Below are 288,358 nucleotides of genomic sequence, written 5' to 3'. Positions count from 1 at the left end.
GAATTAACACAAAACTCTCCGATATACTGTATAATCATCCGCAAACTACTATTTGGCGTTTCCCAGTTTTTTAAATTTTCAAGTCGAAATTCAGTTTATCGACCTCCGGGTCGGAAATGTCTGTCATATCATTCACACTTAAGGCACAATTATTGAATAAAATAAATGCTGTCTTCAGATACATATATGTCCCTCTCAACAAGATACATTTCTCAGTTAATAAGCTATATAGCTCAAGTGCTACAAGTTACCGCATAGACATATATGTGCCATGTGAAAGCGCTTAGTTTCTGGGTACATAGACCCAGAGCTACTTACACGTATACGTACATTAACATAATATAATTTTAACAATTATGTCTGGTACAGGAAACACTACCCATGTACTTTTTATGTTCCTGGAACACCTACAGTTCTATTATCATAACACATTTACAAAAAGCCAAATAGAATAATTATTACAAAAAAAGCAATATCACCGGACCATAAACTGACATCATTCCTGAGATATGCATTATCGAAATTCCTTTGCCATCGCCTCAGCAAAGTTTTTTTAAATTTTCATCTCCGTGCTTTAGATGTCTTGAGGCGGTAACCGTAATAATAAAGAGCTTCGCGTAGCATGATACGACCGCGTTGATCGAACCCTGAACAATTGAGGCATGTTGACACAATGTAAGTTTTTTGACACATTTGAGCATAGGGACTTATAGTTCACTATGGACACAACAATTGGTTTGGCAATTAGCACAAATTTGAAAAATAATTAAAAGTTTTCAAAATCGGACCAATTTTGTTGGGGTGGGGCACATTTGACCTTTTTTACTGGAAAACGGTAAGTGATATCTGAAATCTGGTTGAAAAATCGCAGGCAGGTGTGTCATAAGGAATCCAATAAAAAGAGTTTTTGGAATCGGGCCAAAAATAAAAAATCGATTTCTTTTTCCATTTTTTCGTTTTTTTTTTCTTTCTTTTTTTTCTTTTTTCTTTCTTTTTTATTTTCTTTTTTTTTTTTGGTGTGGTCCATTTGACCCCATATAACTCAAAAACGGTTAGAGATATCTGAAATCTGATTGGAAAACGCAGACGGAATAAAATACAAAACAAAAATAGATAGCCGTTTTTTTTGGGGGGGGGGATGCCCTTAGACCCCTTATAACACAAACACGGTAAGAGATATCTGAAACCTAATTGAAAAATTCATAAAGAAACCAATCAAAAAATTGAAAATCGGACCAGAAATAAAAATAGTTTTTTTATTGTCGAGGTCCAGTTTTATGCCCCTTTAACTCCAAAAGGTAAGCATATCCTGTGAAAAGTTGTAAAAACAGAATTTCAAAAGGAACAGATTGACAATGGATTGGATGATACATCAGGATGGTTTCGGGGTTTATGCTATCCTTTTGTTAAAATTTGACAAAAAAAAAACGCGAGCGGCAAGTAATTGTCTGGAATCCCTTTCTAAGTTTCTTGATCGGAACCATTGCTCCTTATTGTAAATGAGCTTGCATGAAGTCTTCTCATTGGTACTCAGCATTCCAGGTAATATTTCATTTCTATGAATTGTGACTATTTATAATCCCGCAGTGCTCCAGTTCGCGTAATATTTAGGTTCGATACCGGTTTATTTCTGGAACAAATAGATGAATGAACACAAAACTCTCCAATATAGTGCATAATTGCACTACTAACTACTAGTTGGCCATTCCTAGGTTTGAAAGTTTCAGGTCGAAATTCAATATGTCGACCTCCAGGTCGAAGCTGTCTGATAAATTATTCAGACCCAATTCCTGAGACATGTACATTCACATAAACTATAACGTCTTATTAAATGATATTAAGGCCTTGAAGCATCTTCAGCTCTATTATTATTACAATGTAACATTGCAAAAATAGCCAAAGAGAATGACTATTGCATCAAACAATAACACCAAACCAAAACAATGCATTATCGAAATTCCTATGCCATCGTCTATGCAAAGTTTCATTTTTATTTGTCATCTCCGAGCTTCCAATGTCACGAGGCGCTAACCGTTATAAAAATACACGATGTATAATGGGTGATACTTCTGGGTAGTTTTGAGGGTTATGCTACCCTTTTGTTAAAAAAATGGCCAAAAGATGAGCGGTAAATAACTGCCTGAAACCTTTTTCTCTATACAAGCTTCTTGATCGGAACAGTTACCCCTTTTACCCGCCAGGGCCTGCATGAAATATCTGGAGACCGCTTTTCAGGGTTTTCAGTTATAGATAAGCATCAAATGGTTTATTATGCCTCTAAAAAAATTTAAAAAAAACAACTTGAATATATCGACACTGAACGACTGGTTTATTCGCCGGGTAAATACATGTACTTATAAAAATAAGCAGATACGATAAGAGATTAGAGGTCTCAACCATTTTTAAATCGATCGATCTTAATACAAACAAAATTAATCAGCATATTTAATTCACATTATAATTTGTTTATTAGATTTGTTTATTGGCGTAAATAACATAGAATTAAATTTAATATATTAGAAATGCATACAACGTAAACCTAGCTAGCTATCTACATTTGAACCTTAGCGTGGAATGCCGATGGGACTATTTTCCTGCGGTAGGTTAAGCTGATCGCAAATGATATCTGGCTTTACAAATCTAAAGGCTCTGGCGACTGCTGTATGAATTCTGATCTTACTTGATAAAAAGGCGTCCAAACATAATTACATGAAATACACCCAAACTTGCTATGTGAAAAATTATATACCGAATACTTTGTGTTCCATGTAAACTGTACGGTACTTTCGCAACTTAGAAGTATTTATCAATGATGTGACGAATTTTTTGTGAAGATAAGAAAATCTTCATAAAGATCTATCTTTATCAAAAGATGCCTACGAACACTCTAAAATATTCAACTGTAGACTTCAAATCGTCATGGTATGTGGATCTATCAAAATAATCCTTAAACAATGTCACAAAATTTTGTTACGTTCTATAGCAGAAAGTACGAGAAAAATCAAGCCAGAATTTTTATACTATCCAATCAAAAAATATTTCACGATATATAGCAGATCCAAGGAAATGAAAATACTATTAGGAAGAGTTCAATTGAAAGAATATATATCTCAACTTCGTCAGCATCGTGAGCTCAGGAGAAGTATCAGATATATTCAGAATGTCTTCTCACCGCTTTAAAAATAGAAAGAGTCATGCGCAGATACCAGGGTATTCCTCCACACACCAGACTTTGCAAAAGATTGGTTCGGATGATATTGAAATTGATATTCATGCACTTTTTCCCAAGTGTTCAAGGCAAAATGGACCGATTTATTGTTTTTAATACCATAACAAATCAATGCTCCAACTACCTTTGAAGAGAAAGGGAGACTGGTTCAAAATGTTATAACAATTGAATCATATCAAAATTTTTAAAAAAAAGACTATAAAAGTTTGTTACGAAAGCCTGCATCGGCCACTTGTTTTTTTTTTTTTTTTTTTTTAGGAAACACGAAGTTGAAAATTCAAGATAACGACTTGCAAATTAAAGATGATAAGTGGAAAATTAAAGATAATAGGTAGAATATTCAAGATAATAATTTGAAAAATCAAGATAAAAAGTAGAATATTAAAGATAACGAGTTGAAAATGCAAAAAAAAAACATGACGATCAAAATTACAACATGAACATTCTAGATAACAATTTGAAAATTCAAGAAAATAAATTGAATATTCAAAATAACATGTCAGCAAGTTAGGATAAGAGCGACACCGAGCGCAGCATGGTGCGACGACAGCAAGATGAACCTTGTACGTTGCTGACCAATGTGGATAACTTCCATTGCCTTGGACACATGCAGAAATGGTGGACTGACAAATCATCTTTTCCACATGCAGAGAATGATGGTAACAGCTTGGATTTTAAGTTTTTCATTATCATCTGCCACTCTCCTTTTGTTTGTGTGTATGTTGTTTTCTATATCTTGTATTCCACTTTTCGTTTACTCTTATAAGACAGTGTTTGTAATATGTGGATACTGCATGTAATCTTGTTCCATTAAATGTAGACCAACGGGGATAATTTATTTGTATACTTTTTCTATGTTGGAAGAGAAAAAAATGCATAAATGAAACTTAATGATTTCATGCTATTTTTTTACTTGTATTTTCAAGTTTGACGTCCTCAAGAGTCTGAGTAGAACACCTTAGAGAATAAACATCAAACTCCAAGGCTTTGTTAAGTCGGTACTGTTGTTAGCGACTTCTTGCACTCGTAATTTCTGTACTCAATATTCGCATATGATTTGCATAATTATATAGTTATACGCCACGTAATGCTGCAAATTCTTGTCGTGTTTACCGCCATAGGGTCATAGTCCTAGCTTCACACGAGATAAAAATGTACCTCTTAAGTGTAATACATGTGTATTCTACGTGTGTTTCTTGCTTGTACGAGAACGGGAAGTTAACATTTCGAAATGATCGGTTAGCTTCGAACATTACCTGGTTTCCGATTCAGTCACAGGGGCCAATCGGAACTACTCGGCCATTTCCGCTACACTAAAAAAAACCTCGAATGCAGAAAGGAGAATTTCTTCCTGAAAAAAAAAAAGAAAAAAAGCGTTAATTGTAGTCTTACGAGAATCTTAGTAGTTCTATCCAGTAGGTGGCGCTCAAAATTTTGGTTAGATATCAAAAGAAATATAGTACAAAAACTCTTCCAAGAATTTTGGCGCGAAACGAGAAGCTAAGAAAAAAAGTAATGTTAAAAAATCAACCAGTTTAACTACAATTTTAGAATCGGGTCGTTAAAATTCCGGACAGATCCATTCGCCTAGTGCCTCCGAGAGTTTTCTTTTGTGTAACTAGAAAGGCTGGCTCGTTACAGGACTATATATGTCATATACATCAGCACGCCCCTATATTTATAAATATCCATTGCCAGTTGCCTAATCTGGTTCCTGCGTTTTTTTTTTTTTTTTTTTTTTTTTTTTTTTTTTTTTTTTTTTTTTTTTGCTTGTTTTTTTGTTTGTTTGTTTTGTTTTTCTTTTGCTTGTATTAGAACGGAATGTTTACATTGAAATATACTTAATATCTCCCAGTTTCCGATTCAAACACAGGCGTTCCTTAAAATTGACTATATAAAGGTAATATAATTTATCACGACCCGATATCTAATATAGCCATTGCCAGTTGTTTAATCTTGTTCCGGATGATTTAAACATTCGGGTCATCACGGCTACGAAAGAGTACGCAATCATATCAAGGGAACCAAGATTTTAGCGGAAGTCACCGGATTTTAGAGTTAAAGCAAATTGTATTCGTAACATTTCGGATGTCGGAAGTAGGCCAAAATCAGGGACAGTAAATATGTGACGATTAGCGACTTTGAAGACTTCAGTCTTTGATTTTTTTTTTGTACAAAAATACTTTGATATGGTATTTGTAGAAAAAAATGCAGAGAGTCAGACTAGATCGAGACAGAAACCAGAGGCTCTCAAAGTCTATGAAGCTAATGCATGCATCTGGTTCCGAATATCACAAAAGTCAGGTGAAGGTCAAACCATCAACTTCAATACCAGTGATTTGATTTTAATGACTTGTTACAGGCTTGTAGAACAGATCATGCTAACCATTGATTATTTTTGTCGTATAATTTTCAAGATGTAAAGAGTAATGAAGGGAACCAAGGTTATAGCGGTAATCAAAAGAATGTAATCCAGGGACAAAGACCAGACATTGAAAACAGATATACACAACAAAGAACATAAAGTAACTAAAATCATACATACAAAGTAACAAAAGCAAGCAACCCGGACTCTACTAAAAACTGGGAGCATGGACCAAGTGCATCGGTAACGATCCACGATTTCATGATGACGACCATAAAACCTCTGTAGTGATGACTGTAATCTTGTAGCAACATAACCCTGTTCCAGAAGCCTATTTGTTAGATTTTAGCGCGATACAAAAAGTCTGCGTAGTTTCGGCAAGCTCTGGCATAACGTATGCGTTGTGATATAATCACACCATACGCAGGTGCTGAAGGGACGTTGCCACAGATGAAAGGAAAGTTGACAATTCTGAATGAAGTAATCACGTTTATCGTGAAGTTTGGTCAATAGTTTTACTTAACCACCGATTTCTAAGTGTAGATCAAGATATGAGGCTGACTTCACAGTGTCTGTAGTATCCTTTATCTCAAGTTCTTTGGGGTAGATGCGATGTATCAAATCCCCAAAATTAGGATTGTTTAAAGATAATACGTCATCTATATAGCGGAAACTGAGATTAAAGGATCTAGCTAAACGATATTCTATCTTTGGGTCAGATCAACTTTAAATTCAGCCTCATAAGAGTGAAGGAATAGGTCAGCATGTAGAGAAGCACAATTTGTTCCCATTGGAATGCCGACCGTTTGTTGAAAACACTGGTCAGATATGATGTCAATTAAAACTTCCAGCGTTTTTTCTCAGTTTATTAGCCTTGATTCGTCCATCTAGCATTACACAAAAAGTAATACCACCCGAAGTGCCAATAAGAGTTATTCCAATTGCTTTCAATTCTTCTAATATTTCTTGAGATTTTGTATCTTCCATTCTAGGCACTTCCTTCATCCTGATTTGTCTATGACCACACTTTGTACAGCCGTTGCATAATTCGCCCATCTTTGCGTGTTTAGATTGTGAAGGTTGTTAAAAACTGAAAAGCGATGTAACCTTTAAATCGTATTTTTATTTTTGATTGCAATTCCGTGTTTTATAAAATTTCATTAAAAATACACTTTTTTTTATTTCAGACTCGTAAGTTATTCTGAAGATAGACCAATTGAGCCAAATGATAGTAGGAAAGATGTCAAAATTTCGAGTTAAACAAGTCGAAATTAAAAATTTTCAAACTAGATTTCCGGAGATTTCCACAAGGCTCCCAGAAATTGACATTAAAATATGTAGATTATTATATGCTCTCCTTGATGAAAAATTCTTTGAAAGAATGATAAACATATTTCCCTGTGTCACGTGTAACCTACATCACCGACCTCGACCCCCCTTTTTCCTTGAAATTTTTGAAAATTTTTAGTTTGTGAGAAATCCTGATTTCCCGTTATTGTAGCCTCAAATACGCTCTATGTGTTCTACAGACGCCTTCCCTGTAACCTGAAATCCGCTATAAGCCTAGTATTGGCTTCACTTAGACGTTCCAGTAAAGCGGCATACTAATACTGTAAAAGTATTAATTTTCGTGGTGTACTAATTTTCGCTATTTTCGCAGTTGACAGAAAAGTCGTGAAAACTCGCAGAATTGTATTTTAACACTATAGAACGCTTATCATTTCTTTTTGAAACCGCGAAAATTTATACCCGCGAATATGTTCACTTGACAGAATCCGCGAAAACTAACACATTCATAGTACATTGCGGATTGGATGTTTCATTTTTGATGTATAAAAGCGTTGACCGTAAAGCAAATTTTCAATGAAGGCGCGCCTCATATCCACAATGTGCAACCGGTCAACGCTTGTATACGCCCATCAACATCACAAATGAAACTTTCGATTCTTGTAACTACATTTCATTTACACGCCATGTTTCTCTTATTACTATAATATTTAAGATATACATAATCAATAAAAGTAGTCCAGTAAATAGTGGACGTGTGGAATAAAAAAGTTCAAAGATGTATTTCATCAACTAAAAGAGATTAGCGTATTTCAATGATATGTACATATAATTATTAAGTAATGAAAAGAAACGAAATGAACTTTAACGATGCTTCAAAAAACGATCCCGGATGTGATATAAAGTTCCCGGATTTTTAATCCAAATACAACAGAAAAGGGAATTAATAGGTATGGTGAAACGCAATAAATACACAATCTTATAACTTTTATATAAAAAAAATAATTAAATACGCACAGGAATATAAGCTGAACCTTATTAAATGTCAAACATATAGCGGTATTTTTAAAGATTCACAGCCGCGTTAGTCACTTCCATTCAAGGTTTGTTTACTATTAGGTAAATTCAATATTTTCTCCCTCCTACTCGGTCTAGGTGGATCGATGCAATGACGTTCGGTGGATCATTCAGCTGTTTAACACTTACCATATAATTTTTTACCCTTAATTTATTGGGAACAAGTTGCTCGCGTATCCATTCTACATGTAGGTACTATTCTCTTGCTCAAAGTAGACATCGGGCAATAACAACAAATCGCAAACAGCATATAATAAAGCCACCCACCATATTTGAAGTCAATCTACCCATTGAGAGCCAGATAATTGCAACGGAATTCGGACAGATGGACGGACAATGTGATTCCAATATATCATCAACTCATTGAGTGAAGTATAAATAATATTAAATGCTTACAGGTGAGACAATATCATTATATCTGACAATTTGCCATGGACTACTGTTTTATTGTCGACTCGGAAGCAAATAGTTCAAGAATGATAATAAAAAAGTCGAACTTAATATCATTATTACTATATTGAGAATTTCAAACATTTGAAGAGTTGTCACTCTGGAAAAATGAAAATAACTGATATATCGGTATTTAAAAATTGTAGAAACAAAATTCAGTCAGAAAGTATTTTTACTACTATAAAAATAATTAATAAATAAATCAAAGAGCATATCACAACCAATAACTTTGCAAAACAAGTGAGACTTAAAACAAAATACATGAAAAAAAAACACCGACATAACAGAACAAATTCGCTACAAAAGATGCATAACAGCAAACAACAACAACAAAAAAACAAAAAACAAAAACAAAAAAAAAACAGCAAATTAATTATGACCATCTCATAGTTGCATTTATTTTGCTATGCATACAAAATCAAAACTTTTCCACAAAGTCTTTCGCCAATTATGAAGTCAAGACTTGTCTCCTTGTAAGCAAACAAGCTTGATCACCAAGCAAAATGTCTGTTGTATCCCTTATAACATCGGTTCTTGATGCTTCCCCTTTATATGGTAAGTTAGACTGTATTTCCTGACAAATGATTCCCCACACAAGTCTTATCTGGCAACTGTAGGTCTAGAATTGTAAGGCTTCAGGTGACGTTGTAGTGAACCGTGAGGTAAATCCTTTCCTGCAAAACATATAACTGTAAAGCACAAACATGCTTAAAGATTACTTTTGTTCGTGTTTATTTTTCGTGTGTAGTCATAAGCTAAATGCAGATTTATGCAACATTCCACATTGGTCACAATAATACTCTTTTATTGAACTGTTGTTTCCATCTTTTGAGTGTGTTCTCTAGTGTCTTTTAAAGTAACTTTTAATTTTGGTTACCTAGTTACCCAATTCACAGCTATGGTCTCTCTTTAGATCGATGAAACTTCCTTCTAGCGCTAGAAATGTTTGGAAAATTGGGTTTTTATTGAGATTGACGAATTGACCAATATATTTAAAGGAAAATGAACATGCTTGTAGTTGTGAATAAACGAGTGTCTATTTTATGATAAGTTGGCAACGTGTAACACAACCTAAGGCGAAACTGCGTTCATAGTGTGCAGTGTGGAAAAAAATGAATACTTATTCCTTCCAATAAAACCTATTTATTGTTTTAATCGTTTCATTTTCTAAACAATGCCCATACAGCATATTAACATCAAGATGCTGTACACACAACATTTAACTGAAAATAAAACAAAGATTTTTGAGTAATTTTGTGGTTTATAACCCCCCCCCCAAAAAAAAAAAAAAAAAAAAAAAAAAAAAAAAAAAAAAAAAAAAACCACTAAAATTACATCATCGAAGCTACGTTGTCTTAGCTTTGTAACGAACGAAATGAAGGTTGTAACGGAAAGTGCTTTTTTGTCTTTAACTGTGTTGTTACAGTGTTATTTAACTATATCTTCCAATCAGAAATTATACTTTTTCGGATGAAAATGGAAAAACGGCATCATGATCACTACCGGTATATACCTCCCAAAAAGCAGACAATCTGAAAATGTAATCATATCGTTTTACCGCTTGAAGACCCCCATTCATTGACAGTTTAACTTTACGAATAACCAAGTTTAACCAAATTCTTCTTAATTTGTTTGTTGTTCTGGATATACATTAACGATGATGAAAATGAATATTATAAAGCCAAAACCAAACCAAAACAAAACGTTTATCTATAACGAAATTTAATCGATATTTTGTGGAAGCGATAGCTACAGAATGAACGTACAAATTACACTGTTGAAAAAATAGTGTCGCTGAGGAGGCGGTAGAAGGTTGATAATGATTCACAACGCACAAAAAAGGCATTTTCTAACAATATTAAGATTTGAATTATGAGAATTCGACTCGGGGGATTTGAAAAAAAATGAGAATAGCACATCTAAGTTAAGTGATTTTTATTATATAAGAAAGATTTCTTTAAAAACCAGACATGTTAATAATTCATAATTATTTCCCGAATAACTGACGTGATCAGGTTCTATTTTCATGGATTTCTGGGTAAACTAAATTGTAAGGGATTGTGGTTAGTTTTTTACTTTTCTAATTCGGAAATATAGACTAAATGAAATGACAAATCATGATGTACAGTGGCATGATATAATGTGATTGGGCTTTCATACAAGTACATAAAACACTAAAGCTTCCGAAGCGTTTCGTGTTCTATGTTTTCTTCATATGAAGTACTGATACCAATTTAAAACAAAATTTAAAAGTTGATTTTTTTCCTAAAAACTAAACCCATTATAAAACATGGAAATCAGTCGTTCTTAGAATTGAACTTGATTTCCATGTTTTACATTGGGTTTTGTTTTTATGAACGCTCAACATTTATTTACTTGTTTACTGAACTGAGGTATTTATTTTAAGAATTGTAAATGTCAGCTGTTGATTCGTCATTAATCAATACATGTATGTACAGCTTCCACTTAGAAATATGCGTTGAGTAACCACTGCGTTCCAAACCTCCCAAGAACACTGAATAAACGCATATTGCAAAATAAATAAGATATGTTTATGTCATCCGGGCAAGTATATATGATTAAACTTTTACTTACTCGAACGGTTGATTTACTTGTCCCGGGCAATAGGACAAACCTTCCACGTCATACCCTACAATAAAGGTCCGGATTACTCCAGCAGTGCTAGAGGTTGTCTGGCAAGCTTTTTTCTGACTTGGTGCCATAATTCCAACCTCTTACGTTGTAGGAGTGGGTTCTTCTTTTTAAACCGACAAAAACAACACATAACAGACTGCATGATTCTAGTGTAGTCTTTCTATTAGCACATTTCAAGCTTTAGAAGGGATGTGAATAGAACAGGAAATCAAAACAATACGTAAACATAATAAATATCTTTAAGACAAGGTGAATTAAGTCAATAATTGAAAATTCTACCAGATCAATATTCAAAACTTAAAAAAAGTAGATTGGTAGAGACAGAATATAAGTTAAAGCTGCTGCATTGGCTGTCAAATTTGTTCCGTTTTGATTCTGCTGAATTTTGCTGATTCAATGAAATAAGTTTGTAGTAATTGCAACTGGAGCAATCAATGTCGATAATACCTACAGAATATTGTGAAATTAACGGTTTTTTTTTTCGATCGGAGCAGATCGATAGCTCTGATCTAATTATTTGTCGCTATTACTTCCGAAGATTGCCGAAAGGACATACACGTGGGTTAAAAATACTTTAACCTTCAGTTGGTAAAAAAATAACAATAACGGCTACACAAGTAAGCACGTGTTTTATTTTCTTTTGAATTCATCTATTTCTTGATTAGATTAATGACCATGTTTGAGCCACTTTATATCACAATACGTAAATTATCTTTGAACTTTTTGTCTTATACGGCTTGACTCCGTCGGTCCTCCTTGCCGTTGAATAACCAGTTTCGCTTTGCAATCAGATTTATTATTTTAGAAGCGACCCTTACAGCACATGCGTGTATTATTACGAACTTATCTAGGTCGATTTTTGTCTTGCAAGACAATAAATATATAGACACCTATTTTATGTATTTAATGCATTTTATGCGTGGATATCAAATGAAATTATGCAGACGTTGCGTACCTTGTTGGTGTCACATTCGATTGAACCGCGGCGCCCCGTGCAGGTCCGGGTGTCAAAAGAATAGGCCTGCAGCAGCGCTAAGCTTGTCGTAAAAGGCGACTAGATAGTGCTCAGAAACCTAGCTGGGGCTAGGCGCTCTGCCCACAGAGCAACTGGGATGTGTGCCCCAGGTGGTGGAATGGGGTATCCCTGACGTGTTACATGCTGGAGTTGTCAGGCTATAATACGGAAAACCTGACCGCAAACCATAGTGGTGCACCGTGTTGGGAAAGATGCCACGTTCCTCGCACGATAAAGAACCCTGCCGTAGTATTCGATAGGAGTAGGAACCTTTGCGCTCCGCCAAAGGAGGCTAAATTGCCCAACCCCACCCATCCTTCCTTTTTTTCTAGTGTCAATTAAAATTTGTCGACCCTACTATCCTTGTGTCTCATCTCTCTTTTCATTTCATCATCATCATCATCATTTCATATTCATTTTATCATCCCTTTCATGCTCATCGCCTGAATGTAGATGAAATATTGCTGCTCGGGCGTTAAACCCCAACAATCAATCAATCAATCATTGAACCGCGGCTGGTTACGAAAACCGAAATATTGTTATTAGAATGTGGAGTTATCAAAGTCAATATGGATATTAAAATGTTCGAAAATGGTTGTTGTTTTAGGATTACAATCACAAATCTTTGAAAGATGCCGTTAATTGTAGAGGTAAAGCATTATTCGATCACAAGAACGTCCATTTTCATATGTGGACGGGTAACATTAAGAAATGCTTGCTTCCCATTTCACCAATATATTTAAGTTGTTTCTTGACGTATTTTGATAAAACAAACTTTTTTGCAATGAGCAGTTTGTGCTGCAGACGATGTCATATTTTTCATGACGTAATGATAAGATCAAAGTGTATTACAATATCACAAATATTCCCCCTTTGATGAGGACATTGAAAATGGAGAAAAACCGATTCGAAGACAAAATGTTAGATATTTTTTTAAAAGTTATGCGAACAATTATTTTCAATCGGGACTTTAATTAAGTATATTGACAATTTATTACTTAACCCCAATGAAAATATGTATAAAATGTTCAATCAGTCTTTTTGTTAATAGCCTTTTTGTCCGTTTTTTTCAATTATGTCACAAATCCTATTTTTTTTTCGACGTTGGCCATTGGCTACTTTCTTGCTTACGGTTGTAAATTATAATAACGGATAGTATTTTTACCAAAGCATATTCACGCTTAAAGGACTGTATAAATATTCAGAATATCATGTTTATTCTAAAAAATAATGAGTTTTATTGTCTAATAGTAGATAAATACGCACGTATGTTGTGGCGTCACGTTGTCTTTTTCCCGACGTTTTCTACACGTTGCGTGCTACCCAGTCTTTATTAAAAGCTTTTTCCGTTAGCTTTGAGTGAACTAATAACTATGAAATTTTGAATTGTATATACATTCATTATATTTTAATTTAAATTTAAATGGCAGGATTCTCATCAAATTAAAATATTTAATGAATGTATAAACTAATCAGAAATTGAATACATTCATTAAGTATTCTGCAGATAGCATATTCTAAAAATAATGGTGCTTGGTTGAACATGTATATAAGCGCAGCATTTTGTCTGTGTCTAACCAAAGAGTAATCAAGGGAACCAAGATTATAGCGGTAATCAAAAGAATGTAACCTAGGGACAGAGACCAGACATGAAAAACAGACATACACAACAAAGAACATAAAGTAACTAAAATCATACGTACAAAGTAACAAAAGCAAATGAGCAACTCGGACTCCACTAAAAACTGGGAGCATGGACCAGGTGCACCGGTAGGGTAAGGTCCTTTGCTTTTCTAAAAACACCCGCCGAGTTGCTCATAAAAGGTCAAGTCCGGGGTAGACAAACAAGGAAAGGAAAACTATGACCCATTGAATAAATCAGTGTTCATGGTGCAGATGGATACACCATAACGATCCACGAGTTCACGATGACGACCATGTCACAACATCTAAAATTTGTATATTTTATTTCTTCAAGCGTACACCATGCGAAATTCGAACGAATTGTTCAAAAGGGCAAATGATTTCTTCATAATTTAAAATGTATTCATCCTCCTCTATGGTTTTATCATTTCAATTTTTTCTTTGGATTAACAAATGGGATATATATATATACATTGGTCTAGGGCGCTGGACTTAGTGCAGGCGGTGTTGCCATAGATGTCACAGCGGTACGAGTTCGAGTCCCGCGGAGGGAACGACCAAAAATTTGCTTCTCAAAATGTCACATAACGCATTTTTTGACTTTCCAAAGTAATGTTCTGTTTTGTGACGTAAAAACTCCTTTAACGTAAATTTTAAAAACAATGAAAAGTATTGAAGTTACGACACTAGATTAAATTATTACGACCGTGGACGTAATGATTAAAAAAGACGATTTTAGCGAATCTGATAAGATAATGAAAGAAATGTTGAATAAAAAACAGAAAAAAAGAAAGCCATGCGCGCACTCCTGTCTGTTCATATGCGATGATGTCCTGGTGAAATTGGGATCAGCGTGCTTACATCAAAGTATTTTGAAATGTGTAGACACGCGCTTGCCCATTCGCTAGTGAAATATTGTAAAAACATCGTATTTCATGATCGTCTAATTACCCCTTTACAATTATTTTAGTTATAAGATATAAAAAGCTGTACAAATATTGCAAATATATATTTTTGGATATTTTTTTTATTAAATCGGACCAAAAACAAAACAAAAAAAATGATTTATTCTGGTGTGGCCTTTTTGACCCCTTATACATCGAAAACCGTAAGAGACATCCGAAATCTGATTGAAAAATGCAGAAAGGATTATTAATGAGGGAACCAATCAAGAATCCAATGGAATAAAAAGTTTCGAAATCGGACAAAAAAAGTTATGAAGATGGTTTTAGGCATTGCCCAACTTTGACCCCCTATAACTTGAAACGGTCCAAAACACATAAAATCTGCTGTACATTTGTTTAGCCGAATTAAATCAAGAACACATTAAAAATAGAATATTTAAAATCGAAAAAAAACCAATCCACATGGGTTTTAATAAAATACGTATTTTTACCCTTTTTGGTCCCTTTTCCTAAAGAGGTACGGGCAACAAAGTCCAAATTAAATAGGAATCTTCTTTGTTAGTAAAATCATATCAACATTTCAGAACAATTCGTCAACCACAACTAAAGTTATCGCACGGAAACGAAGTGTCCCCAAACCACGACGACGACGCGGACGACGACTGTGCCATAACATTATACGACCGCAAGTTTTTTTCGTCGTATAATAAAAACGGGAGATTTCGCTCTCAAATTTTCTCAAAGAGGGAGATTTGCCAAGGTTTTGTTTTCTCGTAATGTTTAGCAATGTTTTATCATCAGCAACAGACCTTATAAAATTCCGAAACGAGTACATGTATTCGGAAATATCAACATACATCTACATTTTAGATATAAAACCAAATAGGAAAGATTCACTTCATACGCTTTTACAATATGATTTCCGGGGGGGGGGGGGTGCTACTGACTTTTTTGCTTGTAGGTTTGTTGTTGGCTTTCTGTTTTAGTGAGGGTGTTTTACTTTTTTTCGCATCACGAAATGTGTTTACATAATTCCTAACATTTTACTCATGGGATAAAATTTCCTTCAAATCATTTTTAATTGGTTGATGCCAAACTATTTACCATATCAGGATGTAATCTGATCATTTCAATTGACAAAAAAGTACGAAAAATTAATATCGAATCGGATAATTAAATAATAAAACATGTCATGTGTGTTATTTTATGTAAAAAATTAATTAAGCACACTTTTTTTTTATATGTAACAATTATAGAACGATATACGTCGCAATACAAAAAAGACGTCAAATTTTGCAAAGTGCCAATTTATGAACAATCTATATACATTTGATCTCAAGAGCGCAACATCCAAATGAAAAACAAATACTGGTTTTGTGGTCTGTAAGTGAACTTGGTTTGTTTTTTTACATGTATGAATCACCTTCTGTCTGATTTTGATATAGACTGCTACTTAAGTATTGGATAATCATGTAAAAATTAATGTGACAGTGAACTCGCTATTCACAGTCTTTCACAGACCGTGGGTGTAATTAAATTAAAGATTTCAAAGTGTAAAGGTGGGGGGATGGTCGTAAAGATTTTCAATTGCCAAGTTGATCGGTGGTCTTGTTCGTGGTATCAATGACTAACAAAATATACATGTATCATGTTAACCAAGCTCAAAGGCGTATCCAGCAGTCTTCATCGGTTAAGCAGTAGTCCGAAGGCTTGTCAAAATGGAGGTGGGCCTGTAAAATTAACTACTACAGGCCAACAGCCACTACATACAAATTTCTGAAAAAATGTATTTAGGGCCTGTGAACTGGAAAGTTGGTTGTGAAGACTGATCCAGGGGTTGGCACCCCTCCTTTTTGTTGGAAAATGTGTTATTTTTATTTGTAAAATTGACAAAAATGGTAAATGTTTTCTTGTCTCCTCTCATTTTCTGAGAAATTCCGGCTAGCACTTCAGCCTAGCACCCCTTCTTTTCCAAATGTAGAATAATTATTCAAAGTTTTGATTATTTCCAGACAAACGTTTAAGTCATTTCACAAGGTCTCAACTGAAAAGCCAAGCTCCGATACAGCGTCTGACGTTTAAAATTCACTCTAGACGCTGCAGCCAGCCCTCTCAGAAAATGCAAGAATCTTGCAGATTCAGGAAAAAGTGAATGATTTTAAGCGATGTTATCCTATTGCCAAACGATGTTTGATTTGAATAACTCCCGAGAATTTCGAAAGGCCTGGCTGCCGCGTTTAATAAGAGTGGAAGCGAACATCTTTCGCTGTGTGGAGCTTGCTGAAAAGGCTTGCGAAGGAGTATATGCATTTGTGGAAGTTGACCTATACATCTACAGGTCGCATACTACTTTACTTATCATCACTGAAAGCATTTCACTAAAAGGCGTACTGATGCGGTCCAAAAACATCAACTTATTCAATATGAAAACTAATTTTGAAATATGTATAAATTATAGGAAAATGAATCGTTTGTGGCTTTTGTGCATGACCATGATATGACGTCTCATGGGTTACCGTCCCTAATTCCTTGTCATATTGAATATGTGTGTGTGTGTGTGTTTTATAAGTATTATTTTATATATTCTTTTTGTCCGACAAAATAAAATTTAAATCCAGAAAAAAATATCAGAAGTCCTTTTGTTTACTCTGTAGTTCATAGGGGTTTATTTTCAGCTGGATTTTAGGCCATTAATACCCACCATTCTTTACCTTACAATCAATTAACGCCAGATCCTGTGATTTTTGAAAATTAAGGGGTTCCAGAAAAAGGGGTACCGGTTATAATTGTTTGTCCAAATTGAACACGGAATTTACAAAAAAAATGTCCAAATAGTCGACATTCCAACCCGGCCCCACGAACACCTTCTCCACGAATCCGTTACTGATTTTTTTTTATACGATAACGTGGATAGGTCTGTTTAACCGTCTCGTAAGTGTAAAGGACATGTACAACTGTCTTGTTTATTTCCTATGCCCATTCTTCTCACCTTTCCTTTATCAAAGTTGTATAATCCTACACTTGTTTTGATACATAAACATATATTTTCCTGAATGTATCATATTGTTCGCAATATATGTAAGAGATGACGTGTGAAATCCTTGAAGTGAAAATGGATACCATGGAAACAATTGTTTGTTGTTATTTTTCACTGGTTTTGGACAAATTGAAAAATATGGTATCACAAACTAGTAAATACATAGACAGTTCTGGTGTTGCATTGTTCGGTGGTACTTATTTACAGAAAAAGGTGTATTAAATAGTTTTCTCCATGGATGGTCCAGGTTAGTCATTTAAATATTTCTTTTTTTAATGTTCGAGTGTTACAATCTAAAGCTATTTATCAGCAATATATGAATAATACGCTGGACCAAAGACGGGTCCAGGATTTCTGGTATAGGGCTTAACTAGAATTATAGGTCAAGCGAATAGGGAGTATAGTTAGTGGAAGTTCAAAATTGCATGCAAAAAAATATATGTTTTACCCAATTTTAGATGGTCACACGTCAGGTCAGCGCCCTTCTATGGATCGATTTACGCCTGTGCTAGACAATGCAAATAGTGGAGCTTCATTTCGTTTTTGTATTAATGAGCACTTGGGGCTTTATTTTTTTTTATCTTGGAATATTTTAGATTTCTATTTACTAACTTTATTCCTTAGTTCCCCTTTTTCCATATTTATTGCTGAGTTTAAACCGATTCTCTTTCTGGATTTTTTTTGCAAACATTATATATATGGACTTGCTACATATATTTTATTTCGTTCTTATTTAATTTAAATTTGTTTGGATTCTTGTATAATAATGTGACTTTACTGTCAGGCTCTATAAGATTCGGGCAGCGTGTCAAACATGGTATAAAAAAACATCGTTTTGAAAGTTTATTTTGACTCTTTGCATCATTAGTATCAATTAAAAAAGACTTCAAGAATCTGACACCACTGAGAATGCAAGACAGATAAATCTCGGACACCCGAGATTAAGATTTCGAGTTCTCTTACGAGGCTCTGCCCAAATATTACTCAAGGGTGTCTGATATATTCTAGTCCTACATTTTCCAGCTGTTTTTTTTATATTCTTTTTCTCACTTTCAAAGTTAGTATGTGATTAGAGCGCACTGCTGCCTAAATTGCTTTGAATTTACAGGACGTCATAAACCCTCAGTTTTATTGTGACTCCACAAATGTCGCATTTTATCTCACCAATGTAAGATAAGGATATATCACATATGGCTAAACTAAGAAATCTTTTTTTGTTTGTTTGGGAAAGATAATTATGCTAATTATTTTTATTATAATTCATTTGTTACCAAAATATCTTATTAATTGTTTTGTCAAATTAAATCTGGTTGATGACAACGATTTTCTCGGGATAACAAACAGCTCAATCAATAGCTATCTTGTTTATATAGTATCAACCAATTTTTGTTCGATTTTAATGGTCATTTTCGTTTGTTTGTTTGTTTATTTGTTTATTTGTTTTCCGTTTTCATTGCTGTACTAACTCTTGATTTTAAAACAAAATATGATGGGATACACTTAATTAAGGTCCCGAGGTTATTCACGAGTCTAGAAGTCAGACTTGTCTTGATCCATTTTATATCATAGATAATTTACCGAGTGTTATAATGCCGAGGCTCCATTGCATGTATTTCACATGGAATAATAGACTTCTTGGTGCTGGACATTTTGTATATTTCCATTTCGATATCTTTTTGGTTAAATGAATACTTCTTATTTGCGATTTTTTAATTATTGTTTTGTTTTGTTTTTGTTTTTGTTGGATTTAGATGTACCTGTGTCTTTAGTTTTAATACTGTTGGCGAGAGGTTATAATTTTTGTAATGATTTTACATGAACTTTATCTCATTTGTTATCTGAACACGATTGCGGCACCACCATTTAAGTAGCAGTCATGGCAAGAATCGTGCAAATTCTTTAATATGGGATACACATCAAAAGGCTACACATTTTTATTTTTGTTTTCAAGTTGTTTTAAGGGTCTATACGATGAAATGTATGATCATTCATTCCAAACTGTCTGCTCTTAGGAGATAATCTATACTGGTAATCCAATAGATTCTATTGTATTTTAGTATCGTTTACAGACTTATCTCCCTTAATTTTGAATTCTACAGTACATTCTATATATTTTTATCTCCTAGGAGCATGGGTTATATGAAAAGCCACAATGAAGCTAATTTCTGTCAACTATAACATTTTAAACACAATATCAAAAATAAAAATTTGAAGGCTTTTCAACCATGAATCACATTTTGTATTAATCTTACTTGGAGCGCTACTTAAGAACAATCAAGCAAACGAAAAAAATGTCATATACATTTTTGCAAGCCACCTAAGTGGAATCTATTGTGGGAATTAAACAGACTTTGTATGCGACCCTGAAAATATCAGGCTGGAAAATAGAATGGCATGTACGGAGTGCAAACACATTCAGAGTTTAATAATTTTAAACTTAGTTTAACGTAACAAAAGAAAAAAATCAAGATGATCATTTTAACCTCTTTTAAGGAGATAGTCTTAGGGTAAGGGAATTAACTCTTGAAATCAGTGATATGTTTGTATCATATTAAATTTCACCAAAGCCTATCAAGCTTTCATTTGAAACAGAATGAAATCAGTCCAAGTTATTTTGATGCTTAAATGAGATTGATGTAAAATGCCGAATACAAACATTCCAATGATTTGTAAGAGTTGCGTCCCTTACCCTAGGTCTACCTCCTTAAATGTTGGTTTTATCGTGTAGTCATGCTAGACATAAAGCATGTTCAAAAATCTATAAAATGTTAAAAAATCATTTCTGTATTCGAAAACAATGATTGCTAACTTAGATTATTACTTCTTGAAACTGTTATCTGGATGACAATACCGCAGTGATTAATGTTATTATTTTGTTATTTGAGGTCACCATTGATCCATTTTTTTTACCGATAATCGAAGGGGTCCTATCCATGAGACGTTATTTCAATGTCTCCCTTATAAATGTGGTTTCCGTACATCACATCCGAGTAATGATAAAGCATTTTACAAATATACTCTATACTAAAACTGCAGTTTCTTATTTAATTTAGTAGCATTTCCTTTACCTCAACGGAACAGCACATCAGATGAAATTCCAGTAGGGCAGATGCCCGATTTGACCACAGATGTTCATACGAAATCCCTAGCTGTAGCTGTCGTATGTAGCTGTACGTCGATAGCCATAGTCTGTTTATTTTTTTACTGCTGCTGTAGGGCAAGATATGCTGACAGCTATTATGACTGCTCGTGTACATATGAAAGACCAGTTTCACAGACCTCAGTATGTATACATTTGATTATCAATTCTTCAGTTAGAAAAAAGAACAGATATAGTGAAACCCAAGAAATGCACCAGCGTGTAACCTAAATACAAAATAGTAAATACTTTCATTTGACGTTGTAAATCGAGTATCAAATGTCCAACAGAAGTAGTTGTGACTGGGTTTTATTTTTCAAACACATATAAGATAAACAATACTGTTTTCTATCCACAATTAAATTGTGTTTACTCAGAGTCAGTAAACGATTACTATCATTAAGAACTGTCAAATAAATCCAAAAATTGTAATGAAAAGAAATAAACGTAACTATCGTTTTTTTTGTTTTCAAAAAGAAATTGATGCTATCAATCACTGAGTAATACCCCAGTTTTCAAAATCACTGGGTTACGTTGAGACCTTAAGTTAATCAGAACAAAATATTGCGGAGAAAAGTGGCGTTTTTCTATTCAGATTTTTTCGTGGCACATTTCAGATTTCCGTCTAACTTTAATAATGCATATTGCATTATTGTACTTCAGATGTTTTTGTTTGCATTTAAGGAGGTAGGCCTAAGGTAAGGGACTTAACTTTTGAAATCATTGCTATGTTTGTATCATACTCAATTTCACAAAGCCTTTATCAAGCTTTCATTCGATACAGAATGAAATCAGTCCAAGTTACTTTGATGCTTAAATGAGATTGATTTAAAACGCTGAATACAAACATTCCAATGATTTTTAATAGCTGTGTCTCTTACACTAGATCTACCTCCTTAAAGAGGGTACGTATGGCCCTTACTATACTATACCCGTTATAAAAGACGTACACATATGTAATCCAATAAAGTCGATGTCTTCAAAATATACGTAATTCTTAATCATCTTTGTACTGCAGTTACAGATGACGAATGTACGGGGTTCAAAAGCAACAGTAATATCAGGCTCCATATCCATAAAAATACCATCATCCGACAGTAACAGATTCCAACCATTCCGACCAAGCACAGATACTATACTAGAACAATCTGAGAGCGAAGAGGGTTCATCAACTTATTTTAATTCGAATCCCACGAAAACGAAAAACAGTTTTGAAGTGTGAATGTATGATTTAAAGATATATAAACATTTCGTATATAAAGTTATTTTGTGGAAATTGCAATTGATTAAAGCAATATTTATGATTCCGTCGAAATTTTAAGTACTGAAATATGTTTATCTAATCATCTCTAGGATAACTTAAAAATTCATTGACGTCATGCCGATGATCAGTTGATGTGACAGTTTTCCCGGGGAAAAAACACGAGCATACTGGTCAACTTCCATAAAAAATGGCTGCGCATATCTTGGAAGTAGAAATTATGGTCAATCAAGACAACCATATTTTATGCAGTATGGAACAAATTCGAGATAAAATGACAAGTCTGGACAAGACATTGTATTATGAATCAGACTAGCTGTCAACGATTGGATATAATGAATGATTATATAGATAGCAGTGATTTACCGATTTTTCCAGTATAATAAATTTCGATAATTCACACTGTAAATTAAATTCGGTAATTTCACTCTCGGACTTTCTCCCGCCCAAAATGTGACAACTTTGAATTCAATCCGCCAATCACAGAATTAAAAATTTATGATGAAAATATCAATAAATTATGAAGAAAATCTATACAATAAATAGGATCGTGAATAACCAAAATATGATCACTCGTGCCAAGAACGCTTGAGGATTTAACACTCGTTAAATGTAGGCGTTCTTCGACACTCATGATAATATTTTGGTTATTCACTCCTATTACGAGCGTAGAGTAAAATTCAAACAAGAAACGCCGTGTTTCCGAACGCTCGCGAAGGAAAGTTTATTGTATTCAACCCCATGATCGTCATTATTATCGAAAAATACTTTAAATAATAAAGCAATTATCTTCAATCTGTATTTATCAATTTATTAGCCTTAAACATTTTGTTGAGAGAAAAGGTAAGTGGAACTCTACGAAAAATGAAGTCCATTAGTCAATCTAGAAAAAGTACCCACGCGTAACGAATAGCTGTAATTGTATAACTTTGGTAGGCATGCAGTATATATAGAACCATTTCATGATATGAAGTTTCTATCGATCTTCAAGATATGGCTAAAACCAACACAAAACGCCTTCCAAGGGCAATAACTGTAATAAGGACATCGACGCAGTGAAGACTTAATTTTGTACGCATTATCATATCAAGCATCATTTTAGTGGCGGATCGACGGATGGTCTAGAGATCTGACCCAATTTTGTTGAAAATTTTGAACAGAACTTAATCGGTCTACACCTTCTATAGTTCCTTTTTATTAACTTTGAATTTTCAATGTTTTTAGTATGATGAAAACCCTAAACCTCCAAATTGTAACTCAAAATAGACATTCTAATATGACGTGTTTCAAAGCTCTTTAGACCATAGCCGTGGTAAAAAGGTGATAAAATCATGGCCAATATTTTGTGCAACACATATAGGCTGCATCTATTCAAAAATATGAAGAAACTATAATCGAAAAGTTTAGAAATTTTTGTCTACTCGCATTAAAGCTGGATTTTAAAATGTTTAGCCCTATCTGGTGTTAATGCCCTTCCTCTCTGCTCATCTAATCGTTTTGGTGCCGGTCGGAATCTTCGGTTGTGGTGCAGCAATGAACCAAGATGCAGATGTATGGTCAATTTTGAGTTCTTTTTTTATCATAATACCAAGAATAGTCCACTCTTTGCCATCCTTTTCGGAAGACTACGATTTCAGTTTATATCTTTATTCACTTGAGAATTCCATTGAGAACAATGTAGAAGAGTTTATCTAAATTATAAATAATAATTGCACCAGGGCTTCTATCAAATAGAACTGTAAAAAATAATAGATAAATTATTGTACTGTTCAATTTCACTAAGTTATCAGATTCATTTATATTGAAGAACAAAAACAACAATGATGACAATTATTTTCCTGGCTTAACTCCAACATTATTTTGAAAGCATTCTAAAGGTCACTATCGTACTTGACACAAAGATGAACAACGGATTAATCAAATTGTAGTAATGAAACAGATAAATTACTCACACCACTATATTTATAAAGTTTATACCAAAGGGGAACTATGTCGGTCTACTCTGCCGAAGGCTTTGCTATAATCAACAATCGCAGTAAAGAGTTTCAGTAATTATATCATTCAAAATAATTATTGCTTCCACAGTAGACTTATGAGCACGAAATCCAAAGTGGCTATCTATAAGAACTTATTTTTTTTTGCTCAATTTATTAGACGATTGTTTAAGACCGAAGTAAAAATCTTCTAAAAAGTTTTTTAAATATTTTTTTCAGCTAAACATAGTGTACTTAAAGTGTTTATACCTCTTGAAATCAGTGATCATATTCAATTTCACCAAAACCTCTCAAGCTTTTGTTTGAAGCAGAATAAAATCAATCCAAGTTAATTAGGTGCTTACATAAGATGGATGTAAAATGCTGCATACGAACGTTCCAATGATTTTTAAGAGTTGTGTCCCTTACCCTAGGTCTACCTCCTTAAGTTAGAATGTTCCTGTCCTAAATTCAATGTAAAAAGTAGTAAAAAAAAAACAACCAAAATCCCTACATACCTTCCCAGTTAGTAGCATTTTTTTAATGTATATATTTAGGAAACACACATATTTTTGGCATTTTAACATATAATTCTCAACACAGCGCGCAATTTGATGTCAATAACAAGTTCTGACTTATTAAGATATTAATTTACAAAATACTATACAATCATGAATGTAAAAAAAATTGAAGAAAAAAACAATATATATATAGCATTAGACAACATAGTTTTTTTCCTTTCTATTTGTTTGTTTTGTTTCGTGTTTATGTTTTCTTTTCTTTTTTTGTCCCTTGATTTCCGAATTGGAATTAATTTCTTTAACAGATCCATGTAAACGATGTTTTTTTTCACAATGTTTCAATGTCGCTTCAACAGTTTGTTCATGAAAATAAAGGGTTGCCTCCTGGTTGAAACGAATATTGTACGATCCAAATGGGGTACGATATAACACAGTTGACCATGACATTTGTCTGTTGACCGAAAAATCGAATGACACGAACTGCGATAGTAAAATGACATCCTAATATCTGGCTTGAAGTCATACCAGTTTTACAATGAATTAAAGCTTTTCTCTTAGAAAAAAGTATCTTTTAATTACAAACATAAACATGCAACTGATGTAAAAAAATACCCAACCTCTTGTATTAAACGACCGTTGTGATTATTATTTTTTTGTTGTTGACGTCACCACCGACAACCTGTCAGGACACACAGACAGAAATCTACATCGGTCGGCTTAAATCGGCGACTTTATCCACAAATGTGTTGTTTGGGATTTTAATTGTAAAAATAGTATGCATTCCCTGTATTCTTAATATCTACTACATATTCCTTTGGCCTTGTATATATTGTCTGATTGTTTGCAAGTCTCAGTATGTATAATTTTTCACTCAAATTTTAGTCTTTTCGTTTTCATCTACTAGTACTGCAGTACTGCTCTCCTAACTGACTTTGACTTTTGCAAGAGCATGTAAAGTTTTGTTATGCTTATTGTTAATTTTTGGAATAGTCAATTTTCCTGCTGCAATCTTCCTCCAACATTTCATGAATTGCTGTCCCCATGTGACATGTCCTTATTTTGTAATAATTTTGCAGTCACTGGCTGGTTATCATGGTTACAGTCTTAGAAAATTTGCCAACAGCCATGGCTTGTAAAATGCTTGTGGGCTTGGAGAATTTGGATAACATACCAATGATTACTATATTATTTTATTTGAAGTTTTTAGCTCTTGACTTATCGTCAGAATTATATACACTACAGCTAACGACTATTTTGACGATGCCATTTGTCCATGGTGGACAAATCAAGTTGTTGACGCTTTGCCCCCCCCCCCTAATGCCCAGGGTGGACAGACGTCCACATGCCCACCGTGTCAGGTGGACAGTATAGTGTCCACGCCCAAGGTATCCGGTGGATGCATGGTAACCTGTTGATTGGATTTAATCCATGTTCGGCAATTTTATTACAACGTTCAAACAGTTGACAAATAAAAGAATAATGTGTCAGTCATTACCTTGACCGTGAGAATCAATTTTCTTTCACATATAATCGGCCTCAAGCAAAAATTGTGACACCACCAGGTGTTTACTTAGGAATTAATATAATTAGGTTTTTATATAAATTAAATGCTTTAAACTGTTGGTTTTTTTTGTTGTGTTTTGTTTTTTTCTATTTCTTATGGCCCACATTGCACTTAAGTCTATCATTATTTAGTATCATCGGAATGTAATCGGAAACCAAAGTTGATACAGTTTTTAAAGAAATTCATAAGGCCTTAATTTTATCATTTCCAGTTGGTATATGTATCATGTAATAATATTGTACACCTGACCTGTCACCAGATTGTTACAAATTGTAAATTACAATGTTCAAGAAAATCGAGTATTTGCAAACTCCTTATTTTACTGACAACCTATTTAACGCAGTTGTATTTTCTTAGTGAAAGAACGGAATTGAAGCAGACATATGCAACTTTAACTTACGGTCTATAAATAACCAATTTCGGTATCATGTCATTTCAACAAAATTTGAAAGTGGGAAGCATCGTTGGAAGACTATATATGATCCAGAATTATTGAACCGCGTAGTTCATGAGTTTTCAAATGGCAACGGATTTAACCGCATATTATCCAAGCACATGTTAGCCAAATATAGTGATGGGTGAAAATTTCCCCTCTTAAGTTGAATATAAGTTAGTTCTTTCAGATTTAGCGCACCTAAGACAATTCTTCACTTAGTTCAACAATTTTGACTACGATTAGTTCAGTAATTATATAATGACAGTAGCATACAAATTGTAAGTTAAAATGTTCAAGAAAATCGAGGACTTGCGAACTACTCATTTTACTGATGGGGTTCTTTGTTTTTTTTAGAATTATTACATAAGAAACTTTCTTACGTAGTAATTCTAAAAAAACAAAGAACAAAGTATTTTAAACCAAACTAAACTATAAAAATGCTTTGAGTATGTCAATTTCGTATGTAAATTTGATAAACACCTTTGTAATATCGTCGACCAATCAATATGTTTCATGTATTATCAAAAGGTGTGTCCCTATGTTTTGAGCATCGTATGAGGTAAATTGACATTTCGTTGACACGGCAACAATTATCGATTGACGAACAACTTGCCCTATTTGCATAGATAATAAGAAGAGTAATAATAAATGAAAGTATTTAAAATTTGACACTGTCATTCAAAAAACATGTAACTTTAAGAGACATATAGAAATATAAAATTATGTTTTCTTAAATTTTTCATAACCGTTTACGTTAAATCATAACTTTTAATTTTGCAAGTCAGGCTTTTTAATTAGAATTTATTTACATGTAGTTCCTTAAAATCTTTACATATCAAGTTATTAATCAAAATGCACTTTGAAAATGGATTCCTTTTAAAGTGTTTTATTATGAAGTCTCGTAATTTTTTAGAATCTTCTGAAACTATTCCAGAAACATTAAAAATCATTTAAAAACATTTAAAATCCCTATTAAAATTTAAAATAGTGTTTGAATCCCCCAGACATAATCTGATAAAAAAATTAAAATTCTTCTAGTATGAATTTTACGACTAACTATGTATAGAATAAATTAAACTCATTGGTATCTTTATTTACACTGGTGTGCCGACTTAGTAGGCCTTTTACTGAAAAGCTCCAATATATTTCAATACTAAAATGGGACAAAAATGAGTTGGAAAATTTCATATTTTTGCGTTATTTTGACTTTCACTTGTAGTTGTTGATATGGATACATATTAAATTATCATAGGTTAGAGTATTATTCAAATTTTAGCATATTTAAGATTTGTAACACCCGCCCACAGTCGTTTCAATTTTATTTTCGAATTTCATGAAGGTTGCACTCATTGTATATCTGTTTTTTTTTACAGTTGTTGACAAAAAAAGGCAATTTATTACTCCTCAATCTTAGTGCACACGTGCACGAAGGTCTAATCATGATTAAATCATCTACATGAATACGTCTTTTAAGGTACATGTAAGTGTCGTTTGCTAATACGCGCCGGTTAACTGTCGACTAGTTCACAATACTTTAAACCACACCCTCAGTATTCCTATAATTTACTTCCTGTCAATCAACATTACTCCATCTTTACTTAAAACCACACCCTTGACATTTTGTTAAATTGATTACCTGTCAATCAAAGGTCCGAGATAGAACACCTGCATCTGTAGCCACCGTGAGAAATTCATAGCAACATAATGCAGTGCCGTCAAAGGGGATGCAGTTGTAAATAGTTTCATCTTTCAAAGGGACTGCACATCCAATCTTAGCTGATTTACTCTAAGACATTTAAATATTATAAGCAAAAGAAGGGTGCACTTTTTCCATCACATGGCCGTTAAAGTATTGTTCTCAGAATTTATCTGACAAGATTAGTTGTTTCCAAATTTATATAAGTTGTTATGTCGAACTATTCAGTATTTCTAAATATATTCTAATCCAATAAGTATCACTTGATTACCGTTAAATGAAAATTTCTTCTATAACACAATTTATTTTTTGACAAGTGATAGTGCTGCACTGTATTAAAACATGCTGCTACCGTTAATGGATTAACTGTCAATTAAAGAGATGAAATGGCACCTATCAAAGGTTACCACAATTTCCTGTGTCCACCGTGGGCCAGTGGGAACGTGTCCAAGGGTGGACACAAATTGTCCACCATTGTCCACACCCACTGTGGGAAGAGGGAATTGTCAAAATAGTCATTAGCCGTAGTGTAGCTAAGAGTAAGACTGTGGTTAACACAGCTTCTTGTAATCTTTGTACATTGACATTGTCCACAACCATGACAACTTGCCGGCAGTGAAAGTCTATTGCCTGTGCATTTGATTGTGTGCCATTGCAGAAGATAAACAAATCATTGTTTTTATACTGAAATATCCAACAACTTAATGTTTTATTTGGTGAACATTCAATTAAAATAAAAAAGGACATCATCGTTTTTGTGTCTTTGGAATTCATTTTTGACAATTCCTAAATTGGTGTATTTATATGCTTAGACAGTTCTTTTAATGATTTATAGACATTGTCTGATCATCATTGATATACATAATAACACTGTGGGAAACCATTTTTTTTTTTTCACAACTTGCCATACTGGCTAGTGGAATATTGAACAGTGCTAAACATAGAGCTACATATAATGTAGATCATAGGGTTGAAGCTTGTTTTACCACTTTTTAAATACATGGATGACCATGGTAAAAGGGTAATGCACAGGTGATTGTTTCACAAAGCACTCTACTGACTGACAGCTACAAATGTAAATCCTTAAGAAACTATGGGCACATAAGTCCTATGAAAGCTTTGTGAGATGGTGCACTGTTCATTGTGATTTTACTACAAATGATTTAATCAATATTATTATATGGACAGAGACTATTAGTAGAGTTCCAGTGCAACAATAACAACCAAAAAATAAACGTAATTAAAACTTTTGTCTCTTGTGGAAGAAGAGTGGATGATTGTATAAGCAGATGTAAAGCTAATTTAGGTAAAACTGCAGTGCCTGAGTGTTCTATGACTTTGTTTGTCTTTCTTTTGCTTTTTTCTGTGGCGAACATTGACACGAATGTTTTGCTACATGTATTTTGCAGATATAAACCAAGAAGAAAAATGGCTGCTCAAGATATGGTAAATGGCCAAGATGCAGACACATTTGAGAAGGACTTGAAAGAAATACTAGAAGATGGACCCAACTTGAATGACATGCATAACACAGTACAGACAGGATCACCTCAGAAAATCATGACGTCGTCATATCCAGGGGGATCAGGTTCTTTTGATAATACAGGATCATCCCAGCTTCCTAGATCTCAAACTATGCCTGCGGGTGTGTGTTTCTTTTCATAATTATGTACACTATGTTACACATTATACCAACCCATTTTCCCATTCTACTAAATATATCCTAGGGTTGAAGCTTGTTTTACCACTTTTTAAATAAATGTGTGACCGTGGTAACAGGGTTAATTTGTTTTTACTAACAATGACCAATTATTGAATTAATCTTTTTCATGTCTTTTGAACCATGTGAACTTAATGTACATGGGGATATATCTACATGTAATTTCAATGTACCGTGATACATATACAATATTTAATAAAATTGTAACTATTTTAATTCAAAGTCTATAATTGACATGCAAATAACATACCAATGAGGTTTTCTTTTAATAGAAACTAAGTTTATTTTACAGAATGATCTCAGCATAGTGTACACAATTTCTTATCTACTTAAGATCTATATCTGGTAGATCTTTTTATAATTCATTGGATCATTTTGAAGTGTCGACTGTTCCAACTGTGGTCAGCTATCACTATCACCAAACCATGCAGTTCAATTGGTAGCATTCAAAATATTGTTGAAAAAAAGATGTTTTAGGGTCTCATTTGATATACATGTATAAATTATGGCACATCATGGCACATGTCTGCCCACATAAATATTTTAGTAATATTATGGTCAGATCCTTTGTGTGACTTTTAAACAAAAATGGGGGGTATGTGTATTGTCTGCTTAACACAGCTATTTAAGCTATGAAGTGAAATAGAAACAAAATGTGATGACTCTCCTTTTTGTTGTGGTGTAGTTGACACTTCTTATTCTTCTTTCCTGAAAATTTGGTATCTTTTGGCTTAGGGTGTGGGATTTTGTTACTGTAAGAGTACTGTTGTTTATAGGCACAGTTTCATTGTGTATGTAATCAATTTTTATTTTTTATTTTTGAAGATGCAATTGCAAAACAATTTCCAATTAAAAAAATGAAGTTAACTTTGCATTTTCCTTACTGCTTCATGTTGGAACATCACAAACAACAGTTCTTATCACATTTTAGATATTTAAGGCCATATACACTTTAAACAAAATCTCATAATGGGTGAATATCATAGACAAGGTTATGCAGCATGAATTTTATTACCTTTATAACCATATGAGCGTAACAAGGTTTCAGATGAAGAACCATAACTTTGAAGAGAAATGTGTATCATTTGAATGATTTTTCAATATACTTTTGTTTGTACAAAAATTGATAATCTACATATATTTGCTGTCAAAATCTACATTGTACCCCTTTTACACTTTTCATGAGAATCCAGATATAAGTTTACATGGCCTTTTTATTTTATTATTAGTATTTTGTTTTTGAAACAAGTGTACTCTTTTCTCGCATGCATCAACTATTTAAATGAAAAAAAAGATATTGTTCTGGGTTACAAACTTGTGTGCATTTCATGATTCTGTCAATATTTTGGACAATAGTTTCTCACAAACTGACAAAATGAACAGTTTATCCCTGAATTTGACTTAACATATTTTAACCTCTGTGTATCGAAAAAATTAACTGCATATGAATTAACTGTGAATCCAACATTAATCATTTAGATTTATTCATAGAGAGAAACTGTAGAGTACATGTAGAATTTCAAGTGATTATCCATAGTTGAATTTTTAGAAGTTTCCTAGGTAATTCTGTATTTTGTTATCTATCAATCTACTGCTTATTTGCACACTAGTTGATATTGGAATGGTTTCTATGGTTTTGTTTTGGTGGTATTTATGGTGGTGGGTCACTGTCCATTTGACTTAACTTAAACTGAAAGTTTTAGAACAGAGGTATATCCAAATATTTTTATATGAAATATTTTTGATACTCACATAAACATACATTTACATGCACTCCCTCTTTGTTTAATTTCTGAAATACATGTAATTTTCATTTTTGAAATTGTAGGCTGATTGTGAAAATTAACGTCTAACAAGTCATGTACATTGTATATTTTACATTTGTATTTGTTCTTATATTTTAAAAGAAAGTTGAAAGAAAAAAAAATACTTCTAAGATTTCTCTACTCTTTCATTTGAACCCCCCCCCCCCCCAAAAAAAAAAAAAAATAATAATAATCTAATAAAATTAAGGACTCTCTTACACATTAAACAAACCATGATATGTAAAATTCTGCAGTTACCTTATTTACATACTATTGTATTAATTGCATATCCTATACATTTTGTACTTGAATCTAAAACCACTTGTAAATTTCAATGTTTCCTTAATCATTAAAACTCAAGTTTGAAATATACACAACTTAAGGAGGTAGATCTAGGATAAGGGACATATCCCTTAACATCAGTGCTACATATGTACATGTATGTTTGAATTATATTCAATTTCCCCGCAGCATATCAATCATTTATTTAAAACAGAATGAATCAATCCAAGTTACTTTGATGCTTACATGAGCTTTACACAAACGTACCAATTATTTGTAAGAGTTATGCCCCTTAGCCTAGGTCTACTGCCTTAAGTAATAACTCTTGTCATGCATTATGATTTGAATTTGTTTTCTAGCAACCGGTAGAGTAGCTATGTCTGGTAACCATGGTGACTTTGTTCCAAAGACAGTTCAATCAGCTCAGTCTAAAATTGAGACCATCAAATCATGGAGTGTCAACACCTTTAAATGTACAAAGCAATATATTGCAGAGAGACTTGGTAAAGGGTCCAAAACTGTTGACCTTGAACTTGAGGCCCAAATAGAGGTTTTAAGAGACATGCAGAGGAAATATGCTAATATTTTACGACTATCAAAGCAGCTGACTACACATTTTTGTAGTGTTGTTCAGACTCAGAGGGCTCTTGGTGAGGCATTCTCCGAACAAGCTCAAAGAAGTCCTGAACTTCAGGAAGAGTTCTCTTATAATTGTGAAACCCAAAGGGCCCTAGTAAAAAATGGTGAAGTATTGTTAGGTAAGGCATTCTTTGTTATATTGCGCACTTACTTTTTTTTTTTTTCTTGGCCTTTTAAATCAGGTCTACAAATCCTACTATTGATTTTTTTCTAATATGACATGTAGAGTCAGGGTTAAATCACATGTCATCTTTTATTAAGAAGTATGTCAATTTTGGGACTAATTTAACCAGCTTTGTGATGTTACATGTATATATTTTGATATGATTTTCCTAAAGTGAAAGGCACAGGCACCTATTGAATACAGTTGAAAAACCACTGCAATCAATTTGTAAAAAAGAAAAAAACCATAACACGAACTGTAGATTTGTAGAGTTTTGTAAGGTATCAGTTTCCATGGTTTCAGCAATTGCTGATAAATGAAGTTTACAAAGCAAACCCACACTAAAGTGATAGCCATATGTGATAGGATTTTAACAGTATCTGAATCATATTTTGAGGAAGTTGGTTAATACCATTTTACATTATCTTTGATGTTGTTTTTTTTTTGCAGGAGCAATGAATTTCTTCACTTCAACCATCAATACATTATGTAACAAAACCATGGAGGACACACTATTAACAGTCAGACATTATGAACAAGCTAGGTGAAGTATTGTTTTGTCTGCCTTTTTTTTTTGTTTATTGAGAAAAATGTGACTGCATTTTGTTTGACATTTGTTGATGGTCATAAAAATAACATTTATTGATTACATGTATATTTGTGTTTTAGTTTTGTCCTTGAAAAATTTGTTATATGAAATCTTTTGTATGTTATATGCTTCTATGGAAGAAAGAAATGCAAGCCCAGTAGTTGGGAAAGTAGGGATCATTTGCTCTTTGGTTGAATATGTCCCCTCCATCTAAAAGAAAATTGTATAATTTCTTAACAAATGCCCCCTTCAAATTGTTAACATCTTTTTAAAATGCTGAAAATGGCGACTCCTCAAAATTTCTTCCCAGTCACTGCTAGCCTGACCACTAGTCCACAAATATTAACTTTTTGACAAGTCAAGCTATGCCTTGAAGAACATGAATTAGATTCTAATGTTTGAGAAGTCCAGCTCCAGGGCACTGGCTTACTGTATAACAACTAATCAAATGTACAAATGTTATGACTGCCTTATTTGTTCAGTGTTTTAGTATATTCTGATTCCCACTCTTTCACATACATACATACTCACAAACATGTAGTTACCTATGTGCTTGCTAAAACATCTTTTGATAGCAAACGCATCAAAATTGTTAATGGTAGTACCCTTTGATAAACTGATTTATCTTTATAGGTTAGAATTTGATGCATATAGAAATGAAATGGAGGCTCTACAATTAGCACCTAAAGAATCATCAACTCCTGCCAAGGTAGAGGCATCTAAAAGAAAGTTTGATGAACATAAACAAAAGTTTGAGAAACTGAGGGGAGATGTATCTATAAAATTGAAGTTTTTAGATGAAAATAGGGTAAGATTCAGTGTATTTTCATTGTAAAGGAATCTTTTAGAGTTTTGTGAAGTATATTAGCTTAAAAACATAGGCAAAACAACTTGTGTATTAGAACAACTGGTACATTGGACTATTTTTCTTTGTTGAAATTCATATACGAGGAGGACATAACTTTTGGTAGGTTTAAACTAATCGGGAGCTGGCATGTCCAATAAATGCTAGTAGTCCTTTGTGCATTTGTATAACATATAATCAGTTTATGTATTTATGTTTTAGCAAGGGACTCGGACCTTTTTGAATTGATAGTTAGATATGTTTAATTGAGTAATATAATTTTCACAGTGGTCAGTTTTAAAAGGGGAAGGTTGTGACCACACCAAGGTACTTTAACCTTGCCGGAATTTCTGGCCTCTGTATTTCTTCAATTTACTTTTATATTGCTAGAGTATTATTTCCTTTTCATTTGGAACCAAATGTCGTGTTATATCAAACCTGCGAGGAATAATACTTTCACAGTATTGGAAGATTAAATAAGGACTTCCTTCCTTGTCTTATTAAATGAACTAACTCGCAAACACATTCCATAACTACAAAATTGATGTGGTAGTATAGTCATATATCATTGTTGTCATTATGTAGGTCATCATCTTTGTTGTTTTCACATTATTGTTGGTAAACCCTGTTGTTATTTGATAATTTCGGTGAAAATGAGTATGTTGAAATTTAATCACAGAGATTTGAAATTTGAGGTGATGTCAAGCTGTGTCTGACAAAGCATTTTATTTGAATTAAAATCTAACTGTAATTAGTTAACTAACTGTTAATATTGAACTTTTAGGTCAAGGTCATGCACAAGCAGTTGTTATTGTTCCACAATGCTGTGTCAGCATACTTCACAGGAAACGATTCAGCACTAGAAGCAACCCTGAAGCAGTTCAACATCAAAATAAAAACAGCCAATTCAGAGAAACCTTCCTGGCTTGAACAATGAACCTTGTAGACTTAGAATTATTTGGCTGAGATTTTATTTATTTATTTTATTAAGTTATATTAATTTTGTTAATGACTCAAACAGTATGTAATAGTTTAAAATTTTCTGAAACCATGGTAATTGTTGCTACAGTAACATATTTACAGGAATTGAACAACTGAATGTATATAATTATTAGGTTGTTTTACTCCTAAATGTATCTTGACTTTTGCCCCTTGCTATCAGGTTTCCTTTTTCAAGGGCAGCACTCTTAGATATTGTACTTAAAAAGTTTCTTCATGAGTAGTGGTGTAATTTAGTACAGATTTGACATCAAACATGCTACAATAACATCAATAAATTGTTTAGTTAATTAGCAAAGAATAGACAAATGAAGTTTCTGCTTGTAAAACATTTATTTCAAACATTTTAGTTAATTTACATGTAGTTAATTTACATGTAGTTTTAGGCTTAAAAAACCTATTAGAAACTCTGATGACAAAATGAATTTAAGTAATGTGTTTTTTTTATTTACACAGAAGTGTTGTACTTTATCCTTTTAACCAAGTACTTACTGGTTCATAGCTGAGTCTAAAAATCTAATTTCATTTCTACAGAAATCCAAATTATTTTCTTATATAAGGTTGAAATCCATCAAAATATATTTAGTTCTTTGTCTACAATTATTTTAAGATGGTATGAATTTCTTGTACTATCTATACTGGTCTGACTTACATTGATAAGAGCATAATTTGCCAAATATAAATGTGTGTATTAGTCATTTAGAATCATTGCAACAGTAAAAAAGTCGTTTTTCTTTTGGTGCTTCATCATAATCATATCGGATAAAAGAATAAATTGTTTAGTATTAGAATTTCTATTTTAAAATTTTTAAGATATGAAGAAAAAAATTCTATTTTTAGCATTAAAATCGACATTTTTATTGCCCTTGTCTAGAAGTGTTGAGTATAAAAAAAAAGTCCACTCATTTTGTTAATTTAAATTACTTGGTGAAAAATCATTACATTGGGAAAAAAGACATGTTTTCTTATCTTAGAAAACAGCACAACTTGTAGTAGATGTAATTTTGATCGACAATTTCATTGCTGGAAGTCAAGTAATGTTATAGATTTGCTTGATTCTAATTAGTTATGATTACCGGATGTCTGTGAATAGTCATATACTCATTGTGTGAGAGTAGTCATGGATGGTGAAATAATTTCATCAGATTTGCTAGCAATAACATTTTCACTACGTTCACAAATTCTATGTTAATATAGCAAGTCATTCTATCTAGCCACATACGTGTACAAAGCCATTTCTTAATAGATAATACATGTATGTCGCTTGGCAAGTCTGTATGGGATGTGTTGTACGTACAGGGCAATCGAATCTCTTTGTATGCCATCATGTAATTTTGAGTTCATTTAAGGTGTTACAAAATCACTCTTCATGATGATGTAATTATTGAATACATTATGTAGTTTAAGCATTATCTTCAAGTCTTGTCTTGTTTCTTTTTCTTAAGCTTTTAAGGCAAAAGGCTTTCATTTTCCCAAAGGGACCAATATTTAGACTTGTATCTTATATTTAAACATGTGATTTAATCATATGACTTCCATGAATGATATAAATATAGCTGATGCAATAAGCATGTACTGTGTTCTATTTTTCTTGTTTTTGTCTTGTTATTTATTTTTTTCATTGGAAATAAAATATGCGTGTGCAACATATACATTATGTGTAACAGTTATATATTCTGTCTTGTACAAGTAATATATCAGTTTTTTCTTTGTTATTAGTATTCTTGTGCTACTTACTGTTAGGAACAATTTATTTTGGATTACAGTTCAATTATTTCTTCTATGTATTGAATAAGAAATTATAATTGTAAAATTTTGTTTTTGGTTCTGAAACTTCAGAAATAATTAATACTGAAAAATATGACTATACATGAAGCTTGTGTTTGTTATGCACTAATAACATTCTTTTTTGTTAAAGTATTTCAGACAACTTTAGTAGAAGTTTCTATTGAAACATCAATTGATTGTTGAGTTTACATATAACTTAAGTTTCTTTTTGAATTTTGTGATATTTTATTCAATATTCCATATGTAAGTGCTAACAGCTATTTAGGAACAAGATGTATTGAAGTTTGATGGCACATTCTTCATCTATGAATTTTACCTTGATTAACTGTGACAAGTATCAGTACAAATTTATTCCTAGTGCCTTCCAAGCCTCCCATACAACTTTTCCTGGATTGGCTCTCTAGCATAAGGTTGTGAAATAACATACATTGTGGGAATGAAGTTGCTTGCTGACATGTTTGTAGTAGGTTAGGAAGAAATCTACTTCAAAATTCTATTGTATATCTGTTTCATAAAATTTACAATTATGGCTTCATTAAAGGATGTTTAAAAAACTTCATTTTGGAAGTCCCAAAGGAAGACAGTTAGAATAGTTTTAAAAATACCAAATCACATTTAGGATTTAGGATCTTAATAGCATTCTTTTGCTTATACTATGAAAGTATAATTGTTCATGGGTATCAGTTTTCATGGTTTTTATGGTCTGCTAAACCACAAAATACAGGAAATGGCCCATTCATTTGTTAGGTCGGATTCAAATCCATGTATTAAAAAAATCTACGAACTAACATTTCTTCCCTAAACCTTGAAAGTTTGTACCCATGATTAAAATTCTTTCACAGTACGTTAGTATAGAAAGTTAACAGCATTTGCATAGGCAATAAAATTGCATCAATGGCTTCTTAAGTGTACCTGATATGAGTACGTGTACTTGGTGGCATCTGTGATATGGCACTGAGATTTAGGTTTATTGAGAAAGCTATACTTCATGTGTTATACTTGTTACTATAAATCAATTTAATTTCATGAATTAAGATTTCAATACAATTTGGCAGTAGTCTAATTTCATGTCCTACACTCTCTCGTGTATATATTATGATGAGACTTATTCACAGCAAAAATAAGTTGGTTTATAGTTGGTAGAGCCATTCATGTCAGTGACAAGTGTAAAATACCTCATCAATAAAAATTTCATGGTATAAGTGTATACTCAGTTTGGTTCAGGTTTTTCTTCTTGAGGCATCTAAACTAGATATATTCTCAAATAGGGAAATCAATAGTTGATTTTAATTGCTATCAAACAACTTTGTCTTGGTGAGTCTAAAAGTTTTATAAGGACATGAAGAAGTGATTATACCAAATGGGTCTCCAGTTTATAATTATTTTTTAGAAACAGTATATTACCTAGAAGATTAACTAAACAACTATGCATCAAATTTTTAACATGTTTATGGATGTATATTGTTACTCTAAAAGATTCTCAAGACCCTATAAATGGTGGTGGTTTTGTCTTTCAGAAATTTTGGAAAACTTAATAATGAGATTTGGTAACCAAAAGCTAATTGCAAAAATACTCAGGATATCTATAAAGCTTTATTTGCAGTTACATTTATTTGAAACACCATGGCAATTATGTGGTTATATGTACCAATTTTTTTCCAACACTTGACATGGTATTTTTTTAGTATAAAAACACATCTAATTAATAGTCATGCATGTTAATACCATATGTGATTAAATTCAGCTATTAGCTTAGTATTTAAGCAATATATGTTTTTGTAAAATCAAGTTAGATCTTATCACAGAACCATTTTTCAGATGCAAATTGTTTTTGTACATGGTAGTTGTTTTCTCATGTGTTCTCTATGAATTGTAGATTTTCTTTGGGTAATGTCATACTTTGTGGGTTACTTGTAAAAACCAATTTTGATTGCCATTTTGTATCTGTGCTAGTCAAGTAATGCTGAATTATGAAATAAATTAACTCTGATTTTGATTTGCAGTAACAATTTTTATTTTGTTGGTCAATTATATCAATAAAAAGCACAAACTTAGTTTTCTTGTTAAGTTGTACAAATAATTCTGCTTATTTCATTTACAGCAACCTCTGAAAGCCTTTAAGACTTCTGACAATCTAATGCAAAGACATATTTTGGTATACCAACGTCTTTCCATATATCCCGTGTTGAGTTATCAAACTAACTCAGTGGTCCTCTGGTAGATCATTGCCTTGAGTGTAAAAGGGCCCTCGTTAGATTCCTGACAACTGCCTTAAAATGGTAGTCACTGCTTCTCTGCTATGCATGCGGCTTTGCAGATGGGTATACAACTGGTTGGTTTTGAGTCTGAATTATGTTTTAGATTGATGACATGCATGTTTGCAGGCTGTTGCTTCTGGGAGATCGAATATATTGAATACAGTTCAGTTTGTCAAACTTGTACAAAGCAGAGTTTTGGAAGAAACACTCCTTTTAATTTTTGGTTGTTTTGGGATTTTTCATTCCCAAGTTTATATTGCTTGTCAATAGGGTCTGTAAGTCTTGTTCTTGTTTCATTTTCCTTACCGGAATTTCTGATGTAGAAAGTATTGAAATCCAAAGATTGGTATGCATTTTATTGTTTACTTCCAGGAACTTGAAAGACTGTATTACATTGCATAATCTTCTGCTTTATGCTTTTTCTTACACTTTTATCATGTGGAAATAGATATTTGTCATTTTTATAGATAATTTTACACAAAAGTATACTTTTCTTTTAAATACTGAACTGAATGCTCTGACAAATTCCTGTGCATTTGAATACTAGACTAGGACCCATTCTTGTGAGACCACTGTCATGTGGCAAGACTTACAAACCCTATAGGAAAAACGAACCTTGATAGGGGGCATAATGGTATAAATCATGCAAAAGCAAAATACCAAATATCAAGCACTGGCTCTAATGAAAGCTGAGAAATCTTACAAAAAAATTAAATGTGTGGTGACTGCAATATAGCTCCCACTCTAAATAGTGTTGTTATAATATGCCTGTAAAAATTGTATACTCCTGCATTAAACAAAACCATGTACATACATATAAAAGTCAAATTATAAAGATGTCCACAGAAATCCAGAAATTTGATGATTCAGACCATGCAAAAAGGAATTCTATGAGTAATCTCCCTTAGTAACCATTTACTGTTCAATCTTCACACATAACCACATCCGAACATGTAACATATACATGAACCAAACAAAGCTCAACTGGCATTGTTACAGACAGCACAAATTTTATACATGTAACTGGTAGTGTGAAATGTTGATTTGAACTGTACCTCAAAAAGATTAAAATGGTGAGTGGCCTGACACAAAACCAACTAATTTGTTCTTTAGTAAAAATGTTCTAATAAAAACATTTATATATATAATCATTAACAAACAAAGTCTGTGTACAAATTAATAAAATATCTCTCTTGATTAGTATAAAATTCAATTAAAAACATGGTATAACCATATCTGTCAAATGAGCACTTCATTGATTTCAGCAACATAATGATATATGCATCAGATTGATCACAATATAAAATAAATTCAGATGTCAAATGCCCAGTAATAGAAAAATGTATCACATTTATTTTAATACATTGTAGACTAGGCATTTTTGTGTTAAACTTCAAATAAGATCATTTTGCAGTGTATTCTATCATATAAAAATATAAATATAATGTATATCAGACAGCACTCAAAATTATCTAAAATGCTTGTCCCACCCAACCCCCAATGAAAGCCACACACTTAACTGAAATTAATCCATCCTATAGAAACCTAGATAAATGACGAAATTTGGATGGACAGGATGAAGGATGGTGGACAAACAAGGTGATTCCAATATACTCCCTAATTGTTCAGTGGGGGTATAACCATATTCTAATCAATTAACTGGCAATCAAGATCTTAAGACTGCAGAAGTAGAATTTTCCAATTTCCACTTAATCAAGTTTTATTTATTTGGTATAAAAAATAAACAACAAGATTTTATATCAAATAATATCTATGAAGCATACCTGACTAAATATTCAAAACAAAGTATGTCCTTAATGCATTAATTAGGCTGTTCTAAGTTAGTTATATGGTTCTCCTGTCATTTTCTATGAAAATAAATAAGGGGGGATTTCTTATGACCTTTTCATTGCCCCAAAAAGTGATAAGGGTACTTTTTGACAATGGACATAGCAAGACAAAATTTCATAAGAGGCACCACTTTGTTTAAATTTTATTGAAATGGCAGAAAAAGTGGGTGGTGAGGCATTCTAAGCAAAGACAAGGGAGAGTCTATGAATCAATATTTTAAGTTCTGTTGGAATAAAATCCTTATGCACATGTAATAAGTAATCTGAATTGGAATTTCTAGTATATGAATATATATATTTTACAGTTTAGACAATGAAATATTACAAAACCTATCCAATGCTAGTAATAATGGAGATAGCAAGTAGAGCCATGGTTGTTGGAACTCAAATTTCTCACACTGAAAAAGTCCATGTTACAGAATATTCAAGATCAATCACAGATATTCATATTCTTCAGATTGTCATTAACTTCCTCTGTAAGTAGAGTATCCATAAGGACTTAGCAATAATGGAACATGGTAATGTTGATGTTCATCTTCTATCTGGAACACAACCTAAAAAAAAGAGAATGAATAGTTACAAATTCATAAATTTTCATGCAAAAACATCCTTCTTTCCTCCTCCTATTAACATTGTAAATGGTAAGGTTTGATTATCTCCCTTTCTAGGCCTTCCAGATATCAATAACCTAGCTTGCGTCAAGCATGTCCACATTGATACATGAAACTAAGTAACAACATAAATTATGAAACTAAGTAACACAAGCAGCATAAATTATGAAACTAAGTAAAAGAAGTCACATAAATTATGAAACTAAGTAAAAGAAGTCACATAAATTATTATACTATGTTAAACAAGTTCTATAAATTATGAAACTAAGTAAAAGAAGTCACATAAATTATTACACTATGTTAAACAAGTTCTATAAATTATGAAACTAAGTTAAACAAGTTCTATAAATTATGAAACTAAGTAACACAAGTAACAAACTATGAAACTAAGTACCAGCATAAATTATGAAACTATGTAACACAAGGAAAATAAATTATGAAACTAAGTAAAAGAAGTCACATAAAATATGAAACTAAGTAACACTTCCAGTAATTGTTTGTTGAAATGTGCAGTCTGCATATGGACAAGAGCAATACAAAATGGAACATTCCCTTGCTATGTGAAAATATTGCTCTGTGTCATTTTCATTTGACCTTTTACCATAAATCAATAGGGTTATATGAAACATTTCAAGAAAGCCTGCACATTACCGCTTGTACATATTTAAGTCAAGATAATAAAATACCATATGCTTTTTATTGAAATATTGTTATCAAATATTAAAAATTAATATATCTGAACTTACTTCTACATATGGGTAAAACCCTTTGAGATTATTCTGTTTGAAGTAAGCACCAGTATCAAAGTACAGTTTATATACAGCTGGGCGGAATGTTGCTTGTGTCAGGAAACCTCCACGACCATCCTGATTGGTTGATCTGAAATGTAAAAGGTATTTTAATATGATTTTAGGCTATGCCTATGATATCCAAGCTAAATGTCATATTTTATACAAAACAACAACTCCACACTTGTGCAATCTTCTTCCATGTCAACAGATTCCGTAACTTCCACATCAGAGTATTTTTCATCCCTTCAACACCTGCGTATGGAGTATTCATATTACAACTCATACGTTATGCCAGAACTTGCCGAAACTACGCAGACTTTTTGTATCGCGCTAGAACTCTAACAAATAGGCTTCTGAAACAGGGTTTTGATGCTACAAGATTGAAGTCATCACTACAGAAGTTTTATGGTCATCATCATGAACTCGTTGATCATTATGGTGTATCCATCTGCACCATGAAAACTAATTTATTCAACGGGTCATAGTTTTCCTTTCCTCGTTTGTCTATCCCAGACTTGACTTTTTATGAGCAACTCGGCAGGTGTTTCTAGAGAAGCAGAGGATGCTTACCCTACCGGTGCACCTGGTCCATGCTTAGGAAATGAAAAATAAGGCAATTGATAAAAGTCATACAAAGTTATTAGAGGCAGTGGTTTACTATTTTGAAATTCAGCACATTCATGGATAACCTTCTTAATTTAAAGAAGTATGTGAAAGACCCCTTCACCTGCAAACTTTCATTGCATTTTTTTTTATTTCTAACAAGACAATTAAAAAATTTCCAAATCTTTTACATAGAACTTAATGAGGACTAAGGTGGCAAAGCTATTGTCAAGTTTCCTTTGAATTCCCTGTGTTACTTCTAAGAGAATATTCCTACAAATTGTGGAGAGAAAAACAGAAAAATGCAAGTAAAAGAATAGAAACTTTTGATTATTTTATGTGTGGTACAATACCCAGTATGTAACTGTTTCCATTCCCCATTTTGTTCTCTAATTGACAATATCATAGGTACAGAGTTAGCAGGCTTCCCTCTGGCTGTATCTAGTATATGGGTAGTCAGAGGGGGCTGAACCCCACTACCAGACATTGTAATCTGTAAAAAAAAAACCCAAAAAACAATATCATAAATGTAGCTCTCATTTCAATCACTGTAGGTTAAAACACATGTATTTATGGTAAGAAAAGAATTCTGAAGTATCTTTTATACATGTGAAGTGTCTAATTATTCAATAGGGAAGGGAAATTACAGACATCCCATATAACGGTATACAAGGGACTGAAACATGCATGGCTCAAAATGATTCTGACAAAAAAGATGTATGTAATTCAGAAGTAACTGCTTGATTGTTTATGCAGATATAGAGCAGTTATTTTCCATAGTCCTAATGTTTGAGGTATTGCTTATGACAGTATGGTGTTAGAGTCATCAACAGTTATTGTTGGAGTATAATTTTCTCTGTCTCCCATAGGCTAAAATCTGAAAACATATTCTTAATGTTAAAAATATTGTTATATGATTTTCCTGAGACATGCAGGGTGACTATGCATGCAAGTGGTAATCAATTGATTTGTTGGTTATAGCCAAATAAAACGAGGGCTGTGTAGTCTGAGAAAATGAAAAAAAAAACAAAACAATTTTCATAGTAAAGCTGGCCATACTCTTAGATCATAACTTGGTGGTTTTAAAGGGAGATAATTAGAATAATATTCAACGTTTACATGCATATTCTACGAAATGAATAAATGTTTTGTATGAAAAAAAAACATAAAGGATGTGCTCTAAAGATCACGATTCGCACGACTAAACTACAATTACCTGTTGACAAGATGCCTCTTTGGAAGAAAACAAGTGATTTTTCACCACTGACAAACGTTTTGCATTCGATGACATCGGAAGTTACCTTTGTATAACGTCCAAAGAGTTCCGAAATACATTTTCCCGCCATAAATTAATTTTCTGTACTGTTTGTCAAGTCCGGGTAAGTACCAAAAGTGTATTAAACCCTTGACCACTTTAATTGCAGCGAGCAATATAAGAAGGAATGTTAACTTTTGTGTACAATATGTATCATATTTTGACAAGCTTAAAGTTAAGGATTCTTTGAACCAGGGACATTAACAAAACATTGATAATGACAAAGTTATGCTGAAAATATAAGGGAAAATTATAATAAAATTGGCAAACTTCTAACTATTAATTGAGTATTTCAAACTCTTTATTATGTGATACTGTTTATATCATTTTAAAGAGTTTAATCTTTTAATTGATAGTAAATTCAAAAGGTTAAACAAATAGAAAGACAATAATTAACAGCATCCTGGAGTATTGTTTTTGAAAATGGAAATGTTAATATTTCTTTCTTAAGACATACATGTATGTACATGTACATTCATTTTGTCATTATTTTATTGTTATTCGAATCACATTAATGAAAAATAGCCATTACCATTCTCTTTCATTTAATATTAATTTCATTTTGATAGACACAACAGTTTCTTTTCACAAACACTTAATGACAAATCAACATTTATGTGATTTTCTTTGTCGTCATTTGTCTAAGAAGTGATTATATTCCCCATTCTTTTATCATTAATTTTGTACATCATCAAAATCCATCTACTGGTTATCACTAAAATCTTAGCAAAGTTATCCTATTTAATTTCTGACAGTAGAAAAGGGAACAGATATGGGAAGAGAGAAAAATAAGCTTAAAGTTAATAACAAAAAATGTGACATTCATGGTGTAATGGATAATTATTTTTTTTAATTTGGTTTTAAATTATCATTTCATCAATTTGCAATGCGAAATATGTTATTTTCAAATGTCTCTATCAACATGACCCTGGCGTGTGTCAAATGATTTGGACTTGTAACAAATCCTTAACAGAAGTTTTGGGGACAAGTTAGGGGAGACACTCCAAAATTGAAGTACAATGTAATGTTTGAAAAAAGTGCCCAATTTCAGAAAATTTGGTGGAAAATGCAGAGATGTTCCAATTTGGGGCATCTTATTTTTTATTATTGAAAGTTGATATGCTTATTAATTTGGTAGATCATGCTAAATCAATCATTTAACATTCTAAACAGCAGAAAAAAACTTCTTCATATCCAATTTCTAATTTCTTGTAATGCAGGGGGCCAAATATGGACATTTTCGTTGCTAGTTCTTAACCTAGATTGGTTTCTCAATTAATCAAATACTGAATAAAAACGTAATCTGCTAAGAATACATTTGTAGCTAATGGACACTAAATTTATATTTTCAGCCCAAACATTTAATGGCCAAAATATCCTAGACATAAACACCCTTGACAGAAATGTCTTAGACCTAAATCTCCTAGGCCTAAATATCCACTGGCAACCAGTAAGATCACACTTCCTGATCCTTCCATGGTGATTTGGGTTGTTGTGTTGAGCTCCATGATAAGTTATTCAAGAGTAAACGAGGGAACCAAGACTCTAGTGGAAATCAAAATAATGTAATCCAGGGACAAAGATTAGACATGGAAAACAAACACAACAAAGAACATAAAATAACCAAACTATTTACTTTCAAAGCAAATAAAAGTACATTTGTAAATGAGCAACTCGGAGTCCACTAAAAACTGCTCAGCTACGTTGTATCTTTTTTATTTATAAAAACACCTTATTTTAAGCAATCTTTTGTCAGAACAGATAATCCAGGCCATTTAAAATATTGATTTCTATAGTGGAAGACATTTTCAATTTTAAAAAAAGAATTTTTTCAACTTGGCATATGAACTTCGTAGTTCTGATTGATTTCTGGTCATTCTTAATTCCCATAATTAACCAATCAAATTTAGTTTGACATGATGATCAAACAAAAATGAGGGTATTAAAACTTTGGAATATCCAGGGGTTTTGTTGTTTTATAAATTGAAACCCCTTATTCCTGACTTGCGGACCATTTTGTCAACATTTATCTACATTTGGAGCAGGTATCTATTTGGAACACATAAGGTTTTCCATCCGATATCGACGATACTTTAAAAAATCTCGAAGGTCAAAAGGAAATTTCTCGTTCTACTGACCCTGCCATAAATTTTCTTTACCCAGGATACAAATGAAAATCATCCTTATGTAACCTACCAACAAAATGAAACACCCTGTAAATTTTAGAAACACTGTTGTGTTTGTCTGCTGGGGATTCCATTTTCATTGAGTTACATCTATTTTCTGCACCCAAATCCGAACATCGATTAGAGAGACTTCGAAATTATACCTGCTCTTACAGGAGGTAACTCTGCAAAGACAGGATAAAATATGGCTGTATCCCGAGCTCCACAAGTAGGGAATATAAAATTTTCAATACTGCAAAGGTCAAATTTCATTTTCCTGCATTCAATCATGCTCAAATTGTGAAAAATTTTTGGTCATTCTTTAGGATTATTCCCTTCTTGTTGACAATTTCCCTGTAAACTTTGTACTTACACCCAAAAATTGAAAACAGTGGAAATTTGTTTGGTCCTTTTTAAAAGGACATGCATGTGTGTACATCATTAAAAGCAAATTAGCTTCAATTGAGGTACGTTACATACAAAAATGTACTTTAGGTTCAGTATACTTCAACAAATGGTATGAATTTTTTTTATTTTTGCTCAGTTACCATAAATATTGGTTGATTTAATTTACCATTGGAAATTGATATCTTGATGTTCTTCAATCTTGCCATTACATTTTGTGGTGAAGGAGCACGATATTTGCCCATGAAGGTTACATATGTTTTGAACAACACTTAGTGAAGAATTTAGTGACGTATTTGGTTTTATATGCAAATGATTATGATTTTCAATTTCGTCACTTGAAATTTCTTGCAATAAATAACTTTATATGAAAAAAAATGACTACTGGTACATTTACATGTACATATATATATTGATTACTATGTTAACATTTTTATTCTTTAGTTACACACAAAGGAAAAAAGTTTGGCGACCATTGAGAAATTGAGTGATATGCAGTTTCTTACAATGTATTGATATGATCTCAGTGATGATCAGCAGGTGCTTGCATGAGCACTGAATGATAGAATTTGAACCATGGGTGATGAGTGCTAATATCAGGAATTTGAATGATACAGGGAATTCTTGAACATGTATGTACATGATGGAAAATATTTAAGAAATAAATTTGATATGTATGGGACAGTTGGGTAATGAATTTAAGAAAATATGATTTTTTTTACTTGTAATAGATACAAATCTGTTTCTCCTTTTGTGCCAAAGTCAGTTACTTCTATATATTATCCAACTAAACGAAGTGGCCAGGTATTATTTGATAATCCTTAAAGTTGCATGTCCGTCCATCTGTCTGTCCCTTTAATAGATTCAGATGAAAAGTTTCAAAGATATTTAAGGATGTTTTTCAAACTTTGAATAGTAATTGATAATCATAAAATACAGATCATGTTTTGAATTTCAGTTTGATAGAATTATTTACATGAAAGTTACAGCCATATAAAGTTGTTTTTACCCCAAAATTATTATGGCAATTCTGCAGGGTTTCAATTAATGTCCCATTAGATGCTTTTTATTTTTTGAAGCATCTGGCCAATATTTCTGGATTGAAAAACTATGTGCAAACCTTCCAATTTTATAAGACATTATTGTAAGTTGCATAGTAATAATCTCTGTGACATCATTTTCACATGTAAATGTTGTAACAACTACAAAAGATTTTTTGTCTGAGTTGGGTCATCTCTTTAACACAAAAACATGCCAGTAAGTCTTTTCGGTTGGAAAACTATAACAAAAAAATAAGCTTAAAATTTTCAATTTCGTATGTTAAAAAATCTGTGTCTAATATTAAAAAAAATCATTTCTAATATTTATAAATCATTTTTTTAATATTAGAAAATAAATTTCTAATATTAGAAAATCTATTTTTAAAATTAAATCAATAGTATGAATTTGGCTTATTGTTCATTTTGTCTTGCCAATTACAATGATAATGGTTGCACCTTATTTTGTACGAAAACAAGGCTCACTGTCCCAAGCAAATTTAGAGATCATATTAGGCCAGATAAACTTAATGGTAGATGCTCATCCAACCTTCTAAATATATAGGCTATTTGAGCTTTTGCTGTCATTTGTCATCTGTTTTTGTCTGTTTGGGTCAACAATTATTCAAAACTCTTCTCTTCTGACACTACATGACCAATTAGAAGCAAACTTAGTTTGAATGTTTCTTGGGGTATCCTGCATTGAAATTTTGTCGGGTTTATTGATCCGTTGAAAAACATAGTCGCTGTTACTAAAAATGGAACATAGTGGTCAAACAGAAGTTTTTCATATAAAACTCCAAAGCTCTATGGTTTAGCCACATTTTGACATAGCTAAAAGTGTTCAGCATGATCAGAGATCTATATGCTGTCAAATTTGTATTTTATCTGTTAAGATATGTTCGAGTTATTGTCCTTTTTCGAAGTTTTTTGCTTTTTTAATGTTTTTCTTTCAAAAATCTTCTCTGACATTACTTGACCAATTTGAACCAAATTTGGTATGATTGTTCCTTTGGGTATTCTTCATCAAAATGCCCGGGTTCAGGTCCGGGTGTCATATAATAGGCCTGCAGCAGCGCTAAGCTTGTCATAAAAGGCGACTAAATAGTGCTGAGAACCCTGGCTGGGGGCTAGGGCACTCTGCCCACAGAGCAACTGGGTTGTGTGCCCCAGGTGGTGGAATGGTGTACCCCTTGCGTGTTACATGCTGGGGTTGTCAGGCTATAATACGGAAAACCTGACCGCAAACCATAGTGGTGCACAGTGTTGGTAAAGATGCCTTGTTCCTCGCACGTTAAAAAACCCTACTGTGGTATTCTTCCAAAGGAGGAACCATAGGGCTCCGCCACAGGAGGCTAAATTGCCCGACCCTACCCACCTCTCCCTATTTCCAGTGGCAATCAAAATTTCTCGACCCATTATCCTTGTGTCCCATCCCATTTTTCATTTCATCATTTCATGTTCATTTTATCATCCACTTCATGTTCATCGCCTGAATATAGCTGAAATATTGCTGCTCGGGCGTTAAACCCCAACAAACAACAAACAAACAAACTTCAGCAAACTGATGTGAGTAATTTTAATTCGTCTGAAAAACATGGCTGCCATTACTAAAAATAGAAGATAGGGGTCAGACAGAAACTTTTTGCATATATCTCAAAAACTGTTCGATTTAGCCAAATTTTGATGTAGGGTGAAAGTGTTCATCATGATGAGATTTATCTGTGTTCAAAATTTGGTTTTATTCTGTTAAGCTGTGTCGGAGTTTTTTTCCCCTTATTTTCAATGTTATTTCTCTCAAAAATCTTCTCCTCTGAAACTACCAGACCAATAAGGTCCAAACTTGGTATGAATATTCCTGTTACTAAAAATAGAATAAAGGGGTCAGTCAGTAGTTTTTCTCATGCATCTCCAAATCTTAGTTTTAGCCAAAGTCTCCCATTTGCAGAAATTATCCTTTTTTCCAGGCCTACAAAAGTCTGCAAGAGATCAAAGTTGTCGGAAGACTCCTTGGTAGAGTTATTGCCCTTGAAAGCTGAAAAATGATGGGTTTTTCTTTACAGTTTACAGTCAATATCTTGTAAACTAAGAAATATAGAAAGAAACTTTCAATTGTTGAAATGATCCTTATGATCAGGCCTACAAAAGTCTCATTGGATCTGTTGAAAGTTGCCGACTCTTTGGTAGAGTTATTGCCCATGAAAGGTGAAAATAATATTTATAACAGTTTTCAGCCAATATCTTGAAAACTGTAATAGATGGAAAGGAACTTTCAATTGATGAAATGATCCTGATGATGAGTCCTACCAAAGTCTTCTCAATGCACGAAAATGGGTCTGTCACTCGAAAAAGGTCATTTTTGTCCATTTCTGGTCATTATTTGCTACCTATGGGGTTCAACGGGAACAAATCAGGAACCAAAGCACATTCATCCTACAGCCTGAAGACCGTGAAGGCTACTGCAGCCAAATAAAGTGTGTTACAGTCATGAGTGGGGGGTCGGGAGCCCCCTGAAGGGTCATTTGTGTAACAAAATGAGGATTTTTTCCAATTTTTGGCCTCTTTTTGTTCCTCAATTGGAAGTAGTCAATACAAGGGGTTGACGTCGAAATGGTGGTAACAGAAATCATTCTTATTTAGTTTCCTGGGGAAGTAGAGTACTACATATTAATTCTGCTCAGCGAGGGTCCAAGAAATGGACCCTACCCCCAAAAAAATTCATTTTTTTTTTGACAGCGTAAACTCGTGACCCCTTCTTTTAGCTTTCAAGTAATTATTTATTAACCAACTCTATAAGCCTCATTTTAAAGCACAGTCACGCTGCTTCCAGATGGACACAAATTGCACTTTCCTAAACTCATATTTACACTGCCAGAACCGATAAAGTGGAACATAGTCCAGTCTCGAACAGGTCCAATCTCGAACAGGTCCGGGTGTAGCACAACAAGGGTTAATCATGTATTTTTCTCCTATGTTCAGAGAATTGAAGAATAACCAACAATTTTTCATAGTTATTTTGTTCAGTATCTTGAGTGAACAACTACTAGTAATTTATAAAAGAAAATATTCATTTCATAATTTTCCTACACCATTTTTAGATTACCATAATGGCCATTACAGTCATCAGTTTTCAACCCAGTGAGTTGGGTGATGTATAAACAGAAATATGTTGTTTTCTTATGTTACAGGTACATGTACAAATCTGTTTCCTTTTCATGCCAAAGACAGTTACTTGCTTAGAGACATGTATCATCTTATGACCCCTTTCTGAAAGTCCAATGTAAAAATTGTGACAATAAAGATAGAACTATACTAGATTCTATCTACATCAATACTTTTAAATGGAGTGTTCTATGCTGATCCTGTACATGGTTTAGAATGAATGGAAAATATTGAAAAACTATAAACACTTCAGTTCAATTTTCAGAAACCTGTCTTTCATAAAAGTAAAAAACACTATTCCACAAGATCTTTTCAATTTTCTTGGTTTAAAAATATTCATTATTTATCGATTTATTTTAAAATATTTTAATTTGATGAGAATCTTGCCATTTGATTGGTTTGTTGACAAAAATCACATTGTTTCAATTGTATAAACTAACTTGCTATTTAGGCCATGCTCACCTTTTATCTTTTACGGAACTACTTTTTGTTGTCAACATCCGAAAGAATGTTTTCAGTCACATTGTAACGTTGAAACATTTTTGTGATAATAAATTATTAACTAACTTGATGTCCGCCGGTTTTATGTCAAATTCCTGCTTCAATAACCTTGTCTTCAATCTTGGAAAATCAATCTTAATTTTTTATCTATTTCAGAGCTGCCAAGCTTTCAAGGTGCAAAATGGGTGAAATTTGAAAAAAGTGTTTGAAAAGATCAAAGGAAAAGAAAATAATAGATTACAGAAAAATGCCACCTAATCAACTTTAAAATATGTGAATTTTGTATGAAATGCATGAGAGCTGGCATCATTGTTATGGATGGGAATTCTGATTCTGATTATTTTGAGATGGTGTCTGTATTGCTCATGCTAGAATCTGATTGGTTAGTTCCAGAAGATCAGATATCAAAACAACAACATTACCATGTGACTGGAACTACGTGTTCAGTATCAGGTGAGGAAATCTCTATGTTCAGGTGCATTGATTAAAAAGGTAAGATTCAATTACCATTAAGATAAGTGAAAGGGATTCCTTTTTTATACATTTGCTTGGTAATTTGTAAAAGGTTAATATCTGTAGAAGCTAGTAGTAATTAATATGTATTTATTTCAGCATATAATATAAATTTGATATTTAAAAAAATAAAAGGTCAGTATAGAACAAATAAACCAAACATTTCAGAATAAGACTTGACAAAAATTTCCTACGTTAAATTGATTTCCTCAAGAATCTTGGTTCCCTTGATTACTCTTTCATCTGGTATTTCTAGATATGAGGATGAAAATACAAATTGTAAATGAAGTTTTCAAAAATAACCTGTTGAAGTGTTTTCTTGCTGTGAAGACCTGCATATGTGTTCAAGTTTTAGTTATATATTGTTAATGTTAACACATTAATTCAAAAGTTTTAACGGTTTGGTCATGAAGTGACTTTTCTATATTTAAGCATTGAATTACAGTGACAGAAGTCAATATTAAGCTTACTTAGTCCACTCCAATATGTTACATTGTTGTTTTTGTTTACTTATTAGTCACATGGTATGAGGGATGGAATCTATAATTGGCTCAGACATTTTTAATGCCTACTAACTATTCACTTGGCAGAATGTCTTGGTTCTCTGGAATGTTTTTGTTGTTCAATTAAAATTTGGTCTCTGACTCATTTTCTGACGTAATTCTCAGTAACTTTTGGATGTTAGCTTGAAAAATAAAGTAATTATTTGAAATGCTCCATTTCTGTCCAAATTTATCACAGGCTAGACAATCTGATGATAATGAGTTGTAGCATCTGACACAGTTTCGAGGAAAGTAACCTATTTGAGGTGTGATTGACCCCCTTCTTTGTGTTCAACATTTTTGTTTGATTGACTGCCAAGTGTTGAGTGAATGGTCACAAAGATACTGATCTTTTTTATTGCATAAAATGTTTTTGTAAAGGCTCTCAACTGAGTTTCAGCTTCTTGGTCATTCCAGATTTTAGTTTGTGCTCTGAGTTGTTATTTTTTTTATTGATACTTTTTTATAACCAGCCATATAAAGTGGTGAGGTATTATGTGATACCCTTCTAAAAAGTTGTGTGTCTGTCAGTCTGTTTGTACCCCTGTGGTTTCCAGATGATAACTTGAGAACAGATCTATGATTTTTTTAGAACTTTGCACAGTTGTTTAGTACCATGAACTTCTTTTTTTAAAGTACATGTGAAGTTCAATTTTTAGCAAATTCCAAAATGTAATTTTCAAGTCGGGCCATTTTGAACATTTTGCCACCACATTTTTATCAAAAAAAAAAAACTGCATTTCCTTTTAGTATACATCAATGGAAGTCAGTCTTTCATCAAATACATTGTTATCCCCTTTTTGTAAATACTTAATGTCCTTTTAGAAAACACCAATAATGCCAATGAAATTCAGTCTTATATCAAATACATTGAAAACACTATGATCAAGGATTGAATTACTTGTAAATGGCTTGTACAAAAAAAACACAGCAACATAGCGAAAACCTAGATTTTTTGTAAAACAACATTCCAGTAGTAATAGAGAATGAAATGAAAAAAGGGGTGTGTCCCCACCAACACTACTAAAATGGCAGTCTAAGTATTAGCCTTCAATGAATTAAGAGACATTTTCCACAACCTGAATGAAGGGTTTGCCATTGAAAAGAAAGTTAACTACTCTGTTTAACAAATTGAGCATCCAATGCTTTCCTTGGTAGATTTACATTAATCTAATCATGATAAGCTTAGCCTGTCCAATTTATATTTTATGCCTTCCTTTTAAAATATGCCAAGTCTAATTTTAAATAAGACTGGATTTACTGCCACAATTTTGTAGTGAACAGAAATGGAAACACTGATCATAGAGCTATGTTATCATAGATATTGAACTGCAGATGTTGAATGAAATGTATTTATATCTAACCTTCCTATAGACATAATAGTTTTCATTTCCGGTGGTGCAGTTTTTAAATCTAATTACCAGTTAATCAGCAGTAATTGAGTTATCTTAGTTTAGACAAATGTTTTATATTTCACAACCAAGGTTTCAATTTGTAAAAGAAACAATTGTGATCTCTACTGTTATTTTCAGATTCAGTACATTATGCAGATGGAATATTTTGGCAGGATTCCATTCTTAGAACATTTTTGTTTATGTGTTATCAGACTTTAATCATTTATACATACATTGATTTTGAAATTCAATGAAGACTTTTTATATTGGCAAATGAGTTAAGTGGGGGTTCTAGAAGTCTTTATATATTTTAATGGAAAAAGGGGTCAGTTTTGATAGAGTTATTGCCCTTGAAAGCTGATAGATTATTTAAGTTTACTTTAAGGTCAGAAATTTATTCTGATGTAAACGTTAATGTGAAAATTGCCATTGGAACAGTACATTATAATAACTGAAACTGGCCGTATGGTTTTTTTCTAAGAAGTAGGAAATGATTGATATCAGAAATGAAAAACAAAGTGACAGCATAATCGAGGAACTTCAATTCTACCAGGAATTTTTGTGGCACTATACAGAGCTAATATCTACTTCCACTTTTGCAATGTACAATGCCTGTTTGACCATTTATTTAAATGGCTCCAGCTATTAAAAAATAAATAACAATGATCTGATGCAATGGTCATGACTTAAAAAAAACATTGTTACTCTGAAAGCAAATCCTTGCAACTTGGTGACATGTGTCAATTGAGTGTTGTTCCTTCACTGGAGGAAAGTGCTAAATTTGTGCTGTGCTTGCTCCCCTCCCCCAAATTAAGTAGCTGTCTTTGTAAGAATCATGCAAAATCTGAAAAATGTGATACACCTCAAAAAAAGGCTACATATTTTTTATTTTTGTAATTAAGTTGTTTTACAGGTCTATACTATGAAATATGTAATAATTCATTCAAATCCACCAGCTCTTAAGAGATAATCAACATAAAAAATCCAATAGATTCCATTAAATTTGAGAGGTCATTTACCGAGTTATCTCCCTTAATTTTGAATTCTATAGTGCATATTGTACAATTTTATCTCTTATGAGCATGGGTTATACAAAAAAAACCCAAAAGAATTCTGTTTACTGATGCATTTTAATCAAAATATAAAAAATAAAAATATGTAGGCTTTCCAACCATGTATCGCATTTTGTATGATTCTTAGCTGGAATGCTAATTAAGTAAAAACGAACAAAAGCTTGTTTCTACACTCTATTGAACAGGATGAAACAGCATCAAAAAATGAAAAAATGTTCAATCCACTTCTTATATCTTTATCTAAGGGAGATAACTATATATCATAACATCAAAACTACATGTATGATTCATTTAATTAGATCATATGGCATGTATGATGATTAATATTTCCTTGGTATCTTATCTTGCTGTTCATATGGAGGAGGCCAACTGTACCGTAAATTTACATGTATCAATGTTTTCTTTATTTACTGAAGAAGTCTGAATGTTGATTAAAAAGATTAATGCTTAATACATTTTCTTCCATTAGTGGTGCTGTTTATAGTATATTAAATCATTACCAGACAGAAGCATGGAGGCCTGCATGAAGTGGATTATTTTTCTTGGCTTAAACTTGAACAAATGGCCTTATGATACCTTCACTTATAGTAATTGAACTGGTCTCCAAACTGGTATATAAAAAATATTGTATTTTATTAGCAATGGGCTTTCTGCAACCAATGTTCCTTAGAATACACTTTTTAGAATTGTGAGTTTTTTTTTGAAAAAAAAAATTTAAGCTACTGAACTATGCTTTGTTAAACATTGTGTTGTTTTAAATTATTAAGACAAAACTTATATGAATTACTTTCAGGGAGTGATAATTTAAGTTAAATATATAACATGCAGGATGGAAACATATTTAACAGTAACGGAATAACACAAACTTGAGTTGTTCTACCGACATTTATATTCATTTTTTTTTTCTACCTTTTTAGGATTTGATGGTTTGACCACTACAATACATGTACACATAAAAAGGTTAGGAGGTAATTTTACATGTACATGCTGAAAAGGTGTACTAATTTACAGTGCTATCAAAGAAAGACTACTGTGGTGAAATATAAGTATATACAGGGTGCTGCAGCTAATGGTGACAGATTGTTTTAGATGATGTAGTGATGAATTGTCAGAAGAGTCGTTTTCTCTGATAAAATTTTTTCCCTACCTTTTCAAGTATTTCTGGTGAGACAAACAGGAGACCACAACTGACCTAGATTTGGAATTGCATACATGTAGGTATTAATGATATGAAAGTTTCTTTAAAGTCATATTAAGGTATACTGCTGTCTGCTAATGTTTGTTTGTCTGCCTGTCTGATTGCCTGATATATATCCAATACCAGTTCATTTGTTTTTTGAGTGAGTGTCTTGAAAAGCCAAACTTTTTGCAATTTAACCTGCATGCGGGATCTAACAACATCCCAAAGTAGTTTTAATTCAGATGACCTTTTCATCTTTTCATCAATTTGAAACTTAATACATTTTTCATGTAGAATGTTGTTATGAAATTACTTCCCTTTTCCTGCCAAAAATGAACTTTCTATTCCGAGGACCTTTTCATTTTTTCATCAGTTCAAAACTTAATACAGTATTCATGTAGAATGCTTTTATCAAACTACCTCCCTTTTCCCACCAAAAATGAAAACCGTAGTTAAATCTTTCTTAAATCAATAGTGACCTATATGCATATCATTAGCTGAACATGTCAAGCTGTACTTGTATTTGTTGTAAAAACATTTTCAACAAAATCTTATACTATATCTGTAATTTAAATCTACCTTTGAATGTAAATATGTCAACATGTAATTTTTCTTAATACCTTAATTAAACAGATAAAACCTCCTGATGTCAACTTCTTTTACTCTTACCTAAATGGTGACCCCCCCCCCCCCCTAATTTTGTTTTATTATTTAATCTTTTCACTTTTTATGGGGATAAAATATAAAATGTTTGAGAATTTATTATGAAGTGTTTATAGCCACAAGCCTCCATAAAGATTTAATAATAACAACTCTCATTGTGCTTGTATGAGTTTACATGGGATGGTACATAAAAATAAGTAAGAAATAAAAATTGAAATTCAGACTTACAGATATTTTGCAGTTGAGAACAGTCATCAAAATAAAATATGGCAGCATTTTCCCTTCTGTAGTATACATTTTGTACATGTCTCCTTTTTTTGACAAATTTGTTTAAGTAAACACCATCAGTTGTTCAACGATATGTAAAATTGACAATGTTTGTCAGTTAAATATATCACTCTATCTACAAGATTAATATTTATATTTAACTGTTTTTTGTACCTATATGTACTTGTATCTAGTACTAGTCCAAATAAAAGTCTGGATCATGATTTATCATTACCACATTTCTTTTTTGATTTTGACCAGAATATGTTGTTTTATCTGTGTTTTGCACTAGAAGGTAGCCACATAGCCAGATGCTAATTTAGGTCATGTGGCCAATAAAGTCAATGAAAGCTCCATTCTAATGAAATGGATATTAGCCATATAATTTGTTTCTGCTATTGTATTAACCAGTATAGAGTTGCTTGTGCAAAATTTCTGCAACTTCTAACAGATTATGTTCTGAATGTAAATGATTTACTTGACCAGACCACTTTTCATCCTCTCATTTTAAAAAGTGCATGTATGATAAATTAATTAATAAGGCTTTGATTAATTAAAAACACAATCGTAATGGGTGGTACATGTATAGTAGAATCACCATCATTCTGTCATCTTTCATATCATTTTTGTGAATTACCTGACTTCAAATTTGGCATTTGCTTATGTAAATGGGGCATATATTGCAAAGAATGATATCAGGTTGCTGTCCAGAAACAACTTCCTGTTTTGTGGGATTTTCCCATTTTCCCTATGTACGGAATGAATGGGATATATACCCAGCACAATGATGCATGCAACTTCTTGTTTTGTTTGATACAATGTCTGTCATCATGGATTAAAGCTCCCTTTTTCATTGCTATTCTGTCATTTATTTCTGAGTTGTAGGAATTTAAGCAGTGCACAAAAAGCGGAGATTGGTTTCTGTGTGCTTTAATACAGCTGTTGATACATGCATGAATTCAGATTTATCATTTTGCTGTGAATGACCTTTTGAGGTCAGAAAGTCAATGTAACTTTACATTGTGACATTATTTATAAATCTTTCAGTTGAAGGAGAGTTCAGTATGAAAACAAAGGGAGTATTTATTATTTACACAATGGTGTTAACAATTAAATATGAATCCATTTATGATTCCTTTAAATTTGAGTTATGACTCAAAATGGTTACTTCTAAGTTAAAGCAGTTCATATGTTCCTAGATAGGATAAAAAAAAATAAGTGTGTTTCCTATGAAACCTTTGAAAAAAATAGGGTATAGGTAGGTAAATATTTTCTTTTATTTTATTATTTGATGGGTCTGTGGGGAAAATATTTAACAGATGCTTAATGAAAAATGACAGCAATAAAAATTTTCCCACGTTTCATCGAAAAGCGAGAAATATTGTATTAATGGTGCTTCTGATTTGTCATGTGACTCAAGGATTTAGTCACTTTAGTCGTAGTGTCAAGTTTCATTATGGTCTATGTTCTATGTTTTGTACATTTATTTTCCTTTTGATGTCAAATTAAAAAAAAAAAATAATAAAATAAAATAAATAAATAAATACTGTCCAAAGTATTTCTCTTGAAACGGTCTTCCAAGCATTGGGTTGTGGACACAGGTTTCCAACATTTTCTTTCCACAATTTGGTAATAGTGATTGGTTGGTTTTTCCTGGCTACTGGGATCGTTAAAGACAGAGTTTCCTTTTGGTATTACACATGATTGAGGTGTTTAGATATTTTAGAGTCATAACATTTTCTATATTATTATATTGTTAAGCTGTTTTATTATGACTTGCATAATAAACTCTGGTGTCCTTCTAGCTGTCTGGGTCCCCGTGCAGGTCCGGGTGTTAAAAGAATAGGCCTGCAGCAGCGCCAAACTTGTCGTATAAGGCGACTAAACAGTGCTCAGAAACCTAGCCGGGGGCTAGGTGCTCTGCCCACAGAGCAACTGGGATGTGTGCCCCAGGTGGTGGAATGGGGTACCCCTGGTGTGTTACATGCTGGGGTTGTCAGGCTATAATACGGAAAACCTGACCACAAACCATAGTGGTGCACCGTGTTGGGAAAGATGCCACGTTCCTCGCACGTTAAAGAACCCTGCTGTGGTATTCGATAGGAGTAGGAACCTTTGCGCTCCGCCACAGGAGGCTAAATTGCCCGACCTTACCCATCCCCCCTTTTTCCAGTGGCAATCAAAATTTGTCTACCCTATTATCCTTGTGACCCATCCTTTTTTTTTTCATTTCATGTTCATTTTATCATCCATTTCATGTTCATTGTCTGAATATAGCTGAAATATTGCTGCTTGGACGTTAAACCCCAACAAACATCTAGCTGTCTGGGCATACGGCTCTAGCTGTCTGGGCACACGGCTCTAGCTGTCTGGGCACACGGCTCTAGCAGTCTGGGCGTACGGCAATATGATATATTGTTCTTTACTGATAAGAAGATGAATTTGGTATAGTTAATACCAAAAACTATAGGGTACACTATTTTTAGCAGAAATAATAGGAATAATTGGGTAATAGGAAACACACATTTTCTTATATTTGGCCTTAATGAATCTTGTGTATACTCTCAGTCCAGTCAGTGTTTGATAACTAAGTAAACATTGTACATAAAATTAGTTTGCCTAAAAGATTTAGCTACATATGTATGATAATGTATTGTATCGAACAATCATTAAGTTTGTAATGTTTAAACAAGTTCCAATTTTTTGATAAACTTCAATTTGTATACTAAACAGACATAAGGCTTTTTCAGATTAAATTCATTCTCGCTTCATTTTACTCCCTACTGAAAAGCTGGACCAGGTAACGATCATGCTGTCTGTCCCTTCATCCGTCCCAAATTCTAATCTGCAATTCCTCTTTAACCACTGAACAGAATTTGATGAAACTTCAGTTCACAAATTGTTTATGATAAGATATCATTGTACATCTCTTGTTTTGCTTTTCCATCTGAATATCTTTTAGATTTACTGGATTGGAGCAGGGGATATTACCATTTATTATATAGATAGCAGTGATTTACTGATTGTTCCCAGTGTAATTTTTTTTCGATAATTCATACTGTGAAATAAATTCGGTAATTTCACTCTCACGCTTTCTCCCGCCAAAATGTCACAACACCAATATTAATCCGCCGTTCACAAAATTTTAAATTTATGTCGAAAATAACAATTATTATTATAATAAATAGGATAATCAATTGGTTATCATTAATAACCAAAATATGATCACTCGTGCCAAGAACACATTAAGATTTAACTCGTGCGTGGAACAAGTTCCACACACTCGTTAAATCGAGGCGTTCTTCGGCACTCGTGATAATAATTTGGTTATTCACCCTTTCCATTTAATTATCCTATTAGTAAACTTAGAGGCTCACTGTTTGTTTAGTTATCTTAATTATACACAGTGAGTAGGTATTATAAATTAAAATTGCCTTGTCAGTCTGCCATTCCATCCTTTTGAATTCTGCGTCACCTAACTTGAGGTAACTACATGTACTTGTAAAATTATCCCAAATTTGATGTGTAACTTCAAAGGGATATATTATTAAGGTAGGTTGTGATAAATTTTGCTTAAACTTGACAAAAGTTATGCAAGTATAAGCGGATCATACAGATAATTGTTGGAATCATCTTGTCTGTCCATCTGTTAATGTCGTCGCAATTATCTTAGCTTCCAAGGAGTGGATTGATCTCAGATTTGATGTATGTTTATGTAGATGGTGTATATGTTGTGAGCCATTTTAATTACTGTACAATACTAACACCCTGTTTTGTAAAACTTGGCCATTTTTCACTATATGGAATGATAGAGTGAATTTCCACCACAAAAATCTTGATTCCCAATGGGCGGATCAATTTCAAATTTGGTGTGTAGCTTTGTATAGAAGGGGCAGAAATTATAAGAGATTGATTGATGTACTGTATCAAATTTCTGAACAAGTTGTGGTATCCCTAAGATGACAACATGTGCAACTTGAATATAACTGATACATGCATTTGTTCATTTTGTTCATATCAATGTTCAATAAGTCTCCTACCGGTAAAACAAAAGAACATTTAAAGTTAAGGTAAATTATCTGAAGCCTCCATGAATACACATGTTCACAAGTCAACAATTAATATAAGCTCTGTTGAGCTTTTTAACCAATGGCAAGATTTACAACAGTTCGGCTAATGATCTGGCATGGTCGCCAGGTTAATTGTGGGGAGAAAAAAAGGAAGCTGCCTTAAATTTTTATTGCTTTCCAAGATTTATATGCCCTGGTTAGAAAATAGGAGGTTTAAAGTGATCATGCTGTCCATTCATTGTTTGACTGTTTGGACTGTCTGTCACCTGTTCTAATTGGCAACTTCTCTAAAACTGCTGAATGAATTTACGTGAAATTTTCACACATTCTTTTTTATTTGATGTTATTGTGCAACTCCTATTTTGTTCGATATAGCTTTTCAATTCTTCATCCGAGTTATTTAGAAGGGGGGAGGTGATTCACCTAAGGGTTGGAGTTTCTTAAATTGTTGCCCATAGGAGACATTACATATATTGCTATACTGTACAAAATTTTCAGAATTTTGGAAAATAAACATTATACAATTAACTCACCGGGTAGTACATAAACAATAGAGTTTTGTGTTGTGGCCATCAAAAATTGACCGGAAATTATTCTATTTTCTATAATACCCTTTACACAAGACATCAGACTAAAAAAATTACCAGTATAACTTACATTAGATTTGATGACATTGGTTGAACATTTCACACAGGAATTCCACATTTTTAAACCGTTTCAATTTTTTGAAGTCTTAGGTCTTTGACTGTAGCAGTCAAAAGTTTTAAACATGCCTTGCTTCGTAATTTACTGGGTGCCTTTTTTGTTACCTTAAAAGCTGATAAGAATAAAAAGCAATGTAGTTTATTCATATAAGTTGTCATTGAAATTTGATAGCATTATATAAATGACTTAGAATTTTAAAGTTTTGTTTGTTGTGCATGAACTTTAACCTTCAATATTTGGGCTCTGTCAGTTATAAGAATTGATTTCTGTTTTTTCTTAGTTGATAGATTTTTTATCAATGAACCCCGGCTTTATATACATGTATACATGTACGAAAAAGCACACTTATGTTTGGGAATATCAAATTTTGAGAAGAATTTAAATACTAGTAAATTTTAATGAAATAGGGAAAAAAATTCTCGTTATGTCAATATGATGCATAATGCTGTAATTTTTGTATTATGACATTATACTTTTCATCTAATTTTACACTAAAGAATTTTAATGAAATTATCCACAGAAAAAAATTTGCTTTTGGCAGGGAGTGAATTCTCTTCAGGGTTTGAAGAATATTACAGTGTATAGTGTTTCTGATCCTTCTGTCTGTCTGTCTGTCTGTCACAACTTGTTGCCTGGATAGTACCACCATTTTTTTAAACAATTTACTTAAAAATTTGGTGAATGGTTGGTAGCAATAAAATCTTTGATGGGATTAATTTTCACAGAAATCTGTCATGGTGGACCACTTTTTGGGAGGGGGACTTAGTAAAAAAGTGATGATTCAAAGTGATTCAGGCTTATTGCCCGGATAGTACCTCCATTTTATTACTGATTTTCTTTGAACTTAGTGAATGGATCAGATATCTTTTTCATAGAAACATGTCAAAAGGGACCACTATTTTTTTAGTATAGGGACTGAATTTTTTCTAAAAAGTATGAATGTGTACGTGTTGGGAATTTCGAGGGTCTTTAATTATAAAATTAAAATAAAAGTTTAAAGTAAACAGCTATAAACTTAAATTAACATGCAGCCATTGATTGATTATTGGAGTTTAATGTCCGAGCAGAAATATTTCAGCTATATTCAGGCGATTGAAGTAAACCCGTGTCATCACTATGTTGTTCAATGATCTACATGAAATCAATTTGGGCAATTTGATATGAACTGGACAGGAAGTATCTGTTAACAGTGAAATACAATTTACTAAATTGAATAATATGGCTGACAGAAGCATAAAAATAAATAGATTCATTATCCTACTCAGGCCATCACAGTAAATTTTTTTCATGTATGAAACCAAAGAGGGAGCCATATAGATTCTCCTTCAGTCTCAAGGGGATTTAAAATCTAAAATTTAACTATTGAGAGTGAAGAAATCCTATAATCCCCAGAAATATGAGGAAGAATCTGTTTCTCCTATGAATAAAACCATAAAAAACAAATTAATACCATTATGTTTAGTTGATACACTACCAACTAATCTTTTAAAATATGAATAACATTCAAACATCAATAAGTATTTAATTGATCAACAATATGAATAATAATTGTAAACATGGTAAGCGTGGGAGTCTTCATGCGACATTTTAATTTCACGGCACATGGCTGGAAATTACAAATTTTATATCACTTGCTTGTTTGATATGAATGAAGCCTGTGAATGGGAGAAAACTTGTAAAAGTAAAATATGCATCTTTTTTCTTTCTGTCATTCCTGTCCAGTGACCATTTGTTTGTTCATCTGTTCGTCTTTCTGCCGCCAATATCTCCAAGTAAGTTTTTAAGAAGTTACAACTTTAGTTATACTACGCTTCACATCATTTTGCCCTTAACAATCAAATCATTATCTACAGTAGTGTTCAGGCTCAGTGTCAACATGAAAATTTAACTTTTAAAAGTTTGTGAATGATTGATCCATACAATAATAGTTTAGTTAATAAGTGTAAGTTTTTGTAAGAATCAGGCAAAATGGGGAAAATCAGAAACATGCATGTCAAAAAATCCACCAATCTGACAATATATTTCACTCAATACATCTACTTTCTTTATTCAAAAAGACCATTATTTGATCTCTGCATCATTGGATTTGCTCAGAAATTTTCAATAGAATGTTTGAAAAAAAAAGAGGATTTTGAGAAAGCTTTCTGTCTTGAAACTTTTCTTTTTCAGTTCATTTCAGTGAAGTTGTAGCTTTATTTTACCAAATTGATATTGAAAATCTTGTCTTTTCCTTGATTCTGATAATGCAAGTAGTCAAATTATAAACTTTCTAAATAGCAGTATTTTTGTCTTACCATGTTTCACCCACTGCTGGATTCTTATAGAGACTGACACTTAAATGAATTAATGAAAAATTGACAGTACTTTGTTTCTGTAAGTGTAAACACTATTTAAGCTTCTATGCAATGATGTATGTGCTTTCCAACATGCATCCTCCGGATGTATGGCAGACCTTAAAAAATTGTTGGTTTGCTGTTTATTGACCTACTCATAAAAAAACATGCTCAATTTTTTTTTATTCTTTCAAAGACAAAATTTTTATTCTATATTTTGCACATTGGCTTCACTTTTTGGCATTTTCAGGTGATAAAAAATTCCTCTTAGTAAGTCAATAAACAGCAAACCAACATAGGCCTAAGCACTAACACTTCAAAAAAAGTCACAAAAAATAAAAATAGTATTTATCTATTTATATTACTTACATGTTTAACATATGTTTTGAGTCTTTCTTGACTAAAACCTGTTTGGCATTCAATTTCCTTTCCCATGGTATGAATTTATTTTTCTTTATAAAATTGGATCAAACTTTTTCTAGTCAATCTACCTACACTATATCCATAAATATTTGGAGTGTTGAAAAAGACGCATACAATTTTTGTATAAAACTTGGCATGAACAGTGTTTGAAGTGATAAGAATTATTTATTTTGTACGGAAATGAAACGAAACAAAGTTGATTATGACCCTCTAAGGGGTAGGTAAGAATTCTCGTTAATGACAGGTGTAAATTTTATTTGATGAAGGTCTGTTTACCTGTGAAGTGTGACTCCTAAGACCTTTATTGATTATTTAGAATATAGATATTGGCAGTTGTTTAGAAACCATGTACTTGCTTTGGAAACTTATCAGTTTCTTAATAAATGTTTTACCTAGAATTTTTACATTTATCCCTTGCAAAGAAGTAATATAATCTTTTATTTACTAAAAAGGCCTTTTAGGTCTTTAGATCTTCTTGATAAGAAATTGGATAAAAGTGCAAACAAACCGAAAATTTAAACTGTCTTTGAAGTGCAACTTGAATCATCATATGAACTCTGACCTTTTAGATTGAAATCATTAAATATTTATTTTTTGCACTAGTTTTGATAGTTGAAATCAAACTTTAAACACTTCTAATCTGTAGAAAATATTTTCCTTTGTATGTACAAAATGTAACTATATTTGGTTCTGTCAATCCTGCCCAATGACCTGATCTCTTTGCCTATCTGTCTTGCAGTACGTACTCAGGGGCGGATCCAGGATTTTGGGGGATTGGAGGGGGATCAATAGATTAATAGATTAAATCCCCCATCAAAGGGAGACTATAAATGTTTTGGGGTAGAATTTGTGAAAATTCAAGATGCTTTGCACAAAAAAACAAACAAAAAAAATGTTGACTCCCACCCTTGGCCTGATACTTTCTGTGTCTCTTTTGAAATTCTTAGTGTCTTTGGTATTCATGCATATGTTAATCATATTATGCTCTTTAGTGCAGCCGTTGAAGATGTCTGCTCAAGGACACCCAAAGGTCTTCATTGAATGAAGGGAGAACCCTCGCACCACAGGGCAGGCTGCAGCTTGGCCAAAAACAAGAGTTTTGTTTTTTCTATGTCCCGAACAGTTAATGTACCATTTTGTGGGTATTTGTCCTGGGGTGCTAGTTTTGGGGTATTTTAGCAGTTGATCTGAAAACACCAAAAATTAAAAAAAATTTTAAAAATTATGCTGCTGAATTACTTACTGCAACACTTTGCATCTCCCAAATTTAGAAATGCCAAATTTTGTTTACACTTCTGTCTCAAACTTGCAAAATTTTACACTCACCTAATCACCTGGTAAAGGATATATGGTTTATGGATATGGTTGGATGAACTGAAGATGTAATATTTTCCTTTGTTTGCCTTGCAGGAACATGAATAGCAGAGCCAGGAATTTAAGTGAGTCCTGTAGTCTTTCTCAAGATGCTTTAGTTTTACTGGAAAGCTTACCAGGTAATTATCATAGTATAGCAAAAATGAACTTTATAATATATAGTTAAAGATGAAAAAAAATCAAGTATCGTTAAAAAAAATCTATTTTAAGTCCTTCAGTGCTATCAATACCAGTAAATGATATTAAGGAGGTATACCTAGGCTAAGGAGCTTAACTCCTACAAATCATTGGAACATTTGTGTTAAGCATTTTATTTAAATCTGATGTAAGCATCAAAGTAACTTGGATTGATTTCATTGTGTTTCAAAAGAAGGATTCAAAGGCTTTGGTGAAATTGAATGCACTGATTGCAAGAGTTATTTCCCTTACCCTAGGTCTACCTTTTTAAACTATTTCTATATCCCTATGTAACTAGAATGGGGTATAGGGTTCCTTATGTCCATTCCATGTCACCATGCTGTGGACCATAAAATGCTGGTAAAGTTAGTTCTACCATATATTTACTGTCATGACTGTTAAAAAGCTATATGTAATTATCTATAATCCTTTCACTTTAAATTTTCAGAATGCAGGGCATCAATTTTCTTAAGATCATATTAAGTGAGGGTTTGAGTCAGTCGTATTTATCAGCCGATTAACATGTACATGATGCAATTCTTTGTTTCAAGCTTCATAAATCTATAATAAGTCTTGAAAAATATTGTTAAAAATTTAAGAATTGCTTTCAGTTTACTGAAGATTGTTTTAAAAGGGAGATAACTCAATCTTTAAAACATTCTTTTCATGCTTCAAATAGAAGAAATAGCATTACTGAAGGTGCAAACAGGAATATCCCCTGATTTGAAATGCTATAAATTAAGAACAAGTTCCACAACACAAATAAACTAGAAAGTGCACATGGAATATGTACAACTCCAACTGTTTTCATGACAAGTTTGCTTCATACTTTTTCTGGGTTTTTTTTTGCAATTAAATACTGGATACAGCAGTCCATGATAGTCCACCAAAAAAAATGAATATTATAAGTTGTTTTTTCTTTCCAGGATTGTTCAGGAGTGGTCTTTTGAGTGAGTATGTGTTTCGTGAGCAGTCCCATGCACTAACAGTTCTACACGGTCTCAATGAGCAGCGTAAAACAAATACACTCTGTGATGTCATCATCTGCGTTAATGACCAAAGATTTCCATGTCACCGTAACATCATGGCAGCATGCAGTCCATACTTTCTTGCAATGTTTACAGGTTCGATGCATGGCATTTAAAACGTGGTGCATGAATATCCCATAAAATTATATTTGGCTGTAATTGTGTGTAAGTAGTACTCCATTTTCCCTTTAAATGTGTTTTGTTATATTTTAATTGTTATGGTCCTGCCACAAAGTTTCTTTATTTCTTGCATGAATGGTCATCCATACTTAATGTTTTCATCTTTTTCTCTTCTTAGAAACAAGGTTGCTGTACAATGTGGTATAAATACTTTCCACTTCGTTTGTAGTCATGAAACAAAATGCTGTGATGGTAGGGACCTTTATTATATTTTATTATCTAAATGAGTTGTTTTTGTATTCACTCATGGGTCAGTGTGTCATAGCATGTTAAATATAAAATTGTCTCCAATTTAGCTCAAGTGAGTTATTGCCATCACTTGTTGTCCATTGTGGTTGCCATCAGCATTATTGTTCTTATCTGTTAACTTTTCTTCCAACATCTTCTCAACAAATACTTGATGGATGTTAATAAAAGTTGATATGAATGTTCCTCATTGTATCCTGCACAAAAAAATTGTTGTGATCCTTGTTAAGAGTTAATGCTTTTGAACCTTTTTGCAGTTTTTCAGCCTATTTAAATGAAACAGGTTAGAGATACAGGCTCTTCAACGCCTCGATTTTTTTTAAAAGATTTTATTTATATACTTTGTTGATCTAGAAGCAATAAAAGCTTGTATCAATTGATTTTTACCAAAATTGGTCTCAAGGACCACATTGGAGGGAGTGAATTTGTTAACAATTAACAATTAAGGCTTGTTGCCTGAACTGTGCCTCAATTGTGTGACCAATTTACTCAACCTTCTGTGAATGATTACTAGCAATGAAAGCAATGGAAGGATTGATCTTCCCAGAAATTGGTCAAGGGGGACTACTTTTCAGATATAAGGATTGGACATTTAAGAGTGCAAATGTGGAAATGTTGGGTATTATGAGCTTAGGCTCACTTAGGTTTTTTTTATTTTTTGGAAGATATGTTTCATACCTCTACAAATTATGTTTTCAGGTGATGTTTTTATAGGTTCCAGACTGTCAGACTATATTTTTTCTGAATATCTTTGATATTACTGGCTGGATTATCATGAGACTTAACATTTAAAGATCTGTGTGTAAAGTTGTGCAAGTTTTGAATTTTAAGTCTGGAATTTCAGCTTAAACAAGTTTAGCAAATGTTATGCTATATTTTCAGTTTTCTATTTGACATGAAACTGGTTGAAACTTTCATATAAAGCTGTCGTCTTGTGGAACCAAACGTTATGTTTGATCACTATCTGTATGCGTGGACATCTTGATTTTTGAGTTCATAATTTTCAAACACGAGAGAGAAAATTGGAAGTATTAATAATTGATTTGTTTTTATCTATACATTTTGTCTTTGGCATCAATAAATCTTGACGGCATGCAGAACGTCTACAAAACAATGCCATTGATTTAGATGGAAGTTGGGCATTAATGTAGATATACATGAACCAGACTTCTGTGCAAAGGCAGATAAGTTTACAGTTGAATTTAACAAAATTCATGTAATGATGTTGCATAATTCATATATTTTGTATAATATGAACATACATCTTTTTTATTTGGTTCACTACATTGTGTATGTAGATTATCTCTGCTTCATGAGTTCAAGTTTAGGCCATGTTTTTGGATATTGACATCCCATTGCTGACGCTTCAGTAATTTTTTTGCCAATATGGGCATATAATCCAGAACAGTATACTTAATTCCACATTTATTTGACCTAATGTAAGAATTTAAGTTACACTCCAGCTAAGGACCATGCAAAATGTGATTCATGGGTAAAAAGCCTACATATTTTTATTTTGGATATTTTGTTTTAAATGTCATAGTAAACAGAAATTAACATGTGGTTTTTCATATAGCCCATGCTCTTAGGAGATAAAAATTATATAGAATGCACTGTGGATTTCAAAATATTGGGAGATAACTCTGTAAATGACACTCACATGCAATAGAATCTACTGGATTTTCAATGTTGATTATCTCCTAAGAGCAGGCAGATTTTAATGAATAATTATACATTTCATAGTATAGACCCATAAAACAATTTAATTACAAAAATAAAAATATGTAGCCTTTTTTGGGGTGTATCACATTTTTCAGATTTTGCATGATTCTTACATAGACAGCTACTTAACATGTTTACAGTTCAAATTTTACCTTCTCTGTATGAATCTGATTCTCTGATAACAAGAGACTTAAAGCTGAAGAAAAAGTCAGTGCATATTAGATTAGAATTCCATTTAAATGCAGAAAAAAAAATAACAATTATTTAATTATTTTGGCACAGTTTTATCGTACAGTTTATATTATATACATAATTTTGTTGTTAGGAGATATGAGGGAGAGCCATGAGAAGGAAGTCCGTATTGATGGAATTTCTCCAGACATCATGGAACAGCTCATAGACTTTGCTTACACAGCAGACATTTCAATTACACAAGAGAATGCCCAACAATTATTGTCAGCTGCTAACTTGGTACAAATAAATACTATAATCCAAGCTTGCTGCAATTTCCTTGAAGGAGAAATGGACCCTAGCAACTGTTTGGGAATACATTGTTTTGCAGAAGCACATATATGTGAGGAACTGAGTGATAAGGCTAAAGTCTATGTTACAGAGCATTTCACTGATGTTGCCAAGCATGAAGAAATTCTGCTACTTCCAAAAGAAAAACTGATTGAATTTATCAGTAAAGATGATTTAAATGTGTGTTCAGAAGAAATTGTACTTGATGCTGTCTTGAAATGGGTCAAACATGACCAAAAGAGAAGAGTTTCAGAGCTAGCAGACGTACTTCAGTTTGTCCGTCTGCCATTGGTCAGCCCTTACTTCCTGTTTGATAGACTTGAAACTGAAGAGTTATTATTGGCTGCACCAGGTTGTAGAAAGTTTCTGGATGAAGCCATGAAATACCACATACTGAAGGTTTGCTATTTAGTAGATTAAGTTACGACCAAGTAAATTTTTATACCCTGTCACCACTTTTGATGGGGGTATGTATTGAAAGGGATGTTCCTTCCTACCATTTATAGTGCAGAGGGGTTCCCATTTCTTATTCATTACTCCTCCTATACAACTGAATGAAATATAGTGAAACTTTAACAGAATTGTTATTACAAAAGCCCATGGTGCACCACCTGTTTGAGATTTTGTTCCAAATCAAATTGCTGGTCATAAGTCAAAAGACACATGTATCAAATAGGAGGATGGGAGGTATCATGTTAGTGATCATTGATCACAGTTTCTTCTCTAGTTGTTCGGTTACAAACTGAAAATAATTTGCTTCTCCAAATAGGATTGATAATGTGCTTACAGTAAACATAAAAAGGATCCTTTATGAAATTTGTGAACTCAAAATGTTTTGCAGTTTTTGACCTATATGAAAATTGGAAAAGAGGAATGTTTGTTGCAACTGGTAAATTTTTATAATTCTATGCTCATGATTTAAACATTTTGCCAAAAGTCTGAAATTGAAAAGTTTTAAACTGTCTCAAATGTAGAAATACAATAATCTACTTACATGTTTTAAACATTTTATTCTTGAAAGAAGTTATTGAAACTTGTTGTCTAGCATTAAAAATTTTGTATTGTTGTGTTTGTGGTTTCAGATTTATTTCTTAGATTCACTTAATTTTAAAATACCTTGCCACATGATGTGGCAAGATATAATGTGATACCCTGTGAAAAGTTGCTTGTCCTTCCATATGTCTTTATGTCCCCAAACAGTTTCTAAATGAAAACTTGAAAATGGATCAATGATTTTTTTTAAAAACTTTGCACAGTAGTTTAGTACAATGTACCATACAATACAAGTTAAGTGTAATTTTCAACAAAATTCATAATGTAGTTTTTGAGTAAGGCCATTTTAATCATTACACTTTTCCCCCATTATTCACTATCACTTAATGACATTAGTTCATGCCTTTTTTTTAAATGAAGTAAATGTTTGTTCTTCACACTATTAATTTAACATGCATACAGGTGTGCTTTGCAACATGCTCAGTGACAATTTTGAATTATCTCCCTTAGGATAGGAGAATGGAGATGTCTTCTCCTCGAGTGATTCCAAGGAGATGTATGGCAGTGGAGACAATTGTGTACATCACTGGAGGGGAAATATACAACAAAAATTACCTGAACTGTGTGGAGGGTTATAATCTAGAAAATGGAACATGGATGAAGCTCAAAGATCTGCCGTTTTCTAGATGTCACCACTGTTCTGTTGTGTCTGAAGACATGCATTTATATATAGCTGGTAATTTTGATGTGGTAACCTAAACTAGATATATAGCTAAATAGAGGGGTGTTAAACTTTAAAATTTGAAGTACATTTTAGGTTGTAAGATAAGTAAGAGGCCCCAGGGGAGAAATTGATTACTGAGAATTAAGAAATTTTGGCGAAAAATGCAGCAGACTTTTTACTTAAAACTCACATTAAGGACATTTTAACATATTTCTCAAAATTAAAAAAAATTAAAATCAAACAGTTAACTAAAACAAGCTGACAAAATTAATTGATCCGTAATTGATCAACCTCTTTTAAGAATTGATTGATTAGTGATTGAAGATTTGTATGACTATTTTTCTATCAATTTATATAAATCAGTGATCAATTATCAATCTCTAATTGATTGAATACCTAGTAATGAGTGGTTTAGGTGATGAAATTGCAATAATCTAAGCACACAATAACTGTTAAAATATTTCAATGTTTGATATCATATCATCAACACAGCTTTACCATTTTTATTGAATTAAAATGCTGCCTTATATTTTATGTATTCTTCTTTTGAAAAGAAATAAGTACTGGTAAACTACTTAATTTTTTTCTCAGTTCTGTCCATTATCAATCTTGAATTCTTTGATCTACAATTTCTGACTAAAGCAATAATTTTGCAAAGCTATTTAAGAATAAAACCAACAAGTCAGTTTTACGTACCCTAAATTGGTAAACTACATTTACTTTTGTTTTCGTTTTTCATCAATTTTTTCCTTAATTAATCTTAAATGCTTTGAACTACAATTTCTTACTGACTAAAACATTAAGCTTGCAAAGCTTTTTAATTGAACATCAACTTAGTTTTAAGTACCCTTAATTACTATGCAGCTGTATTACTGATTTATATTAAAGGTGGTTGTAATAAAGAAAAAGTGGTTGTGAATAATGTGATGAGATATGAGAGGTACCTGGACAAATGGATCAAAGTTGCCTCCCTTAATACACCTAGAGCTAAGTTTGGTAAGATTTCCATGGCTACATGTATATTTCAAGTTATAGACAGCAAGGTCTTTATAACAATAAGTTTATACAAGTTTAACCTGTGACCTTTAAACTATTAACAGTCTGATTTGAGTCTGAAAGGAAGTAATCTGCTGTGCAAATACAGAAGTTTTATATAAAGGACAACTTGACCAGAGTCAAGTCTTCTAAGTACTCTGACAACCAACCTATATTATTGTGAAAGTAATTTAATTCGTGAATACCAATTTTCATGGATTAGGGAAGAAACACAATCTCTTGAAATTTTGAATTTGTGGTTTTGAGGTTTTCAGTACTGTGTTCATCGATAGAAACCTCCTTTCCATTTGAAACCAAAATTTGTGGCCTACCCACAAAATCCACAAATGTTGATATCCCACAAAAAAAGGTACTTTCACTGTAAGATAAATGAGCACATTTTATGTACCGGCATTAATGTTAAAACAGAGAAACTACATGCATTGTAGGTATGGCAGCTCTGGATGGATACATCTATGCCATTGGTGGATATGATGGTAATTCTCGACTGTCTACAGTGGAGAGGTACTGTCCAAAAACAAACCGATGGATGTTTGTAGCACCTTTGTCTCAACCAACATCAAAACTGTTCGCTGTTGGACTAAATGGATTCCTATATGCTGCAGGTAGTGACATAAAAATGCTGATGCTGGTTGAAAAAAGGGGAAAAACTTACGTTCAACTTCTGCAGAACCATTCCCATTTTGTAGTGTTCTAGGATTTTTTTTTTTAATTTTAAGTTTCCATGAGAAAATTCTAAGTGAGAATTAATTTTCCCACACTTGAATTTTACTTTCTGAACTAAACAAATCCTTTCAAAACTTGTCAAAGGGAGAGTATGATAAACAAATTTCCCATACCAAAATTGCAATTGCCTCTAGTGACTGGAAAATGGAATCCTAGAGTGCTGTTTTGCCATCAGGACTTTTAAGTTAGTTCACCAAGATCCAAGTCTACCGCTTGTTTTAACCAGGAAGTGATTTTAACATGACACTAACATTATTTCTTCATTTACCAGTACCTTACGTTCCATAGGTAGTCCACCATATGAGTAGCTTTCACAGGAAGTAGTAATGCTAATAACCAAAAATCAATCTCGTAATTTGCATTTTAAATCGCGTGTCGAGATTAAAATATTTAATAAAGGACAAGCTTGTTAGTTACTGTTAAAGTTAAGTTTTTGTTATATTTTTTGCAAAACTTAGTTTGAATCTGTACGATATCCTGTGGACTTCTAGATTTTTTTCAGTTAAAGCAGGTGATTTTTAAGTAAATGCACTGGAAATGATATGAGTGATTCAGAAATGACTGGTTTACACAAGTTTCTATATTTTCTTAAGGGTTTTTGTAAATTGGTTTCTTTGTAATAATGCTTGTATTCTATGTACAGGAGGAGATGTTGATCCTGGGAACTATACAATGGTGGATACCTTTATCAGATATAATCCTGTCTGTGATGTGTGGGAATCTGTAAGTCTATTCATCAGAAATATGATATCAAGAATTATGTACAACAGTTGGTTTTTTTTCTGTATTTCAGATGTACATGTATTGTTCGCAGACTTTAATGAAATGTGCATTTTGTTGTGTTTTAAGTCATCAGACATACAATTTCACATTAAAATGGATTTTTTTGTTTGGTGGGCAATTGATTAAATGTTTCTTAGTTTCAATTTATTAACTCCTTTTCAATAGTTGACTTTCACATTCACTTTTATTCTGGAAAAGGTCTTCAATTACATCGAGGTTAACTGGGGTCAGCAAACATAAGATCATGTGACATTGCAATGGAAGCCAATGGAACAAAATCTTGTTTGATTACTGTCCAGAGTTTCCTAATGATACATAGTAGAGAAGCATTTCCAATATTTTAATGTTCAGAGACATATTTCTACGTTACTATTACTGTTCATGTAGCCTTGGAATCTGATATCCCTTCTATGTCTAGTATGAAACCGTAAACCAGTTTCTAACAGATTTGGTGTAATGACGAATGGGAAAGTTGTCTATGTATATTTTGCACTTTTTGTATTTTTACCAGAATTTTCTTATGATATTGATATTTCATGTAAAAACTATTCAGTATCTTGGTGTTGCTATTGTAGATGAAGAACCTACCCTTTCCAAGGGCAGTGAGTGGATTGGTGACTGTAAGAGGGAAGATATATGCTGTAGGAGGAGTGTCAGAGGGTATATACTCCTGTCCTGATCTGGACTGTTATGACCCAGATACCGATGAATGGGCAAGTTTGTCTCCTATGGTGGAGGCCAGGTTTGATCCAGGTAAAATTGCTAAATATATATGCTGTTAGGGGAGGGGATATTGGAAGTTATTTATTCCTGTCCTGACCTGGACTGAAATGGTTCTGACAAAGATAAATGAACCTGTTTGTCTTTTATGATAGGGGCAAGGTATGATCCATGATCCAGGTATAATTGAATTCCATTTATGATGGGCTTACTTAGTTGTGAAAATAGTTCTCAAGTTTATTCCATGGACAAAGTAAGAAAAGAGTGTTTCATTAAATTTTGGGAGTTTTTAATAGAGAGCTATTCATTAGACTGCTTGGAAATTTTTGTATGGAGCTTTAGCATGATAAATTTCTTCACAAGTGTTTTTTCACAGTGATTTAATTTTTGCTGTGAAGTCCCCTAAGATGGGACATACAAAAAAAAAAGAAACCAGCAACTTGATATCCCTCAAAGTTTAGTGCCACCATATGTATATATATGGTATATCTTGCAACCATAAATATTACATTACGTTGAAAAGGAGATCATATTCATTATTTTTACACAGCATACCATGTGTTTAAATACTTTATAACTTACAAAAAAACTTCCAGTTTACCAGATTTATGTTTCTGAAATAATATGGTCCGTGTTAGGTATGGGTAGATGTGTTCTTTCTTCCAAGAATTTATCTTTAATTTCAGGTGTTACAGCTTTTAACAACAAGATATTTGTACTGGGAGGAAATGATGGTGGAAACTCATTTTTCTCAAATATTGAGGTGTATGACATTAATGAAGACAAATGGAACATAATGACATCACTGACGTTGCCGTATGGGAGGTGTAGGTTTACTACTGTTGCCATGGGAACTCAACAGACTTGAACACTTTCTGATGGCCCTCGAGCCAGATATGTGTATTACTGAAATCCTACTTCAAGAGAAGATTAAAGGATAGTAGAAGGGAGTCAAAGTGGCTATCAGTTACAATACACTTCTTGATACAAGTTACATTTAATTGATGGGAAGAAAAAGATCACAATACATATGTACATATCCATGTATTTTTGTGGCCTATATTGTAATTCATTAGAAATGAATGCATTTGATGTGGTTTCATAAGGATTTCCATAATTGTTTAAGTTCATTATTTTATTCATACAGTTTTATAAGTACTTATAAAGAATATCAATCATGCAAGAGTTCCTCAGCAACAGATATAAATGTAGGAACAACAATCCTTCAGACTGATTGCTGGCAGGAAGTGGTAATTTTAGACAGATTGTTTTGTTACTCGTTGACCTTTACTCATGCAAATGTCTGCTTGTGTCTTTCTATGCTGAAGGAATTGCTCTGAAACTAGAATTTATACATGTTGTTAAATAAGTTTGCTCTTTAAAATTGTAAAAATATACATGACAAATTCCTTGTTAATGATGGTGAGTTAATTTGGGCACTTATACATGTTACAGTAAAAAAAAATTCAAAAGAGTGCATATAAAGACCAGGTGACAGTCCAGAAACAAATTGTTGTAACTATCATAGCAATTTTGCAATAACTCATTGTATTATAAGATTTCATGACTATGCCTTACCAATCACATTAGAAATCATATGAAATTGTATCAGAAAAACGGGATGGAGACCAGAAACATCTTTATTTGTATGCATTATATAATATTTTGATAAAGGTATTCAGAATGAAGTATCATTTGATTCTTACTGTCTTATTAAACAGTGATCTGTTCATCTTCTGCATTGTCATAAATACATTGCCACCTGAATAACTCAGGATATGGTTATTGTCGAACCTGCAGATAAAGCACACAATAACAATAATTGTTTGCCTACAACACATCATGGAGTGCTTAACAGCATATTTGGCTATTGCAATTCCTAAGTAGGAAAAGCTCAACTACCAAAAGTCTTGTTTAGTTTGTATTTGATATTTTTTCTTGGTTATCCAACAAAAGGCAGTTATTGTAACCCCCTCAGAATATCAAATACTTAAATTTAACTTGTAACAATTCAAACAATATTATGTAACTTGAAGTCTTACATTATGTATACATATATCAAAATACCTTCTCCCTATTGAGAGATCAAACTTTTCCAGCAAACAAAAAGGCTCCTTAGAACTTAGAGGTACTTCGAAACTTGTCAGTAAAATGTTGTGTAAACAAATGTCTACATATAAAGATAAAAAAATGTATCAAACATGCTTGCCAACTGACCCAGTTTAGGTTAATCACACCTATAAAAATGCCTTTTCATCCATTAATTTCATTATTTCGGAAAATTGACCAGCTGTGTGTACAATAAAAAAAACACTTTATGTCATTTTGAAAAGACGATTTCAAATGTCATTTAAAAAAACAACCTGACAAGCTACTTAATTTGCTTTTAACATAAACCAGAGAGAAAAGACCAGGCTCCCATTTGACTTCCGTATTTGTAAGAGAAGGATCAAAACAATTTGTTGATTGATATAACTCCTTTAAATATCACTTTCCGTTATATAGATTGTGAATTTTTTAAAAATAAAACATCAATTTGATTAGCAACATTAAATACTCAAAAGAAACTAGAATACGACGGTTTTATATCTTAGTAAAAAAAAAAAACTCGACGGATTTAAAACGGAATACTCTATCGCAAATGCAATGACTATTCATAACGTTACGTCGATTCTTTGGTGGGAACACTATATACTGTTACAGGTGCCTAGATGTATGTTTATGATCAAAATCGGTTCCCAATCAATAGGATGTATCAAACTGATTTGAAAACCACACTGTTAACTACTTGAATATGTAAAATGTACCACAATTAATCTGTTTGCAGTTCATGTAAACTGAAGAAAAAAATAAAACCAACCAAACATTGATAAAAATGCAAATCACTTCACAATTATAGGAGTAAATGTTTTTGTTACTTTGTATGTATGATTTTAGTTACTTTATGTTCTTTGTTGTGTATGTCTGTTTTGCATGTCTGGTCTTTGTCACTAGATTACATTCTTTTGATTACCGCTATAACTTTGGTTCTCTTGATTACTCTTCCAACAACAGCAGCTTCTATTTGACCTTTAAGGACACATACAACCATAATAGTACGATAAATTGGAATCACTATCCATTAAACCGTCTGTCATTCTTTCCGTCAAATGTTTTGTCACAAAAAAAAATCTTCGCTCCCATTGAATAGATTAATTTCTTTAGTATATGACTTTAGATTAGGCATATGTTGAAGCAATTTTCGTTGATGTCTGACAAAAAAAGTCTCGGCCCCCATGGTCACTGAATGAATTTATTTCATATTTGGTATGGGGCATACATTGTAAGTGATGTCAGTTGCTGTCCAATATCAACTTCTTGTATGAGTTTAGGTATATCTAGCACGACAACGCGTGTAATTTCATTGTTCATTAGTCAGATGTTTCACTTATTTTCAATTGTAGAGAAATATTTAATGTGAAGGACAAAATAATAGGAAATGTTTACAAAACGGTGATGTACATATACTAAATCCTACAAACAGTCAGCATTTTTAGAACAAAAAGGCTTTCGTCTTTATATGTAAAAAATGGCCAATATAATTTTGAAATTTAAATAACCAAGTGTGCTCGAAAGGGGCAGGTTAATACCAAATTCATGTTGTAATATACCTGTTTACTGCTGTAAAAGTTGAGTAATGCATTACTTTAAAAAAAAAATTACTGAAGCATTAAGTAGTGCTCCAGCTAAGAATCATGCAAAATGTGATTCATGGGTGAAAAGCCTACATATTTTTATTTTTCATAATTTGTTTGAAATCCCGAAGTAAACAGAAATTAACATTCCGTTTTTCAGATAACCTTTGGTCTTACGAGATAAAAGTTATATAAAATGCGCTGTAGATTTCAAATTTAAGGGAGATAACGCTGTAAATGACACTCAAATACAATGGAATCTACTAAAATTTAAATATTGATTATCTTCCAAGAGCAGACAGATTTGAATGAATAATTACGTTTCATAATATAGGCCCATAAATCAACACAATAACAAAAATAAAAATATGTAGCCTTTTTTTTTAGGTGTATCACATTTTACAGAATTTGCATGATTCTTACAAAGACTACTACTTAATACTTTAGGTGTTTTGACATTGAAAAATATGTCAATTTAAGCAATTTTTCGGCGAGGTATGGGGTGCACTTTTTTTTCATTTTACCCCAAAACCCTATGTGTTACAGCAACTTTCTTGGTACCATTGTAAAGCTGAGACATTGGGCTACATGATGAATTATACATTTGTCAGTTTACTTCGGTTTGTAGAAAGAAGTTCGTGGAATCAAAAAACTTTAAAAATGATTTTTTTTCCCTCAACGAGATATAAAAAGTAGCCAAAAGATAGAAAAACGCGTCAATTAATTTTTTGGCGACAAAAAATCGTAAATGGGAGGTATAAAGGTACCTGAAAATCCTGTTTTGGTTGATGAGTGGGAGGTGCACGTGGGGTACCTCAGCAGCACACGTACTAAAACAACTAGCTTTAAATGCATTGACAATTTCACGGTAGAACAAGTGTACTTATGCAATCCCTCAAATTTTTCTGATTCCGAAGGGGATGTTAAACCCCAACAATCAATCAATCTGATTCCGACGTTGTTTCATTGTAAAATCATTGGCGAAGTCAACACAGTCGCAAATAGCAAAAGTATTGATAAATTTATAAAATTACTGTCAATGGCGCATTACCTTAAATGATGTTAACCTGATATTTCATTGATGAAAGCACTCATAATGCATACCTGTGAATATTTAAAGGAATATTTGTAGAATTTCCCCATACTTAATTATAGTGAAGTAATTCTGTTTCAGATCAAACAGTAATTTTTTTTTGAAGAAAGTTATAAGACATCGCTCAATTACGACCAAAAACAAGCTTATAATAATATTTTTTCGACGCTCTCAGAGAGAACCAAATAAATTTAACATCTTATTCTACTTACTTACTTTTAAACCCTGGTTCACTTAATTTTCCTTGAAGTTACTTACAAAAAAGAGTACTGAGCACAGGTTGTTTTGAGCATAAAGGAAATTGCGCAAATGATTAAAGTTCGAGAGGAGCAGTTTTTAAGTATATATTGTATCATAGTCATAATCATTACTGAAACTTTTCTCTTTTGTCAAATCGCTTGTAAACAGTCTTAAGCAATGAACAATTGACACAGCACACACACATTGTAACTTCATTTTGTAATAGATCTAACTTCCAAACTCCATTTTCTTTAATTCTGGAAGAAGTTTTTCTTAGTATTACTGAATAACTTTATCATAAAATAACCACACACTAGCCTGTCGTTTTTGTATTTCCGGCATTGTATTTATCCTTTAACAGCAGCTTATGATCCCTACGTCATTAGATAAGCCACTGACTAGGGTACAAACACAGATAAGACGACTGTCAACAAAATTATTTCATCGGAAACTTATTGTCGCGATTCGTGATGCCAGTTTTACTTCATGGCCATTAAATTTCGCGGCTAACGGTCAACTATACGTTCCAGAAAAAGGGTCTTCTTGTCACATTTTTTGTTTGCTTACGAAAGTTTACTTTTTTAAGTTGATATTTGTATTAAGGGTCATGATTGTTTTATTTACTTGACAGTTAGATTTGTTAAGCATACCCTAAACGAGTTTGATTTTTTTTAAAAACGTACAAGAAATAAAAAAAACCAAACACACAAATGGAAAAGAAAGCGGTTTTCGTTAATAGACAAACAAGTAACATTTTCTCGTTTACTTTTTCAGAGAACGAAATACGAATAGTTCTGATTGGAAAAACTGGCGTAGGTAAATGATTGAGTGATTGATTGTTGGGGTTGAACGCCCGAGCAGCAATATTTCAGCTATATTCAGGCGATGAACATGAAAAGAATAATAAAATAAACATGGAATGATGATGATGAAATGATAAAAGGGATGGGACACAAGTATTATAGGGTCGAACAATTTTGATTGCCACAAGATAAAAGGGAAGGATGGGTAGGGTCGGGCAATTTAGCCTCCTGTTGCGAAGCGCAAAGGTTCCTACTCCTATCGAATACCACAGTAGGGTTCTTTAACGTGCGAGGAATGTGACATCTTTCCCAACACGGTGCACCACTATGGTTTGCGGTCAGGTTTTCCGTATTATAGCCTGACAACCCCAGCATGTAACACGCTAGGGGTACCCAATTCCACCACCTGGGGCACACATCCCAGTTGCTCTGTGGGCAGAGCGCCTAGCCCCCGGCTAGGTTCCTGAGCACTATTTCGTCGCCTTTTACGACAAGCTTAGCACTGCTGCAGTCCTATTCTTTTGACACCCGGACCTGCACGGGGCGGCGTAGGTAAAAGTGCCACTGCCAACACTATACTTTGGGAGAATGTATTTAAATGATGGCATGTCTTCAGTTGCACAGAGATGTTGTTTAATGCAAAAACCCATATACAGACGCGAAACTATCGTTGTTGACACACCTGGAATATTTGACACAGAAAAATGATCCTCAAGAATTAGAGGATGAAATCCGAGAATGCATTAAATTGACTTCTCCTGGACCACATGCTATTTTGTTTGTAATGAAACTTAATGAAACATTCAAAAGCGAAGATTACGAAGCGCTTATAACATTCGTTCAATTCTTTGGTATAGAAATATTTGAACACGTTATTGCTGTTTTCACACATGCAGATATTTTACAAAAGAAGAAACAAACTTTATACGAATGCCTTCACGAAAGGGCTCCACAAACTCTTCACAATCTTTTAAAGCTGTTTGGTAACAGGAAAATTGCTTTTGACAACGAAGACACAGGACGACCTAATTGTAAAGTTGAGCACCTTTTGACAATTATAGAAACTATTAAAGAAGGAAAAAAGTCATACTGCTGGGACGAGGTATATGATACCGCCGAAAAAGATATAACTGAAACGGAAAACCAAAGCGAAAAACCATCGAGGGAATATTTTATGCAATGGTTAATGACGTCATAGAAGAAAGAAAGGAAGAAGAGATTCAAATGAGAATGATTAATGAATTGTGCAGATTGAGACAACAAACGCGGACATCGGTTTCACATACAGATATATTTAGAGCAGGAATGATAATTAAGTCGGTAGGAGTTGAGTTATTAAAAACTCAATCATAAGATGACAAATTGATAAGAGATACCAATGCATGTTTTCAGAAGAGTTAGCATCTGCGATATAGTAATTATAGGCCCCATAATATCTTTGTTGATTTTATCAGCAACATGCATTGTGTTTGTCTGTTATTACTTCAACAATAAAACATATTATCTCTACTGTACCTGCTTCTAATATAAGGCAGTTACAATCTGTGAATAGACGAAGTTGAATATGTTGAGCTTAAATCATTGTGGTATTAAAGGTACGAAACATTCTTAACACTGTAGTTCGATACAGTAATCTACCAACGTTACTGATCAATATGACTATCCATGGTTTGGCTTAGAAGCTTCTGCTTTGTTTGGACGATTGAAACAGTCATTGTAATTGATAACCGTGCTATTATCATGAGTAAGGTTTAACGTAGTTCTTAATTTCCAAAGTTCGTTTGAGTTAATGAATTTTCACTTAAATGTTCACTGTTCTAAGAATCGTGACATAGAAAAAAAACCAAAACAAAACACAAGACCATGCTGTACGAGAATGAATGATATTGGCATTTGTATTGTTTTTTTTTTTCTTTATTTGTAGCACCGAGAAGCGATACTTAAGAAGTTAGATGAAATGCCATAAGAGAAGGAAACAAGATGCATGCTACCAGATTGAAATATACATTATTTTATTATGTTGCCATCTATTGTTACGTTGCTCGATCAAATCTTGGATCAATTTCCCTAGTACTACTGGTAGTATTTTGTGTTTTATCAGATAATGTAAGTTCGCATCGCATTTGTGGCTAGATAATTACCGGATTATACTCACTTGCAAAATGTTGGATGCCGCTGGCAGTGCAGGATATGTTTACCATTTTCAGAGCACCTAATGTCACTCCCGGTTTTTTGTTTTTTGTTTTTTTATTTTTTATTTTTTTTTTTTGTTTTGTTTTTTGTTTTTGTTTTTGTGGACGTTCATGTTTCTAGCGCTTTAGTTTTTTTGTGTATGAAATCTTGTTTCCCTTATGTTCAGTTTTTGTGTGTAATCTTTTTATTTCGTTCTCTATTTTGTTCTCTACATTGTGTATGTCTGTTTCACGAGTTCATGTTTATACCATGTTTTTGGATTTTGACGTATTTGAATCATCCCACTGCTGACGCTTCGGTATATTTTGCCGATGTATATGATTTATGATGTATGATTTCAACCCGTGTGGACAAATCAAAAATCTTTTATTTTGCTATTATATTTGACATGGTAAGATTTCATAGGAATACTAGGTGATATAACTATGAGTAATTATCTGTCTTTTTGAAATAAAAACTAAACAAAACAAAACAAAAACAAAAATAGCGGAAGTGAAGATGTTTATTTAGTAATCATAATGTTTGATCCTTTATTTGCTGCTTTAGGGCAACTAGAATCAATGACGAAGAAAAGACTTCTGAGGTTTAGCGCTACCTTTCGACAAATATTGCCCCCCTTTCACCATTAATTTCCCTCTGGCTACATACAAAACTGTATCTAGATGAATTTTAAGGCATAACATCCCCTAGATATTAGAAAATTGAATACAATTAATCTAAAATGATATCAAAAACTGGTCTGATCTTCGCTGTGTTAATTTTATCAATTCTGCGGAGATGGCGAAAATGAACTAATTCTGGTTAATGTGTTGAGATGTTCCCTTTGTATTACAGGTAAATAAGCTGTATTCACATTTTCGTGCTGATCAATAGAAGGACAATAGCCACCTATACACATAGGTCGTAAACTTATTATTAGTAAATGAGTTTCAGGTTTTTGTTTTGCACTCAATTCAGAATTGAAAAATAAAATAATCTTGCAAAAGTCAGGTCAGTTTTCAATTTAATTTTACATAAACTTGATGTAACTTTTCATATCTAGGGATGTTATGCCTTAAAAAAAATTCTAGATACACAAGTTTGTCTGCAGTCAGAGGGAAATAAATGTTGAAATTTTGGCCATATTTGTCGAAAGATAATTAGTAGCCTCGTATTAGTAGCCCCAAGTACGGGTATTAAAACAAAAGTTCGAGAAAATATCTGATTATTTGAGTTTTAATTACCCTTTGTATGTGATTCACTACCTATAGTTGAATTACAAGAAATCTTATAAAACATTTTCACGATCTATCACATGTATCCAGACATTAGTCCATAAAGCCCTTGACAAAATCAATAACTCGAATCGAACTGGTTTGGATGTGCGACATTTAAAAGTCTGAAACGTTTAAATGAATAGTATGTATTAGAAAAAATACTTTCATGGTTTACTGAGCATTTCAAAGTCACTTCCTCGTGTCACAAATTTAGCCTGGTTGTGTTCTATTTCACTCCTGACTTCATCTCTGACTACGCTCAACCGATGCAACACTTGTTTCTGAATGTTAATAATTTCATTATCATGCAACTCTTTAGCTCTTGATTTTATTTTTCCCTCATATAGCGTTGTAACATTTCTTTCAACAGCCATTGCAATCTCATTTTCTCGAACTTGAACCAATTCTTCTGTTCGTTTGAAATTTCTATTTTCAAAATTATTTAACTTTAGATCGTCGATAGTTGAATACAACTCATGTAAGTACTTTTGTCGTTCAATTCCTTTGGCTAAATTATCAACGTGCACAAATCTGTTACCGCAAATTTTAAGTAGCTCTTTACAGGTCGGAGGTGCCGTAGTTGTAAAGTCGTTGAGCTTTGATTTTGATAGTTTATCGGCATGTGTAAATACTACGATTACATATCTTAACATGTCCTCACCGAAGAATGATATAAACCTTTTAAGCGCATCATTGTCTTCATCTTTAAATCTACTATCGTGAGACATTACAAAGAGAACTGCGTGAGGACCCGGTGCCCCCATGCCTATGCATAGACGTATTTGCTCTTCAATATATTCTGGGCTACGTTCAGTATTAAAGAGACCTGGGGTGTCAATTAGAGTGACCCTTCTACGTTCATGGGTGAACGTTTTTCCTACACACGTGTCTGTACAGGAACAAATACCATCATCTACCTTGAAGTACATATCCCCATAGAAAAGATTTCCTAATGCACTTTTTCCGACTCCGGTTTTCCCTATCATAATGAGCCTCAGTTCAGTACCTATCAAATACAGAAAAGTAATTTTAAAGTCTTTTTTGGTCTTGTTACTATATAGTTCATTAAACGTTTACATATATATTTTGCAATAAATTAATTTGAAAACTATTTTCGAATGTTTTAGGGTGTTTACTATACTATTGTTGTTAAAGAAGAGCTCTCTTTAGCTTTAGTAATAAATATCTTTAATATTCAAGATCACGGTTATTTGCTTACTTCATATATGCCGTCTTAAACACAAATACTGTTAAGAAATTAAAGCTTTGTTAGTGTCTGCTGGTAATGTATATGTTGCATGTTGTGTACATTTCTGGCGCCGATTCAATAATATCGATATGAATATCAACTTACGCACATTATTTCCGTTGAACTTCAATGCCCTTTCCATTATTTTTGCAACTTCATTTTTATCTAATGATTTTGATGGCATTTGCAATGTTGCTTCTTCAAAGCTGCATGGAGTTAAAAAAATATAATATATGGACTATTACAAAAATACGTGTATTATGTAATTTTCAAATATCATATTATGATTGACCTCAAAATGTTAAATACGCTTATGAAGCGGTGTTTGTATCATCCATTATATTAGGATTTAAGAGGGTGTCCATGCAAAATCCAGGAATGTGGGTTACATTAGACAAATGTTGTTTAAAGCAAATTCTTATCCAATTCATATCATAAATGCATCGAGTTGAATTTTGGAGTTTGATTCACTGCATCGGTTAAAAAAATACATAGGAAAACATTGGAATTCATTGAAAGAGTAATCAAGGGAACGAAGGTTATAGCGGTAATCAAAAGAATGTATTCCAAGGACAAAGACCAGACATGGAAAACAGACATACACAACAAAGAACATAAAGTAACTAAAATCATACATACAAAGTAACAAAAGTAAATGAGCAACTCGGACTCCACTAAAGACTGGGAGCATGGACCAGGTGCACCGGTAGGGTAAGCGTCCTCTGCTTTTCTAGAAACAACCGCCGAGTTGCTCATAAAAAGTCAAGTCCGGGGTAGACAAACGAGGAAAGGAAAACTATGACCCGTTGAATAAATCAGTTTTCATGGTGCTGATGGATACACCATAACGATCCATGAATTCATGATGACGACCATAAAACTTCTGTAGTGATGACTTCAATCTTGTAACAACATAACCCTGTTCCAGAAGCCTTTATGTTGGACTTCTAGCGCGATACAAAAAGTCTGCGTAGTTTCGGATCTGACATAACGTTTGAGTTGTGATATGAACACTCCGTACGCAGGAACCAAAAGGAATGTTGCCACCGATGAAAGGAAAGTTGACAATTCTGAATGAAAAGTCATCACGTTTGTCGTAAGGTTTTGTCAATAGTTTTCCTTTACCTTTTTCCTTTTCCTATGAAAATTTATCTTATTTTTGTGCAAAATTTGGTTGCTTTTATAGGGATCTTTAAAACCGTTTTCCGAGCCGTCCATTGTCGCATTTGAGTTTTGCTTTCGATTCGACTTCGATTTAAACATTACATTAAAAAAATCAGTGGCATAAAATTTACCATGTGCCAGCCATACCATAGAATCTGCCTGATTTCTACATTGACAGTCCCTTAAGTACTTTGCAACGTCTACTATTTGTAAGTTACATCTCTTCTTAAACTCAATTAAGCAAGACAGGCCGAGAAACTCTTCGTGGCTATCACTCCATTTCTGTTTATTATGTAAATCGTTTTTATGACAAAAGACACGCATATCTGTCTTGTCTTTTCTTTGAGAGCATTTTGGAAAGCACATGTCCGATTTAAATACTTCTGTATCATTGCATATACATTGGATAAGTGAAATATAATATAGTCCGACCTTTACATTGATACAATCAATTATTCATGTCAACACCCGATTATTGTATAGTAATCTCTTATATTTCATTAGTATAATATATAATTGATATCCATATTATGATTGATGTTTGAGGTCGTGAATGAGGATGTCAATTGTTAATATGTTGCTAAACACAAATACCTTTTATAGACAGACTTTTCCTCTTCTTTTTCCTCCTTATTTAATGATTCTGTAACCAAATCATATAATTTGATTTATGGAATTTTAATTTTCACAAAGTGAACAGGTGTATTGTTTTATCATTGAAACTTGGAAATGAACCGATTGCGTATGTTTCTAACCAGCACTTCTGTAAAATCGAAAGTGTACTAGTAATACTCAAATTATGGTTTTCTGAATGATCTTAACAAAATGATGGTTCGAATTTCGAAACAAAAATGCAGTTTCATACAGTTTTGTTCTTTGTATACCAAGAATGAAGAATATCAATAGAAGATTTGAAATTGGTACAGTGCTAAATACACCTCCTTTTGTTAGTCAGAACAAGTGCCGGATATCACAGTCTAAAAGTATTCAACTGATATACCTTTAAAATGTATTCTCTGAAATGCAGTTCATAGGTAGTAGTTTAAAGTTAATACATTTTCTGGTGCATTGAATTATTCCAATGCATTATACAAGTATGACATTTCGAGACCTTATCTGTTCAACTATTACCAATGTTCTCGTATATTGATATCAAACGTATGCACGTTCTTTCTGATTAATATAAGTTGTTTAAATATAGTTTATTACATATCATTTATTTATGTTTTGCATATGGTACTGGGCAACCAATCATCTATACACAGGGATATTTTATTTTTCATTTGGGTTGTCAGTAATCAGGCATCACGTATTGTAAATGAAACATTTTGTTTTACTGTTTAACTACGTACTTACCATACTTTTTGGAGTCAACATCAGAAATCGATTCAAACTCGTCAAATATCTTATGGTTATCTGTATAAATACAATATTAAAGGTCAAAAGAAACAAAAACTAATAATAAAAAAATACTGTTTTAATATCATTGCCAAAGTTGAGTGAAGGTAATATATCTTTAAAAAGACATATTTTTGTAGTTTTTGTCAATGATAACTAAATGTTCTATAGGCTCAATGCATATATCAATTTTAAGGACAAAACTATGTTTATTAACTAATCAGGCATATCGATCAAATAATTAAATAAATGTTTCTGACAATGGCATAGATATATAAGTGATAATTAATATGCACTAAGTTTCCACAAAGAAATAAATATTTTTAATGAGCGGGGTAAGTTTTCAGTTAATGATTCATTAACGCATTCTTTATTCGTAGCTTTATAGGAAAATGGATTTCCTCTCTATATAAAATATTAATAGGTTGTAGTTTTTCAATGGCTAACTTAGTTTTTTGGACTGTATTTCAAAATTTATATTTCACATTTACTTACCATAATCTATAAACGGATCCGATAAGACAACGACAAGGTCAGTTTCCTTTGGATCCTTAAATTGTATTTTGCCTTTGTCAATTAAATAACAAACAAGTTGTTTGACGTGCTTTAGAAATACTTGTTCTTTTGTCGTCGCTTCTTTCTTAACCGTAGCAAATAAAACTAGGCTTCCAACACCGACATTATCTAATATGATATCAAAATTGTGATGTAGAACTTCCATTACAATCGATAATAACACTTTGCAACACTTGTCAGAGTCTATGACACCTGGTAGATGAATTTTTATTCTTTGATCTTCTTGTCCTATTTATATAAACACAAACACTGACCGATAACCACAAATAAAAAAGAAAATACTATAATAATATTAAAAGCGTTGATATAACGGATAATATTAGATTATTTCCTATTTTTTCAACGAGAGGAAGTTTCTTATGCTTATCTCTGAGAGGAGATGAGCATGAGAAACTCCCGCGAGTTGAAAAAAAATTAGATAATCTGTTTATCGCTGTTTGGGGAAGTGTAAGGTATTACTTTTCTTTTACTTTCTTTTTTCCTGACTTAAATATGTGTTCTTCGGCGACGTGCTACGTGATGTCATGTATGTTGTGCAGCTGATGATACACATCATTTGAAAAAAATTGGTTAACTGTGACGGTCGTGCTTAAAATTTGTTGAATAATTTCGGGATTTATTCATTCTTATCGGATAAGTTACTGTATGTAATCATTTTTCATTATAGACTAGGAAAAATTCCATAAATTAGCTATATTTCATATACAGTAAACAAACAGACGGTTATTTGGCTCGTCAAATATTCCTACCCTGTTGCTTGTATGTCACGCGAAGACATAGAAACTAGCGATAATTTTCATTTCATACGTGACTGTCGTGTCGTATAGCAAGATAAAAGGGATTTTTAACAAAATAGCGATAACAATTTTCCTCTCGCGATTTATATGACCAAAAAAGCTTTCATAATGATGTATTGCGACAACTAGGAAATCAAAGTTCAAGGCATTGGGAAACTACACTTCACGTGTGATGAAGTTGGAGAATTATTTATAAACATAAAAGAAAATATAACAAAGATTTCTTCACTCGTTTGAATATTTTCAATCTATTCTGAACAAATTACCAATATAATCAACTGCAATTTACCTGTTGGGGATTGTGAGGTAAACATGTCGTTAATGTCTCGATCAAGGAAAATTGTAATTTTCTGTTGATCGTTTAGCAGGGAACACCTTTCTGAAATAAGTAAATAATATTTAACAATTATGGTCTGGAATCTAAGATTTAATTATCTTCCAGTTTAGTAAGTTATGTATAGATAATTTAGATAAGTTGGACAGATTATTTGAAAACACATTTACAAAATCACTGAGACCGTTCCTCTACTGATAAATCTATACATCACCTTCGAGTCTGTGTATTTCTTTTTTGTATTTCTCCTCCATTTCAGGGTCAATCGTCTTGATTTTATAATCATCAACAGTCTTGTAATATCCGTTGTTAGATGAAGAATTGAAGTAGTTGTCAAATCTCTTACTAATGTCAGCATAATCAGTAAAAAAAGCTTCCATTTCTGACTCAGTTAATTCAGGATATGGTCTATGAGCAAGTGCATTTCTTGATATTCGGATTCTTTCTATGTCGTCAGATACGGTTTTGTCCTCATTTGTTGGTATAAGTCCCCATCCTCGACACGGAGCTCGAACGAACTCAAAATGGCGTATTATTTTGTAGCTGACTGTAATATCTAGCTTGTTACATAAATTATCTGCAACGGTATTTACTACGTCATCAATCATCAACTTTTCGGCTTTCCTGAGTTGTTTCTGAAAATTGTGATTCTGCAACATTAAACGGAAGTTCTGTGGGCACTTGACCTGCTTGCTGACAAAACATCTCATTATATTTGTGAATACATCGCTGACAACAAGGTAGGCTCTGACGTATCTTGCTGTGTTTGTTGTTGACATTTTAAAACGTATTGATATTATTATCAATGGAATTTAATTAATCTACAAAATACGACCAATAGAAGTTCTTGAATAAAAGATGTTTTCTATACATATTGAAGTCAGTACATCGCTGATAATCAGTGATGCATTGTTGCAATTGTAGATTTGTACTGATTATAAACTCAATATTATCTAAAAGTGTATTTTTAATCTTTTTCGATTTTTTAATTAAAATTTGATTCCTGAATCTAGTGTTTTAGATAATAAATTGAAAACTGATCTCTGCATTTCAAACAATTCAATGTTTCTAGTTCAATGATACTCGTTGAATTTGGAATATAGAATGTTTTGAAAATACTGAATAGACTTGTATCAAAACTTTATGACTGAATGCAAATGCATAAGAAACAGAATCACTAATCCACATCTTTGTTTACATTTTAGGTTAAATAGTCGAATATAAATTACAATTCTTTAAGTATTCATAACAAAAACAAACAATCTGCAGCGGCGAATAAGGTATTGCGATTTAACAATTTGAACTTCACGAAATAATCTATAACATAGGTTCGTTATAAAAAACATGTTTAGCTAGAATCATACGGAATATGATTAGTTAGATGTTACTTCGCAGATGTCTTTTGAAGTAGCGTAGAGTTGACATTAAGGATGGAAAGAGTTAGATCTTGCATTTAGCCTGCACATAACAACCTATGCATGTAATAGGTTATTATGATTACAGAAGGGAATAATTATATAAAATTCTCACATGGTGTATCCAGTGCCAAAAGTAATCTACACAAAATACAGTAAATGTAGTGCCCTATAGGCAGATACAGTGCCGTTCGAAAAGTATAAATATTACTTTAAGATGACAACCACATTATTATTCCATAACGATGGAATCATCTAAAATAAATAACATTAAGCTAACATACAATTTAGTAAAGACCTATATCACTTGTAAAGTGCTCTGATGAATATTCGGGTCATATAAAACGCAGTGCATTCATTTTTTATCACAAGCTTAAGATTTGAAATAGTTTGAGATGTTTGCACTTGATTACATCTCTATAAAATTAAGACGGTCAATGTACTTAGCATCCCACCCTTACTAAGTTTTGCACCTCATGGCGTGCAACACGATTGTCCAATCCGACTTCTTGCTTACTTGCGTAAGCCTTTAATATCGATGAGGTACATAGCCAAAAAAACCAAAACAAAACAAAACAAAAACGCTTCTTCATCTGGTTCTGTTCTGTGCCGTCTTTGTGCCTGGACTATTTTCTTTTATTTTCCGCTATACCTTGACTTGATCATATCTTGACCCTTGTATTCCACCGCTTTTATTATAGCTTGCAGATCCTTCTCGATGTAATTATAAGCTTTTCAACTAACTTTTGGTTTCCCTTGAAGGTTCCATTGCAACACTTTTCTGGTGATAGAAATTGCTGACTCTTAAGGTGTGACCTATGTATCGCTATTTCAGCTTCTTCACTTTTTACGAGCAACTCATGGGGTGTTTCTAGAAAGCAACTCGGAGGGTGTTTCTAGAACGACAGAGACGCTTACCCTACCGGTGCACCTGGTCCATGCTCCAAGTTCTTAGTGGAGTCCGAGTTGCCCATTTGCTTTTGTTACTTTGTATGTATGATTTAAGTTACTTCCTGTTCTTTGTTATGTATGTCTGCTTTTCATGTCTGGTCTTTGTGCCTGGACTATTGTCTTTTGATTTCCACTATATTCTTGGTTCCATTGACTAATCTTTAGTACTTTGTAGTTTTCAAGTCTCGCAACCATACATTAGGACCATAATATTGAAGTTGAACAAACTGATATTTGGTATTTAATGTGATATTCCCAGCTCTCCAAAAAGTTGTCATTTCTTAAGAATTTTCCTGCTTTTCCTATTCTACTTTTAAATTTTTAGGAGCCTTCTTGATTGTCCATGACACTGCCAAGATACGCGAAAACAATCGATTTGCTTTTACTCCTAGACTGGTACTGATGATTGTATTTGTCTTTATCACTTTGCTCTTTCTTTTGCTGGTGATTATGCCAGACTCAGCTTCTAAATAAGACAGTTTATCTACCATCTGTTGAATGTTGTTAGACAAAAAAAACAATGTCGTCGACAAAATCCAAGAAATCGTGTTGCATTAGTGGCCAACAATTTATGGAGTTTATTTTAAATTTTAAAAATGTTGATATATATTATAAGCCCACATTAAGCACTCATACAAATTACACAACTGCTTTACATTAGTAATTATCCTGATTTGGGTTTTAATAAAAGAGAACAATTTGGTTGATATGGATGGTTAAATACTACAGTAAAGTACAATATATAACCAGCTATGCACAAAGATAAACACATGTTGTTAATCAGTTCTTTGTTAGTTTATATAGCTGGACATTTTATTTGATGGTGTAGATTATGAGTTCATAGCAAATGAAAAAAACATATCTAATACACACCTCGTATTTCCAGCTTGTTTCTGTACATTTAACGGATTACTGATTTAGTATACAGTTAATCAAACATTTTGTACCTTTTGGAAACTAGTCATTTGAAATGCAGTCATGATTCAGATAAATTAGCTTTAATACGCTCCCGAGGGGAGCGTTTATGGTTGTAATGTCAACTTGTTTCTGTATACTAATAGCAAGAACAAGCATCAATATCCGGTTTGTACCTACATTTTCAGGAGCTGAAAAACAGCATAATGGTAGCTTTATTTGCGTATACTTGTATATATGCGATTGAGAGTCAAACCAGTCTCGGAAAATATTCGCTAGTTGTGATAATCAAGTACAAATTGAATCATAGCTTTTCCAAGACAGGGTTGGTCATCAAAGTCTGCTGTATGGCGCCAAGATGTTTACGAAAATTATGTTATCATTATTACCCATAATTCTCGGGTTATAAAAAATTGCGAAACGAAAACGAAACGAAAATAATGAAGAAAAGAAAGAATCGAAACGAAACAATTCGATAAAATAAATCAAATCGTAATAAAAACATAATTAAACGATACAAATCGAAACAGAATGAAGCGAAACTAAATTGAATATAAGAAATATTTTAAGACGTATCGCAAATTATAAGAACTATAATGTTTACCAGTGCCGGACAATTCGACTCAAAAACATTTCGGACCATAACAACTAATAATTCCTTATGAATGCCAGACATTACGGCGAATAGACATATCAGGCCATGGCAATTAGTATAATGCTTTAGGACATATATCATTACAATACTGACCATATTTGAAGGTTATAAGAATATTATATCAAATCAGAGCTGACAAAAATTATCAATGTTGTTTTTAATTTATGTTTCTTCGGGATCGTTAAAAGGTTCCACCTTCATCATATTATAACAAAAGAAATTTTAGGTTGAAAGGATATTATGGATTTCAGGCATATCTAGTAAACTATATCAAATAAATTCAAAATCCATACTTGAAATAAATATATGTAAACAATTACACCGTTTAAATCGTCTACTTTTATTTAGATTTTTATTTGATATGGTAGTTGACTATTTGTTTTTGTGATAGCCTGACTTGTTTTTAGTTGCTCGAAGTATATTCATACTGTTACATAAAGGGTATCTTAGGATAAAACTTTAAATTAGTGTTTATCATTTAGAATCACACATTTTCACATATTATAAATTATAATACACTAATGACAATGGACTATTAAAAAAATCTGACACATTTTAAATTATCATAAACAAAACAAAACAAGCAAAAGAAACCGACAAAAGAACAAATCAAGAAACCGTAACATTTGAAACGAAAGTTCGGAAGAAAGTCACCAATCTTGACGCTCCGAAGAACATGGCGCGATTTAAAGAGATTCCTGTTATGTGTGTGTAGTATTTTGTTTAATATTTTAAGCATTTTAACTGTACAAATGAAATAGGATACGATTATTTACTCTATTTTCATATCAAAGATAAATACTAGATAGGAAAACTAAACACACATCAAACACCAAGAAATTACTAAAATTACACTTACAAAGAAACATAAGTACATACGCAAACCGGATTCAACAAAAACCTGAGAGTAAGAGTAATCAAGAGAACCAAGTTAATAACAGCAGTATTCAAAAGAATGTAATCAAAGGACAAATACCAGGCAAGGAAAACAGACATACACAACAAAGAACATAAAGCAACTAAAATCATACATACAAACTAACCAAAGCAAATGAGCAAATCGGACTCAACTAAAAACTGAAGCAAGGACCATATGTACCGCTAATGTGGGGGCCATCTGCTTTTTTTCTGTGAAGACCTAGGAGATCTAGGAGTTTCTCATAAAATTTACTGTCCGGGGTCGACGAAAGAAATAGAAAAAAGACATGTCACGATTAACAAAATTGTTCTCATCGAGCTGATGGATGTTCCGGAATCCTAATGGTAAGAAATCTTGCACAGTACAAAGAGTCCGCGTCCTTTACCTCAAGTACTTTGGAGGTAGATGTGATGTATATATTCCCTGAATCTTGAATTTTCTAAAGACAATTCGTCTAAATATCGAAAACTGAGGATCTGACTAAATAATGTTTCAACCCAGTGTACGGAACAGTAGTATAAGGATTGTAGAATTCATAGGTCTTGATGCTTTTATATTCCGATAGTAATCTTGAATTGTGGGTGTCCAGATCGTATGAAATTCTTTTAACCCACATTCAGTTAGTTCCACTACAGGAGTATAAATATCCAACCAATCGAAAGAATCTTGGTACATGTACTACATATTGCAGATCCAGATAAGAAGCGTTGTTTATATGGCTTGTTGTCGAATTTTGGGATTCAATACATGGACGGAATATAATAAACATCATCGACAGATAAAAAGAGGATAGATTGATTTTTTCCCACTACTTCTTCTTTGGAGACTATTATACGAATGTGAATTTTATTTCTGCTATCATTTTCTATGTCTATCTCCAGTTATCTGCATCAGTTGTAACGTGTTATCTAGACAGAAATGATGTATTGCACTTTGCCTGCTGGTACAGGTACAACAGCATACTTGTCATATACAGAAGACAGTAGTTCGGCTACATCTAAATCTTTGAAAACTTATGTTTACCTACTTGAACTATCACACGTTTTAATATAAAGACTTTACAGTTTGATCACTCTTACAGCGAATCAATGTCTTTTTAATCTCGTTTGATACAATTTCTAGCACAGTCTTCCAAATCATCCAGTGTACAGTTATAATCGATTGTCCACGTTTCACAGTATAATGAAGACTTTATGGGGAGACTCTTTTTTAATGTCTATAATGTCTTAATCGCCAGTAATGACGTGATCGTTACCGGTAGGGCAATAAATTGATGAAGCATTTTGGTAAAACAGGTGGTTAAACCTTGAGGTCTTCACTCAAGAGGTCATGCAATAACTTTTTTGTAGTTAAAAAGTTTGTATGCAAACGGTGAAAAGTAGGAATATGAAATAATCAGAATCTTTGAAAAAAGTGGTATTTTGTTTTTTATAGTTTTCTGATAGAGGATATTAGCCACATTAATGGCAAATATACAGGAGTGAAAAAAATTGAACACTTTCCTTCATCTTTACCGTTAACAATAAATGGTTGAAAGAGTCTGTCATAACTAATTTCAAGAACGATGGCCATAATTATGTATAATAATGAGTTGACGTATAGTGGCGTTTACCACGACTCCTTTGATTGTCGACGAAAAATAAATCATTACAATTACCTCAAAGATTTCCTATTTTATTTATATTTTCATTCAATCCGTGAAGTTTTGTAGAACCTAGTCTCAGTATACAATATTCCTCCCTTTCCCTGCTGTTGCAACAGTTGAAATAAAAAAATAACTCACTTTCATCATTATTTTTTGAAAGATCATAACACATTTGTTTTATGTATGGCTCTTTTGTTTTATTCTATTTATTTGATTTTTTATTCATTTGTGATTTTCACTTGTCTCCTGCTTTTTCTTCATTATCAATTCGATCATAGATAAAGTCATAACACATATTCAAGCAATAAAGTAGATGGTTCTGACATACTCTAATACATGTTACAATGTATATTTATTTGTAAGATTAAAAGCGTAAATAACAATAACGCAATGTTTGATTTATTTAAACTTGCTCAGGACATTGTAACTTACATTTTGTTAAACTGTGTAACATACAACACTGTCCTAGATTAGACATACAATGTATATAAGACAGAGGTATTTCCTGAAATAACAATAATTTTGAAATAGTAAAAGGTTGTTGATGATTTATGATAAATTTTACTTAGATTAATATGTAATGAAACTGAGGAGAATGCTTACCTTACACGACAAAATCTATTGCAGATCAAAAACGCCACCTGAAATTACTTATTGCTGAATTTTACTTGTTTCAGCATGAACGTTATTTCCCGGTTAAATAAATTTACTTCCTTGTCTTAAAGGGTTTCCGAATAGACACATAAAGGTAAGTTAAGATCAGTGAAATTGAATATAAATAGTAAACTTAACGTCTGGTTTTTATCATCATCCCTGTTAATTTGACAAATGAATTAACAAATGTTTGAAATGACGAAATTTATAACAGTGATTGACATGCAAGAAAAGTAGTCGTTTTGAATGATGATGCCTGTTTGGACTTGAATTGCATTTTGACGAATTTCGCTTTGCTTCTTCTGTTTTTATATTTGATTTTCGATGCTGCAATGTGATTATCTTATAAATATTTTAGTAACTTTATAAGGTAAAACACTTATTTTAAAAGATTGTGCAAAATTACATGTAATAAAAAGTTATAAATCTTTTTAATGCATCGTTAGCCATTACTATACTGACTTAATTTCAAGTTTTGCAAATGATGCAACTACATCATTGGAAAAATCATTACACATTTCTTTTAATAGCTCAATATCGATATCATCGGATTTTAAAACCATGTACTACACACGTAGAATTTAAAATTCCGCCATTTAAAGGTCTTCTGTATAAATCTAAAAATGTCAAATTTTTTATTGGAAACATTTAAAGTATGTTCTTGTAAAATCTTATTACCTTGTTTGAATATTTTAGATTAAATAATCACCTACCTAAACTTAATTTCTATTTAGATATAAGTGTATGGCGTTATGGTACCAAATAGTGTTGTGTCTTTTGATAAGTTTCTTTTAATCGGAGTTAAAAAACAAGTAATGAAACGCGTCGGATTGAAAAGGAAAACTTAAAAAAAAACTGCAATACATCTAATAAAACAGCAAAACACGACTTTAAATAGATCGTTTGTAAGAGGAGGTTAATCAATTATTGTAAGTGAAAACAATAATAACGGCATTTCAACTTTCAATTTAATGTATACCTTCTCTTGTCATATTTGAACATGCGCATATTGTTTTTCTTCATTTCAAGATTTCATTGTGTTTCTTTTAAATGATTGGCGTTCCCAGTTTACTTGACCATCCATTAGTTTTGCAGGCATCTTTTTTTTTTAAATAAGCAATTATAAGTAACAAAAATATAGTGCCGGCATGTTTTAGCATGGAAAGTTTTTAAAAGTTTGTCAGAACAAGGATGGTCACCTTTTATTCTTTTGGTATAGATAACTTTCAATTTACAATATCGAAAAATCGATGTACAAATAAGAGAAACATCGTCTACAAGAAACAAAGATGATTAACAGAGATTTCTTATTGTTTTGCTTTCCAAACGGAGGGATGGTTATAGATAAACGTCTTGACAAAAAGACGTCAATATAAAGATTCGTATTTATTGTTGTCCTGTATATTTTGTTCATTCATTTTAGGTTGTGTCTGCGCTGTAATACAAGATACTACTAAATGGCTGCTAAACCTCTTGGGAAACCATCCGACGAGGTAATTGCATGAATAAAGTTTGTAAATCTTAAGAGATCCTTTTTCCACAAAATGTTCTTTTTTATTTGTTTTGATTAACAAATGCCACATAGAGGTATATTTTCTACCGCAACCCTGAAATTGTTTGAATTTCGTTTTTGACTAATCCTATTTCCATTTCTTCCTAAGTACGTGGATAATAGAACACATAGAAGAAAAAAGATGAAGAAAATAGACGTCATCACCTGCATATTTCAATTTCTTAAAAAAAAAAGCAATGTACCAATCATATGAATATTGTAATTTTTTGTGAAATGTACATGTGTTTCAAGGAGTGACCGCTCTTAAGCTGCAATAGAACCAGATTCTTATGAAGTTCGAGATTAAAAAAAAATTAATAAGATGTATCCAAAACCAAAGATATCGAGAAATAAAGGCAAAAAGTGTGTCGAATGTTGTGCTTTTGGTAAATAACATAGAATATAGTTCGAGTCAGACAAGACTGACTACTGGGTTGGTGAATACATTGAGGGAACTATGGTCTAGCTATAGTGGCAACGACTCAGTTCTTCTGAATACAAAAACACCAACCATTTAAATATCGCAAATTTTGGTATGTTTACTTCTGTTTCATTTAGGAACCTTTTATCATTATCATCCTTAGGAAGTTCTGTATAAATTGCTTGTTCGATGCGATGTATATATGTTAGAACTGTCTATTTTGCGAAGCAAATTTATTTTGGTCGTTCCCTCCGCAGGACTCGCCTGTAATATATGTGGCTATACCACCTGCACTAAGTCCTGCGCCCTAGACCACTCGTCCAGCTAGGCTAAATGAAAATACAGCTTTCGCTGGTCGGATCATTCCTCCTCGTAGGAGTAAGCTAGGGCTGTAACTTAGTGTACGATGTATGGTAGTACGGGACATGTAATCTATGTGTTATTATGTAGGATAGAAGATCAAATTAATAATACATGTCACAACAAATCAATATTATGCAACGTAACGTACTACCATATTCGTGTATTTAGTTGGCAGTTTCAATGCAAGGGCAAGCCGACAAAATTAAAACAAATATCTATTATGAATAATAATCAAATATTTTTCTCCTATTGTTTGTTGGAGTCAAAAGTGTTTAAAGGTTTTAAGATGGAACCCCAAATTGTTTTCTCTGTTTTAGAGAGGGTTTTATATTATTCAGGGTTCCATTCAGCTGACGTAAATAAGAATTACTAAAATGTTTGTGTAATTTGTTTTACCATGGCAGTTCCAATAAAAAAATACCATTTTACATATATTATTTTAATAATTGAAAAATAAAATAATGCATGTTATCCCTTAATTTGCCATTTGAATCAGAATTATCATCTTCGTTTTCAGGACTCAAAAAGTGACAATGCTGATAGATTGGACACGTATCTCGAAAGAGGAGAAACTGAAATTTGCCAATCCAAAGACAATAAACGTGATTGTTTGGGATCGGCCCAAGTTGTTCTTAAAGAAGATGATATAAAACGTCTCATAGAGGAAAGAAAGGAGCAGTTTCTAAGTTAGTATATGATAAATCATTATTTGGTTTTTTTATTAAGTCTTTTAAACTTCAAATGACTTACGCTGATGATGTTTGATAAATATGTTTGTACCGAAGCAAGTGACAAAACGCTTAACATACTAAAAATGTAACTTTAACATTTTAATGCTTTAAAGTCCTGTCAACGAGTGGTAAATATTTCACTATATATATTAGTATAAATTGAACATACTTATACATTTGTACATATGATAAGTTAAACCACTGTAGTTTTCTTTTAGGATGAAATTTTGTGATTAAAAGGGGAAGAGATTATTAATTTGAGAAGTACCCAAGTATTAGTGTTTGTTAGAATCATGCAAATTCTGTAATAGGTGATACACCCGAAAAAAGGCTACACATTTCCATTTTTGATATAAGGTTGCATTATAGGTCTGTATGACGAAATGTATAATTATTCATACCAATCTGTCTGCTCTTAGGAGATAGTGCACATTGAAAATTAAACAGTTTCTATTGTATTATAAAGTCATTTCCAGAGTTATCTCCCTCTATTTTGAATTCTAAAGTACATTTCATATATATATTTTCTCAATTCCTAAGAACAAGATTTACATGAAAGGCCATATGTTAATTTCTGTTTACTATGACATTTTTAACAAAATATTTGTAATGAAAATATGAAGGCTTTCCAACCATGAATCTCTTTTTGCATGACTCTTATCTGAAATAGTACTAACACTTTTCATCAGGATGAGTTTAATATAGGTATCACTAAATATTTGCGTAGTTTAAGGTGGTTTCCATGTGTTTTATTTACATTAGAGAATGAAATACGAATGGTACTTATTGGAAAAACTGGCGTGGGAAAAAGTGCAACTGCGAACACAATACTTGGAGAAGATCTTTTTGAGGTTGATGATGGTATGTCATCCGTTACACAGAAATGTAGTTTGAAGCATAAAACTATTCACAGACGCGAGGTGGTCGTTGTTGATACACCGGGAATTTTTGACACAGAAAAAAGTTCAAAAGAACTAGAAGATGAGATTCGAGAATGTATAAAACTGACTTCCCCTGGGCCACATGCGATTTTATTTGTGATGAAACTCAACGAAAAATTTAAAAGTGAGGATTACGAGGCCTTGGTGACATTCGTCCAGTACTTTGGATCAGAAATGTTTGAACACGTTATCGCCGTGTTCACGCATGCAGACGTTCTGCTAAGAAAAAAACAAAGCTTAGATGAATACTTGCATGCAAGAGCACCGGAAACTTTGCACACGCTTTTACAGCTCTTTGGCAACCGAAAAATCGCTTTTAATAATGAGGAAAGTGGGACATTCAATTTTCAAGTAGATCACCTGTTTACGGTTATAGAAACTATCAGAGAAGGTAAAAAAAATAAGTCATATTATAGAAATAAAACTTATGATGACGCCGAAAGAGACATACTTGAAAAGGAGAAACCAGAGCTAGATGGACGTTTTTATTCCGCAGTGAACGAAATCATAGAAAAACGAAAAGAAAACGACGTCCGACAAATTAAAATGAGATTAGACAATGAATTGTATAGGGTGCGACAGCAAACACGCAGAGGATTTTCACACCAATCGATATTTCGAAAAGGAATGGTTGTAATACCGGTAAATATCAAGATAATAAAATAGTCAAGTTTTAATGAAACTCACCTATAAGAACGTTACACAATATCAAATTATTTTGGGACACTAGCATATGATCTCCATGTCCTTTTTTGCGGTCATATCGATCAAACGTGCCCGTGTTTCTGTTTAACTTTCATTTAAATTTATATTGTTCTACACTATGCGGTTTTTGGTCTTTTTTTATCCTTCCGGTTGCCAATTCATGGCTTCAATCTTTCTAAAACATGACCATTTCATTTCTATTTACGGCTTCATTGTATTGTTGCTAAGAATATGATATTGCATTTTTCTAATGATTTTTTAGCAAATGTGTTTTGGTCACAGGTTACTGTTCTATGTGTATTGCATTATGTCATCCTCAATTCAGCTACATATTGTCTTATTCGTTATACATATTTTTACATATACAGACTTAGTTTTACTGTTTTTCCTGAACCAATGGCATAATTAATAAAAATGAGAGAACAACCAAATTATAATCACGGGTGCTAAAAAAGCATGATTTTTTTTTCAGCATCGAGAAGAGATAGAAAAAGTAATAGAGAAAACGAAAGTGAAGGAAACTAGATGCATGCTATCAGAATGAAATGGTTCTTTACTCAGCAAATAACTAGAAGTATTAGAATATGATTCCATTTCATAACAAAAAGTACAACGTAGCAATTGAGTTACAAAGCATTGTGTCCAAACATGTACCCTTTAATTGAATTATGGATACTTAAATGTTCTGGCACCAAAGGTGTAGGTCGTTTAAAAAAGACGCGGATTTTCCCAGTGTTTTTCACGAATCATTGAAATACTGGGTTTAATGATACATTTTAAAGCAAATGAGGTAGGTAGCCCCCATATCCAACTATAATTATTGATGTTGTCATTGATTACTTTTGAATTTTGGATGAAAACTTGATAGAATATCTATTCACTTAAATGAGGAGACCTCATTCGTGTATCACTTCTCTTCCTTCCGCCATAAATTAATTAACATATCTTGTGTGTTATAGATACCATGCATAGTCGCATCTATCATCCTCGCTTATGATTATTTCGTTGGGGTTATTTTGGGAGTAAGACGAATATAAAGGTTACAGACCACCAATTCCATCATTCATTTGTAACGTGCGCAAAAAAGTCATACGCCAAGGTACGAATTAGTCTCTTTAGCATGCCATTATAAAAAAAAGTTAGTATGCTGCCTCAAACTTGAATGAACTAATTTGGTGGAAAGGTAAAGGTGGTCTAAATAAATAATTTTCGGATTCCCCAGGCTATTTTAGGGTAGATGAGTTCCGAGTGTCAGTGCTGCATTGCAAGGTAGTAAACCCCCTTGTGAAATTTTGAGTGACATAGCAGTACATGTCTATGTTTCAAATGATATATGGTTTTGGTTAGTTTAAAGTTAAGGTAAACTACTGAGGATGCCCTGAAAATGAGCAAATTAATGTGAAGAGTAATGGGAATCTGAATTAGTGGTTTGTAGCCTAAGCTGAAATGCATGGCAAAAGATAATTTCTCTCAAAAGTGTCCCAAACTGTCTTAAATTTTTGAAAACCATGCAAAGACTGATACACAATCAAAATTCCCTCCAAAATATTACAATTTTTGCAATTTTCTTAAAAAAATCAGTCAAATATGTGATTTTTACCAATTTTAAGGCCTGATGGGTTCAGAAAAGTACCTTTTCTGTTAACAAGTAGTTTTTTGCATTTCTAATGGTTCTTTTTACTTGCTTGTAGTAATGTATGTTAGCTTAAGCAAGATAAGAAAGAAAATTGCAAGTACAAGAAGGGAAAATTAGAAAAATAAATGAGATTTCATATATGAGGTTAAGAATGTTTGTCCAGCTCCCATGTGAAGTATAAGAATTCAAATTTCTGAAAATTCTTCGTTATGAAGCACTTTTTTGGGGGGGATGTTTTAGTGCGAAAACATTAATGTTACCAGAAAATCATACAAAACAAGTCTTTCAATGACAATATAGAAAATTTATGGGTATTGGTATAGATGGTGAAAAGGGGGAGGCGGCTAGGCTTTTATTTTTATAAAATTTGATAAAATTTAAGATAGTTTTGACTTCATAGCATTGTTTGGGTGTACGTAATGTTGTTTTGTAAGGAATTTAATGGTACATTCAATTGAATACACACAATTTTCGGTCATAGGACTGTCTTATTTATCAAACAACATCTGTTCCGCAGATTTCCCAATATAACCTTTCATAGTTACTCTTTATCTGATGAGATTCATAAAATACTTAGGTCTGCTAATTTAACTTCAAATCGTTATATTTACATAAGGTTGAACATACTTTTGATACCTTTCCTGAAATCTCCAATCATAAAATATTTTACAAAAATTCATCTACACAGTGACCACACTCTAAAGCCCGACATTTTGAGAGTGTGTTCTAGTTTCTTTTGACAGAAAAGGTAACCTGGGTATTCTTGTGAGAATATTTGACATCTACCATTGAGAAATATTACCATTATTGCGAGAAACAGTCGTCTGCTCATGCAAGAAAGTATATTTTAAAAGAACGAAGTAATCCTTAGGGTGCATGGTGTCTTTTTATTATCTTACCAGTATAAAAACTAGGTATTATCCGCTTATCATACCAGAAATACATAACATTGAATGTTGAATGTGTGTGGAATGATTGTATATAAAGTTTCTAATTTAGATTTAGATATTAATGTAGTAGAGCCAACCATTTGACATATGTCTAATTCAAAAGCGAAATGGTTTTTAAAACCTTTAGCGTCACCTTTTTTTCTTAAAAGCCATTTAAGATTTGCTTGTATTATACATGAGAGTCTTAAAAAGTTCACTTCTATAATTAAACATGCCAAGTTGATTTAAAAAAAAAAACAAATAAACCTTAAAAGCTCCTGTCTTAAGACAGAAAGCAATACAATTTGAAATAGTGATATTTAACCTTAGCATAAATACGCATAACGAGAATAAGTATGGGGACAACAATCCATAGTGAACAAACTAAAGGTGAAAACGAAACAGGCATACAGAGGCCAGAAATTCCTGACTCGGGACAGGCGGAAAAAATGGCGGGGTTAAATTACTTTGGGGTGATCACAACCCTCCATTTTAAAATCTGGTCATTGTGGAAAAATATAACACAATTAAATACACCTAAAACCAATTCAAAAAGGTTAGAACCCTTGTTACAACGGAAATTATTTTTTAAAAAAAATGAATTTATGTTCTACACATGTACAAAAAGGAGTACCAGCACTTAACTGATATGCCAGCTCAAGACAAGTTCAACCTATACAAACAAAAATAAGTCCAAACGTATTTTAAATCAATCCCAATTTTTTCCGCGCGGGGTTGAGAATACGGGTACATCGTAAGTCATACAATAAGTACACAACCCATGTTATTCCAAAAAATGTTTTTCAATAAAGTGTTTAACTTCTATGTAAAGACTAAGAGCGAATCAATGTCAATACCAAAACAATTTAACAACACTATCATAACTATATCCTTTACGAATAAGCCGATTCAACTGTTTAGTTACCTCATTGGGTGACTATCGAGCTTTTGGTGCTTTGTATAGAATATCATCGTACAACAAAGGGTGACAGACAACTGCAGGTATTAACACTTTACAAGTACATCTGTTTTTGAGCGGGAGTTACTTGTATCGGTTGAAAAAAAAATAATTGTGAATGTTTCTACGAGCTTGTGATATCAATAACCTTGATATAGTAATTTCACGGTTAAATAAAGATTCCTTTCGCTTAAATCCGAGACATTGTTACACATATGAGCACATCGAACTAATTATGACGGTGGAGGGGCACAATCCATAAACGGACAGTTGACAATACGGAATGAAAAATCATTCCATTTATCATATAGCTTGTTAAAATCGATTTATAAATACTAAGATTAAGAAATTGATATTCTTTATTATCAATATTTGCTTTATTCAGTGACAGTTCTACAGGATATATATATCTTTAGTATAGATATTGAGGCAATCGTCGTTTGGAGAATAAATTTCGTTTCGTCCAAATTTTGTTTGGAAGGGTTATTATTTATTTTGGGCATGAATTGCGATTTGTAACAGTACAAAAAGAGGTCTTTAATAAGTGGTTCACATTTGGTCCTAGTGGGATATCAAATGACGCAAACGCGTACAAAAATGTTGTTTTCCAGGAATTCGAGTGCTGTATGCATATCAAAAGAAGTCAAATTAACGTAGTTTTTTTATGTTTTTCGTCATTAAAACATGATCCTTAAAGATTCGAACACATATTCACATTTATAAAAATAACCATTTGATAAGATATGTGAAGTTTTGTTTCAAGTTTGAACAGATTCGAAAGATCCCACATGTGCATGTTCTTAATCAAACACTTCAAGCAAGTTTTAACGCTCCAAAAACAGTTATTTCAATGACATGAAGAGGAACTGAATCATTCGTGAAGTTTGGGAAGCTATTATATAGTAGGAACGTCCTTGCTACTACGCTCAGCTTTTAAAGAGGTAGCGCCGATTCTCAATTATTTATCTTGTTCCCTAGTAAGTTACCAATATACAGTTCTAGGTAGAGATTCCTCATACTTTGTAAAGCCTAGTTTCAAATCATCATCTAAATATACCGATAAACATGTTGTATAATGCTGGAATTTTTTATACATACGGAGATTTTATACATCGCATCTACGCCAAAGAAATTGAGATAAAGGATACTACAGACACTGTGAGGTCAGTCTCATATCTTGACCTATACTAAGAGATCGATGGTTAAGAAAAACTATTGACCAAACTATATGACAAACGCGATGACTTCTCATTCCGAAATGTCAACTGGCCTTTCATCTGTGGCAACATCCTATCAGCGCCTGTGTATACAGTTTTCACACTTCATACGTTATGCCAGAGCTTGTCGTAACTACGCAGACTTTTTGTATCGTGCAAGACTGCTTACAATTAGTCTTCTGGAACAGATTCATGTTGCTCCAAGATTGAATTCATCACTACAGAAGTTTTATGGTCGTCATCATGAACTCGTGGATCGTTATGGTGTATCCACCTGCACCATGAAAACTGATTTATTCAACGGGTCATAGTTTTCCTTTCCTGGTTTGTCTATTCCGGACTTGATTTTTATGAGCAACTCGGCGGTTGTTTCTAGAAAAGCAGAGGACGCTTACCCTACCAGTGCACTTGGTCCATGCTCCGAGTTTTTTAGTGGAGTCCGAGTTGCTCATTTGCTTTTGTTACTTTGTATGTATGATTTTAGTTACTTTATGTTCTTTGTTGTGTATGTCTGTTTTCCATGTCTGGTCTTTGTCCCCGGATTACATTCTTTTGATTACCGCTATAACATTGGTTCCCTTGATTACTCTCTTAAATCAACTTACTTTTCTGCATTTAATATGTAACTTTCGTCATGATGAAAATGTATGGAAAGAAAGAATCAGAAACAACAAAGAAATATTATACAACAAGTCATGCAATATGTATCACAAAAAGTAATCAAAGAAACCAAGGTTCGAGCGGAAATCAAAAGAATACATTTCCAGAATAAAGATAGACAGGTACGCCTAGCTAAGGACATGAACAAAATAACACGTACAAAGAAACAAAAGTAAATGATCAACCTTGAGCATGGACAAGGTGCACCAATAGATAAGATCTTAGTCATTAAAATATTAATGTAATTGATATGTTGTACCTATTTGCTAAATACATATGTTACAACTAAAATGCTTGTTTATAATTTGGCGAAAGCTATATTGTGTTAAGCAAAGGATGGATATAAACATAATACAAATCATCATGAGAAAATATTAACCGAAACATATGCGAGAAACTTGGATTTGTCGATACACTAAACAAAACAATAAATATTTAAACAGTGTAAACATATGTGCGCATTATTTAAGTAAAACACATGCAACATTTCAGTCTTGTAAAATTAAATATGTAAAACAAGTATTGCAATGTTTCGTTTGAATAATATGAAAAATTAGATAATAAAATATCTAAGTCCTAGTGCGTCTTAAATAAGTCATTTCGAAACGTATTTTGCACAGTCATATGAATTAACCCTTTTTTACTTTCAATAACCGATTTGTCTTACAGTTTTGCACTGAATGTTGGTGATTATACTATTTGAACAACTAATGTACTATGACAGGCATATATTAACCCGACCAGGGAATATTTGAATTCTAAAGCAGTCATTATGCCAATTATTCAGAAACAAAAATAAAACGAAAAAAAACGAGATATTTTTTTTTGTTTTGTTCCAAGACACTAAAAATATATAATATGTTCCCCCTTTTTGTCTCCGAATACCTGACAAATGTGTTTAAAAGTTTAGGTATAGGAACCTTCATATGCTGAGGAAGAGGAAACGCTTAAAATGGCGGCCAAACATGCTGAAAACTTATTTTCCTTAGGACCATTCATTAGAGATTACATGTCAATCATGAAAATAAAATGCAGACAAAATCAACACATTAACAAAATACCACAAACCGCCACATATCTATGAACAAAGTAAACAGAATAACATACTCTCTAATTCTAAGATGGATTTAACGGGTTATCATGTTTATTGTCTGATTTTTGGATTCTTCCATTACATCCGGTCATAATAAGAAATCTTTAGTAACTGGTTATTTGGGATTTAGGTGAGAAATGTTGTGCTTAATATTATTATTATTATTATTATTATTATTATTATTATTATTATTATTATTTTCTTATCTAATTTGTGTGATTCATATCGCAGACCTAATCCCATTTTGGTATTCGGCGCTGGAGATATTTTCAAATAAAAAGATTAAAAGGAAAAATCTCCGTTGAATAGCTGCCTGTCATACCTGTATGATCGAACTCAAGTCAAGCAGATTAAAGGCTTTGACTATAGTTGATGCAGGCCTCGCGAGGAAAGAAATGAATAAAAAAGAATATATCACTTTCAAATACACTCAAAGTAGAATGAATTCTATTAAGTATCTACTTGGAAACAGTCAGGCAGAAATGCATTGATTAGTTTATCGTAAATTTAGAATCTCTCTCGGGAATGGCCGAGCGATCCGACTGGACTTTTCACCATTTCGGCCCAAAATCCCTCATAGACGACAATTATACTTTAACTTTAATTACAACTTTACAACGGTGGATAATTACACATTTGCCCAATGAGCAATGAATTTAGAAGAGCTGACCCATAATTCCACTATCTTCATTTGTAGTATAGATGTTTTAGAGTTGTCTTTCTTAGCTTTAACAAAAATAAATACGTATGGTTTGCTTGAACTTCTTCAGAATAATCAGGCTCTACAGTCTGTTTCCTCTCTTACTAAACGATGCAGACAAGCCTCTCGAAATTCTCGGACAGTATTCAAATCAAATGTCGTTTGACACTCGGACAAAGTCGCGTAAAATCATTCTGTCTTTCCCGACTTCGCTAAACCCTTGCATTCCTGAGAGGGCTGGCTGCAGCGTCTGTGGTGAATTATGAAAGTCAGATGCTTTTCTGGGCTTGGCAGAAAGATCTCTTGTCCATATTAATATATGTACATTTCATTATTTGTTTATTTCTATCATTATTGTTGTAACGTCATATGAACTATAATAGGCATACTTGTTATAAATTTGTAAATATCCTTTTTGTAAAAGACAAATGTGAATTTTTATTGACACCGAAAAATTTTCATTTAAACAATTTTCTTTCAAATACTGTCAACATATTATTTTCGCTATTTTCACAGTTGGCAGCAAATTCATAAAGAATATTGTACATGTATCCTCAAAAATGATTAAATAACAATAAAAAAAAAAAACCCTTTCATTTTTTTGAAACTGCGTATACATGTTTACTTGAGAGAATCTACGAAATTTAGCAACTGCGGAAAATGATACGTTTACAGTACACAATGATAGCTTCTTCTTTAATATTATTTGTTAATACGCCATATTTAGATACTACATTACGACATTATTGCATTTAATAGCGTTTGCATGTTCTCATTTATTATGATTCGAAATTAAATTGTTCACTTTTTAATATAATATTTTCGTTTTCTGTAATATATTATATTCTATATACTCATTCTTACATATCATATAAAATATGTGTGAGGTTGTTAAATTAATTAAATCGATATAAAGATATATTATACTTCATACACAAATCTTGAAGTCTGATTGGGTAATGGGTAATGAGTTATTTTAGTCTAATCCCTGAACATCTTTACTTGCCCCGCCCCTACTGGACAGTGATTGGTGGATCGATATATCACCCCAATGTCAACGATATATCACATAATATATCACCCTCCTCTAGGATATATCACCCTCTGACATCATGATATAACACCTTCTTCTAGGATATATCATCCCGACGTCACGATATATTACACTCTCGTATTCAGTATAATATAACACATACTGCCTGCAGTAGAGGGTGTTACGCATCGTATCACACTCTGTAAATATATCACCCTCGACTTCGACTCGTGTGATATATTTACCTTGTGTAATACTACATCGTAACACTCCCTACTACAGGTAGTATGTGTATAATAACAGTTGCATGTTTAAAAATATTTGGCTTGGTTTGCAAGTACACTTATGTTTCACCTATAAATATTAATATAGATATAACTAGTTATTTAATTAGGTCTGTTTGATTTGATTGCCAAATGGAAGAACATAGAAGTGCAATAAATGAAATTAAATACAATGAAAAACAGGTGATATAGACATTCTTACATAAAATAATGCATTTTAAAAGTACAGTTAATTCAATTTTCTGTAGCCAAAAGGTACAAGGTAAACATTATATGATTTACTTTTTATCTGTTTATAACCAAAATCATTTTCATTTGATATTCATTGCTTTGGAAAACACCAAAAACCACATTCATCAAAACTAATAACATTCAGTACTTTTTTCGTATTGAAATAAAAAAGATAGGCATGTAAGAAGTAACCATGATAATTGATATTACATGGAGCAAGATTAAAAGTATTTTGTCCAACACTGATATCTTACGCCATCGAAAAAAGTATGACTGCTTTTATAATCAAATTTGTCTTTTCATGTTCTATGACATCGTAAACCCATTTGATATGTTGCCTAACTGATAATATTCAAAAGAAATCATGTGCTATTATTTTACTTATCTATTTTTGAATTGCTAATATAACGGGAACGGATATGGTGAGAAAACATCCTAACGGGATGAAAAGTATCAGATTAAGGTCACCCATGGGTCGTCAACGAATGACAAGGATCTAACACCACAAGGCAGGCTAAAACTGACTCCAAAACAACATTATAATATGTTCAGCGAAATATAGTTGCCCCCATTTACTCGTGTAACATAAAAGTAAACTGAAAGTAAAAACGAAACAATACATAGAACGGCCAGAAATTTCCGACTTAGAACAGGCACGAAAACGCGATGGGGTTTAAGTACTTTGATAACAAGCCTCCCCCTTTTAAATCTGACCACTGTGGAAAAAAAATTACACAATTAAGCACATCTAAAAATCAGTTCAAAATTGTCAGAGTCCCTTATCAAAAACAGAAATAAAGAACTGTTTATACATTACACAAATACACAAACAAAGGACTTTTAGCCGTAAACTGACACATCAAACTAATTTCAACCTACAAACACATATGCCCACACCGTATGTAATATCAATCACATTCCTTCTCTCGCGGGGCTGAGAACAACGGTGCATTATAAGTCATACAATAAGGACACGTCTTGTGTCATGCCGAAACGTGCTTTAAGATATAGGGTGTTAGTTTCTATGTAAAGACCCTATAAGCTAATTAATGATAATACCAAAAACAAATGCTGTCTTTAACGATTTGACAACACTATTATATTTATATCCCTTACAAATTAGTCACTTCAACGGTTTAGTTAACTTATGTAGTGAGTATTGAGCCTTCCTTGCTTTGTGAAATATCTTACCATAAAATATGGAAGAGTAATCAAGGGAACCAAGGTTCTAGCGGTAATTAAAATAATGTAATCCAGGGACAAAGACCAGACATGGAACTTTAAATAGCTAAAATCATACATACAAGATAACAAAAGCAAAAGGAATGGTAGATTCCCCACGTTATAACTGATTACCTGTAAACCTGTATTTGAGAATGAGTTCAATGTATCGGTTAAAAACATTGTAAATGATTTTACGATTTTGTGATATCAAAAACTTGGATGTAGTAATTTCTCAGTTTTATAACGCTTTCTTACTTTAACATCCGAAACCTTTTTACAAATACAAGCAAGTCGAACCAATTGTGATATGTAAACAGCATAAGAAGGTGACAGGGGAGGTCATCATCTCAAAACGTTTAGAGAATGTTAAATCATCCCTTTTATCGAAAATTTTAGTACAAATTTACCATTATTGATATGAATGCTATGATCAAGAAATGAACATTCTTTTAAATAAAAATTTGCTTTATTCAAAGAAAGTTCTGTATGATATTAATCTTAAGTATAAATAATGAAGTTGTCGTTATACAGAGCAAAATAACGTCCAACTATCTGAAGGTATCATTTAAATTTTCTACCAAATGTTGTTTGGAAGGATCTTGATCTATTTTAGCCATAAACTGTGATTCGTAACAATACAGGATGAGGTCCGCAATGAGTGGTGCACAATTGGTCCCCATGGAAATCCCAATGATCTGACGCATTCTTTTTTAAGCTAAGTTCGTTTATGTATTTAATATATATTATTGCAAGTTGTTTCGTAAGTTGTTTCGCCTTTGTTTTTCTAAGGGTAACGATAGTAGGATTTGTTTGATGGAACAGGGAAAATATCGTTATGAGCACTTATTTATACTCGCGGCATGACTTGTTTACAGGAAGTGTTTACATCACAAACGGTATTTTTCGGCAGCATTGCATTAACTTCACATTGATAAGTCGCAATTTTTGATATTTTCTACATCACAGTATTCTGACCATCGTTTAAAGGCAACATTACTCGTGCACAGTGATGAACTCCATGTAATACACTTAAAATTTAAGTGCAAAATTCTACAACTTGACCCGAATTTGCAGCGCTCCAATTTGTATTACAGTCCGATATAGCTAAAACAATACATTGCGATCTAAATCGACATGTCTGCGGTCACCATTTATTTTGCGTGAGAAAGGCTTGATTTTTGGCTTGATTCCGGCTTTACTATGTCAATGTATTAATCATTAACTATTGGATTACGATTTGTACCATTTTCTACTTATGAATATATGTGTCAGAAATTATAAACTTTACTTACTAACATTAAAGTGAATGTAAATCATGATCATGAATAAGGGAGTGATAAATTATAAGGTATGAAAGATATATATTGATGCAATTGGGTGTTAATTCAAACATCAATGCGTATCGCAAGCTACCAGACTGGCGATGACGTACATATGACGTTGACACTATTTGAAAAAAAAAACTCTTATCCCTTCCATGTCGTTTCAATCGCTAGCAATATTCTAACCCATTCGATCAACGTGCATTTTTGCATGTAACGACGGTAAAAGTACCAGGTACTATTATCATACTGATCTCTCCTTGGAAAACATTAATATCAGAAATAGAATCTTATCGGTTGGAATAATTTATTTTGAGATAAAAACTTCCGAACAAGCATAAATAGATCTTCTAACTGTTAAAAGATGTGTAATAAAGACTTATTGATCCAGCTGTATGTCTTTAAAATTACATTTGTTACGTCATATTATAAGATGCAAGTTTAATTGAAAACACATGATGAATTAGAACATTAAACTTGGATGCAGTTTTCAGATCCACGCCCTTTATTAGAACACAGCAGATTCCTCTTCAGTTACCTAATTTCTATTTTGTATGTGATGTTAACTTTGATTATTGTTAATTTTTGCCAATCTGTAAAACATATTTTAGAGTAAATAATACCTATCTTCACCTTTAACATTCAGTAATGGTAACTGTGTCAGTAGTCATTGTCAACAGGCATCATCGTAATGGTAACTGTGTCAGTAGTCATTGTCAACAGGCATCATCGTAATGGTAACTGTGTCAGTAGTCATTCTCAACAGGCATCATCGTTGATTTCAAACCATATATAACTTACTGTGAAAATACTTTCATTCGTCGATACCAATTTTCATGGATTAGTAAAGATGCACAAGTTCGTGGATTTTTTAATTCGTGGCTTTGAAATTTTCAGTATACACATCAATGGGATTCTCCTTTTCGTTGGAAACGAAATTTCGTGGTTTGGCCTACCTTCGAACACTACGAAAATCGGTACCTTAAGAACAATAGTACTTTCACAGTATGTCATTTCACCTTTTTTCACCTTTTGTCAGCAATATCTCTAATAATGTTGTTCAATTTTCTTCACGTATTCATAGGATTTTTTTTTGGACAACTGTAATGTTACTCCTTTTTTTCAATAGCTATTTTATTTTTTCTTGATATCCTTAGCACATTATAATCTGAATCTGGAAGGTTGGACAATACATATATCAATTTTTTTGTATTGTCTTCTTTTAACTTGGCTATCCTCAACCTTTAAATTTTATTTTTATTATATTCATTAGCGTTAACTTGAAAAATCAAATGCTTTGCTAATTTCTTTTATAGATACGAGACAATGGGGGGAAAAGGAGTGCTTGACAAATACAAGTACACAATAATATTATTAAAACATTCAGTATTGTTTAAGAAATACAATTATATATGCCTGATTATTTAAGCCATACTAATGAGCAAAAAAGTTTCTGTTACATGAAATTGATATTTAAATATAAAATTGATTGTTATCTTTTAGACATGTCTCATAATATTAACTAGACCTTCCATCTTTAATAGTTATTGGTTAAAAGTTTGAATTACGTCAGATTCCATGTCTTTGTACTTATCTTCACTGTGTCAATCCGAAAAAAAATACATTTAAAACACAAAGGATCAGTTTGGTCTGCTATGTATCCTAACCGACGAAAAATGTCGAATAATGTCAACTGAAATCTACGATAGACAACTAACTTTTATCAAAGCGTTGCAATCTATCAGTGAGTCGTTTTTTTTCTCTTTCTTTTCTATTTAAGGGGTAGTTCAATTACTTTTTGCTCTTCCAAGTTTTTTTTAGTGTGTTTTAGTTTTGATACTTTATTCATATTCATATTAATCTCTTAGATTTCCCTATTTACAGACTTGATTTTCAAGGAGAAGCACGGCAAAAATATTGCAAGAAATGGAAACAGCTAATCCTTCATCAACAAAGTTCAACCCCGTTGCTAATATGATTTGTCTTCTTTGTTTGCCAGTGTGAATTTTACAGTTTTAAGTTTTTAACGATTTGGTTCACTTTCTCTCTCTCTCTCTCTCTCTCTCTCTCTCTCTCTCTCTCTCTCTCTCTCTTTGGTTCAAACCATTAATTTGTCAACGTATTTGTACTCGTTTGTGTATATATACTGCTACTTCGTCGTCATCCATCATGTAATAATCAATAGTTAATGTCTCCCATCACTTCCTCTGTTTTAATCGGCTTAATGAACAGAGATATTTAACTAAAGTTTGACACATCTGTCTTTCAGAGGTTCAGAATGAAAACATACTGTGACCTGGTAAAAGCCGGTTTATTGCAATTCATAACATTAACCACTGGAATAATCAGAACAATCAGATATCAATCTGTCAATTAGTTCTGAACGACAGTAGTACAGGATTGCTTTACGATATGTTTGCCAATAAAGGATTGGTTTTCTTGGAAAAGTACGTTGGAACAATAATATAACAGTAAAACCCCCTGCAAGTCTTGATAATTGCTTTGCACAAACCAATGAACAGAAATCGAAATTATTATAGTTACAATTGAATGACTTGTATCTAAGTTTCGAAAGCACCAAGAAGAATTATCATACGAAAACTTAACAATGACAAAGTGGCTGTTAGTGTAGTTCCATGACTTCTAGAAGTTTGTAAGACTGGGATATATTACCACAACATCAAAGTAATTGAACATAGAATGTGTTTTAAACTCAAATGTTTACTTAAATCATTTCCAATTACGTTTGTTTGGGAAACCTAGACCTTGTTATATATGATACAACAATTGTATCCGGATGTACTTGTCCATTTACAAAGTTCTGTATTTGTGAACTGGTATGATTCAGTTATCAACTAACAATATCGGTGGTTGTGTAAATAGAAAACGTTTGACTTTGAAGAAAAACAAAATTCATGAAATTTAGATAAACCAATTTCTTTTTTTATCGTGATTTGAAACGTCTTTCATTTTCCTCCATTCACGAACAAGCTTTTAAGCTTAACATTTGTTATCGTTCTGTTCAGAATCGTATCTCTTATTTCATAGTGTGACAGGGTTGCCCATGTGATTGGTAAAAATGTTTTGATTCTCTTCTATCATATGCTCCATGCAAGATTTAAGTACATCCAAAACTAAAATTGTTCACACTTCTATCGCTTATATACACTGAAATCCCAAAACATCCAGGAAAAGCGCTTTAAAAGATTGAGACGAATATATAGAATTTCTAAGTGCATTATAATGCGCTCTTAATAAATTTCCTGCAATCTTCATTTCTTGTTTAACCTTTAGAGGTATCCTTTCGTCACCATCCTATCAAACCACTATTAAATGTATAAATATATGTAACGTAAATCAACGATTACTGGTCCTGCAACCAGTATATATTTTATGAACAAATGCTTACCGTAGAAAGTTAAATTATGGAATTGCATTACATTGCTTTCGTTTTTGTGTTAAGCTAACAAAGCAATCATAGCCGGTCCACAAGCCACAAAACGTTTGTATATATAGAATAAACAGGAAGTCCCATGATTACCCCCTTTCGGGATTTCACTAGCAATATAATTTTTATTGTAATTTATGTAATCGATTTTTCTTTCTATTAGCTGCAAAATTTCTAAAATTCATTTTGTAGTGAACACAAAAGTGCAATAACCGTCCTATGAACTGATTCAAGATTTACTGTTATCTGTTCAGGGTAAGATTTAAGAAATGTTTACATTCTCCTTCGATTATGTTTTTGTTAGTATGATGTAAAATATAACAGGCACTCTCAAGTTATTCAACTCACGCGTGTTTTAGATTTCATATTTGTAAATGACCTTGGGTATAGTTATATATGAATTTCGTTAAAATAAAAGAGAAGTATTTGTGTTTTCTTGCTCTTCTTTCAGTCTCAAAAATACCAACAATAACAGCTTAAAAAAACAAACGGCCGACAAAACTAGCAACATATGATACATTTACTGTGTGAGGGGTAAGAGGCATGGGACAAATTTTATATACAGGGACAATGACCAGACATGAAAAACAAACAAACAAAACAGGACAAAACATAAAATAACCAAAATAATACATACAAAAAAGTAAATGAGCAACTCGGACTCCACTGAAAACTGGGAGCATGGATCAGGTGCAGGTGCACAGTGTATGGGAGGATAGGGATTTTGAATGGGGAAATTAATTTCCTAATAACGAGATGGTGAAAATGTCAAAGAGAGAACAACATCACCGGGATGAAAATGTCAGCCCAAGGCTACCCATTGGTTTTCAGTGAACAATTAGGAAACTCTAACACCAAAGGGCAGGCTGCATCTGGCCTTAGTATTTGTAGATATGACAAATGTATAAAATCAGGAAAATATAACATTGTAAATAAAGCTTTATTTGATAATAACATACTAGTACTTGATACGAGATATGCAATGAGGATTAGAGTATGGGGAATTTATAATGGGCAACGGGGAGGGGGACAATGATCAATAGGAAATCAGATGTTAGATGGTGTAATTGGGAAGTTTATACCATTCAAGAGCTGTACAATATAGAACGTGGAAACGAATTACATATACTTATTTGCAGTTCGCGAAATAATTTCTAAAACGGACAAATGAATAGATAGAACTGGTTTTGGTAGATTGGGTATATAAAAGGACTGCGCAAGATTTTATATGTATCGAAGTTAGGGCAATGACCACTCGACTACTACATGCATGTTTGTAAACTTTATTTTTGGGGGTGGATTTAATGCATTTTTTAATATATTTTCTGGATATTTGAATTTTTATGCTGATATTCATTTTATATTTATAGAATGCTGCTTGAGTTCTGTTATTTCGGACAGGCGGACTGCGGGATTGTAGAAGAAATCAGTGTTTTTTTGGACATTTAGATTATTTATTTTTTTTATTTATTCGTTTATTAAACGAGTCACCGTGCCAAATAGTTTTAGTACTTAGTCTTTGTATCTTATTTTCACAGAACATTATGGCAAGTTTCGCAAATAAATGCTTTATTTTCGTTTCAATGAAGTGAATTTAGAATGTAATTAAAATTTAAATTTATGTGTTAGCATTCTTTGATAATAAAATCCTTTTTATACATGTACAATACGTGTTTTTACTCATGGAGCGCTTTTGTTTATAAATGAGGAATGAAAAGTTGGACAATGAACCAAGCAGTAGAGTATGGTGGTGGCAATTGGATAAATGGAGAATCCGATTGAAAAATTGTGAATTATAACGCACCATTCTGAAACTGACAGTCTTTCCTACTTCTCGAATAACGCTAAAGAACTAGGCTGGCAAAGTTTAGAAAACCATGCATTTGCCTTCTATTCAAGAATATGATCGGTATATTGTATTCATTTCAACAAATGCTTGTATACATATTGGATAAACCCAAAAGAAGAGTAAATAAATCAGTTCACAAAATACAATAAAACAATAGGTAAGTGATATAATTGTGTTGTTAGACAATAAACTCGCAGTAAAATCCCTTCCAAGTATATGTGCCTCGAATGCATTAAAATGAGAAAGTAAACTCTATCTTCATGAAACATTTCAAGACGAAATTAGTGAACATATTGTGTTCCGTCTGGTAAGCAGGTTTAAGGAGGTAGACCTAGGGTAAGGGACACAACTCTTAAATAATTGGAACATTTGTATTCAGCAATTTACATCAATCTTATGTAAGCATCTAATTAACTTGAATTCATTTTATTCTGTTTCAAAAGAAAGTTTGAGAGGCTTTAGTGAAATTGAATATGATACAAACATATCACTGATTTCATGAGTTATGTCCCTTAACCTAGGTCTACCTCCTTAAATAGTTTTGAACAAGGGACTGTTTATACTTATGAGATTTATATTTGAAATTAATTTAGTTTCGATTCTTCAAAACAAATGGCTATATCATGTTCTTTAACTTCCGGAACTTATTATTGTCACGTGTCAAGAAGCAATCCCAAACCTAGTATAATGAATTGTGCAGTAACAATCGATTTAAAAATTTAAAAAAAATGGTATCTATTTACAAGTTGCTTCATTTCTTTTTCAAACGTTTTTTAAAAGTTCCTTTTAGATAAATGAGAAAACAGTAGAGTCTATATTCGTAAACATTTTGATATCAAAGTAAGAGCGAATAAAGAAAACTGTGAATTCCACATTCGAGACCGCACATAAGTGTATCAAATTATAATATAGTAGTATTGCGTAAGGCTTTGCATATTGGCTTAGTTATTGGTCTTAGATTAATCATATAGGACTGAGGCGTAGCCAATATGATGTATTGGACTTGTAAAAGCCGAGGGCTAAATCCCGTACTTAATTACATGCAGTACATACATTATATATGCTGGTGTAAAAAATCATTTAAAAATGTTTCAACACTTCTCAACATTCAAATATTGCTTTGCATATTTTCTTATTTCTTATTTTCTTAAATACATCGCAATTATCTAAACACTAAAAGTAACCAAACGCGATTACACGACGCCGTGTTTCCGAAAATGAACCGACTGCCAATGTAGTGGTTACGTGTGATGACTAGCAGATGATTTAGGAAAGAGTAATCAAGGGAACCAAGGCTAAAGCGGTAATCAAAAGAATATAATCCAGGGACAAAGACCAGACATGGAAAACAGACACACACAACAAAGAACATAAAGTAACTAAAATCATACATACAAAGTAACAAAAGCAAATGAGCAACTCGGACTCCACTAAAAACTGGGAGCATGGACCAGGTGCACCGGTAGGGTAAGCGTCCTCTGCTTTTCTAGAAACACCCGCCGAGTTGCTCATAAAAAGTCAAGTCCGGGGTAGACAAACGAGGAAAGGTAAACGATGACCCGTTAAATAAATCAGTTTTCATGATGCTGATGGATACACCATAACGATCCACGAGTTCATGATGACGACCATAAAACTTCTGTAGTGATGACTTCAACCTTGTAGCGACATAACCCTGTTCCAGAAGCCTATTTGTTAGAGTTCTAACGCGATACAAAAAGTCTGCGTAGTTCGGCAAGCTCTGGCATAACGTATGAGTTGTGATATGAACACTCCATACGCAGGAGCCGAAGGGATGTTGCCACAGATGAAAGGAAAGTTGACAATTTTGAATGAAAAGTCATCACGTTTGTCGTATAGTTTGGTCAATAGTTTTCCGTTACCATCGATTTATAAGTGTAGATGCGATGTATCAAATCCCCGAAATTAGGATTGTTTAAAGATAATACGTCATCTATATAGCGGAAACTGAGATTGAAGGATCTAGCCAAACGATATTCTTTCTTTCTGATCAAATCAGCTATAAAGTCAGCCTCATAAGAGTGAAGAAATAGGTCAGCAAGTAAAGGAGCATAATTTGTTCCCATTGGAATGCCGACCGTTTGTTGAAAAACACGTCCATCACACTGGACAAATATGTTGTAGATTAAAAATTCCAGCATTTTGTAAACATCTTCCTCTGTATATTTGGAAGATGATTTGGAATTATTTCTTACAAAGTATGAGGAATCTCTACCAAGAACTATATATTTGTATCTAGGTGTTCCATTTTTTTGTGTGGAAAAACAACGATGTATAATGTTTTTAAGTCGGGATTTTAACTGGGTATGGGAAATAGAAGTATACAGTGTTGAAAAATCATAGGTTTTAATGCTATTATATTCAGATAATAATCTTGAACTGATTGTCTCCAAAAGATCTTTCGAATTTTTCAGGATCAACATTGAATTAATCAAGGAAACCAGTAGAAATAAAACAAAAATGCATTCCAAGGACAAAGACCAGACATGGAAAACATGCACACACAACAAAAAACATACAATAACCAAAATAGACAAAAGTAAATGAGCAACTCGGACTCCAATAAAAACTTGGAGCATGGGTGAGGTGCACTAGTAGGGTAAGCGTCATCTACTTTTCTAGAAACACCCACCAAGTTGCTCATAAACAATTTCGTCTGGGGCAGACGAAAAAGGAAAGGGAAACTATGACACGTTTAACAAGTCAATTTTGGTGGTGTGGATGGATACACCGTAACGATCCACGATGACAACCATAAAACGTCGGGTGTGAAACTACAATCTTGTAGCAACATAACCCTATTCTAGAAGTTTAGCGCGATACAAAACGTCTGCTTAGTTTCGGTAAGCTCTGGCATAATGTTTGAGTTGTGATATGAAAACTTCATGTGCAGGTCCTGAAGAGATGTTGCCAGAGATGGAAGGAAAGTTGACAATACGGAATAAAAAGTCATTGTGTTTGCTCTATAGTTTGGTCAATATTTGTTTTCCTTTACAATCGATCTCTAAGCATTGACATTCATTGACCTACTTGAAGTTTTTATACGTTTCAAAATTAAAGATATCACAGCCTTTATCCACTCAGAGAATCAATGATTTCTTGTTGATTCTATCCATTTTCTTATGTAGTCCTCCATGGCGTCTATAAAAACAAAAGATATAATTCCAATATATGGAGCGTGGTTCTTAGTACTTGCATTGGAATCTTACAGAAAGCTTCGTTTACGATGAGGAAAGTGTTACTCTACCACCACAACAATCGGAAATTCAAATTCATTTTCAAAACATCTGTTTCAAAAATGAAAAACAACTTAATGAAATTTGTCTATCGTTGACAGAAGTTCAGTTGGTTAAACTTGTACAATAGAAAATTAAATAAATACTTTAAATAATTGACTTGTAAGTGGGAATAAAAAAAGTCTTTTTTTTTTTTTTTTGGCGTTGGAACATCGTATTAAAAATTATGCATATTTGATGGTTCACAATATTCGTTATTTACGCTGACCCTAAATCAGCGCGAAAATAGGTATTCGCGGAGCAGAATGTCTACCCTTCAAACCTTTTAAAACTTCAATGATGTTAACAATAAGTCCAAATATGGTCATGTGAAAATTTTGCATCAGTTAACATTACTCGCAGATACATCCGTTTGACAATTTAAGCAATAACAAGTAATATTTTGTTTTTTTTTCAAACTGACAAAGACGATGCACCAGTAACTTGGATTACGCAAACTAATAATATATATACACTGCTAAATAATGCACTTTCTATCTGCCAATCCATAGGACACATCTTTCTTTCCCATTTTTCTGGCTTTCCTTCAATTTTATAACATTGATTTTAACATGAAATTCAAAGATCAAAGTATCAAAATATGGAAGAGAGTTTGAAAATAAGTAGACAATGTAGCGAATTCTATCATAACTATTTCTGAGTTAACCTTTTTGAAATGATGATGAATTAGTCTACTCGTATTGATATATACAAATCAAATGATTCTACAATGAGGTAAGTCAATCTTGATTTGCAAAAAAGTACCATTGATTGATCAGTCTGGTGTACTTGTCAACTCCTTGGTTACTTCAATTTGGATTTCTCTCATAGAAATATTAGAACTGCAGTGGAAACAGTAATATAAAAATGGTAAAGACGCCTAAAAAGGATGTGTATATTAAAAAAGAGACGATACAAATAAATAAATAAATCAATTAACATTATTAGTATTTTGGTAATTTAACTATATACGTATAAGAGAGATTGTTCTATAATTGATTGTGGTATTTGCTGTATGCATAAAATGCAAATTATTATCACTGCACACATGCACGTGACGTTGAGTTTTCAGATATAGAAATAAGATGTATCCCTGCGGATATCTAAGGAAAACTGTAAATTGCTTTGAAAAAAAGATATTTTTATTTTGCAAAACATTTAAAAATCTGTTTGGTAACAAAATTGGAACGCAAGCCCAACTTGTGCAACACATCAGCAATTAAAAATTAGAAAGAAATGGACAGCGTAAAAGTATATTCATTTCCTTTTTTCTAGATGTGTACTTATGATGACACAAAGTTCAATGATGGAACGATGTAAACAAAATATTGTTCTGCAATTCTGCTGTATCGTCTTCATGAGATAAGAGCAATATGATGTCCACCCTCTGGGTGAGTAATTAGTTAATTAAAGAATACGATCGTCCAGAAACACTCCGATTATCTTGTAACGATATAAAGTACTCTTTATACGTCATACTTTGATCTTGTTAACTGATAAGGGGTACTAACGTTGTCATATTTCTTAAACGTTAAGCAAAGCAAAGCTAAATGCTGTTTTATGAGTTTTTAACTTGAAATTCGTAACTGTTGGCAACTGAACTTTTTTCTTGTTTGTTTTAATGTTTATAAAAAAGTCATTATTAACACAGTTTTGAGACATTTGGTACATCAATATCTGAATGCATTATTTCATTTTAATCATTCAATTTGAATATAGGTTCTGTCATAACTGTAAAAAAAAACAAAAACAAAATAAAAAAACCCTCTAACATTAACCTGACTGCATGAATAAATGTAAATGTAACACTTCTTTCTAAAAAAAATACACAAGGAAACATGCATACTGTATATTATAAATTAAACTTTTGAAAGTTTTTGTCTGACGTAGTGTATACTAAAGAGATGCTTTTGTGGTCTTTACATTTATTATGCCAGTCTTTTATATGAACGTTTGTTGACAAGAATCAATCGCTTTTTGAAAATAAACCTACAATTGGAAGATTAAGGCATTTAAAAAGCCAGCTGCTGGTGCTAAACTCCATTTAAATATTTTGGAAACGTCATTTGTTCATTCTCATCTTTTTATATATTTTTTAAAAGTTATTCTTGCAATTCAACTGTTGACCATCCAGGACATTTGAAATCAACACTTGAGGACAAAGTCGGGATTTTAGGGAAACAACAGACCTTCAGACCTTTTCAGAAACAGTGTCGATTTACCAGCTGTTGCTTTGTGCACCGTTGGAACAAACGTTCCAAAAGTTCTCTAAAAGAAATAACAGAAAATTTAAATCCGTAAGATGAAATTACATCCAACGATCACTGAAAAAAATATGTATAAAGGAACAACAACATTTGATATAATACAAAAATCATACGATAATTGAAATCTTGTAAGCCTCTTTCTTTAATTAACGGACCAGATAATTTACAACCACTTTTATTTGTTTCATTTTTAAAACACTTCCAGTAGCATAAAAACTTTTCTCTTTTCAAAATGTAAAATTTACAGTTAACGATAATGCATTTTTCATTGTTATAAGTGGATTGAATGAGAACACTCTTATACGAGGGGAAGACTTGATGTAAAAAACAATTAGTAATGGTATAATATATAGCTTGAAGAACAGCTGTTTTCATGCTGCGGTAGTCACGACTGTGTTTTCCTATCTCAAGGTAAATAAAAACTCTGTGATAAATAAAACATTTAATGATAGAAAATTAGATCCAAATGTAATCCCTGCTCTTATATCTAGTTTTATACTATTTATCTCCAGCCAATTTAATGAAAAGTCGAAATATAAATATCGGCTCATTTTCACAACAAAAACGCATGACAATTTCTATAATGGTTATCAACTTCAACGGTTCTGGAATCGATTTAAAGGCGAAGAATGTTAAGTGAATGCTTGACTGATTATTATTATAAGTTAATGTTAAACGATAGCTACTTAATGCATTTCAGGACGGACGAGAAATTTGGTCAACTGATTCTATACGTATACGGAGGTGCTGAATAAATGTTGCCACAGTTGAAAGGAAAGTTGTCGAAAATAAAGAATGAGAAGTCACTGTGTTTGTCATATAGTTTGGTCATGATTTTCCCGACGAAATCGGTATAATTTCGCTTTTTACCCTTTGACCTTCAGGACGTTCATCTATGGAAACACAAATCACCTGATCGCAATTATGTTTCCCTATTGGCCAAATACTAATAACTTAGTGGCATTCGAAAAATCTGTATTGAAAAATTGAATAATGTGTGTCATGTGTTAGTTTCGGAAAGAAATGTAGAAACTAAGAAGTTAAAAGAACAAAATTTTACTTCGTCGGCTATTTTTTAAAGATAGTACATGTTTTCCTTTCCATCTATCTCGAAGTTTGGTCAAGATAAGAGGCTGACGTCATAGTGTCTATCTCAAGAATTTTAGGGATGAAGATGTAATATATAGTTTTAGAAGCTAGGATTGTGATAAGACCATACGTCATCTATATTACAAAAAAACTTAGTTCAAAGTATATAGTAAAAAGAAAGTTTTTCCTCATAGGAGTAAAGAAATATTTGACCGAAGAGCGGAACATATTTTTTCCATAGGAATTTAAAGCTGAACCTCTGTTCCACCGCACTGGACAAATATGTTGTCCAGAAAATTCCAGCATTTTGACATCTTCTTCAATAAATTAAGAAGATGATTTGAATCGTTTCTTTGTCAATGTTTTTTTAAAACACTTTATAGTTGTTGATCGAAACCATATAAATGAATATTTTGAACCGTCGCGTTTAGTCCGAACTATATTCAAAACATACAAATGTATATGAGCATGGTCAAATTAAACTCATCTGGTTTTTACAGTTTACCGATTGTAAAAATGAATGTCATGTTAAATAAACTTTGTCGCCATATTTAAAAAAAATACGGTTATCCATTTTCTTCAATTTAGCAGATTTTATTTGTGCCTGAAACAGACAAAAATATAAAAAGATTTATCAGAACTGTACGGTTGGTTTGCTTCTCTTAGACTATCATTTAATACACAAAAAATACAACACATTATTATTTAAGCATAATGTAACCTTGTGAAAACTTTGTGCATAAATAGTTGGCAAAATCCTGCGTTTTTTGCGGTTTCTTTGATGCGGAGAACTATTCAGTGGATGTTTCTCTATGCTCTTATTAAGAAATAAGATAGTATAATAACGCTGACATTAAAACAAAAAACAATTATATTTTCATTATCATAATTTGCTAAAATTAAAGATAGGAATATAGTATACGTACATATGATTTATTTTTTAAATCTCTAATTATTATTCCTCGTTTTTGCATTACTTCATATAGTCATTCGATTTACATCTACAGTCTCTGTACAGAAGATGAATAGTTAACAGTGTAGATATATAGATCATGTAAAATACAGATAGACTTGTAGTAAGTCCAAGAAACAACTCGGGAAAAACAAAACATTGTGAAAATATAGGTAGCCTCCTTTTGGATAGCATTCTTATTTTGCAAACTATTAAGTTGAATTTTTACATTATGAACATAAATACTGGTTAGAACAAGAATTAAGCTATATATATTCAGTCAGTACTTATAGTAAATTACAAAATATGTTATATCTGTAAAGGTCATAAATTACAACGCTTTCAAAGGGCAAACTGCAGCTACAACGCTTTCAAAGCATAGGGCAAAATACTTAACAATTACAAGGAGGTATTTTCTTTCAGTTATTTCCAAGGAAGTTGGATTGTAATGTTACTTTTTGAAAAAGACTGGGTAATTAAGATTGTGTCATTACCAAGAATGTTTTAGTGCTGGTCAAGCCAAGCGGCGTTTTTCTAAATCCCTTTTTAATCTTCCATCTAAACAACAAATACATGGTCTTCCAAAATTAGTGAGAAATTTGCTATACCAATGACATTGATAAAATGTGGATTTAAAAAAAAACACAGTGACCCTGCAAATATTTTTAAATCGGCATTTATTTCTCAAGATAATCAATAAACTGTTCAAATATATTTGTAACGTCATAGAAACAAATCTTCCTGTGATCACTTTCTTAGATCTGCCATATATCGTGAAATATTTTTTGCCTGTTTATAGTGTAAACATTCTGCCTGGAAATTTAACAGTAATTTTCAACTTTGTAACTTTGCAACTTTTATTTGTACTTTTTTAATAGAGTTTTTATGAGGCCTACAGAGGGATTTCCAATCAAAATATATTTTGGATTACGAAATGCAAGAATCTCTAAACATAAGCTTCTGCCTGGTTGTAGGCAAGGCTAACTTTATATATTCAGTTGTGCACAATTCACATATCTGTTTAAAACAATACGTAGGCACGCATATTGTCAAAAGCCATATGCAATGAAATCAATTGGATTTGTTTGTGCATTAACTTAATCCAAATATGAACTAGGATTTCATGAATTCATTAATTTATTCATTCATGTGGTCATTCATTTGTCAAATTATTCATTGACTCTCACCTTTGTTGTTAGCATTAATATTATTATTATTAGTAGTAGTAGTAGTAGTATTATAGATATTATTTATATAAATGATAAAGGTTTTCTTTCTCTTTTGAAGCAACGTACAGTTCACACTGTATTTAATTGCTTGTCGAGAAAACTATATGTAAATGTGTTGAGGACGAACCTATACAAATGTATCAATCATGATAAATCTATACACCAAATGGAAAATCTTTAGAATAAGGATCATTTATTTGTCTTGCTTGACCGCACTGAAAACATTATTAGACTCTCAATGACGGCAAGCAAACTTCGAACGAGAGCATAAAAGCAAAAATATAATCTGATTGCTCCAATTTGTAAAGAACAAATTGATACGGAATATCAGCAGAAAGAATGTCGTTATCTGATAATTGCAGACTCTTAGTGAAAAAACTTTAACTTATTACCTTGGTATAACCTTCAGTAGGAACCTGGCTGAATCCTGTGAATGTTTTTACAAGGTAAGATTTATAAGCACTATATTAATTGAGAATGGTTCAGCATTATCCCTATGTTTTATTTTTATTTTGAGTGAAGATTGTTTTTGTTGATTTTGGACTATAGGCAGAGTAAACTTGTTTTATAAAAAGTGATTGAAGTTCCCGACATTTACAATTTTTAGCTTACTTCAAGAGTATTTTACTTAAATGATAAAGGTTTAGAATAGGAGACACAGTTAAAACATATTTTTAAGATAAATCATGACATTAGGTGATTAGGGTCTTAAAATTGAACCTCTTTATTGATTATGACTGTGATAGTCAACCAAATATTATATAGTATTAAATGCACTGCATAATTGTCGTAAAATTGTTGTTTTTTTTATTTTTCCGTGTGCCTTCTTGTCCATTCAAGGTTTGAAACCACTACATAATTTTCCTTAAACGTTTTAGTTAGACTTGAATAGAATTTCATACGCTTTTACGCAGTTTTGTTGTAATGTGCATGCTTATCTGGGATTCGCAGCTTACTATTGGCTACAATAGCTATTCAGTAAAGTTTATATTATACCGGTGTAAGAGCCTAATTGCAATATTAATTTTACACGAATCTACTCTCAACATGATGATGACCTTTTCAGAACACTACATTTAAATTGATCCTAATGCACATGGTATGTACTTGTTATTGTCATTATCAATGCAGATTTTTTTTTATAGTATTTCTTAAAAATATGGTTGAATAATTCACCGGTGTCCCCTTTGTATGTTCAACTACCATCAATTACCATGTAATATTTTTTTTAAATGTCCATTGTAACTCTATTTCATTTTCAGTTTCCCATAAAAGCCCTTTGGTACCAATATGATACAATAAAACGACGTTGAAAAATGTATACGCAGATACAAAATTGCGATTTATTTAAGGATTCCAAAGTCAAGAGTATATGAATGACTTAAAGAACCATTTAATAAATTGAATTTAGGATTGTAAAGATTGTGAAAATAAACAGAGAATACATCGTATAAACAACTTCATTAAAAGACAACATGCAGATACAAATGAAATACATCTAACGTAAATAAATCTGCAAATAATTTCAATTCGAAGGATTTATTGGATAAAATAAAACTGACGATTTCCTGGAACTTTAATGCTTTATAAACAATCATTGAAATGTAGCGAAAGGTTAACTCATTTACACTTTCATAAACTTGAAATACAGAACATTACGTCAAAATCTAAATAATGTTTATCTTTTAGTAGAGTCGTGGAAAGCTAGAATTGCACTTGAAACAGTTGTTAAAACAATATGTTCCCAAAAAAGTGTGAAATAACGCATAAACATGTTTTTATTGCACGAGAGTGTCAGTCTGAATTTGTTATTTTGATGTGTAATTTATGAGTGCACATTGCATTACTATTTCAGTTTGAATACAAAGTATTCTCTACATTTACATTTTGGTTGTAATTGTTTTAGTTTATGCAATTTCGATAATAGTTTAAGGGATCTATTTGTTTCATAATAATATCAAAACCTTGGCTAAAAATGGCATTCGTAAATATGTTATGTATACTCGAAAGTTGCATTTCGAAAGTGTAATAAAGATAATTACATGTATAAATATCTTTTCGACGCATTAATCTGATAATACCTTTGTTTGCATTTTGGTCTGTGCAATATCTCATTCTCATTCTCAAGATTTTTTTTTTTTTTTTGATAAATGGTTATTTTGCTATATTTGCGGTAGATATCGGGACACGCGTATAAATCAGACGAATTGTATGTGATAGATAATTTACCACGGGCTAAAAAAACTCACATAATGTGAAAACAAAATTACACTGGCATTTTTTACAACACTCGCGACATCTACCACGTTTTAGTACATCAGTTCAGAAATCTAACTTCCGTCCTCGTAAACAATGATGCGTCATCACAGCGTACTCGTAAAATGCGTCTGGACCAACCAGGTAAGACATAAACGATATCCCAAAATACACCGTCTGAATTTGTCCATTTGATTCAAATTTTAATTAAGATAGAAAAAAGGCAATGTTTTACTTCCCATCAAATTGAGAACGTGTGAACAAAAAATATATTGAGGTATGCGGCCATAATATATCTGCATATGTCTATCTTTTCTACAATTATCTGCAAAAAATCAGAGAAAATGGGAGGTCAGAACACCCCAGAATAACGTTTGTCTTTAGTATTGCAATGATAAAGTATTCAGACGAACATCATTGTCATCCACATTGTTATAATTATATAATTTTGTATGTGTAGCTTTCCAATGCCATGGCGATATTTTTTTCTGCATGTCTCTCTTATACACTATCGTACTTCCTTACTCATCAATGTTGATTAAATATATTTGTGATGTTATTTTATGTCATGTTAACAGAAAAAAATATAGAATTTCGGGAAAATCTAGTTAAAGTCATCATATATATTATCATATATCAGATATATTACAAACGACACGCTTTTAATTTGAAATTATGAATTTCCTTCCTTGTGCAGTAATACACCAGCTTCTATGATACAAAGGTATTTATATGCATTGGTTGTTAAGGTATGTCAAAGCTAGAAGCGATTATTCTGACATCGAATTCTTAAGACGCCATCCACCGCTATTTGTCTCAGAGACTTGCCTTTGGATCACGGTTTCAAGAAATACGTCTTATCCGCTGCCTTATTTATTTTTAAGATAATTAATTATTTCCAATATCCATATCGTATTGACAAATATTCTGTTTTTGACAAACATATTATAGATGAAAGATTTTCATAAGGTCTACAAGTTTTTAATTATATATTATTATTTCTTCTTGAACTTGACCAACAGTCCCCACGCAGTTCAAGAATTTTTAACTCTTGGCTTGGATTTACGTATTTTGTTCAATTGTATTAGATTCTTTTTTATTTTCACTTATTTATTGTTCTTATCTTTTGTGCTGTTTTGACTACTGATTTTACCGATTTCGACTAGTGTCAATTTTATGCTCTCCATTTGTGTTGAAATATACTGAAACGGTAGGTTAAGCACGCTTAAAACTTGGTTTAACTCATCTTTCGTTTTTAAATGCCTGTACCGAAATAGGATAATTGTGGTGGCGTCCAACTTTGGTTTTTATCCTGATTTTGCCATTCGTTTTACGGACATTCTCTATTGACAACTGCCTCAACCAGATCAGCAATTTGTTATTACCCTACATATAGCTTGTCAGTGGTGAAACATCTTGGTAGGTAACAATTTAAAAAATATCAAATTTATATAAGATTTAAGTTTCAGTCTATTTAAGAATCATGCAAATTCTGTAATATATGATACACTCCAAAAAGGCTACACATTTTTATTTTTGTTATTAAGTTGCTTTATAGGTCTATATAATAAAATTCATAATTATTCATTTAAATCTATCTCTTATGAGATAATCCGTATTGAAAAGCTAATAGTTTATATTGTATTCTAGTGTCATTTACAGATTTATCTCCCTTAATTGTGATTTCTACGGTACATTCTATATAATTTTTATCTCCTAAGAGCACAGGCCACATCTTAATTACTGTTCCTATAAAATTTTATAACAAAATATCAAAGCTTAAAAATATTTAGGCTTTCCAACCATAAATCATATTTCGCATGATTCTTACCTGGAGTACTACTTAATTATTTTATTCGTTGTCAATTCACGATTCTTTATGGCGAACTATATATTATTATCAATGGAAATCGATTTCTTTCGTCCCCTTAAGTGGTTGATCGAAAATCATATATTTTTCTCATACTGTTCTCACAATAGATTAAACAATCAACGAATAGTTATTACGGACCAATCCTTCCACTTCCTATAAACAAGGGAGATAATTACCCATTAAACTCACGGTCAATAAGATAATGACAATGGCGGTCATTTCGATCGGGATCTGACAACTCATTGTAATAGAATCCTGTCCGTTTCTGTCAATCTAACATGAGTTCCTTGTGTAAAGGGCTTATCACCAGAATTGATCTTTGGATTGCTTCCTTTTTTAGTTCGTCGTTAGATTTATATCTTGGAATAGTTTTATTGAGGTACAACAGAACTACATTTAGAAAAAAAACACTTCCATAAATGTGATCAAGAGTTTTGCCCAGGATAGGTCTGCAATATGAAGGTGTAAAAATAACAATAATTCGCTTCAAAGTATGATCGATGCATCAAGCTGTAACTCTTTTTTGTAAATAGCAACTTAAATATAAGGCTTGAGGCGTAAAAATTAGAGGTGCAAAAGTGGGTACATTGGTAAGTGTAATGAGTACCCTGAAATGCATGTAAACTATTTCTGTATATGTGTAATACAATTTTCACGGTTACTTGGTCACTAGAAATTTGATCAGAGGGTTTTGGTAAAAATGTCCGAAACAATCAGCCCTAGACCGTTACAAACTTTCGCATTTAATGTGTATTCCAACCAAAGCTATGTAAACATCATATATTAGATATCTCATCCATTTTAGGACTAGAAAATTTCATCAGTCGAACAGTCCCTGCATTTAACTAGTCTGACACGCTGTGTCGGAATATTTTCTTGAATTATGTTTGCAGACAGAAGTCACAGCCGAGAGTAAGGCTAGTCAACCCGCCGAACCAATAATCTGTCATTCTATCTTGAGACACGTTATCATTTAGATCATGTGATATGATATCGTAGGGAACTCAATATATTTTACATTGCCAAAAGTGAATACATTTTCCAGGTGATCTTATTTTATTTTCTAATTATGAAATATGAATGAGCTGTCCCTTAAGACTTATAGAAGGGTCTGAAACATCACTGGGAATTTTTCAGTTACAGCCCTATATTAATACTACGAGGAGGAATGACCCGGCCAGAGAAAGCTACATTTTAATATAGCCTAGCTCCCCGAATGGTCTAGGGCGCTGGACTTAGTGCAGGCGGTGTTGCCATAGATGTCACAGCGGTACGAGTTCGAGTCCCGTGGAGGGAACAACCAAAAATTTGCATCGCAAATTTGACAGTTTTTTACATCGTTGGAAATTTTTTAGACCCTACTATAAGTTTACGTTATCTTCCCTGTATTAATTTGATCCGATGGAGCAGTGTAGTGAATAGAGTCGTCACATTCTGAGACGTTATATATATATATGTATATTTTGAAAGATAGATAGATAGATAGATAGATAGATAGATAGATAGATAGATAGATAGATATTATACACAATTCTGACTTAAATAGAAAAAGAGATCGTTTAAAAAAAGACACAAGGAACCACAACGTAATTTAAATTTAGTATTACTCTACTAAATAATTCCTAAACATTCTTGCAAGTAGACTTGATGCATAACGAACAATTACTATGGTTTTTAGACGATACCACATTTCACTACTGCAATATGAACATCAGTTTTATACTCAATTTTGGACACTTTGTGGGGAATATAACATGGTGCTGCTAAGAGCATTGCCCACCGAACATTTTAAGATTCTGTCAACTGTCAGTTGATTGCATATAATGTTTTAATTTATTCAATGTTATAGGGTGATCTTTGTAGCCCAAAGATCTCTGTACTACGGATTTCGGAAGCACAGCATTTTTGTACAGTACCTGCTCCGATTAGTAAATTAAAGTTCTTTTCAAGATTTGGTTCGTTCAAATGAAAATACTGACGTACAAATGAATTGAGCGATCATCCATAAGCTAATATAACAGAACAGCAAGCATAACAGTCCCAGGTTATTGGAAAGTGATTCCTCAGCGATCAGGCAACGATTGTGTGGATAAGTTCAAGGACTTTACATCATACTTTGAGAAGACATTTTACGCCATGATACTAGTTATAGGTTCATTACCCTTTACTTAGAAAACTAATTAGTATTTCTTTTTTTTGTTAGCTACAGATTGTTGGCTTGTTGGAATAGATGATTACTGGCAATTAACTTGTTTTATATGCTACTCTGCATTTTAGGTATTTTTGCATCTCCTTCAAATATAAAAAGTTCTTTAAAGTCTACTATTTCCTATTATTGTCAAAAGTCAAAGTCATTATTTAGTTTTGGAAGCTTACCAGTATCAAACTGTCCTGTTTTTGGCAGGTCAGATTAGTCAGTGAAGAGTATTTTACACTCATATTTTTCAGAGTTTTGAGAAATCCTTTTAAATATAAGCCTACAAAATTGGCATGTTACGTTTACGAATTACAAACGTTTTCGAACAAACTTTATCCACATTTATACATGTATAAATACAATTCATGGACTTATAATGGTAGAATTATGTAGTCCTATGTCATCCAATATATTGACACACTCGATATTAGTACAACAAAAAATAACGTTATAAAGTAGGCTATATCAAAGTTATAATTGTGAAACTTGCATTAAATGACAGCATGCAGAGAAAACCTTTTTGATTTCAAGATATTTTGAATTTGATTGATTGTTTATAATTCAGAAGACTTGTAAAACAGTAGTTTGTTCATTGCTCGATGAATTATGCTGTTCCATTAATATAGTTAGTACAATCAAGTGTAAAATATGCAAATTTCTCTATTGTGAACGAAGGTAACAAATCAAGATTAACGAGATTATAATGGTGTAAAATCAGTCAGGGTTCAGTCAAATCATGGACAATATGAGACCAAGGACCTTTTTCTTAATTATAAAACATTGCTAAGTTGTTATGACTCAATAAACAACAAATTTCCGTAAGGTAATTTAACTCTTCGAAAACATTATGGTTTTGTGGACAAATCATTACGATATCTATTGCAAACTAAACACTCGTTGATACACATTAATTAGCATTTTTTCTATAAAAAAAAAAAAAAAAAAAAAAAAAAAAAAAAAAAAAAAAACATGTTTGATTTTGAACGATAGATACCTACCAACTGTTGTTTCGTCAACAAACAAAGAAGCTAATGCTCGGGAAACTTTGGATAGCGTAAATTAATTTTAACCAAATCTATTTATAAAGTCTAGTGAGCATTTGGTATCATTCTTCTTTTTTTTTGTTTTCACACCGACTAATCACCCCTTTTCAAAGTTAAGAAACATAATATAAAGGTAATTTTAGTTTTATTTTTCCTTGCTTAAGACAACTAAATCTTTGCTCAGGCGTACGAGCAACTTGAAATCATATTAACACCACTGTACCGGCAATTCAGTGTAACTATGCAGGACAATGGCAGGAAAATGGGCCTAATTACCCTTTCAAACAAAGTATTTTTAAATAAACGATTATTTTTGCAACATTAAATTTCTGTAAGGCTTGTAAACATCAGTGTTTTTCTTTCTATTATATCGAGTACCACGAAACGATGTGAGCTCTATCTAAAAACATATACCACACTTTCCTGAAAAATTCAACATATAACATGTAAGTAATAAAAAGTCCTTACAGAGAATATGTATCACTTCCTTTAACAAAACAAACAAAAACGAACTTCCTGATTACTTCACCCTTCCAAATAATTTTTTTTTAAGTTGGGGGATATCTATATTGATATAGGTTTGTTTTTTTTCTGTTTAACTCTCAATAGCTGTTCAAAATTCTAACCCGTCTTGGAAAATAAGTTACCATTGTATCATCAAAATCGAAACATAGCTTATATATATATATATATATATATATATATATATATATATATATATATATATATATATATATATATATATATATATATATATATATATATATATATATAAATATATATATATATATTAATCGTCTAAATAATAGTCAACAATCACTCTTACGGGGTGATGGATCGTTAAAAACGATGCGATACATAACAATAAATTAAATAAACGTCTAAATATGTTTAACATCACCAGAAGATGGTAAAATTTAAATTGAATATATCGGATAACAGATATCCTTCCTCAGCATAAAAATCATGAGTTTTATGCTGAGGAAGGATATCTGTTATCCGAAATATTCTTTTGGCTTCGTTTTATTTATCTTTATCAATCATTGAGCGTTTCTTTATTCTTGCGTTTTTATACTAGATGATTTGGTAATTAATTACATATTGTACAAAATTATCTTTAATCAGATATGACTGTAATCAAGACAAATTCAACAAACACACTTCTAACTATTCGTATTTTCATTTACCGGTTGAAGGACAGGATTTCGTTTGGTGTCAATCCTGTTCTCGCTTTTGTTTTCTGACTACAATGAAGAAACTGTTTTAGCAGTGGGGTCTTTATTGACATCTTCAATACCGTCCAATTAGTAATATGATATAGGCTTTCCCATAAGTGTAAGGCCTTCCACGTAGGTTAGGCTAAACAGGTAATTGTTGTTGACTTTGTGATATGACTAGGGGTAACCTGTAAAAGAACGGAGTTGAATAGTTCGTATTATTTATCCCTGAATATATTCATGTCTGTTACAGTTTTACGTCAACTAAGATTGATTTTTCTTCATAATTTAACAAAACTGTAAGATACCAGCTATAAATATGCTATGTTGTTAAAGATATGGAACTAAAGAGGATCATCGCTTCTTTCTCTTGGTATTAAAGGTTAACTTACTATCCCATTTGTTCAATTTGAGCAAAGAAATTGTGATAAACTAACTTACTATCAGACTCCAATTAGGCCGACAGTGCTATTAAAGTCAAAGGGAAAATTTGCATTGACTGCCATTATCAAAATTTCAGCCTTACAATGTCATAAGAACCTAGTCTTATTAGCATATTTATATTGACTTTGTTTCATCGTCGAAGCCAAGGTAATTACAAAATTAAATATACCACAAACAATATAAACTGCAAGCGGTTGATTGCAAATCTTCACGGGCTTGATTGAGGCACTATGACGCCCTTACATATGAGAAGTTGTATAGTCAGCTATCTTTGCATTTAATAAAAAAACATGTCCTGTCTGGTGTATAAACGAGATGACAATATAAAAAAAACCTTTTATTTGATGAAGATTGGTGTAATTATCTTATTGACCAGGCAAACAAAGTGGTATTAGGATGTGTACAACGATTTGTACAAAATTCAATCTCATTTAAAATCTACAACTTTCATCACCACGTAATATAGATCCTGTGTACGCGGTTTTTGTTGTTGGTTTTGTTTTTTTGTTTTGTTTTTTTTGTTTATTTTGTTATTGTTTTTGTTTTTGCTTGTTTTTTGTTTTTTGTTTCAGATACTGTACTTCTCTTCATTTCCACTTTCAAAAATCATCACTTCGAGACATTTTCTCTCTGTACGTCCTAGATTAGTATTTAACCCGGCCTTTGTATACACAAAAGTACATTACGCGAAAAATGCGTCGGTGGATTCTCTTCTTCCCCTGTTCAGACTTCAACATCGTGAATAGAAAGCTATCAAGCTAGCAAAGTGATAGGTAGTAAATCCGAAAGCGGATGTTATCTTTGTAGAGGATACTGAATAGATATAAGCATAATTGGAGTAATGATACTTCTCCTTAGATAAACTTAACTTATCATGAATTCCATATTTAATTATTGTTTTAACCGCTCCGCTGTTACCTTTAGCATTTTACTTTACCTATAAAAAAAACAGGAAACATCATTTCCTAAATACCAAGGGCAAGTGTTTGGCAAATGTCCGACATAGCAAAGCATTGTATTTTTAAATTGCCAAATGTAATGATAATTACAGTTTATCGCTACTCCCCCAATTATTTGGTAAATCACTTAACGCTTACAGTAATCGTTTTAGCAATTTTATACGTTAATAAACGTTTGGGTTAAGTTAAAGAATGCAATTGGAATGCAACAAAAGCGAAGAAAAAACACATCTGAATGGCTGAATGACAAATTCCTCGTCTTTTATCGTTTCCTTGCTTTTCTGTATTAGACGATTTTTGTAAGCTGCTTCAATATTTCTTAGAGATTTGACAATCTATTAAGGAGGTAGACCTGTGGTAAGGGACATTATCGTGAAATAAGTGATGGGTTTATATCATATTCAATTTCACTAAAGCCTATTAAGCTTTCATTTGACACAGAATGAAATCGATCCAAGTTACCTTTTATGCTTACATGAGATTGATGTAAAATGCTTAATACAAATGTTCCAATGATTTGTACGAGTTGTGTCCCTTACCTTTGGTCTGCTTTCTTAAGGACATACATAATTTACAATCAAACAATCGACCCGTCACCTTATGCATAGATCAGGTTTTGTTGTGCCTTGCAAGAAAATAATTGTAAGCTCACATTGTGCATTTTCATACGAATACGAAAACATATTTGATTATGAACAACTCAAAGTTAACTGTGGGCTGCTGTTTTAAATAATAATTTGTTGCACGTTCATTTAAGATCTGTTTATGTATAAAAATGTTACTTTGTAATAATTTGTTATCAAATGCAAAACCTAATACTCTACCTAAACTATTGAAATGTTCGGTTCGAGTCATATGAATTAGTTTCCTTCGCGCAACTACAGTATAATAAATGCCATAAAGGGGATGAATAGTTCTTGTTAAATTTAAAGTGTTCATAAATATCTTTTCAGACTAAGTCGGTCATCTGTAGCAGATTGATCAGAGTACATTGAATCGCATTAAATTGTTAAAACAACTCCTTAACAAGAGTTTATCGATCACAGTTTCATTTAGGTCAATGTATAAGAACTAATTGTGTTCGGGTCAAGCCTCTTCTATGTCTGTAGCATCGCTTCAAATCGTAAGCATCTTATCTCCAATGATCTTATCATTTTGGCTTAAAGTAAAGATTTAGTGCTTGCATCAATACAGGACTTAATGTGCAGATGTTATAGATCTCAATTCTCAGATTTGACCAGGTTGTTTTATCTTTTGCATTAGGGCCGTGAGTCATCAATGAAAATATTTGATTTTGATGTTGTAGATGAGATAATATGACGCAGGTGAAACCCAAAACGATCCTTATAAAATTGCTACATTGAATTAAAATAGGTTATTTCGTAATTATATTACAAAATTGTTCTTATGATATATTTTTTATGGAGATTTATTTCTCACACCTTTTATTTTCCGAGCCTATATGATATCTGAGAAGTTCTAGTTACAAAAGTCAATCTTAAATCTTTAAATAAGATTAATCTAGTTTGTAAGTTGCATACATGTACATGTTTTGCTTTTTATTTCAATTTCATTTATTTTGATTGAATATTGAATATTTTATTATTATCAGACGTGGATTGAAATAGCATTTAAACATTTATTTACTGTGAGTTAATATGCAATCGACACAATTTCTTTGCTGTATATATGCTGTATATATATATCTACACTCCAATACTACACTTGCCTTTAAGGCAAGCCATTTCTAAACATATTCAATCAATAATTGTCTTAATGATTTATTGCTTGGTGTGTTCGTAACTGAAAAAAATAACACTACTTAATTATTATGCTGATCTTGGTTAGGCTGTAATTTAATTACGCTTTAAATTGGTCAGGTTTTTAATCGATCAGGCTTAAAACTGGTTAGGTTTTGAGTTAAATTGGTTTCATATTGCGTTATCGAAAAAAGACTTGGATTTTACTAATTACATTACATATTTTTTTACTTGTATTTTCATTTGTTTGTTTTTTTCGGTTTTTTTTTTTTGGTTTTTTTTTGGTGTGTGTGTTTGTTTGTTTTTTATTTATTTTATTTATGAGAGCATAACGATAGTATATAGAAGAAAAAGTTTATTTTTACCGACGAAAAAACTAAATGCATTTAAACAGTCCTTGATTGGTAGAAACTTTTCATTTACGCCCTATATCATAACCCATTTTTTATTCCCTATTCACAAGTTTACCTGTCTTCCTCATTCTTCATGGCCACATACAAAATTCACATTTTATATCCCTATTTCCCTTTTTTCATCACCCCATATACAAAAGAATGGAAGGTTTCACCAAAAAAACTACTGTACATGTAAGTAGATTTTAAAAGGCTTTGCGTTCATTCTTACATCTTCCTTATCATTGTTTCTATGTAATAATAATCAAATTAGCATAGTTGATGGAACCTTACACGACAAATTGTCAGAATCATAAACTAGGACAAACATTAACGCAGACATATTTATATGCGTATATGAGGTATTTGATTGAATTCTTAAAAACCCTAGAAGTACAGCGCATTTTTTCTTCTATTGCCTATATATTTACAAAAACACTTTGCGGAAGTTACACTTGTGTCAATCGAGTTATCTTTGGTAGTAAATCAGCAAATTCTACCAGTGTTCTGCCGATTGTTATAAGTATATATTTTTATGAAATTTTATGTCATTTGTTGCCTTTCATCATTTTGATATATAAGCTGTGTTTTTTTGTCATACGTTTTTCCCCATTCTATATATTGGTTATTTCCATTAATGACATGTATTTGAAACATGAATATTTTGCATTGTTGAAGCAAAATAGTTTCGTTATAGATTAAGAGAACAAACTAAAATAACTGCTTGCCTCGAGAACTAGTTCTGTCGAGATAAATTTGCATAACTTTTTCACATACCACAAAATTGGTCATTATCTTGTTGGAAGAAAGAATTTTAGAAAATTAACAAGTTTTTATTGCGCATCTTAACCTACAGGAATGTTAAGTTTGTCTTATTCAAGTTCGGTAGTTATTTTTTATATGGGTGCTGTCAGCCATTACCCATTAAGATTACATGATTCAAACAGAAAACCTAATTTTAGATTACCTTGATTTATATTTAATTCGGCAGAAATAACGGCATATGAATAAAGTTTCTTTAATGAAATAGTGCCATGGAGTATGTACAATATCTAGTCAATACAACTAAGTGTTAATCCTAAGATTTTTACTCCCAAGAGAAATTAAAAACGATGGCATCTTTTTGAACAGTTAATATGGACATGTCAAATAATAAGCATATGCAAAACCGATCAGAAGGAAAAAATGGGACAAGATGCGTCGACTTTAAATTTCAAAAATAATACTAAAGAGTAGCATTTTTCTTCAATATTTTTAGAAATACATTGCAAAAGTTTTTATGATGTCATTTTTTTATTTTCAAAGTGTGTCTATCAGATGATAAAATGATAACGTATTCAAGACATTAGAAAGGTATTTTATATTTAGACTATTTCAAATCTTTATAGCGCTTAAGAGCTTTCTGTATATAAATACTGACATTTTAATCTAACAGGTCTTCATGCCAACCAAAATACAATAACGTTTGAAATTTATTCAAAGTGACAATGAGAATATAAGCTATCTGATGTGTAGTGTAAAATTTATTCTTTTCATTCAGTTAACTTCCTAACCTATTGACCAAATTTTACGACAAATTTGATGACTTCTCATTCGGAATTGTCATCTTTCCTTTCATCTGTGGCAACATCCCGTCAGTACCTGCGTATGGAGTGTTCATATCGCAACTCATACGTTAGGCCAGAGCTTGCCGAAACTACGCAGACTTTTTGTATCGCGCTAGAACTCTAACAAATAGGCTTCTAGAACAGGGTTATGTTGCTACATGATTGAACTCGTCACTACAGAAGCTTTATGGTCGTCATCATGAACTCGTGGATCGTTATGGTGTATCCATCTGCACCATGAAAACTGATTTATTCAACGGGTCATAGTTTTCCTTTCTTCATTTGTCTACCCCGGACTTGACCTTTTATGAGCAACTCGGTGGGTGTTTCTAGAAAAGCAGAGGACGATTACCCTACCGGTGCACCTGGTTCATGCTCCAAGTTTTCAATTGAGTCCGAGTTGCTCATAAAAAGTCAAGTTCGGGTTATACGAAGGAGGAAGGGAAATTTAGACACGTTGTTCCAGAAGCTATCTCATGAAGAGTGCATATGGAAAATTCTAATGACATGTTAAATCAGTAAAACAATGTGTTCCTACGATAAGTTTTAGATGCACTTTAATAATCATAGAAATCAGGTCAGTATATAAAACAAATCACAAGTCTAAAGCATTACCAAAATTATAAAATATGTGCGTTATGTAGTTTACAGTTGGTGTTAATCCGAGTTTTCTTCTTAGCCTTTCAAATCTGAAGCACAATACACAAAAATGATTTTGATAACAAGTATGGAAACGTTACTTCGACTTCACTGTATCTGAAATAAACTATAATCAGACGTGAGGTGTTTGTTAATGAGGTAATAAAGTTTTATGGGGATCAAGGATATAGCACACAGAAATATCGGAAGTTCATAAATGGGAATTTTAAGTAAATCATGGAGTTGAATACATAATTCTTTGTCTTGATCATCATTAAATCTTTTCGATTGTCTTGTTTTGGATTTTTCTTGTTCTTCCAATATATTTGCATTTCTTAACACATTTGTGTGTGTTTTACGAATATACTTTAATACTTAAGTAGTGCATTCTAAACTTATAGCCAGTCATTTTATTTTAATTGATCATCCATTATATAAAAAGACAACTGCAATATTTGTAAATCGGCTTAATAAAGTCCCCTTTTTAAGCAACAGAAAATGAATAACCAATTTTGAATGCTTTTCAATATATCGTCGCTTAAAAGATGGCAAACAAAGATATGACGGTTTACCGCGTCGAAATTTTCGGGTAAAACAACACATGAAATTTCCTGGAAAATATCAATTAAGAAACTCAATTAGCATATTCAGAATTGCGCGGGAAACCCTCGCCCTCTAACAATTTCTAAAGCTCGTATTAATAAGTATGATATATCATGCAATGTACATTTATTGTATATGTATAATATATATCATATATTTAGATTTAAATATAACTTATTAGTATAAACATTATAAATGCTTGTTTAAACTCTATATTGTCTACCCTATATCGCATACCCTATATTACACCATAGACCTATATCGCATACCTTATATCACATTATATACCTTTATCGCAGGCCTTTTTATCGCACCCTTTGCAGACCAAACTTGAATTATGGTTAAAATATATGATATAATGGTTATGACATGTTAAAATCTGCATAAAATGGGGTGATATAGGACTCTCGGGTTGATGCATTATGTGATACAGATTTTGACATATATACAATATATATCCTTATATTAACATACCATGTTGATTCTCGCCGTGCATGCTATATATCTACATAGTAATGTAGTAGCAAGATAGTAGAGTTGCCTCACCCCTTTAGACTTCTTATATGTATAATATATTTGGTTTGGCTGTATTTGTATACTGTTACAGATCCTCTATTGTCAGAGGTTGTCCTATTCAGTTGCATCATGTGCTAATGTTTGCGCTCAAGATTTACTTACGAGGAAGTATCACTCGGTTAACGAAAGCTATATTTTATATAGATAAGTTGGCCGAGTGGCCTAGAGGGTTGGACTTAGTGCAATCGTGTTGCCATAGATATATGTGTGTGTGTGTGTATTTACATAAAAATGTCGTCTAAAATGTTTTTACTCCGTATATCTGTTGTTTTGTTATTGATTTAATTTATCACTGTTTACCGTTGGTTTGCTTTAATGATGGAAACATAAAAAAGAAAAAAACAAACTATTAAGTTGAAGATTTATGTACTTTATATCGAAAATTATTTGTCAAACTGGAAACTTTAAGCGAATAGCCGTAAAATATTGGCAGAAAGTCAGTGTCCTGTAAATACATTAAGCTTTTTTTCTAAAAGCTTTTTTATGTGGTAAAAAGCTTATTAATCATCTCATGAACATTAAATTCAAATCTCAGATAGGTCCAATCTCAAATGTTTGATATACTGTGTTATTTCATATAAACCAAGTGAAAAATACATAAGATGTGATCATAGTGACATTAAACATCATTTGAATTGTTTCTTTTACACTCAGCCAAACAACTACATTGCATGTTTTAGTTTCAATAGTTTTTTTCTGACCCTTAGAACAGCAATTAACTTTAAGATTGATAATTGTTTACACACATCTTGTCTTCTTCTATTTAAGAAATGCCAGAGGTTGTGCGCTAGCTATTTACTACTTGTTGCCCAACAGTGTAGGTCAGTGCAAATTCGTTGGTACTTATTTATAAAAACCGTTGTAAAATATGACAGATATTTGATCAAAATACGGGAAGATGAATCTACCGAGCGTTAAATGATACTTAAATAAATTCATAATATGGAGTAGGCATTGTATATATGAGAGACCACAGTATTTCTTTTAACTTAGTTATATGTTTCACCGTAAATGACAAAAAGTTGTAGTAACATACATGAGCAGTACCTAGTCAGCAGAGAATGTTGAGGATTCATATTGATTTGAAATAAAATAATAAATCACCAATATATCATTTTTATTTAAATATATATTTGTGTGTCTGTTGAACCGCATATTTGTCCAATATATTGTAAGTCTTCGACACTGTAGTTGAAACGAATGTAAAAGGGGAAAATTATTAGCAATGCGACGATTTCATAATGTGAACAATGTACAATCCTATTTCCCATTTAAGACTGATATTTACACTTAAAAATCGTTTTATGGACACTTATTGTTATTTTACATAATTCTTTCCGCGACATATAACTTCCGGACAATGATTGTTTTACTCATTATACTGTACTGCACCCCATTATCTTGCACGTGCGTGTTGCCGTAGAAATCTAAACTCTCGCTATTAAATCCCGAAAGTGAAAACTGAATTGGTTACTCTCTGAAAGACTAAGACTTGTTATGTGGTCGGTAACTGCTTCTGAACAAAATGGATTTTGTTGTTGATTTGATTTGATGTATCGACTGTATCAAATATAAATGTTTTTAGAGAATAATGCATCGAAAAAATATATGACTTTAACTTACACTGCGTAAACATAAAAAAATATAAGCAAAATTTGTGAAAACGATAAAACGTAATATGTGTCATGACACAGAAACAAGAACACGGAAAACAACTTGTGTCAAGGTGATTTCCTGGTATCCGATTCTATGTTACCATCCTTTATTAATAGTGCGACATCTTTATTTGCAGAAATAGGAATTTCCATTATCACGCTGATGCATTGAGGATTACTTGAGATGTCTCCCGTCGATAATTTCATTATACAATGTTTTAATTTTTATTCCATAGAGATTTAATGCATTAAAAAGGTAGAAAAAGATTCCACACAGTGTAATATAATGACAAGATTTTAAATTTTTATAGCATTGTTTAACAATGTTTATCATCCTAAAACAAATATCATCATGGATATTAAAGTTGTGTAACATAATTAAATATAAAAAAATGGTAGTTATGCTTAAATAAATATATAAAATGCATATGGAACTGGGAATTTTTTAATTATTATTTTACAATACACCGTCTTCGTTAAACATCATTTTACATTCCAGAAAAAGAAATCTTGGGCGAGCCTTTGCAGTGATCTACTTCTTACCCTACCGGTGCACCTGGTCCATGCTACTAGTGTTTAGTGGAGTACGTGTTGCTTATTTGCTTTTGTTACTTTGTATGTATTATTTTATTTACTTAAAGTTTGTTGTGTATGTCTGTTTTCCATGTTTGGCCTATGTCCCTGGATTGCTCTCTTTTGATTTCCTCTAGAACCTTGGTTCCCTTGATTATTCTCTCATCTCTTTTACCCTAACTACTGAAACCATTTAAACTATTGAAACAGTATATATTATTTATGTCCTTTGTTTACCAAAAAGGGGGTTAGAAAGAAAGTATATTACTTGATGAGTGTGATACCATGTAAATATAAATTGTGCCTTGAACCAAAGGGTCCATTTCGGGGTGTACTGTTAAAAATGTTCAGCTCTTTTCTGATAATCTTTCGCGACTTAGGAAAACCTAGGAGAACTAGGATTACAACGTAATTCAAATAAGAGACAATTCAGGGAAAAACAACCAGACAATAAAGAATTATACATACAACAAAAGAATATGAAATAATTCCAACATAGAAACAAACGTAAGAGTAATCAAGGGAACCAAGGTTATAGCGGTAATCAAAAGAATGTAATCCAGGGACAAAGACCAGACATGGAAAACAGACATACGCAACAAAGAAAATAAAGCAACTTAAATCATACATACAAAGTAACAAAAGCAAATGAGCAACTTGAACTCCACTAAATACTGGGAGCATGGACCAGGTACACCGGTAGGATAAGCGTCCTTTGCTTTTCTAGAAACACCCGCTGCGTTGCTCATAAAAAGTCAAGTCCGGGGTAGACAAACGAGGAAAGGAAAACTATGAGATGAATAAATCAGTTTTCATGGTGCAGATGGATACCCCATAACTATTCACGAGTTCATGATGACGACCAAAAAACTTCTGTAGCAACATAACCTTGTTCCAAAAGCCTATTTGTAAGAGTTCTAGCGCGAAGTAAATGAGCAACCCAGACAACAACAAAAAACCGGAAGCATGATAGACATTTGGACTTACTTTTAAATGACTCGTGATCGTCAAATACAATACGTATTTTAATAACAAGCATAACAAGTGTATCAAACAATTGCGATTAAGAATGTGAAGAGCCATTTGCTTCGGATTAACGAAAATGCTGACAATGTTTTTCTCCAATATCAATATTAATATAAACTCGCTTTGTTTTATATTATATACTTGAAAGACCTAAGTTGGGGAAAATGTTGAATTTAACCATCTTACTGTACATATAAAAGAAAAGCCTTTAACAAACTGTGTTTAGATCTAGAACGCAGCCCATTTTTAAACTTCAACTTTTAATCAAACTCTACTTAAAATAATACAGTTCTAAAATTTGATTACCTAGAATAGTTATATTACAGGTAAAAAAATTGGCAGATTTACTTACCTAACTCTTTCATCAGCATTTGAAGACGTTTGTAGGTTATTTTTGAAATAATTCAGCAATATGTTATAATCAATCAGCAGTGCACAAACATTTGCCAGTTTATCATCTGTATATTTCTTTTATTACATCAATATTTAATGTCTATGTAGCCAAGATATCGTTTAATGTTTTTATTTTGCATCGGGAAGAGTCGTCAAGTTTTTCGAAGACTTAATATGCTGCAGCTGTGTTCAATTTGGCTTTATATTTGATTGTTGTAAATGTTTCTTTAACAAAATCGTTTCGTTTTTACTGAAACGTAAGATAGATTTGACCTTCTCCATTTACCTTTTCGAAGGTCTTGGTAAGCTTATTCCCTGTCTACAAAACCAGTTACGTATGGCGTCTATATATGAGAATGAACATTCTTAGATGTTGAAGATATAAATAAATATAAATAGAGTTTTTGTATATTTAGTTTTGTTATGTTTTGTTTTTTTCTTGTTTTGTTTTTGTTTTTGTTTTTTTTTTTTTGTGAATGCCGAATCTGTTTGTCTACTTATCAATGTGTGTTATAGAATATATAGACATGATTCCGTTTGTATTACACGGGTCATTGAATTGATTGCGTCCACGTCCTACTCAAATCCATTTCAGCTTAAATATCTATATAAATCTATCGTTGTAAGCAATGACAAGATTTAACCGTGACATGTCGCATCAACCTAAATAGGATTTCTTTTCAGTGTTTTACGTCAATTTTGAATAACTGTTTGTTTATTGTCTGCTACTTGCTCATGACAAAACATTCAAAATTTAAATGTTTACACTATTTGAAGAAGAGGTTGATATTATAATCTTGTAAATGTGTAAATAAATTCAAGTTGATTTTTTTAATTATCGAAATAGCACAGGAAGACATATTCAAGCATAATACCAATGACTGCACTTTACAAGGCTGGCGAAGTTTTACAAGTAATCAAACAAATTTACTTTGTACATGTATTTTTTTCACAAATTTCCAACAAATTGTTTAGGCGTATCAATCTCTGCTTGATTGTTAGAGACTATTTTGTTTTTAAGTAGTAGTCTTTGTGAGAATCATGCAAATTCTGCAATATATAATACACCTTAAAAAAGGCTACATATTTTTTAGTTATGTTATTAGTTACTTTATAGGTCTATATGATGAAATGTAGAATTATTAATCCCAACCTGTCTGTTCTTAGGAGATAATACACATTGAAAAGCTAAAAGTTTTATCTTTATTTTAGTGTCATTTACAGAGTTATCTCCCTTAGTTTTGAATTTTACAGTACATTCTATGTAATTTTTATTTCCTATGAGCACAGGTTATATGAAAAACCACAAGTTAATTTATGTTTATTATAACATTTTAAACAAAATATCAAAAATAAAAATATGTAGGCTTCCCAACCATCAATCGCATTTTGTATGATTCTTAGCTGGAGTGATACTTTTAAAAAAGCCCGAAACGTGGCTATAGAAAATACATAAATAGGATATTCATGCTTTGGCCGGTATTACTCTTGATTGTAAGTCCTTATCAGAATTAATATCCACATTACTTTATGGATCTTTCAAACAATAACTATGTAAAATAATGATCAATTGCCATTATTAATTAAAGATACTATAAGTATGCGAAATTTATTGTGTTAAAATTGATTGAATTGCATATTCGAGATAATATTTTGCTTTAGAGCTTGATGGTAAGTTATGAGGAAGTTAAATATAGCTCAACATATTGTTACGATATAAAATTTATTTTTTTTCTTTTCATTTAATATAGTTTAAAAGTTTCAAACACAAAGTTCTTCGAACTTTATGCTACAGTAATGGTTAATTTAAAACACAAGGCATCTGATTAAGATCTGGGATATGCTGAAATTATATCACCTACATCATTTGAAAAATGCTCTAGTAAACATTATTAAAACTAATATTGAAAATAATGTAAATGAAAAGAATAAATTGAGTCGTTTTCTTTCAACAAAAAAACATAGAGAATATACTGTTCTCTGATTGCCAGAACCCAGTAATAAATTAAGAGTAGATAAAACGAAGCTATCGTTAATGGGCCATTATATTATTCTCCAAACTTATGAAAAGGTTATGAAAACGTATTTTACATCACCGTCATCTTTTAATTTGGCACTCTATATATCTTTTACAACTACTCCCTCTTGCTTTTGAAGTGTTTTCATGTTATTTTTGAAATCACTAATTACACCGTAGCGCAATCAATCACCTTTTGCAATGCATTTACATCATGTTACCTCCTGCTTATCAGTATTGAGTTTATTGCATCAAGTTGAATTATTTTGGCATCTGCAATTCCAATCATAACTTCACTGGGTATCAATAGGGTTGCATTTAGATTTGTGCCTTTGATTTGTTTTAAATGGGAAATATAATGCAATTTGAAGGTTAGTCAATTTTTTCTTGGAATTTCTTTGTTTAAATAATTTCTTTTTAATGGTATTTGCCCTTCTATACCGTTTTAGTGTGTCTAGTAATAGGTTTAAATTGTGTTGACCTTGAGCTAGAGGAAATTCAATTTACTATTTACATCTTACTCTGTGTGTATGGAGAATTTAGTATTGGATGATGTTTAATAAGAGTTTCTTTGATTTGATTGTTATGCTGGTGAAGAAAGAGTAATCAAGGGAACCAATGTTATAGCGGTAATCAAAAGAATGTAATCCAAGGACAAAGACCAGACATGGAAAAAAGACATACACAACAAAGAACATAGAGTAACTAAAATCATACAAAGTAACACAAGTAAATGAGCAACTCGGACTCCACTGAAAACTGGGAGCATGGACCAGGTGCACCGGTAGGGTAAGCGTCCTCTGCTTTTCTAGAAAGGTTACGTATTGAAACAAGTCTGCTGCATATCAAAATTTGCAATATATATGATTTGTATTTTTGTATTTTATTTCAAACTCAATTTTTCCATTATGTACGCAGAGAATCATCCAAATACTTGCTGATTAGAACAACCCTGTTTATTGATTAGATATGTTATATTTTTCGAAGAGATGCTAGAGACATCGTCCATGAAATATTAAGTGTATAATAATATTATAGAATGTGATAAAAATGGTATATTAGCAGTGATCGAAATCAAGCTTGACTTAATTCATAGGATAGTGCTGATAAATTATATTCAGTCATTTTCAGCAGTAGGTGTTCAATGCTTCGTTCACTTTATCTGTACTTAATGTATTGCAATTATACGGAATTAAATTTAATTGTTGGACTATTAAGGTATTTAAATGTAATTCCAGGATTTTATCAAACCCATGAGAAACAATTTTAATTTTTTTGGGATGTTTTATAAAAGCTGGTAAGTTATAAATTTTATGCAATTATCACGATTAATTTCAAAAAGAACAATGGTTGGAGTACATGTCTGCACAAGAGTACAGAGATTTTTTTTTTATTTATTTATTTTTGATATTTTTGCTTTTGCTTTTGGTTTTGTAAGTTTCCTCTTTCTTCTTTTATTTTGTGGTTTTTGTTTGTTTTGTTTTATTTTGCTATGATTGTCCTTTTGATTTACTTTTAATATACACGACATATAGCCTCATTTTGTTGCTTAGATAGACCGGCAAATGTGATAAACAGTACAAGTCAATATCTTGTGGTTACTATAAATCTATATTATGATGAGAAAAACCGCAAAGCAGTAAATCTCTTATATCATTTTACCATCGGTTGTTGACATTGCTTTATGAAATAAGTTACGGTTATAACTATTAATCGGGACAATTCTAAGTCAAATAAAAGCCCGGATGAACTGGTCTACTAACGAGTTACTCAGAGTTTTAAAAAAATCATGAATTTGATGTAATATTATTCGTTCGTGCTATATGCTTTAATATCATCTTTTCTCAACCAATGTATGCGTGTTCATTTATTCTGCTATTTAATTGATCTTTAACAACCCTAAAGATGTAGCCTTAAAATAAACATGTTTTACAAAACTAACTCATGTAGATTATCATAGGCACATATCATCAGCCAGGAATGACGTTAAGCAAAATAAGAACAGGTATATTGAACTGACAACAATCAATACATAGACTATAAATTGGAACGCACACAGAAAAATATCAAAATGATCATTAGTAGATGTATTACTATTTGTCGTATTTATTTACGAAATAATTTTAACGTAAGTCGTGATGTCATAAGATAATTCTTATAATGATGTCTCGTCTAACGTGATCATTCACTTTTTTTTCAAGTTCGTAAATTAAACGATACGACCAAGACTGTCAAACATTTGCAACATAGATCATCTGCATCGGTTGAATGAGCAACCTTTTTCATTTCTAGAAACAAGCTAATAAATTGCAGTAAAGTCTTAAGAACACGGCAGCAGGAGTTCCTTTAAATAATTGAGTTAACATAACACTTGTTGACACTACATCTTATTTACTTATGAAGGTATACACGATATTGGAAGTCCGTGATACAGGTTTGCTAACATCATATTTGACAATATTGGAAAAATCTATGAAATGTACCAAATAAAATTCATCCGGAATGTGTATGTCAAAAAGTTAGATGGATCAAATTAGATGTTCTGTTTTTGCTGACCCTTATTTCATATTTGTTGCAATTGACTGTGTTAACAATACACGTTAAGACTATCTGAATGAACATGATTGCATCTTCTTCCGAGTTACATTGGTTTGTTTAATCTATGGCCGATTATTTGTTCAATATTATAAGATGGATAATGGTGATTTCAGCAAAAATTGTTATATTAATTTTGTAAATACAATCTGCATATACGTATGATGGCAATGATGAGCTCAGTAGAAATATCACATTCAGAACGTTACTTAACGAGCAGCTGCTTAGTATATTTCTTTAATTAAGACGGTAATTATAATTCTCAAAACTTCAAATTTTGAGAAGATTAATAAGGATAACAACAAAATAACCGAAAACTAATCCGATCATTAGGTTCCACAAAATCGGAGCAGCTGATAATGGCCCCGGCATATAAAACGAAATGATAGGTTCAACTAGGTTTTATAGCGCGCTAAACCTCCCGCTTCCATTAAGGTTCATTATGATACTCAACTACTCGTCAAGTAAAGTTCGAACCACTATATTTTTTTTGAAATGGCATCTTTACAACTAAACCAGTACTGCAATAGTTATGTTACTTTCAATGCTTACATCATGAAGCGTCTACTTTATTTAATTATTCAATCCAATAATTAAAATGGGAAAGCGTCTGAGATACTTTCTTATTTCATTAACTTGTTAATGTCCTCTAAATATCATAAAACGTAAATTTCCTAACGCAATAGAAATTATCGCTTTTAGAAGCACTCTAGCTGAGAATCATTTTTTTTTATATTTTGTTTAAAATGCTAAAGTAAATTTAAAATATCATAAAGATTTCCATCAAGCCCTTGTTAATAAGAGATATATATATTATATAGAATGTACTGAAAGGGAAATAACTCTGTAAATGACACTATAATACAATAGAAAGCACTGGATTTTCAATGCGTTTCATCTCCCAAGAACAGACGGTATGGAATGAATAATTATACATATATAATTCATCATATCGACTTTTAAGAGTAATAAAGGGAACCAAGGTTATAGCGATAATCAAAAGAATGTAATCCAGGGACAAAGACTACACATGGAAAACAGACATACACAACAAAGAACATAAAGTAACAAAAATCATACAAAGTAACACAAATCAATGAGCAACTCGGACTCCACTAAAAACTGGGAGCATGAACCAGGTGCACCGGTAGGGTAAGCGTCCTCTGCTTTTCTAGAAACACCCGCCGCGTTGCTCACAAAAAGTCAAGTCCGGGGTAGACAAACAAGGAAAGGAAAACTATGACCCGTTGAATAAATCAGTTTTCATGGTGCTGATGGATACACCATAACGATCTAGCGCGATACAAAAAGTCTGCGTAGTTTCGGTAAAGCAAGCTCTGGCATAACGTATGAGTTGTGATATGAACACTCCATGCGCAGGAGCCGAAGGGATGTTGCCACAGATGAAAGGAAAGTGGACAATTCTGAATGAAAAGTCATCAAGTTCGTCGTAAAGTGTGGTCAATAGGTTGCCTTTACCATCGATTTCTAAGTGTAGGTCAAGATATGAGGCTGACTTCACAGTGTCTGTAGTATCCTTTATCTCAAGTTCTTTTGGGTAGATGCGATGTACCAAATCCCCGAAATTGGATTGTTTAAAGATTATACGTCATCTATATAGCGGAAACTGAATCAAACTTGACACCTAAAATGAAAATGTGAAGCTTTTTTTCCTTTAATTTTTTTTTTTTTTTTTTTTTTTTTTTGGGGGGGGGGGAAACACATATTACAGAATTTGCATAATTCTTAGAAAAACTGCTACTTAAGTAATATCGTCGACCAGACCGGCTAAAATTTACTTTCCAGTGTGTTAGGACAAGCTTCTGTTGTCTGGAAGAAAAACCTTTGCCTCGCAGTTCCAGAGTTAAACAAAAACCTCGACTCAACCTAGTTGAGTTTTATACTTCATTTTTTTCCTATTCAATTGCATTGCTTAATAAGTATGAACACACCACGAGTCTTGTGTTGGGCGATGAATTTCGTGCATTGAAGAACACTTAGCCTATTTACAATCACTTTTATTACTGATTGTTTTTATGTTTGTTAGAAATAATTGCTCTTTTAATATTTGGTGGCCTTTAAAATGATTTATATTTTCTACAGATTTTGTTAGAGTTAACATATCATACCTCCCGTCAGCAAACTATTATACTTTAAAGCACTAATAGTTAAGTAGAACTCCAGCTAAGAGCCATGCAAAATATGATTCATGGGTGGAAAGCGTATATATTTGTATTTTTGATATTTTGTTTAAATTGCTATAGTAGACAGAAATTAACATTCGATTTTTTCATATAACCTGTGTTCTTAGGAGATAAACATTATATAGAATGCATTGTATGCTTAAAAATTAAGGGAGATAACTCTTCAAATGACACTCAAATTCAATAAAATATATTGGATTTTCAATATTTATTATCTCTTCAGTGCAGGCAGATTTGAATGAATAATAAAACATTTCATAATATGGACCCATGAAACAACTTAATTACAAAAATAAAAATATGTAGCATTTTTGAAAGTGTATCACATTTTCCAGATTTTGCATGATTCTTACAGAGACAGCTACCTAATTACAGGCATACAGGGATATACTTTGCCATGTTTCATTGACAAAGACTTTACATTGGTCTTTGTCAATGGAACATGGCAAGATATATCCCTATTTTCTCTCTATGATATGTCATTTACTTCTTAGTATTCATAGTGTTCGCAAAAAAGCACTTATCATACACATTTGTTAAGGTATAATGGGTTTTTTTTTAATATGTTGCAAGGAAAAAGGCAGTTCTGACATCATATCTGCCAATTTGAAATAAAGTCGAAAATAAATGAATGTGGATATCAAATTATGCAAACGAAAGTAAGTTTAATCCTTTTTATATCTAATTGTAGAAGAGATGTCAATATTGACTTTTTTCCTATGCTTTTTTTTCATAATCTTTGTGTGCGTGTGTTTGTGTTTGTTCATGTTTTATTTTGTTCTTTTTTGTTTTGGTTTTTGTTTTTTTTATGTTTTGTTTTATATTTCTTGTTGTTTCTTTTGTTGTTGTTTTTTTAATCCGTCACATTCCTTTTACATAAATGTAATCTTTATTGTAGACCAATATTTAACTTAACTCTATGACGATGGATTCATCTCCAGAGGAAACAGTTGTAGAATTAGAACAGGTGTTTGTTTTTGCTCCTGATGGCAGTACCTCTGATTTGCAGTCAACTCCATCACCCCAACCCCCATACAATAAAGACTTAAATTTCAATAAATCGAATCCCATGATGCATCAGCTAAAACAAAATGGTCGTCTTTATCTATCGCCATCAGACAACTCTGTCGATTCTGTTGGACAGTTAAAAAAGAGAGGATATTTATCCCCGTTAGACATACGAGAGGATGAGGGAGGAGGGCGTAGGAGGCATAAAAGTGAAGGCTCGGTCCAGATATCGCCGTGCAGACCTGACAACTTGACACCAAACAAAAAGAATTCAATGTATGAGAGCAGGAGTACAATCAGTGGAGTAAGATTTGACGACTGTTTTATAGGTACGTTAAGATCCTAATGTATCATACTTATAGTGCATGTAGAAGAGGTATCTCTTCTGAATAATACACAAAAGTAATGTATCACACTAGACGCAGACGAGATTGATATATTTTCAAGGTATAGTATTTCGTTTTAGCACCTTTTTACTGCAAACAGTATATGGTATATGTTATTTGCACATACGATTTGATAATATTGTTTCCAGTCAAGGGGGTTGCATGTATATAATGTATAATGAGGTTTGGAAAAATATCGGATGGAAAAATGTATAGCCGGTTCATAATTCCCCGAATCATTGTGTAGGAGAAAAGAAAGTAAGGAATAGTCCAAAATAACACAAAACCTGGTTTAATACACCATTCCTAACGTAGAGGTAAACGTTCAATAACAAATCTCGAATTTTGTATGAAGTATAATATATTTTGGATGTGACAAAATGCTTTAAAAATATTTAAAGAAAATGCTAAGCAGCGTACTGATATTTTTTGAACTTTTGACATTTTGCATTTTTTTATAATATTCAGCCTCCACTTTATTAAACAAAACAAAAACTTATGTAATAAGTACGTAAAAAGCAGGCCTTAATAAAGTTTTAGGACATTGTTAGTTGCGTTTCTTAAAATTAATTTACTATTTAAACTAATCATTAATGTAAAACCAGAAACTTATCAGAAAAAAATAACTGTAGGCATGTTTTTTTTAGATGAAAATGGCCAAACCTTAATGTATGCAAGGCATGAGGTGAGTAACGAATAACAGATAAAGCCATTTTTAACGATGCATTACTTTATTTGTATCCTTTATCAGCTCCCTTCCTGGGAAACATGGCTTAAATTGTTATCTACCAATGTCTTTGAATTTCTTTAAACCATTTTTTTACGCAGAAATTATGATTACCGAAATTTACGCATGTAAATAATATGACTTGCTCTAATTCTATAATTCTGAAATACAGAAATACATTATATCGTCTTTATAAATTGACCTTTCAGAAAGTTCCACTAAAGGATTTCTCTATGGAATGTAGAGCAACGAAAGATATTAAGAAATTTCTTGATCATTGTGCATTGATATTGGATCTCAATAAAATTAGTCTCGACGAGATAATTGAAGACATCCTGAAGAAAATTCTTGAAATGAACGAAACGAAAACAAGTCTCGATCACACAAAGGGAGATAATTTCAGTCTTGATCTAGCCAAATCTGCTTTATTTACCAGAGATCAGGGTTAGTAATTACTTTTGTAATTGATTTTTCTGAGACAATCTTTCTAATCGCAAAGAAGGAAAGAACTAATTTCAATTCATATGTACCGCTTTATATCCTTGTTAGTACCTTAATGAATATTTTTTGTGTATTATACTATTAATGCAAATTAACTATTCTAAAGGAATTTACTGAATTAAAAAAAGAAAAACATTTATTCGGTAGAATTTCGAGATACAATTGTATTATATGTAAAAAAGATGACTTTAAAATCAGATTTTGTTTACATCTATGATATCTACATCTATGTTAATAGATTCTCTAAACCATATAAATTACATTATCTCACGTTTCAAATTATCTACATATCTTAAATATATGTCGAAGTCAAACTTAGTATAAAACTAACTATTATGTGTAAATTCAATTAGAAGCGTTAAATCTTCAGAGTCATTTTTAGATATGTTCAGCTCTCATCACAAAAGGATGGCTTACCGTAAAAAAAAATGAAACACAAAAGAAATTAAATCAGTCAAGGAAAAAAATAAAAAAGTAACACGAAACAATTAACAAAATATGGACAAACCAGGGGCGGTTCCTGACACTTTGAAGAGAAAGGGTGCCGGTCGTGGTTCTAGAAAAAGGAGACGTGATATGACTTCATTTACCATTTTTTTTTCAATTTTACATATGAAAATGAAAAATTTTCAAACAGAAAGATGGGTTCCTACCCCCTGCACCCCTAGATCCGTCACTGCAAACCATATTTCAATAAGTAGAAAACATCTGCTTTCCTTTTGAATAACGGTAAGGATTTTTTTCCTATTCGTGTTTGTAACATATTGTACAAAATGGCATGCGATGAAAGATTTATACCACATTATTTTTTTTATTAAACAAAAACGGTTTTATTATCCTTTTTGGTAAAAGAAACAACAAAAATTCAGTAATCAGGTCATAAATATAAAGGTACAAAAAGTTTTATTTTAACCTTCTTCGATAATATCATTTCGTGTTTAAATCCCGCGGCATTTTTTGCGCCTGTCACAAGTCAGGAATGTCTTGCTTCTGTATGTTCCTTCAATTTTAGTTTATTTCAATGTTGAAGAAGTATATAGGGGCGACCTTTTCGCTGTGCCTGTGTATTATGTTGATGAGGGGCCAGCTGCAGCCTGCTCTATGTTGTAAAGGTTTCCTCATCGTTCATTCAAGACCCATGGAAGGCCTTTAGCTGATATTTTCATCCCGGTGGGGTTGTCTCTTTGAAATGTTCACCATATCCATTATTTTTATATTAACAAGAATTGTCTAAGGTTCTTACAGTATAATCTTCAATTTTGCAGTACATATGCTAAGTAGAACATTGCAATGTACCAGCGTATCAGAAGGTGGAGGCTTTGATTATGACCAAAACTGGATTTGTGCAATGTAAGTATTCTAACGTAGCAAGGTGTGATCTCCCCTAAACGCGGTCTGAAAGAGGTTCAGTTTGTACATAATCATAAAAAAAATATAATAACCTAATGCACATGGAGTTTGATAAATTATACAAGATTGAAACGAAGAAAATTACAAAATTATATCGAATTCAAAATCTTGTCGATAAATAAAACAAGAATATATAATACATGTTTATTTGATGCGTATATTATATTTAAGTAGCTGTCTTTGCAAGAATCGTGCAAAATCTTAAAAATGTGACACACCCCCAAAAAGCTACATATTTTTATTTTTGTAATTAAATTGTTTTATGGGTCTATACTATGAAATGTGTACTTATTCATTCAAATCTGCCTGCTCTTATGGGATAATCAACATTGAAAATCCAGTAGAGTCTATTGTATTTGAATGTCATTTACAGTTACAGTGTTATCTCTCTAAATTTTGAATTCTACAGTGCATTCTATACAATTTTTATCTCCCATGAGCACGGGTTATACGAAAAACCAAATGTTAATTTCTGTTTACTAAAGCATTTTAAACAAAATATCAAAAATAAAAATATGTAGGCTTTCCAAGCATGAATCACATTTTGCATGATTCTAAGCTGGGGTGCAACTTAATTTTTACATTTATCCAACTGGAGAGTGCCCCTACATTATCATGTAGACAACAAAACGAAGTTACAGCAGTGAGGAGTATATATATTTATGCGCAAATATTATCACACATTTTTTGGGACTTAAATACGAATTCGTTCATAGATTATTTCACAATTTGGGAAATTGAACCATTTTCAGTAAATATTTTGTTTAAGTAGCAATTTAAATACAAAATTCATATTTTCCCAGAATACTTAACTCATCCTAAGTGTATGATCTTCTTAGATCATGGCAAATTCTTAATTTTTGATTTATCGCATTGATTTCACAGAAAGTATTATATACCATATTTAAGTCATAAATTAATAATATGATAGACCGTAGGGTTTCGTATATTGCAGGGCAAGCATCCCATCAATTCATTCCAGACATGTTGGAATAGCAAGGCTGAAATATCCTGCCAACCTTGGGATAAGTAGCCAAGAAATCTATTTTGTCATCGTGATACTTACACCAATAAAAGAGGTATAAACACTCTAAATGTGATATTTTGTTTTTGACTTTTTTAGGAGGATCGAGAGTGAAACAATGCTACTCCATAAGAGCATGCAACTAGGAACAGGGCCTTTGATATTTTAAACCGGTTTTATTGATTTGTACTATTTCAATTAATTAATCTCATTTTTCTCTCGAATGACCAAATGTACAAGTTTTGCGATACGGGCCTTGCTGCAATCCGAAAACTGGACGAGCACTTTTGTGTCTGCGAAATCTTGTCCTAACTGGCCATACCTTGTGCAAATCGTTTTTTATCTATATAGTACATGTTGCAAATTTTTTTTTAATCACCTTATTCATAAAATACTTTGATAGGCTCTTTAAAAGATATCAACGTTATTGAATTGATCATTGTTCAAGTGTACACAAAAAGTCCAAATTTTCAGTTTTTTTTTTTTTTTTTTTTATTTCAGAAAGGAACAAAGAATGAGCTTGAGACCGGAAGATCCTTTGCTACATTGTTCTCTGACGTCTATTTCCGGCTCCAGTTACTAGGGGCAAATTCTGAGGAAGAATTCAAAAAGCTCCTAAAAGATCAGGCAAAAGATCTAGCTGAACGACAAAGATTGTCTGTTCTGAAAATGCCATTTTCAACTGAAAAACATTCAGATGTTGTAAGTTTAAATTTGTTTTATTTGTGAATTTTGTACGAGAAAGCTAAATATAAAAAGGCAAATATGAAATACCAATTCATTTTTTCTGCACTATTTGCTTTTTTCTACTTAACAGTGGAAACTTGGTAAGGTGAAATTTCGATTCATTGGCAGGCATCAAAACAATATTCGGAGCACGCTATTCAGGCTGATCTGGAATATAGCCATTAGTTTCAATTTACTATATGGCATTAGATTAAAACTTACGATAGACATAATTTGTATACAGCAATAGATTATGATTTTTTTATTATATAAATGAAGGATTTACGAGTAATGTTTATAGAATAACTCATTTGATACGACTATCTACCATTGACGTTACTCAAACACATTATAAAAAAAATAAATTTCTAAGAATGAATTGTACTTCACAGACTATCTATGATGTATAAAAGTACAGAGCATATTCATAGCAGACATATAGCTCTACTCTAAACATAAAGTACAGTCAGATCTCTACAGATTATATTCCTTTTCCGCTTTAATCCAGTGTATATCCTTTTGAAGTTATTTCCGAACCGACAGCCAAGTTGACCAAAACAGTAATGATCATTGTTACACAATGGATATAATCACATTGTTTTAACCTAATTATCAGTAACGTAATATAAATTGTCTTTCAGAGGAAATGTCGCTGTAGAATTTTCAAAGGAATTAAGGATGACCTAAGCAAGAGACTGCCTCATTATGTGTCAGATTACACTGACGGTAATTATCGGATCATATAGTCTTTAGAATAATTGGGTTGTTATGAATATAGTAAAAGTACAAATAAATCATTTTAGTAAAATTTAGCTAACAAGTAATAGTATATCACACCTACGTAAATAGGAGGAAAATTATAGGAGAAAAACTACAAATTACCACTGCTTAGTGTTTGAGCTTTTCATTTGACTCTTGAAGGTGGGAGTATGGAAATTTGTGATGTTAAACAAAACATTTTTTTACTAAATGCGGAACAGTTTATGTTGTATTTGTAATGAGTTTGCCTTTTTTAGATAGGAAGGAAAATTACCGGAACAAGGATTTGGACGGTTATGAAAAGGGCATAATCTAGAATAAGAAAATAACAAATTTCACGAAATAACTAAAATAACAAACACATAGAAACTTAAGAGTAAATGACCAACTGGTAGGGTAAAGCAGAACAAAGACTTTGTCTTCCTTATTTTTAACTGATAGGACAAAATATTATGCGGGTATTTTATCAATTTTCCTCAACCATGGAATTTATTTTTCAAAATATGAAAAAAGTCAAGTTCATACCAGCGAGTAATTGGCCCCATTTTCAGAAAATATTATTGTCAATACATGTATGTAGGACTCATGGAGGGTAATAAAAATTACGGAACTGTTAAAATCATTTAGATAACACAAGTGTAAAAAAAACGTGCTCACTGATAACATTTTTTACTTTATTTTGTTTGAAGAGCATGATTTATTTCTCAACCTGCTATATGCTTGTATTGTAGGTCCTACATATATGAGATTTACAAAATCATAGATTACAATGTTAAAGGATTAAATGCTAAGTTCACGGATCAATGTCAAGAATGCAAACTCGGTGAAAACCAAATAAATAACCATTTCGTTGTAGAATATGAATATCACTCATATACATCAAATGGATGTCAAAATGTCTCCTTTTAATTTTTTTTTCGACTAACACAGTCGGTATAGTTTCGCTTTTAACCCTTTGACCTTAAAGACGCTCTTCCATGGAAACGCAAGTCGCCTGATCGCAAATCTGTTTCCGATTGGCCAAATACTGATAACTTAGTTGAGTTCGAAAAAAAAAATTATCGAAAATTAAAATTGCGTGCCATTTCTTATTTAGTGAATGAAATGTAGAAAATTTTCAGTAAAAAAAACAAATTTTACTGCATTGGCTATCTTTATTTTTAAGATAGTACTTGTTTTATTATGTATTATTTCGGTTACGTATATTTTGTATTTGACATTGCATGTTTCAAATATCAAAACTTGCTTATCTATTCAAAATCTATATATTTATTTGTATCAGGTTTAACAGGCAACAAAACTATTCAGAAAACCATCTCAACGACACTTTTCTTGTACTTTGCATGTTTAATGCCATCTATTGCATTTGGAGTACTGAATGATGAAAATACAAACGGTGCCTTGAGTAAGTCTGTATTTGATTATGCACTTTTTATCCTGCAACTTACCTTTCTACTATACAAATAAAGGGTGTCGAAAATCGCAAATCTTTGTTCTTCCTGTGCATAATATCGTCTACAGTTTTTTTAATACTTTCAGTTATAAGCAACGTCAAAAACAGGAAACGGGTAACTTGTTTAAAGGTGCCCTCGTCGACCGTAAAGGGTAGAAAATTACCATTTAAAGTTATATTACATTACAATATATATGCGTTATACCATAGCAATTTCTTTTGTGACATGTACCTGATATAATTTAAAAGTTTATATTTGTGTAACTCGATTGAACACGACACAATTGTACAGTTGTATGTGACCAGACTATTGATAGACTTTATTTTTTCAGACGTACAGAAAGTTTTGTATTCACAAATCATTGGTGGGTTGAGTTTTGCTTTATTTGGCGGAACACCTCAAATAATCTTGTTAACAACGGCTCCGCTTGCCTTGTTTACAAAAAGTAAGTCTACAAACAAGTTCATGAAAAGCAGTGATCAGCTTGGTAGCGAAATAATTTTAGAGACTTGATAGTGCCTTTTTTAAAGAAAGACCTTTTACGAAAGACTCACCAATTTTGCACCTGATATGTGGATTTTATAATCCGTACGTCATAATTGCTACTCGTCCTTTGGAAAGGTATTATTATATTTTGCCCAAAATGAAATGCAAAATGACATGAAGTTCTATGGAATTGCAAACCATTTCATTCCAATACAATTGCAGTTTTAATTTATAAACAAATTATTATGTTCGCTTTGTTTTTTGTATATATATTTTTTTCAGTTATATACAGCATTTGTGAAGATTTTGACATAAACTTCATGGCAATGTTTACATGTGTAGGATTATGGAACAGTTTCTTTCTCTTCCTCTATTCGTCGTTCGGACTAAGTGAAATCATGAAATGGTCAACAAGATCGTCAGAGGAAATATTTGCATTATTCATATCCATAGCGTTTATTGTTGATGCATTCAAGAATACTGCCAAAAGTAAGTAGTTGTGGGGTCTCAAAAGCTAAAACAGGACTTACAAAAGCATTCGAATAAAATAAATGTTTATTTTCATTATACTTGATCTGACCCTGGTTTGACTCCTCTTTTGTACATGTAACTTCTGTATAACTTGTTTCCTGATCTTCAAACGTATCTTGAGCATGAACAAGGATTTATAGCCTTTGCTTTTAAATCAGTAATTGCGTGAATTGTCGGACGAAAACAAAAGCTAAAAAGCACATGTAGAAAGATATCTTATGGAGTCGACGCATCATTTCAATTCATCTTTTGAGCAACTTTATATAACGATCTTCAAAGGAGTGTAAAACTTCAAACCAAATCATTGGTACACGTAACATTGTATATACATTAATACCTTGTAATTGATAATGGCATTAATTTTTACACATTTTGTATGGTTTATTTAAATAAGTTTGTTCATAAGAAAGCTGGTTGCGACTACTACATTTTTCGTTTACATGCAAACTTAAATTATGAATCAACGCTAACGTTATATATTCACATCGATTGATTTAAATGTTCCAAGATCTTTTAAGCAGATTCTTTGAGGACGCTTACCCTACCGGTGCACCAGGCCCATGCTCCCAGTTTTTAGTGGAGTCCGAGTTGCTCATTTGCTTTTGTTACTTTGTATGTATGATTTTAGTTACTTTATGTTCTTTGTTGTGTATGTCTGTTTTCCATGTCTGGTCTTTGTCCCTGAATTATATTCTTTTGATTATCGCTTTAACCTTGGTTCCCTTGATTACACTTTGACAACTGACACTACTGGAAGAATTTAAATGAAGGGTATTCATTCTATTGTGTGATGCAACTAGTGTAGTCTTTTTCTCATTATTTGAACATATCTTTACAATCTTTCATTGAAATTACCATTGCATTTGACAATAATGGCTTCCTTATCGTTAAATTAGTTTTGACTATGCTTTGTAGATTTCGCAGAACATTATAACATTCCATCATGTGATAACAGCAGTGCAACACCATCAAACGTGTCGTTAAATACAACCACAGCCATTGTAGAAGGGTGTGAGAGAGACGTTAGCCTGCTTTATCTGATTCTACTACTGGGAACCCTGTGGTTAGGGGTGACATTGTACAACTTTACAAAGACGTATGTCAAACCATATGCACTTTTCAAGACAAGAAATTGATTTTAAACAGCAAAAATAAAACTAAAACAAAGGTGTTTCTATTACGTTAAGCATAATTATGTTTAAGATATGGTTCTAGCAGGTGTATTTGCTTCAGATTTTATTGATAGTTTACATGTACTTCAATTTATTTTGATGGGGTAAAGTTACCATTCCATGTAATTGGAGAAAGATTGGGCAAAATATTTCGTATAAGTGGAGATTTCGATCGAGGGTGAAAATTTTGAACAGGGAGAATCTGGAATCTTTTTTTATTATATTCAATTCATATTTTTAGTTAATGAACTTTAAAATACTCAAATGTGGTTGACAATACAATAATAATACTATTGAAAATTAATGGCAAATCAATAGGGGTTGGGGATTTTCGTACGGACATGGTATACTTAGGGGAAATAGAAATGGGAATTATCAATTGGTAATTGAACATGCTGTAACTTTTTCATCAATTATTAACAGTTGGTGTAATATATTTTTTAAAAGTATATAGATCGACCTTTGAACAACACTATATGCTACCTCTGGTTTTACGATTACATACTGTGTTCATTTTAAATGTATATATTATAGCTATCATTACTGGATTAACTTTTCTACTTTCTCATTAGTTAGCAAAATTACATTAATTTCAAACATCTATTGTGAAGCCATTTCTCCAGTTCTTATCAAAGTTTAAAATAAAGAAGAAGAAAACAACAGTAATTGAAGTTATTGTTTCTTCTGTTTTAATGTGTTTGATTTAGGAATAAAGGAAAAGAATAACGTAAAAAAAATAACTTATATATAAGCATTAATTGTGACGTCATATATTTTTTCCAATTAAAGCATTTAAATTAGAAAACTTTTGATGAAAAATTATACTCAAAGTAAACAATTACTTTATTCGTCTTCTTGTGTTAAAAATGTACTCCTCTGGTTGGAAAACATTCATGACAATCGATGGTGGCAAAACTTCATAATAGTGTTTTTTTCAAAACTATTACAGAAAGCAATGGGAAAGATAAAAAATGTCTATGGTTACATGCTGTTTGTACATATCTTGTGTAAACCACTTCGTTTCCAATTTTGCCGACTAAAGCAGGAGAAATACTCATTCTCTTACAACGTATTCAGGCATTTAATCCGCTTAGGAATCAGTTTGCAACACAACCATTAAATTCCTGTCAAGAAACCTTATAACAAATTATATTATTTCATGTTGATTTTGTAATTTAGGCCATATTTAAATGCGGGTAAGAGGGAACTACTGGCTGACTATGCATTACCGGTGTCTGTTATCATCATGAGCTTGTTCGGAGCTTTAGTATTCAAAGATGTAACAAGTAGGTTAATCCTAATTATCATCATCTGTATTTATTAATCCTGTCATTTTTTAAAGTAGCTGTTGCAATTAAAGATGGTATTATATTTTATTTTCATTAAGTAAACCACTCACTTTCTACACGTTTCTTCAAGTTGTTTGCCACAATATACCTTATCCAAAAGTGTTGACAAAAGAGTTTGTTCAATTTGTGTCATATTCCCTTTGCATTAGATCAAATATAAAAAAGAATACAACTCAATTCACCGAAAACACTGCTGTCATCTCGAAGTTTGGCTTATTCATTACAGTGGTAAAGAGCTTCCAGGCTAACGCTGTAACATCATATCTGTTTGAGCTGACACCATTATACAAGCTGTCTATTGGTGCCATACTTGGAGCGTTTGGACTGGGTTTCTGTTTATCATTGTTATTCTTTACTGATCAAAACATAACTGCAGCTTTAGTCAATGCACCTCAGAATAAGTAAGCTTACATTACTCTCTCACTCATCATTTTATTTTTTGCATTCGCATATTTTGATATTAAAGAGTTCCCATCAAATTGGTTTATTCTTACATAACATAATAATTTATGCTATATAATTAATATTTGTGTTTAAAGAGAGATAATCCTGATGTATAGAACAGACTAGAATAGAATCAAATAGAATATTTTATTTTCCAAATTACAGGGCCCATTCATGTTAAGATTATATCAATCAAGTACAATAATAAGTAAATAATAATTAACACATTACATAAAATATTATTGATGTATCATTTTATCACCACAAGCCTGAGGCAGATTCAGTGTCATAACAAAACACATTGATATCATATCAAATGATTACAGTATTAAGGCCTGTTCTTCTTAGGTAAAAAAAATACTAATAAATTCACTGATTTTCTCCATAAAATAAATAAGTTTTCTTGTATTAGTAGCAGTTCTAATTTTGAATATTCATCTAAGTTATCAAAGTTCTGACAAGTGCTAGAAATATACTTAAAAGAGGTTATCCCTAATTCTTGTTCATAAAGGGAGCATTCTACTCAAGAATGGAGCTAATTCTCAACTTTATTAGTTGAACAATGTAAACGTTAACGCTCAGATCTAGCAATACAAGTTTTTGAATATCTGGCAGTTTTAAATTTTAATGAGTGAGCACTGATCTTTAATTTATATAATGACCGGCTTTTTTTTTAAATCATGACATATAAATATAAACAATATATGTTAGATACGTATTGTAGGTCAAAACGTCCCAGTGTCGATTTCACAAAACGTCGTAAGTGATCGTAAGTTATGACGTCACAATGCTATTTTAGGATGTGACGTCATTACTTACGATCAACTTTTTACATTTACAACTTTTTGTGAAATCGGGCGCCTGGACTATAAAATAAAAAATGTTAGAAGTAACGGAACACTCCAGCGTATATAAAATTATGTCTAACTTTGATCAAGTGCAAACTTATTTGATATATTATTTTTTCAGAATGAAGAAGGGCACAGCTTATCATTGGGACCTTTTAGTAATAGGGATTATTAACATTGTCTTAAGCCTAATAGGATTCCCATGGGTGCACGCAGGGCTTCCCCATTCACCTTTACATGTGCAAGCACTAGCAGATGTAGAGGAACGTGTAGACCAAGGGCATATTTATAAGATGTAAGTTACACGCATTAATATTATAATTGTTATGTTCACAAATGCTTACTAGGCAAGCCATATCTATAATATAGTGTCTATTTCAAACAAAAATGAAACCCAAAACCAAGCATAAGCTGTCAGCAATGCAGAGTCGGAAATGTAGAGACAATCAGAGCAACCTTGAAAGATGAAACATCAAATCGCGTTTGCATGACAAATCTGATATTATAAAAAATAAAAGGGCAGATAAAAGCAATTACATTGTTGTAATGGATAAGAATGATTACTTAGCAGAAGCTTATAGGCAGCTCAGCAGTCACCACTATATGAGCATTGACACCTTTGATTTTAAAGCGCTCAGAAACAGCGTGAATACTTATCTTATTGATATGTTTAAACGCAATGCACTTGACAAACGTATGAGTGGTAATCAGAGTAATCTAATGGATTTGGGCACTTACACTTATTACCCAAAATCTATAAATTAAAAATTGACGCTTGGAACACAACAATCTCAATAGAGAAAAAAATGGTTCCACGAGGAGGCTCAATCATCTCTCCAATCGGCACTATAACAGAATACTTAAGCCGATATGTTGATTTTTTTTCTAGTGCCTATAGAACAGAAACAAAACACATATGTTACAGATTCATCTGATTCCATACACAATATAGAAATGACAAAACCACTCACTTATTTTATCTGCTATGCAGTTTCGACACAAGCCAAATGTTTACAAACTGTCCAATTGGTGAATTTTATGGCTGTCAGATCAGCATATGATAACCATGACAAATCACTGTACACTGTAAAATTCCCTACAACTCCTTTTAAATATAGTTCTAGATAACATCATCTTTGAATTTAATGGGCAGTTATTTAAACAATGTCTGGGTTCGGCGATAGGGGCATACTGCGCCCCTGAAGCATGTAATATTCTTATGTATAAAATAATGAATGATATCCTTTCAAAATTCAAATATAACAAACATATTTATTATTATTTGCAATACATGGATGAGGAATTTTTTATTTATCACTGACCTAAACAGGAGCTAATAGCCTAATAGAATTCTTTGAATTGGTGTATAGCCACCATAAGTTCATCAAATTTACATACTAAATATCTACTACTACAACTTTTCTAGATGTACAATTATTTAAGGGAAGAAGATTTCTTCATAAAAATGTACTAGACATGGAAACATCTTTTAAACCTACAAACTTATTTCCGTATCTCCGTCGAAAGAGTTGTCATAAAAATCACGTCTTCCATTGATTCACGCGGGGAAATAATTCGTTACCGAAGATCAACAAACAATGACAATGATTTACACGAGGCTCTTTCAAAGTTCAGATTGAACGTAGAAGAAAGGGGTTATAAGAAATTGGAAATTGAAAAAATATTTTTCTGACGCTCTAATAGGGAATAGATACTTTCTTATAAAAACAAAAGAGAGATCAAAGGTGAAGGAAATTCCTTTGGTGATGAAAACCAAATACAAACCTTGTATAAAGTTGCAAAAACTGTACCAAAAATTGGCACCTTATTGGCGATTAAATAGTTTGCAAAAACATATTCAAAGAAAAGCCGATGATAGCTAATAAATGGCACAAGAATTTAACAGATCTGCAGACATCAACAAAAACTACAAGAATGGGTTTAATAACATACAGAACAAGACCTGATGATGGCGGGCCTATATGCGCATCGAATTAATTGATGTGAATGACCTACATAATAGCATTCATAAATTGCCATCGAAACACTAGATAAGTGTAGGATTGATGCAAACAATGAATTATGATAAGGATACCTAATAGATTTTTAGGTATTTAATACTAATTATTTGAGGAAGTTCAATGTACAATAAAATATTTAATTTAGAAAAATGGAAGGCAAGACGTGGATGATAGGCTTCATTTTTGTTTGGAAATTATTTTTTGGTATACATTGCGTGATTTGATAGATTACAACTTACTCACTTCATTATCCCGAATCATCTGTTTGATAATGATTTTGATAATGATAAATATGTTATGACACATCAATACAGTGTAGCCCTGAAAACATTTGATCATATACAGTCAAAGCGGTCTTATGTAATTTCCAAATATAGAACAAAATCCTGATTACGGGTGTTTTTTTTATACTATTAAATTTAAAATAGAATAAACTACAAAGATAAATCATTATCATAGTACTTGTACTTTAAGACATGATCGCGAAATACAAGTCGTCTAAATAAAATATTTGCCTATTTACGCATTGATATTTTTCAGAGTTGTCAAGGTTCGGGAGACAAGACTTACAGCCATATTTTCCCATGTATTGATTGGACTTTCTCTTTTAATACTTCCAATATTATCTTATATTCCTACACCTGTATTATATGGACTATTCTTATACGTTGGAATCACATCTTTAGATGGAAATCAGCTGTTCGAAAGAATACTCCTTCTGTTTACTGAACAGGTAGCCTATCTTTGATAGAATTTTAGGTAGTCGAAAAACCGATTCAGGATAATCTGTCATAGAGCTATCCTTATATGTTGTCTATTGACGTCATTGTTACTTTTACTCAGTAAATCATAACGTAATCATTTTTGTTCACTAATATCATTCAGGTTATTGCTGTAAAAAATTCGTCGATAATGCTGAATGAGATTAAAACATGACCATCATTGTTGTTTTTATAAATAAGAAGTAATTTCAAAATATATCACAAGAGAATTTAGCAAGGTACAAAGTATGTCAAATAATACATCAGTCCTCCTTTTCAGATTGAAGTTCTCCTCTAAAAATGAAAATCATTTTTGAAAATATCTATTGAATTGAAAATGTATGACACATTCTTGTAAGAAATGTCACAAAATAACGTTTGTTTTTTTGGATAAGCATATTTTTTCTTCCTATTTCAGAATGCATATCCTCCAAACCACTACATCAGAAGAGTACCACAAAGGACAATGCATATTTTTACATTGATGCAGTTACTCCAGCTATTTATCCTGTGTGGTTTAGGGTTCGCACCATACCCATATCTAAAGATGTTCTTCCCTGTGTTGATATTTCTACTTATCCCAGTAAGGTATGGTAGACTTGTACAATATAGTATAGTCTTCCATTTATTAATCATTTTTCTTACTTTTACAATTGCTTGATGATCATTTTTCTGAAACAATTCAACAATATTATGAGGCGAAACAAATCAAACCGTTTCAAATGGTCTATTTCACATCTTCTGTTTTTAATTTTGTTTTGTTTTCTTTTCTTTTAATTTCATTTTGGTTGATTTGTGATTTGAGATGGTGCATTTGGAAGAAGTGCTTATTATCAAAACGTTTTGTTTAATTTACGTTTACTCCATTTTAGTGTATCAATTTATTCTTCCCATAATAAATTTCAAGTTTCAGTAATGAGTAAGTTCAATGTATGTAGTGCTTGTTGTACGTCCGCGGTAAATGACTTTTCAAATCCCGCCAATGAAGAATATCATTTTGTAAATAAACATATCTAACTAGAATGCAAATGGTGAAAGGCAAAGATACAACAACCTCAACTGGATAACATTCAATAAGCGACGAGCAAACCCTCATACCACAGAGCAGGCTGCAGTTGGCCCCAAAACATCATTTTACACACGTACATCAAACAAGTTGCACCTATATACTACAACATAAAAATAAATAAAAGTGAAAACGATACAATACATACAGAGCCTTAGAGGCCAGAAGTTCCTGACTTGGGACAGGGGGCAAAAACAAATGTGGCGGGATTAAAGTACTTTATGTTTACTTTTTGATTTAATTTACATCTTCATTTCAGTAATCAGAAACAAGTCTAAATGTTATAATACCATTCTTTTACAGACACAAAATAATACCAAGACTGATTAACCAGAAGTACTTGAAGGCTATGGATAGCCATTAGTCAGTGAAACCTTAGTATATACTTCGTTCCAAACACAAGTTTAGCCAATTGTTAAACCTTACACGATCTTTCTTAAGTGCATATACAGAAACCCTGACGTCCCTCTTTTTCGAAGACAGAGTGAGCTGTAATAAAGGAACAATATTATTGATTAAAACGATGATACTTTGCTTCCAAATCTTCTACACAAACGAAGGTGTCACACATGAGACATATATGAAGTATAACATGTGACTTCCATATATGAATCTAGCGTAATAGGATTACATATGTTTCAGTGTACATACTAATACATTTATCACATGAAACTCATATGTTAACAAAAAATAACAATATGACAGGAAGGCGATATTTTCATATGACTATTATATCACTCTCTTATGATAATCATTTGATTGTCATATGAAAATCATATAATAATCATATCATCATCACATGAATCGAGCAACATATGATTATCATATGTAACACATTTCTCTGTGTACAACAACATCTATGTGTTTTACTCAGGTTATATAGTACAAGTGAAGGATGGTATAACTTGAAACCTCAATTGACAGCCACGTAGGTAAATATAACAGTACTTGAAAGGAGTATAATGTCATGTATTGAGTACTTTTTGAGTATGCAAAATGATTTGACAAACTACATGTAGCGTGGCTTGTGCATTCTAACAAGCTGAACCAATTTCTTATTATTATTATAGTTGTTATAAAATAGATTGTTAGTTATTAGGATATTGTTCAAAGAATTCGTTTTCAACAAAGATTATTTCTACCATTCCTTTTCTTTTCTTTATTTAGAATATCAACAAAAAATATGAACAGAACTTTAAATGTAAGCAAAGTCGAGTGCAAAAAAAAACATTGCAATGAACACAATTCAAAATATAAAGACGAATAAACGGACGCAAACATCAAATAACATGCAGAAAATCAAATGATATTTTTATGATGTATATAGTGATATCGAGATTATATAAGAAACAAAAAAGAAAATTACCAATAAGGGCTACAGTTAGAATAAATCGAAGAATGGTTAAAAGACCTTTTTTTCAATTCCCGAATTTGACTTTCTTCCTTTTTTTAATTAATTTTGAGCAAAAGGTAGTTACTCTCCAACCCGATAGCCTTTTACTGTCTGATTGTAGCAATGGACAGCTGTAAACTACAAATTCAAATGACTTAAAATGTGCTGTAAGTGCAATAAGTACTTGAATACTTTTGAACAATTTGTTTCAGACCATTTACATGTAGCTGCTTATCAAAGTGTCAATAGTTTAAGTTTCAAAGAAAAAAATATTTACAATTCTTCCTTTCTCTGATGAGACGGCCAACCAGCTTGTTGAGTGTTGGTGGGATAAGTGCCTTTGAAATATTTGCTAAAATGGCTTGCATTCCGTAAATATGAAAAGGGATTTACAGGAGTATTTTCACTATAAAATAGATAAAAATTCCGGAAAAATCGAATGTGAAGTTATACAATCTCAAACACAGCTTTATAATTTTTCGGCACAAAATATTTTTTTTTTAAAATTAGAACAAATTTTCTTGTACAAATCCTTAGATCACGCTTTTTTTGCCTTTTAGCGGACATTTGTTGACCCTTCAATGAGTATGATTTTCCCAATGGTTTAAATGTTTAAGCCTATTATTCAGAGTACATTAAGACGAATTAAATGGATAGCCCGTAGTTAAAGGATGATAACATGGAGTCTTTGAGAAGTATTTCTAATTCGCCACTGTGTGTCGTTTAGTGTTTTATAAAGAGCCAATGTCGTGCAGTTGTTAGGACAATGACTTCATTAAAGGTTATTATTGTAATTTTATATGAACTTGCATGAATAGTCGTACAAAAATCGTATCCAAATCTGACAACATGAGATATTTTTTTTGTAAATACATGTATCTGTATTTGAAACTTTGTGGGTGTCTATCTTAAATTTCGCTGACCGCTCTTCACGAACTGCCCAGAACAGGTGGTCTTTTATGGTCTCCTAGATTCCATTTCTGTCTTTGTTTCTTTTTTCTTTTTTCTTTTTTCTTTTTGCTACTCTTAGTGCTAGGTGCTCTTTTATCCTGTGTAGAGCGGCGTTTTCATATTACGGCGCAGGTAAAACGGCTTTTAAGGGTACATGGCGAACTGATAACTCTAAAATAAATAATTTGCGCAAAAAGAATCTTCCCGTACAGACGCATGGATTTATCACGAAATTCATTTTGACGCAATCTCTATTACTTTTCATATATTTTCTTTGATTTAATTAGTTCTAGTTGTATCAAATATATTAAAGCTATAACAATCATTGCTTAAATTGATATATGAGTATTTAATCCATTTTCTACCACAAGTTGAACGAAAATGACATTTGATAAGTTAGCAAAGCTGTCAAATATGAAAGAAATTCATGGTAATATTCTTTCAGATAGTTACGTCATCTGGTGATTACAAACTCCCATTGGTCACGTGGCCAAAACAGAAAAACTCGCAATATTCCAATCTCCGCACAAGCACAATACTGACGCTATCTCACATTTTCTCTAACATTTAAGGCAGCACCTTTCCCACAGTCTCAAGAGGTGGTGTCCTAAAGTAGGGCAAATATATAGACTAACCAGTACTGCCCTTGGGCTTACTACACTTTGCTCCTGGTTCGATTGAGATAGACCGGTCTGTCGTTCGAGTCAAATGTAAAGCAAAGAAAAGTTTATTCTTTTATTCATCTTATCAATTCTTTATCCTTTGATAATCATTATTATCAATATCTAGGACAACAATTTTGTTCCACATTGTTCTTTTCTATTGTCATAATTAGTAAATAAATGTTACAATTAATTATTATCATATTAAATAAATCCACACATATTGGAAAAGTGCTATTTTAAACAAGTACTGAAGTTTATTCTTATTCGTGAGTATTTGTTTTCGTGATTTTCGTGGGCATTGTGGAATTACGAAATCAATGATTTATCTCACAATCATCTCTGTGGGTGAAAGTAAACTCAGAAAGATAGACTCCTATCTAAGTATCGTACGCGTGCCATTGCAATTTAACGATTGTAATTATTTTACAGTCCTTTCCAATAGCAAAATCTGCCACATATGATTTGATAACTTTCTTCTAGTACTATTTATAGCATATATATAATCTCACAAAACTATATTTCTCCATTTAAAAACATTTTAAAGTATTATATCGAAACCACCGTTCTGATGGCTTCCTCGAAGTCTACTTCTACCCCGGACTTGACTTTTTATGAGCAACTCGGCGGGTATTTCTAGAAAAGCAGAGGACGCTTACCTTACCGGTGAACCTGGTCCATGCTCCCAGTTTTAAGTGGAGTCCGAGTTACTCATTTGCTTTTGTTACTTTGTGTGTATGATTTTAGTTACTTTATGTTCTCTTTTGTGTATGTCTGTTTTCCATGTCTGGTCTTTGTCCCTGGATTACATTCTTTTGATTACCGCTATAACCTTGGTTCCCTTCATTACTCTTTCACACACTTCCATAACTGTCATTTATCACACAATATAATGAATCTTATCACTATAGCAACGCTTATTTCTTATCTATAATCAGAACGGGGTGCCCTGAGATAGAAACGCGAAATACACAGTGTAACATTTCTTCGACACATTTCGTCTCGTTTCAAAGACTGGAACAAGGATGAATCCATTGTGTGGTTTTGGTATTGTGGTCTATGTAGTACAAATGTCCACTTTCTGCCCAGGCGTAGCTCCATCCCGGAGGTAATGTGTTGGATATGTTAAACTCTTCATCTAAAATTGTAACAAAAAACAGTAATAATTAATTATTATAAAATATAAGACAGAAATGGCCGGGTTCCGTAAACAGGAAGTAGAAGTCTGACAGACCTGAAATCTCATCCAACAATATGGGACCCCATACTAAAGTTGCGTACCAAATCTCTTGCAGCTGTGATTTAAATGTTATGAAAATATTCTCCCCACCCGACCGGCAAGCCGATTTGCACGAGTGCAATCCGGCCAATAGGTAAATATCTATAACATTATAGCTCCGGTATAAAAAAAAACCATAATACCCATTTCTGTATATGTCCCTAGTTTAAGTTTCTAATGTAAAACATTGTTCGGGGCTTGCTACATATTGTATTTTCATAGGTTAAGAGAAAAATCAGGATTCAAACGGTTTGCAAAAGAATACATTTCAAGGCTAGCAACTAGAGGAGAAAACAAACGCACACAACAAAGACTACAAAATAATCAAAGTAACACGTGCAAAGGAACATTTATCAATTGTATTCAGCGTTGTATGTTTCATTGCACGGGATGGCTATAATTTTGATTCTACGGACAGGACAGATGTGTAATCAAAATGGGTTACTATTGTTAGGAAAGCAAACAGAACTGTACAGGCGGCGGCACTATGAGGTTGAGTTTATACACAAAGTGCTCACTGATAAGTAGCCAATAACCTTTACACAGTATTTGTCTATTATGAAGATTCATTGATTAAAAACTGATTCAAGCCGCAAAAACAAGACAAGTCCTTTTTAATAACAGTGATACACGCAAGCTTAATGCAGAAAGACTATCGAAAATAATTCAGTGCAGATAAAGGATGGTGGAGAGGAAAATACAATTATGTCAAAATTGCTTGAAATACACTATAAAATATTCCTGAAATTTTGTTCCCTAACGTAATTAGTCAAAGAGTATCCCCCTTGTGTCAAGTGAACGTTTATTAAAATGTGTCACCATATTAAATAATATCCGCCTGCGCCATTTTGTTCATACATGTACTTGTATACCTCTAGGTAAAAAATCCCGGTTGAGAAGTTGGTGTATATTATCATACAAATGAAATTTCCATTTTCCATCCAAATCTCTATAATGATTTACAAATGGCACAACATCCATTGGTAGGGGCTTTGTCACCATGGAAACATCGGTAACTAAGTTATTATCAACTGGTTGATCTGTTACTATGGTAGGGGGCTCGCATTGCGCCATCTTGTTAGATAGACTGAAAAAAAATAAAACGTTTAAAAAAATGTTCTCGTAAACTATAATATACGGAGAAGAGACTGAATATCATACAATGGAATTCAAGGACATGTGCATCATTGGCTGAGAAATTACATGAAAAGAGTTAATCCACGTTTTTTCATTGTCAAGAATAAGAGTCTATTTATACATGTAGTACATGTATGTATAAAAAACTGTAAAATTAAAATCTCTGGTCACATACCAGACAGTAAATCTTGCGGATGTAAGCTACACATCCTATCCAAAAATAACCTACCGATGGTGACTGCTTGTGGTAATGACAAACAAAAAAATCTATATTTCCCTATAATAAACATTTTGATTTCAATATTTGACCCAATAAATGCATTTTTAGAACTCCCGGAATTTCTAGTGAAACCTTCATTCCAAAACCTACTTCACATATATCTTTGACTCGACCCTCTCCCAGTTGTCAGGCAAATTCTTCCGTGCGACTGGATGACTCCATTGTGTAGTTTTGAGATGGTGGTCAATATAATACTTTTGTCCTTTGTCTGTCCAAGAAAATCCCCACCCTTGTGGAAGTACTTCACAGCAATCCCACTCTTAAAAAAAACAAAGGAGTAATTTTGTAAATTAAGTGTCAGTCCTTGTAAGAATCAGACAGTGGTTGAAACATGGTACGAAAAGAACCACCATTTTGATAGTGTAATTTGACTGCTTGCACCATCTGAATCAAGGAAAACAGACAAGATTTTCCAAATCATGCTGGCCCACTGAATTACAATTTCACTGAAATTCACTGAAAATGAACACTTCATGGGGCAGATAACTCTGTCAAAACCTCATTTTTCTAAGATTCTATTGAAAAATTTCTGCGCGAAACCAGTGATGCAGAGATCAAATAATGGTCTTTTCAAATAGAGAAAGTAATTTTGAGTGATATTACATTGTCAGATTGGTGCATGTTTCTGATTTTTCACATTTTGCCTGATTCTTGATTCTTACAAACACTAACATTTAAATTACAATGTTCTACTGGATGCAACATTATATATTGTATTATATATATATAAACGTCTCAGAATGTGCGACTCTATTCACTACACTGCTCCATCGGATCAAATTGATACAGGGAAGATAACGTAAACTTATAGAAGGGTCTGAATAATTCCCAACGATGTTAGAACTGTCAAATTTGCGATACAAACTTTTGGTCGTTCACTCCGCGGGACTCGAACTCGTACCGCTGTGACATCTAGCCTAGCTGGCCGAGTGGTCTAGGGCGCTGGACTTTGTGCAGGCGGTGTTGCCATCTATGTCACAGCGGTACGAGTTCGAGTCCCGCGGAGTGAAAGACCAAAAATTGTCATCGCAAATTTGAGAGTTCTAACATCTTTGTGTTTTTCTCAGACATTTTTTTATATATATATATATATATATATATATATATATATATATATATATATATATATATATATATATATATATGCAAGACAGCAGAAATAGAATAGGAGTAACTATGTAAACACTACATTAAAGCCTGGGATTGTGATTACTAGTATTTAACACAGTAGTGTCGTCTAAAATGTGTACAAACAACAATAATATTCGCGTTTTTTTTTCTGTTTTATTTTTAATTGAAATAATGCATTCAAAACGGCAATCTGAATCATTTGATTTTAATGGGTGTGGGGCTTATGACCAAAATTGAAATAACAGGGCAGGACGATCATGTATGTTTTAAAAAATCCAGTATGAATAATTGGGTATATTAAGGACAGGCTAGAGTAAAAAATGATAAGTCAGGTTAGAAATCCCCCCACCACATACACACATACACACTTTATTATGTAAACCAAAATGGTTGTTACCTAAAGTGGACGGGGTTTCACCTTGAATTCAAAAAAAAAAAATGTACTTTTTCTTTTTTCTTCTAAATTGCATCGAGCCTGTCGTCCCTAGCTATTCTTACGTGCCAATATCATCGAAATATTTCATAAAAATCATAATACCTTTACTGTCTTCGTTTGTCTTTAACTCCATTTGTTCATCTAGATCCTGTTCTATCATTTTCTCAACAGCACATTTCTGTTTATTCATCACTTCACGCACGAGTTTCAATCCAGAGGACAAATGAATAGTTATCTTCTGCAGTTCTTTTTCTGTATTTCGCAAACAATTTTTTTCATTTCCGGTCCACTGCTGAATGCCTTCCATTAAAATTGCAACGGGTTTTTCTATCAAATGGTCTATCGTGCCCATTACTTGCTTAAAACAGTCTTTCAAAGCATTGATAGCGGTCATAAGGTTCTCATTCCTGGCTTTCAACGTAAATGTATCGGATGAACTAGACGTGCAGCACGTCAAAGTGTCGTATTCATTAGTTGAGTATGGTGGTAAACTGTCTTTGAATTTAAAAACATCCTGGGAATTGTTGAAGACGTTTCCCGCCGCCATCTCCTCACTGTAAACAAATAATATATCATCGCTATTTTTAGATGACGATACTCGTAGACATTTTCATTCTTTACATTCTTGTGGTTTGTGATTTAAAACGATTTAAATAGATATTTGTCGGTATGTGTTGTGTTATCATATTTACAACAGTGGGCTTGTCATATTTTCTTAATATTATCAAGTTACTTTTGAATCGTGTACACATCTGATCAAGCGTTACTACATATTCATATATAACGTGTTAAATTAAATAAGTAAATTAAGTGATTTGTTGGTGTATATAGATGATATCTGTTGATGTTCTATATGATGTAATATTGTACTTTTCAGTAAAGCTCGTTCTAAAAATCAAGCAAAGCAGACAATTAGAGAAATTTATTCATATGACTTACCCGGGAATATTTTGACTGAAAACCCCCAAGGACACCTACGATTAAACGTTTTCTAATGCTGAAAGTACCAGTTAATTATAAGTTGAGTAAGATAGATTTTTACTGTCAAAAGATTTCAAACCAATTTTTTTTATACCAATCAATAGATTTTAACCAGTATATAATATACATATCCCAAAAAAGACCACCATGGCAGCGAATACATGTACATGTAGGCTACGTAAGGCCGAAAATAAGATATGGAATAAAAAAGTTATGCCTCTGCAGACGGTATTGAACATGACTAATAGTTATTTTTTAAATGGTGTGATTCTGTTTTACTAATATTCACTTTCAGACTTATTGTTTTGTGAAAGAACTCTCATATCCGACCTCAGAACGATAATTAAGGAATCATAGATTACGAAATACACGCCTACAATGTAACTGCACATTCAATTATGAATCAAAATGATGACAGCGGACAGTAACGTAGCTGATACAAAATGTGTTAGGGGTTCGGAGGGTGATTTTGTGGAAAACACGAAAAATCATAGAGGTTCTTCACAAAATGTGCTTGAATAAATTTCTAAGTGACGGCATGGTGGTTAACTACTCACACAAACATTGCACATACAATACATAGATCTAGGTTCAGTGTGTTTTTAGTACTACATATGACCCGGAAGTGCTTAGTGAGACCGCAGTTTTGAGCGTGTTTAGCTTCCGAGGCCGAAACCATTACAATCCTCCTGTTTTCGGGTATCCAAGGCATAATTTATGTGCAGTTTCAAAGAATTTGGTTGGGAGAGAGGGATTAAGGTTCAATTCGAAAATATAGAGGCATAATAATGATACCTTAACATTTTGTCATGAGTTGTCCTCTACATTTACTTGTCCTGATGAAAAAAAAGTAAGGCTCGTCATACTTCGTACAAACAAAATTGAAAAGGACAGGTTTTTTTTTCTGCATTTACACGTAGTTGTAACGCATGCAAAAATTGAAATAAGATTTCGCTGAACAATAAATTCATCAAGTGAAATATGTTATTTTCAAATGAATATAAATTACTTTGGTTTTGGGGGCCAATTTTGATAATTATTGAAATTATCACCTCCGCTTGTATTATCGGTTAAGAGGACAAAATCTATGCTGCTTGTATACCTATGGCAATATAACTTTAAAACAATTGTCTTTCCTACAAATATGAGCGTAACAAGTTAAATAAAAGTACACATATGTATATAAAAAAAATTCGTTCTTGTCGCCTTTTAGACATTTTGACGCGTCTTGTCGCTACTTAGTGAGACTGGTAGTACTTAGTGTTCATACTTTGGTCTTGCTTACTAAATCCAGGAAGGGTAAAGTAGGAACAGTCTCACTTATCAGCAGCTAAAGCCGGAAAAACATATACTCTTATGACATATCGGAAACGAAAAAAAGTTTTAATTTAAGTAATTATAGAAGACTATAATATTTTAATAAACGCATTTTAGTGAAGAAGATACGAAACCATTTTACTCTTTTTAAATAGATCCAGAGGACGTAACTTCCTATCAGACTGAAACCAGGCTCTCGGTGCTTCCAAGACTATCGCTTTATTTTGCATTGAATACCGTTAAAAGTACGTCACCCTACAAAATATTTTAATTACTAGTCTGTGTAAGAATCAGGCGATGGGTGGCGCATTATTTTCCCAGTTTAGTCCTTTTTGCCTGAAATTTATTCGGTATATCTAAAAACAACCGAAAAGATATTTACATTTATCCTGAAGCATATTTTGACTTCTTTTATAGGGAAAAACTTGAAATTTCTGTGCCTTTTTTCTTAATTTCGAAAGTCAATATCTTAAACATGCAAACTTTACAAACTGATGGTTATTTCTAGAGATTATGAGGTATAAATACTTGGATAATGCAATAAAATATCTGCGATTGTTTCTTCATATGCCACAACTTATACACATTTTGCCTGATTCTTAAACAGAGAAGTACTTGAAAGACAATATATGTATTTTTAGAGGTAATTTTAGTTAATTAAAATTAGGTATCACGTCGAATCTACACTTTAAGCCCAGGAAGATTTCCAGTCCCGCAGCCAAGATTGATTTCAAGGTGGAGGTAGGAAAGGGTTACTTGGACGAAATTTTTTATGACTTCAATAATGCTGAACTAGTTTTAAGCTCTTTTTGACAGTTTTAAAAGCTTGTTTACTTCAAAGGGGATTAGGTCGACTGAAAATGTTTGGAAAGTTAGAAAACTCAGTTATTTGAAGTCTAGTTATCTGCTCCCGATATAGTATTATGCAGTGCACTGTAATGAAAACATTACTCACCGTAACAACTGCGATAATGTTAAGTCGTGTTTGTTTCCTAGATTCTTTGTTATATGTTTTGGAGAATTCGCTGAGAAAACAAAAGCCGAGTACACCAAATTTATCACTTAATATCCTTAAAGGATTAAATTTATTAAGCTAAAAGGAAGTTCATTTTTTATTATTTTTTTTCAATTAAATAGGATTACTATAAATATTGAGATCCTTTATCGCAATTAAAAAGTACCGGCAGCAAGCTTAAGACCGGGGTAAATGAACTTCAAGGTCAGATGGCTGCCAGATTCTGCTTTTCCAGAATTTGTTAAATATGATTTCTTTTTTCCATTTTGATTGCATTAAAAATTGGCCTTGCCAGCCAAGGGTCCTCAGAGAAGGGGTGCTAAGACATTATTTATCATTTTTTATTTGTCAATTTTTCCACGTTAAAGGAGACGTGCCAGCCCCATGCACCCCCATGGACTTTAAATTATGTAAATGTAGTTTTTGTCAGTCCATGCATGCATTAATTACTTGTACATAATGCATTCTTGTACATGTACCTGAAACTCAAACTGCTGTAAATTGTGTAAGTTCTATCAAATAAACAAATACTAGTTAACAGTTATGTCAAGCGGTGAGTAGTAGAAGCATCTATCAGGTGTATGCAATGTTTGGAATGTAAAGAAATGGTAATACAATATCATGTGTTATTAAATCCATAGTAACTGATTGTTGATACGGTTCTGTTTCAGTACATTTTCAAGATACATTCATTTTTAATGCAGACCATAAAGTAAAATTCAGGATTTTCATGACACAAGAAAGACAGTCAATTAGGTTATAAATTCTATGTCTATGAAAATGTTATGGATATCAAAGCACCCAGAAGTAGACCTTTCATAAATGCTGATGATTTTCTGGGACATTCATACAAAGTAAGTGTTGTAGGTATACATTATTTGTGCATATGCTTTTACAATTTTCAAAAATGGTGATTACTCTACTATAAACAATGTAAGTACAGAACAGTAGTCATATTTCCTTGAAAAATTTGCAGTTTACATTTTACAGGGAAGTTGGACTGAAAACTACAAAAATACATGTGCATGTACTTTATAGCTATGGTTACTGACACATGAAATATTGTATTAATTGAAGATTTATACTTGAAATTATTATATTTGCGATATATTAGTATCTAATTTGTTTTCTACTTTACAATGTGACATTATTCGGCCATATATTAATCAACATTCCGGGATTGATCCGGAGATTTGGAAGGGGGGGTCCAAACTCCAAACATCATTAAAAATCATCAGGTAGCTAAAATCATACACTTATGGTAGGAGCCCTTAAGCAATGTCATTGGCAAACTTTCCATTTTCTGTGTCCAGAAGAATTTTATCTGGTACATGAAATATAACTACGAATTATTTATTGTTTTAAACTCATCACTTGACGCCACTTTTATGATCTTCGTTCTGTTTGTGTGGGAATGTTGTTAATTGACATGTCAGCCAGGTGAAAATTAACATGTACTACTCTTATTTATATTACCTGATAATCACTTATTGAAACAAAGATGTGTTCATGAAATAAAGTTTTGACTAAGTATTACTAAGTTATGTTATATTTAAGATATGTTTGTATTATTTTAAAATGGATGTATATTCTTCCTAATTATCATATCTCATAGAGATACGTTCAGAATATCTAAGAATATTGAATTATAGTTTGAATTTGTAATATATCAACTTTTTTAAGGTAGGACAAAACTATGAATAATGACAGAAATATTGTTTGCAAAATTTTGATTGACCAGTATTGACCATTGTGGGATTATTGACCGGGGTGGCTTAAAAACCAATAAAACCAGGTATAGTTACAATTTATTACAACCTAACCTTACCAGGCAATGATTTGTATATTTCGTCTGATTTTGCATGAAAATATTGGTGAATACATTGGCATGAATTTTAAGTACAGGTATATCTTTGTAGCATATTACATTTATCAAAGACACGGTTACAATTTTGTCCTTGATGCTACAATGGTTCTTTTCAGTGGTCATCACTTAGATGATGTCAGAAGAAAACAAAAGTGTGAACAGACCATTTTTGTGTGCTCAGACACTATTTAAGCATGAAACAAAATGATGCTTAAGTGCTGCTACATGTACACATGTACATGTATGTGAAGTATGAATCAGCTGTAAATTTATATTTCAACATTTCTTAATAAAAACTATACAAAACATGAAGCCTATAATTTCTTAGCACTTTATATATATATGCAAAACCTAATTATACCCTCTGAAATTGAAAAACGGTTGTATTTATAATTCCTGAAAATAACTCAATGTCATGACGAATATTGAATATGTCTTTTAACATTTCATCTAGATATTCAAAACAATTGCATTTGAAAAGCTCCCCGTAAAGACATAATGAATAGACATACTAGTACATGTACTAAGATAAGGCACTTAAGCTGTAGGTACCAGTTTTTGATGTCTCGCAGATCTTTTTTTTAATATTAAAAAAAAGTTGAGGAAAATGTCAACTGCTTGACAGTATTCATGGCCTGGCCTTAGTTATAATACTTTATTGTTTGTTCAAAATTAAATGAACATATATGTGTGAGAAAGAGTAAATTATTTTTGTAATATTATACATACATGTATTTGTGAAACAAACATGCAAAAATTTTTTTTTGTTTGTTGTCAAACAAAAAAACAGGATTGACTTATACTCAAAGTGCATGTGTGATAAAGACATCATATTTACTGTATTCGCCATATCTCAATATTCTTATCTCAATATCTTAAACTTTCCAACTTAATTGGAATCTAAAATTCCTGAAATCTACGAGGAAATTGAAGAGTTAATAAAGAATTTATACAAAGTTGTTATTAGTTGTAAGATCGTTAAGCTGTATAAAAGTTATAAAAGACTTTGTAGCCTCGTTTAAAATTCATAGAGAAAGGTTGTAATATATTGTAAAAAATGGTTGAGTGAACAGTTTCAAAAAGTTCAATCCAAGGTCTTTTCTAGGCATCAATGGCAAAGGCAAATTCTGCTTTTTAAAAAATAGCAACATTGACATTTTCTCAATTTAATCTGCATTTGTATTACAAAATTTTTTCCCTGTAAATGAAAAGTGGTAGGATTGGGCACAAACAAGGAGAAGTTCTTTCTCATTTCTCCATTCAGATGAGGCCCTTCTTCAACTGCCGCGGGATTCATTTCTTCTTCATGCATCTCCAACCCTTATAAATTCAAAATGTGGGTCTATTCCTATTAGCATGCAGTATATTATTCCCAGTAAAGCCATATGAAATATAAGATGTGGACAAGTTCTAGGACATAAAAGTACACGGCCTGGAATACCGGAAGCGACTATAAAAACCCGTAGTAGTAACAACTGGTTATTCTTAAAAATGACAGGCTGATCGGTTTAAGTAGCTTGAAATTTTGGGTTGCATGTATATTTTTGATATACTTGAGGTCTTCCTGGACTCAGTGCCTCAGCACTTTGATTCACTTTGATAAGTACGATATTCAAAAACTATATTGATTTATCTTTCAATTGTCATATGCAATAACCGTATCTCTAGGCCAACTCGAAAATAAAGCACTTTATAAGTAGCTGTCTTTGTAAGAATCATGCAAAATCTGAAAAATGTGACACACCCCAAAAAGGCTACATATTTTTATTTTAGTAATTAAGTTGTTTTATGGGTCTATACCATGAAATATGTAATTATTCATTCAAACCTGCCTGCTCTTTCGAGATAATCCACGTTGAAAACCCAGTACATTATATTGTATTTGAGCGCCATTTACAGAGTTATCTCCCTTAATTTTGAAATCTACAGTGCATTCTATATAATTTGTATCTCCTAAGAGCATGGGTTATATGAAAAACCACATGTTAATTTCTGTTTACTATGATATTTCAAACAAATATCAAAAATGAAAACGTAGGCTTTTTACCCATGAATCACATTTTGCATGATCCTCAGCTGGAGTGCTACTTAAGATCTGTCAACAGCGCTATATAGAGAGTTCGCTGAGAAAACAAAAACCAAGTACGTGTACACCAAATTTGTTTCATTAAAGGATATAATATTTTATGCGAAAAGGATGCTCATTATTTTCAATTTTTCAATTAAATAAGATTACTATTAATATTTAGATCCTTTATCGCAATTAAAATAATCATTAATACCGGCAACAAGCTTAAGACCAGGGTAAATGACCTTAAAGGTAAGATTGCAGCCAGATTCTGATGTCTGGTTCGCACTATACTTATATGCCGGATTTTCGTCTCTCTCTTACACAGTTTGTTCTCACCTAAAGCCTTGTATGTTTATACTAGCACACACATAAAAATAGTATACCACATCTACAAATAGTGAAGTTGCACTGTCAAACTGTTGTATTTTGAAGGGTAGATTTTCAATCAAATAAAAAAAAAGATTTTGGATGCTGCTGAACTGTAAATAAAGTAGTTTCGCATGTGTGAAAAAAAAACTCTTATATAAGATTGAAGTCATCACTAAAAATATTTATGGTTGTCATAATGAGCTCGTGGACCCATACGGTATATTCATCTGCATCATGAGAACCATGATAACCGATTTTTTCAACGTGTCATTGATAGCTTTCGTCAATCCCGGTCTTGAGATTTAATGAGCAATTCGGCGAGTGTTTCAAGAAAAAACAAAGGACACTTAACCTACCGGTACACTTGGTGAATATTCCCAGTTTTAAAAGGAGGCTGAGTTGCTAATTTACTTTTGTTTCTTTGTACGTATCATTTTGTTTATTTCATGTTCTTTGTTGTGCGTGTCTGTTTTCCATGTCAGGCACACACTCCCTGGGTTGCGGTCTTTTGATTTCCGCTAGAATCTGTGTTCCCTTTGTAACTCTTATCCGACGTTAAATACACATTTACGGAATGCAAGCAAGTTTTTCAAAGGGACGTAACCCATCAACACGCGCAGTCAAATCAGGTATTTGAAAAAAGTACTATTCCGTTCTGATGGGCAGAGAGGATGAGTAAAATAAGCAACGAGGAATGAATATTTCACTCCAAATTTAGTTTTAAATAGGCCGAATTCCAAAGGCCCATTAGGCATTTTTAAAATAATGCGATTTAACTCTTAAAATGTACTTTTATTCCCTATATATACACTGTATACCTGGTTTATAGTAAAATGTGACATAGAATAAAAAAATAAAAGTTCAGGTGATGAATTAAAAAAAAACAATTTGATTCATATATTATTACATTTTAATATATCATATTGCTCTTATATTCATTTTAGTCGGTTATATGCTCATTATTTTTAAAATATGTGTGTATGCTGTTACCAGCTGGTAAGTAATTTGTTTTTATAGTTACCAATAATTCACCACATAAAATTGTTAAGATCAAAGGCAACGGTGCCCCATGTAATAAGTCATTGATATTATCTAAAACCTCATTTCACTGTTTGAAGCTCGTTCTTACAATTTTGAAACATGCGGCACTGTACTTACAACTCGTATTCTGGCACAAGAACACATATTTTTAATCAGCTGATTATGAGCAACCATCTTAAATACTTCCGCCTTTTTTAATACTATAATATTTCTATTTTTGTAACGACGTAACATTGCCATGTGCATTCCGTGTTACATTTTTCATATAAAAATGATAAATCTGAAGATAGTTACAAAAGTACCAGTCGCATGCAAAAGTGGCAACAATTTGGTGAAATTGAGTTGTTGAGCTGTGCATCCTATTACCGTTGTCATACGAAGGACATGCGATAAGGGAGTGGGCAAAAAACGATATGCTTGGCTTTCCAACTGGAATGTTTGTGGTCTGGATTAAAAACTGATATTTAAATTCATGGATAGTAAAGGAAAGCAGTACTTACCTCCTAATCATTCATGTACCAAACGGACGTCAACATGGCTTGTGACATTAAAAGCAAGGGCTTGTTGCAATTCATTACTGCCTATAAACGGCATAAAGAGAGAGAAAATGATCCTTTTTACTTTGGAGAAGAGGTATGACGTTTTGTTTCTCATTTATCAAACACTTGCCTTTTTTAATATATTTGTAAACTGAATATGGTTGTCTCAGTTTTTGTTTCTCATTTTTCAAACTTTATAATACACTGATGTTTGTCTCAATCTGTCTATTCGCCTGCCTACTCACGAATAATAAATAAAAAAATATGTGATGGATTTGTTTCTTTATTTTTTTTATTTTTTTTTGTTTTTGTTTTGCTTTGATTATTTTGTTTTGTTTTGTATGGCTTTATTGCAAAAAGTGGAGACGAAGTCGTCGTTTAGTGCAGCTGTAAAGAACATAAATATATCTAATTCTTAAAACGGAATCTGTAGCTTATATCATTTTACTTTGGAAAAATACATTGACATTTCCTTTCAGATAGAATACATGATCGTAAAGTTTAATACCGAACAAGAAAGAGTGGACATAAGTCGAAAGTCACTTCAAGTACTTCAGCAACTATGGCAAAACCCAAGAAACAGGTACGATTCTTCAAATTTTGTAAACTGCAGTTTATTTACTGTATATCTTGTTGTTTTAAGTAATAGTCTTTGTAAGAATCATGCAAATTCTGTAATATATGATACAACACAAAAATTGCTACACATTTTTATTTTTATTATTAAGTGGTTTTAGAGGTCTACATGATGAAATGCATAATGATTCTTCATTTCAATCTGTTTTCTCTCAGGAGGTAATCCACACTGAAAATTCAACAGTTTCTACTGTATTTTAGTTATCTTCCTTACACGTAATTTTGAATTCTACAGTATAAGCTGTATAATTGTCATCTCTTAAGAACGAGACTTCTTTAGAAAAGTCACATGTTTATTTCTGTTTAGTAATACTATAACATTTTAAACAAAATATCAAAAATGAAAATATGTAGACTTTCCAAATATGAATCATTTTAGGTGTGATTCTTATCACGAGTGCTACTTAAAATTGAATCAAAATATTTTGAAGGTGTTTTTACCTTGATCATAATTGCGCTCATTGTACTTGTGTTCTGTTTATATTGTACACTATAACATAACCTTCAGGTGTTGTTATTATAAAGAACAAAACCTTTACAAGTTATCATTCCGATAAATAATACTTATTACAACTTATTTAAATACCAATCCACATAAAATTCAGACATTTTCGAAGGTAGAGATGACCACCCATCGATCACACGATGCTTCTTTTTTTATTAATTTGCGTATGATATTTACAACGTATCTTTTTTCTTTTTTTCTTTTTTTTGTATACAGATCTGTATTTTGAAGAAAACTGTATATTCAACTACTACCTAAATTTATCAAATCAAACACGATAATAACGGTCGGCATTCCAATAGGTACAATTTGTGACTTCTTCTTGCTGACCTATTCCTTCACTCTTATAAGGTTCATTATAGCCGGTCTGATCCAAAAGAAAGAGCATCGTTTAGCTAAATCCTTTAATCTCAGTTTCCGCTATATAGATGACGTATTTTTCTTAAACAATCATAGTTTCGGGATTTGATACATCGCATCTACCCCAAAAGAACTTGAGATGAAGGATACTACAGACACTGTACATGTGAAGTAAACTTCATATCTTCACCTACACTTAGAGATTGATGGTAAAGGAAAACTATTGACCAAACTATACGACAAACGCGATGACCTTTTATTCCATCTTGTAAACTTTCCTTTCATCTGTTGCAACATCTCTTCAGCACCTGCATATGGTTTTCATATCACAACTCATACGTGATGCCAGAGCTTTCCGTAACTACGCGGACTATTTGTATCGCGCTAGACTTCTTACAATTAGGATTTTGGAATAGAATAATGTTACTACAAGATTAAAATAATTACTACAGAAGTTTATGGTCGTCATCATGAACCAGTGGATCGTTACGGTGAATCCATCTGAACCATGAAAACTGATTTGTTCAACGTGTCATAGCTTTCTTTTCATCTTTCGTCTACCCTGGACTTGACTTTGTATGAGCAGTTCGGCGGATGTTTTTTGTGAAGAAGGACACCAACCCTATTGATGTACCTTGTCCATAATCCAAGCAATAACATAAAAATATTTTGTTCTGTTTCAAGAACATTTTTCCATTTCAATAACTTTTCTTGAAGTTTGCCTACCTGATTTTTTGCTGAAATGTTATTAACAAGTGGATCAAATGGTACAAAAAGTTTATCTCTTGATGATATTCCTTAACAAAGTCCTTGAGAGAAATGTCTTACTATAACATCTGTAATATCTTTCAAAATTGTACGCCATTTGTTTGTTTTTTTGTTTTTTGTTTTTTGTTTTGTTTGTTTTTTTTTCAATTAAAATAGATAAATAAGCCATTCACCGGTACAAAGTTAAAGATGTCTAATAAGATAATTTGTTTTGCAAGATTTTGCCAAACGCAAACCATAGAGTGTGCATTTCTAAAATGTATTCTTTACACGATTATACACTTCAATCATATTTTTTTTCAATATTTATTATTGAAAATTAAAGACTCTGTCACCATCAAATTTTCTCAGCTCTAATAGCAATCAGGATTGTCAATACCCTTCAGAATGCGAGAAATAACGCTTAACCCAAGATAATTTTAGAAAATGATTAAAAGAACGTTAATGAACCATGTTTAGTCCTTCCTGTGAGATAAATATCCGATAAGGATGCTCCTTTTTATTTAGTCATTTTCCCATTCCATATAAAATTATGAAACATGGCATTGTGTTTATTTAACTGGGACGGAGCTAAGTTTGTTAGAGCAGTTAACAGATGAATAAGTTTTCGGTAATGCCAGTCTTTATAACAGTGATCTTGCCAAGCCATGTTAACTTTCTGTGTTTATAGCTTTTGAGTACTACTGAAACTTCTTTTGTCTTTTTAGCAAAATTAGCCATAAAAATTAAAATCTTGAAAAATGATTTGATCGGAATACATGTTTACCCAATCCATACTGCTCTAAGCTCAGAAGAGTTAAATCTGTTATACATTTGAGGGTTTCATCTAAAAGATGGATTACTATCATCCAATCTAAGAAAAATGACATTACATATTAACTTAAAACATTTATTTATCATCTATTGAGATTCCATGGATGTTGTGACCTTTGAAAAATAGGTAAGGGGAAAGTGAATCACCCTTGTGTGCAGCCCCTCATAAGATTGAAGAAATTTGATAAGTGTTCATCGTTAATTACACAGCTCTTAGCCTCTGTATATAGAGTCTGGAATCATCTGCAGATTGACTAATCAGTATTAAAACTCTTAAAAGATTTCTTTGAAAACTACCGGTTCAGTTAATGAAATCACATTTTTTTCCAAAATCTACTAAAAGAAAAAATCATTATCTTCAAGTCATATAACATCTTTTTGAGTGTCACTGATAATTAACTGCAACACAAATTACAGTCTACTGTGAAAGTACTTTAATTCGTGGATATCAATTTTCGTGGCTTAGGGAAGAATCACAAGTTCGTGGATTCTTGAATTCGTGGTTTTGAGGTTTTATGTATACACTTCAATGAAAATCTTCTTTTCTTACGAAACCAAATTTTGTTGTTTGGCCTTCCTACAAAAACCATGAAATTGGTACCCCACGAATAATAGTACTTTCACAATATTTGCAACAGCAGCTGATTAAAAGATTGTCAATGTCAATATTTGATAGGCTAAATGGTCCCTTATTACCAATGTACATTCTATCCCTGCCCTCTTTTGGTATACAAGAAATGACATTTTGAAAATGAAAATGTGAAAAATGTCCACACTCATGTCCAAATAATAAAGAACGATAAATAAATGGTCCAATTTCTCTTCAGAAAACGGTAAATTCATCTGATCTGGACTCACCATTTCAAAACCTTTTAGTACAGACAAACATAGGTCAGTTCACCTTCACATATGGTTTGTTATTTCTGTTTGAGCTAAGGAGGAACCAAGGGAACCAAGGCCACAGCGGCAACCAAAAGAATGTAATCCAGGGACAAAGACCAGACATGGAAAACAGACATACACAACAAAGAACATTAAGTAACTAAAATCATACATACAATGTATCAAAAGTAAATGAGCAACTCGGACTCCACTAAAAACTGGGAGCATGGACCAGGTGCACCGGTAGGGTAAGCGTCCTCATATCATGTATAAAAAAGAGATTGATTTGATTTATCCTCGTCTTTACATGAGTACAGATTTTTATAAAAGTAATGTTTTTTCCAGTAAATTTTCAGTCTGATCAGATAAATCCATACCTTAACCAATGATCACTTCAGCAATTGTTTTCTGTACAAAATTTCATTTTTCTAGCTTACAAAAACATTGAGTGCACTCTTCTCCACTTTTAGGCCAGTTGGCACGGGATCTCAAAGGTTAGCCTTCAACCTTTTGTTCTCTCCTAGTCAATGATATTGTTTTTTTTTCCAATTTTCAAGGATGTTTGTAGAGCCTCACTTGAAGAAATATTCATAATATTTTCTATTTTTGTACCCTTTTTACCACTGGGACTTAAATGACTACAGGCTGAATACTAATCAGTACAAAATCTGAATAATGTATAATAGGTTAATGCACAGTATCTTTCAAAAAACTTCTTTTGAAGTGCCGATTTCATTTACGATAATTCGTTTACCTCAAAATATGACAAACTTAGACTGTTTCTGTTTGTAATATAAACAAATAAGAGTGAATTGAATCGGGTTTTGACATGCATGAATCCTCTTTTGACTGAAAGTTATAAAACTGCATCCTAATTATTTACATATTACGATCGCACATGTATTGTTTACTGACATATTTTTTTTTATTTAAGGTCTGTGTGGCAACCAGAGTATGCTTCATACATGATAGAAAGTTCTCCAGAAACTCCTTACAATGAACTACTTATAAACCCTCAGGAAATAGAACAAAGTATGATTAAACGGTAATTAAATGGGTATATACTGTACGCACATTATGTATACAATAAGTTAAATTGTAGCAAAATTTAATATATAAATGTCTTCACATTATATAATATATAGTATGCTATATAAAAATCAAAACAACAAAGTCAAAATGACATTGTACATTGTTTTTTTTTATACATAAAGACGGCACCTTGAAATGATCATGTTGTTTTGATGTTGAATTTGCAACTGTCGAACCAATTCCTTGAGCAGAATTTTTTAAGTGTGTTATCTCGGAAACAGTATTTCACTAACTGAAGCAATTGCAATTATCATATTCTAAAATGAAAATATTATTCATGTATTTTCATTTTGTAAATTGTCTTTTGATTTTTAATTGCCGGTATAATTCTATATATTTTAGACGAGAGGATGTCAATTCACTGTTAGCGGAACATGAACATTTGTTGACAATAACATCTTTCCCAAGGTGAGTTACCGTCAAACCTATCTTAAGTGCAATACCAAGGAAGAGCCTTATCATGGTCAAACAAAACAGGTGGTCTTAATGTACAGGTTAAATTTACACAGAATGCACCACGAAGGAATATTAAACCGAGTCTTTCACGACATGCTATTACAGAACAAATGAGGTTGTTCAGACAGGTGTGACCGTTAAACCGTTAAATTTTTACATTCAATTTTGTTATATTCAACTACTTTTTTGTTTATTTCACAAGGATGAGAGCATTTAACATTTGGAATTTCGCTATGTACGCTCATGTCCCTTATGATACAATTTGCATTAATATAATTCATTTTAGCATCAATTATCAATATTCCCTAGCATAGAATTTCATTTTCCAATTAACATATTTCAATAATTATAGATAGATGATTCTGTAAAAGTGGACATTGTATATTATTTAGGATGTGGTCTTTAAGATAAAATCACAAATGAAGTAATTTACCTACTGTGAAAGTACTTTAATTCGTGCATACCAATTTTCGTGGATTAGGGAAGAAACATTCGTGCATTCATGAATTCGTGGTTTTGAGATATTCAGTATACACAGCAAAGGAAATTTCCTTTTCGATGGGAACCAAATTTCGTGGTTTGGCCTTCCCACGAAAACCACGCAAATTGGTACTCCACGAAAAATTGTACTTTTACAGTATGTCAATACCAACGAAATTCACTTTAAGCTCTTATTTAAAATTAGTTACCAAACTAGTACATGAAACCTGTCTTTTAATTAAGAATAATTAAGATTGTGTATGAAATTGTCATTCTGCAAAAGTTGTTCTTGAGTTGACTGATTGAAGAGTGAGCTGAAGCTGATGTAAAGTGTTCGCAGAAATAAAGATTTGAACACAGAACGTGTAGTTTCAAGGAATAAAATATATTTTGACAAACCATTCAAATACTTACATGTCCCACAGCTATAAAATAACATTTAAAATAATTTGAGCATGGACAAATATCTCCGATAATATTCATTATGTTTTTTGTAGTACCTGAACCTTTTTCACATTGTATGAAAATTGATGTTAAAAATATTTTTAACTAATGTAAGTAATATATGAAATGCACCAAATCAAACGTTATTCAATTATTCTATATTTTAATCATTACCCGATTATGTTCTTTTGAACTGTTTATGTACAAAAAAAAATATGACTCAGGTAAATAACACATTGAAATCGTTTTTATTTCAAATAACCGCTTTTTGATCTACGCAACACTGAAAAGTTTGGAAACTGTTCTTTAAAATGTTGGAAAATTGAGATTCTTTTTTATAGTTATATGTCCCTTGAATGACCAAAGTATCAATCGTGGTGTAGAAAAGTTGTTATTCCTTGAGTTTTATAATACTAATACTTAAATGTCAACGCGGTGGGTTATTTCCAACAACGTTTCACCCACTGCCCGATTCTTATAGTGAGTAACATTTAGGTAATGATCATAACCTTTGATGAATGTTTTAATTACGACATTTTCTTGACATAATTTTGCATTGTATTTTCTTTTCAAGGCTTGGTAATGTCAAGGATGAATCTAATTCAATAATTATACATCCTAATTATTTAGTTACAGACAATGCCAGATTTAGGTACGTATTTATATGAAAAGATAACTAATAGGCAAAAGAGCAAATTGTAGGCAGCATTATGAACTTTAGAAACTTATAATTCCCACTTTAAATTGTACAAAATGAAGATGGGTCTAGTAAACTGTGCATAAGAACGATAATAGTCATCTTAAACATATCAATTAAGTATAGATACAATAGATAAGGTTTGTATAACGTTCTTTTCATCCATTACAGCGAACATGAAGTAAGCTCAATAGCAATGTGTGTTTGTGAAAAAAAAATAAAAGGTCACCGGTGGTAGTTAACAGTCAAACCGAAAATAGTTCGGTAGTGGACACAAAATTTCCACAGCAAGAAAATAAAAAAAAATAAAATTAAGCGGGATCAATTAATTGAAATATATTAGCTTTATCTATTATCATGCACTAATGTGTACTGGTTTCATTAAATAAATTTCGTTCTTCTGCTTCATTTAATATTTTCTTAGGCAAAGTTCGGAAAATGTGGCATGGTACTCGAGCATAGTTTTCCACTTGCTGTTCAAGAACTTACCCACCTAGCATAAAATATCGATCCATTTGGATCATTCAAATTGAAGCATAGCTTTGGCAATAATTTTGAAATTTCTTTAAAGCTGCCAGTTGCGTCAGTTTGATGTGCATTTGTTTACGCCACCCGCAGAGAACTGTTATAAATCGGAACTTTTTACATATTCAGTATCTAACCTGCTACAACTTAATAATGCAATCATATCATTCGGTTGAAATTGAGAATTCAAGAATGTTGAACCTTACGGTACTCGCTTCGTTAGGCAATGTACTTACCTACAATAATTTCAAACAGACCTTGTGTTATTTTCCAAATATTTTAATGTTTAATTAAATGATCTAAACAATAGATATTTTTTGAGGGGATTGCCTGATTTGTATGTCAATGATTAAGGAAATTGAAAGATATTCAAAATAAAATGCAAGAATTCATATATTTTTTTCACGTGAATAATATAAAATCGTTGCAATGTGAACTCTCCTTTTTCATCATGTTCACATTTTGACAAAGTGAAGCTTTGGCCGACATCGCCAGATTTTTTTTCAAAGTTTTGAAACAGACGAAGAGAAATTAACATCATGGTTGGATGGATAAACATTTGGTAAATAATTGGCTTTACACGTGATGTTTCATTAGCCAATAAAACAGATCTTCGAGCTATTAATATATGCAAACAATTAAGTGAACTACTTTTATTGATTACTGAGTATTACACTTTTTTCCTTTGTGTACCTAAATAAAATACAAATAAAATAGGAGAAATATATGAAATACTTTTGTCTTGTAAAAGCGTTGACCAATCGCACATTTTTAAAGTGTACTCAAGGCAATCAAGGTTATAGCGGTAATCAAAACAATGTAATCCAGGGACAAAGACCAGACATGGAAAACAGACATACACAACAAAGAACATAAAGTTACTAAAATCATACATACAAAGTAACAAACGTAAATGAGCAACTCGGACTCCACTAAAAACTGGGAGCATGGACCAGGTGCACCGGTAGGGTAAGGTCCATAAAGCAAGCTCCTTCAGATTACTAGTGAAAACACGAAAACATCTACAGTACATAAAATATTTATTTGTTATAATTTTTTTATGTTTTTCTCTCAGAAACATAACTAAAGGAATTTTACAAAGACTTCAGAGAAATGTTGACGTCAGAGTACCAGGTTGGTACAGTTAAACCTCTCTAAAATGAATCCTACATAATCTGGTAACCTGTCCGAACCATTTTCGCTATGAAGTCCGTTCAATTTTAATACACTACAAACATGTATAATCCAAGCACATTGATAAGCAGAAAATATACCAAATCGTGAACTAAAGGACTATTCAAATATGTATAAATTCATGTACATAAATCAAGTACATGGCCAGAACGTGAACACTATAAACATTGACGATCTCATTCACTTTGTGGCGAACTGAAAAATAGAAGCATTCTAAAACTGAGGGTAAGGAACACGAGACGTAACAAAAAAAACCTAAAGCACGAGCAACATGAACGCCAATAAAAAGAAAGCCGACAGTGAAATCAGATGTTTCGGAAGGGTAATCATGTCCTGCCCACCCGTAATAATGACAAGAAATATCGATACTTAAGTTTTTTAAGACAGGTATTTTGTTATTTTGGTGCGTATGAAAAGTCACGGACCCCAGGATTCGAACGGTAATAAAGGGACTATGAACTTATTATGCTAACGATGAGAAAGTAAAAAAATACAACTAAAAATAAAATAACGAAAATAGCACGCCTATAGAATCAGAGGCAAACACACTGACAGACTAAAAAGGAGAATGGACCATGGTCATAAGTACCCTAGAGTGAATAAAGATTTATGTTTAGCAAATGACTGGTAAGAACTTTGTAAACAGATATATCTTATTTTTTGAGGTAGTCGTAAATGTTTCAATGGCGGGTATTCAAGTACAGCAGACAATTCTCATTTTACCGGTGCACATGTTTCATATTAACGTATAACTTAAACTGGCTTATTTTGGGTTCTTAGTACTTCTAGAATTCTTTTTTATACGTTTATTCCCTTACATTTAAACATCGTCATATATATGCAAAAGACCTCGTTTACATTTGACCTGCTGTCATGGATGCCTCTTAAATTATAACAGATCAATATTTGGTTTTTGTTGGTAAGAGAATTTATACATTATTTGGAAGTTTTCAGCAGAGAAGATATAAAGAGTCCACAGGATACTGACATATTGAAAAAACAACTAGGGGGTACACGTCATGTTAACGATGATATCATATTGGACTCGTTAACTTTTGGTTATGGCTGCTGTTGTTTACAAGTGACCATCCAGGCTCCAAATCTTCAAAACGCAATGTTCCTCTATGATCAATTAGTAAATATTTGTCCAATTATGGTGAGTAAACTGCCTTTTCATTTTTTTTCATTTTTTCGACAGACACTATGAAATTAAGCAGTGAATCCTGTGATCGATGTTCGGTTTACCCAAGTTCAAAATAAATTTAAACTGAAGTAAATTTATTATAGGCTTCAATAGTTGCATTGCATAGACAGGTTTTCGGTCTATTCAGGGTTTGATTACGAAATGTTTAAATGAATTTTCAGAAATTGTGGCCTTGTATCAGCCAAAATCTGCAATTAAATAAGGAATCTTACTACTATATTTACATCATCTAAACTCAAAACCGCAAGTACATATATAATAAAATAAGGCTATAGCAACGTACATGAGAGTTCAGACTTTTTGATCGTACCTCATACATTTCCGGTCTATTCACGGTGCGATTGTGACATGTTTTATTGTATTTACAAAAAGTGTGGCCTTGTATCAGCCAAAATCTCTAAATTAATAGGAAATTCTGAAACTATAATAACATCATCGAAACTCAATACCCCAAGTACATGTATATTACAATAAGAATGTAGCATTGTACATGAGAGTTCAGAGTTCATTTTGTATCGTTTTGAATGAATTGCAAAACATTTCATATGTGAATTTAACTTAAGAATAAACAGCCCGCTTTTGTTATTTCAATCAGTTGGCACTCAGTGCAGCCACTCCTATTTTCAATGGTCATCTTGCTGATGTTGACACCAGGTGGCCAGTTTTGTCAGGACTTCCACTTGACAAAAAGACAGAGGTATAATGTATTTCTTCGTCCTATTACTATTCCACATGTTCAGCTGAAATCCCGACTCAAAAGCATTTTACACCATTTTTACCCGAGAAAGATGAAAAGTACACTACACGCTTTTGTTAGGCAATGATTCTTTATTCTTTGTAAAAGAATGATTCTAAATTGTTTTCTTATTTTACCGGAGAAAATGGTTTCAGAATGTTGTAATTTCAATTTGATTGACAAGGTATTTGTCAAGTGTTATGGACGTCTTTTTCAACAGACCGTCTGATTTCCAACGTGAACAAATTGTACTCCGCTACTCGCCAACCTATTCATTTACTTCTATGAGCTGCTTATATTCAAAAGACGGAGCAGATAGCCAGATCCTTTTATCTCAATTTTCGCTACATTGATGACATTATATCTTCAATCAATCCTTATTTGGGAGAGTTCATAAATCGTATCTACCCAAAAGAACTTGAGATGAAGCATATTACGGACATATTAGACTCATATATTAGTCCTCTTAATGAACAAAGGAAAGAATGTATAGGTGGTTAATTTTATTTTTTGGCAAAAGAAAAAGAGCTGATGAGAGAGGAATCAAAGGAACAGTGAACCAAGATTCTAGCGGAAATCAAAAGAATGTAATCCAGGGAAAAAGACCAGACAAGGAAAAAAGACAAACACAATAAAGAACATAAAAAACTAAAATATGACATTAAAAGTAACGAAAGTAAATGAGCAACTCGAACTCCACTAGAAACTAGGAGCATACACCATGTGCACCGGTAGGGTGAGCGTCCTCTGCTTTTCTAGAAACACCCACCGAGTTGCTAATAAAAAGTCAAGTCAAGTAGAAAATCGAAAACAGAACAAGTTAATACAAAAAACAAAAAAACTGACTAAAAACACAAAATATTGTTCTTAATCAATTAGTATTCAAAGTTGACATACTTGTATACGTCCATGCTATAAAGGAGAAACATGTCTTTTTTATGAGCGTAAGTCACTGAAATGTCAGTGTATACAACCTTAAACAATATATGCAAGCTCTTATATACAAATATATATTTGAGAACCACAACAGACAAACGCATAGAGTTATTTACATATCAATTTCGAAGCAAGACTTGTTATTAAACTTATTTTTCTAAACTGTAGAAGACTACCAACTATGAGGACGGAAATGGACTGTTCCCTCGATTTGAATCTGTACATTGTTATACAAGTCTGAGAAATCAATCTAAAAATGATACAACAGTAGACTTCGATATTGCAACCTTTCGAAAACTAATAGAAGAAGGTTTGTTTGCTATAAAGAATGTTTACTCTAAGAGGCACCGACCACATTTATACTGTAAAGGGGCAGCTGGGATTATTCTGAAAAAAGATATAATTATTTAAAATCTGAGCAAAAAAAAGTAATGATTTCTACTCAGCGTGGACAGAATATAAAATAGTTTTCCATATTTTCCCAATCATCTTAACCTGACACGTAGTTGATTACATTAGCAGGAATTGATTAAATTACAATTATTTTTACATTTGAAAATTACAATTAAATTTTTACTCAGTTTTAGCAATATAACTAAACCAATTACAATTAGTTCCATAATTTTGGATTACTTAATACTATTTCTCAAAGATAGTAATTGATTCCACAAACTATTGTTTGAGGAAGATAATAAAGTCAGCATGTTTTCAAAACAAATGTACCTGTATATATGCAAAAACAATGTATGTGTTGTGTACAAGTTGTAATTTTATACAAATTATAATTAATGTGTATGAAAAAATTGTACAAATTATAATTTGTATGTTGCCTTTGTACACATTATAATTTGGCCACAATCCACTTTGACAAATTATAATTTGTACAAAAACAGCTGTAAAATTACTTTCAACAATTTTCAATCTCATGAATACAATAACATAAGTCATGGGTTTTAACAAAATTATATTTAATATTGAAAGATAACATCAATACAATTACTGCTTCAATTTTAAAAAAAGTGATTTCCGCAAATTTTTCACTATTTGTTAGAACATGATATTGATCCATGACAACGGGAATTACACAAAACATTTGATTTTTTGCATTTACATTTAAGAAGATTTACAAACCCCTTTGCATTTTGCAAGACAGAAATCCCTGTCTGGACCTTCAGACTGTACATAGTCCCGCTCGTTTGCAGATTTGTCATAAAACCCAGTAGAATCACCAATCCTTTCAGCGGAATCAGTACCCGTATCAGTAGAATTATTACCCATATCAGCGGAATCATTACCCGTATTAGCGGCATTATTACCCGCATTAGCGGAATCAGTACCCGTATCAGTAGAATTATCAGCCGTATCTGTGGAATCAGTACCCGTATCAGTAGAATTATTACCCGTACCTGTGGAATCAGTACCCGTATCAGCGGAATTATTACCCGTATCTGTGGAATCAGTACCCGTATCAGCGGAATTATTACCCGTACCTGTGGAATCAGTACCCGAATCAGCAGAATTATTACCCGTACCTGTGGAATCAGTACCCGTATCAGTAGAATTATTACCCGTACCTGTGGAATCAGTACCCGTATCAACGGAATTATTACCCGTACCTGTGGAATCAGTACCCGTATCAACGGAATTATTACCCGTACCTGTGGAATCAGTACCCATATCAACGGAATTATCACCCGTACCTGTGGAATCAGTACCCATATCATTACCCGTATTAGCGGTATTATTACCCGCATTAGCGGAATCAGTACCCGTATCAGTAGAATTATCAACCGTATCTGTGGAATCAGTACCATAATCAGTAGAATTATTACCCGTACCTGTGGAATCAGTACCGTATCAGCGGAATTATTACCCGTACCTGTGGAATCAGTACCGTATCAGTAGAATTAGTACCCGTATCTGTGGAATCATCAATAAAGTCATCGGTTGATACTGCTGATTCACCATTTGTGGTCTCATCAGTACTAATACAGTGTACATTACAGATGTCAATTTCGTTTCCCTCTGTTAGTAACTTTTCAAGATCTTCTTCAGTTTCAAAAGTAGGAAGTAATTCCTTAGGCAAATTGGAAGAAGACAAACCACCTTTCTGTTCAGATCCAAAAATTGTCTTATACGGAGGCTGATTGATAACCCTGTGATAATACATTAGTGTTAATCACCCTTAGAATTTTTAATTACTTGACTGAAGGGTATTTAATGACAAGACTACAGGTAAATACCTCTGCTATGTTGGTTTAATAACTTGATTTAAATATCATATATATCAGGTCGTATATTTAATATTGAAAATATTGTACAAAGTGATTTTGTACCTATTTTTGTACAAATTATAATTTGTCCAAGTGGATTTTGGAAATATAATGTGTGCAAAAGCAACATACAAATTATAATTTGTACAATACTTCCATTCAAATTACAATTTGTATACCATTACGACTTAATTGTACACAACATATGCAATGAATGAAATGTTTGGTTGTGATTTTGTACTGCCCGATATTACTTACGTACATTATTTGCATTATGGACCTTCGATTCTGGCTGGATTTTTTTTAAAAACTTAGAGATGTCTTTTGCATGTTCTAGATCTGGTGACAGAAAGACAAACACTTTAAAGTTTAACATGTGTTTGGACAAGAACTCATTCACTTCCCAAGTTGATTAATTTCAATACTTAATACTAAATCAGTTGCCAAAAAAATCTCTTTCCCCCAAAAAAGGTATTCAGAATGTAATGAAATAAAAATAATGAGAAAGTTATCAGAACGTATTCATGATTACTCTCAATTTTTGTCCTGTTATTTATTAATTTACAAAGTTATATTTCTAATAATTACTGATTACATCTCATTACATGCTGAAAAATGTAATCAAGTACAACTTACTACAGTTACAATTAATGATTAACACATGTCATAACAATACAGATTTTCAAATATGTTTTTAAATTCCGGCAGCTGCTGAAGAAAATTGTCTATGCCAACTTGATTTGGTATCAATCAACGTTACCGGGAGTTGGTTTGTCGGTTCGTCCTCTTCAGTATTTACAATTTGACTACATGTACCCCACATCAGTTCCTAAAATTACTTCCACAAAGTTACACGTAGTAATGAGGAACACAATGTTTTTTCTATTCAGAATCGTTTTGGTACCTGGTTGTTTTTGTTTATTTTTTTTTCAATTGTACGCATAATGCTTCTTTGTAATCTTCCAATGGATGTGCCAAAAACAGTGCATCACAATGCGTAACATAATTTTTGTGTGTATGTCAAAATTCCAATACTCTAATTTTGGTCTTTTGATTTTAGCTAGAATTGGTTCCCTTGGTTACTTTTTTAAATCCAGTTTACAATATCCATGCACAAGGAAAGTTTTTGCGGGAATAGTTTTAAGAAGTACTCCAGCTAAGAATCATGCAAAATTTGATTCATGGGTGGAAAGCCTACATATTTTTATTTTTTATATTTTGTTTGAAATGTCATAGTAAAAAGAAATTAACATTCGGTTTTCCATATTACCCATGATATTTAGGAGATAAAAGTTATATAAAATACACTGTAGATTTCAAAATTAAGGGAGATAACTCTGTAGAGGACACTCAAATACAATAGAATCTATTGGAATTTCAATGTTGATTATCTCCTAAGAGCAGGCAGATTTGAATGAATAATTACACATTTCATAGTATAGACCCATAAAACAACTTAATTACAAAAATAAAAATATGTAGCCTTTTTGGGGGTGTATCACATTTTTCAGATTTTGCATGATTCTTACAAAGACAGCTACTTAATACTTATCTGTCCAATGCAAAGAAAGCAAAACATAATACATCACAAATATTTATACGTCTACAGTATACAGTTATTAAATGGGTAGGATGCAATAAACCAGAATATTTGTCCTGAGGTACTGAGAATGACCAAGTGTTCAATTGCACGAGGCCAACCCATTTAATAACTGTTTTATTACCTAATTTGTCTATGAGATATAATAAAGAATGGAAATGGGGAATATGTCAAAGAGACAATCATTCGACCAGGAATAGGAAATTGACCGCTCCATGTTTACGAATTGGCAGACGAGAGTCACATCTACGTTTTTACACACGAGTTTTTTGTGTGTAAATTCAATGAAGCGCTTAAAAAAGTTCAACCAATCAAAATGCTTAGATAAAGGTCATTATGGGGTCAGTGCAATAGACTCCTCAAAATATAAGAAATCACAAATATTTATACGTCTACAGTACTTTTTAGGCATTGATTCTGGTCTAGCTTTATATACCGCTAATCTGTTCAGTCGGAAACCACTTCTTCCCGAAGAAGACATTAAGGACAATGACGCTGATATAAGCCATTTTAACGTGAGTAATTCCGTAGAAAATTCAATAGGATATTCTGATTAAAGTTGAAACGTATATTTAAGTATCAGTCTTTATAAAGAGCAGACAGGAGTATATTCATGCATGTCAAAAAATTATTTCGTGATAAGAAACAGTTACTGATCACATAACAAGTCTCAGTTTTTCATTTGGTTATTGCACTTTTGAGGAAATAATTATGTAAATTGTACATGTAACTGGCACTTTTCAAGCGTTATCGTTCTTGATTTTGTTTGATTTGGATGATTTTAGTGGAAATAAATGCATGATTTTCTCAAAAGTGCAGATTTGAATGCAGAAATAATAATCGCTATGTGAAAATATTACAAATATAGACCGAAAAAGCATCATTTGTTTGGTGGATTTTTTTCTACACTATGAATCACTTTACCATTGGTAGTGTCTGAATTCTATGTGGACTGGTACTTAATATATTTAACGCCTGTGCCAGTGTTTTGATACAGCTTTATAGATTCTCCTTCAGTATTGAGTATCAAAACTATTCCTCCATTCGGGAGTGTGACATAAATATTTTACACGTGCGAACTTAAGCAAAATAATTATAAATTTCAAACGTTCAAAATATAACTTTAATAAAACCTCAGACAAATATGTCTTAGAAGTATCCGAACTATTCAGGGTAAAGAAACAGGAATAATTACAACTGATTAAGACGATTTTTGTACATGTAATATTGTAAATCATTTCATTTCGCTCATTTATCAATTAAAATATCCACTAGGATAATTCGCCTTGTCCTAATTGTCTACTGCTCTTGTAGCATGATACTTGATTAGAAATGATTGAGGTCGCTCTTATGTTAATAATGTTTGACAATGTTGGTCAATAATGTGTCTTCGTGCCAAAATTTGACGATTTGGTTTATTTTTAAGAAGTGGCATTATTTTGTTACGGTGGATGTTTATTCATTTTGTCGTCAGGACCTTCTAGAGCTTATTTGGAGGTACATTTACACTTATTAAAGACATTTTTGCGATCTCTGTCAGTATTTTCTATTTCTATAAAGGTTATACGATGATACATTCGTTGCGTTTCACAACATTTGTTTCTTTTTCTATTGAATAAGATTCTTGGTGGTAAAATACATGTTTGAGCGAGTGTTCGTCGAGAAATGAAATAACAACATCCTAAACAGAGAAAATAATTTGATATACAGTACGGTTCACAATGTTTGCTGTCACCACCGTGTCTGTCCACACAGGTTTTACAGTTTCAACACTGAATTAACCGTTTTTCTCACGCCAGTATTTGTTCATTAACAGTATTTGTATAAGAGTAATCGAGGGAATCAGTTATATGTTATACAAATTCCAATTTCTCTTTTGAAGTATATTCAGAAAACAAACTGGCATTCAGTGAGGCTAAAAGTGCCATCTGTACAGAATAAATGTGGATGGTGTGTTGAATTTCATCCAATGGACGTAAGTATAATGCCACTAACAATCACAGTGAATGATTATTTGTTTGGGTTTTACATGATATTCACAGTCATTGTGCTTTCGTCAGTTTTCTATACACTGGATTATATAATAAAAAAGCTTTGTGTATACATCTGCTATTAAATGACAATTTTTTATTCAATTTAAGGAGGTAGAGCTAAGGTAAGGGACACAAATCTTACAAATCGGTTGAACGTTTGTATTCAACATCTTACATCAATCTCATGTAAGCATCAAAGTAACTTGGATTGATTTCGTTCTGTTTCAAATGAAAGCTGAATATGCTTAGGTGAAATTGGATATGATACAAACATATCACTGATTTCAAGAGTAGTGTCCCTTATCCTAGGTCTAACTCCTTAAAGCGACCATAATTTATAGTAATTGATGTGTATTTTGAAGGTTCAAGTTACAGATTTTGAGAACACTTCATATGTTGTTTTTGTCATGGTGTTAGCTAGAGTGATAATAGAATACAAATTAGATTTTGCAGTACCAATCTCTACGGTACGTATAAACGAGAACGAATTCCCCAATACGGTGTTAGAAGCACTGAACTTCTGATATCTGTCAGTCCGGAAATTATCTGCAAGTACCAGTCACAACTATTCAGCCCTTCTCATAAAATATAGCGGCAATATACAAACGGTTATGTTATGCAAAACAAAGGGACGATTTGACCTGCAGTCTACTAGACTAGAGGGACACTCAAAAATATCGATAAAGCATATAAATAAATTATATCTTCGTTTTCTGATATGCTACAACTTCCTTGTATCCGCATTGATGAAACTAGGAATTATGACAACTATTATAGAACATGTATTACATGTAAACCAAATACTATTTTAAGGCAATAAAACAACATTATTTTTTTTTTAATTATACTAGCGATTACCATACCAAATGGAATGATAATTTTGCATAGATTAGAGGTTAAAATTTTGAGACATTTGGAGTGAAAAGAAGAAATTATGGACACATGTACAAAATCAATTGATGTTTCTAAATAGTGCTTGTAAAAAGGCAGACTACACTTACCCTACGGGTGCACCAGGTCCTTATTAAAAGTTGGTTGTGGAGTCTGAGAAGTGGTTGCTCTTTTACATTAGTTTCTTAGTGTGTGTTGTTTTGGTTATTTTATGTTCTTTGTTTTGTGTTTCTATTTTTCGTGTTGAGTCATTTTTCTTGTATGATATTCTTTTGATTACCTATCTTGGATTTCCCATAAAATACATGATACTCTTTGTATTTAAGAACTCACGAGTCATTGGTGGATTTCTTTTACAGGTGGGTGAAAACATCGATAGAGCAAATAAAGTCGATGCCGCACAGAGGGAAAGGTTTTGTATGCCAATGAATATTTTTACTGGTAATCATTTCGTAAAAAATAAATTATTAGATCCTGTTGAGAAGTAAGATCAATCTATTTGTATTCAGAACTATAAAATGGTTCAAATTATTTTCTTCCTAGCTATAGTTTATATCTGTATTTGAGACCTGACAAGCATATTTGAGTTAAGGCCAAATAGTAGCTCCAGAAAGTTTTTAATTTAAAAGTACATGTATGGGGAAAACTTTAAATTATTTGGTATATGGGGAATGAGGATGGGGATAGTGTATAGCGGGTGACGACTTTGCCTTTGGAGGATGGGGAATTAGTTTTTTTTTTTAAGAATTTGCTGATATGATATTAAATCTGTATTAAATTTAACATAAAGTAACAGTATGAAAGTTGAAGAATTTAAAGATATAAAATTCATTTAAAACAAAAATGTTAAAAGGAAGTTTATACCATCCACTCAAGTGCTGCAATAAGAAGCTTGCAGAAATTAATCACAAAATACACATTTAAACAGATTTTCATCTACGATTGAACTAAAAAAAGTCTTTAAATCATTTAAATACAAAAGTCACCAATACTGAAATGATAACAACATCATTTTTATCACACATCACGTTTGTATTTTTCCGATAGTTTTCGTCACGATTTTGGGTATCCATTTAGCTATATATTTATATTATAACTATTTGATTCTTGTTTTATTTTTTAACCTAATTTAGAAAAGTCTCCAAAAGATGTTGTAACGATGTATGAAGAAGGGCATTTACTTCAGAAAAATGGTTATGGACATAGCAAGAAAGAACAGTCTCAAAGGAGAGCATATGAATTGTATTACATGGAGGATATAATATGTGGAAGCGTAAGTTCTATGAGATAATTCAAAAGTAGATCAATAGTGTCATTAAGAGTAACCAAAGAAACCAAAATTTGAACGGAAATCAAAAGAAAATATCACACGCACATAGACTGGACAGGGGAAACAGTCACACAAAAGTGAAATAATCAAAAAAGCACGTACAAGGAAACAGGAGTAAACGAGCAACCTAGACACCACTAAAGCCTTTTCTAGGGATCATCGTACCTTACATCCTTAATTTTACACAGAAATTGGAAACAATCCTTAGAAAATAGAACTTTAAAAATTTGAAATGATATGTATGTACTAATGTACATACCTCTATCTTTAGGCTTTAATGGGATGAAATAAGTTTGTATTCCATATTTAAAAAATACTAGTGGTCGCTCACACAAAAAAGTCGTAAGTGAAAAATTGATCCCAAGTTTTGATACATTGTTTTACATACTGGTAAATCTAGACATAATATAAACAACACATAAACGTATATTATTTGCGTTTTAATATTGCAACATTTATCCATTGTTTGTGTAGTACCAAAGTAGTCTGGGGAGGGACAAGTCACTACACAGCTGCTCAGAACAATCTGTACAAAAACACTCAGCTTGTTTGAGCTGACCGCCTGAAACCTTATGTTTTGCATTTCTGTACGTTACTTTTCGATTATTTCATACACGAGAACCGCTTTTAATCATACAACAGTTTTTGAGATACTGATTGCTAATTTAGATTTTTCATATTTGCAGGATAGGTACATTGGTTTATTACCTGTTATTCGTCATTACTTGAAAACGAAACACTTGGAATGCTACAACCACTATTTGGACTTTATTGAAAATAGGGCCAAAGGTATACTTTAAGTAAGAAAGTAGAATCCTATTCTTGGTTAAATTTCCATTTTGTTTTACATTTGTTTACCTGTTGCAGTAGCCTAAATTTAAAATCTAATATTGATTCTCGGTGGACTTGATGACATGACTAAAAAAACAACATTCCGGATTTTCATCGTGGCTATTTTTTTAAATGAATTTAAATTTGCTACTAAGTCTTGTTAGAGAAGTTGTAAATTGAAGAAAATTATTTATTAATATTAACTAATACAACTTATTATCGTTTCTTATTTTGACTAGTACATTTGTATAATAATGTCACGGTAGCAAGATCTGCCTATTCTTCTACGGTTCTGTATTCATATGTTGTTACTTATTCCTTTAAGTTAGATAAAAAGTTCACACAATGCAACCATTTGTGAAACATTTGTAAAATCAAAATGTTTATTAGGAGACTGAAGACCGTCCAACTATTTCATCGAGTCAACTCTTTGATGATTAATACTGTAAACGTACTAATTTTCACAGTGTACTAATTTTCGCTATTTTCGCGGTGGACAGAAAACCGCGAAAAATAGTACACGCGAAATTGATTTTTAAAACTATATAACGCTAATCATTATTTTGAAACCGCGAAAATTGATACTCGCAAATATGTTCACATGACAGATTCCGCGAAAATTAGCACCCGCGGATATTGATACGTTTACAGAATGGTATTTGTTGCTTAAATTGTAGCGATTTTCTCCGGGTTTACTCTGTGATTGATAGATGATAGAGTACTATGTTGAGTTTGTTGTTTTATGTGAATTATAACACAGTTTAACATATCCTATTTCCAAAAAAAACTTACTGGATTGAATAATTTTTTAATATAAATTTTAGGTAAAATCCCAACGACAGCTCATGCCATCAGGAACTTTGTGTTGAATCACCCTCAGTATCAACATAACTGCGTTGTATCAGAACTAATACAATTCGACTTGTTACGTCTGATCGCAGAACATACGGCCAGCAATAGGATTCTTGAAAATAAATACCGCATAACATAAACAGTCGGAACAAGAGATAGAGAATAAAAAGGGGACAATAATTGGTCCATATATGAACTATCAAGAAGAGTTTCTTTCTTTCTTTTGAATGTCAAACTATTTCAATCGATCAAAAACACCGCACGCTCCCATTCTGACGATTAATATCAGTTGTGAGATACATGTATCACGAAATATAATTAAAACGGATGAAACAAAGTCTGAATTCAGACGTTATTTCTTACGATCATTCTTCATTTATACGCTTTGTATGATAATCAAGCTTTTTAACTCAACTGTGTGATTGTAAGGTTTCAGGTTCAAGTTATTTCAGTAAGTCATGTAAATATTCGTGTTTTTGTTTTATTATTTTATTTATCTATTTATTTGTTATCATTAAAGCCTTCCAACTAACTGTCAGCCAAAACAAAGGGAATAGAAATTATAAAATGTTGTATATTGTTTATTGTATCTTTGTATTGTTTGGAAACTATTGCGGAAAAGTACTATGAATTTCATTCTTAATATTCCTTGTTATATATCGGCCTGATTTATGGACAGGCCCTTTTGTTTCATGACATGTTTCTCCGAATCCAAATACGATTGTCGAGACCCAAAAGGGGGAATAAGGTTTATTAATCATTGTGTCATTTTTCTGTTTTATATGTTATATTAATGATCATTAATATGTGAATATGTTTTTAATGATTGTCATTTTGTTCAAGTTCCTTTTTATTAAATAGTTAAAACACGTGCCTTCCATGCAAAAAGAAGTGGTTAAAATACATGTAGCTTTCAAAGACAACTGATTAATTTACCATTTATTTATTTGTTTCCCTTTATGTTGCAATTGGGGTTCATCTTGTACGGCCATATTATGTATATAGGTCGTCTCTATTTTTCACGTTTTGTCCATATTTGGATGTTGATGTCTCTGAGTTATCCTTGTGTTACGACACACTCTGGCATAAGGTATGAGTTGTTTTATGAAAACTCCATATGCAAGTGCTGAATAGATGTTGCCACAGATGAAACAGAAGTTGACAATACGAAATGAAAAGTCATCTCATTTGATCTATAGTTTGGTCAGTAGTTTTCCTTTTCCACCAAATTCTAATTATAGGTCAAGATATGGGGGTCAACTTCACAGTGTCTGCAGTATTATTTATCTCAAGTTCTATTGGGTAGAAGCAATGTACAAAAAATGCATTAAATCGACGGAATTAGGATTGTTTACTGACAATACAACAATCTATATAGCGGAAACTGAGATCAAATGATCTGGTGATCAGGTCCGCTATAAATGCAGCCTCATTATAGTGAAGAAATAGGTCAGCGAGTAGAGGAGTGAAGTCTGTTCTAATTGGAATCTTGACCAATTGTTACAAATAGCATCCACCACACTGGACAAATATGTTGTCGATCCACCGTTTTGAAAACATCTTCTTCGTTAAATTAGGAAGATGATACGCAATGTATGAGGAATCTTCAATAAGAACTATGCATTTGTATCGAAGAGTCACGTCTTTCTTAAGTCGGGATTTTAACTGAGTATGCGAAATAAATGTATAAAGGGCAGAACTTTGTAATTAAATGCTCCACCGATTCCTAATGGGTCTATTGTTAAATCAAACATACTGTTTGAAAGTGTATATCTAACGTTTCGTTTTGTGACATGGTTCATTTCCAGATAAACAGTTTATTTGATGTCTTTTTTTTTCCTTATCGTCAGTTTTTATGTGTAAAGCTTTTTATTCGTTTCGCTAAATTACATATTTAGATCGTCTCTAATTCATGCGATCATGTTTAGACCACGTTTGGGATTTTAACGTATTTGAATCATTCAACTGCTGACGCTTCGTGCAAAACGTAGACATGAACTTAGAAACGAAGACGTTAGTTCAGTCATAAAAAATTGAACATGTGTAAATTTTGTTTTTGCCTGTTAATACTTAATCGAGTCTTCGGCCGATGATTAAAGTTTTGTTTGACTATTGTTAAAAATTGATTGTTGTAAGATACATGTCGAATATTGCACACCTTCTAGATCCATGTTAATCGACTTTTCTGAATATATTATGTTAAATAATGTAAATATTGTTTCTCAACTGCATCAAAAATTGAATGTTAACCCCTACAATTTGATATGTCTCATAAAAGACACCAACACTGAACTACAGTATAATTTATTGCCCAATTATAATTGTTTTTTGTTCTATGAGTATCACCATTTCACTATTAAGCACTGTAGATCTCAAAATTAAGGGGGATAACTCTGTAAATGACACTCAAATACAACAGAATCTATTGTATTTTCAATGTTGATTATCTCCTAAAGGCAGGGAGACATGAATGAGTAATTACACATTTCACAATATAGACTCATAAAACAACTTAATTACAAAAATAGAAATATGTAGCCTTTTTTTGGGTGTATCACATTTTTTAGATTTTGCACGATTCTAACAAAGACTGCTACTTAACATCTCATTAAAATTAAACCAAATCAAGAACGATAACTCTTGCAAATTGTTAATTTAAAGAACAGTCTATATAAATTTTATCTAAAAAGCGCAACCCACAATTTGAAAAAATATAAGACTAGTTATGTAATCTTTAAAGGTATCTGAACCAAAAAAAATGAATTCGGTGGGTTTTTGACATGCATCAATCACCTTCTGTCTGATTTTTATCAAGACTGCTACATAAGTATGATATTATTTTCTGTATGTTCTGCTATAAGACTTAACAAATCCAAATGTATTTGTTCTGATACTACACAGTCGTGTTGGTACTGTGGATGAGTCAACACAAAGTTTCGAATGGCATGAGCCGTCGTGGGGTTTTTACCTACAACAGAAAAATATATTATTAAAAATTATTCAATCATATCAATTTTTAAGGTACATTTTTTACATGCGGTAAAGAAAAACTACATGTTTTTATATTCAACTTTTTATTAAACTAAGAATATATCAAAAATCTCAAAACCAACTCATTTCAGAGCAACACAGTAGTAGATAAATTTTGAAATTTGAATTGTGTTTAGTCATCACAATATTTCTGATAGAATGATGTATTTAAGTTATTTTATAAATGTTTTCATTACATTTTTTGAAAATGATCTAGAGGAAGATACTGCATAACTACGTAGAACCATGCGATTGAATATTGTCAGCAAGAGTTACCTTTAGCTCTATTTTCAATGAGGTCTAAGTATTTCTTATAACATCTTAGATGTCTCGTCGTCAAGTAATGGCGAATAACAGGTAATAAACCAACAAATCTATCCTGAAAAGTATGAATATGAATCTTAATGAAAATCAAGTTGCACAAGAATTGTTTTTCTAAATATACGAGAGGAAGACTCAAATGAGTGTATTGCCACATTCAAATCTGTGAATTGAAAAATATTGCAAAATTAGTCACATTTTCCACGAAAAAAATATGGTACTATTACAGATTACTGACAAACGTTTTAAGGAAAGTCCAGATACAACTGAATACTTCTCTATGAAATGTTTAACTTCTAGTCATGTAACTGGCCCTCATATATCGAAATTGTCACATACTTTTTACATTTGGTGAAGGCATTTAAATTTATACAATTATAGTTACGTTGAATTCATCGCATCTACCCCCAAAAACTTGAGATATAGGTAACTTCAGACACTGTGAAGTCAACCTCATATTTTGTCCTACACTTACAGATCGGTGGTAAAGGAAAACTATTGACCAAACTATACGACAAACGAGATGACTTTTTACTCAGTATTTTCAATTTTTCGTTTCATCTGTGGCAACATCTAATCAGCATGTCCGTATGGAATTTTCCTATTAAAACTCAAACGTTATGCCAGAGCAGAGCTTGACGTAACTATGCAGACTCTTTGGACTGCGCTAGAGTTCCTGGAGAGGGTTATGTTGCTTCAAGATTGAAGCCATCACTACAGAAGTTTTCTGGTAGTCTTCATGAAATCAATTAGGTGAATCCATCTGCACCATGAAACTGATTTGTTCAACGTGTCATATTTTTTCTTTCATTTTTCTTCTACACTGGACTTGACTTTTTATGAGCAACTCGGGGACCTAAGTGTCTCTAAAAAAGAGGGCGCCTACCTTATCAGTGCACCTGGTATTTGCTCCCAGTTTTTAGTGGAGTCCGAGTTGCTCATTTACATTTGTTAATTTGTATGTATTATTTTGATTATGTTATGTTCTTTGTTGTGTGTGTCTGTTTATGTCTGGTTCAGCGGGGCACAATAGCGATAAAATAAAATTAAACAGATTTGACTCCTCTTTAAACAGAAGTTCCATTTAATATTTATGTAGTGGACAACAAGCTGGCAAAAGTGTAAAAATTTTGTTTCATTTGCTATCAGTTGCCAAAACAATGGGTTTTATTTGTTTTTTTTTTTTTTGTGTGTGTGTTTTGTTTTTGTTTTTGTTTGTTTGTTTGTTTGTTTGTTTGTTTTGTTTTTGTCGACAATTATCTTGCCCGATATTCATTAGAGAATTTTACATATTTACGCTTCCACAGACTATATCAGAGATGTACAGATAATCGTACTCTGTCGTTTCAAAGGCATTGAAAATAGGATTATTTTGCTCATCTACATAACCATTGTCCTGAAGTTTATAACTTCTTTCGAAGATCGACACCACATCTTTTGGTGTATTTTCTATGCAAATATTAATACATGTATATAAGAATTTAAAGACAGTCAAATTTCCATCATCTAAAATATTTAGTTAGGTCAGAACCCAAAATTGTCTCGCATTTTATGAACATCTGCATGATAGATTTCAAGTAGCACTTATGAAAGAACTGACAAAATCATTCTTAAAAATCAGTGATTTTTTAATCTTATTAAAAAAACAGTTGAGCGCTCTAACGGGATTGGTAAATGGGCAAGGAAATACTTAGAAAAAAAACAGCGCCGGTTATGTGGAAAAATAATTGGTATTATTCAGTTTTAAAAGCTTTATATACATTCACCTCTCAAAATATTTATTGGAATGAGAAATTTTTCTCTCTTTACAGCGTCGACTTTACTAGCAGTCTCTATGTTTTGATCGACCTGAAACAAATTTTTATATCTTGTGATTTCGATGTTTATGCATTGGGTTTTTGGTTTTCAAATAACATTGCATTTTTGGAAATAAGAATAATAAATAACTGAACATTAGCTTTATTAAAAAGGTAAAAGGGAACAAAACACAAATGAAATACAAATAAAACGCATAAAAATATAGAAATGAGGCCAATTTTTTTATTTGACGACCTTGGTAAAAAAAAGTAAAAACTGTCGACCAAGACTGTAGAGATAAGGTAATTTTTTAAACTTGATCAGCGACTGTTTCTTGACCAATGGATCATAACTTTTCTTTGGACTGCCCATACCTTTGGTATTGTTTTTCATAATTCATACTTACAATTTCATTATTTTCATCTTGAACTTGGTGCGTCTTCACGATGATTAAGTTCAATTTGGAAGGTCACTTTGTCTCTACACTCTGAGTCGACAGTTTTTACTTTTGTCCGAAAATTTGGGCATCATTGCAATATTTTCATGCGTTTCACTTTAATTTCATGTCTATTTACATGTAGTTCCCTTTCGCCTTTTAAAAGTGGATATTGTTTGCTTATTTATTATTTTTATTTTATGCCAAACGAGCCATATGTATAATCAATGAACTATATTCATATATCAACAAAATGAACATTTTCATTGATGTGTATACTGAAAAACTCAAAACCACGAATTCTAGAATTCACGAACTTGTGTTTCTTCTCCATTCCACGGAAATTAGTATCCACGCAAAAAAGTACTTTCATAGTATCGAAATTGCATGATAAATATGTGGTCGTTTTGTTTTCATTTTGGTTTGATTTTTTTTTTGTTCTTTTGTTCTTTTTTTTTGTTTTGTTTTGTTTTTGTTTTTGTTTTTGTTTTTTTGTTTTGTTTTTTTTTTTTTCGCTTAATGACAGCTCCCATATGGCAAATGTTTTACCCGAAATCGTACTTTATCTGAAAAAATATACCTTCGAAATTGGAACTGCAAAATTCAGTTTGTATTCCATTATCACTTTTGCTAACAGCATAACAAAAACAACATATGACGTATTCTCAAAATCTGTAACTTGAACCTTAAACATATACAGATGAAAAAGCATTCGATAACATGTATAAAAATAATAATTCCAGAAACATGTGAGCAATGCCTACTATCTTGATACCCCTTCCCCACCACTTGATAACATGTACCTTTTGACCTCAAAATTGATTTGAATCAAAGTCAAAAATAGGATGTGGGTGCCTAATGGGATTATGTAATAATGGTTCAGTGAAAGTTTCATCAAATTCCATTTAGTGGTGTAGGAGGATTTATGAATAAGAGATGGGTACCGCTCTGAGCAACTGAAAGAAGTACTGACGGAAGGTCGCACGCCTCAATTAATAATACCTATTCAAATTTCTAATTTGCTGCTCGACTCAAATACGTAAACCGTTACTGAAACTATAACTCAAAAATGAACTCATTAGCATATTTTTTTCAAATAAAAAAAAACAAAAATGACTATTCAGAGGTCTAAGAGTAATCAAGGGAACCAAGGTTATAGGGTAATCCAAAGAATGTAATCCAGGGATAGAACAAGACATGGAAAACAGACATACACAACAAAGAACATAAAGTAACTAAAATCATACATACAAAGTAACAAAAGCAAATGAACAACTCGGACTCCACTAAAAACTGGGAGCAGGGACAAGGCGACCGGTAGGGTAAAACTCACGTCCATCAGACGAAGTTCATTAGTCCATCCGCATCTGTGTTCTTCAGATGGTAGGTTCAACCTCACTGTGTGCCAGTTTGTTTTTTGAAGATACTACAAAAAACCAAAAAGGCGTAACCAGCACAAAACGTATGCATAAAAGAAAGACTCGCAAGTGTTGTACTGATAAATATTGGAAACACATCTTTTTAAAAGTCTTAATCATTTGCTTTCTTGATTCCAACCTTACAAATTTTACACCAAGGCTTCATTCCTTGTATTGCACATGGTACATGTAGAACTAATTGGTGTTTGATTTGGCTTTCTATTTTGATACTTTTGGTTTGGTTTGAGAACTTCTTGTATACAATACTGTCTGGATTTAGATCTTCCTTTGTACATGACAGGTTACGCCTTGAAACACGTGTACAGCATATCAAAAGTTGCAATATTAAATGGTTGGTACATTTTTTTTAATTTATAGCATTTCATAGCAAGATACGTTACAAAATCTACAAGCTCGGCTTACAAAACTAGATGCAGACATAGATTTTATCATGTTTCATCATATCAATTAAAAATTGAAACGATGAGGTATTAAGATGTATACAACAAACTACTTACGTTAAAATGACTTAAATCATCGTCATGGTCTTCAATGCCATTTATGGGCAACAACGGTTTCCGACTAAACAGGTTAGCGATATGGAGAGCTAAGCTTGAATCCAAGCCTGACAAAAATATAAAATGCACCATCAGTCTACAAAGGCTTTACTTGCTTATATTTCTAGGGACATTTCCCCAATAAATTGACGTAAAATACTGTATAGGACTACAACAATGTAGCAAACAATTAATATCACATACAACCAAAACCCATATGCATGCTGCACCAGTGAATGAAGCATGAAATTCAAGATGCCATCGGCAAGAAAAAGCATTTGAAGCCTAAGCTTTCAAAAGTTGGTTTCAAATAAAAGGATTTTCATGAATGTTATGGAATGTATGCACGTGTATCACTTTTGTATTAGATATTGCACAAGTTTGTGAGTGAAATACATGTATGTATACCAGAAGAAATAATGGGGTAGCCCTTTATTACTAAAGCAAAGTTATCAGATTAACAAGAAATACAACGCTTGAATTACAAATGCTTAACCTAATATGTGACATTTAAAGAATGATTCTGTTGAAGAGATCCAGTGAAAAGCATGCCACGACGTATGTTTCAGTGTACAGAAATTAATTCATAAAAAAATCAACATTCATTGTCAATAAATTCAAATACAAAAAAAAACCTTACATAAGCGTTCTGCCCTAAACAGTAAAGAGCCATTTAAACAATCACAATTTTAACGTTTGAGAAAAGCACGAACAAACCTTCATTCAATAATTTTTGAAAGGTTTGGATGTCGACATCAACTCTTGTATCATTCTTCGATTGGTTTTCAGGGCATGTGTAGCAAGGTACAGGTTCAAAACGAGGTAATCGTCCATTGCCGTTGTTATAGGAGGTTGAGAGCTGCAGGGTAAAATGAATTTGGCGTGGAAAAATTCAAAGGAAACGTAACTACTTCGCATATACATTTGTTTAAATTGTTCTTGCGATGCCGAAAAAAAAACAAAGCATTTGCACTTGCTTTCTCCAAGCTTGTATTTTTCATTGTAAATAGATGTATAATAATGGATGAAAATTTAATATCAAAGGGTTTTGCTATACATAAGATCACATGTTCAAATATTGCGCTTATATCATGTGTTCATTTCCGGCATGGTCTTCTACTATCTTGATGTATCTATTTTTTTTAAATCAAGATCATAAAAACAAAATTTTGAAGTTTTTTTCCAAATTTTTCAAGTGAAACAAAGGGCAATTGGTTATAAAATATCGGCAAAAAAATCGAAGCGTCAGCAGTGGGATAATTCAAATACGTCAAAATCCTAAATCATGACCTGAAAGTGAACATAGTAAAGAAAGACGATCTATGTACACAGTGTAGTGTAGCGATTCGAATACAAAATATTACGCATAAAAACTGAAGATAAGGAAAACAAGACGTCACACAAAAACTAATTAAAGCACTAGCAAGAAAATTAGCACCCAAAAAATCCGACGGTGACATCAAGTGCTCTGGAAAGGTAAGTATATTGTAACGGGAGAGCATGATTTGACTCACAAAATTATACTCCGCCACAGAGGACCGAACCCTAGACCGCTCGGTGACAAGCCAGCGACAAACCGATTTGGCTAAAGGATTAAGCTAAAAGATTAATCCTTTAGCCAAGTCATTTAACTTACTATTAAGTCATTTAACTTACTATTTAAATCTCACTACCTACTACAACGCAGGTAGGCCGTCCTGCCACATTTCCCCCACCTTAAGAGTCTTCGTACCACGAACGACTCTAACACTAGCTCATCAGCTAACCAAGCCCCGTGGGTTTTATTTAGTAGGACGCCAAATATAACGGCAGGGCATGATGTGACTCACAAAATTATACTCCGCCACCGAAGATCGAACCCTAGACCGCTCGGTGACAAGCCAGCGACAAATCGATTCGGCTAAAGAATTAATCTCTTAGACAAGTCAATTAACTGGCTACTTAAATCTCACTACCTACTACAAAGCAATAGGCCGTCCTGCCACAATATCCTGCTCTGCCAGCTGCACCAGTCATATTGCAACTGAGTTTAATCCGGTAATAATCAACGTTTGAGGCCTAAAACTTGTAACGAATTTCAACCTAAACCAAAATTTATCGATTGAAATAAAATGAAGACCGCTTAAAGCAGATAAGCGAATTTATGACGTGCATTGATTCATGAAATTTTACTTTGTCTGAAAGTAACAATGTCGTGTATTTACTTGTAAAAGCATATATATATATATATATATATATATATATATATATATATATATATATATATATATATATGGTCAAAAAGAGATGTACCTCTGGTTTTTTTGTCGAATGGAAATCCCGACAAAACTGGCCATCTGGTGTCGACATCAGCAAGATACCCATTAAATACAGGTGTAGCTGCACTAAGAGCCAACTGGTTGATTATGATTAGAAAAGAACAATTCTGAATGATAAGTAAAATGCAACATTTGCTTATAAGGCTGTTATATATGAAATAGACCATAGATTTACTTTAAGCAATATTTTGCATGAACCTTTCTTATGCTCACATTCACATTTCCCAGACTGAAATAAAGGTAAACATTACTTTCGCTTTCTTGTATTTGATAAAGATAAAGAATTATGCCACATTCGAGTGCGCGCCTAATTTCGTTTTTTTAAACCCAGCCGATACAAAAATAGTGTTATTTTTCTGTAGTACTTTTCACAAAAATTTGCAAGTGTAAACTACTATGACGTCACAATTTACGACTAATTTACACTAACGACTTTTTGTGAAAAGGACCACTGAGCTTAAGAAAAACTGTAAATATAGCATACTCACCATAACTGGACAGATGTTCACTAACTGGTCGTATAGGAATAAAGCATTGTACAGGTTTGGAGCCTGAAATGTCACTTGTAAAGAACAGCAACCTAAACCAAAAGTCAAAGAGTCCATTCTGATCTCATTGTAATCTTCATGTGGCACTGAGTATTGGTCAATCACATCTTTATCGCTGTTTGTAGTCCTTTTATTTGCATTGAAAACTGTAAACAAATAATTATTAATGAACAGCAACGACAAAGTCATGAATAAAAAATGTGTGTGTCGTTCTTTACATTTGGTAGAAGAAATCTTGAAAATGTTAAGCAATTGACGAGTGAAGCTTAGACATAATTACAGCTGTATCAGACATTGACAGTCCATGAACATGGAAGAATGAAAGAGAGACTGATTCAACACACAGTTGGTACTGATCAGGAAAACAAAGAGAGAAACAAGATAGCAATTTATCTCTTTAAAATGTATCTGCCTTTTAAGAATCATTCAGTTGTAATTGATGGATCAAATGGTTACATACTTGTATTATGCTGTTTAGAATGCATTAGATTACCCAATTCCTAATATTTCATAGAATCTTTCCTCCTGTGGCAGGAAAAGACGAGGGAGTACATTATTTGTGAATATGTTTTTTTTACAGGGAGTTTCTTTTTTTTCCTTTTGGCAACTTATATCATTTACTAGAAGACTTCGTATGGGCATTACTATCCATCGCCTTAATGATATTTTTTAGCTATGCCTATGATGGACGGAGCTCCATGACGTAATTTTACACAAAACAGTACCTCCACACTTGCGAAATCGTCCACTTCCGTGTCGACTAATTTCTTCACTTCCGTCAATATATTTTTATTTATTCAGTTTGGTCTTACATTCTTACATATAAAGGAAGTGGCTGACGCTCCGTTCATATAAATCAGAAAGCTAATTCACATAGCAAATGAGATAAGGTGATTACTTTTCAAAATAGCCATATAACTCTCTGCGCATGAAAATTGTCACTGCTTATTTTTCCTATAAAAAAGATAATCGTTTTGAATCTTTTAGTAATAAAATAAGACATTAATTGTTTATATGTTTCGTCATAATATACAAACCTGGTACTTTTATATCTACATCGCTGTGAATTATTTTTAAAATTCCATCGTTCATATTTCTGGAATTGAAATTGTTAAGAGATATCATAAGTCTTACAGATAAAAAAACGGATATAAAATCATCGAGAAATCAGCTAAAAGTTACCAAAAATACAATAAAAAGCTTTTGTTTTAGAAAGGATATCATTGCAACTGAGCATTGTTATACTAGTACATATAAAGAGTAATCAAGGGAGCCAAAATGCTCGAGTAAAACAAAAGAATGTAACCTAGGGACAAAAACCAAACATGAAAAAAGACATACACAGAAAAGAACATAAAATAACCATGTAGAGCATACAAAGTAACAAGAGTAAATGAGCAACTGCGACTCCACTAAACACTGGGAGCATAGACCAGGTGCACCTGATAGGGTAAGTGTCTTCTACTTTTCTATAAACACTCGCTTAGTTGCTCATAAAAAAGTCAAGTTCAGGGTAGACAAAGACGGAAGGAAAACTATGACACTTTGAACAAATCAGTTTTCATGGTACAGATTGAAACACCGTAACGTTCTACGATTTCATGGTGACGACCACAAAATTTCTGCCATGATGATATCAATCTTCTAGCAACATTACCCTGTTCCAGAGGCCTAATTGTAAGAAGTCTAGCGCGATACAAAAAGTCTGCGTAGTTACTACAAACTCTGGCATAACGTATGAGTTGTGTTTTCAAAATGCCATACGCCAGTGCTGAAGGGATGTTGCAACATATGAAAGGAAAGTTGGGATAAAAAGTCATCTCGTTTGTCGTAAGTTTGGTCAATAGTTTTCCTTTACCATCGATTTATAAGTGTAGGTCAGGATATTAGGCCAGTTCACAGAGTCTGTAGTATCCTTTATCTCAAGTTCTTCTGGTTAGATGCGATGCATCAAATCCCCAGAACGAGGATTATTTAACGATAATACGTCATATGTATAGCGGAAACGGAGGAACGGGTCAGCAAGCAGAGGACCACAATTGAATAACATTGGAATGCAGAACGCTTGTTGATAAACTCGTCCACCACAATTGACCAATATGTTATTGATCGAAAATTCCAGCACTTTGAAAATATCAATTTCGGTTTATTTGGAAGAAGATTTTCAATTTTGTTTTTTTTGACTAAGTATGAGGAATCTCTACAAAGGACTATAATTATCTGTGATAATGATCTTAAATTGAGGATTTCCAGGAGACCTTTCGAATGAGTATTGAATCCACATTGAATTAATACCACTAAGGAAGTAACAAGTGTCCTGGTAGGACTGGAGACCATCTTTAACAGCTGTAAGTATAGAAGTTAAGTTTTGGAAGAGGTTTAGTAATTGCATGAAAAGACAAAGAACTGGAGTAAAAGCTACATGTTTACGAATTGGCAGCCGAGAGTCACATCTACGTTTTTACACACGAGTTTTTGTGTGTAAATTCCAATTCAATGAAGCGCTTTAAAAAAGTCCAACCAATCAAAAGGCTTAGATAAAGGTCATTATGGGGTCAGTGCAATAGACTCCTCAAGGAGACTATTGCATCATGTAATAGTACATCGACAGTGCAATAGATTGCCCTGTCATGAATATATTTTGAAAATAGAGAAAAATATGTGTATATTTAATAAACAAGATAAAACCTTATAATTAGGTAATAATAGTTACTATTGTATTAATGAAAGGAGAACTATTGGAGAAACAACAAGTCATGATAAAGATTTTGTCATAAAAGTGTGTCCGCTATATTTATGTTAAATTGGAGATAAAAACATAGCATGAAAGGCAATGTTGGTAAGGAGCTCAAGTATAATAAAAGTGTAGCTGATTTACTTTTCCTGAATTTTCACTTTATTTAGCTCCTTATGCATTTTGTCGTATCTGTCCACGATTTGGTTTTGTGGGTTTTTTTTATTTGGTTGGATTTTATCTCTTGTTTTCTGCAATTTATAATTTCCAGTAGTTTGATAATATTCATTTTATATAGACACAATACATTTATTTTTAACTTAAACATTCGCCTTTAAATATATGTTATTTCAGTTAAGTACGTACCTATACCTCGGAACATCTGTTACTAAACCATTAGGGTGTATAATTGCTGCATTGATGTCCTTTATGTCACCAAGTCTATCAAAGGAACCAAAGCAGTAACCATTTATATGTATTGTAACAATTAATATTGTGTCTTCGAAAGACTCAGGCAGTGGATGGCGCATTACACGTTTTCCCGAACAAATAATCAATAAGAGATCCCAAATTCATTTTCTTTTTAAAATGAATGTTGGTTTGTAATTTATTGAAACCATCGCAATAAAATATATTATATAGCATCAATACAGACTTAATTAAAAATAAAGGGAAAATTACTCTTTGATCTGTTCATAAGTTTTGTTGATTTGTTAGAGAACTTTGAAAATATATTCTCATTTGAAAAACATAAAAATATCTGTTTTTGTAGACTTTATAATGCGTTTAATATTACACAGCCAAATGTGCCACATATGATAATCATATGGTGCTCGATTCATATGATAATCATATCGTAATCATATGACAATCTTATGATATTTAACATATGATAGTGATATGATTATCATATGATTCTCATATGTTAATTTTGGCTTGGAAAAATATGATATTTAACATATGATAGTGATATGATTATCATATGATTCTCATATGTTAATTTCGGCTTGAAAAAATATGACAATCACATGTGTGTGAAAAACATGATTATCATATGTTAATCATGCAATTATCATATGTAAACCGAAATATATGATTATCATATGGTGCTCGATTTATACATGTATGATAATCATATGATGCAAACCATATGATTCTCATGTGGAGCACATTTGCCTGTGTACATTAGAAAAAAAATGTTGACCATATCGTAGGATCAAGTAATTAAAATTAAAACGTGAAATTGTTAGTATTCTTTGCATAAATGAAAATCATAAAAAAGTAATAGAAGAAAATATGATAATTAGATGAATCTTTACTTAATTGCAGTATTTCAGTCCCACAACAGTACCTGAATGATGTCAAACGCCTCGGTTTTCGACACGTTTTGGGGCTTAAATTGAAACAAACTAAAAGTTCGTATAATCATTCCTAATTATGCAAAGCACTGGACCATGAATACTAGCAAGGATGAAATTGAACATTTTTCAAACTCTAAGTTCATTTCATCATCCCTAGTTATAATACAACATTAAGTAACAACTTGAATATAACGAGCTTACGTTCCTTAACTTATACACTGTTAATGTATTTATATTTATATACGACCTGACATCAAATTATATAGTCCATGTAACGAAAGGTCTGAACTTTTTAAATTCAAAATTAATATATTCATCCCTAAATATTGTATCAACTAAGCTTATACTGAGAGAGAAGGTTAATATACAGGTTTTTTTCTATTCCTTAATCCGGTCACTAAAATTTTATCTATCATGTTATATAAAGGAATATTTATTTGAACCAGATATTACAATGGTAAGCAATGAAAAGTGTGTGCTATTTACTAGTTATGCAAATTTACATTTAAATATCTTAAAGAAAATTTAGACCCTCAGCACCATTTCATAGAGATCAATAATCCATAATAATACGTTTCGTATTATAAATATCCATTTAAACAATTTTCATATTTACGATAAAATTGTTTTCTTTGTCGGCAAAATTATCAGAATCTCAAATAGTCAGATATCTACTTGATTTGCCTAAATTTATCCATTTTTAAAAAGATAAAAAATGCATAAAAATCTAGTTATGTTTGAGTCGAGCACATAAATTGTATGCCAAAATATTTGTTTTAAGAATCAAAATGACGAGAAAGCTGAGTGGGAAGTTCTTGATATTTCGACAGAGAAATGTAATAAAAATAGTTATTGCAGCAACATGGGCCCTTGTCAATATCTCTTTTCAGCGTTCCATAAAATATGGTATCGCATGCACTGAGCTGCCATAATTGTCTAACTCTGAACGATGATAAATAATTATATGGTCCAATTTATTAAATAACTGAAAGTGTATATTTTTATTCAAAGGAAACGGCACAGATATAGCCTGAACCGAGAAAAAAAACTTTGTGGCATTTTATCCCCACACGTAACTTTGTGGCATAATATCTCCACACGTGTACTTACCTTGGGAAAGATGCTATTGTCAATACACGCTCGTGTTCTGGTAATTTGGAATTAACTTCTCTCCGTCTGGAAAATTCAGCATTGAGCTGGTGGTATAAACAATAAACTGATACTGATTATAACAGTCCGGGGACAATACCATATATGGTAAAAAGATTACATAGGATAAAATGCGATAATCAGCCAAAACGATGTATTTTTAGACAAAAGTGAATGAGTTCATTGTACCAAATTCAACCATAAAGAGGATCATGAAAATGATTACTATATATTTTAGATTTAGGTTATACGCTGGTGTATTTTGTTGCGATTCAACTCATCCGTTCTGTTATCTATTTCGCGAATTTTTAATAGAAATGAATCGACCCCTTACATAATTTTACAATTCATTTTCCTGAGTGTTTTATTAGTTATTAGTGAATACTGAATATATTTTTCAAACTTTAGAATACAAAGAACTACCAATTCAATCAAGCAAGCAGTCCAATCAAGTACAGCGGGTATGTGCAACTTCTTTAGGCAATTAAATGTAGAAAGTTGGTTTACACGAACATATAATAGGCCACTGAAATGTATTTTTACATTGTTTCAATTTTATTATAACACATTAAAGTAGATATGTGTATACTAATGGTATGCTGGGTAAATTTCATTTCTCTTTAAAGTTGAAATATTGTTTAAACTGATAAGAAAAAAAATATCACTGATTCGGATTAATGGGGATAATTTCACCATTTTTTAACACTAAAGCAACCAAAAAATATACATCTTTCTTCATACGTCATTTCATATAAGTTGGCAAATGGTAAAGCTCTGATGCAGTACTACTGAATTAATGCTTATACAATGTAGTTACCTTCCTATCATACTTTGTTCTATTTCCTCTGGGGTAGTAAGTAGTCCATTGTAAGGAGTTTCTGGAGAACTTTCTATCATGTATGAAGCAAATTCTGGTTTCCACATAATCCTTCGATGGAAAATATATACAGATAGACATCAGAAAAGATAACACTATGGACCAGCATCAATCTCCGGCACAGAGGGTATATTAGCTATAGTTCAAAGCTATACAATTCTGCCATAATCTGTACTGAACCCCGCTTTTTATGCAGATAAGTACAGTACAGCAAAACCAGCCTCGCGGATTTGTTATAAGTAGTGTTCATGCGTTGTGAACTTTTTCATATCCCTGTATGGCAGAACTTATGAGCTAGTGAAGTGGTATGTAATAAATCATGAAGCGGTTATAGGTCTAGGGAGGATATTTAGCTGGTCTTAACAATTCAACAACAAAAATAAAGCAATTTTAAATTTGGTAAAAACTGCACAAAACATAGCAATCTTTCGCTCATTCATTACTTATACAATATATGATCGAACCACTTATGTATGCTCAATTTGTATGCAATACTTTGTCTTTACAGTAGTCTGTGATGCCATTTACGTCTCGCCTACTTTCTTACTTAAGTACGAATCATGCATTTTTGTTTTGTTGTTTTATTGGTCTTTATGGTGAAACGCATACTTATTCATTCCAATATGTCTGGTCTTGAGAATAAGTTCAAATAGTTTTTTTATTGTACTTCATTGTCATTTGCAAAATGTTCTCCCTTCAATTTGAATTCTACAATACTTTCTATATACTTTATATCTCCTAGAACCAAGAGTTATACATGTATGAACTGGCGCATGCTAATTTCTGTTTACTATTACATTTTAAGAAAACTATCAACAACACAAACATGGAAGCTTTCCAACCACGTAACACATTCTGCATGATTCTTAGTAAAAGTTATCCGATAAGTAAGTACAGAAAGAATAGTGTTCTTACCTGAAATAAAAAACAATGTATGAATTTGGTACCAATCGAAACATGCTCGGCATAGTCAACTCGCGTTTTCAAAATGATTTCTGGTCATTATAAGAAACTATTTACTTTCCTACCTATTTGTCGGATTTCGCCATAGTATCTCCAGAACTTGCAGTGACTTAGGATCTATTTGTGCTATTTTTCTTTCGCTGTCAAACTTAACAATCATGCCTTCTATCTGCAATTATATAATTAACAATACTGAATTTAGTGTATATAAAGCAAAATGATCGATTGTTTCTACCCTTGCACTTTTTTCTATTTTAGTTCAAAGTGGGGTATATAGAAATTGGGTGTCCTTCCTTCCATTCGTACTTCCTTTCATCCGTACTTCTTTACTTCCGTTATACAGAAGGGTACCATCTCTCATCCGCTACTCCATCTAAACCAATGATTGGAATTTTATAATTAAAAGATTTCACAAAATCGTTATTACATATTCCCACTGTGCACCTCCTAATCTAGATTTTGATCCAAATAACTTTAGAGGTCAAAATGTGAATTTTATCGAATGGAGGATGGGGTATCAATTACACGAGTATTGGTCACAGTTACTAATTTAATAAATTGTTTGAAAAATCAACACATTCCGGGAACATGACTTAGGAACTCGAATACATATGCCATTTCCAGATGTTCTTTTCATGAAACTGCTATTACATTTGGCTTGGTAATTTGCTCTTTTAACCCCAATACCTTTAAAAAGTAGTAATCAAACAACTTCGACATAGGGAGACTTTTGTAGACTTTGTTAAACAGGAACATTTTATTGATTTTTTTTTAATTATTGACTTTTTTTTAAAAGAACGGTCCTTATATTTGGTATATACCTCCTCTCCAAAGTAAAATGGGTCATCCTCTCTGTCTTTATGCCGTTTGTAAGCAGCAATAAATTGCAATAAGCCTTTGCTCCTAATATCACAAGCCATTTTGGCGTCTGTTTGAAAAGATCAGATTGTATTAATTAAATCCGGAGCAAGTTTCCCTCTGAAACGATACGCCTATGAACATATTCAAAATTCAATTTTTAATCCAGACTTGTCAACCGTCACCAAATTCCTTATATTTTTCATATGATGTATGCTGTTAAATAAGATGAAAAGCTTTAAGAACGAACGAAAAGTCAGTTACCTCAAAAGTTCTACTTATATATTTTGTCGTGAATTTAAAATGCTTACAAAACAATTTGGTCTAGCTGAGCTACTTAACCCTTCCTTTTCAGTGCAACAATGCCCTTCTAATTATTCCTTTCACTTATATTCATATTTACATGTAAATCTAGCAAATTGAAGTAGACGTCTTGTATCATGGGAAAAACGACCAAGGTCGAACGGATAACGCAGCAAGCATTTAATTTCTGGGCGAGAGGGGGGTAGGGAATCTATGGAAAGAAATTTTGTTCCCCCAATTTCGATAAAAAAATAATTTGAACAAAAATGGTGTGTATTTTACTATCAGCTTCACATATTTGTTTAAAAAATTTCCAACGTGTCATTTTCAATAATGCATGCATATCAAATTTTGCAAATTGCATAACTTCATGTATATATTATGACTTTTGTCACACTTGCATACATTTAAAATATTATATTGTTTGAACCAACAGGTGCGTCCTGTTACCACATATCACAGTGAAACACTAACCAACACAGAAAAGCAGAAGTATCACAGGTACATGTATGAGTTTTTTTAAAGTTTGCTCACCAAAGCAGGGGTTTTGTACGTGTCGGTTTGTTCTATTCTGCTACCAACTGTCCTATACATTTGATGAACATGCAATGAAGTTGAATTATTATAATTATTATTTATTTTATTTTATTTTATTTTATTTTATTTTATTTTATTTTATTTTATTTTTATTTTTATTTATTTTTTTTGGGGGGGGAGGGGGTCTCTTATGTTAAAAGCAAAATTTCACTTTCTTGTACATTATATCTTTCCGAATATAATTATTTGATATTTCTATCACCCGTAATCCTGCAAACTCTTTCTCACAATGTACAATGATGGAAAAAAAATATCTAAAACAAGTTTTCTCTCAGAAAAAAAGAAAGCCTATGCAGTGAAAGTCGCTTATTTTACTCATAATTTTCTAAATTTCATAATAAAATGATAAAACATGAGACGCAATTTCAATAATCCACAGTCTTTTAAAGCCACTTAGTTACGTGTATTAGATTACCAATCGGGAAACATAAATACGATCAGGTGACTTTTGTATAGAGGTCAAAAGCGGACTTTACCGACATTGGAATAGCAATACAGTAAAACAGTAACTTCCTGTAGAAATTGTAGAAATTGCACAATGATAATAGGTCCGTTGACGAGTGACCACAAGTCACCCTAGCATAGCAGCTATATTGCCAACCACTACGCGACAAAATATAGTGCATTACATCGGTAATGAAAGTATGAAATCCCCGTATACAAACCTATTTCCTTTGGTTACTCCTGGTCACCCTATATCAGCCCATCCCCATTAGTAACTCTTGGTCATCCTATATCAATATATTCCTTGTTACTCTTGGTCAACCTATATCAATGTATTCCGTTTGGTTACTCCAGGACACCCTTTATCAATGTATTCTCTTTGGTTACTCCTGGTCATCCTATATCAATATATTCTCTTTGGTTACTCCTGGTCATCCTATATCAATGTATTCCTTTTTACTCCTGGTCACCCTATATCAATGTATTCCATGTTACTCCTGGTCATCCTATATCAATGTATTCTCTTTGGTTACTCCTGGTCATCCTATATCAATATATTCTCTTTGGTTACTCCTGGTCATCCTATATCAATGTATTCCTTGTTACTCCAGGACACCCTATATCAATGTATTCCCTTTTGTTACTCCTGGTCATCCTATATCAATGTATTCCATGTTACTCCTGGTCATCCTATATCAATGTATTCTCTTTGGTTACTCCTGGTCATCCTATATCAATATATTCTCTTTGGTTACTCCTGGTCATCCTATATCATGTATTCCTTGTTACTCCAGGACACCCTATATCAATGTATTCCCTTTTGTTACTCCTGGTCATCCTATATCAATGTATTCCTTGTTACTCCTGGTCATCCTATATCAACGTATTCCCTTTGGTTACTCCTGGTCACCCTATATCAACGTATTCCCTTTGGTTACTCCTGGTCACCCTTTGGTTACTCCTGGTCACCCTATATCAACGTATTCCCTTTGGTTACTCCTGGTCACCCTATATCAATGTATTCCCTTTGGTTACTCCTGGTCACTCTATATCAATGTATTCTCTTTGTTTACTCCTGGTCATCCTATATCAATGTATTCCTTGTTACTCCTGGTCACCCTATATCAATGTGTTCCCTTTGGTTACATATCAATGTATTCCCTTTGGTTACATATCAATGTATTCTTTTTGGTTACTCCTGGTCATCCTATATCAACGTATTCCCTTTGGTTACTCCTGGTCACCCTATATCAAGTTCGTATATTTCTAGTGCTTTGTAAAATTACTACGCGTGAGTTAGAACTATATAATACGTGACTTGTGCTCATCCGTCAATGGACCTATTATCTTTGTGCGTAGAAATCGTCTTATTTTAAATATAAAACTGGTATTACTATAACATGTAGCACATGTTCGTTGAAAGGATTTCAAAATAATGTTTGAAGTCTCTAAAAATCATATCAAGTCTTCACCAGTAATTGTCAGTATTTACATAAAGTAGACCGAATTGTTCGTTTTAATCATTTCATCGTGACAGCAGATTATTTAGCTAGGTTTTATTCCGTTAATACCGAGGTTAATATCCGATCGGAATGTGTTTCTGCAGTTTCTATACAGAAAGGGATCTGTTCGATAACCGACGGTTCGATGGTCCGAACTATGTTGGTCCGACACTTTGATGGTCCGACAGGGTTGGGACCCTCCGACATTGGGCAAGTTTGTGGGAATCACATGCATCACTGATTATAGTAGCCCATCTAAAATACATGACAAAAACGATATAGATGCGTGTTTCAAAAAGTGAATAAAAATCAGCTTGTCCCATCGGAACTACAGGGTCATTTCCGCTGCACTAAAAATAGCTTGTTGGAAAAGCAATGACTTTCTTTGTTGTATTAATGAGAACGGCTGAGGAGTTCCGATTGAAATAGTGTCCATACATTAGAATATTGGTGTGAATACAGGACTTGTAATAAAGTTAGGGTGGTGTATCTTTGAAAATTGTGCCTACAACCTTAGTTGTGACATACAGTAGCCTACAAGGGACGCCGGGATCGCTCCGTCTATATCCGCGCCTGTTGACAGCTATTTGTTTCATTGAATTCGGATCAGTAGTTTTCGTTGAATATGTGCTTCAAAGATGTGTAACGGACAACCAGTCAGGACAAGAAAACGCAAAACATGTACGTCTCGCCACCGGGGAGACATAATCATACCCCAAACACAATAACTGTGGCGGAAAACAGTTTCATTTTATCATTCTATCACCAACAGTCTAATTTATATACAAATGTACATTTGTACCTTATTATTTATATATAACAAGAATATGTGAAATTAAAAGAAGATAATTATACTGTTTGCATGTAATTCATATTGCATAACTTTGATTGCATGATTGACTGATTGCGGTTTAACGTCCTATGGCGGATATTGCATGCAATTCAGAACGAGAATGATTTACCAATCGAAAAGACCCTATTTTGTGCTAGTCCGACACACTGAGTCTGGTTTTTCTTCGTGCTACATATATTGCTCACAGAAGCAACAGCCCACAGGCAGGAACTCCAACTCACTCGGACACATTCTGCCGATTCCGAGCCAGCCGGTCAGTTGTAAAAGCAGACTTATATTGTATAACTTCTTCACATACATAAATTGTGTTATGATACCTGCGCATAGACACAAGTTTGCATGCCTTATTTGAAATATGACATTAATGTTATGACTTACGTACATTGTTGGTAGTTCATTTGTTGCATTGAACCAACAACAAAAATGAAGTCGTCCAACAGAAAATTGATGTCGATCGCTTAGATAATGTGAAATCAAATCCCAGTTAATTGCATACCAAAGTACCAATATGAAGCTTAGAAATGTCAAATTATCAAATGGCTTCATGTTTGATAAGAAGTTATTGCAGAGAAAGGTGCGAATAGACGTACTAAAGAACAAACAAATGGACGGACACCCTGATCATTATATAATCTGAAATTTGGACATAAGTCTTGCTTTGGCAGTTAAAACTATTGATTTTATGATAAACTGTGTGCATTTGTAGTTTTTTAGGTACAACATGTACCTTTTATAGTTCGATGAAAAAAAATCAGTTTAACATGGACGAACATATTCATATTAATGACACACAATTTTTAATTTACTGTTGTGAAACACTTTCACATTTGTTACTGTACTTCTTCCTTAAAAAAAAACAGAGGTAACGTTTAAATAAGTTGTGTTTCTCAAGATCGTGCAGTGAACAAAAATTCTACTTACAATGTACGGGAGCTGCCGTGAGGACAAACCACCAATTACATGTTCCCACGATGAAATAATATGATACAATGTAACAAACGTAAGTGAGTTCATCATCGTGAACAATGTGAACTGAATACATTTTGGACATTCGAACAAAGGCGACAAATACCCTAAAATCACCCGTTCCTACAACGTTAGCGAATGATTTTAAAAAATCGATCAGTGATGAATCGCTTACAACGGCCGACTTTTTATACCGCACGTTACAGATGTTACTAATTGAAACGGTATTAGTTAAATACGAATTTTTTTTTTACTCATATATTCCATGATTCGATTGATTGTATATATATAAAGGTACATTTAAGCTACAGTACATGTATACGCATGGATGTAGTACATGTAGATTTGAATGGTAAAACCTGTCTTTGCTCATGCCATATAGTTTAAACCATCCTTTATAGCCTATTCCCTGATGAAGTTCCAAATAAAATTTTATAACCACTTATAACACAGTTAGTGCGTTTATCAAATTACTGAAAAATAGCATCAGAATATATTTGTTTTATGAGTAATCAAACCAACCAAGATTCGAGCGGAAATGAAAAGACAACGCCCCAAGGACAAAGACCAGACTGGGAAATCAGATACACACGAAATACAATGTAATTGCGTAGATAATCAAAATATTGCCACTTTTAACCACAGACCCAGAGACAACAGGTAAATGTACGTGCAAGAGTAATCAAGGGAACCAAGGTTATAGCGGTAATCAAAAGAATGTAATCCAGGGACAAAGACCAGACATGGAAAACAGACATTCACAACAAAGAACATAAAGTAAATAAAATCATACATACAAAGTAACAAAAGTAAATGTGCAACTCGGACTCCACTAAAAACTGGGAGCATGGACCAGGTGCACCGGTAGGGTAAGCATCCTCTGCTTTTCTAGAAACACCCGCCGAGTTGCTCATAAAAAGTCAAGTCCGGGGTAGACAAACGAGGAAAGGCAAAATGTCCTTTCGGTTTTTTCGTTTCGCAGTTTACAGATACCCCCAAAAGTCATTATCTAGAACGACGATTGTTCATGTGTTACAGATGTATTTATCCATACATTGATAGCCTGTTTACTGTTATACCGGATACGAAGATTCAAGGTTAAAAATTACGTAATTGAATGTGAATAGGAATCGCTGGTTTTAACAACGTCCAGTTCAAGACTGTTGTCAAACATTGAAACAAACACAAAGTGAGGTGTATTATATTTAAGTTTAACCTGATACTAATTGTAATAGGAATTACATTAGATCCAGCTTCTTCCGCTTGGTAAGTACATTTAACACCAACTTCCTTTTATGCTTTTAATGAAATAAACTATTCGTCTATAGAAGTACATGTATTAGTGGTCGTTCGTGTCATTGGCGTAATGGCGAGGTAACATACGCGTATATTATGTAGATATTGGCAATAACGCATAGATATAAAAGCGTATGTTATCCCCACAATGACATGAACGGCTACTCATAGTAAGGCTATGGGGACGTACATGTATATACATGTATATATGAAACTGTATAACTTCAGTCAGGTTGCTAATTAGCTCGACCTTTACCCTCCCCTTTCTTAGACTCTTACTTAAACTCATAATCAGCATGGTCGTAACAGAAGACATATTTGGATAATCCTCGACCAGCTAACTATTTGAGTTGCCTCGGACCATGACAGCCATCCTTAGCCATTATTAATATCTCGGGAATATTACAGAGCCAATATGGAAAAGGCCATACATTAATACTATATAGATGATCGAACATCTACTGGTAGAAAAAATGTTCGACATTCATCGAGTTGGGGCTTTTGATAAGAAAAGAAAAAAAAAACAACTTATCACCATTCTTTAAATGGTCTCCACTTTAAGTTACATGGGCATATATTTTGCAATTTGGAACTAGTTTTCTGTTAAGCGCGAAATACGAATTTTCTTTATACATTGAGGATGTCGAGCTACATAATAACTGAAGAGGACAAAGACGAATTGGTTTTGTGTCCGTCTGCATTTGATGAATGGAGTCAAGTAGCGGGCAGTTCCTAGATACCTGAAATAGTTCTCGTGCACTAGGAGTTATCGATGGTAAACATGTTGTCATCTGGAATCCACTTAACACTGGCAGAATTTCTTGTAATTATATATAGGTTTCCACTTTTTTATGTGCTGCGGACAGGTGTATATAAAAAAAAATGCTTTAATTTTCGACTTAAATGGGTCTAGAAGGTATACGGCTGTATCATATGTCAATGGAAAGATAAATCAATGTAGTTTTTGAATATCGTACTTATCAAAATGAAAAACGGTAAAGTTTTCTGCTATTTTGCATTAATTAGAGGAGGGGTCAAAGATCAATCGACCCCAATACACTTTGATACCTACAATAACCATTTTTTCTGTTAAAAAGAATGATATTCAAAAACAACATTGATTTATCTTTCCATTGATATATGACATATCCGTACACCCTCTAGGCCCATTAAAGTTAGAAAAATCCTTAGCCGTCCGCAGTACTACTATGATATCCGATCATACTGCACTACTCTCATGGCCTAAGTACGCTACGAGGTTGACCAATTTTCACCACAGCCTCACTTCGAATATTTTGAACTTTATAAAATATTTGTAGTGTGGTCGTAGTAGCGCACGACTTAACACGAAACCACGGGGTTCTTTTAGATGATTACGATTATTTTAAACCCCACTACGATTGGTCACTACTTCGGAGGTCGTAGTGCGTTTGTGGCTCAGTGTGACGGTACAAAGTAAATTTGTATTATTGTTCGAAGACAGTCTTGAAGCACAACTATCGGAATCGGACTGTAATCGTGGTTAATTAACAAAATGTGCATGGCCAGCTTTAACGACACTTTGTCAGTGATCAATATTTTTCTGCCTATTGTGTTAATACTGTGACTGCGCTACGATCTACACATATAAAACGAATGCATCTCTATTGTAACGACCATGATTTAGTCCTCATACAACTGCTTCAACTACGTTGTGACTTAATACAAAACACGTCGAATGAACCTAACGCCTCCACCGTGGGCACCTGGCTTCTTACATGTGGTTACAATTATATGAACTGATTGTGGTTTGTTTGTCCAATCGAGAATTAAATAGACGATTTTACAAGTTTTTTTGTTTTTTTTTATTTATTTATTTTGCTGTACGATTTTTGAAATAAATCTGGATAAGTCCTCAAAAGGTGGTTTTTAATAAGCGATTACACCCTTTCGCTCGCGATTTGACAACGTTCCGGTCGAAGTAAGGTAATCCATCGTGATGGAGGAGTTGTATATATAGAACGTACGAAACGAGATGAATATGGAGACACAGAGGGGACAAAATTTACCATAATTGAAATGGTACACACTCTCCATTTTTCTTGCAATACCTCCCTCCTTCCTCTACCTGGATGAACTTATTTACATTCTACAAATAGATCCACCCATAGCCTGGATTCCGAAGGTGCATTGATGCATCTTAACTCAATGCAATTTGATTGGGAATATTTGTAATTCAGTATGTTATTGTTACGGTTCCTTTTAAAACTATGCCTTTGGAACAGATTGGTGTTAATGCAGAGGTCCTCATGACGGTTCCTTAATTGAAGCTCATGAGAATCTCTTGTTCACATGCGGAAATTCGAATCTCCATGTGACGAGGTTGGTCATTCTTTCACATAGCTATTAGCTTACGGAAGTAATCTTGGTATTTTCGAAAAATTGAAAAAAAACCAATTCTGACAACTGCGAAAGTGCCATACAGTATCTTATGATTTGGTCTTTTTTTCTTACAGAGTACATCGTCCTCGGATGAGAATATAGAACTTAAATTCTGAATGGTACAATCCGTGCCAATTTGTATGACTTTCCTTCTCAATTCCTTTACCGGTATAATGACTTAATGAAACTTTAATCTATTAGCGCTGGTTAAATGTAGGTTTCATCGGAATGTATAAAAGATTAAACGAAACGCAACTTCAAGTGAAACTTTTCCAAAATTGCTAGTCGACTATAATATTTAGGTTTTATTACATAACCAAGTAACTTCGTCTAGAGTTTAGCAAAGATGTAAAGAAAGAATTGAAATGAAGGTTTAAATATAAAACGGAAGGATACGTCATTTACTATATTAATGCTATGAAGATTAAGGAAACGCCACTTCCGGTGAAACTTTCCCAAAATGTTCAGGCGACTATTGAAATTACGGTTTTATTACATAACCTAACAACTTCGTCTATAGTTTGGTAAATATGAAAAGAAAAAAATGAAATGAAGGTTTAAATGTTGAACGGAAGAATACGCCATTTACTATATCGATGTACTTGTAGAACGTTCGTCAAAGCGGATTTCCAACATTGGATATGATTGTACCTTTAGGACGAAGGTTATAAAAGTAGAACTGGTCAGTTTTATAAGAAAAAACGAAAAATGTTTTATGCAGACTGTACAAAATATAAAACATACGATATACACGCATTTTTTTTTTGTTTTTTTTTTTACATACGATATACACGCATTTTTTTAAATTTTTTTAAAATTTTTTTTAATTTTTTTTTTTTTTTTTTTACTATTTGAAGCATATTTTTTGTAGTAATGGATTGCTTGGATGTGGTTTATCTCCTTCTTATAACATGGATAGTCGTTGTCATAGTGATGATTTTATTTGGAGATTGTGATATTATGTTACAATTGTCAGAAAAATTTGGAAAACGACCAAGTAAGTAGCCTTCAACAAGAACATGACAATTATCTAATTACGTACACTGAAATCACATACTAACATTGAAAGAGTGTATTGCTAGAAATCTTGTGTTCCATTTTGGAAATAACTTTTTTAAAGCAATTTTTAAGGGTAACTTGCCCTAGCTGGCGAAGTAAAATTTCAAACAAACATGTTTGCATTCTACAGATAGTTTCTTTTTTCACTGAACAACATTTTTCAGAAATTTTATTTTTATACTGACTATGTATTTAGATCTTTAGGAATGAAGTATTTTTTCTTCTAAAACAAACAAAAGTTGAGCAACAAAATATGTTTTGGAAATCTGTTAATTACATCAAGGAATTAAATATAGAATAATATATAAATCTTTGATTACATGTACATTATAACCTAGACTTTCATGTTCATTTAAAGTAGATATGTATTACTGCAACATTTTATCTTGGTTATATTGAAAATAAGGCTAAATTATTCGGTATTGTTATTCTTTTGCCTGCTGTCTCGATCTGAGCTACATGTACTTGTCCGTTTTCGTTCCACTAAAACATTTGCTTTTGAACAAAATGCCGGCAATGCAGTGATACGCGAATCATCCACCAGGTGATCCTAAAAAATTATTAGTCATGATCAGATATAAAGAACATTATCTCTTTTAAGAATTTTGACGCAAAGTGAGGAGCCAAAAAAGTAACGGTAAAGCAAATCTACCAAATTAAGAGTAACCAAGGGAACCAAGGTTATAGCGGTAATCAAAAGAATGTATTCCAGGGACAAAGACCAGACATGGAAAACAGACATTCACAACAAAGAACATAAAGCAACTAAAATCATAGTAACAAAAGTAAATGAGCAACTCGGACTCCACTAAAAACTGGGAGCATTGACCAGGTGCACCGGTAGGGTCAGCGTCCTCTGCTTTTCTAGAAACACCCACCGAGTTGCTTATAAAAGGTCAAGTCCGGGATAGACAAACGAGGAAAGGAAAACTATGACCAATTGAATAAATCAGTTTTCATGGTGCTGATACTTTTAAAATAGGATCGGACAGATTCTTTCCCGTAGTGCATACGAGGTTTTTCTTCCTTTTAATAACGAGAAAGGCTGAGTAGTTCTGATGTCTGTCGAAATTTACCTGAATAATAAATAATGTTACTTGTCTTCACTTCTTTGTACTTTGCTTTCTTTTCAGATTCTTTGAAAGGCATGATTGTTTGGATTACTGGATCTTCTAGTGGTATCGGTGAACACCTTGCCTATGTCCTTGCTAAAGCTGGCTGTAAACTAATACTCTCTGCTCGTCGTGAAGCCGAACTAGAACGAGTTAAGAAAGTTTGTACAGGTACCGGCATATCATAAGGCACTAGGGAGTAACTATTTTAATTTCTATGTAGTGGGCTAGGGTCAGATTTGAAATAAAAAGACAGAACTATGATGTATGGTTAATAAAAATCTAGGATAAAACAACTGGGTAAAATAAAAAGGAATGATGCAAGTGTTAGAAAAAAATCAGGATCTGGTCTGAAAAAGATCCAGGACAGGCTAGACCAAAAAAAATAAAAAGTCAGGTAAGAAATGATGCTAGGAAAAATCCAGGGCACAAACTTTGATCCTTACCGCCCCTCCCCCCAGAAATCAAATGGTTATTCCCCAACTGTTAATTTTGTTGACAGTGGAAATTGAAAATATGACCATAATTTTTTGGAAAATTCAATAATTTTGATACATCTCAAATGTAGCCTACACGTCGCTTACAAATCTTCAAAACTCACTGGACGAATCCCAATTACATGTACCATTTTTTTTGGTTATAATAATCCTACTTAAGGATTGGGTGGTATATTGGAACCACCTAGCTCGTCCGTTCAAATTTGGTGGCAATTTTATCCAAATTGATTGATATTAAATTTGACATTCAGCATTATATTGACGGTTTATTTAGGTGTTAAGCGATTTGGGTTCCTGTCCAATAATGATTATTGGGGTTTATCTGACACGACAAAGCCTGCAATTTCATGATTTTTTTTTTATTTTTTAAGTGTCACAACTGACTTTATGTTCATTTCTCCTCAGAACAATGGGGTATGGCACTCGATGATGTATTGGTATTACCACTAGATATGGTGAAGTTTGATACTCATTCCTCTGCTGTGGACAAAGTTATAAAGAAATTTGGAAAAGTAAGTGGATACATGTATAGATTACTTTGTATTGTGGGTACACTATATGAAAAACATGACTTGAGAAATACGGAATCAAAGTCCCTAGCTGTTAAAGCACTATCAAAGCACAAATCATAGTTGCCATGTTGCTAAGGGGAATTGGTTCAATGTACGTGTCTTATATCACTAGTTCTCGAGTCACTAGATATCGTATAAAGCATTGTTTACACTTAACCTCATCATAAGGATTTCTGATCTCTGCCTTCCGGTTTTGATCAAATTCTTTTTGATGGCATTCAAGTTAATAATTTATTTTGCTGAATTTTTTCTTTTGATTACTATGTAACTGTTTTTAAGTTGTTTTTTTTGTGTTTTTTCTTTGTTTCGTTTTTTATGTTTTTTTTTTCGTTTAGTTTTGATTTTTCTTTGTTAGCCTGACGCGTTTGCAGTGACCACGCATGGTCATCAATTTGTGCCTTTATTTTCTCTTGATTTTACCAATATACTCGTATGCTTGTAGGTAGACATTTTGGTCAACAATGCCGGACGATCTCAGAGGGCTGAGTGGATTAAGACATCACTGGATGTAGACAGAGAGGTTATGAACGTTAATGTCTTTGGCGTCCTATCCCTGACTAAACTAGTCCTACCACATATGGTGAAAGAAAAACAGGGACATATTGTTAACATGAGCAGCGTTGCCGGCAAAGTAGGTAAATGGGTGTTTAAAGGTCACAATTAGTTGATTATTTTGGTCAAGTGAATTTCTCCTCTCTTCTCTTTTCAATGGAGGTAAGACATATTTTTAAAAAAATGTATATGCATCCTAGCCTTCTGTAATTGGCTTAATTGTCTTTCAAATAGCTTTTCTCTATTTTGTTATTGTTCACCCTTTTTCATAATCATCCAAACGACTCTTTGTTTTATGACCAATCTTTTTAAGTATCAGGCAGTTAATTGAAACATGGTAAGAAAACTTCCAACGCTTATCAGATGTAATTTGCAATATTTAGTTAAAGAGTTTTAATTTTCTTTGAAATGCATCATATATTAGTGCTTGGAGGTCATTACTCTGTCACAAATAACATATTTATAACATTCTGTTGATAATTCCTGATTTAGTAGAAAGCAAGCTGTTGCCTCATGGAATCTCTCTCTTATTGAAGTTTGTTGTAAGTCTTTGGTATTTTCTTATATTAATTTGATTGTTAATTGTTAAAATGAAACCTATAAAATTTCAAATAAATAATTATGCAGACATCGGTTTTATCTCTGTTTATGCCAAATTCTGTTTGACAGAACTAAAACATAAGAAATCTTGATTTTTATTTTGTCTCGGTTGTCGTATTCATAATGCCTTTATATTCTTTTCATGCCATATAATGATATTTTGTAGGTGCCCCGTTTTCAGGATCTTACTGTGGTGCTAAACATGCTATTCAGGTATATTTTTAATTAAGTATCAGTCTTTATAAAAATCAGACAGAGGTAATTCATGCAAGTCTAAAACCGACCAAATTCAGTTTTATTTCTTGCTCAGAAACAGTAACTGATCACGTAATCAGTCTTAGTTTTTCATTTTGTTGTTGCGCTTTTGATATAAAATTATATAAATTGTACATGAAATTTGCACTTTGCAAGACTTATCGTTCTTGATTTGGTTTCATTTGGTTGATTTTAGTTGGAGATAAATGTACTATTTTTTAAAAGTGCAAATCTGAATGCAGAAAAGAAAATATAGCATATGTAGACTGAAAAAGCATCATTTGTTTGGTGGGTTTTTCTGCACTATGAATCACTTTACCATTGGCAGTGTCTGAATTTTATGTGGACTGGTACTTAAGTTAATGAACATTGAAGAAAATTGTGCTGAAATTGTATTTGTACATTCACTTTTAGAAGATACTTACGAAGCGAATGTTTATTTTTTTATGTTTTATCATCGTATAAAAGCATTGACCTTGACGCATTTTCCACTTCGTGTCCAAATCATGCGACTGTTCAACGCTTTTACAAGACCATATAAATGAAACATTCAATTTTTATAATTACACTTCATATGTTTTTCTTATTTTATTTCGATTATGCTTAACCGTAAGTTGACTGTGACCTCTGACCTTGTTGATCTGAAAAGCCCAAGGTAAATACATTTGTACCAGTTTTGCTAAACGAATTCATCTATTGAATTTGTAACAATGGAGTTTAAATTCTGTGGTCATTGAAGGAGGTAAACCTAGGGTAAGGTAGATAACTCTTGAAATCAGTAATATGTTTGTATTATTTTCAATTTCACCAAAGCCTATCAAGCTTTCAAGGACTTTTATATGCATACATATGTTGTCATTTTCTTAACCATACACTGTTTACACGAGTTCTACATATGAAATAAGTTTGGTTTGATTATCATATGTCTCAGCTTTACATTCTTACACCTGATTCTTGCATGATTTACATGATAATGGTAATCATGATTATAATGTTACTTGTTCACTTCATTTTTACATATGTTGGCTTGTCATACAAAAAGTATATGGTTTACATATGTAGATTATCATGTGGTTAACATAGGGTTTAAATGTGAATCGAGCAACATATACACATGGCAGTCATGTCCGGTACTTTGTGTTGTATATATGTACTCAAATTAATAAATGAATGATCATAGCTATACATTATAATCCCGTGTTAATCCGCTTAAGGAAAAAGACGAAGAGAGTTTTAATTTTAATTTCCGTGTGTCAGTCCATCACGCTGAGTGTCCATTTTTTTTTATAGTCCTTGGAGATATTAACCTAATGTTTGGGATTTGGGTATATCTAGACGAGTAATAGTTTAAGTTCGAAAATTAATCAGGTAGAATTATTTTTGCCATAGTTTTAGTCCTTCAACTTAAACTTTAAAATCTAGTCACTCAAAAGTGATTATTGTAACATTTCAATTCCTCTGAAATTTGTGGCCAGTTTAGGAGGATGTAATACTCCCAGAGTTCTTGTTTGACGTTTTGATGTATGTTGCAATTGTCTAGTATTACGTCATCACTTTAAATTTGACAGCAGTTTTTTTTTTTGTTATTTCTATAGGGTTGGTTTGATTCTCTCCGACTTGAAAGCTTTGAACACAACATTTACATTACTAATCTTTGTCCTGGACCGGTATTTTCTAACATATTGGACACAGCATTTACAGATGAACTTGAAAAGGTAATGAGTCTTTTATATATGTTTATCAATTTTAAAAGCACATACATATACAGTGTTGGTGTTTGGGGTAGTGATTTAGTTCTTCTTAGATTAATTGACAATCACCTGATGAATGTTTTAGTTAGCTGACTGGACAGTTAAGAATGAGAGTTAAACTTTCTATCAAGATCCATTTAATTGTCTTAAGTTTATACATGTATCTCTACAACTTTATTCCATGAATATCATCATTATATGCGATGTAATTGATAGTACACTTACATTATTATCTTGTATTCATGCTTATAGAGTCGGATGATTAGGGTATATCTCTCCGACTTTGCCCTTTGTAGATTGAATATATAACAAATTTGTTCAGTAACTGCATATTTGAATCTTGCAGCAAGTATACGACATGGACGCCACAAAATTGTATTATTTGAATTACTACAAAATGCAATGATATCCACGTATCACGATAACAACATAAATTCACTTCTTATTTTCACAGAAAGCCGACGTGAAAATGCAACCATTGGATAAACGGATGCAAACATCAAGATGTGCTGAACTCTCCGCCATTGCAATAGCCAATAAACTTGATGAGGCGTGGATAGCTCTAAACCCTATTCTCTTCTTTACATACATGTATCAGTACTGTCCTGTTATTGCCAGATTGTAAGTAAACTGTTGCTTATCAAGTTCCTCCGTTTTAATGTCAATACACAAATAAATCTCAGTCCGTACATCCACGGCCAGTCCCAGTAATGCTCGGAATCAACGAGATTGGCCAAGAAGTTGTGATTGATTGAAGCCTGTCAAAACCGAGCCATTTTTTATCTGAAGCATTTGTTTGGTTTAGGGAGAAGCTTTTAACATAGGTTCAAACTGCAGTAAAAATAAGAAAGGGCGAAGTTTTTATACGATGTCTGGTTTTGATAGGTTTGTGGTTAATTAGAATACGGTTTACACAGGTTTCACTGTAATAAATTTAAGAAATTATGAATTTGGATTATTTTTTACATATAATTTGCAAACATAATGAAAAAAAATAATGCATTTATAATTATTTTGATTGTTTCAACAAGACTTAAGCCTTTAATTATGTCATGCTTACCACAGTGGTCTTCGAACGCGTAAGAACGCATTCTATGGCATGCTGAGGCGCGTCCAGATACTTGCTTAAGGTTCTCTTATAATTCATTCAGAATTGTGTCTTGGCACCAGTCTACGAATAACTTTATTTTACTCTATAAAAAATACTTATCTGTAAATAAAGACATCTTATACAAAACATACTTTCTAAATAAAAGTATGATTGATTGATTGATTGTTGGGGTTTAACGTCCGAGCAGCAATATTTCAGCTATATTCAGACGATGAACATGAAATGGATGATAAAATGATCATGAAATGATGATGAAATGAAATAAAAGGATGGGACACAAGGATAAAAGGGTCGACAAGTTTTCATTGCCACTAGAAAAAGGGAGGTATGGGTAAGGTCGGACAATTTAGCCTCATGTGGCGGAGCGCAAAGGTTCCTACTCCAGTCGAATACCACAGCAGGGTTCTTTAACGTGCGAGGAACGTGACATCTTTCCCAACACGGTGCACCACTATAGTTTGCGGTCAGGTTTTCCGTATTATAGCCTGACAACCCCAGCATGTAACTCCCCAGGGGTATCCCATTCCACCACCTGAGGCACACAACCCAGTTGCACTATGAGCAGAGGCCCTAGCCCCCGGCTAGGTTTCTGAGCACTATTTAGTCGCCTTTTACGACAAGCTTAGCGCTGCTGCAGGCCTATTCTTTTGACACCCGGACCTGTACGGGGCCTAAATAAAAGTAAAACAGCTGTTATAGCAGTGATAGTTAATACATATACTCGATATTGTCTTAAATGATAACTCCAATCGAGAGGGTTTGTTTTATTTTTTCCGATGCAATCGGTATATTTTTGCTTATTACCCTTTGACCTTAAGGACGCTCTTCCATGGAAACACAAGTCACCGGATCGCAATTCTGTTTCCCGATTGGCCAAAAACTGATAATGGCGTTCGAAAAAACTGTATCGAAATTACGTGCAATTTTGTTTCCTGAATGAAATGCAGAAAATTTTAAGTAGAAAGTACAAAATTTTACCGCGTCGGCTATCTTTTCTCTAAAGATAGTACTTGTTTATCATATAAATCACATAAACGACCTTCCAGTTCTTTGAATGTTTTAAATTTTTAAGTCGTCAGTGAATTGGTTATATCACAATAAAGCTGTCGGTCTTATTTTTTTTTCTTCTTAAGTTACCAAGTATTAACATTAAAATAATGAATTTGATTTTTAATTTGTTTTGCCTTTTTTTACGAGTTTCTCCATTTTATTTTTGCAGTGTTGGTAAAAAGATGGGACCAAATATGATAAAGAAATTGCGAGAAGGACGATGAAACAGTTATCATTGAAATGAACAAAGATTGCAAATACGATCCGACAAAAATCCAATGAAAACTGTTGATGTGCATATTATTTGTATCTAGTTATGATTTAGTTTCTTATTTGTATGTTTTCTGTTGTTTTGAAAATTTGTGCTTTTATGCTTTCATCAATTATGCAGTCTTTTTACTTAACGCTATAATTGTTCATCTTGAAACAAATAATTCAAGTTTATTGTTCGTTGTTCGTTGGGGTTTAACGTCCGAGCAGCAATATTTCAGCTATATTCAGACAATGAACATGAAATGGATGATATAATGAACATGAAATGAAAAAAACAGGATGGGTCACAAGGATAATAGGGTCAACAAATTTTGATTGCCACTGGAAAAAGGGGGGATGGGTAAGATCGGGCAATTTAGCCTCCTTAGGCGGAGCGCAAAGGTTCCTACTCCTATCGAACACCACAGCAGGGTTCTTTAACGTGCGAGGAACGTGGCATCTTTCCCAACACGGTGCACCCCCATGGTTTGCGGTCAGGTTTTCCGAATTATAGCCTGACAACCCCAGCATGTAACACGCCAGGGGTACCCCATTCCACCACCTGGGGCACACATCCCAGTTGCTCTGTGGGCAGAGCGCCTAGCCCCGGCTAGGTTTCTGAGCACTATTTATTCGCCTTGTACGACAAGCTTAGCGCTGCTGCAGGCCTATTCTTTTATCACCCGGACCTGCACGGGGGGATTCAAGTTTAAATGAAGTTAGTTCTGTTATATGTAATTAACCTGTCCTGACTGAAATTAATGCATGTTATGTATTGAAAGAGTAATCAAGGGAACCATGGTTATAGCGGTAATCAAAAGAATGTAATCCAGGGACAAAGACCAGACATCGAAAGCAGACATACACAACAAAGAACACAAAGTAACTAAAATCATACATACAAAGTAACAAAAGCAAATGAGCAACTCGGACTCCACTCGAAAAAAGTATAAAACCGATAATAATAGGATTATAGAATAACCAAAATATGATTACGCGGGCCGACGAATGCCTAGATTTAGAGAGTGTGAGGAACTTGTTACGCGTTCTACTTAAAATCTTAATACGTTCTTGGCACTAGTACCATATTTTGGTTATTCAACTTATTGTCTTATTTTTATATAGATTTCCTCCATAATTTGTTTAAAATTTCAACATACATATAAGTTTTAAATTTTGTGAACGACGGATTGATATTTTGTGACGTTTTGGCGAAGGAAAGTCTAAGAGTGAAATTACAGGAAAATTTTAACAGTATGAAATGTCGATATTTTTTACACAGGAAACGTTCGGTATCTCACTCCTATCTACATAATAAGAATAATTAGTTAAGCATAAGAAAATGTTTTGCTGAGAGTTTTATGAAAAGTAGGTAGCAAATTGCACGTCAGTTGAGCTGCGTTGCCCTTATCTTTTCAAAATACTAATCATATAAATATTGCACATTTCGGTACACATGTTTCAAGGAGTAACCTCTCATTAGAAACAGTACGCAATAGGTTCAAGGTTTAAAAGTTAATTGTAAACAATGAGTACTCAGGTCCAAATATATCGAAATAGGAAGCAAAATTCAGCACCAATGTTATTTTCGTAGCCTCATGTTAAGGAGGTAGACCTCTGGTAAGGGACACAACTCTTATAAATCATTGGAACGTTTGTATTCAGATTTTTACATCAATATCATGTAAGCATCAAAATAACTTGGATTGATTCCATTTTGTTTCGAATACAAGCTTGACAGGCTTTGGTGAAATTGAATATGATACAAGCATAACTGATTTCAAGCGTTATGTCCCTTACCCTAGGTCTGCCTCCTTAATACAAAGAACAAAGTGCACTGTTTTTCAAATGAGACATAGTCAAGTATAATTTATAGAATCAATAAAACTAATAAATAAATAAGCCAATAGACAAATTGATATTTAGTGCTTCAGTTGTATTTAAAACACGTTTTTCCCTTTTACATTTAGGCACTGACTTGAACATTTACATTTTGAATAATTGTTCATGTAGTATGTTTTATTCCCAGTGATTGGAAGAGTAATCAAGGGAACCAAGGTTATAGCGGTAACCAAAAGAATGTAATCCAGGGACAAAGACCAGACATGGAAAACAGACATACACAACAAAGAACATACAGTAACTAAAATCATACATACAAAGTAACAAAAGCAAATGAACAACTCGGACTCCACTAAAAACTGGGAGCATGGACTAGGTGCACCGGTAGGGACTTTCTAATATGTCGTCCTTTTCCGAGATAAGCATGATGATTCATTACTGCTTGATAAGGATAGAAGAACGGTTTCACTATTTTTGTATTCGAGTTTTTTACCGTTTGTAAACTCATCTGAAGGAATGAGTTTTCTTTTTTTTTTTTTTTTTTTTGTTAAACCAAGCATTTATTTGTTTTAATACAGGACATCTCATGTTTATGAAAGTCTTATTTTGTAAATAAAAAATTACTAAAATGTTTGTCAATCAATTTTTATGCAAACTTGTTTTCACCTTGACAAAACTCCATTGTACTCTTCTTTTGTTTCAGAATGGTCAGTTTCCTTTTCATAGGACCCTCCAATTATTTTTTGCACAATTTATAGCCCCATTGAACAGATATGGTCAAAGGGAAAAAAACTCAAAAAAGGTATCATGACTACTGTACAGTAAACATGATATTGTTCAATTTCTAAAGCAAAATTGTCAACCTCAAGCAATGTCCTTTGGAAACTAAGTAATGGATTGAGAAATGTTTCTTTCGCCTGATAGGAATTGCTTGACATGGTGTTTAAAATTACAGTTGTAAAGTTCTGAATTACAAAATGCATTAAATCAAACGAATTCTGGAGTTTTGTATGCTTTTAGGACATTAGGATATTATAGAACAAGTGATAAATGTCTACAATTCTAAATGAATTCTGTGTCGAAAACCTACGTTGTGCCAAACAGTTTATTGTATTTCAGACTATTTGTGGCTCTCGATAGTATTGGTTTTGATAACTTCTTGTATACAACTAATATTCAGGGGCATGTGAAAGACCTAATTGTTTTTCTAATGTTTTTTTTTTTTTTTTTTTTTTTTTTTTTTTTTTTTTTTTATTTCTTTTTTTGCAAAATTTTCTTTTTATATTCCCTTAAAACAATTTCTTTTAATCCGTCATATCTTGAAAACCATAATAGATAGAATCAATCTAAAAACTGTTTCATGTACACAAGATAAAGACCTAATGAATAAACATAAACATGTATTTTATTATCAAACTATACAAGAGTTATATCCCTTTAAATATCATACTTAAGTTTTAAACAATCATATTTCGAGAACCAGAAGTTGTTGAAACATGGGACCTTCATCAATGATCTTTGGTCTGTGTGACATATCATTTACATCCAAGGTCAAAGGTCATAGAGTGCTAGAAAGCTTTCTCACTGCAAACTACACACCTTGAAATTTAGAAAACGATAAGAGATAAGTGAATACATACAGCGTATGACATGACCTTCTCAATAAGTCCTTCATTTTGAGACCAAGTTTACATCTGTCAGACCGTCTGTTCAAAAGTTATGACATTTAAATGTTTTGCAGAATCCGGTTTGTGACCTTGACATATTTAAGTTTTGAAAGCGGGGGTATATATTTTAAAATCCACAATAGACACACAAATGATCATTCCAAAGAATGAGAGATCTGCACAACTGTCTGCAAAAAATACCAAGGACAAATAAAAAAACCAATGATACTACAACAACCTAAAATTTTCATGATTTTCAGTTGTTTTATATATTTCATCAACACCTATTTATAGATTTGATATTGCATCATTTTTTTTTAACTTCGTCGAGGGGGGTCATGTGATATATCATTTTGAAGGTCTAAATGAGCACAATTCAAAAATCAGAGTTCCAACCACAATAAGTCATGCATGTTGAAAGAGTACGGTAATTAAGTGCAAAAAATTTAAAGTTCTTAGAGGGTAAAGTTATTGCATATCAAATGAAAGATCTAAAGCGTTCATCCGAAATATCGATGTTTTGTCTCGAAAAATTGAGTTGGGTGAGGTCAGTGAATGCAACACTTAAGTTGTTTATATAGTTAGGTTGTCGCATATCAAATTGAAAGTCATAATGTGTACATCTCAAGTTTTATTTTTTTTATACAGAAAACTAACCTAGTTGGGGTTAATAAGTGCAAAATTCTAAAGTTCACAGAAAGTAGGGTTGTTGTATATTTGATGAAAGGTCGTCCAGTTTACATTACAAAAATCATGATGGAAACATCGACAATTGCATTTGACTAGGTCGCAAAGTGCAAAAAGTCAAACTGTTGTAGAAGGTTAGCATTGTATGTATTAACAAAATGTCTTACTGTGTATATTACAAAGGGAAAGTTTTCAAGGGTAAGACTTTTCAATTGTTTAACAAACATTATAATCTTCCTACATATTTGATTTTAATGTTGTTGTTGAGAGGTTATTCATTGAAACACGTGTACAGCATATCGAAATTTACAACATATAAAATTGGTATTATTATTTTTTTTTTTTTTTTTATTTATTTTTTTTTTTTTTTAATTTTTTTTTTTTTTTTTGTATTTAAGAACCACTGGGTAGATATTGCTGCTGGTGGACCTGAGGTCCCCGAGGGTATTCACCAACCCAGTTGTCAGACATGTCTGACGTCGAATTATATCATATTTTATCTACCCTATTTATGAAATATTGAAGTATACCAAATTTAAATATACGTAAAACACTGAGGCTTCATTCCATGCATTGCACATGGTAGAACTTCTCGGTGATGGATTCCTTTTTCAGTAGTTTTGGTTTTGAGTACTTCTTGTATACAACTAATATTTTGAATATGATCTTCCTATATATTTGATTTTAATGCTGCTGATAAGAGGTTACTACTTGAAACATGTGTACAGCATATCGAAGTTTACAATATGTAAAACTGGTATTTTTTTGTATTTGTCCTTTGGCCATACTTGCTTTGAAATGTCAAGGTTCAACGTTTTGTGGTTGTATCAGGTTTCAACCGCGATGTGTTTTATTTTGTTTGTTGTTATTAGTTTATATCTGTTACGTACTTGCTCTCACCGTCTCATTTACTGTTTCTATGATGACCTTGCCTTAAAAATGTTTGTAGGTCATGTTCAACCATTTTTGTCGGATTGTCTGACTCCATTGGTTTATCCACTTCATATCTTTAAATTTTGCAGAAAAGCAGAGGACGCTTACCATACCCGTGTGCCTGGTCCATGCTCCAAGTTTTTAAAGGAGTCCGAGTTGCTCATTTGCTTTTGCTACTTTGTATGCACTATTTTAGTTATTTTATGTTCTTTGTTGTGTATGTCTGGTCTTTGTCCCTGGATTACATTATTTTGGTTCCTTGATTACTCTTTAATAGCTTTTGCACAATGACCACCACTTATCGTTTCATACTTTCATGTAACAAGCCTTACAATGTATGTGGAAAGTTCTTTTTATGCAATCCTTGTTATTTGTTATTGTTTTTATAGATAAAACCTTCTAAGACAAATCTATGGAAATTCCAGAGAAATCCTTTTCTACCAAAATTTTAAGAGCTCATATCTCAAAAAATGGGCGCATTGACTCATATTGTTTTCTTCTTGTTTTGCGCTAGCATGAAAGATCTTATAATATTTCACAACACTTTGAAACCCTTGTTATTCTTAAACAGACCAGCTAACACCCATAACTTAACAAAGCAGTAATGAAAACACAATCATTTGACATTGAACACTTTATTTACCATACATAAATAAAATCTATTAATCTCAAGTACTATGAAAATAGAGAATTGACGAAAATGTCTAACTAACTAGTAATAATATAAGTCATAAAATGAGCACATGACAAATGGTATGAGATTTTTATAATTCTGTATCTCCTTGTGACTCATGCAAGTGGCAGCTAACATGGTGAGTGAAAACTCATTCACTAGCTACTTACTGTTTTCCCTGGTAATTTTATCTCTTAAAGCTCTTTTTCGGATTACCTATTTATTTCACATGTATTCCTAGCTTATCTTAGTACATGTACATGTATAAACAAGAATGATGGATGTAATTAGATGTAATAGGTAGTGATTGTGAATCTTATATGTATTAGATTTAAGTCAAAACATCTGAAACCACAACTCCACAGTATATGGATTCATCAAAAGCACAAAGTTCTCCTTCTAATTATAACAACTCAGTTGCGATAAATTTGAACGGTGGTTGATTATATATTTACATGTATATTGCTATTCTCCATATTTTGTTCCATTCAGGATAAATACGAGTTACACGTAAAATGATTACATGTACATGTATTCAACTATATGAAATATAATTTGTCATTTCTACCCATTTTAAGATCTAAACAACTATGTCTTTGTTTACTGTACTACAATATTTCAACAACAATGATTTCAACATACATTGTATATAATTTGAGGTTTATAACGTACATAACGAAAACTCTTAACAGAAAATACTGGCACTTATTCAGTTTCAACAAAGCAAGACAGAACAAATACGTTACTACTTTGTTAAAGTTAGTGTCTTGTAATCCATACAATAAATATAATCTAAGATCATTACCATCATAGTTCACGGGTTGAATGATTTCATCCATGGCAAGACATGGACAGTTAATGAAATATTCTTTTGCTTTTTTATTGCCCTTTTAACATTTCACCCAATAGAAAACGCAATCTGTATAGAAGGTTTTATAATAAGTTATCGTTGAAATAGTAAATTCTTTAACGTTCCTCCTTCACCTCTCCTACATGAATATCGACTTCAGAAACTTTTAGTATGATAGTCCCCTCTTGCTTTGTAGTAAAAATTATCACAGAGTTTATTTCAAGTCAGAACATAAAGAACATGTAATGAAATTAAAAAATTAAAATATACAGAAATCTAATCATTAACATCAGAGGTAAAAAATCTACCAACAACGTATATCAGTAACCATTCAACACTCAAGAAAATCTTGTATAAAAATAACAGATCTCCCGGAACGACTAAAACCCTGAAACTGCCCTTTAAACAACAATATAGACGTGCCATTTCAATTTCAAAAAAACATTTACAAATTTACACCTACCTAAATTAGGTATGACTTTTCCTGAAATAACTTGTTTATTTTAACATGTTAACACTTAGTATTTTCACAACAAATAACATGTGTTTAATACCTAATATTTAAAGATTAAAATACCTTTTTTTACAATAACCATCTAATCTCATCGATCATGTAATTAAAACAAAACAAGTGTCATGTACGAAAATTAAACTATTAAACTATTTTATAAGAAAAAGGGTAATGAAAAAAGTTAAAATACAAGGAGACGTCAAGTCATAAAATGCATTTTCTTAAAGTAATTACAAAATACAAAGCATACATTAAGCAAAGACAAACACTGTATAGGCATAACCGTGTATATTTACATATACTTTACATGTACATTTTTTTGTTATTGACAAGAAACACACAGAGAGACAAGTTTGTGTCCTGAATTTACATACACTTTCGAAAATACATATTTCTACAGTTGAAATTGAAACAAGGGTAATCCCGAGAAAGTCACAGACAACACTGTTCCGAATTATTCCCATTTTAAAGGACAAGGTTTCTTCTAATATCTTTTGGAAACCAATTAGTTTGTACCACTGAATCAAAATATTTTAATTATGACCTGAATTCAAAATCAATACTAGATATGTGGGAAAAGCCAGTACCTCAAAATTACGCATCGTTTTTAAAAGGTTTAAGATTAAAATTAAAATGTAAAAAATTCCATATATCACGTGGTAAAGGAGTTTGGACATGTTCACTTTTAAATCAATTTTAAAGCTATAATTCATTCTTTATTCTCACTTGTAGACTTCCCATCCAATTGTAGAAATATGCCTTTGTTTTAGCTGCCTGATTTTGTACGAAGAAATATCTACGAATCGTAACTACTACAAACCAAGGCTAAACATTGAATTGTTGGGTAAATAGTTCAGATTTACACACAGTTTCAAAACATGTGTAAGTAGTTGTACAGAAAAACACATTTTTTCTCAAAAATGATAACTGATTTATCTGCAATGATAAGGCGTAGTCTTCATGCACCAAACTCAAACTAAATGAACATGAAGTATCATTTAAAGTGTAAAATGAATGACATGTTATCCACAAGAATTTAAAACAAAAACAAAAACAGTCTGCATTGCTAAAACGTGAATAAGTTATATTGCAATATTGCTACAAGAAAAAAATCTAGAAAAAAGTTATTTGGAAGTTGGTTACACAGCAATCTTATGTAAGGAAAGTAGAGAAAATATAGAAGTTACTATGAACTTCTTAATTAGCAACGCTTTAACACTAAGCAGTAAGAAAAGCTCTTGCCGATGACTATATGGACATAAAGGCAATATCGTTTTTAGAACTTGGAATTTTATCCTACGAAGGCCTTTCTACAGTCTATCATTCATGAGTCAATACTTTGGTAGCCATTTTTTTTCAATTAGTATAATTGATAAATTCAGATTTACTGTGCATATTAATTTCTTATTCATGTTGAAAATATTTTGACTCTTAAACTGCTAACAGCACATAATTTATATGATTTCCTGCTTTGCATACAAACAGAGTACGCTAAAAGTACAAAAATTTAAACCAAGAATACTTAGTACTAGTAGAAGTCTATTCAATACAGATTCAAATGTTGTTTGTATACATGTTTCAAAATATAGCTATCGGTAACCCTCCCTGCGTACTCTTAAAATGCATAGAATATAATTTCATCGGTGAATAATACTCGTTTCCTCCATAAATTCCAAAAGTAATATGCCTTTATGTCCAACTAATATTGCACATGGTTTACAACGTGGTTACAACATATGCCTCGAACGTGCCGAATAATACGCGCTGTTTAAAGCACAATAGAGAAAAAATCTTTACATGAAAGGGAACGTGAAATCTTTTCACCGTATCCAGTCATTGACACAGGCATATGGCATTTTTAGTAAGTCTAACAGATTTTGTTTGTAATCATATAGTGAACGAGATTCTACATTTCAAATTCGAACAGAAGATAGCATTTTTATGTCTAGCTTAATTATAAAAAAAATATTCGACTGACAGTATAAAAGCTCAATATCTGGACAACTTCAGTGTCCATAGAATGTCTATTTCACTTTCCTTACAATAAGTATTTTAGTCATGAATATATAGTCCTTCACACGTTACATACAGCTACTTAAATTTATATCATTTAGACAAACATTGCATTTTTGTCATTTGGTTGAAATATTTTCTCCTACATCTACTACATACTGTTAATATTGCAAAACGATAGTATATAGTTTCTCTTATATACATATATCAAATTGTCAGAGCATATTGTTAATATGATTAAATAATCTACCTCCTTCAAAAAAGTGTTGCATTACAGTTTTAAATAATTCCAGCAAAAGTTCATCAAAATCATTGCACCATTCATTTTATCCGTACATGTACGTTTTTTTTTAAATAAACAGTTATCTTTTTTTAAATGAAAGAAATACAAGTGTAGCTATAACAAAGATTAAACTTTTCTTTCACATGTATACTATTCCAACTGTGTATTTTAAACGCACATTAGCATTCATAGACATGGCTAAAGTAACTTGATTTTAATACTACAATGTGAAGGTAGAGTTGGTGCAGTTGATTTGAATGAACTTGACTTGAACTATTTAAGTTTTTGTGTCATCGGATTATCTCCTCTTATGCCGCTTCAACGACTGGATTTTACAGGGACGTCCCTTTCATGCCGACGTATCGTCACATGGTGGTATCGACGACGGAGTGTTTAGAGTTCTGCATGTCAGTGTGGTCGGAGTAGGCATTTAGAGTGGCAAGCCTGGTATCCTTTAGATGAGTCAAATTAGAACTAATGACGATCAAAAAGTGAACCTGAAATTATAGTGATAAAAAGGTGATAAAACAGAAGAATTCATGTTCATTTGTAACGTAAAGGTGCAACGTATACTTGTGATGTAAATGATAGTAATTCAAGTTCGTTTGCAAAACATATTATTAAAGTGAAGTATAAATGATAGAGCATAATCGTTCAATAAACTCATTTGTGATGCAAACATATGCCAGGTCACAAATCGAGCAACTCGTATATAAAGTAAATCAACAGATAGTAGAAATTAGAAATATTCGTTTTGAGTGGTATGTAAGCATAAAAACAAATAAAAAAAAACACTATAAAATTCTACATTCCTGCATTGCAGAACACATCCCTGCGGAAACAAAGGGCTACGCAGAAAATAAATAATCTAGCAACATGAACATGCTATTCACAATAAATGGAACTTATTCAAACCTTAAAATTAATATTTTACTCGTAATTAAATTAATTATATTGATTACAACCCCGATCAAACCAGTTTTTTTTCCATAAAGTGGTATTTAACTGAGCTCCTGTATCATCCTCTGCATGAAATGTTTAACAAACACCGACATGATATAACTTTTAAACAATGAGGATAAAATGAGAAGATCAATGAGGACTGAATTGCGAAGCATTACGCTTACTGTAAAGCAATAAATATTGAGAAAACTCCGTTCCAACAGTACTCTTTGGGATTATTACTGTATCATATGTCTCTTAAATGAACAAAGAGGATTAAAACAGGTACTAGTAGGACATTTTGCCGTATTGAAGTGTTAATTATGCATTGCAGGTATTACGTTTCACATTTAATATGTTCCAGGAGAGATGCCATAGGTTATCGATTGCTTCTGTCAGTGTTTTTTATCAACTTGTTTTATCTTGAGAGTAAGAGATGCTCTTTTATCTCAGTATATTGACTGGGTAAATGTTTGCTTGCAATGTGTGTGTGTGTGTGTGTGTGTGTGTGTGTGTGTTTATCCTAAAATTGACTTCAGAAATTTAATCATTGATCTAATAGTGATTTCCTCTACGACTTATCATCTTATAAAAACCAATACGAACTGTTTGTCTACACCTAATTGCAAAGTGAGCTTATTTTGTCCTTATTTATCCTTGATAATGTTAAATCTAATAAAATCTAAATTAAATATTATAGTGATAAACAATGAATTACTATTTGCAATACTAATACAAACAAATGAATACAACAGCCACAAATGATTAAAATCCGAACAAAAAAGGGATAAAACATTTACCCTCTTAGTAAAGGTACAAATAAATGGCAGAAAGGTTTCATGTCATTTGGCCTAACCAAATATACTAATAATTTTCAAACTAAAAAATTTCAAATAACAACTGGATAATCTATTGAGCTGCAATATGCAGTAATCAAACAAAGAAGATTCCTTGGACAACACTATTTAAATTTCACAAGACAATGTCAAAACTTTATTTAACTGACAAAGGCTTAAATAGCACTCCAGCTAAGAATCATGCAAAATGCGATTCGTGCGTTAAAAGCCTACATATTTTTATTTTTGATATTTTGTTTGAAATGCATAAGTAAATGGAAATCAACATTCAGTTTTTCATATAATCTGTGTTCATAGGATATAAAAATTATACAGAATGCAGTAGATTTCAAAATTAAGGGAGATAACTCTGTAAATGACACTCGAATACAATAGAATCTATTGGATTTTCAATGTTGATTATCTCCTTAGAGCAGGCAGATTTGAATGAATAATTACACATTTCATAATATAGACCCATAAAACAACTTAATTACAAAAATAAAAATATGTAGCCTTCTTTGGGGTGTATCACATTATTCAAATTTTGCATGATTCTTATAAAGACAGCTACTTAAACATTCAACAATTAGGAATACTGCCAAAGAACCACAAACGCTGTTATGCATGCATCAGTTATAACTCACTATTCACACAGATAGTAATTCTTGTAATTTGTAACAGATATCACTCAAACTCGGAATATTTTGCCAGACTCTGATTAGAAACTAAACAAAAGCAAAGAATTAAACATGCAGTTAAAAGACTGATTTAACTACAAAAGCAGAACATTAATAACAAGGCAAAACAGTAGTACTGAAAAGGTAAAATAATTCAAAAATTATAGTCATTATAGAGGAGTTTACGATTTGTCTCCCTTTGTTCGTATACAATTTTTTTTCTTCAAAATGAACAAGTGAGCGATCAATCAATTCATAACAGACTCAGCGTTGTTATAAAGCTGAAATATGTGTTATCTTTTATATAAAAAAATAAACTAGAAGGTGAATTTGAAATGGAAAATTGAGTTTGCAAATTCATTTACACGAACTACTTACCATGCTTATGGTGATCAGGAGAGATGACACAAAGATAGTAATGTATATGACAAGCAAACGATTCACCTGGAAATAAGATGAAATGCCAACAGTATGTTTTAAAGTCACGTAATGGACAACATTTATTCCATAAATGTATGATACAATATGTTGAGAATGAAATACGAAAAAAATCAAACCTTTTATATATATATGGTTGATTGTTATGCTGCTGATAAGAGGTTACTCCTTGAAACACGTTTGCAGCATAAATTGCAATATATATGATTGGCATTAGTGTACTTTATACGAAGCTGTTAAGTACATTTAAGTGGTAATAAATGTTTCCATTGTCATATAACTGTTTGTTTTTATATTTCATTTGAAAAAACATTTCAATGAATACATATGCTTGATTATATTTTAACAGTCATATACATAAGTTGTAATATTTAATTTTTCAATCCTTCTGATTGCAAAAAGATCACGAACGTAGTTTAAATGACCTTCTGTGTGCATGTTACCTTACTTATATCAGTGTAACACCTTTGCAATTTCAGTGAACATATTGACCTACCTCGACCAAAAAATTAGTCAGATCTTCACCCTTATAAGTTTTGTCATTCAAACCTGAAACATACAATAGAAATGTAGATTTATCTTATTTCAACTACTTTCTTGGAATTGCTAATTTTTTTTTTCTCGGGGTTGACCTATTTACCGGATTTACATTACAAAAAAAACAGCATTCTGCAATGACAAAAACAATCCTAATTTTCTTTATTTCAAATTACTTTGTCTCAGCTTTGCAACATTATACAATTCGTACGACTCTATTCTTATTAATTGGAAAAAGGTACGTGACAATTGTCACCCTTGTCGCACAGTCCCCTATTATAATTATATTGGGACTTGCACATATAATTAACGACAAATAAGGTAGCAACTTCCTGTAATCGACATAATTATTAAAGTTGTCCTACAAATATCCATGTTGTATTGATTTTTTTTAAAAGTTTATCATGAAGCTACTGAATGATTAAATGAAATTTCCTATAAATTCATTTCATAAACCAGATACATTGAGGAAATTTACCTTTTCAGGCGTAAAGTATATTTTGATGTTGGGACGAATTGTAATTAGGATTAGAGTCAACAGTTGACTGTTCTGGTATGTTTTGCTATAAGAAACCTAAAAAAAACCTTAAGATCAAAATCTAAAATCAAAGATTCAAAATTACAATACTTAATACAGTTTGATTCCATACTTTTCATAGATATGAAAGGATTTACAAATAAGAGGAGTGTACCCCTGTGTTTAACGGAAATACGGACGAAGGGACGGACACATAATCACTATATACAACCACTTGCCAGGGAAACTTACCGTAATTGACTAGATTGATCTCATTGACATCATCGTGGATGATCAGAATATTTACTAGGAGGTAAAGAGGCACTCCAAATATTGCAGTAAGAAGGACCCACAATATACCAAAGATATAGCTGAATATCAACATCTGAAATGAAAAAGTAAAAATAATGTAATGTCGTAATATAACTATCATTCTGCTCAATAGTTTAATGTAAACATTTTTACTGCGTATCTGTGCATTTTCAAATGCAACTTTTTATAGATTTCAGAGCTACGGAATAGCAGGAAAAACTTATTCACAACGTATCTAACCACAGACATACTGTATGTTGTGCATCCTAGAAGCAGAAATGTAGTGGGTAAACCCGGTAAGCATAATTTATTGTTACAACATGGCTTGTTTAAAACTATTATTAAGGGTGTTTGGTGCCCTACTTAAGAATAAGAACGATTTCAAAAGGTTTTAAAAACTTTTAAAGATCCTTCTTGGCGGGAAAAGGATTTCTCTTGATTTTCCATAGGTTTTGTCTTAGTAGGCTTTATTTTTCAAAAAAAATGAGAAAAAAAATAACAACAATTGCATAAAAACTGCTCAAATCACATTTTAAAGTTTGTTGAAAGACATTATGAAAAAAGGGGTCACTGGGCAAAACAATATTTATGCTTTGAAATGGATAAATCTAGAGGAGTCCAAAAATCTGGAAAAAAAAATTACTGAATATGAGCTTCGAGCATCCACAATCATTTACATTGCACTTCATTTTTCTTGTACATATTGACATATATTGTCATGTAGATCATTACCAATGACATAATTGAGTTATCAAACTGACAAAGTACATGTAGCGTTATTGTTAAACCCGTTTTACAGACAAGGCACTCATTAACAAAATAGAAAAAAACAAAACGTGCAGAGCTAACTCGGGAATTTTCATGATCCAATTGGGAACATTTGATTAATATCCTAATAAGTTAGAAAGTAACAATTATTTTAAATATCAGCGTATCACAGCCATCGTAAATAGCGATCATTTCTAACAATGCTCAAGTGTACTGCAATTAATTGATAAATAAATTGCAGAAATTTATGACATTATGTGGTTCTGGCAATGAATTCATTACTCACAATAGAAAGCCGTTTAATCTGATCGAACACTTTAAATTTAAAAAAAGATTGCGATGCTTCAGTTATAGCCAAAAATATGACTGATTTGAATTCGCTTCAATTAAAACTAGAATTATAAACAAATTTAAAACTATTTATCTTGAGTATTTATCAAAACTGCAAAATATAATTGCATAAACAACAAAATCGGAATTAATAATGCAAGCATACAATATGAAATTCATCGATATAAATTTAGCTACAATTGAATACACATGTACAAATTGCTTCTTATTGATATTTATTTTTACTGCAATTCTTCAATTTTATTCATTGAGACTATATCGTGTTTCCAATTTCAGTAACATACAGTAGCCTTAGGTTTTTGACATTCATCTCTTTAAGCGTTATTTGAGAGTATATAGGATATGTAAGTCTCGTCACGTGACTCCGTTGTTTCATGAGAGTCGGTCCTCGTCTACCATTCAAACGCATGGTGATTCGTCATTAACATAGCTTTGAGTTTAATGTTAAAAGTATCTTTTTTGGTAAAAATACTGATAAAAAAATTACTTATATCTAGTTATACAAGATAAAAAAATTAGGGAAAGCATAAAATAAAATATTTTGCATTGTGATGCAGGGTTTCGATTTCCCGGAAGTAAACAATAAAATGCAGATCGGTCTTCGGAATTCAATACGTTATACATCGGAAATTCCGGAAGATAAACTGAAACAAGAACGAGACTTACAAACCCTATACTAACTTATATTACATTGTAGTTATTTTATTGTATTGTACTCACTCACAAACATTTAACATATAATTTCACTTTCAAATCAGTAACGAAACACTTACCTAAAAAATGGACTAAATATAACTCGGACAATATTTTCAACTCCTTGTCAAAAGACATACAGTTTTAGAAAATAGAGAATAAGACAGACCTTGGTTACTAGACTATTGATCAAATTTGCAATAAATAACGTTTTAACCACAAATTAAACTCACTGACAAAAGAAAACTTAATGGCTCCAGACTGGCAAAAGACAAAATTCAAATAGCAAAGAGACTAGATTTACTGCCGCCGACGAATCATCTACAACTCACTGACGATAGACAGACTGCAGTTATAAATCGGTGAGTTTTGTCCTCATATGACCAGACAACCATTAATATATGCTTGTCAACTTGTGTCGACATTTATTCTATCTAAGATGATGGTCATTGATTTTCTGCCATGGCATAGAAGTTTTTCTTTGCGTTCACAATCCCATCTAAGTACGTTTTGTTAGTGACACGGCATCTCCTGACATCATTAAATCAGTATCAGTAAGAAGCGATTGATCAGGCTTTGCTCTTTGTTATTGTATTCTCTGTTAATTCCAGGACGCCGCAAATCATTATGGCTGGATCAGTTAGCCCATAACATGGAAAGAAGAGAAATTTCGTTTCTTCGTAATCCCTTTTGGCGTGTTTTGTGGGATGAGTTAATTGTGTGGATAATACAGAACATACCTTGAAACTCTGAGGCTAACGTATGTAATTGTATGTCATGTAAATTAGACTTAAAATGGCTGAATAGATCAGTGTGTGAAAGTGGTGAAAAGAAGGTGAAAGTGAAAAGAGAGGACAAGGAAAAATTCAGGAAGACGATTTTGAAAACGGTCCAAACTAACAATAAAAATTTACAAGATTGCAGCAAAAGAAAATACACATGTACCTTAAGACAAGACGTGAATACCCATAATGGTGATTTCACAACATTATAGCTACTTCATTTTAACGACTAATTGATTAACGAAATTTGGTTTTACATCCTATTGTCGATACTTCACGCATATCAGGGCGAGAACGTTTGACTAATGAAACAAACCTTGCTTATTACTAATAGGAGACCCTAAACCAGATCTTTACCGTGCAAACTCACGGAGGCAATAGGTCCACAGGAGGCATGTGACCCCACTCGAACACATTATTCTGAATCCAAGCCAACCGGTCGTCACTCTATATCCTATACATGTATGTAAATGCCGCTTGCAGCAAAAAGGCAGAGACTACCAACCTTTAGGTCTTTGAAGTGACTCCCGCATTCAATGAAAGAAAGTTTCCCAGAGACTACCAAGGGGGATACAAGTTTGTTATGTTTACATGATGATATCTATGGAAACTTCTTGAAGCTAACCTGGTCTCGATTTCACAAAAAGTCGTAAGTGTAAAGTTGATCGTAAGTAATGACGTCATAAACTAAAATAGCATTGTGACGTCATGATTTACGATCGATTTCATACTTATCACTTTTTGTGAAACCGACGCATAACTTGACCAAGTCTTGTCTTTTTTTTTTTTTTTTTTATTTTATTTTATTTTATGTTATTTTTATTCATTTATTTTTTTTTGTTTAATACTGGCCTGGTATGACCAACATTAAGGACAGGGAAGATAAGGTGAGTTAAATTATGATGACCTCAATGGAGAAAATAGTGATTGAAATGAAAAGGCTTAACATGATAAACTTTCAGATGAAGTCTCACAAATACTATCATGAATGAATAAAAGTTTACAACATCTGAATATAATTAAGCTTTAAAAACTAATCATTATCTTTGATCGTGGAATAAACAGATAGAGTCATGAGAATGAGTTAGTATGTGTCTGCGATAATTATCAGCCCGACGATATAGTAATGAGTAGCTTGCTGATTTCAGTAAACCAACAGTACTATGACTGAGTTAGGTATTTACATCTGTCATCTCAATACCATTAGTCATGAATTCTGTGCTTGGTTGAATCAATTATCTATCCCATACATCAAGGCAAGTCTTACTATTGTATTGAGAATAGGAGAACGCGAGTAATAAGCAGAAATGTGAAGCAAAAACACCTAGTTCTTTGGATATTTAAAGGAAGACAAATGAAATAGGACTTCAGAGATGAAAGGGAAATTGTCATCAAAAACAAGAATAAAATGTTTAAAACTGCAGAAAAAAAGAACATAGCCTACATTGATATGACAACATAACATGAGCAGAACATCGCAAAAGAATATCAAGTGAAAGTTAAGACAACACTAATTGCAGTATAACAACTGAAAGTCGTATATCATAATCACTGAAAAAAGTCTTGACTGATGCTCATTGAAGAATATCAAATGAAAAAATGTGTCCCCTACTCACTGTAATATTTAAGCCTTGAGCACAGAGGTTTCTTTTTGTAGTATGGAAAATATGGCGACTAGTAGGATCTGTTGAGATGTGGCCCACACACAACAACACGGTCCCAAATACAAACATACCGGCTACCACACCAGCTACTGCATATTCAAGGAACCAGAATCTGAAAATGGAATACGAAAATAAATAAAAATAATATTTGCTATTGGTATGTGTAACACCTATAAAATACATGTATACACCTTTTAGACAACCAGTATTAAGTGTCAGGGAGCGGGTCTCTGAAATTAAACCGGTTATTCCGTTTCGGTAACAGTACGAATGGTTCTAGTCATTGCAAAGGTTGTTCTACTACAATTTTTAATTATTTTATTTTGAGGAGTTTAGACTTGCCTAAACATTAAATTAAGCTCATACATGTAATTATCCAGTTTTCTAACTTGAACTCTCGAGGAAAAATACAACCGCCTATAACCGCTTACAGTTGATCCCTTAGTGGTTGGACAGTCTATATTGTAGATAGTGGGTTTAAATTGACAGTTAACTGATCCACACTTGGCTAAAAGATAGTTTTTTAACCTGAATCGGTTTATTATTAGACTATCACCGAGAATTCTCGGTATTTGATTGTCGGTGGTGCAAGATATAAATAAATGTTGTAAGACGGATCATGCTTCTCGTTTAGAGGACTTCTTTAAAAAGTGGTAGGTGACTGTTCATAACTTTTAACTGGTCTTTATTGGTAGAAAAGGGAGCTGACATTTTACTGAAATGTCATACATCATGGGAAAACATCTCCAGGCAATTCAAAGGTTTACAACCTGCTAATTAATGACGAGGTTTCACAGCAAACAGTGATAAATCACTTCAAGGTTGTCACCATTCTTTTTTTCTTTTTTCCATAAAACATTTTAATTGTATTGAAACCATGTACATCAATATATCAGTATGCCCTAACTTATCACCACAGAATATATGTGGGATCATGTGCACAATCTTTCGAATTTGTCAAATGAATGCTGAACCTACAAAAAATCAGATTTACACTCTGAATAGCTATTTAAAAGCGATTTAAATTATTCTCACGCATCACTCTTTACGTTGACGTACTCCCAAACAGAGTTGAGAAACGCTCTCAGACCCACATGGGGCGTGGAAGTGAGCCAGAGCGTCAATAGCGTCAACTTCTAACAGACATCTACTACATGTAACACAATCCCTGCAAAAGGTGATCGTGCGAGATCCGCAAGGACAGTCAAGACCGTAAAAACCACCAATCGCAATTACTCATACACATGCATATAGCCTAACTAGGATGTTGTATCGAAATTAATATCAGTTTAATTTAAATTGCTAGAATTGTTTTTACTTACAGTACACTTACGGTATATGTTAAAGTAGCACATCGGAAATTTGATTTACGACATTATTGAATTTTGCATATTATTTTTGTATTATGTATATCCGGTTGTAATGTCATATCAGTGAGGACCTGCTTCTTGTAGACGGTCTTATTCATTGCACGATCATACAACAGACATATTGTATTTCTAATAAATCAGTCATGAATATTCCTTCTAACATACATGGCATGTATAAGGAACAAGATGTAATGGGTCTAAATAAAGCATATCAAATATTTTGTAGGACTTATGTATTGCCTGTAGATAAGGAACATTTAATGAGAATGAAAGCTTACATTTGATTTAGTTGTAATCGAACTCATTCTACAAATTTGAAAGTGTTAAATATTGCAATATAGGTTTGTTAAAATTTTGCATCAAACTGACTTAACACAGACTTTGCACCACTAAAAACCACCATTATTTCCTTTCTTTGATGTTTGGGAAGTTCAAGTTTCCAAAGGTTGAGTTAACTGGAATTACATATATAGGTCTAGCAGCGCATCAAGAGTTAATATCGAGGTGAACTGGCCAACCAAAGCTGCCCACTTCATATATATGTATTTTAATGTTATTTCGTCTGTGGAAATAAAAAATGCAAGTTTGAAAAAAACAAACATTAAGGGTATTTCAAGACAGAAATACGACAAGGGTGGTTTTACCGACCTTGATTACTCTTGCAATGTTCGCACGGACAGAAGATATCGAAAGGATGATTGGAGGTTTTGCGGTCTTGACAATCCTTGCGGATCTCGTACGATCGATATTTAATGCGATTCTGTTACTTAGCGCTGTTAGCCGAATTTTGTAAATCAACGAATGACGTTGGCAGAGCCTAACCTTCAGGATATCTGACCGAAGAACTCGGTCAGAGTATGTCCTTCATGTACAAGCGGCTGGGCGTTGCTGTGTTGATGATTTTTCCTACTCCAAGACCATACGTGTGTCCGAGAGCGTTTCACAATTCTAACTATTTACAACTGTCCAGTGAGAAATTGAAATATAAGAGATGCTCATTTAATACTTACAGGTTATCTATTTCAACGAGATCGCGTGTTTTCTGAATGCCTATAAGGAGTCCACCTGTCAGGCCGCCCAGTCCCACCAATAGAATGATCCATGCAATGAGGGACGCACATGGTACCTGAGATAGGCAATGGAGAACTCGGTTCCCGAAGCTTTCATTCCGTGCTGAAAGAAAGAATAGGACATTAAAGAGTTTGAATATTTCATAAACAGTTACTTATTTAGCTTATTAACAGATTAGCAGCCGTCGGAAAGCATAAAAAGGGTTTTGTACTTTGAACTAATTTTAAAAAACTTCCGGCATTGAAATACGTTTGGAAGACAAACGAATTCAACTGATTGTGCTATTCGAATCATGAAGTTTGTAGAAGATTTCAATATTTGTTTACTATGGCTTTATAAGATATATCTTATTTTTTCTTCAATAAATGCAATGTATTTGATTTTTAAGGCAAAAGAATTAAAGAAGTGAACATAGTAACTTTAAAGGAATCAGGAACATGATTAAACTTTTTTGCATAAATTATGCATCGTAGTAAACATAATCGCGATGTTACAAGTAAATAGTCAATCATAAAAAAAGCTTAAAAAGCAATGACTTCCATCAGTTATAACATACAGACACACGGACATACTGTGAGTATGACTTAATGCTCAACATGCTGTAATCATTACAAAGCCAATGAAATATTCGAACCATTAATGTCAAGTGTCCATTCCTCAAAATATGCCATTCTCCAATTCACATCACATCAACTATACGAAATTCTACACATATATGAATCAATGATCATAACAATTGCAAGTACTCTCAAAATGTTACATGCATGTATGTTGTATAATATACGAGGTCAAGAGTGTATCGAAGTTCAGATGGTATTTACATGTTAATACAAAACATAACATGAATCATATTTGTCATTTATATTTACATTTTTGGATGGGTTCCTACATTAATCAATCGTCGCTATTGTAAAGTTCAGATTTCAAACACATGTAATACCAATTAATGGCAGCTACTGTTTGGCAGAGTCGTTGTAAATCTTGTGATGAAACAGTGAAACCAGTATTAAGCAGAATATTTAGTACTAAAGTAGGCTGCTGATTAACATTGCGTTTGATAACGGTATATATTGGGAAAGCATGTCTGATTTTACGTGCATTTTATGTATAGAACCAGTAACGGAAAATAATTTCATGTGATTTATATTTGGTTAATATGGGTTAATTCGGTTTTACGGGTTGCGATTATACAGAAGTTCCTATGAGCGGACTCCAGGGAGTAATTAGTTAGACATGCTTAAGGTATATATCCGTTTCACAGTTTTGTGTTGGTTTTTTTTTCTGTTGAACTTTCACTTTAACTTATCATTAACATCAACTTTCCAGTCTGTTTAAAACCCTGGGAGGTAAATTTTGACAAGAAAAAAATACCACTGTATCGATAAATACCATACGTTTTATTTTCAGACTTTTCATGTTAACAAGCTGATTGTTAAACCTCCCATATTAACTAAATTTGAGTTTTTAATGTTATATTTGTTGATACACGTTTTCCATAACAAGTTATTAATAAATATACATGTATTGTGCAACATTTCCGTGAAAAATTCCGCAAAATCAGCATCGATTTATCTGAACTATTCGTCGATAGATTCACAGTCTATGAGTATTAAATCGCCGTAACTACTAGTCAATTTGCCATGATAGCCATGTTCGTTTTAGCGTTTTAGATTAACGACGAAATTATGTTACTTTTATATCTATTTTGAAAACCTCTGTTGTCCAATCGATTATTCTACTTTTTTAAAACTCCTTTCCGCAAAGTTCAATGTACGTTCCATGTTCTTTGCTACATGTATTGTTAATTAGACTACTCATGTTGTCAATTATATGAATTGTTATAAAAATATATAATGAGAAATGAAAATATTCTCTACACAATGTTTCTGTGTTAAATGATACATGAAATTATACAGAAATTTAGTAATTGTTCGACGTGGGGAAACACCCCCTTTTTTAGACAGGTCAATTGTTATATCGTATTTGATTGTGGCCAATATGAACTTCAAACTGAGAACTGTACGCTTTTTAAGTTTTTTTTTTTTTTAATTCATCACGAAGATTCGAGTTGAATGCTATACATGTACGTCCAGTTGGTAAAATAAACCTTTATCAATACACGTTAAAATAATTAATTTTTTTTAAGCTCTTTTTTTTCTTTTTTTTTTCTGTCTCTCTTACCTTGCAATAACGGAATTCTCTGTTTCTGTTGTATGGAAATCATATGACACTGTCCATTATTTAACCTTTTTCTCTGTGGGGACGGTTTGCCACTAATAGGTGTAAAAATCGTGGATTCACTCATTTACTATGTGTCCAAGTATTCCTTAAGTAAGGTTCAAATGCTAAAGACTAATCCAAACTTTTCAAAATTTTTTTACTTATTTGTTCCGTCTTGTTGCGCGTATGCATTCTAAACAATGGAATACTTTTAAAGTATGGTTACATAAATGTACATGTAACTCGACGAGATTTCAACCTTTCAAGAGATTTCCTCAATTTAAGGCGAAAATTGTCCTTAACAACTGGTTAAAAACTGTAAATGTCCAATTAACACCTTGCAAGAAAACACGTAAACAACAGCCCTTCCTATGACAACATGTCTCTTCAGAGTAAGAAGGGGTTGCGAAAAAATTCTTAAATAGGCATCTTGGCAAGCCATGGGTTACGGCCTAGTAATCTGACTATTTACCTCCATAGACAGACATTTGATTACCTAATAAATCAGGCATTTTAAAAGTATGGAAAATAGAGATTTCATGAATAAATTATCCTTTTGAAATATCGATAAATGATCATGAAGAAGTGAAATAGTGTGATTTTAGTGCAGCAAGCGAAAATTAAAAAAAAAAGAAAATCTTCATTCAAAAACAAGTACTACATGTATCTTTCAAAATAAAGATAGCAGACGCAGTAATTTTTTTTCTTTTTACTTATAATTTTCTACATTTCATTCAAGAAATAAGACATGGCACGCAATTTTAATTTTCGATACAGTTTTTTTTTTCGAACGAACTAAGTTATCAGTATTTGGCCAATAGGGAAACAGAATTGCGGTCGGGTGATTTGCGTTTCCATGAAAGAGCATCTTTAAGGTCAAAGGGTAAAAGCGAAACTATACCGACTGCGTCAGAAAAAAATGGTTTGTGAACAAGGTAATAAAATAAATATTACAGTTTCGGGTTCATTCAATTCGTGGTAATGGACGTCATTCGAAAAAATGCAACACATTCATGAGCAGCACAAGTAGCGATAAGTTTATATTAAACAATTTGATCCCTTAAACCATGTGCAAATGTTCGTATTAGCTTCGAATTCACAACTAGTTTTTTTCTGGTACATTTACCCTCCCCCTTTTTTCACTCTTTCTTGCGTTGTTTTTGAAAAATACTTTAAAAACAAATACATGTGTTAGGCAGGAGGTAAGTTGATACACTTTTCAAACATTTTTATTCAAGTGAAGAAACGAGAAAGGATGGAAACATCAATGTTCACCGATCAGGGATCAATGGAGAAAACATTGCAAATATAATTCTAAATAAAACCAATCATTGCACCAGTTAATGTTATAAATGTCAAATCATTCTTTTCGAACAACTGTAGAGCTACAAGTCCCTCTCTTAAAATTTAAGAATAAATGAAAAAAGTTTATTGATTGCATGTATCTCTCCGATAGCAAATCTACTAATTATTGCGGGATATTGCAGTTAGTAGCGGTGTACTACATAGATCTTCTGTGTCATATATACATGATATATGATAAAGAGGGACTTGGAGTAAGTCTAGAATAACAGTATCTGACTTACAGCATTTCTCGTGTTATATTTATAATTTTTTTTTCGAACTGAAGATAAAAATAATTTTACAACAATTGAAACTGTTTTTGAGTATTTATTAGATACATCCCTCCTATATAATAGATCAGCATTTCTAAGTATTTTATTTGATTTCTATTATCATTGGCCATTCATCTGTCCTAGCCACGAATTCATCTGAACCATGCGCGGATTCCTAAAAATTTTGATTTAATTTTTCACGAATTACACCCTCAAAATCGTCTTGCCTCCCTTCGCTCGGTCTTTATAATAATTTTATTTATACCCTCGACCTGAAATCCCGGATCTGCACCTGTGTTCTTCAAGTTCAATATTTTTATACTCATTCAAAAAACGTACAAGTATGTATGATTTCTTTTCCTACATCATATCAAAGGTCAACTTAGTCCCTATGATAAATATAATAATGATAACCATCAGCATGTAATTAGAATGATATAATTATTAAACAAAATCTGATTAAACCGCTTGGCGTTCTAAGATAACAAAATAGAACGTCAATGTGAATCTATTTATTTATTTTTCTTCCTTTATCAAAGACAGAGGCCTTTGAGCATGTGCATTTTATCTGGGTTTTCCTCGTATATTTAGTATGCCAACTGAAGTATAATCCATGGGTTATAAATCTATGGTATACCTTGTACAAAGTCTTGGATTGAAACTTTGTGTATTTATTCACGTATGAATGACACAAGGATCCGTCTAGTTACCACGCCTCAGTTCGGGCTGCATCGAAGAAAATCTTTAATGAGTTACTGTACAGATATCTTGTAAACTTCATAATTAACTATGGACCAAATTTTTCATTCTCCATTGCCCCATTCCTAATATACCTACTCCTTTTCCATATTTTAACACGAACATAAACACTACACGTGCATTCAATGTTCGGGCATTTAAGTTATGTATCGTGTAAATACAGTACGTAGTGCTAACATGGTACCGATTTACTTTTAAATTTCCTTAATCATGTGAATGGATATATGAAATATACCATAAATCGTAAATTTTTTTTTCGTCTGAATATAGCTGAAATATTTCTGCTTGGACGTTAAACCCCAACAAACAAAACAAACAAACAAGTAAATTTTTTCCTGTTTTAGATATACATTACACACGTATCAGGGTATCGAGTGATTCAAACTGTTTCCTGGGATTAATATGTTCCATGAAACTATTTTGAGAATGTCGAGAGGTTACCATGTATACCCCTTGTCATGATCTTGACCACAGTGGGGAAGTCATCATGTTATAATTATTTTTCTTGACATACTTAAGTGATAAGTATCCAATAATATCACATGTGAAACTTCCGTCGTTATCAATAAAACAATCTAAAGAGCGATACATCAAAAATAGTATGCTTTGTGTGCACTCGAGCTCGACATGCTGAATTCGCATATATCTTTAAAAAAAATGTCAAATTTTAAGAGTACGCGCGTCACATGCCATTACGAAGGAAAACTATGATGCCATGTTTTGCAATTAAGACCATATGTGCGTATCACTATTCTACAATATCCAGCATCTTCTGTGCCCGGTTTCATGAAAAATCTCAAACTTTCTCCAAATTAATCATTTCTCGACTCGAAGTTCAACCAATCGAATTACTTGAATTTTTTGGATTTGAGCAAAAACTCAGGATTTGTGAAACCCTAGCCTCATTAAAAATAGTTTTTTGTAAAGTCACCTAGAGTGTTTTTAATGTCCATACTATTTTAATGATACAGAGTTAATTTCTCATGCAGCATATGTGTAAAGTATTTTTCGACATTTTGAGAAATTGTTTACAAAATAACAAACATAAATACGAGGGGTCTTTAAAAAAAATACGTTATCTTAGGAGGAAAAAGATTAATGATGAAATATCAAATCGCATTCGATCAAAACGTCAATTTATTATTGATGCGATAACGCATATTCATGCCAATACTTTCTGGTAACCAGCGAAGATATTCTTTCGACTTCGTTATTAAATTTATCAAACACCAATAAAAACTGAGGGCATAAAAACTAGTATAAATTCTGTTTATCACAACGACCAAGAAATCTATACACATAAAGGCAGCTGTGGCTGTTTTGTGCGTATCAGTCAGTTATTTTTCAGATTTATACGATAATAGCTTGCTCTTTGTAAACTCAAAACGCGTATCATTTCACTATTAGTGCTATTTTGTGTCTTCTACTCGTTAAGTTTACAAATTAGCGTATCGTGTTCATTGTTTTAGCAACACATCGGTATGAGCGACAGTTGCTAAGACATTTTTTTCACGAGAACAGTTATGTCAATACAACACTAAAAAACTATAAATGTACCTTGATCTAGACTAGAAGACATGCAAGCAGTGGGAGGGGGAATTACAATAAAGCAAGCAAAATAAATAAAATGCATCCATGGCATGCTAAACTGCAACGTAGTCTGCGAGGAGTTGTTACATAGACGAATAGTTTAGAATGCTGGTACCCACGCTCTCCCGACTTACTTGGCTCGGTACTGTCGTTCAAAGCTTTCCCGTTTTCTTTCCCTGGCAACGGATCGACAATGATTACGTCATCCATAGCTTTTGTGTCATGATTTTTGTGGTTCGTACCTTCGGTTTTGAACGTAACAATATGCATTTCGTTTATTTCCAATTGTTCGTTGGACGGTGCCTCATTTTGAGTATCTTGCTGTCTTTCCGATGATGCAATAATCTGATGCAACCCCTCAGGACTAGGATCGCAGTTCAAAGGTACATTAACTGGTGTGTTTTCAGTAGGTACATTTGACTCCCTTACAGTACTTTCTTGGTTCATATCAACAGGTTTGTTTTCCAGAGATAATTCCGAACCGTTATGGTTCTGCGGAAGTGCACACACTTGTTCCTGATTGAATTCAGTAGGGACATTTCCCTCGTTCATCTCTCTAATTTGAGAATTTTCAGGTGCTTCAATGGGTTCAAGTTCAACTTTCGGATTTCCATTTTGCAAACTTAACTTGCATTCATCCCGCGTCTCACTTCCTTGTTCCACATGTGTTGGGTAGTATTCTAAGAGAGGTGCAGGGGGTTCGGGAGGTAAATCAGGAACTTCTGTTGAATTACTGAATTCAACATCAGGTTCATTTGGACATTCTGCTTTCATAGTAATGGCACTATTTAGTAATTCTTGAGGAAATTCTTCTGGTATTGTGTTTTCACTGCATTCCTGTTGGCTCTGGTGATTTTTTATAAAACATTCATCTTTCGATTCGACAGGGGTGAAATCTATCAGTGTTTCTATTGGGAACTCTTCATGATGATCGTATCCTTCATTTGGTTCATTTGAGGGATCATCAAGTGTTCCAATAGGATAATCCACCTGTGCTTCAATGGAATCCCTATCGTGTGCCTCAGTCGAGGTGAGATCGTCTTGATGTTCCGTGAGATATTCTTTGGGTATTGCAGGTGGAAAATCATCCTGAACTTCGATAGGTAAGTTTTCACCATCATGCCCCGTCCCTAACTCCAGCGGAAGTTCAACATGTGTATCATTGAAGCTATGCTCGTAAGGTGTTTCTATAGAATCGCAAGCTTGGGGAATTTCTGGTTGGTAATTTCTTTCCTCAGAGTCCATATGATGGTAGAATTCTGGGTTATTATCATTTGGATAGAATTCTGGAGGACACTCAGGAAAGCTGTTATTATCTTCGATTCCATTTGTTCCATTGGAATCCAGATTTGTGTCCGCTATAAAGTGCGAAACAAAATTGGTATCATATCCGGGTCAGACACATTAAGCAACACAATCTTATGCATGATAAATATGAACAAATCCATGATATTAATCACAAATAAACGATTTAGCCATATCCTTTTGGAACTATCAATCAACAAAATTAACAATATATGTAGCATCATACCAAAGCATTAATGATAAACATAATGTAAGGATATGAAATTAAACGCAATTGCGTATAGTAACAATATGTATACATATTACATGTACATGTATATTCTTCTTGTTTTTAGTTAAGTTATATTTGACTTTATGAAAAAAAAATAATATGTTACATGCTAATGAACTATTTCACGCAATATGTAACCGGTTTCAATAAATAATAAAAAAAATCTTGCTATTGAAACAATAACAATAATAACTTTCATGGTGCGGCTCGAGTGAATCGAGCACCCATGCGTTTTGGCATCAATCATGCTGTCCAAACAAAACGAGAATCAAACAAACAAATGCGCTTAACTTACTGGTCGTGGCATCAATTTTTTCTGGTGGATTTTCAGCGTCCGTCGTCACAACATTAACCTCCTGATCAACATTTTTTGTTTCTTGGCGAACCTCCTCATTTTGCACATTAGTGTCATTAATATTCTCAACATTTTCTTCATTATCTATATGATCATCCATTGCGCACTCCTGTTCGTTTTCCATTGTGAATAAGTACTTAATTTAACAACGCCTCAACATAATCATTTTACATCCTTTCCTACACCTCTTAGACAGTAGATTGTGTGTAAATAGGTCCACTAATGATCCTAAACTAACCACTGTTATCGTTTCTGCCCCCTGGGAATTATCGCGGAACTTAACTTCGTCTGGTACTGGACGATAGTTTTATAAATATACAAACGGTGTGTATTTAGGCAAACCTTACAGTAGAACCTCGATTTCAACTTCACGTGCTCCTGGCAGACCGTCTGATCATCTTAACGTCTGCTTTTAAGATTAAGATGTGAGGGCTGGCAGTTTTATGTTTGAAAACCTACTCGGGAAATTTCTCAGTAAGAAAACTAAGTATTTATTAGATGTCTGAAGTGGCACCATCTTAGAGGTCAAATTGACATTATCCTGTATTACGTGTTGAGTAATGACTTTATCCGGGGACTATCTACTTGGACACTTTATAAACCTCGTGTTTCTTCCTGCTTCCTCCATCCACAAAATCAGCTACGTAAAATGGAATATTTCTAAATCAAACAACTGATGCTACCTTTATTGGCTACAATTCAGGTTTAGCCCTTTAATTTTCTTTCCCTTTTTTCATTTTATCTCTATGATATGTGTTCCATGCATTTTATTTATTTTGTACGGAAGCAAACGACGGAGCAATGCTATTTACAAATGTACATGTACATGTACTATGTAAATTTAGTTGACATTTAAAGCGATCAGTCTGATCACAACATATCACCATGCGCAATATTTTCAAAACATAGAAATGCACTATGTTTCTCAGCGATACCAGCATTCCCATCATAACGCTAGCTAAGCACAGAAAATGATGCTTTTACTGTAGTATTATCTGAAATGCTGATACGGGCTGTCTTTACCAATTTTAATATTCTGTGGATGTTTTTCAAACGTTCTCAGAGTTTCAGGATTGTTTTGTTACAGATAAACTTGATAAAATTTCATAGAAAATCTGCGTCCCGTCTGATCATTTTATTCAATCTGACATATCTGGGGCTTACTACCGGTTTCGCTCTACTGTCTTTGATGGTCGTTCTAGCATCATAAAAAAACTTAAGTCTTTCTAACAGTGACATTTTTCTGTTAATTAGTTTCTATGCGACTACATTCCCAAGGTTAAACAGAAAATGTGTAAATAAAAAACCTTAATGGTGCCCCTATTGATGATGAAACTGTGATTGTGATTACAAGTTTCTTTAAGCACACATGGTTTTATGATAAAATACTAAAAATGATTACCCCGAGTGTAGCGAAGAAGGATTCCTGTTTTATCATAATATCTGTTCATAAAGCAACTTCAAATGTATAACTCATTTAGTGAACACAGTATGAATTACACAAACATATTCTATCTAATGTTTTAGCACCGGTTCTACTATTAAGATGGTATAGGATCCTGCTGTTTATATGTAATATATTTTTTATAATATGTAGGTCGATCATCAGTGGCATATCTCTGAAAATTTCTCTTTTTTTCTGGCACCTCTTCTCCGTTACACTAAATTTGTACAATTCAATAATTAAGGATATTGTCACAGTAGTCATAATTTCCTCGTTTCACCGTGCAAAACCCTCATATTTTTATCAATTGAACATGAACACCCAACCCGTCATATCGTTGTCCAAATAAAAACTTGAAAGTTTGGATTCGGACTACATGTACGTAATTGTTAAGGTTTCGAGAGTTGCAGAAGACTACCACGACTACCGAGTACTTGAGTACTTTCTGATTATCTGTAAGTTGTTAATGGTCCTCTTCTGACCATTCTAGAATTTAAACGATTGTTTACACGTCTGGAGCAATAAAAAAACCCTTAAATTACAAACAGCAAATCAATCAAGAATCCTTATGCAGTATGTAATGGCGGGTCAAGAAATCTGTTGGGTTTATTTTTACCCAGATATTCTTAAAAGGAGTTTCCAGATTATCATTTGCTTTTTGAGCCCAAATGGTGCCAAAATTGACATTTTTTTTCAACAAAAAGGGGGTCCAGCCCGCGGAACCTCCAAATTGATCTGCCACTACCTTTTATTCTGGTAATCATATTTCTACATTGCGTACAACTGTCTAAGTAAGTACACAAGTCGTAATGTCAACCTTCTTGTCTGAATTGTTCATTCAAGGCTAAGGCTAGATCTTGAAAACTCATCCATCTATAAATCATTTTTAAAATGACAAGACCTTGGGTTCAACTAAAAAATACTCTATCAAAAAAAAACAACCTTGAAGTTGAAATGACCACAACAGATATTTCAGTTCTTGGTGATATATAAATAAACATCTTTCTTGTTCAATGATGTTATATACAGGGTGTGAGTCCATGTAAACAAAGAGAGAATACATAAGTATGTACTTTAATAAGCTTAAGTATACAAAGATCTGCTGTTTTTTAAGTATCTATGAAGAGCAAGTGGAACTTGTGTATTTTGTTTCTCTGGATTCTTCGAATACCAGTTAAACATGTGTCTTCAACCTGCATGGACATTCGTAGCACCTGCTTCGTTAAAAATGGGTATTTCCGTTAATTAATTGAAATTTAATCTTGGTTAGGCAAAGGTAATCAACATCTTCCAATGAATGTTATAATAACTAAAATGCAAAAAGTTCACCACGAGATCCAGTGTATAAAATGAAATGTGTTAGGGTTGCCAATAAGACAGTCATCCACCAAAAGCCAAGCAACCAACAATTAAACTTCTACAGATCACCACACGGTCTTCAATGATGGGCAAAACCCATACCATAAAGAATGCTGTAAAAGGCCATAAAATAAATGTAGTGGAAAATTTTCATTGAAAACAAAAATCGACCCAAGCTATAAAACACTTCAATGAACATAAAAAACGACAACTACTGGCTTGGGACAGGCTAATCATTTATGTGGCGGGGTTAAACATCTTAGTGAGCGCTCAATCCTCCCACTAACCTTGTTACAAGTCCTTCTCCTATAGAATTGATTGTACATGTATACTCCTTAAGTGAAATATCTTCTACAGTAGCTAAGTCAACATGTACAAATGTGCATTATACCTCTATTCAAAGAAACTGTAATGACAAAAAAAACAGGAAAAGGCCTTGAAGCAAGTTCATCACGGCATACACATGTCCGTTTTAGGAAAAAAAGAGCGGATGTTGGATTAGTGTTGAAAAAGTGGTCCCTATAGTCTGCACTAATTTTCAAAGCGCCCATTGTTAATTGTGCACGGCGATTATAGACAAATTTCTAGAAATAATACAATACAACGCCTAGAAAAGAAACCCGGCAACCAAAAGAAATGGTTTGTGTGTTACATGTATGAGGGTTTCCTCATCGTCCATTGAAGACCAATAGATGACCTTGGTTTGATATTTTCATCTCGGTGGAGTTGTTGTCTCTTTGACATATACACCACACATTTTCTCGTTATATGTATTGGTGTACTATTTTTTATTTTTCTAATCTCAAAATTAAGTAGTGCTTGATATGAACAACTGTTGCTATCAAATACTTAGTGTCTAACAAAGCTACTATATAATTATCAATACATATAACAGACGAAAACAGCAATCTTTTGTATTACGTCTGTCACATTTCCAATAAGTATAGTTTCCAAAAAGAAAAAAGAGCACACTTTAAGATATAAATAGGTATATACAATGTAGTATATTATTTGTGGACCCTAAACATTAAATACAGAAACATTCCGAATGACCTAGGTACTAGACGTAAGATACCCATCAGGAACAACCATTATATGATGAATCAATACCTATTAAGTCTGAGAATGTCCATCAACCGAAGATAGCTTGATCCAAGCCATAGAACCATGAATGAAATGGCTTATTAAAGATGATCAATGCTTACACCATTGTAGAATACTTCCACACGAACGCACCACGAACTTTCAAGCAGTCAAAAGGAGTATCGATTTTCTATCAGGATATGAAAAATATACCTTCGTCAATCGCAACTTCTCGGCCAATCTCGCTGATTCCGAGCATTGCCGGGATTGACCGAGGACGTACCGATTGATACCTTCGTTTGCTGAAACTGACAATGCTACAAATTTCCAGTAATATTTTTGAAAGGCTGAATCGATTTATCCCTTGCCATATCTGTTTTAAATCTTCTAATTGAAAGAGATAACAGAGAATGAAACTGAAGCTACTGACAATTATGTAATGAACTGATTTATTTTGTTTTCATATTGTTGCTTGGAGATCTATGCTCCTAGAGCACGTAACAACCATTAAATATTTGTAAATAAAAAAATGGTGAAAACAAATTTAGCCTTATCACTCAGAGGCTGGTGTGTTAATGTGAGGTCTTCGGTGTACTGTTTTATTCACGTGGTTTCATCATTGATTTTGTGTATGCACGTCAATATACAGACTGGGTGCTCGATTTTCAATAGTTACCTGCCTAAAGCAAGCACTAAATAAATCTGAAACTTTATCATAAATCACTAATGACTATATCCAATTTAAGGAGGTAGACCTATGGTAAGGGATATAACTCTTGAAACCAGTTATATGTTTGTATCATAAAATTATTTAATTTCACCAAAGCCTTTCAACCTTTCATTTGAAACAGAATGAAATCAATCTAAGTTTCTTTGATGCTGACATGAGATTGATGAAAAATGCTGAATACAAACCTTCCAATGATTTGTAAAAGTTATGTCCCCAACCTAGGGTCTACCTTCTTAATTTAATATAAACTACGTGTAATTTGAAATTCATATAGAATTGAAAAAGAAATGAATTCGTTGGTTCGGTCAGTGTACAAGTGTTAATTATTGATGTAATGCGAAAAAATGACGTCAACATTTGGTGCCAATATAGGTTTCAACTGTATAAATATTTCGACTTGAGTAGCTTACTCCGATAAAACATCTGGGACACTGTATTTGCGTTCACTACATTAAAACTTATAATCACTAAATTTCAGCTGGTGCTAACATGCCGACCACGGCAACTTGACCATTGATTCCCAGATTGATTATAATGACTTTACAAGAACATTGATGATAGCACCCACGTGGTCATTTCTCAAGATAAGGGCCATTAATCATACTAGAGGTTATTACTGTGTCATTAATTAAGTGTAAAAACCCAATTCCATCATATTTCAATGTCAAACTAATGACAGGAATGTTTTTATAGCCTCAGACCTGTTACGTTGGTCAGTTAGGTAGATAAATACATTGTTTGTGAATAACAACGATCAGCTCCTGGGGAGGAAAAAATCAAAATAATACATTTTGTTTTGTCTTCCCAACTGCGCATGGCACGCCCGTCCTTGGATCTATGTCAATTCCCGGTGTAAATATACGATTTCAAATAAAAAAAGAACGTACAAAGTCATGTAAAATATGCGAACAGTCAAATATCTAAGTAAAATATATTTTTTTAGATCAAGATATGTATGCATAGTTTATTGTACGTGCTGAATTCAGAAGTTTGTCTTATACCTATGGCTTCGGTATATTCCAAGAGTTGTTTTGATTATTTTGAGTTCTAACTTTCTCATTGGGTTTCCTTAGGCTGTCTCAAAGGATCCTGTAAAGTTGTGCCAGCAGTATACCAACGATATTAAGAGATAAATAACAGATATAATGGGTTGAAAGCAATCCGTTATAATTACCAAAATTGATAATCATTAATTCCAATAGAGCATCAATATTAAACCCTATTTATGCTTGAAACTACATGTAAATGAGGTGAAGATTGTGACCTTTATATCACATATGAAGAGTCCTACGTATCTTACATGTATAATCCTTGTAATTCATTTTCTTCTCGTCCTTTTCCTTTTACAGAAAAAAAGCATCCCAATCCAAGGCCAAAAAATAATATGTTTATTTCCTGCTTGCCAACATGTACCTACTCTAATGTTTTGTGCATAACCTGAAAGTTTAATGGTCATTTTGCCTCAAGCAAAGTCTAGATTGCATCGAAACCAACTCAATGTAAATGTTTTTGAAAAATGAAATAATTTTCCTACCAATTTACCCATTTTTTTCTTGCTGGTAGCAGGAAAAAAGTTATTTGTTTGGCCTAAAGGTGAATTCTGCCATCGTTATTTTGTCAAAACAATGACACACGAGTAACAGCAAAAAGTGACTTCAAAGGACGACTTCATCGGGCTCTATAAATCTGGTTTAATTTCACAAAACAAAACGAAAGGGTTGTACAAGAAACTCAAGGACAAAAAATCACTCAAAACAGACAAGTATAATTAAATGTCAGTCTCCAAATGAATCAGGCAGTGGGTGAAACATGGTACGAGAAAAAAACCACCATTTAGATAACGTAATTTGACTATTTGCTCAATAAGAATCACGGAAATAAGACAATATTTTCCATATCATGTTGGTGCATTGAGTTATAATTTCATTGAAATGCACTGAAAATGAATATTTCAAGGGCAGATAACTTTGTCAATAACATCATTTTTCTAACATAATTTTATTCTATTGATATTTTTTTTTCAAATCCAGTGATGCAGAGATCATAAAATGTTTTTTGTTCATAAAGAAAGCATCATTGAGTGATATTATATTGTCAGATCGGTGGGGTTTTGACATGTATGTTTCTGATTTTTGTTCTATTTTGTCTGATTCTTACAAATACTTACACTTAAACTGAACAAACTTCACAATTTTTACTAGATCAAAGAGAAGAAGACAAGTAAGAACTTTCATATGCTGCAGTTTTTGTGATTGTCATGATACATATGTCATATATATTTTACACTTGTTATACTTGATTGAAGTCCTATTCATTTTTTGTCATCTTATCGCTTACAACAGGAAGTGTTTTACATGGAAATGCAGTCACTTTAAAATTAAAATCATCAACTGAACGAGAGACTGATACAAAGCTGTACGAATGGAAAATAAGTATTTTAAAATCTCTTAAAGTTGAGATGTGCCTATCGACAATACTTAATGTGCGAGAGCATGATATACGTGTTATACTAAATTATGAATGTTGAAGCTTATATTTATTGAAAGAATGACATAACACACAATTTGGCGTATATAATTGTACATGTGTGGGTACACTACATGTACAATATACACACCAATCTGTGGATATAATATTCTTTTAATTTAGTGTTCCAATAATAAAATTACTAATTTCGTCGATGTCAACATTAACCACTTTTTAAAGTTAGTTTTTAAAAAGCAATTTCAAACACGATAATCAAAAATTAAGAAACTAAATATAACCTTTTGAGCTGCTTTCTGAATCCTCAATTTCTGTTCCAAATACATATGACATTGTTAATGGGTTTAACAAAGTCATATGCAAATTATTTCTTGAAGTATAATGACATCTGTAAGTTTTAGAACCGGTTTGCGGTTTCACGAGTTGAATAAAAGGAATCATTGGCATTCAGTTGTGTTCCCATGTCTTTCCCCCGGCAATGTCTTTTTGCCTACTTGCCTCAACGGAGGATTACTCTTTAATGGTTTAAATGTTGATGCAACTTAAACATATGTTTATATATAAACATTGTAGTTGCCTTTCTACCTCTAGCAAAACTTTACAATAAAACACTAGTACATCATTTTAACATTTGTCTCCCTTTGTACATATCGTGTTAATGCTTTGATTATGTGATACAGCATATCCTGGTATCAACTGTTCAAAAGCAAGAAATCAGGTGTTATAGAACTGCGAAATTAATTGCATTCGATGCATGCCTATGGGTACTGAGGCGTGCCTCTTACATCAAAGAAATATGTATTAATTACAAACTGAAAACCTAACACAAGTTATATTTTCCCTTGGGATATTCAAATCTCTCATCTAATAATGTTGACTTCACGTACATGATTACAATCTTAAAATGGATTTATCCGATTATGGTCGCAATAAAAAGCTATTACCTAATAACCAAAAATACCATAGTCAATACAGAGCATAAGAATGTACTTATAACACACATGGTTGAATGCTCACTGACAGGACTAAAATCAATACGAAGTCTTAAAACAGGTATTGATTTTCTATATTTGTCAACACAAGACTGTAGGTCATTCATTCAAGTTTGTTTACATTTCAAACATTTACCTATCTTTACTTAAAACCCACACACTACAAGTACAATTAATCTGTGGAAATCTTTTCCGCATTTGTATCATCGTTCATGCTCCATTCTGCGAAAACGCCCTTTCAAGTAAAAAATATTTTCACACTTTTTTCTCAACTTGTTTTCTTACCTTCATGAATTTTTACAGTCTCAACAGTAGTTTTATGGACCAAACGTTCACCCTCGTGATCTGATTCCTCTACAGATAAAAGTTCCCCGTTTTCAGCCTCTGCACGTTGAGATTCCCATGGACTCTCCATCTTCTCAAGCACCGGGAAACTTTTCACATTAAGAATCAAACCTTCTTTCACATGTGGTCTATCAATTTACATACTAATAAATAGCAGCTATTATTCCACTGTGATAAATATTATCCTAGGACGTATGGGTATTACATCAAGCACGATTTTCTCTCCTACCAAGAAATTAGATTACGTATTGCAAAAACAAAAACAGATCATAAAACATGCAAACTAGCACAAGAGAAAGCGTTTACACATAAAGTGATATTATCCTTCAATAATGAGCTTTTAACTATATATTTACAAATTTGTCAAATGGTTTGACATTTATAGCCAAGCAAATTTTCGTCTCAGTTGAGTAATTAGTCCAAGTTACAACACTAGCAAGCTCAGTTGCCGGGATATTATGATCGCTAGGTACGATGCAACGAACTATGTCGCTGGAGCGATTGATCTTTCCCCGTTCTGGCAACAACCTAACGGCACAGTTTAAGCAGATTTATTCCCTAGAGATCTTTATTAGATCTTTATTCTATAGTAATTGGTAATGTGTGGTCTTAATTGAAAAATGTTTCCACAGTTTATCTTTAGCAATTGATTTCACTAGTAACGATTGTAAACAAAAATATCAACTCAATCCACCTCAATTCCCGCAAAACACAACCGTCCAATCAGATCTTTATAGTCTTCTAGAATATTGGATTTCTTAGCAAAATGTGAATATTTAATGAATATTGGGAAAATCCAAACTGTTACACTGCGATCTGACTTAAATACAATGATATCAATCCAAACTTTCCTTTATGCTCAGTAATTGAATCAAAGGGCATATGCCTCAAGTAATTGGATATTAATAAGATATAATAGTCTTGTCTGTTACACGAGAGAAACAAGGAAAAGGTCATTCATAAACTTACAAAACCATATTGCAGGTCGTTTGTATTTCCTCTTTATACCTATTTGAAGTGTGCAACGTATAACGTTCTGAAATAGTATAGTCGTTTCTCAGTTTCCCTTTACACTTAAGCTCAAGTGCTCTATTCTCGTTGCTTATGTTCTTCACTGTTCTTAACGACACAAGTTCTCTCTTAAGATCTTCTGATAATTGCAAAAGAAATTTCCTCTAAATTAAACGTAAGAGCTTTACAGATTGGCATCAATCGAAGCAATGTCTCCAAAAGGTTTATCAGGTACAAGCTAAACGTACTTTAATCCTCAAATATCAAACGAATTTTCGATATTGTTCCATGAAAGGTAAGAGTATTCTTGTTTGTGCTCATTATTTTCAATTAGCAAAACTTTTCAAGGATGTTCCACATGTGGCTAGATATGAAAAAAAACACGTAGGCCTCTGATAAGTTGTCCTCTGAACCTAGCAGGTAGATTCAGACCTCAGCCATCGAGTATTATCCTAACTTACGATGCTATCTTAATTCCATCAATAAAATATCCGAAACGAAAATATACATGTATCTGGATGCCTTATAACACCTTCCTCCTCAAAACAAAACACAGAGTTGTCACGTCCAGCCCCGGACAGGTTTTTAGTCTATCCTCCGGCAAACAAATTTGTGTGTACGTAATCACTGGTGCTCGTAATACACGTCACATCAAATGACAAATGAATTTCTTCTTCATTTAGTACAAATTTGACATGTATTATAAATATATTACCTTTATCTTGCATTTCATGTCCTCATAGATTAATAGCATGACACTGTGGTTTTATTTGAGTCTCCATGCGGAAAGAAATCAGAAACGTGCAGGTATTCATTACTTTCAATATTATATAAAGGATGTTTTAGCTTATATATCGAATCAATTTTTATTATAAAAGAAGGAGCAAAATATTCAGACTTGGGTGATTTTCAACTGTCGTTCACCTATTTGATCTGAAAGATTTGTTTGGAAAAGCTCAAAGTCATACTTAAAATCAATAAATCGCCTCTATTTGATACTTACTTGTGTATACATCTTGTGATAAAAGAACATTTACATAAATTTGTAAATTTTTATTACATCTGGCGTTTAACTCAAGGTAAATATAGAAAATTTTGTCACACAGTTAAGGTTGAAAGTTTAAATAGACCGCCGTAGTCATACTGTTTGTGAAAGTAGTAATCAAAGGAACCAAGATTCTAGCGGAAATCAAAAGAATATAATCCAGGGGTAAAAAACGCACGCAACAAAGAACGTGAAATAACCAAATTAACATGTACAAAGAAACAAAAGTAAATGAGCAACCTGGACCCCATTAAAACTGGGAGCATGGACCAGGTGCACGGGAAGCGCCATACCGGAAAAGAATTATTCTGTCGAAAGCATCCTCGTATATCTAACAAAAAGCGCTTATCGAGAACTGGTATTTTTTTGACTTACACAACCTAGACATTACTTAAAGCTGAAATATTATTAAAATTAAATAAGAGTAATCAAGGGAACCAAGGTTATAGCGGTAATCAAAAGAATGTAATCCAGGGACAAAGACCAGACATGGAAAACAGACATACACAACAAAGAACATAAAGTAACTAAAGTCATACATACAAAGTAACAAAAGTAAATGAGCAACTCGGACTCCACTAAAAACTGGAAGCATGGACCAGGTGCACCGGTAGGGTAAGCGTCCTCTGCTTTTCTAGAAACACCCGCCGAGTTGCTCATAAAAAGTCAAGTCCGGGGTAGACAAACGAGGAAAGGAAAACTGTGACCCGTTGAATACATCAATTTTCATGGTGCTGATGGATACACCATAACGATCCACGAGTTCATGATGACGAAATAAAATAGGAAATATCCTTGCTATAATCTTTCGACACAAGCTCCGTAACAAGTGCATTGGTAACAAAGTTATTACCATACAACAAAAGGCGTTGTAAAAATACATGATAGTAATACTGGAAATATACTGCGATATTGGAAATTGTCTGTCTAAATGACTTGACTGACAACTCATGATCAGTCAAAAGGAATTTGTTGAAAAAATTATTCAGCATAACAAGTCAATTTAATGACACAATTCGTATGATATTCGGACCGACTAAAGACAGACTGAGATTTAAAAAAAAAAACACATTCTTTATTTTTTGCATATCTCTTTTTCAATCTGGGAGCTTTTAAAGCTGCTTTTTATACCATTTACCTACTATAAGATATAAATAGACGAAACTTGAGGTAATAATATGCTCTTTATTCTATATTTTTAAAGACGTTTCAGTGAGGGCTTTCTATACATGTACATCATATTTATAATTTCAATACATTTGTAATATTTTTTTCCCTATTACAATTTTGAATATACTCATATGTAATGGTACAATGTAAAAAATAAAAAAATTAACCTGCTTACAGTCTATAAAAGTAAGACAAAAACTAAAGTGGTCGTTCTATATTTCTTCCAAAGTGTTCGTTCTACATTTCTTCCACTTTGTTTATTAGTCAAATAAAGATAAAAGCAATTTTCATATGCTTTTTGTGTTTTTTTTTCTTATTTACACAGCCATTCAATTTTCAAGTATATGTACAGTATAAATGTACATACGCTGTATATATATATATATATATATACAAAGGTGAACCCCCGAGCAAACAGTCAAAATGGTACTAGTCTACATTTACATGTATGCACATATGAAAGTACATATACATATTGATTTTACATTGCATCTCTTTATAATTGTTTATTTAAAAATAATTTATGCATTTTTTGTTTTGTATTACTTTTATTTTTAATGGAAGTCCTGAATTTTCTTCTACAGCAAATTTCTTGACCCATTTTTCTGACAATCGTAAACAAATTGTTTCCGACGAAAAAAAATGCTTTAACTCTTTTACTAGCGAATGGATTTTCGAGTCCTTTCTTCCCTTGTCGTTGAAGTCCTTGGCGTCTATGCATGTTACTGCATCGTGTAGTTTACATTGTACAGAATATATGAGGGTTTCAAATACTCAAACTTTTGAATTAAAACATAAAATTGCGATTTTGTTGGTATGAAAATTAGAAATATTCGATTTTTATAAACTCGAAATTTCGACTTTCTGTATAAATAAAGCTTTATACATGTTCCGGTTAGTTCGAGGGTTTATATCGGTGAACTAGTGGCGTCTGGGAGGTTTGTTCCCGTTCTGCCCACTTTTTAAAAATTATATTCTCATTCTGCCCACTTGTCATAAATAAACAATCAGGTACAAGTTGTTGTTTTAGTAATTATAGTCTGTTTTTAATATTACATGCAGTTCTAATTATCTTTTTTATAATTTCAAATTTGTACATAGATGCATAAATATTTTTTTCTTTTATAACAAAATATCTTTTTTTTGTTTTACATGCAGTTGTAATTTTCTTTTTATAATTTCAAAAGATGCATAAATATTTTCCTCTTTTATAATAAGATATTTTATGTTTATTACAAAAATGAAATGCTATTTTTTTTTTTGTGCAGTAAGCTTGTAAATAGCTATTTAATTTTATAAAAAATTTACACTACCCAATTAAGTTAAACATTAATTTTATTATTTATGTGATTAAAAAATAAATTTATCTATTTATTCATATTCAGTTTTAAAAGTAAATTAATGACGAAATTAATACGCAAGCTTGGAATTATAATTCCTACCCAAGCTAAGCACTTATCACCAAATGCAGCAAGATCAAAGACCATCATGACACTGACTTGATGTCAAAGCTAGCTTTCATATAAACACTCCAAGCTAAGCACCTCTATATATTATGTAGCACCCTTCCCGAGCAGTATTAGTAAACCAATGCAGTAGGATGGCACACGCACAAATACAAGTACAATTTATCAGAAATAAGTATGGGTCTCAGAATTTAGCATATAATGGCTACATATACAGTGTAAAAAACAACCGTGGAGATATTGGAGATGTACCGTTAAAGATTGTCCTGCAACACTTAGTACCCACAACAACATACCCGTTAGCTTTGGACGTCATCAACATAACCACAACCAGAACCAGGCTAACATCAATGCTGAGCAGATAATACACAACATACGCAAGAGATGCATAGATGAAATAAAACCAATCTCCTCAATCTATGACGAGGAAGTGACAAAACTCAGAGATAGTAACTGGAATGATGACACACATCAGACCGTAGAACATCTACAAACTTTAAATTCTTGCAAATCTACACTATACAGGGCTAGACGTAAAGTCACACCAAGATTACCAACTACCAGAGCCGATATACAACTAGAAGGTGTATGGACACAAACAACAGCTGGTCATGAGTTTCTTCTTTTCGACGACAATAACAACCAAGATATGCGCATTATTGCTTTTGCAACATCAGAAAATTTGATTAACTTGGCAAATGCCAACACCTTATACTGTGACGGAACTTTCTATACATGCCCGTCTTTATTCAAGCAGATATATACTATTCATGCCATGGTGAATGACCAAATGTATCCACTACTCTCCGCATTTTTACCAGGAAAAGCACCGACATCTACTTCAGATTATTCACGCAACTCATTTCCAAAAAACAAAACAGTTATACCAAACATAGCCATTTAAAATGACAAGAAAAACACATTGAGTTGCACATGAGACCACAATACAGAGTGTATACTTATTTTAATGAGCTGACATTTCCAAAAACAAAACAGTTATACCAAACATAGCCATTAAGAAAGACAAGAAAAAACACATTGAATTGCACTTAGACCACAATACAGAGTGTATACTTATTTCAATGAACTTATTCCAAAAAACAAAACAGTTATACTAAACATAGCCATTAAAAAGACTAGAAAAAATCACATTGAATTGCCAACAAACAGTAAAACAGACTATAGGTAATTATCTATTGTTCTCTAATTAGTGTCATTACATCTGCATTCCCATTCTGCCCACAATATTTTTACCTGTAAATTTCAAAAGTGGGCAGAACGGGAACACACCGTCTGGGAAAATCTATATTATAGTCTGCTTTCTATACAAGTATGTTTCTACACCTGGACATATTTCAGTGTCAATTATAATTTGACATCAAATATGCGGGGTGTGACATGATTTTATCTCCAGGCAGATCAGCACGCCGAGCGTTGTGGGTGCATAAAACCCGGTTTATTTAACAGAATGCAGAACAATGTCTTCTCTCAGCATACTGTGAACGATCATTCGTTACAATGAAATAGTATTGCGACTTCACAGGAACCCATATCCAATATCTGTACTTATAAGGTACATTATATATATATTTCCTAAAGTAAATGCATGTACGTATCTAATTACATGTACATCTGCATGCTACAAATATATTGTTAGTTAAGAAGGTAGACCTAGGGTAAGGGACATAACTCTTTTTCAATTTCACCAAAGCCGTTCAAGCTTTCCTTTGAAACAGAATGAAATCAGTCCAAGTTACTTTGATGATTACATGAGATGGTTGTAAAATGGTAAATACAAACGTTCCAATGATTTGTAAGAGTTGTGTCCCTAACCCTATACCTCCTTAAATCGACCACTTTATCGTAACTGAAACAAGCACAGTGACTTGGCAACAGTTTTCAAAGCACACGATATCGTGCACTTTTTTATACAAGGTAATGTACAAAATGTAAGTCTATAGATACATCTAATATTTTACCAATTTTCTATGAAACTTTGACATCGAGCTCATGATACGTCAAATATTTGGCTCTCTCACAATGAAATGCAATAATGACTATTGCACAATTAAAGCACCAATGTACACGATCAAACACTCTGTAATGGAGAGTTTTACGGTCAGCAGAGCGTGGTAATTGATTTCAAATTATATACGAATTATAGGCTGTAATTATGTATCAAATTGACTATATTGGTCTTATTCGGAGGAATAGGTTCAATTAATCTGAACCTTTACTTTGAAATGTTCCAAAAGCAAGTACATATTATAAGTGCCTCGATCATACAGATGAAATAAAACAGAACAAGAAAAAAAGAAATTCAATTTCATGTTCTATAGCAAAATTAAGTCATCTAGCACACGATCAAGTTAAAATACTATTTGACCTAGTGTTCATTTAGTCACTTAAACAGCATTTGATCATATAGATCAAAGACTGAAGTCATCAAAGTCGCTAATCAAATAGTCTCTGTCACTGATTTTGGCTTACTTTCAACATCTGCAATGGTACGAATGCGATATGCTCTAAAATCGGGTGACTTCCGACATAATCTTGGTTCTCTTGATATAATTGCGTACTTTTTCGTAACCGTGGTGACCCAAAAGTTTTCAATTACCCGGAACCAGATTAAACAACTGGCAATGGCTATACATGTGGATGTATATAGATATCAGGGTTCTGATAAAATATATGACCTATACATAGTCAATTGTAAGAAGCCAATGTGTTTGGATCGGAAACTGGGAAATATTACATAAATTCAATGCTAACTGATCATTTCATCTTTTAATGTAAACCAGGCGCAGATCCAAGGACGTACGCACCCTCTCCCCCCCCCCCCGCTAGAATTGAAAAAAAAAACGCTTTTTTATGCATGACATCTTGATTTTTCAGAAACGTTACACACATTTTTTTTTATTAGGCCTCCCCCTAACCTGAGACCCTGTATCCGCCCCTGTAACCTTCCCGTTCTCATATATACAAGAAAAAAAACACACACAGACATGTGTATGATATTTTCAAAAAGAGGTACATTGTAGCGATTTTTGGGTCGATATTGATATTGACCAGGGAACCAGATTAGGAACCAGATTAAACAATTTTCAATGAATATTTTATTCATATATATCGGGCCCTGCTAATATATATGACCTATGTAGTCTTGAA

At 32.6% G+C, this 288,358-nt stretch overlaps 12 protein-coding genes and 2 long non-coding RNA genes across 43 annotated transcripts; 9 read left to right on the top strand and 5 right to left on the bottom strand.

Annotated features, from left to right (window-relative positions):
• Nucleotides 1-17,792: 17,792 nt before the first annotated feature.
• LOC148605038 (uncharacterized) lies at nucleotides 17,793-22,833 on the top strand. The gene is made up of 3 exons (XM_088549788.1): nucleotides 17,793-17,911; nucleotides 20,718-20,947; nucleotides 21,822-22,833. The coding sequence occupies exons 1-3, from the start codon at nucleotides 17,899-17,901 to the stop codon at nucleotides 22,023-22,025; spliced, it is 447 nt and encodes a 148-aa protein (XP_088405914.1). The 5' UTR covers nucleotides 17,793-17,898; the 3' UTR covers nucleotides 22,026-22,833.
• Nucleotides 22,834-25,222: 2,389 nt separating this feature from the next.
• On the top strand, nucleotides 25,223-39,138 carry LOC148605037 (arfaptin-2-like). 3 transcript variants are annotated; one of them, XM_088548785.1, is made up of 6 exons: nucleotides 25,223-25,331; nucleotides 29,664-29,899; nucleotides 32,421-32,819; nucleotides 33,314-33,407; nucleotides 34,086-34,260; nucleotides 35,081-39,138. In XM_088548785.1, the coding sequence occupies exons 2-6, from the start codon at nucleotides 29,683-29,685 to the stop codon at nucleotides 35,231-35,233; spliced, it is 1,038 nt and encodes a 345-aa protein (XP_088404911.1). In that variant the 5' UTR covers nucleotides 25,223-25,331; nucleotides 29,664-29,682; the 3' UTR covers nucleotides 35,234-39,138. The 3 variants fall into 3 exon arrangements, with proteins under 3 accessions (XP_088404911.1, XP_088404913.1, XP_088404912.1); XM_088548787.1 differs by having other exon boundaries at nucleotides 25,226-25,331; nucleotides 29,664-29,842; XM_088548786.1 differs by having other exon boundaries at nucleotides 25,234-25,411.
• Nucleotides 39,074-65,047, bottom strand: LOC148605036 (5-hydroxyisourate hydrolase-like). Of its 5 annotated transcripts, XM_088548788.1 has the most exons (5): nucleotides 57,375-57,530; nucleotides 56,451-56,495; nucleotides 43,550-43,689; nucleotides 42,549-42,681; nucleotides 39,074-41,745 (listed from the first exon to the last, which is right to left on the bottom strand). In XM_088548788.1, the coding sequence occupies exons 1-5, from the start codon at nucleotides 57,450-57,452 to the stop codon at nucleotides 41,656-41,658; spliced, it is 486 nt and encodes a 161-aa protein (XP_088404914.1). In that variant the 5' UTR covers nucleotides 57,453-57,530; the 3' UTR covers nucleotides 39,074-41,655. The 5 variants fall into 5 exon arrangements, with proteins under 5 accessions (XP_088404914.1, XP_088404917.1, XP_088404918.1 ...); XM_088548791.1 differs by lacking the exons at nucleotides 56,451-56,495; nucleotides 57,375-57,530 and adding an exon at nucleotides 64,891-65,047; XM_088548792.1 differs by lacking the exons at nucleotides 56,451-56,495; nucleotides 57,375-57,530 and adding an exon at nucleotides 62,141-62,257.
• LOC148605035 (kelch-like protein 12) lies at nucleotides 52,186-76,927 on the top strand. 15 transcript variants are annotated; one of them, XM_088548781.1, is made up of 12 exons: nucleotides 52,227-52,273; nucleotides 56,221-56,517; nucleotides 66,355-66,437; nucleotides 67,422-67,445; nucleotides 67,822-67,895; nucleotides 69,997-70,592; nucleotides 71,697-71,922; nucleotides 72,799-72,906; nucleotides 73,395-73,571; nucleotides 74,336-74,415; nucleotides 75,051-75,228; nucleotides 75,882-76,927. In XM_088548781.1, exons 6-12 carry the CDS (start codon nucleotides 70,002-70,004, stop codon nucleotides 76,061-76,063), a joined length of 1,542 nt encoding a protein of 513 aa, XP_088404907.1. In that variant the 5' UTR covers nucleotides 52,227-52,273; nucleotides 56,221-56,517; nucleotides 66,355-66,437; nucleotides 67,422-67,445; nucleotides 67,822-67,895; nucleotides 69,997-70,001; the 3' UTR covers nucleotides 76,064-76,927. The 15 variants fall into 15 exon arrangements, with proteins under 15 accessions (XP_088404902.1, XP_088404896.1, XP_088404907.1 ...); XM_088548774.1 differs by having other exon boundaries at nucleotides 67,422-67,619; XM_088548769.1 differs by lacking the exon at nucleotides 67,822-67,895 and adding an exon at nucleotides 55,773-55,914 and having other exon boundaries at nucleotides 67,422-67,619.
• Nucleotides 76,928-83,682: 6,755 nt separating this feature from the next.
• Nucleotides 83,683-97,198, bottom strand: LOC148605034 (uncharacterized). 4 transcript variants are annotated; one of them, XM_088547625.1, is made up of 9 exons: nucleotides 97,076-97,197; nucleotides 96,905-96,977; nucleotides 90,187-90,793; nucleotides 89,928-90,017; nucleotides 88,761-89,069; nucleotides 88,224-88,283; nucleotides 87,462-87,510; nucleotides 85,809-85,909; nucleotides 83,683-85,460 (listed from the first exon to the last, which is right to left on the bottom strand). In XM_088547625.1, the coding sequence occupies exons 3-9, from the start codon at nucleotides 90,749-90,751 to the stop codon at nucleotides 84,619-84,621; spliced, it is 2,016 nt and encodes a 671-aa protein (XP_088403751.1). In that variant the 5' UTR covers nucleotides 90,752-90,793; nucleotides 96,905-96,977; nucleotides 97,076-97,197; the 3' UTR covers nucleotides 83,683-84,618. The 4 variants fall into 4 exon arrangements, with proteins under 4 accessions (XP_088403751.1, XP_088403750.1, XP_088403753.1 ...); XM_088547624.1 differs by lacking the exon at nucleotides 96,905-96,977 and having other exon boundaries at nucleotides 97,076-97,198; XM_088547627.1 differs by lacking the exons at nucleotides 96,905-96,977; nucleotides 97,076-97,197 and adding an exon at nucleotides 96,485-96,582.
• LOC148605033 (uncharacterized) lies at nucleotides 97,098-104,475 on the top strand. Its single transcript, XM_088547629.1, has 5 exons — nucleotides 97,098-97,220; nucleotides 98,550-98,619; nucleotides 99,980-100,148; nucleotides 100,956-101,776; nucleotides 102,312-104,475. The coding sequence occupies exons 2-5, from the start codon at nucleotides 98,584-98,586 to the stop codon at nucleotides 102,381-102,383; spliced, it is 1,098 nt and encodes a 365-aa protein (XP_088403755.1). The 5' UTR covers nucleotides 97,098-97,220; nucleotides 98,550-98,583; the 3' UTR covers nucleotides 102,384-104,475.
• A 22,849-nt stretch (nucleotides 104,476-127,324) lies between these two features.
• On the top strand, nucleotides 127,325-171,102 carry LOC148605032 (solute carrier family 4 member 11-like). Of its 6 annotated transcripts, XM_088548267.1 has the most exons (19): nucleotides 127,325-127,702; nucleotides 144,977-145,092; nucleotides 154,184-154,622; nucleotides 155,327-155,364; nucleotides 155,616-155,850; nucleotides 157,173-157,257; nucleotides 158,273-158,396; nucleotides 158,843-159,043; nucleotides 159,709-159,793; nucleotides 161,109-161,231; nucleotides 161,612-161,725; nucleotides 162,049-162,255; nucleotides 163,213-163,393; nucleotides 164,649-164,755; nucleotides 165,045-165,219; nucleotides 166,232-166,405; nucleotides 168,672-168,864; nucleotides 169,311-169,480; nucleotides 170,262-171,102. In XM_088548267.1, exons 3-19 carry the CDS (start codon nucleotides 154,205-154,207, stop codon nucleotides 170,320-170,322), a joined length of 2,691 nt encoding a protein of 896 aa, XP_088404393.1. In that variant the 5' UTR covers nucleotides 127,325-127,702; nucleotides 144,977-145,092; nucleotides 154,184-154,204; the 3' UTR covers nucleotides 170,323-171,102. The 6 variants fall into 6 exon arrangements, with proteins under 6 accessions (XP_088404393.1, XP_088404389.1, XP_088404388.1 ...); XM_088548263.1 differs by lacking the exon at nucleotides 144,977-145,092; XM_088548262.1 differs by lacking the exons at nucleotides 127,325-127,702; nucleotides 144,977-145,092 and adding an exon at nucleotides 148,719-148,857.
• Nucleotides 171,103-173,023: 1,921 nt separating this feature from the next.
• LOC148605031 (uncharacterized) lies at nucleotides 173,024-177,830 on the bottom strand. The gene is made up of 4 exons (XM_088548269.1): nucleotides 177,330-177,830; nucleotides 175,751-175,919; nucleotides 175,116-175,330; nucleotides 173,024-174,102 (listed from the first exon to the last, which is right to left on the bottom strand). The coding sequence occupies exons 1-4, from the start codon at nucleotides 177,772-177,774 to the stop codon at nucleotides 173,972-173,974; spliced, it is 960 nt and encodes a 319-aa protein (XP_088404395.1). The 5' UTR covers nucleotides 177,775-177,830; the 3' UTR covers nucleotides 173,024-173,971.
• A 2,393-nt stretch (nucleotides 177,831-180,223) lies between these two features.
• Nucleotides 180,224-182,715, top strand: LOC148605030 (uncharacterized). Its single transcript, XR_015916223.1, has 3 exons — nucleotides 180,224-180,266; nucleotides 181,245-181,394; nucleotides 182,524-182,715. It is a non-coding gene; the product is annotated as an uncharacterized LOC148605030 (long non-coding RNA).
• A 3,483-nt stretch (nucleotides 182,716-186,198) lies between these two features.
• LOC148605029 (glutamate--cysteine ligase catalytic subunit-like) lies at nucleotides 186,199-209,719 on the top strand. The gene is made up of 16 exons (XM_088550485.1): nucleotides 186,199-186,521; nucleotides 186,907-187,010; nucleotides 191,326-191,436; nucleotides 191,826-191,891; nucleotides 193,438-193,515; nucleotides 195,161-195,219; nucleotides 196,227-196,435; nucleotides 197,079-197,180; nucleotides 198,324-198,465; nucleotides 202,437-202,543; nucleotides 203,911-204,003; nucleotides 204,424-204,528; nucleotides 205,312-205,393; nucleotides 206,086-206,225; nucleotides 206,969-207,071; nucleotides 207,938-209,719. Exons 1-16 carry the CDS (start codon nucleotides 186,402-186,404, stop codon nucleotides 208,102-208,104), a joined length of 1,788 nt encoding a protein of 595 aa, XP_088406611.1. The 5' UTR covers nucleotides 186,199-186,401; the 3' UTR covers nucleotides 208,105-209,719.
• Nucleotides 209,720-210,014: 295 nt separating this feature from the next.
• LOC148605028 (glutamate--cysteine ligase catalytic subunit-like) lies at nucleotides 210,015-226,435 on the bottom strand. The gene is made up of 17 exons (XM_088547539.1): nucleotides 226,296-226,435; nucleotides 225,540-225,643; nucleotides 224,452-224,562; nucleotides 223,596-223,661; nucleotides 221,497-221,565; nucleotides 219,428-219,486; nucleotides 218,331-218,536; nucleotides 217,817-217,919; nucleotides 217,102-217,109; nucleotides 216,242-216,383; nucleotides 215,486-215,592; nucleotides 214,883-214,975; nucleotides 214,130-214,234; nucleotides 213,083-213,164; nucleotides 212,614-212,765; nucleotides 211,272-211,467; nucleotides 210,015-210,933 (listed from the first exon to the last, which is right to left on the bottom strand). Exons 1-17 carry the CDS (start codon nucleotides 226,392-226,394, stop codon nucleotides 210,785-210,787), a joined length of 1,851 nt encoding a protein of 616 aa, XP_088403665.1. The 5' UTR covers nucleotides 226,395-226,435; the 3' UTR covers nucleotides 210,015-210,784.
• A 5,669-nt stretch (nucleotides 226,436-232,104) lies between these two features.
• On the top strand, nucleotides 232,105-243,717 carry LOC148605027 (dehydrogenase/reductase SDR family member 7-like). Of its 2 annotated transcripts, XM_088550427.1 has the most exons (10): nucleotides 232,122-232,263; nucleotides 232,933-233,116; nucleotides 235,586-235,711; nucleotides 236,907-237,056; nucleotides 237,788-237,894; nucleotides 238,397-238,589; nucleotides 239,273-239,319; nucleotides 240,957-241,076; nucleotides 241,567-241,733; nucleotides 243,443-243,717. In XM_088550427.1, exons 3-10 carry the CDS (start codon nucleotides 235,588-235,590, stop codon nucleotides 243,495-243,497), a joined length of 963 nt encoding a protein of 320 aa, XP_088406553.1. In that variant the 5' UTR covers nucleotides 232,122-232,263; nucleotides 232,933-233,116; nucleotides 235,586-235,587; the 3' UTR covers nucleotides 243,498-243,717. The 2 variants fall into 2 exon arrangements, with proteins under 2 accessions (XP_088406552.1, XP_088406553.1); XM_088550426.1 differs by lacking the exon at nucleotides 232,933-233,116 and having other exon boundaries at nucleotides 232,105-232,263.
• Nucleotides 243,718-249,273: 5,556 nt separating this feature from the next.
• Nucleotides 249,274-278,213, bottom strand: LOC148605025 (uncharacterized). The gene is made up of 8 exons (XM_088550404.1): nucleotides 272,002-278,213; nucleotides 270,265-271,488; nucleotides 263,885-264,047; nucleotides 261,457-261,616; nucleotides 257,187-257,319; nucleotides 256,377-256,429; nucleotides 255,821-255,886; nucleotides 249,274-253,481 (listed from the first exon to the last, which is right to left on the bottom strand). The coding sequence occupies exons 1-8, from the start codon at nucleotides 272,183-272,185 to the stop codon at nucleotides 253,350-253,352; spliced, it is 2,115 nt and encodes a 704-aa protein (XP_088406530.1). The 5' UTR covers nucleotides 272,186-278,213; the 3' UTR covers nucleotides 249,274-253,349.
• On the top strand, nucleotides 256,827-261,605 carry LOC148605026 (uncharacterized). Its single transcript, XR_015916148.1, has 3 exons — nucleotides 256,827-256,970; nucleotides 257,437-257,542; nucleotides 259,670-261,605. It is a non-coding gene; the product is annotated as an uncharacterized LOC148605026 (long non-coding RNA).
• Nucleotides 278,214-288,358: the final 10,145 nt, after the last annotated feature.

Source organism: Perna viridis, chromosome 10, assembly GCF_037379345.1.
Source record: "Perna viridis isolate PV_CMFRI_1.1 ecotype Kerala chromosome 10, ASM3737934v1, whole genome shotgun sequence".
NCBI lineage: Eukaryota > Metazoa > Mollusca > Bivalvia > Mytilida > Mytilidae > Perna > Perna viridis.
Note: the sequence above shows the minus strand (reverse complement) of the source record. Positions and strands in the feature narration are given on the sequence as shown.

What these genes read in the sequence shown, in the direction of transcription:
- LOC148605038 (XM_088549788.1), top strand. An exon ending in GACCAGTTTCACAGACCTCA is followed by an intron (nt 20,948 to 21,821) that starts GTATGTATACAT and finishes TTTGTACTGCAG; the next exon opens with TTACAGATGACGAATGTACG.
- LOC148605037 (XM_088548785.1), top strand. Translation starts at nt 29,683, where the DNA reads ATGGCTGCTCAAGATATGGTAAATGGCCAAGATGCAGACACATTTGAG. An exon ending in ATCTCAAACTATGCCTGCGG is followed by an intron (nt 29,900 to 32,420) that starts GTGTGTGTTTCT and finishes TTTGTTTTCTAG; the next exon opens with CAACCGGTAGAGTAGCTATG. An exon ending in AGACATTATGAACAAGCTAG is followed by an intron (nt 33,408 to 34,085) that starts GTGAAGTATTGT and finishes TTATCTTTATAG; the next exon opens with GTTAGAATTTGATGCATATA.
- LOC148605035 (XM_088548770.1), top strand. An exon ending in TACACCTAGAGCTAAGTTTG is followed by an intron (nt 72,907 to 73,394) that starts GTAAGATTTCCA and finishes CATGCATTGTAG; the next exon opens with GTATGGCAGCTCTGGATGGA. An exon ending in TCTGTGATGTGTGGGAATCT is followed by an intron (nt 74,416 to 75,050) that starts GTAAGTCTATTC and finishes TTGCTATTGTAG; the next exon opens with ATGAAGAACCTACCCTTTCC.
- LOC148605036 (XM_088548788.1), bottom strand. Translation starts at nt 57,452, where the DNA reads ATGTACAAAATGTATACTACAGAAGGGAAAATGCTGCCATATTTTATT. An exon ending in TGGAAACAGTTACATACTGG is followed by an intron (nt 42,682 to 43,549) that starts GTATTGTACCAC and finishes TTTACATTTCAG; the next exon opens with ATCAACCAATCAGGATGGTC. An exon ending in GGTTTTACCCATATGTAGAA is followed by an intron (nt 41,746 to 42,548) that starts GTAAGTTCAGAT and finishes TCTTTTTTTTAG; the next exon opens with GTTGTGTTCCAGATAGAAGA.
- LOC148605034 (XM_088547624.1), bottom strand. Translation starts at nt 90,751, where the DNA reads ATGTCAACAACAAACACAGCAAGATACGTCAGAGCCTACCTTGTTGTC. An exon ending in TACCTCACAATCCCCAACAG is followed by an intron (nt 89,070 to 89,927) that starts GTAAATTGCAGT and finishes TTATATAAATAG; the next exon opens with GACAAGAAGATCAAAGAATA. An exon ending in GAAAAGTCTGTCTATAAAAG is followed by an intron (nt 85,910 to 87,461) that starts GTATTTGTGTTT and finishes AACTCCATGCAG; the next exon opens with CTTTGAAGAAGCAACATTGC.
- LOC148605033 (XM_088547629.1), top strand. Translation starts at nt 98,584, where the DNA reads ATGGCTGCTAAACCTCTTGGGAAACCATCCGACGAG. An exon ending in AAGAAAGGAGCAGTTTCTAA is followed by an intron (nt 100,149 to 100,955) that starts GTTAGTATATGA and finishes TATTTACATTAG; the next exon opens with AGAATGAAATACGAATGGTA. An exon ending in AAGGAATGGTTGTAATACCG is followed by an intron (nt 101,777 to 102,311) that starts GTAAATATCAAG and finishes TTTTTTTTTCAG; the next exon opens with CATCGAGAAGAGATAGAAAA.
- LOC148605032 (XM_088548263.1), top strand. Translation starts at nt 154,205, where the DNA reads ATGACGATGGATTCATCTCCAGAGGAAACAGTTGTAGAATTAGAACAG. An exon ending in TTTATTTACCAGAGATCAGG is followed by an intron (nt 155,851 to 157,172) that starts GTTAGTAATTAC and finishes TCAATTTTGCAG; the next exon opens with TACATATGCTAAGTAGAACA. An exon ending in GTCAATGCACCTCAGAATAA is followed by an intron (nt 165,220 to 166,231) that starts GTAAGCTTACAT and finishes TTATTTTTTCAG; the next exon opens with AATGAAGAAGGGCACAGCTT.
- LOC148605031 (XM_088548269.1), bottom strand. Translation starts at nt 177,774, where the DNA reads ATGGCGGCGGGAAACGTCTTCAACAATTCCCAGGATGTTTTTAAATTC. An exon ending in GAGTCAAAGATATATGTGAA is followed by an intron (nt 175,331 to 175,750) that starts GTAGGTTTTGGA and finishes ATTTTTTTTCAG; the next exon opens with TCTATCTAACAAGATGGCGC. An exon ending in CCGGGATTTTTTACCTAGAG is followed by an intron (nt 174,103 to 175,115) that starts GTATACAAGTAC and finishes TTACAATTTTAG; the next exon opens with ATGAAGAGTTTAACATATCC.
- LOC148605029 (XM_088550485.1), top strand. Translation starts at nt 186,402, where the DNA reads ATGTACCAAACGGACGTCAACATGGCTTGTGACATTAAAAGCAAGGGC. An exon ending in AGGATATAATATGTGGAAGC is followed by an intron (nt 206,226 to 206,968) that starts GTAAGTTCTATG and finishes TCATATTTGCAG; the next exon opens with GATAGGTACATTGGTTTATT. An exon ending in TATTGAAAATAGGGCCAAAG is followed by an intron (nt 207,072 to 207,937) that starts GTATACTTTAAG and finishes TATAAATTTTAG; the next exon opens with GTAAAATCCCAACGACAGCT.
- LOC148605028 (XM_088547539.1), bottom strand. Translation starts at nt 226,394, where the DNA reads ATGGCTTGTGATATTAGGAGCAAAGGCTTATTGCAATTTATTGCTGCT. An exon ending in TGTAGATATAAAAGTACCAG is followed by an intron (nt 218,537 to 219,427) that starts GTTTGTATATTA and finishes ATTTGTTTACAG; the next exon opens with TTTTCAATGCAAATAAAAGG. An exon ending in TTGCAGTTCCAATTTCGAAG is followed by an intron (nt 213,165 to 214,129) that starts GTATATTTTTTC and finishes AATTTGTTTCAG; the next exon opens with GTCGATCAAAACATAGAGAC.
- LOC148605027 (XM_088550426.1), top strand. Translation starts at nt 235,588, where the DNA reads ATGGATTGCTTGGATGTGGTTTATCTCCTTCTTATAACATGGATAGTC. An exon ending in GTGCTAAACATGCTATTCAG is followed by an intron (nt 239,320 to 240,956) that starts GTATATTTTTAA and finishes TTATTTCTATAG; the next exon opens with GGTTGGTTTGATTCTCTCCG. An exon ending in TTACAGATGAACTTGAAAAG is followed by an intron (nt 241,077 to 241,566) that starts GTAATGAGTCTT and finishes TTATTTTCACAG; the next exon opens with AAAGCCGACGTGAAAATGCA.
- LOC148605025 (XM_088550404.1), bottom strand. Translation starts at nt 272,185, where the DNA reads ATGGAAAACGAACAGGAGTGCGCAATGGATGATCATATAGATAATGAA. An exon ending in AAAAATTGATGCCACGACCA is followed by an intron (nt 271,489 to 272,001) that starts GTAAGTTAAGCG and finishes CGCACTTTATAG; the next exon opens with CGGACACAAATCTGGATTCC. An exon ending in CTCAAGGCTTAAATATTACA is followed by an intron (nt 257,320 to 261,456) that starts GTGAGTAGGGGA and finishes TTTTCATTTCAG; the next exon opens with ATGTTGATATTCAGCTATAT.